Source organism: Salmo salar, chromosome ssa28, assembly GCF_905237065.1.
Source record: "Salmo salar chromosome ssa28, Ssal_v3.1, whole genome shotgun sequence".
In the NCBI taxonomy this organism is placed as follows: Eukaryota; Metazoa; Chordata; class Actinopteri; order Salmoniformes; family Salmonidae; genus Salmo; species Salmo salar.
This window is the reverse complement of record NC_059469.1, coordinates 16,929,513-17,217,870: the sequence shown is the minus strand read 5'-3', so window position 1 is coordinate 17,217,870 and position 288,358 is coordinate 16,929,513. Positions and strand designations below refer to the sequence as shown.

Here is a 288,358-nt window from a genome sequence, read left to right as displayed (position 1 = left end):
TTTACATTATTTTTTCTGAGGTCTTGGCTGATTTCTATTGATTTTCCCATGATGTCAAGCAAAGAGGCACTGAGTTTGAATGTAGGCCTTGAAATACATCCACAGGTACACCTCCAATTGACTCAAATGATGTCAATTAGCTCATCAGAAGCTTCTAAAGCCATGACATCATTTTCTGGAGTTTTCCAAGTTGTTTAAAGGCACAGTCAACGTAGTTTCATGTAAACTTCTGACCCACTGGAATTGTGATACAATGAATTAATTATAAGTGAAATAATCTGTTTGTAAACAATTGTTGGAAAAATTACTTGTGTCATGCACAAAGTAGATGTCCTAACCAACTTGCCAAAACTATAGTTTGTGAACAAGAAATTTGTGGAGTGGTTGAAAAACGAGTTTTAATGACTCCAACCTAAGTGAATGTAAACTTCCGACTTCAACTGTAGATATCTTACTGTTAGATTAATGCACTTACTCTGAGATTAAGATGGTGCCGACAGAGATGGCAGCATCACGACTAGCTCTTAAGAAACTTTGCAGTATTTTTTTTTTATTCACTCTTTTTAACATTATTAGCTCAGGAAATGTTTGTGTCATTAGATACAGCCAGGAAGAACTATTGGATATTAGAGTGACGGTAACTCACCAGAGCTACCAGCATTACAACCAGGAATACGACTTCCCTGGAGAAAATCCTTTGTTCACTCTCCCCAGAGCAATTTAACTTATTCCTGAGGCCGACCCAAAACATCGCCGGTGGAGGAGAGGCACTCGAGGCAGCCTGCTGGTTTGACTTAGGAGGCGTGCACACCACCCACCGCTTCCGAGTATATTACTCGCTAATGTTCAGTCTTTGGATAACAGAGTTGATGAGCTTAGAGCAAGGATTTCTTTCCAGAGAGACATCGGGGCCTGTAACATACTTTGTTTCACGGAAACATGGCTCTCTCGGGATACTCTGTCAGAGTCGGTAAAGCCAGCCAGGATTCTCAGTACATCGCACAGACAGGAATAAATATCTCTCCGGGAAGCAGAAGGGCGGAGGGGTGTGTTTCATGATTAACGACTCATGTTGTAATTCTAGGAACATACAGGAACTCTAGTCCTTTTGTTCATTCGACCTAGAATACCTCACAATTAAATGCCGACCATATTATCTCCCAAGAGAATTCTCCACCGTCATCTCCACGACCGTTTACAGTACATCCCACCTTAAGCCAAAACCTTGTCGGTCCTCAAAGAGCTTCACTGGACTTTATGCAAACTGGAAACCACATATCTTGAGGCTGCATTAATTGTAGCTGGGGATTTTAACAAAGCAAATCTCAGGATTAGGCTGCCGAAGTTCTATCAACATATCGACTGTACTACTCGCGCTACTAAGACTCTCGACCATTGCTATTCAAACTTCCGGAATGCTTACAAGGCCTTCCCCTGCCCTCATTTCATCAAATCTGACCACGACTCCATCTTGCTCCTCCTGTCCTATAGGCAGAAACTCAAACAGGAAGTGCCCGTGCTTCGTACTGTTCAACACTGGTCTGACCAATCTTAATCCACACTTCAGGATTTTTTTGATCACGTGGACTGGGATATGTTCCCGGTAGCTTGCAAAAATAATCTAGATGCATACACAGATACAGTGAGTTTATAAGGAAGTGTAAAGGAGATGCAGTACCCGCTGTGACTATTAAAACCCCTCTAGGGGCTAGGGGGCAGTATTTTCACGGCCGGATGAAAAACGTACCCAATTTAAACAACTTACTACTCCGGCCCAGAAAGTTTGGATAGAAAAACACTCTTAAGTTTCTAAAACTGTTTGAATGGTGTCTCTAAGTATAACAGAACTCATATGGCAGGCAAAAACCTGAGAAAAAATACAAGCAGGAAATGACAATTTTGTGGCTGTACTATTTTCAAGTCATTGGTAATAAATCACACAGTGACAAAGGATTCATTTTGCACTTCCTACGGCTTCCACTAGATGTCAACGATCTTTATAAAGTTGTTTGAAGCGTCTATGATGAACAGAGAACGAATGAGAAGAAAGGGAAGTTGACGTCCCTGGGAGGTCTCACTTCATTATTGCGCGCACATGCGCGTTCATGTGAGGCGAGACATTTTTCAAAACTTGTTTCAAGACACAGGAGAGATCGGGTTGAAATATTACTGATGTTTCACGTTAAAAATGGACCAAAAGATTGATGCTAAACAACGTTTGACATGTTTGAACGAACATAAATAGATTTTTTTTTTTTACTTTACTCCCTGTCATAGCTTTTGCGCCATCAGTACAGATACCAACATGAGAAAAATTGGATTACCTTTGCTGTTCTTCGTCAGAATGCACTCCCAGGACTTCTACTTCAACAACATGTTGTTTTGGTTCCAAATAATCTATAGTAATATCCAAATACCGTCGTTTTGTTCGTGCGTTCAGGTCACTATCCGAAGGGTGACGCGCGAGCGCATTTCGTGACAAAAAAAATCCAAATATTCCATTACCGTACTTAGAAGCATGTCAAAAGCTGTTTAACCTGTTGGGGATAGGGGGCAGTATTTGCACGGCCGGATAAAAAAACGTACCCGATTTAATCTGGTTACTACTCCTGCCCAGTAACTAGAATATACATATAATTGTTTGACTTGGATAGAAAACACTCTAAAGGTTCTAAAACTGTTTGAATGGTGTCTGTGAGTATAACAGAACTCATATGGCAGGCCAAAACCTGAGAAGATTCCAAACAGGAAGCGCCCTCTCTGACCATTTCTTGGCCTTCTTTGTCATCTCTTTCCAAAACAGAGGATCTCTGCTGTAACGTGACACTTTCTAAGGCTCCCATAGGCTCTCAGAAGGCGCCAGAACGTTGAATGATGACTCTGCAGTTACTGGCTGAAAAACATTAGCGCATTTGGTAAGTGGTCGATCTGAGAACAATGAGAAGGGTTCGCGCGTGCACGTGAATAGTCCATGTGACTTTTTCAGTCTTTGAACGAAAACAACGACTCCCGGTCAGAATATTATCGCTATTTTACGAGAAAAATCGCATAAAAATTGATTTTAAACAGCGTTTGACATGCTTCGAAGTACGGTAATGGAATATTTTGAATTTTTTTGTCACGATATGCGCCGGCGCGTCACCCTTCGGATAGTGTCTTGAACGCACGAACAAAACGCCGCTATTTGGATATAACTATGGATTATTTGGAACCAAACCAACATTTGTTGTTGAAGTAGAAGTCCTGGGAGTGCATTGTGATGAAGAACAGCAAAGGTAATCCAATTTTTCTTATAGTAAATCTGAGTTTGGTGAGTACCAAACTTCGTGGGTGTCAAAGTAGCTAGCCTGTGATGGCTGGGCTATCTACTCAGAATATTGCAAAATGTGCTTTCACCGAAAAGCTATTTTAAAATCGGGCACCGCGATTGCATAAAGGAGTTCTGTATCTATAATTCTTAAAATAATTGTTATGTTTTTTGGGAACGTTTATCGTGAGTAATTTAGTAAATTCACCGGAAGTGTTCGGTGGGAATGCTAGTTCTGAACGTCACATGCTAATGTAAAAAGCTGTTTTTTGATATAAATATGAACTTGATTGAACAAAACATGCATGTATTGTATAACATCATGTCCTAGGAGTGTCATCTGATGAAGATCATCAAAGGTTAGTGCTGCATTTAGCTGTGGTTTTGTTTTTTGTGACATTATATGCTAGCTTGAAAAATGGGTGTCTGATTATTTCTGGCTGGGTACTCTGCTGACATAATCTAATGTTTTGCTTTCGTTGTAAAGTCTTTTTGAAATCGGACAGTGTGGTTAGATTAACGAGAGTCTTGTCTTTAAAATGGTGTAAAATAGTCATATGTTTGAGAAATTGAAGTAATAGCATTTCTAAGGTATTTGAAAATCGCGCCACGGGATTCCACTGGCTGTTGACTAGGGTGGGACGCAAACGTCCCACCTAGCCCAGAGAGGTTAAAATCAATTTTTATGCTATTTTTCTCGTAAAATAGTGATAATATTCCAACCGGGCAACGTTGTATTCATTCAAAGGCTGAAAGAAACAAATTTAGTAGTCTCGTGACCGCGCATCTCCAGTGTCACTGTCCCCAGGCTGACCACTTACAAATTCTCCTGCTGTTCTTTGCCCAGAGACAGCAGACACCCCATTTCACTTTCTGGCGGCTTTAGAGAGCCAATTGAAGTCTTAGAAAATGTCACGTTACAGCACAGATGCTGTATTTCTGATAGAGATGCAATAGAAGGACAACAAATTGTCAGACAGGGCACTTCCTGTATGGAATCTTCTCAGGTTTTGGCCTGCCATATGAGTTCTGTTATACTCACAGACACCATTCAAACAGTTTTAGAAACTTTAGTGTTTTCTATCCAAATATACTAATTATATGCATATTCTAGTTTCTGGGCAGGAGTAGTAACCAGATTAAATCGGGTACGTTTTTTATCCGGCCGTGAAAATACTGCCCCCTATCCCAAAGAAGTTAAACTTTGCACATACACTGCTGCCATCTAGTGGCCACAACCTAATGTATTATCTTTTACCAGATCTAATGTGTTATATTCTGCTACATTCATTTCACATTTCCACAAACGTCAAAGTGTTTCCTTTCAAATGCTATCAAGAATATGCATATCCTTGCTGCAGGTCCTGAGCTCCAGGCAGTTAGATTAGGGTATGTCATTTTAGGCAAAACAAATTAAAAAGGGGCGGATCCTTAAGAGGTTTTTAAAGAATAAAAGCTAATTTACCAACATTTCATTCTATATAGCGTTTTGGAATGAAACTCTTCAAGTATAGTTGTACCCAATGTAGCAAGCAGCACACTTCAAAAAATTTCACCTTGGCAAGATTGGATTTCTGCGAACCCAGTAAAAAATGAACAAATAGCAATCTCCGTCAGGATTGTTACCCGGCCTATTGTACAAATCATGGCCATTACCCCTCTATTCTCCCATCATATGTGTGTTGGAGGAAATAAATGCAGGTTGTGGAGACATAGCTATTGATTTTATTTTTATAGCCAGCAACACAGTGATTAGCATGCTTTCTCTACAACATTATTTTCTTATAGATGTTCTCTAAAAAAACAGCATGACCTTTGTGACCCTTGTGTGTGTGCCACTTCTTGAGAAATAACTTCAAAATGTGCTTCATCCTGGCTTATAATGACCATGGGCTATTATTTTGCTTCCCACGACATGCCAAATGGAGACTGAAGGGAGAACAGAATAACGACCTGGGAAGAGCGAGACGAACAAGACTTATGAAATGTTTTACAAGATTATTTGAATGTTTTAAGGCACTCATCCTCTCTGTCAATGGATAGTGAGGCTGTGTCATCTGGAAGACAGCAGCAGCCGTCAGTCAGTCAGTCAGTCCCAGAAGCTAGGAATCTGTTAGGAATAAATTGGCAGGATAGCTATGACTGAGCTGCATAGCAGAGGCTCCACCTCTAACACTTCTTTCTCAATGCAATTACCATGCCACACCACTGCACCCTGCCAGCCAGCCAACCTCAGCCGCCCTCTTGAAGCTGTGAATTGTAGGCCAGCGAACCAAACAGGAGGACACCCCAGCACACAGGCGAGCCAAAAAAGAGTGTTAGAATACTTGAGAGAACACCTTGGGGCTTTCTTTGAGTCACTGTAGCATTTGGAAAGCGTCAGGAAACCAGATAAAGCCAAACACATTTCAAGCCACATTTCAAACCACCTTCATAGAAATCTGATTCCTGGCCACGGTCAAATCTGATTTATTTCCCCTCAAGTGGTTTATGGACAGATTTTTGGCATATGTTGTTGCCTGCCAGCGACAGTTTGACAAGAACATGTGGTAACTAGACTGTTAATTGTTTACAAACAAATTAGTGAATGTGCTAGAAAACTAAACAGCTACCTAGCTAGCTAGTTGACTGCTGTGGCTAGCCAAAAAGTTATTAGTTTTGAGGCTTAAAAGGTGTTCTTAAACTATGATTTTGAACATTCAAAGCAACTGGGAAACGTCCATGGCAGGCATTGTCACCTTATCTTATATCTTCAAAATGCTTTATTATCCAAATGTAAAAGCATATACTGTTCAGTACTGTATTTCTTCATCAGCAACTTTATGCTTTAGTTAACTTCTTTGGGATAGGGGGCAATATTTTCACGGCCAGATAAAAAACGTACCCGATTTAATCTGGTTACTACTCCTGCCCAGACACTAGAATATGTATATAATTAGTAGATTTGGATAGAAAATACTCTAAAGTTTCTAAAACTGTTTGAATGGTGTCTGTGAGTATAACAGAACTCATATGGCAGGCCAAAACCTGAGAAGATTCCATACAGGAAGTGCCCTGTCTGACAATTTGTTGTCCTTCTGTTGCATCTCTATCGACATTACAGCATCTGTGCTGTAACGTGACATTTTCTAAGGCTTCCATTGGCTCGCTAAAGCCGCCAGGAAGTGGAATGGAGTGTCTGCTGTCTCTGGGCAAAGTACAGCAGCTCTGTTTGTGAGTGGTCAGCCTGGGGACTGTGAGACTGGAGATGCGCGGTCACGAGACTTCTCAATTTTTTTCTTTCAGCCTTTGAATGAATACAACATTGCGCTGTTGGAATATTATCGCTATTTTACGAGGAAAATAGCATAAAAATTGATTTTAAACGGCGCTTGACATGCTTCGATGTACGGAAATTGAATATTTTGACATTTTCTGTCACAAAATGTGCTCGCACATCACCCTTCGGATAGTGACCTGAACGCACGAACAAAACGGAGGTGTTTGGATATAACTATGGATTATTTGGAACCAAAACAACATTTGTTGTTGAAGTAGAAGTCCTGGGAGTGCATTGTGACGAAGAACAGCAAAGGCAATTCAATTTTTCTAATAGTAATTCTGAGTTTAGGTTGTCCCAAACTTGGTGGGTGTCAAATTAGCTAGCCGTGATGGCCGAGCTATGTACTTAGAATATTGCAAAATGTGCTTTCGCTGAAAAGCTATTTTAAAATTGGACATAGCAATTGCAGAAAGGAGTTCTGTATCTAGAATTCTTAAAATAATTGTTATGTATTTTGTCAACGTTTATCATGAGTAATTTAGTAAATTCACCGGAAGTTTTCGGTGGGTATGCTAGTTCTGAAAATCACATGCTAATGTAAAAAGCAGTTTTTTGATATAAATATGAACTTTATTGAACAAAACATGCATGTATTGTACAACATAATGTCCTAGGAGTGTCATCTGATGAAGATCATCAAAGGTTAGTGCTGCATTTAGCTGTGGTTTGGGTTTATGTGACATATATACTTGCTTGGAATATGGCTGTGTGATTATTTGTGTCTATGTACTCTCCTAACATTATCCAATGTTTTGCTTTCGCTGTAAAGCCTTTTTGAAATCGGACAATTTGGTTAGATTAACGAGAGTCTTATCTTTAAAATGGTGTAAAATAGTTGATTGTTTGAGAAAATTGAATTGTGGTATTTTAGTTGGTTTTGTATTTCGCGCCGTGCGATGCCATTGGCTGTTGGCTAGGGGTTCCGCAGGCGGAACAGGGTTCCGCTACCGGAACATCTGTCCTCAACAGGTTAAAGGAGGAACCACTGTAGAAGCACAATGACTAGGAATAACTCCCTAGAAAGGCAGGAAACTGGGAAGAAACCTAGAGCGGAACCAGGCTCTGAGGGGTGGCCAGTCCTCTACTGGCTGTGACGGGTGGAGATTATAATAGTTCAGATAGTTCTTTAAGATGTTCAAATGTTCATAGATGAGTGGTTGTAGAGGGTGGAACAGGTCAGCACCGCAGGAGTAAATGTCAGTTGGTTTTTCATAGCCAAGCATTAAGAGGTCGAGACAGCAGGTGAGAGGGTGAGTGAGAGAGAGAGAGAGTCAAAAACAGCAGGTCTGGGACAACGTAGCATGTTTGATGAACAGGTCAGGGTTCCATAGCTGCAGGCAGAACAGTTGAAACTGGATCAGCAGGTGGACTCGGGCAGGGACAATTGATTCCCATCCCTTATTGCATTCTAAATTCTACGTATGTGAAAATAGAACATTTTGTAGTATGTGAAATTCCAACAATCGAGTAAAAGGCATGATGTTGTACTACTTCCGGCTTTTCATCGAGTGGAATTCGTTAAACACTTTTGAGGAAGAGAAAAGCCTTTCCAGACTGACTGATAATCAGCTGACAATGAGAAAAGGTAATGTTCTGTACCCAAATGAACGAACGGTGGGAATCAACGCAATTGCACATTAGATGGTGCATTCTCAGGATAGGTGAGCTTAGTATGTTGATATTTGTTGCTTACTACATTTGTTTTTATTAAACAGTACATTCTAAATGGTATTTAGTAAGATTAGTACACAGTATATAGTTTTAATAAGTAGTAAGTAGTAATTAGTATGCAAGATTTTAGACACGGCCCATGTCTCTGTCACTAAGTATGTTTACACATGCAGCCCAATTTTGATCTTTGCCAGTAGATTGGTCTTCTGACCAACAATTGGGTCAACGATCAGAATTGGGCTGGCAGTGTAAACGAAGCTCCTGAAACACAGTCATGGTGGTACTGGTAACTCGACAATTCCCTCGAAAGGCACACTGGGAAATAAGTCTTACATCTGTCATGACTGTCCTTTGAGGATCAGAATGGGCAGATCAGACTGATAGGGGGTGGTGACAGTAACCAGGCCTCCCTCTCTCCCACAGAGGGAGGCCCTGCTGTAAATCTCTAGAGGGGGAAACTATCTCTCTACTCTTCAGTATCAACCAAAAGGAATGCCTTTGTTTAGAGAGACTTTTGCCGCCCAAAAACTCTAACGTCCAAAGAGTGAACATTGGAACAATATTTTTAACATCCGAATGTGGGAAATGGTCAGTGGAAGAATAACGTCAAAGAATAATCATGTCATATTGTTTTTAATTTTGTTATGTCATTAGTAAGGTTATAAAGGAAATACTGTAACTTTAAACGTATTTACACTACAGGTATAAAGTCTCCATCCAATAAGTGGTGTAGACAATATGAAAAACGATGAGAGTATTTTTGTTAATATAGGAATGTGGTTTTAGTTTTCTAATAAGATAACTTCTTATCATATCCTTTGCACAGTAACTAGCCACGCCCCGAGTGAGGTTAGAAAAGCTTGTCAGCGTGATGGAACCTCCATTTTCGACCAGAGTGCTTAACCTCTCTGGGCTAGGTGGGACGCTTGCATCCCACCTACTCAACAGCCAGTTGAATCCCGTGGCGCGTTATTCAAATACCTTAGAAATGCTATTTCTTCAATTTCTCAAACATATGACTATTTTACAGCATTTTAAAGACAAGACTCTCGTTAATCTAACCACACTGTCCGATTTCAAAAAGGCTTTACAACGAAAGCAAAACATTAGATTATGTCAGCAGAGTACCCAGCCAGAAATAATCAGACACCCATTTTTCAAGCTAGCATATAATGTCACATAAACCCAAACCACAGCTAAATGCAGCACTAACCTTTGATCTTCATCAGATGACAATCTTAGGACATTATGTCATACAATACATGCATGTCTGTTCAATCAAGTTCATATTTATATCAAAAACCAGCTTTTTACATTAGCAGGTGACTAGCATGTGACTAGCATTCCCACCAAACACTTCCGGTGAATTTACTAAATTACTCACAATAAACGTTCACAAAAAACATAACAATTATTTTAAGAATTATAGATACAGAACTCCTCTATGCACTCGATATGTCCGATTTTAAAATAGCTTTTCGGTGAAAGCACATTTTGCAATATTCTAAGTAGATAGCCCGGCATCACAGGGCTAGCTATTTAGACACCCAGCAAGTTTAGCACTCACCAAAGTCAGATTTACTATAAGAAAAATGTTATTACCTTTGCTGTTCTTCGTCAGAATGCACTCCCAGGAATTCTACTTCAATAACAAATGTTGGTTTGGTCCCAAATAATCCATTGTTATATCCAAATAGCGGCGTTTTGTTCGTGCGTTCAAGATACTATCCGAAAGGGTAAATAAGGGTGACGAGCACGACGCGTTTCGTGACAAAAAAATTCGAAATATTCCATTACTGTACTTCGAAGCATGTCAACCGCTGTTTAAAATCAATTTTTATGCCATTTTTCTCATAAAAAAGCGATAATATTCCGACCGGGAAATCGTTTTTTAATACAAAGAGAGTGAAAGTAAAAGCATGCTATCCCCTCATGCACGAGCCTCAGTCTGATGGCCCTCTCATAGAGCACTTGCCAAACGCGCTAATGTGTTTCAGCCTGGGGATGGAATTACATCGTTCAGCTTTTTCCCGCCTTCTGAGAGCCCATGGGAGCCGTAGGAAGTGTCACGTCATGCCAGAGATCCCCTGTTTTTGTTAGAGATGATCAAGGAGGGCAAGAAATGGTCAGACAGGCCACTTCCTGTAAGGAATCTTCTCAGGTTTTTGCCTGCCATATGAGTTCTGTTATACTCACAGACACCATTCAAACAGTTTTAGAAACTTTAGGGTGTTTTCTATCCAAAGCCAATACTTATATGCATATTCTAGTTACTGGGCAGGAGTAGTAACCAGATTAATTCAGGTACGTTTTTTATCGGCCGTGCAAATACTGCCCCCTATCCCCAACAGGTTAAAAGGATTGGAAGAGAAATTAACCTTTAGACCAGAAATGCATGAGGCGTTAGCTACATGTGGTAAATGGTTGAAATGTTGAACCAACACCTTCCTTTAGACCAGAAATATGTGAGACCATGGTTAAATGGTTAGAAACTCTGAAACTCTCAACACGAGGTGAAGAAAATATACTTACCAGACCAGGACCACGTCAGTCTGCAGCTGCACATATAAAGTGAGTTTGGAACTTTGACTATCTACCCGAGGAAGAAAGGAGAAAATCCTCTCAGACAATCACTTGTACAGCTAAGTAGCTGATCTGAGGAAACAGCCCATTAGAGACCGGACAACTAAGAAAAAGGACATTGTGACCTCTGGTGGACAATCAGAGTGTGTGCAAGTGACACACATGAAAGGCCCACAAAACCCCCTTTCAAGAAGGTTTGGTTTCAACAGAGAAATGATGAATGATGGTATTCATAATTTCTTACTCCCAATGGGCGGTGGCTGCTGTGCAAAGTAAATGGTTACTGTGAGCGTAGTTTCAAAATGCACGATAAGTGTCTCTTTCCCTTTGTCTCACTCTCTCTCCCTCCCCTCTAGCGTTATGTTGTAACAAGCCGTCATATCTTGTCAGTCCACAAGGGACTTTGGTCTCATGTAAGAGTGTATGTGCATTCTGAGTTATTATTTAGTTAGTTAGTAAATTAATTAATAAACCAATTTGTGTAGTACTGAATGATGAGCAAAGGTTGGGGTTCTTGCAGATCCAAGAAGGTTACGACTGTACAGAATGAGACTGACATGAGGTAATGATTAATAAGTGACTGTTATCGATATATAATTTATATACATATTCTAGAGTTCAGTTTGTGAGATGGTAACTCGTTAAACAACTTATTCCGTGGTGTCCCAAAATCCTAATGGGTTAATTGTTACATGGCTAATTTAATCGGGTAACAGTGCAACATAGTGGATTAAATAAATAACAGTCATCAGATTAATGAAAGTCACGTCACGACACATCCTTCAATGTTACAACACCCCACAACGACTTACAGTTAGTTACACTTTGTTAGGGAATTAACACCTGTAGTGTAACAGAATCAGCTCTAAGCAAATAATACATTTTACTCTGAAAAGTCTGGACCCGTAAAGAATGTAGGGGAATTAGATCACCACTCCTTCCCAATGTGCCTTGTCCTTTGTTGTCATTAGGCCTGTATTCTTAAAAAAAGTATTTCAAAAGGGTTCTTCGGCTGTCCCCAGAGTAGAACCCTTTGAAGAACCCTTTAGGGTTCCATGTAGCCTTTGTGGAAAGGGTCCTACCTGGAACACAAAAGGGTTCTTCAAAGGGTTCTCCTATTGGGACAGCCGAAGACCCCTTTTAGGTTCTAGATATAATCTTTTTTTCTAAAGGTGTACCATATTACTGTCAACAAGTGTGTGTGGTGGAGGCCGGGTGTTTTTTTTATTTTGTAAAAAGTTGGAATAAGCAGTCTTGTTAATTACTATACGCTGTGTTTCCGGCCAATTGCTTTACATTGTGAACTCTTTAATTATGCCATTCATCACCTTTTAAACATGAAAACACTTTAAAAGGCACACAGAGAGAGACACGTACACATACAAACATTTATTGAAGCCAAATGAGAGATATTGTATAACCATATCACCAGATTTTTAGGACTGTTCACTAAATCAAACAGCAGGTTTATTACCATCTGTACACAACTCATCAATTCCACTGTACCGGTGGTGGTGGCTCAATGTCTTACGATACAGGTGTTGAATATGAATGTAAATGTGAATGTCCAGGTGCAGCATGGTGTGACATTTCATGCAGCCTTTGTTTTCTTTTAAACCGGGTAATGGGAAGAAGCCCTGATATTGTGAAGCAACATTCTCATTGCGTGAGACAGTGTCGTCTGTTTCTCTATGATAATCATGGCATTTGACAGTCTAAGGCAAGGTTACTTATCACACAAGTATTGAAAAAACTACACCCAAAACTACTCCCCCAGGTAAGTCAAAATCTCCATTCTACAGTACATCAAGAACTAGTAGGTCTCTCTCAATCTACTCTCTTTCCTTGTCTGTCTGAGTTGTGTTCTAAGAACCTCTTTCGTGACACCCTTTCCTACTTCCCAGTTTCCATTAGCACATATCTGATATAATTTGCCTTTGGGCAATGTATTTGCTCGCCCTTATCAATCGGTCCCTGTGATATCCACGACTAAGACGTTAAAGAAAGAATTTCACTTTCAATTTCCATATTCGTGTGTGAGAAAGATGAAAGGATTGAGAGCAAAAGAGAGAGAGAGATAGAGAGAGGCATTTGCACTGGAAATTATGAGCCTCTTCCCCTCTCCTCTCTTCATCTACTGTCAGAAGCTGCCATGATCATAATGCATCCAAATGAAATGACCAGGAGAATGATAGAATGATAGAACAGGAATTGCATAAGAACAACATTTTGTGAAACTTGTTCTTCTTCTTCTTGGAGCATGGACTGCTGACTTGAAAGGCTGAGGAGCTTAAATCCTACAAGCCCTGGCCTGAAGGCCCCCTGAACTGAAACTCATACACATGTCCAGTTCTCTCTCTGTCTCCAGCTACCATTTTTGTCATGTTGCATTTTATTTTACTTTTTTTAATATTCATTTCTTAAACTTCAATCACTGACAGCATTAAATACCAGGCTCTCATTAACGTGATATAAACATTTTAGCCTACAGTATAGGGAAACCTTAACACCTGGACAACTGGTTTGACCGTTAACCTCTCTCTCCTTCTCTCTCTCTCCTCCCTTTGCCTCTGAAGCTGTCTCTCACTCTTTCTCCCTCTCCGCCATTCCTTTTGCCTCTCCCTCTTTCACTCTCTGTCCCTCTGCCTTTGCCTCTCCATCCCTCTCTCCCTCTCTCTCTCCCTCTCTCTCTCGTTCTCTCTCTGCCTCTGCCTGCCTCTCCCTCATTCTCTCCCTGTATCTGCCTCTGTCTCCTTCTGCCTCTCCCTCTCCCTCCTCTCTGTATGGGGTAGATGTGGGATTTGAGTGGTTAAAAGCTCTGTCATTACCAGGTGAGAGGCAGACAGTGGCATATATTCATGGACACCAGGCTTCCCCATAATAAGAAAATAAATAAATTATCTTTTGTCTCTGTGTTTCATAACTTTTTTTCAATTCGCAAGAGGCTGAATGTATCTCAGAGGAGAAAGCCTCAGAGTGAGTGAAACAGCGCCCATCTGTCTCTCTACGTGTAGATCATCTATCTGATACTGTCTGGTCCGAATGAGTATGACGTTGTTTCCTGCCTGTAGCATTAAATGCAAGGGAAGCCAGTGAGCATCTGGCCTCCCTTGACAAAAAAGTATTCAAAGTACAAGTACCAGCGAGTTCTCTTCCCCTGCTTCAAGGACACGTTATACAATCACCTACCTAAACCAGGGGGGAAAATCACCTATACCTACCATATCCAGTGTTATACATAGAGATGGCTCTTCTGACAGTATCCCATTTTCCCTGCCTGAGTAAACTGTTGCATCCATAGAGACCCTAAACTCCTATCATTCTACACACCAACATGGGGATTAAATGCTTTATGCCTGAGTAATCACAGGGGGGCAAATCTTTCAAACATGCATTATCCCTGGTACAGTGATGTCAAACAGAGAAGCCACACAGTGACATTTTGTTACACACATGATGTGGCAGAAAAAAGGACTCCTACTACGGTACAATGGAGCCAACAACAAAAACAATCCTAACCTTCCCTGGTGTATCATTTCATACTGTTCTCCCATGTTGTTAATTTCTATTTTCTGTTTCCATATCCAAAGGCGAAGTCATCAGTGTTTAGCATTAATTTGAATAATTGCTAAAAGATTTTGTGGCAGGGAACCAGGGGCCTTTCAAAATGTCAGCTCCTTTATATTCCTCGGACGAACCTTGAGCCTTTTAAATGGCACTGCATGATCTGACATTAATTGCTCAATATCAAATAGCCGTACACCAATTGTTGCCTGCTAGCTTCATTGTTGCATGCTGCTGTTTAGTTTTAACTGAATTAAAGCTAAACTAAACGCACATGAAGATACAGGGTTCAGGGGTGTTATATTCACAGCAGTGAAATTGAGCTTGCAGTTTGTAGGAAACAGAACTTCAGTGTGGGAACAAATAACCCTTTTGTATTATTGTCCCACACACAATCTGCTATCGGTCGGTGAAAATTGAAAGGTTCTCCTCTGTTTTGACCTGCAGATATCTGGGGAATGAAGATAGGAATGTGCCTTCACTCGCACAATGCGCCATAATAGCAGGGTATGATTTGCACAAAAAACACTTTTATAATAATTTCCGCCAGAAATTAGCTATTAATTACTGTCTTATCTTTGCCCCAACTCCCTTTGAAACAAGTCGCCTTTTTCTCCGTCCGTGGCTTTGACTTTGTCGTTAGACATCCGAGTGATTGAGGGCGTGCTACTGTAATATTGGCCCCACCCCCCAGCTTTCCCAGGAGCCTTTTCAGTAGCATGGTGACCCATGGCTGTGTCACAAATGGTACCCTATTAGTATTTCCTATGTAGTGCACTACTTTTTACCAGGACCCATAGAGACCAGCGCCCATAGAGACCAGCGCCCAGGGCCTACAGTACATTTCGAAAGTATTCCGACCCCTTGACTTTTTCCACATTTTGTTACAGCCTTATTCTACAATTGGTTAAATTAACTTTTTTCCTCATCAATCTACACACAATACCCCACAATGACAAAGCAAAAATAGGTTTTTAGAAATGTGTTAAAAAAAAACATTTTAAAACAGAAACACCCTATTTACATAAGTATTCAGACCCATTGCTATGAGACTCGAAAATGAGCTCAGGTGCATCCTGTTTCCATTGATCATCCTTGAGTCCACCTATGGTAAATTCAATTGATTGGACAGGATTTGGAAAGGCACACACCTGTCTACAGTACCAGTTAAACGTTTGGACACACCTATTCATTCTACATTGTAGAATAATGGTAAAGACATCAACACTATGAAATAACACATATGGAATCATGTAGTAAGTAAAAAAGTGTTAAACAAATCAAAATATATTTTAGATTTGATATTCTTCAAAGTAGCCCCCTTTCGCCTTGATGACTGCTTTGAACACCCTTGGCATTCTCTCAACTAGCTTCATGAGGAATGCTTTTCCGACAGTCTTGAAGAAGTTCACACATATGCTGAGCACTTGTTGGCTGCTTTTCCTTCACTCTGTGGTCCAACTCGTCCCAAAGCATCTCAATTGGGTTGAGGTCAGGTGATTGTAGAGGACAGGTCAACTGATGTAGCACCATCACTTTCCTTCTTGGACAAATAGAGCTTACACAGCCTGGAGGTGTGTGTTGGGTCTTGTCCTGTTGAAAAACAAATTATATCCCACTAAGCGCAAACCAGCTGGAATGGTGTATCGCTGCAGAATGCTTTGGTAGCCATGCTGGTTACGTGTGCCTTGAATTCTAAATAAATCACTGACAGTGTCACCAGCAAAGCACCCCCACACCATCACACCTCCTCCTCCATGCTTCACGGTGTGAACCACATACAGTGCCTTGCGAAAGTATTCGGCCCCCTTGAACTTTTCGACCTTTTGCCACATTTCAGGCTTCAAACATAAAGATATAAAACTGTAATTTTTTGTGAAGAATCAACAACAAGTGGGACACAATCATGAAGTGGAACGAAATGTATTAGATATTTCAAACTTTTTTAACAAATAAAAAACTGAAAAATTGGGCGTGCAAAATTATTCAGCCCCCTTAAGTTAATACTTTGTAGCGCCACCTTTTGCTGCAATTACAGCTGTAAGTCGCTTGGGGTATGTCTCTATCAGTTTTGCACATCGAGAGACTAAAATTTTTGCCCATTCCTCCTTGCAAAACAGCTCGAGCTCAGTGAGGTTGGATGGAGAGCGTTTGTGAACAGCAGTTTTCAGTTCTTTCCACAGATTCTCGATTGGATTCAGGTCTGGACTTTGACTTGGCCATTCTAACACCTGGATATGTTTATTTGTGAACCATTCCATTGTAGATTTTGCTTTATGTTTTGGATCATTGTCTTGTTGGAAGACAAATCTCCGTCCCAGTCTCAGGTCTTTTGCAGACTCCATCAGGTTTTCTTCCAGAATGGTCCTGTATTTGGCTCCATCCATCTTCCCATCAATTTTAACCATCTTCCCTGCCCCTGCTGAAGAAAAGCAGGCCCAAACCATGATGCTGCCACCACCATGTTTGACAGTGGGGATGGTGTGTTCAGGGTGATGTGCTGTGTTGCTTTTACGCCAAACATAACGTTTTGCATTGTTGCCAAAAAGTTTGATTTTGGTTTCATCTGACCAGAGCACCTTCTTCCACATGTTTGGTGTGTCTCCCAGGTGGCTAGTGGCAAACTTTAAACAACACTTTTTATGGATATCTTTAAGAAATGGCTTTCTTCTTGCCACTCTTCCATAAAGGCCAGATTTGTGCAGTATACGACTGATTGTTGTCCTATGGACAGAGTCTCCCACCTCAGCTGTAGATCTCTGCAGTTCATCCAGAGTGATCATGGGCCTCTTGGCTGCATCTCTGATCAGTCTTCTCCTTGTACGAGCTGAAAGTTTAGAGGGACGGCCGGGTCTTCGTAGATTTGCAGTGGTCTGATACTCCTTCCATTTCAATATTATTGCTTGCACAGTGCTCCTTGGGATGTTTAAAGCTTGGGAAATCTTTTCGTATCCAAATCCGGCTTTAAACTTCTCCACAACAGTATCTCGGACCTGCCTGGTGTGTTCCTTGTTCTTCATGATGCTCTCTGCGCTTTAAACGGACCTCTGAGACTATCACAGAGCAGGTGCATTTATACGGAGACTTGATTACACACAGGTGGATTCTATTTATCATCATTAGTCATTTAGGTCAACATTGGATCATTCAGAGATCATCACTGAACTTCTGGAGAGAGTTTGCTGCACTGAAAGTAAAGGGGCTGAATAATTTTGCACGGCCAATTTTTCAGTTTTTTATTTATTAAAAAAGTGTGAAATATCCAATAAATTTCATCCACTTCATAATTGTGTCCCACTTGTTGTTGATTCTTCACAAAAAATTACAGTTTTATATCTTTATGTTTGAAGCCTGAAATGTGGCAAAAGGTCGAAAAGTTCAAGGGGGCCGAATACTTTCGCAAGGCACTGTATGTGGAGATCATCTGTTCACCTACTCTACGTCTCACAAAGACACGGCAGTTGGAACCCAAAATCTCAAATTTGGACTCATCAGAGCAAAGGACAGATTTCCACTGGTCTAATGTCCATTGCTCGTGTTTCTTGGCCCAAGCAAGTCTCTTCTTGTTATTGGTGTCCTTTAAGTAGTGTTTTCTTTGCAGCAATTCGACCATGAAGGACTGATTCACGCAGTCTCCTCTGAACAGTTGATGTTGAGATGTGTCTGTTACTTGAACTCTGTGAAGCATTTATTTGGGCTGCAATCTGCGGTGCAGTTAACTCTAATGAACATATCTGCAGCAGAGGTAACTCTGGGTCTTCTTTGCTGTGGCGTGTCCTCATGAGAGCCAGTTTCATCATAGTGCTTGAGCTGATTTTGCCATAATATGGACTTGGATCTTTTACCAAATAGGGCTATCTTCTGTATACCCACCTTACCTTATCACAACACAACTGACTGACTCAAACACATTAAGAAGGAAAGAATTTCCACAAATGAACTTTTAACAAGGCACACCGGTTAATTGAAATGCATTCTAGGTGATAACCTCATGAAGCTGGTTAAGAGAATACCAAGAGTGTGCAAAGCTGTCATCAAGGCAAAGGGTGGCTACTTTGAAGAATCTCAAATATAAAATATATTTTGATTTGTTTAACACTTTTTTGGTTACTACATGATTCCAAATGTGTTATTTCATAGTTTGGATGTCTTCACTATTATTCTGTAGAAAGTAGTAAAAATAAAGAAAAACCCTTGAATGAGTAGGTGTGTCCAAACCTTTGACTGATACCTTATATTTGGCTCATTCATCCCCCCTCTCCACTGTAACTATTCCCCAGGTCGTTGCTGTAAATGAGAATGTGTTCTCAGTCAACTTACCTGGAAAAATAATGGTAAAAAATAAATATATATGCTATGGATTTTTGTTTTAGATTCCGTCTCTCACAGTTGAAGAGTACCTATGATAAAAATTACAGACCTCCACATGCTTTGTAAGTAGGAAAACCTGCAAAATCGGCAGTGTATCAAATACTTGTTCTCCCCACTGTGTATATATATATATATATATATGGTCCTACAGTTGACAGTGCATGTCAGAGCAAACACCAAGCCATGAGGTCGAAGGAATTGTCCGTAGAGCTCCGAGACAGGTTTGTGTCGAGGCACAGATCTGGGGAAAGGTACCAAAAAAAGTCTGCAGCATTGAAGGTCCCCAAGATCACAGTGGTCTCCATTGTTCTTAAATGGAAGAAGTTTGGAACCCCCAAAATTCTTCCTAGAGCAGGCCGCCTGGCCAAATTTAACAATCAGGGGAGAAGGTCCTTGGTTTGGCAGGTGACTAAGGACCCGCTGGTGACTCTGACAGAGCTCCAGAGTTCCTCTGTGGAGATGGGAGAACCTTCCAGAAGGACAACCATCTCTGCAGCACTCCACCAATCAGTCCTTTATGGTAGAGTGGCCAGACGGAAGCCACTCCTCAGTAAAAGGCACATGACAGCCCGCTTGGAGTTTGCCAAAAGGCACCTAAAGGACTCAGACCATGAGAAACAAGATTCTCTGGTCTGATGAAACCAAGATTGAACTATTTGGCCTGAATGCCAAGCATCACGTATGGAGGAAACCTGGCACAATCCCTACGGTGAAGCATGGTGGTGGCAGCATCATGCTGTGGGGATGTTTTTCAGCGTCAGGGACTGGGAGGCTAGTCAGGATCGAGGGAAAGATGAACAGAGCAAAGTACAGAGAGATCCTTGATGAAAACCTGCTACAGAGCGCTCAGGACCTCAGACTTTCCAACAGGACAATGACCCTTAGCCCACAGCCAAGACAACGCAAGTCTCTGAATGTCCTTGAGTGGCCCAGCCAGAGCCCGGGCTTGAACTCGATCTAACATCTCTGGAGAGACCTGAAAATAGCTGTGCTGCAACGCTCCCCATCCAACCTGAAAGAGCTTGAGAGGATCTGCAAAAAATAATGGAAGAAACTCCCCAAATACAGGTGTGCCAAGTTTGTAGCGTCATACCCAAGAAGACTCACCTTCCCCCCCTACTCACAAGGCAGGCAATACGCTTGACCTCATCTTTACTAGATGCTGTTCTTCCACTAATCTCATTGCAACTCCCCTCCAAATCTCCGACCACTACTTTGTATCCTTTTCCCTCTTGCTCTCATCCAACACTTCTCACTCTGCCCCTACTCGGATGGTATTGCGCCGTCCCAACCTTCGCTCTCTCTCTCCCGCTACTCTCTCCTCTTCCATCCTATCATCTCTTCCCTCTGCTCAAACCTTCTCCAACCTATCTCCTGATTCTGCCTCCTCAACCCTCCTCTCCTCCCTTTCTGCATCCTTTGATTTTCTCTGTCCCCTATCCTCCAGGCCGGCTCGGTCCTCCCCTCCTGCTCCGTGGCTCGACGACTCACTACGAGCTCACAGAACAAGGCTCCGGGCAGCCGAGCGGAAATGGAGGAAAACTCGCCTCCCCTGCGGACCTGGCATCCTTTCACTCACTCCTCTCTACATTCTCCTCTTCTGTCTCTGCTGCTAAAGCCACTTTCTACCACTCTAAATTCCAAGCATCTGCCTCTAACCCTAGGAAGCTCTTTGCTACCTTCTCCTCCCTCCTGAATCCTCCTCCCCCTCCCCCCCTCCTCCCTCTCTGCGGATGACTTCGTCAACCATTTTGAAAAGAAGGTTGACGATATCCGATCCTCGTTTGCTAAGTCAAACGACACCGCTGGTCCTGCTCACACTGCCCTACCCTGTGCTTTGACCTCTTTCTCCCCTCTCTCTCCAGATGAAATCTCGCGTCTTGTGACGGCCGGCCGCCCAACAACCTGCCCACTTGACCCTATCCCCTCCTCTCTTCTCCAGACCATTTCCGGAGACCTTCTCCCCTTCCTCACCTCGCTCATCAACTCATCCTTGACCGCTGGCTACGTCCCTTCCGTCTTCAAGAGAGCGAGAGTTGCACCCCTTCTGAAAAAAACCTACACTCGATCCCTCCGATGTCAACAACTACAGACCAGTATCCCTTCTTTCTTTTCTCTCCAAAACTCTTGAACGTGCCGTCCTTGGCCAGCTCTCCTGCTATCTCTCTCAGAATGACCTTCTTGATCCTAATCAGTCAGGTTTCAAGACTGGGCATTCAACTGAGACTGCTCTTCTCTGTGTCACGGAGGCTCTCCGCACTGCTAAAGCTAACTCTCTCTCCTCTGCTCTCATCCTTCTAGACCTATCTGCTGCCTTTGATACTGTGAACCATCAGATCCTCCTCTCCACCCTCTCCGAGTTGGGCATCTCCGGCGCGGCCCACGCTTGGATTGCGTCCTACCTGACAGGTCGCTCCTACCAGGTGGCGTGGCGAGAATTTTTCTCCGCACCATGCGCTCTCACCACTGGTGTCCCCCAGGGCTTTGTTCTAGGCCCTCTCCTATTCTCGCTATACACCAAGTCACTTGGCTCTGTCATATCCTCACATGGTCTCTCCTATCATTGCTATGCAGACGACACACAATTAATCTTCTCCTTTCCCCCTTCTGATAACCAGGCGGCGAATCGCATCTCTGCATGTCTGTCAGACATATCAGTGTTGATGACGGATCACCAGCTCAAGCTGAACCTCGGCAAGACGGAGCTGCTCTTCCTCCCGGGGAAGGACTGCCCGTTCCATGATCTCGCCATCACGGTTGACAACTCCCTTGTGTCCTCCTCCCAGAGTGCTAAGAACCTTGGCGTGATCCTGGACAACACCCTGCCGTTCTCCACTAACATCAAGGCGGTGACCCGATCCTGTAGGTTCATGCTCTACAACATTCGCAGAGTACGACCCTGCCTCACACAGGAAGCGGCGCAGGTCCTAATCCAGGCACTTGTCATCTCCCGTCTGGATTACTGCAACTCGCTGTTGGCTGGGCTCCCTGCCTGTGCCATTAAACCCCTACAACTCATCCAGAACGCCGCTGCCCGTCTGGTGTTCAACCTTCCCAAGTTCTCTCACTTCACCCCGCTCCTCCGCTCTCTCCACTGGCTTCCAGTTGAAGCTCGCATCCGCTACAAGACCATGGTGATTGCCTACGGAGCTGTGAAGGGAACGGCACCTCCATACCTTCAGGCTCTGATCAGGCCCTACACCCAAACAAGGGCACTGCGTTCATCCACCACTGGCCTGCTGGCCCCCCTACCTCTGAGGAAGCACAGTTCCCGCTCAGCCCAGTCAAAACTGTTCGCTGCTCTGGCACCCCAATGGTGGAACAAGCTCCCTCACGACGCCAGGACAGCGGAGTCAATCACCACCTTCCGGAGACACCTGAAACCCCACCTCTTTAAGGAATACCTAGGATAGGATAAAGTAATCCTTCTAACCCCCCCCTTAAAAGATTTAGATGCACTATTGTAAAGTGGTTGTTCCACTGGATATCATAAGGTGAATGCACCATTTTGTAAGTCGCTCTGGATAAGAGCGTCTGCTAAATGACTTAAATGTAATGTAAATGTAAGACTCGAGGCTGCCAAAGGTGCTTCAACAAAGTACTGAGTAAAGGGTCTGAAAACTTATGTCAATGTGATATATATATTTTTTAATATAAATTAGCAAACATTTCTTAAAACCTGTTTTTGCTTTGTCATTATGAGGTAGGGTGTGTAGATTGATGAGGGGAAAAAAACAATTTAAACAGTTTTAGAATAAGGCTATAACGTAACAAAATGTGGAAAAGGTCATAGGGTCTCAATACTTTCCGAATCCACCGTATATCGGAAATAGGGTGCCATTTGGGATGCATCCTTTACACCAATTCCTGCTTTCTAATGCTGCTTTCATAGCTAAGTGGGAAGTGGGAAATCCGCTTGAATGGCCCGCAAACTGGTAATTATTAGTGGGAAACTTGTATATTATCCTGAGCTCCCACTTCTCCCACATGCTGACCTCTAACAGCATTTTCGGCAGTTAAATGCAACAGCAAAACATTATTTATAAAAGCAATCTATTAATATGGTTTTTGAACACTATAATTTGTTTACAAGCATGATAGCTTTACTTTTAGTTTACTGGTCATGCAGCTTGTTGGCCATTTTCCAATTGGCATTTCTCAACAAGATCAAAGCAAGTGAATGCATCCAACTGGTATTTATGACTTCACAACTGGTAAATTCCCACCTCCCACTTGGTTTCGAATGCAGCATAAGACCACTGGGCTCATTTGACTAGTTTGCCCCCTGAGCCATTAATTACTTACTGACAGTGACCAATTTCAATTACTACTGTGAAGTTCAGTCCTTCTTTCCCACACATGAATGTACAGAACAGATTAACCCCAACCCTAATGCACAAGTAGGGCATGTACATTAAGGAGACAATAAATCGCTTGATTGTATGGAATTAACATACAGTATGTATGACCTATGAACTAGGACTCCTTTATCCATACTGTATTAGCTTTTCCTATTATGAGGATATTGTGTAAAGCTTCTTATTTAAAAAGCAATTCAGTGGGCCCGGCTAGTAGGTCTCTCCTGTAAGAGGACACAGGATGGAATTGGTTAATGTGAGATAACTTTCTGCAGAAGGACACAGCCATTGGCTAATGTGAGAACTTTCTTCCCTTGATCAGATTAACAGCACCTGGCTTGTAAAAGGAAATGTACTGGCCTGTCTGCCATTTAGAGAACTTTAGAAAGGACACACGGTAAAGGATATCGAGACAAGGGGAGCGATTCATTCAAACACACCTCATCATTTATTCATGACACAGTGAGGGTGAGAAATTAAAATCCTCTCTTCACTGTTATAACTCAGAATAATGGATTTCTTTCTACCATAAACTGTGGAAGATAGTGGAACATATTTCCCTCAGTTGAGCCCACAAAGACCTAGACACATGCCTGGTGGGTAATATCTCAGTAACTCATCATCAATAACCCAACAACCAAACTGAGAGGCCCAACTGGCTGGGCGAAAATAACCAAACTGGTGTTCTGTCCAGTATTTACCCAAATTGGGTTGTTTTTAACCCAGCAGTTTTTTGAGTGTACTGAATCTTTTCCACTGGCTGGTCAGGTTGATCCTTTCTAACTGAATCAGGCCTGTGTGCTTAATGGTCCTTGTATTCACAGTAACATGAGAAATTGGCACAGCTGGATTTATTTCACTTCAATGGCTATTCATGGTTTAAGGACCTGTAAATGTTATGAAGTTAAATGAATAACAAGTTGAATAGTGCTGTTGAGGGACGTGTTTTGTCTGATGGTTCATAGTTCATGCAAACAGACTTGGCTTTGGTTGTCTTGAATTGCATCTCAAATGGCACCTTATTCGCTATATAGTGCAATACTTTTGACCAGGGCCCATAGGGCCGTCGTTTGGGAGTCACCTTTGAGGTTCTATGATGTTTTATGTGGTCTCATGAGATTTCCAAAAAGCCAGCTCTAAAGCTTTGCTCTTCCAATCATTCTCTCTACAGTAAGTTACCAACGGACTTAGTCCTATGAGTTGCCTAGAATAACCACCATTGGCGAACACATAGAATGCGACCGGTCCAAAGAGGAGAAGACAAAACACTGTACGTCTATAAATACCACCATCGGGTTGAGATGACGTCTCTTTGGCAGTGAGAGGGAAAAGTGAGTTTCAGTAAGATTGACAGTGACATTTAACTGGCAACTCTTTACCCTCTCATACCTTGACTAATAAGCCTCAAAACCCAAACGTATTGTTCTCTCAAACTCTCTTAATATTGAGATAATGTGTCACATCATATTATTTTCTGGAGTCATTTTTCATAATTGTTGAGATAACCCTCGTTGAGAGGGGTGGATGGGTGCACGAGGGGAGAGAAGGGCTGGGTGTCGCAGGGACAGCTGAGGTTTATATAAATGAGTATGTTAATATTGTCTGACGTTTACTTTAATAGTGGAGAGGGGGAACATACAGTATTTGGTGAAAATTATCATTATCAGCAGTGGGATGAGATGAGGCAAACACTTCAGCTGTAGTTCAGGCTAATTCATCTAATGAAACCAATAAAAACAGTAAATATACAACATACAGTGAAGTCAGAAGTTTACATACATCTTAGCCAAATACATTTAAACTCAATTTTTCACAATTCTTGATATTTAATCCAAGTAAATATTCCCTGTCTTAGGTCAATTTGTAACGGTTGTCGTCGGATATAGACCAAAATGCAGCGGGGCAATGTGCACTCATCTTCTTTATTATAAACGGACAAGAAGGAGAACCAAAACAAACACGTACACAAAGAAAACACAACGACTAATCACAGGCTGGTAAGGCACAAGGCTATACACAGAACAATCTCCCACCAAGCACTCAACAAACACATACCTATATATAGGACTCTCAATCAGAGGCAACTAGAAAACACCTGCCTCCAATTGAGAGTCCAACCCCAATTAACAAAACATAGCAATACAAAAGACTAGACAGAACATAGAAATACACTAACATAGAACAGTGCCCAAAAACCCCCGGAATACATAAACCAAATACCCTACTAAACAAACCACCACCCCGAACCACATAAAACAAATACCCTCTGCCACGTCCTGACCAAACTACAATAACAAATAACCCCTATTACTGGTCAGGACGTGACACAATTAGGATAAACACTTTATTTTAACAATGTGAAATGTCAGAATAATAGTAGAGAGAATTATTTATTTCAGCTTTTATTTCTTTCATCACATTCCCAGTGGGTCAGAAGTTTACATACACTCAATTAGTATTTGGCAGCATTGCCTTTAAATTATTTAACTTCGGTCAAACATTTTGGGTAGCCATCCACAAGCTTCCCACAATAAGTTGGGTGAATTTTGGCCCATTCCTCCTGACAGAGCTGGTGTAACTGAGTCAGGTTTGTAGGCCTCCTTGCTCGCACATGCTTTTTCAGTTCTGCCCACAAATTTTCTATAGGATTGAGGTCAGGGCGTTGTGATGGCTCCTCCAATACCTTGACGTTGTTGTCCTTAAGCCATTTTGCCACGACTTTGGAAGTATGCTTGGGGTCATTGTCCATTTGGAAGACCCATTTGCGACCAAGCTTTAACTTCCTGACTGATGTCTTGAGATGTTGCTTCAATATATCCACATAATTTTCGTCGTATATAGATACTTTTGTACCTGTTTCCTCCAGCATCTTCACAAGGTCCTTTGCTGTTGTCCTGGGATTGATTGGCACTTTTCGCACCAAAGTACGTTCATCTCTAGGAGACATAACGCGTCTCCTTCCTGAGTGGTATGACTGCTGTGTGGTCCCATGGTGTTTATACTTGGTCTTGGCTGATTTCTATTGATTTTCCCATGATGTCAAGCCAAGAGGCACTGAGTTTGAAGGTAGGCCTTGAAATACATCCACAGGTACACCTCCAATTTACTCAAATGGTGTCAATTAGCCTATCAGACGCTTCTAAAGCAATGACATCATTTTCTGGAATTTTCCAAGCTGTTTAAAGGCACAGTTAACTTAGTGTATGTAACCTTCTGACCCACTGGAATTGTGATACAGTGAATTATAAGTGAAATAATCTGTCTGTAAACAATTGTTGGAAAAATGACTTGTGTCATGCACAAAGTCATTTGACTGACATAACTGACTTGCTAAACTATAGTTTGTTAACAAGACATTTGTGGAGTAGTTGAAAAACAAGTTTTAATGACTCCAACCTCAGTGTATGTAAACTTCCGACTTCAACTGTATAACCTCAGGTGGGTTGTGTTTCCAACCCGTTTGTGTTTAAGGTAAGACCCCACAAACTGAACTGAATCTGAACTCGGCATTCAGTGTAGGCTAACACCCACCCACTACGATGCACAGCCACACACACACACACACACACACACACATCCTACCCACTACACATATCTCAACACAATGAGATGTTCAGATGTTATTTGACTGAAAGAACGAGCGTTAGTCGTTTACTAGTTTGTATCAGCCAACATTGCATGGAGGGGTGTGTGTGTGTGTGTGTACGTGCGTGCGTGCGTGCGTGCGTGCGTGCGTGTGTGTGTGTGTGTGTGTGTGTGTGTGTGTGTGTGTGTGTGTGCATGCGTGTGCGCGTGCACGTGTGTTTATGTGTGTGTGTGCACTAATTGTCAAATATATCACACTCCAGTTCCAATTAAATGCTGGTGAGTAATTTGTCTGTGCAAAAAGTAGAATAATAATAAATTAACAATTGTGAAACAGGAAACCAATGTCAGCAGGGACATTCTAAATCACAATGTTATTTACCTTGGAATGACTGTCTGGATTTTGTATTGTTGTTCAAACCAAAGTTTTCAAGTTGACAGAAGAGAAAATATTTCCCAATGTTGTTCACTTACCCTTCTTTACTTGTATTATGTTTACTTGTGCCTGATTCAGAATACAACTTGTTTTATAGAATAGGCCTAACCTTCCAAAATGAACCTTTTACGATGGCATATGGAGCTGCATACTATCCAATGTGAATGTCAACATACTTGATGTGCAAATGGGATCACCCTTTCAGAATATCTTTTTTTTTATTCTATGAGGAAATTCTAATAAGGAGCTGTGCTAGCAACAAGCATATCTATTATAATATAATAATATACCATATCATATTTGAACATAGGTCTACTGTTTAGGTTCCACAGTCGATTCATCATCACCATGCATCTTCATTATGCATATGCTCATATGATTGCATTTCTTATACTGCGGTTGTTTGCACGGCAAGGGTACTTGCTATGGCCTTTCAAACCACCATAAATCTGTATTATTTTTTGTCCTTTAAATTCTCCAGAATACAATGTGTTTTATAGAATAGCACTAACCTTCCAAAATGAACATTTTACAATGGCACATGGAGCTGCACACTATCAAATGTGAATGTCAGCCCACTTGCTTTGCACTCTATACAAATGTGACCACCCTTCCAGAATATAAAATTATACCTTTTTCCATGAGCATTCACACAGACACACACACACTCACACACACACTTGTGCACTTTAAAGCTAATAGGGTCATTGTTCAGGGCTCTAGTCAGCCAAATGGGTTAGAGACTGTGCTTTTAAAAAGTGATTATGGCTACACAGTAGAATGTCAAGGATACAGAAGAATACAGGTTTATTGTTGTTTGAAAGCCACAATGCAACTTGGAAATTCACTTAAAAGTACCTAGACCAGAGAGCAAGATGGAATGAGGTGTGTTAACACACTTCGGACCTCAAGGACTAGCACTGTTTGAGAAATGAAGTGCTTCTCTGATTCCGGAATACATTACAGGTACTGTAGACCACACTATCTACCAAGAGAGTTCTAATCTACATTATTCGTAGCCATCTATTTACCACCACAAACCGATGTTGACACTAATACTGCACTCAACGATTTGTATAAGGCCATAAGCAAACAAGAAAATGCTCATCCAGAAGCGGTGCTCCTAGTGGCCGGGGATGTTAATGCAGGCAAACTTAAATCTGTTTTACATCATTTCTACCAGCATGTCACATGTGCAAGCAGAGGACAAAAAAAAACTCTAGAGCACCTTTACTCCACACACAGAGACTTAAACAAAGCTCTCCCTTGCCCTCCATTTAGCAAATATGACCATAATTCTATCCTCCTGATTCCTGCTTACAAGCAAAAACTAAAGCAGGTGACTCACTCAATACGGAAGGGGTCAGATGACGTGGATGCTACGCTACAAAACTGTTTTGCTAGCACAGACTGGAATATGTTCCCGGATTCATCCAATGGGATTGAGGAGCACACCTCATCAGTCACCGGCTTCATCAATTTTTATATATATATTTTTTTTAATTTTATTTCACCTTTATTTAACCAGGTAGGCAAGTTGAGAACAAGTTCTCATTTACAATTGCGACCTGGCCAAGATAAAGCAAAGCAGTTCGACAACATACAACAACACAGAGTTACACATGGAGTAAAACAAATATACAGTCAATAATACAGTAGAAAAATAAGTCTATGTACAATGTGAGCAAATGAGGTGAGATAAGGGAGGTAAAGGCAAAAAAGTCCATGCTGGCAAAGTAAATACAATATAGCAAGTAAAACACTGGAATGGTAGATTTGCAGTAGAAGAAAGTGCAAAGTAGAAATAGAGATAATGGGGTGCAAAGGAGCAAAATAAAATAAATAAAATAAATAAATACAGTAGAGGAAGAGGTAGTTGTTTGGGCTAAATTATAGATGGGCTATGTACAGGTGCAGTGATCTGTGAGCTGATCTGACAGCTGGTGCTTAAAGCTAGTGAGGGAGATAAGTGTTTCCAGTTTCAGAGATTTTTGTAGTTCGTTCAGTCATTGGCAGCAGAGAACTGGAAGGAGAGACGGCCAAAGGAGGAATTGGCTTTGGGGGTGACCAGAGAGATATACCTGCTGGAGCGCGTGCTACAGGTGGGTGTTGCAATGGTGACCAGTGAGCGGAGATAAGGGGGGACTTTACCTAGCAGGGTGTTGTAGATGACCTGGAGCAAGTGGGTTTGGCAACGATTATGAAGCGAAGGCCAGCCAAGGAGAGCGTACAGGTCGCAGTGGTGGGTAGTATATGGGACTTTGGTGAAAAAACGGATGGCACTGTGATAGACTGCATCCAGTTTGTTGAGTAGGGTATTGGAGGCTATTTTGAAAATGACATCGCCGAAGCCGAGGATTGGTAGGATTGTCAGTTTTACGAGGGTATGTTTGGCAGCATGAGTGAAGGATACTTTGTTGCGAAATAAGAAGCCAATTCTTCATTTAACTTTGGATTGGAGATGTTTGATGTGAGTCTGGAAGGAGAGTTTACAGTCTAACCAGACACCTAGGTATTTGTAGTTGTCCACATATTCTAAGTCAGAACCGTCCAGAGTAGTGATGCAGGACAGGCGGGCAGGTGCAGGCAGCGATCGGTTAAAGAGCATGCATTTAGTTTTACTTGTATTTAGGAGCAGTTGGAGGCCACGGAAGGAGAGTTGTATGGCATTGAAGCTCATCTGGAGGGTTGTTAACACAGTGTCCAAAGAAGGGCCAGAAGTATACAGAATGGTGTCGTCTGTGTAGAGGTGGGTCAGAGACTCACCAGCAGCAAGAGCGACATCATTGATGTATACAGAGAAAAGAGTTGGCCCAAGAATTGAACCCTGTGGCACCCCCATAGAGACTGCCAAAGGTCCGGACAACAGGCCCTCGATTTGACACACTGAACTCTATCAGAGAAGTAGTTGGTGAACCAGGCGATGCAATCATTAGAGAAACCAAGACTATTGAGTCTGCTGATGAGGATGTGGTGATTGACAGAGTCGAAAGCTTTGGCCAGGTCAAAGAAAACGGCAGCACAGTATTGTTTCTTATCGATGGCGGTTACGATATCGTTTAGGACCTTGAGTGTGGCTGAGGTGCACTCAATAAGTGCATCGACGATGTCGTCCCCACAGTGACCGTACGTACATTTCCCAACCAGAAGCCATGGATTACAGGCACCACCCGCACCGAGCTAAAGGCTAGAGCTGCCGCTTTCAAGGAGTGGGAGACTAATCTGGACGCTTATAAGAAATCCCACTATGCCCTCAGGCAAACCATCAAACAGGCAAAGAATCAATAGAGGACTAAGATTGAATCCTACTACACAGGCTCTGATGCTCATCGGATGTAGCAGGGCTTGAAAAATATTACAGACTACAAATGGAAACCCAGCCGTGAGCTGCCCAGTGACGCGAGCCTATCAGACGAGCTAAATTTATTTTATTCTCGCGTCAAGGCAAGCAACACTGAAGCATGCATGAGAGCACCAGCTGTTTCCGGACATCTGTGTGATCACGTTCTCCGTAGCCGATGTGAGTAAGACCTTTAAACAGGTCAACATTCACAAAGCCGTGGGGTTTCACTGACATTTCCAACCTATCCCTGAATGAGTCTGTAATACCTGCATGTTTCAAACCGACCACCATAGTCCTTGTGCCCAAGAAAGCGAAGGTAACCTGCCTAAATGATTCCCGCCCTGTAACACTCACGTCGGCAGCCATGAAGTTCTTTGAAAGGCTGGTCATGGCTAACATCAACACCATCATTCCAGAAACCCTAGACCCACTCCAATTTGCATACTGCACCAACAGATCCACAGATGATACAATCTCAATTGCACTCCACAATGCCCTTTCCCACCTGGACAAGAATGAGAATGGTGTGAGAATACTGTTCATTGACTACATCTTAGCGTTCAACACCATAGTGCCCACAAAGCTCCTCACTAAACTAAGGACCTTGGGACAAAACACCTCCCTCTGCAACTGGATCCTGGACTTTCTGACGGGCCGCCTTGTTATTGTTATGTCATTTTTTGTGTTACTTTTTGTTATGTCATTTTCTTGTGTTAACTCTATTTTTTGAACTGCATTGTTGGTTAAAGGCTTTTAAGTAAGCATTTCAAGTTAAGGTCTACGCCTGTTTATTTGACGACTGTGACAAATAACATTTGATTTGATTTGTAGGCAATATGTAAAAACAAAAAACTACAAAAAACACCAACATTCAGGTTTTCAATCAATTTTTCTTTGTTACAACTATGAAACAGAAAGCATATGAGTTGGAACCTAGTAACATTTGATTTGTATAAATACCCCAACCACCGAGAAGCAGGTCCAAAATTATGAAAACATCAGCAGCCTAAGCATAATTATAAGCCCAAGTGGCTTTAATTAATAGTGAAACTTGGCACAAAGTCAATAATGGCATTATAATGAATTTAAGTGTCGATATGACAGCAGTCAAAAATAGCCAATTATTGTCAGCTCATACTTGTGTGCATCTTCACGCGATGGCTTCAGTTGGATTTCGTTTAACAGTTATCTCTTTTCCTAACATTTGACACAATTTTCATAACTTTCACTTGCTTGACACACTTTCACATACCTTTTTTTGTTGTACTGTGTAATAGTATCCGGTTTTCTCTTGATTGTGTCCCTTTGTCTTGTCATTCTTCAGCACCGTTGTGGAGTACAATGGTTGTGAAGGTGCCTTACTATGCGCAGAGGGAGGGAGCTCCTGTTCATGGTGAGGCCAGACTTGTTTTCTTTGCAAGCAACTTGTTCGCCAATGACAGCAAAGTGACAAGTCCATGGTGACATTGCTCCCCTTGCCAACGTAAGGTTCCACAAGCCTCATCACCACATCCCCGCCACTCATCACCACTCATACTTGCTGCTGGATGTGGATATTTTTCCAGAGATTGAAAGCATGTACAATTACTCACGCTCTCGCTGTGTAGACTGTTCCAAGTAGACCAGAGTAGACTGATAAGACTGCTTTGATTCGTTGAACTGATATATGGTACATACCGCTTTAAGATTAGGCATATAATTAGAATCAATAAACACAATGGAATGGCCTTCATTCCCAATTGGTGATTAAATAATTATGCTTCTCTTTGCTTCTGTCACGACTTCTACCGAAGTTGATGCCCCCCCTTGTTCGGGTGGTGTTCGGCGATCGACGTCACCGGACTTCTAGCCACCATTGATCAGTTTTTCATTTTCCATTGGTTTTGTCTGGTCTCTTTACACACCTGTTTCATATCCCAGTAATTATATGTTGTGTATTTAACCCTCTGCTTCCCCTCATTTCTCTGTCGGTGATTGTTTGTTTGTTATGTACGTGTTGTTTCTGTATCGGTGTGCGAAGGGTTATTGTTTTACCCGGATTATTTTTCTACGTTGGTTTTGGAAATAAATACTCCATTTTTAACCACTCTGTTTTCTCCTGCGCCTGACTTCCCTGCCACCTACATACACGGACTATGACAGAATCACGGACCAATTTTTTTAAGTCAGCAGGAGAAGATATCCCGGACAGGGAGGTGGAGGACCGCATCCAGAAGAATGCAGAGAGACTATCACATCTATGCGCTGCTATGGATCACGCTGTTCAGCTGATGGACCGCTTGGAGAGACGGGAGATTCAGCCAGCGCCTCCACCAGCCCAACCGGGGTCGATCCAAAACGCCCCTTGTCAACCTGAACCGGGTGGTATCCGTCTAGCCATGCCTCGGGGTTACGACGGAAGTACTTCCAATTGCCGGGGTTTCCTGCTCCAATTAGAACTTTTTCTGGCCACGGTCCACCCAGTCCCATCAGACCATGAGAAGATTTTCGCCCTCGTCTCGTGCCTCACTGGGAGAGCCCTGGAATGGGCCAGCGCTATAGTTGAAGGAGGAGATACGGCGTTGGACCGATATGAGGAGTTCATCCGCCGTTTCCCGGGCAGTCTTCGACCACCCACCCGAGGGCAGAGCGGCGGGTGAGCGCCTTTACCATCTGAGGCAGGAGACGAGGAGCGCCCAGGATTTCACATTGGAGTTCAGGACCCTGGCAGCCGGTGCAGGATGGAATCACGGGGCCCTGATAGATCATTATCGCTGCAGTCTGCGGGAGGACGTCCATCGGGAGCTGGACTGTAGAGATACCACCGTAAAATTCGACCAGCTGGTGGATCTGTCCATCCGGTTGGACAACTGGCTGGCTGCTCGTGGACATCCAGATCAGGGTCTGGTGGTTTCATCCTCCTGCACCCCCTCTCCTATAACCATGGAGCCAGGAGAGAGGGTGCACAGGGAGACCGGAGGGAGTTACCGCTCGTGTACCGTCGGTGACCGCAGAGGACACACTGCTGGTCGGTGCCGGGTAGGTTCTTCTGGGAATCGAGGTACAAGGCAGGGCGCTCTGGCGCCACCCCAGGTGAGTAGGCACCATTCTCATCCAGAGCCCTCTGTTGCTCATATATTTTTGTCTGTCACTTTTTCAGATTTTTCCCCTCATTCCCAGCATAAGGCACTAGTAGATTCAAGCGCGGCTGGGAACTTTATTGATCAAATGTTGGCTCATAGTTTAGGGATCCCTATTGTACCGGTGAAAGTACCTTTTCCAATTCACACCTTAGATAGTCGACCATTAGGGTCAGGGTTGATTAGGGAGGCCACGGCTCCATTGACTATGGTGACGCAGGGGGGTCACAAGGAGAAAATTAGTATTTTCCTTATCGACACTCCTGCGTATCCGGTGGTGCTGGGTATTCCCTGGTTAACTAGTCATAACCCCACTTTTTCTTGGCCACAGAGGGCTCTTACGGGGTGGTCGTGAGAGTGCTCAGGTAGGTGTGTAGGGCTTTCCGTTGGTGCTACTATGGTGGAAAGTCCAGACCAGGTCTCCACCGTGCACATTCCCCCTGAATATGCCGATTTGGCTCTCGCCTTCTGTAAAAAGAAGGCGACTCAATTACCACCTCATCGACAGGGGGATTGTGTGATAAATCTCATGGCAGACGCTACACTTCCCAAGAGTCACGTGTATCCCCTGTCGCAAGCGGAGACGGTGGCTATGGAGACATATGTTTCCGAATCCCTGCGTCAGGGATACATTAGGCCCTCCATCTCACCCGTCTCCTCGAGTTTATTTTTTGTGAAGAAGAAGGATGGGAGTCTGCGACCGTGCATTGATTATCGAGGTCTTAATAAAATTACGGTGGGGTACAGTTACCCGCTACCTCTGATCGCCCCGGTGATTGAATTACTGCACGGCGCACGTTTCTTCACAAAACTGGATCTCAGGAGTGCGTACAACCTGGTGCGTATCCGAGATGGAGACGATTGGAAAACAGCATTTAGTACCACCTCAGGGCATTATGAGTACCTTGTCATGCCGTATGGGTTAAAAAATGCTCCATCGGTCTTCCAATCTTTTGTCGATGAGATTTTCAGAGACCTGCACGGGCAGGGTGTAGTGGTGTATATCGATGACATTCTGATTTACTCCGCTACACACGCCGAGCATGTGTCCCTGGTGCGCAAAGTGCTTGGTCGCCTGTTGGAGCATGACCTGTATGTCAAGGCTGAGAAATGCTTGTTCTTTAAACAGTCCGTCTCTTTCTTGGGATATCGCCTATCTACGTCAGGAGTGGAGATGGAGAGTGACCGTATTACAGCCGTGCGTAATTGGCCGACTCCCACCACGGTAAAGGAAGTGCAGTGATTTTTAGGGTTTGCCAATTACTACCGGAGATTTATACGGGGTTTTGGTCAGATAGCTGCTCCCATTACCTCACTGCTGAAGGGGGGTCTGGTGCACTTGCAGTGGTCGGCTGGGGCGGATAGGGCGTTTAGGAAACTGAAGGATCTGTTTACCTCGGTTCCTGTGTTGGCTCATCCGGATCCGTCTCTGCAATTCATAGTGGAGGTGGACGCATCTGAGGCTGGGATAGGAGCTGTGCTCTCTCAGCATTCAGGTACGCCACCTAAGCTCCGCCCCTGTGCCTTCTTCTCTAAGAAGCTCAGCCAGGCGGAGCAAAACTATGATGTGGGGGACAGGGAGCTGTTGGCTATCGTCAAGGCTCTGAAAGTGTGGAGACACTGGCTTGAGGGGGTTAACCTGTTATGGCTAGGGGGCAGTATTTTCACGGCTGGATAAAAAACATACCCGATTTAATCTGGTTACTACTCCTGCCCAGTAACTAGAATACGCATATAATTATTGGCTTTGGATAGAAAACACTCCAAAGTTTCTAAAACTGTTTGAATGGTGTCTGTGAGTATAACAGAACTCAAATGGCAGGCCAAAACCTGAGAAGATTCCATGCAGGAAGTGGCCTGTCTGACAATTTCTTGCCCTTCTTGATTATCTCTATCCATTACAGTGGATCTCTGCTGTTACGTGACACTTCCTACGGCTCCCATGGGCTCTCAGAAGGCGGAAAAAAGCTGAATCGTGGCTTTGCAGGCTCTGGTTGAAAAAAAGTAGCGCGTTTGGGTAGTGGCTGGTTACAGTACTGTGAGACTCAGGCTCGTGCCCGCGTCGACCGAAAGCTTTGTTTTCTTTCGTCTGTTTACCTAAACGCAGATTCCCGGTCGGAATATTATCGCTTTTTTACGAGAAAAATGGCATAAAAATTGATTTTAAACAGCGGTTGACATGCTTCGAAGTACGGTAATGGAATATTTAGAAATCTTTTGTCACGAATGGCGCCATGCTCGTGACCCTTATTTACACTTCGGAGAGTGTCTTGAACGCAAGAACAAAACGCCGCTATTTGGATATAACGATGGATTATTTTGGACCAAACCAACATTTGTTATTGAAGTAGCAGTCCTGGGAGTGCATTCTGACGAAGACAACAAAGGTAATCAAACTTTTGTAATAGTAAATCGGAGTTTGGTCAGGGCTAAACTTGGTCGGTGTCTAAATGGCTAGCCGTGATGGCTGGGCAATCTACTGAGAATATTGCAAAATGTGCTTTCACCGAAAAGCTATTTTAAAATCGGACATATCGAGTGCATAGAGGAGTTCTGTATCTATAATTCTTAAAATAATTGTTATGTTTTTTGTGAACGTTTATCGTGAGTAATTTAGTAAATTCACCGGATGTTTGCGGGGGGTATGCTAGTTCTGAACGTCACATGCTAATGTAAAAAAAGCTGTTTTTTGATATAAATATGAACTTGATTGAACGAAACATGCATGCATTGTATAACATAATGTCCTAGGGTTGTCATCTGATGAAGATCATCAAAGGTTAGTGCTGGATTTAGCTGTGGTTTTGGTTTTTGTGACATTATATGCTAGCTTGAAAAATGGGTGTCTGATTATTTCTGGCTGGGTACTCTGCTGACATAATCTAATGTTTTGCTTTCGCTGTAAAGCCTTTTTGAAATCGGACAGTGTGGTTAGATTAACGAGAGTCTTGTCTTTAAAATGCTGTAAAATAGTCATATGTTTGAAAAATGGAAGTTTTCGGATTTTAGAGGAGTTTGTATTTCGCGCCATCCCCATCATTGGATATTGGAGCAGGTGTTCCGCTAGCGGAACATCTAGATGTAAGAGGTTAAATACTTTTTTCTTTACATAGTTGAATGTGCTGACAACAAAATCACACAAAAATAATCAATGGAAATCCAATTTATCAACCCATGGAGGTCTGGATTTGGAGTCACACTCAAATTTAAAGTGGAAAACCACACTACAGACTGATCCAACTTTGATGTAATGTCCTTCAAACAAGTCAAAATGAGGCTCAGTAGTGTGTGTGGCCTCCACGTGCCTGTATGACCTCCCTACAAAGCCTGGGCATGCTCCAGATGAGGTGGCGGATGGTCTCCTGAGGGATCTCCTCCCAGACCTGGACTAAAGCATCCGCCAACTCCTGGACAGTCTGTGGTGCAACGTGGCGTTGGTGGATGGAGCGAGACATGATGTCCCAGATGTACTCAATTGGATTCAGGTCTGGGGAACGGGCGGGCCAGTCCATAGCATCAATGCCTTCCTCTTGCAGGAACTGCTGACACACTCCAGCCACATGAGGTCTAGCATTGTCTTGCATTAGGAGGAACCCAGGGCCAACCGCACCAGCATATGGTCTCACAAGGGGTCTGAGGATCTCATCTCGGTACCTAATGGCAGTCAGGCTACCTCTGGCGAGCACATGGAGGGCTGTGCGGCCCCCCAAAGAAATGCCACCCCACACCATGACTGACCCACCGCCAAACCGGTCATGCTGGAGGATGTTTCAGGCAGCAGAACGTTCTCCACGGCGTCTCCAGACTGTCACGTCTGTCACATGTGCTCAGTGTGAACCTGCTTTCATCTGTGAAGAGCACAGGGCGCCAGTGGCGAATTTGCCAATCTTGGTGTTCTCTGGCAAATGCCAAACGTCCTGCACGGTGTTGGGCTGTAAGCACAACCCCCACCTGTGGACGTCGGGCCCTCATACCACCCTCATGGAGTCTGTTTCTGACCGTTTGAGCAGACACATGCACATTTGTGGCCTGCTGGAGGTCATTTTGCAGGGCTCTGGCAGTGGTCCTCCTGCTCCTCCTTGCACAAAGGCGGAGGTAGCGGTCCTGCTGCTGGGTTGTTGCCCTCCTACGGCCTCCTCCACGTCTCCTGATGTACTGGCCTGTCTCCTGGTAGAGCCTCCATGCTCTGGACACTACGCTGACAGACACAGCAAACCTTCTTGCCACAGCTCACATTGATGTGCCATCCTGGATGAGCTGCACTACCTGAGCCACTTGTGTGTGTTGTAGACTCTGTCTCATGCTTCCACTAGAGTGAAAGCACCGCCAGCATTCAAAAGTGACCAAAACATCAGCCAGGAAGCATAGGAACTGAGAAGTGGTCTGTGCTTACCACCTGCAGAACCACTCCTTTATTGGGGTGTCTTGCTAATTGCCTATAATTTCCACCTGTTGTCTATTCCATTTGCACAACAGCATATGAAATTTATATTCAATCAGTGTTGCTTCCTAAGTGGACAGTTTGATTTCACAGAAGTGTGATTGACTTGGAGTTACATTGTGTTGTTTAAGTGTTCCCTTTATTTTTTTTAGCAGTATATGTTGTGTATTTAACCCTCTGCTTCCCCTCATTTCTCTGTCGGTGATTGTTTGTTTGTTTGTTATGTACGTGTTGTTTGTGTATCGGTGTGCGACGGGTTATTGTTTTACCCGGATTATTTTTCTACGTTGGTTTTGGAAATAAATACTCAATTTTTAACCACTCTGTTTTCTCCTGCGCCTGACTTCCCTGCCACCTACATACACGGATTATGACAGCTTCCCCTTGCTCATCAACTCACCCATTCTCCCCATCATACTTTACTTAATTTAGGCATTGTTCATCTGTTCATCATGTGTGAAATTATACTGAACAAAAATATAAATGCAACATGTAAAGTGTTGGTCCCATGTTTTATGAGCTGAAATAAAAGATCCCAGAAATGTTCCAAAAGCACAAAAAGCTTATTTCTCTAAAATGTTGTGCACAATTTGTTTACATCCCTGTTAGTGAGCATTTCTCCTTTGCCAAGATAATCCATCCACCTGACAGGTTTGGCATATCAAGAAGCTGATTAAACAACATGATCATTACATAGGTGCACCTTGTGCTGGGGAGGGCAAAAGGCCACCCTAAAATGTGCAATTTTGTCACACAACACAATGCCACAGATGTCTCAAGTTTTGAGGGAGCATGCAATTGGCATGCTGACTGCATAAATATCCATCATAACTTTTGGCAGAGAATTTAAGTTTCATTTCTCGACAAGAAGCCAACTCCAACGTCATTTTATAGAATTTGGCACTACGTCCAACCAGCCTCACAACCGCAGACCATGTATAACAACGCCAGCCCAGCTTCTTCACCTGAGGGATAGTCTGAGACCAGCCACCAGACAGCTGATTAAACTAGTATTTCTGTCTGTAATATAAAATATAAAATAAAACCCTTTTATGGTGAAAAACTAATTCTGATTGTCTGGGCCTGGCTCCCCAGTGGGTGGGCCTGGCTCCCAAGTGGGTGGTCCTATTGCCTGCCAGGCCCACCCATGGCTGTGTCCCTGCCCAGTCATGACAAAAATCCATAGATTAGGGCCTAATGCATTTTTTCCAATTGACTGATGTCCTTAAATAAAGTGTAACTCAGTAAAATTTGGAATCATGTAGTAATCAAAAAAGTGTAAAACAAATCAAAATATATTTTATATTTGAGGTTCTTCAAATAGCTTTGCACACTCTTGGCATTCTCTCAACCAGCTTCACCTGGAATGCTTTTCCAACAGTCTTGAAGGAGTTCCCACATATGCTGAGTGCTTGTTGGCTGCTTTTCCTTCACTCTGCGGTCCGACTCATGCCAAACCATCTCAATTTGGTTAAGGTCGGGGGATTGTGGAGGCCAGGTCATCTGATGCAGTTGTCATAACTCTCCTGTGATGATCTGAAGGATCAGGTTACAGTTGGTTCACTCTAAAGCATGCTCTCTCTCGTAGAGTGGGAGAGTGGGAAGTCAGCTGTTTTATGGCGGTCTTAAAATACGCTAACTCTATGCTCTGAAGTGTTCGAGATTGGAATGGAAACTGTGGAACACAGAGAGACCCTTGGACATCAAAAGTTTGAATAATTAAACAATATTTCTATTTTTGAGAATGTGGGAGTGGTCTGTGGACACTTAAAGAACAATCATGATGAGTGTGTTTCATTTGGTGATATCATGAGGGACAGGAAACACTCATTACTGTGTCTTTGGTTGTGTACACTTCTTAATTATGGGGTTTACATCTAAATATTGTGAAACTTATGTGATTAAACAAGACACTATTTGTGAAAAGACGTAATGTGATGTTAACCTTTTAAATGACAAAATATGGGTTTTCATATAAAGTTAACAAAATCAGTGGCCACACCCACGTAAGTATAGACATTACGTTGCCGTCATGGACCGCCCTTCTCTCAGAAGTGTATAAAACCCACTCCTGACTAAATTTACATTAGACCATAAAATATGGAGCTGACGCTACATGTTGAAATGGTTAAGAACTACAGCTCTATAGGACCAGGAGACCAGACAGCGTGTTGTGTTGGCTACACAGCTGGAAATGGTTAAACTCTGAGACTATCAATCACTACAGAATAAAAGCAAATCCTAGACGTAGAATTACTAGTCTGCAGCTGGAAATTACGTAAGTCTAGTACGAGAATACCGACAACCGCAGAAGCATCTATTCTATGCAACGACCATGTGTACGCCTGACGTATCCATTACAACAGACCCTATCTAGAGCCGCTGAGAAAGCTACAACCATGAAAGACATTGTGACTTCTGGGGAAGTTAACCAGAGACTCTCTGTTGAACTGACTCTCCAGCAGATGGACCGGCGATTCCAACAGAGAAGACAACGACGGCATACGGGACTAAATATATACATTGCAATTATTTTCGAATGAGCGGCCGTTCATGTGCAAAGGATTAGCATGTCAATGGATATAATTATCAACTGTTGGTAGTGAAACCGTTGTGTCTTTACGCTCTTTCTGTCCCCACCCCATTCCATTGTCTACCAAGCCGTCATAGCGGTTAAGCCCACTAGGGACTTATAAATGCATTGAGTTAGTAACCAATAACTATATTGTTGGTTTATGTATTTCTGTGATTTGTTTAGTTAGTTAGTAAATAAATAATTAAGCCAAATTGTATTTTGCTGATTCATTATGGGAACAGGGTTTGTGCAGATATCCAAGGGTTTGCGACGTTCAGTAATGAGAACTGATGAGGTAATAATTATACATTAGAAGACTAATAGAAGACTAATCGATAAGATATGAAAATATCTGAAGAGTCGATTCGGGAAATAGAGTCTCTATAAACATTTTCCCACGGCAACCCGACTTCCTAGTTAATTAAAGTCCACCTCTGGCCTGCTCGCCTCCCTACCTCTGAGGAAGCACAGTTCCCGCTCAGCCCAGTCAAAACTGTTCGCTGCTCTGGCACCCCAATGGTGGAACAAGCTCCCTCACGACGCCAGGACAGCGGAGTCAATCACCACCTTCCGGAGACACCTGAAACCCCACCTCTTTAAGGAATACCTAGGATAGGATAAAGTAATCCTTCTAACCCCCCCCCTAAAAGATTTAGATGCACTATTGTAAAGTGGTTGTTCCACTGGATATCATAAGGTGAATCCACCAATTTGTAAGTCGCTCTGGATAAGAGTGTCTGCTAAATGACTTAAATGTAAATGTAAATGTACATGACTAGTTGAATCACGTAATAATAATTACACATGGAGAATTGATTTGATAGAATAAGTCTTAACATTTAATGATAGTCACAGACACAGCACTCCATCACTCTCCTTCTTGGTAAAGTAGCCTTTACACAGCATAGAAGTGTGTTTTGCCATTGTCCTGTTGAAAAACAAATGCTAGTCCCACTAAGCCCAAACCATATGGGATGGCGTATCGCTGCAGAATGCTGTGGTAGCCATGCTGGTTAAGTGTGCCTTGAATTCTAAATAAATCACAGACAGTGCCCCCAGCAAAGCACCTCCACACCATGAAACCTCCTCCTCCATGCTTTACAGTGGGAAATACACATGCAGAGATTATCCGTTCACCCACACTGCATCTCACAAAGACATGGCGGTTGGAACCAATTTGGACTCTACAGACCAAAGGACACATTTCCACCGGTCTAATGTCCATTGCTCATGTTTCTTGGCCCAAGCAAGTCTCTTCTTATTATTGGTGTCCTTTAGTAGTGGGTTCTTTGCAGCAATTTGACCATGAAGGCCGCATTCACACAATCTCCTCTGAACAGTTGATGTTGAGATGTGTCTGTTACTTGAACTCTGTGAAGCATTTATTTGGGCTGCAATTTCTGAGGCTGGTAACGTTAATGAACTTATCCTCTGCAGTAGAGGTAACTCTGGGTCTTCCATTCCTGTGGCGGTCCTCATGAGAGCCAGTTTCATCATAGCACTTGCTGGTTTTTGGACTGCACTTGAAGAAACTTTCAAAGTTCTTGAAATGTTCCATATTGACTGACTTTCATGTCTTAAAGTAATGATGGACTGTCGTTTCTCTGCTGATTTGAGCTGTTATTGCCATAATATATACTTGGTCTTTTACCAAATAGCCCTATCTTCTGTATACCACCCCTACCTTGTCACAACACAACTGATAGGCTCAAACGCATTAAGAAGGAAAGAATTTCCACAAATGGACTGTTAACCTGTTGGGTCTAGGGGGCAGCATTTGCACGTCTGGATAAAAAAAATGTACCCGATTTAATCTGGTTACTAATCCTACCCAGTAACTAGAATATGCATATACTTATTATATATGGATAGAAAACACTCTAAAGTTTCCAAAACTGTTTGAATGGTGTCTGTGAGTATAACAGAACTCATTTGGCAGGCAAAACCCTGAGACATTTTCTGACAGGAAGTGGATACCTGATGTGTTGTATTGACTTTAAACCTATCCCATTGAAAAACACAGGGGTTTAGGAATATTTTGGCACTTCCTATTGCTTCCACTAGATGTCACCAGCCTTTACAAAGTGTTTTGAGTCTTCTGGAGGGAGATCTGACCGAACAAGAGCCATGGAACGGTGATGTCCCATTAGACACCTGGCGCGCTAGTTCATGTTGGGTACCCTCGTTCCAATACGTTATAAAAGGCTATGCATTCGTCCACCTTGAATATTATTCATGTTCTGGTTAAAAAGGCCCTAATGATTTATGCTATACAACGTTTGACATGTTTGAACGAACGGAAATATATTTTTTCCCCTCGTTCATGACGAGAAGTCCGGCTGGCTTACATCATGTGCTAACGAGACGGAGATTTTTGGACATAAATTATGAGCTTTTTTGAACAAAACTACATTCGTTATGGACCTGTGATACCTGGAAGTGACATCTGATGAAGAGAATCAAAGGTAATGGATTATTTACATAGTATTTTCGATTTTAGATCTCCCCAACATGACGTCTAGTCTGTATCGCAAGCGCGTATTTTTCTGGGCACAGTGCTCAGATTATTGCAAAGTGTGATTTCCCAGTAAGGTTATTTTTAAATCTGGCAAGTTGATTGCGTTCAAAAGATGTAAATCTATAATTCTTTAAATGACAATATAATATTTTACCAATGTTTTCTAATTTTAATTATTTAATTTGTGACGCTGACTTGACTGCCGGTTATTGGAGGGAAACGATTTCCTCAACATCAATGCCATAGTAAAACGCTGTTTTTGTATATAAATATGAACTTGATAGAACTAAAAATGCATGCATTGTCTAACATAATGTCCTAGGAGTGTCATCTGATGGAGATTGTAAAAGGTTAGTGTATCATTTTAGCTGGTTTTATGGTTTTGGTGACCCTGTCTTTGACTTGACAAAACATTACACACAACTCTTGTAAATGTACTGTCCTAACATACTCTAAATTTATGCTTTCGCCGTAAAACCTTTTTGAAATCGTAAAACGTGGTTAGATTAAGGAGATGTTTATCTTTCAAATGGTGTAACATAGTTGTATTTTTGAAAAATTTGAATTTTGACATTTATTTGGATTCAAATTTGCCGCTCTTGAAATGCACCTGCTGTTGATGGAGTGCACCACAGGTGGCACGCTAGCGTCCCACCTAGCCCCAAGAGGTTTTAACAAGGCACACCTGTAAAATAAAATGCATTCCAGGTGACTACCTCATGAAGCTGGTTGAGAGAATGCCAAGCGTGTGCAAAGCTGTCATCAAGGCAAAGGGTGGGTATTTGAAGAATCTCAAATATAAAATATATTTTGATTTGTTTAAAACGTTTTTGCTTACTACATGATTCCATGTGTGTTATTTCATAGTTTTGATGACTTCACTATTATTCTACAATGTAGAAAATAGTAAAATAAAGAAAAACCCTTGAAAGGTGTTCTAAAACTTCTGACCAGTTGTGTATAATACACATTGTATGTGAGGAGGTGTTTCTGAGAATGTGCTTCAAGAAGCACTGTGTGCTTTCTTGTATGGTAGAATGGGAGCTGTCTGCCAAGAGTGGTGCTGAAAGTCTTAGTGCAGAGTCTGAACTTGTATGTGACTTGGAGTAGAGTGGGGACTGTCCATCAAAACTGGTGCTGTATGTGAGGAGATGTTTCAGAGAATGTGCAATAAGAAGCAAATGTATGTAAACACACATACACAAATACATTTATTTAACTAGGCATGTCAGTTAAGAACAAATTCTTATTTACAATGACAGCCTACCAAAAGGCAAAAGGACTCCTGCGGGGACAGGGGCTGGGAATAAAAATAAAAATAATAAAATAAAAATATAGGACAAAACACACACCACGACAAGGTAGACAACACAACACTACATAAAGAGAAACCTAAGACAACAACATAGCATGGCAGCAACACATGACAACACAGCATGGTAGCAACACAACGTGACAAAACATGGTACAAACATTATTGGGCATAGACAACAGCACAAAAGGCAAGAAGGTAGAGACAACGATACATCACGCAAAGCAGCCACAACTGTCATTAAGAGTGTCCATGATTGAGTCTTTGAATGAAGAGATTGAGATAAAACTGTCCATTTTGAGTGCTTGTTGCAGCTCATACATACGTGAATCCATAAACCTAATCACTCAATGCATCTAAAGCAATCAGTCAACCTGGTTCTTTGTTTTTCAGTCAGAAATAGAGACATTGTCATGCTGTTAGAGTGGATGCTCTTTGCCACAGTGCCTCCCGGTGGCCTGGGGTAGAATACCCTGGAACAGATGCCCTCCAACATGGCAGATTTTATGTCCCAAATGGCATCCTTTTTTTTTTCAAATGGCATCCTTTTCCCTGTGTAGTGCACAACTTTTGACCATGGCTAATAGGGTCAAAAGAACCAAAAGTTCTCATATCCAAGACTCACAAAGACAAGCTTGCTTATAAAGCATTGTTAACAATGTTCCAACTAGAGGGCACACTGTGATTAGTTCAGCCTTAATTATACAACGTCTTGCTTTTGTGTATTGTATTTTCACGTCCGGCTAAAAAACGTACCCGATTTAATCTGGTTATTACTCCTGCCCAGAAACTAGAATATGCATGTAATTGTTTGATTTGGATAGAAAACACCCTAAAGTTTCTAAAACTGTTTGAATGGTGTCTGTGAGTATAACAGAACTCATATGGCAGGCCAAAACCTGAGAAGATTCCATACAGGAAGTGCCCTCTCTGACCATTTCTTGGCCTTCTATAGCCTCTTTATCGAAAATAGAGGATCTCTGCTGTAACGTGACATTTTCTAAGGCTCCCATAGGCTCTCAGAAGGTGCCAGAACGTGGAATGAGATCTCTGCAGTCCCTGGGCGAAAAACAGTAGGGGTTTTGGAAAGTGGTCGTTTTGAGAACAATGACACTGGTGCGCGCGTGCATGTGAAGACTCCATTTTCTATTTTCAGTGTTTGAACGAAAACAAGGTCTCCCGGTCGGAATATTATCGCTATTTTACGAGAAAAATCGCATAAAAATTGATTTTAAACAGCGTTTGACATGCTTCGAAGTACGGTAATGGAATATTTTGAAGTTTTTTGTCACGATACGCGCTGGCGCATCACCCTTCGGATAGTGTCTTGAACACAAGAACAAAACGCAGCTATTTGGATATAACTATGGATTATTTGGAACCAAAACAACATTGGGTGTTGAAGTAGAAGTCCTGGGAGTGCATTCTGACGAAGAACAGCAAAGGTAATCCAATTTTTCTTATAGTAAATCTGAGTTTGGTGAGTGCCAAACTTGGTGGGTGTCAAAATAGCTAGCCTGTGATGGCCGGGCTATCTACTCAGAATATTGCAAAATGTGCTTTCACCGAAAAGCTATTTTAAAATCTGACACCGTGATTGCATAAAGGAGTTCTGTATCTATAATTCTTAAAATAATTGTTGTGTTTTTTGTGAACGTTTATCGTGAGTAATTTAGTAAATTCACCGGAAGTTTTCGGTGGGTATGCTAGTTCTGAACGTCACATGCTAATGTAAAAAGCTGTTTTTTGATATAAATATGAACTTGATTGAACAAAACATGCATGTATTGTATAACATAATGTCCTAAGAATGTCATCTGATGAAGATCATCAAAGGTTAGTGCTGCATTTAGTTGTGGTTTTGGTTTTTGTGACATTATATGCTAGCTTGAAAAATGGGTGTGTGATAATTTCTGGCTGGGTACTCTCCTGACATAATCTAATGTTTTGCTTTCCTTGTAAAGCCTTTTTGAAATCAGACAATGTGGTTAGATAAAGGAGAGTCTTGTCTTTAAAATGGGGTAAAATAGTCATATGTTTGAAAAATGGAAGTTTTGGGATTTCTGAGGTGTTTGTAATTCGCGCCACGCTCTATCATTGGATATTGGCGAGGCGTTGCGCTAGCGGCACATCTAGATGTAAGAGGTTAAATAAACGTTAAAGAAGTAAACTTTTAAATGTGTAAATTATGTCCTCAATTTATCATCAAGTCTACACTCCCAAACGCTGACAAAAACAACAAGGGACGGAAACGTAACTACTTAAAATGTATTTTAAAAAACATTTGCAGGTGAAAACACTGACGACACTTTTGAATATTTGCACGTACAATTTTCGGTAGCCTCAAGAATGCAATTTAAAGAAAAGGTATTTTTCTCCCTGAAGTTTTGGAGTTCAAGAACTTTTCTATTCTCCCCAGCTGAAAAAAGAAACATTTTCTATGCATACTTTAATGCACACATTAATTAAATATACTCATAGATTTTTTTAGGTATGTCACCTTATAAATGTCTCATGAGCGTAGTTCAACTCTCGTACCCTATCAGTTCCCAAAATATAAGCTTGTTTTATTTACTCAAATGTTTGTAAATAATAGAAATGTGAAGAAACACTGTTTAGCCTCAAAGCATGGTTAAAACTATAATTTTGTATTTGAGAGTGGTTACATTACTCCAGGCCCATCCCTCAACTTTTTACCAAAACAGAGGTGGGGTGGCCGATTTGTTATTTTTCAATTAAGGTCTCTAGCTTTAAGGCATCCAAACTGAAAGTTCCCCAAAGAGTCCCATCAGCAATCTCCCCAAAGATAACGATCATTCAACTGATCATACAGAATCTGCAGCCACATGGATTTTATCCCAAATAGCACACTATTCCCGAGTCCCGATGTACAGTTGAAGTCAGAAGTTTACATACACTTAGGATGGACTCATTAAAACTAGTTTTTCAACCTCTGCACAAATTTCTTGTTAACAAACTATAGTTTTGGCAAGTCGGTTAGGATATCTACTTTGTGCATGACACAAGTAATTTTTCCAACAATTATTTACATACAGATTATTTCACTTGTAATTCACTGTATCACAATTCTAGTGGGTCAGAAGTTTACATTCACTAAGTTGACTGTGCCTTTAAACAGCTTGTAAAATTAAAAAAAATGATGTCATGGCTTTAGAAGCTTCTTTTATTAGCTTCTGCTAATTTACATAATTTGAGTCAATTGGAGGTGTACCTGTGGATGTATTTCAAGGCCTACCTTCAAACTCAGTGCCTCTTTGCTTGACATCATGGAACAATCTAAAGAAATCAGCCAAGACCTCAGAGAGCAATTTTCAAATGGCTGAAGGTACCACGTTCATCTGTACAACCAATAGTACGCAAGTATAAACACCATGGGAACACGAAGCCGTCATACCGCTCAGGAAAAGTGCAAATCAATCCCAGAACAACAGCAAAGGATCTTGTTAAGATGCTGGAGGAAACAGGTACAAAAGTATCTATATCCACAGTAAAAACGAGTCCTATATCAACTTAACCTGAAAGACCGCTCAGCAAAGAAGAAGCTACTGCTACAAAACCACCATAAAAAACAAGACTACAGTTTGCAACTACACATGGGGACAAAGATCATACTTTTTGGAGGTATGTCCTCTGGTCACCAAAACCACCAATAATCTGCTCTAGACCCCAACCAAGGAGCATTAAAAGTCGTGCTATAAATTCTCAGACAACCCAAAGATTCCTTGATGCCCTTCCAGACTCCCTCTGCCTACCCAAGAGGACAAAAATCAGTTAACCACCTAACCGAGGAACTCAATTTAACCTTGCGCAATACCCTAGATGCAGTTGCACCCCTAAAAATTAAAAACATCTGTCATAAGAAACTAGCTCCCTGGTATACAGAAAATACACGAGCTCTGAAGCAAGCTTCCAGAAAATTGGAACGGAAATGGCGCCACACCAAACTGGAAGTCTTCCGACTAGCTTGGAAAGACAGTACCGTGCTGTATCGAAGAGCCCTCACTGCTGCTCGATCATCCTATTTTTCCAACTTAATTGAGGAAAATAAGAACAATCTGAAATTTATTTTTGATACTGTCGCAAAGCTAACTAAAAAGCAGCCTTCGCAAATGGAGGATGGCTTTCACTTCAGCAGTAATACATTTATGAACTTCTTTGAGGAAAAGATCATGATCATTAGAAAGCAAATTACGGACTCCTCTTTAAATCTGGGTATTCCTCCAAAGCTCCATTGTCCTGAGTCTACACAACTCTGCAAGGACCTAGGATCAAGGGAGATACTAAAGTGTTTTAGTACTATATCTCTTGACACAATGATGAAAATAATCATGGCCTCCAAACCCTCAAGCTGCATACTGGACCCTATTCCAACTAAACTACTGAAAGAGCTGCTTCCTGTGCTTGGCCCTCCTATGTTGAACATAATAAATGGCTCTCTATCCACCGGATGTGTACCAAGCTCACTAAAAGTGGCAGTAATAAAGCCTCTCTTGAAAAAGCCGAATCTTGACACAGAAATTATAAAAAGCTATCGGCCTATATCGAATCTTCCATTCCTCTCAAAAAAATTTGAAAAAGCTGTTGCACAGCAACTCACTGCCTTCCTGAAGACAAACAATGTATACGAAACGCTTCAGTCTGGTTTTAGACCCCATCATAGCACTGAGACTGCACTTGTGAAGGTGGTAAATGACCTTTTAATGACATCAGACCGAGGCTCTGCATCTGTCCTCGTGCTCCTAGATCTTAGTGCCGCTTTTGATACCATCGATCACCACATTCTTTTGGAGAGATTGGAAACCCAAATTGGTCTACATGGACAAGTTCTGGCCTGGTTTAGATCTTATCTGTCGGAAAGATATCAGTTTGTCTCTGTGAATGGTTTGTCCTCTGACAAATCAATTGTAAATTTCGGTGTTCCTCAAGGTTCCGTTTTAGGACCACTATTGTTTTCACTATATATTTTACCTCTTGGGGATGTCATTCGAAAACATAATGTTAAATTTCACTGCTATGCGGACAACACACAGCTGTACATTTCAATGAAACATGGTGAAGCCTCAAAATTGCCCTCGCTAGAAGCCTGTGTTTCAGACATAAAGAAGTGGATGGCTGCAAACTTTCTACTTTTAAACTCGGACAAAACAGAGATGCTTGTTCTAGGTCCCAAGAAACAAAGAGATCTTCTATTGAATCTGACAATTCATCTGGATGGTTGTACAGTCGTCTCAAATAAAACTGTGAAGGACCTCGGCGTTACTCTGGACCCTGATCTCACTTTTGAAGAACATATCAAGACTGTTTCAAGGACAGCTTTTTTCCATCTACGTAACATTGCAAAAATCTGAAACTTTCTGTCCAAAAATGACGCAGAAAAATTAATCCATGCTTTTGTTACTTCTAGGCTGGACTACTGCAATGCTCTACTTTCCAGCTACCCGGATAAAGCACTAAACAAACTTCAGTTAGTGCTAAATACGGCTGCTAGAATCCTGACTAGAACCAAAAAATTATCATATTACTCCAGTGCTAGCCTCCCTACACTGGCTTCCTGTTAAGGCAAGGGCTGATTTCAAGGTTTTACTGCTAACCTACAAAGCATTACATGGGCTTGCTCCTACCTATCTTTCCGATTTGGTCCTGCCGTACATACCTACACGTACGCTACGGTCACAAGACGCAGGCCTCCTAATTGTCCCTAGAATTTCTAAGCAAACGGCTGGAGGTAGGGCTTTCTCCTATAGAGCTCCATTTTTATGGAATGGTCTGCCTACCAATGTGAGAGACGCAGACTCAGTCTCAACCTTTAAGTCTTTACTGAAGACTTATCTCTTCAGTAGGTCCTATGATTAAGTATAGTCTGGCCCAGGAGTGTGAAGGTGAACGGAAAGGCTGGAGCAACGAACCGCCCTTGCTGTCTCTGCCTTGCCGGTTCCCCTCTTTCCACTGGGATTCTCTGCCTCTAACCCTATTACAGGGGATGAGTCACTGGCTTACAGGTGTTCTTCCATGCCGTCCATGGGAGGGGTGCTTCACTTGAGTGGGTTGAGTCACTGACGTGGTCTTCCTGTCTGGGTTGGCGCCCCCCCTTGGGTTGTGCCATGGCGGAGATCGTTGTGGGCTATACTCGGCCTTGTCTTAGGACGGTAAGTTGGTGGTTGGAGACATCCCTCTTGTGGTGTGGGGGCTGTGCTTTGGCAAAGTGGGTGGGGTTATATCCTGCCTGTTTGGCCCTGTCCGGGGGTATCATCGGATGGGGCCACAGTGTCTTCTGATCCCTCCTGTCTCAGCCTCCAGTATTTATGCTGCAGTAGTTTATGTGTCAGGGGGCTAGGGTCAGTCTGTTACATCTGGAGTATTTCTCTTGTCTTATCCGGTGTCCTGTGTGAATTTAAATATGCTCTCTCTAATTCTCTCTTTCTCTCTTTCTGTCTTTCTCTCGGAGGACCTGAGCCCTAGGACCATGCCTCAGGACTACCTGGTATGATGACTCCTTGTTGTCCCCAGTCCACCTGGCCGTGCTGCTGCTCCAGTTTCAACTATTCTGCCTGCGGCTATGGAACCCTGACCTGTTCACCGGACGTGCTTGTTGCACCCTCGACAACTACTATGATTATTATTATTTGACCATGCTGGTCATTTATGAACATTTTAACATCTTGACCATGTTCTGTTATAATATCCACCCTGCACAGCCAGAAGAGGACTGGCCACCCCTCATAGCCTGGTTCCTCTCTAGGTTTCTTCCTAGGTTTTTGGCCTTTCTAGGGAGTTTTTCCTAGCCACCGTGCTTCTTTCACATGCATTGCTTGCTGTTTGGGGTTTTAGGCTGGGTTTCTGTACAGCACTTTGAGATATCAGCTGATGTACGAAGGGCTATATAAATAAATTTGATTTGATTTGATTTGGTCTGATGAAGCAAAAATAGAACTGTTTGGCCATAATGACCATCGTTATGTTTGGAGGAAAAGGGAGGCTTACAAGCCAAAGAACACCATCCCAACCGTGAAGCACGGGGAAATGTGCATCATGATGTGGGGGTGCTTTGCTGCAGGAGGGACTGGTGCACTTCACAAAATAGATGGCATCATGAGGATGGAAAATTATGTGGATATATTGAAGCAACATCTCAAGACATCAGTCAGGAAGTTAAAGCTTGGTCGCAAATGGGTCTTACAAATGGACAATGACCCCAAGCATACTTCCAAAGTTGTGGCAAAATGGCTTAAGGACAACAAAGTCAAGTTATTGGAGTGGCCTTCACAATGCCCTGACCTCAATCCTATAGAAATTTTGTTGGCAGAACTGAAAAAGTGTGTGTGAGCAAGGAGGCCTAGAAACCTGACTCAGTTACACCAGCTCTGTCAGGAGGAATAGGCCAAAATTCACCTAACTTATTGTGGGAAGCTTGTGAAAGGCTACACAAAAAGTTTGACCCAAGTTAAACAATTTAAAGGCAATGCTGCCAAGTACTAATTGAGTGTATGTAAACTTCTGACCCACTGGGAATGTGATGAAAGAAATAAAAGCTGAAATAAATCATTCTCTCTGCTATTATTCTGACATTTCACATTGTTAAAATAAAGTGGTGATCCTAACTGACATAAGACAGGGAATTTTTACTAGGATTATATGTCAGGAATTGTGAATAACTGAGTAAATGTATTTGGCTAAGGTGTATGTAATCTTCTGACTTCAACTGTAGGTCCCTATATAGAGGGACCTGTATAGGGAATAGGGAATGTACCATGGAAGGAGTCCATGGAGCCAATTTCCAAATTACATCACAAATTCCTGGGGAACCAATAAGCTTGCAGTCTGATGGCAGGCCAACTTATCAGAGCCAGCCATTTGAGAGTGGCCTGGACCATGTGACTCACAGCACATGGTCCAGGGGGTTAATATTGACCCACACAGCCTTACTACCTGATTAAACAAGACAAGAGGAGTAACTCTGGGGCGTGACAGGAAGCCATTGTACTACTGTTGGCTCTATTTCCCCCCTCTCTCCCTTCGCAGAGGTAATGGATTTAGTGGTGGTAGAAAAAATCATTAAAGGAAACAATTGTTCTCTGTTTTCCTCCTTTTCCATGTCTCTCTCTAAGCATTTTTAGTGTCTTGTCTTATAGTGTACTTACAGACTAGTGTGTCTTTATAGTTTACTTCTCACAGCTACGAAGCTCTAAATCAATTCATAAATAATTCGGAGCTGTTCTCGCGGAGTCACTGTCATATACAGTAGGCTGTGTTGCATGGAGTGAACTTTTAACACAGGTATGTAGAGGAACCTGAAAAGCCCCTATTCAAAGCAAATTCAAAAGCAATTTATAAATAGAAATATTTCAGTATGTGGTCTTTTCAGTAATTCACATAGAGAGGAGAGAGGGAGATGAGGGAGGAAGGGAAAAGACAAATGGGGATGAAGAATGGTCAGTCGAGCCCTGGGCTGAGCTAATGGATCATATGCCTTCTCCTGGAGACATTGGAGGGGTGGTGGGGTGGTGGGATGTTGGGGCTCGGTCAGCACCCACAGACCAGAGAGCCTAGTTCAGCACTGTAATCATCTACACTCAAGGCAGGAGGATTGCAATTGAAAGAAGAGAGGGGAAAGAGCAGAAAGAGGTGGAGTGAGTGAGTTAAAGGTAAGAGGTAAGATGGAGAGTAGCATTTGGAGAGTACTCTTCCATATCTCCTTTGTTGTAGGGTCTGGTCAGAGTCAGTGGTCTCGGTTTCCACTTCCTGGTAATATTACTTTGGCTATGTCCCAAATGGCATCCTATTTGGCCCATAGCGCTCTGGTCAGAAGTAGTGCATTATATAGGGAATACGGGGCCATCTGGGACACATCCTCTGTGATTGCACACAGTGAGAGAGGTAGGCACTACGGCAAGGCAGTGCCATATGAATGACAACTTATTGTGGGCATCACAACCTATTTTTCTTGCCCTCATTGGTGTAACCCTGACAATTGGTTGGTAATAAGGTCCTTCATAATGACAGTCTCCCGGTTCATTCAATCAGTCATGTAATAGTTTGCTGGGAACAGTTCTTTGCGTCTGTCTGTGCAGCAGGAGACAGGTCGTAACTCTGGCTGTGTCCCAAATAGTACCCTATTCTTTATATAGTGCATTACTTTTGACCAAAACCTTGGTCAAAAGTAGAGCACTTCAAAGGGAACACTAGGGTGCCATTTGTAACACATTTTCAGTGAACAGATTTCCTGTGCAAGGAATGAGCCTGCAGCCTTATCACTAGCTTGTCCAAGTAATATAAAAGTAGTTGCCCTTACAGATAAAACCCAATTGTACAATTTCCACATACAATTTTGTACAATTTTATTTCACATATGAGATTTCACATGTGAAATCATGTGGTTTTGGATTTAAAATGAATATTTTTTTACATGAGATTTCACAGGTGATTCCCTGCCAACAAAAAGTCTTTAGCATGTCCCCAGAACATCACAAAATAGTCAGTGTTTCACACACTTTGACATACATTGTGTTATTTATACAAAAACTATTATTCAGCATGTCCTCACCTGAGATCTGAACTCACAACCTCTTGGGTCACGGCATTCCGATCTTGTTGCTACACCACCATGTCTGTGTCAATGACTGTCTCGTTGGTTTATCAGGATGGTTGCCTGAGCAAAAATGAATAGGGCACGGTTCTTTTCTTCCTCCTCCACTGCTCCCCTCCACATTCTCCTTCTTCCCTCCACCACCTCCCCTTCACTTATTCCACCTTATCCCCAGCAGGGAGGTCTGTGTCCAGAGGAGCAAGTGGAGCAGGAGGAGGGCAGTGCAGGGTGGTGAGAGAGGGAGCACAGACAGAGGAGGAGGAGTGGAGGGAGAGAGATGGGGTGAGGAGGTAGAGGAGTGGAAAGATAGAGCGAGCGAGCACAGACTGAGGAGGAAGTGAAGAGAGGAGTGGCAGGAGAGAGGGAGGATGAAGAGATGAGGGGAGGAGGTGGTGGAGGAGTGGAGGGAGAGAGGGATGAGGATGAAGAGATGAGGTGAGGAGGAGGTGGAGGAGTGGAGGGAAAGAGGGAAGATGAAGAGATGAGTTGAGGAGGAGGTGGAGGAGTGGAGGGAGAGAGGGAGGATGAAGAGATGAGGGGAGGAGGAGGTGGAGGAGTGGAGGGAGAGAGGGATGAGGATGAAGAGATGAGGTGGTGAGGAGGAGGTGGAGGAGTGGAGGGAAAGAGGGAAGATGAAGAGATGAGGTAAGGAGGAGGTGGAGGAGTGGAGGGAGAGAGGGAGGATGAAGAGATGAGGGGAGGAGGAGGTGGAGGAGCAGAGGGAGAGAGGGATGAGGATGAAAAAATGGGTCTAACTAACTACCAACTGGAACATAGAGAAGATTACAAAGACGTGTCTCCCATCTTTTTTATTAGCCCTTTGGTTTGTACTATAGAAGGTGTTAATAATGTGAGTTCTCTGAACATCATGTCGGTGTGGTGATAGCCTTCCTTCCACAGTAGGAGAGAAAATGCTATGCAGACATTAAAGTCTTTAGAGTTCCTATTGGCTTCCTTAATCTATAGCAATTATCTAGTATGTTTGAGTTTGAAATGGAGGAGTACAGGATAGTGCAAATAAAAGGTTCCTTTTTGCATGTGTTTAGGGGCCTTCAGTGTTGGTTTCCCGGACACAGATTAAGCCTAGTCCTGGACTACAAAGCAAGCACAATGGAGAATCTCTGTTGAAAACGCTTTTTTAGTGCAGGATTAGGCTTAATCTTAGTATGGATGATTTCATGTTCTGTCATTATATTCAAATACTATAGTTTTGGAAAGACTTCGTAGTAACCAGTTGTTGTACTAACAAAAACATTGCCTATACTCTGATGGCACTTTTCTACCAACCGAGGTACTCAAAGCACTTTACATAGTAGGGGGAAACTAACCTCATTTACCACCAATGTGTAGCACCCACCTGGGTGATGCACGGCAACCATTTTTGTGCCAGAACACTCACCACACATCAGGTGGAGAGTGATATATGCCAATTAGGAATGAGGGGATGATTAAGTGGTCACGATGGCACATACTCTTACAATAAGTGCCATGGGATTTTTTATGACCACAGAGAGTCGGGACAACCATTTAACATCCCAACCGAAAGACAACACGCAACGCAGGGCAATGTCCCCTGTTGACTGCCCTGGGATCTCCTTAAAACAGAGGGAAGAGTGCCCACTCCAGGCCCTCCAACACCACTTCCAGCAGCGTCTGGTCTCCTAGCCAGGGACCGACCAGGACCGACTCTGCTTAGCTTCAGAAGCAAGCCAGCAGTGGGATACAGGATGGTATGCTGCTGGCTTGTTTCTCGACAGGTCATAAAAGTTTCTTGGGTAATGTTAGTGCTGTACTCTGTCTATTTACTGGATTGGCTGGGCAGGATGACAGAGATGGAGCCAGATGATGTGTGTGTGATGAGATCACCACAGCCAATCTGATCTGTTCCTGGTCACATGGGTCAAATTGAGCCATGCCAATAGAGGTATGCTCACACACACACTCACGCGCTTACTTGCTTACGATCATCTCACACATTCACATGCACACACACACAGACAATATGAGTAAATTACTATCTACAGAATCTTGAACAACCTTGATTTGACTGTGGCAGGTGTTGTATTCGAAGAAATCTGCATCGTTGCTGCCACTTTTTATTACATTTTTTTGTTGTTTATTTTTTTTTCTCCCTGGGTAAACCAAGACTAGGTATAAATGGGTGTTTGTAAAAAAAAAAAAAGCAAAACTCGGATGTTGATAGATCATTTATTTTCACACATATACAGTCATTTAAAATAGGGAAGGTGGAACAAAACAGGTAGCTCAGTCTCCTTCTTATTTGATTCAATCAATTTGAATCAACCTCTCTGGATTTCTTATTTAGAGAAATTGGAATGGATGGAATAATCCATATCTGTATGATTTTTCCATCAGAAGTCCCAGATAGCATGCCGCATCTTGAGCCAGTCCTATTCGAGTGTGACTCAGTTTGTCCTCTGATTGGGAAAGATATTTTCTTCTACGCCATCAAATGAATAAATCAATTAAATTAAAGTATATGCCTATGTACAAAAGTGCAAAAACGGTCAACAATATGAATTATTTTACCTTGGCATAACTTTTTATTTCATTTGAAAACATGCATGGTACATCAACCTCTCATATGAAATATGTTATTTAACGGTCCCAAGGGAGACCCTAAGGGATGAAAAGGAATAAAAAAATGTAGCTCCAGGTGTGTGTGTGATGAGATCATCACAGCCACTCTGATCTGTTCCTGGTCACATGGGTCAAATTGAGCCATGCCAAAAGAGGTATGCTCACACACACACTCACGCGCTTACTTGCTTATGATCATCTCACACATTCACATGCACACACACACAGACAATATGAGTAAAGGACCCCTGTTGGGACCCCTGTTGAGAAAGAGCACAAATGCCTGGCCTTTCTATTACATCTGCCAAAACTAACGAACATGGCCACATATTTGCTGTGGCTGAACTTTGCTGGACATTCAGCTTCCCTGCAGGGGTATTTGTATCAGAGACACTGCTCCCTACTTCATCACCGTGCCTCTTCTTCCCAGAGACTTTAAAGAAACAAGCCTCCCACTGAATCATTATTGAAAAACTCCAATTAAACTTCAGGTTCAGTCCAACTGAACTGAAGTTATTGTGTTCTATTTCATAGATTTTCCAAGCAACATTGTTGTTGTAGTGTATGATTAACACCAAGAGATCTACTTTTATTTACTTTTATTGAAGCAGAAGAACTGAATGTGTGCTAGTGTACTTATTTTGCTATCTACAGAATCTTGAACAACCTTGATTTGACTGTGGCAGGTGTTGTATTCGAAGAAAGCTGCGTCATTGCTGCCACTTTTTATTACTTTTTTTGTAGTTTCTTTCTCTCCCTGGGTAAACCAAGATTAGGTTTAAATAGGTGTTTGTAAAAAACAAATTGAGCGAAACTCGGATGTTGATAGAAATCGTTTATTTTCACACATATACAGTCATTTAAAATAGGGAAGGTAGAACAAAACAGGTAGCTCAGTCTTCTGATTTCATTCAATCAATTTGAATGAACCTCTCTGGATTTCTTATTTAGAGAAATTGGAATGGATGGAATAATCCGTATCTGTATGATTTTTCCATCAGAAGTCCCAGATAGCATGCCGCATCTTGAGCCAGTCCTATTCGAGTGTGACTCAGTTTGTCCTCTGATTGGGAAAGATATTTTCTTCTACGCCATCAAATGAATAAATCAATTAAATTAAAGTATATGCCTATGTACAAAAGTGCAAAAATGATTTTACCTTGGCATAACTTTTTATTTCATTTGAAAACATGCATGGTACATCAACCTCTCATATGAAATGCGTTATTTAAATGGTCCCAAGGGAGACCCTAAGGGATTAAAAGGAATCATTTGTTTTAGCTCCAGGTGTGTGTGTGTGTGTGTGTGTGTGTGTGTGTGTGTGTGTGTGTGTGTGTGTGTGTGTGTGTGTGTGTGTGTGTGTGTGTGTGTGTGTGTGTGTATGTGTGTGGACGAACCTCTCATGTCTCTCTAGGTTCATTATAGCCTCTCTATCTCTCTTTGTTCACACTCCTTTTCAGTCCAAGGACTACACACCCGAGGTAATAACCCAACGGGCACACACTGGTTGAATCAACGTTGTTTCCACGTCATTTCAATGAAATTACATTTAACGTGGAATATACACTAATTAACGTCTATGTTGTGCTATTGCATTGATACATTTGTCAAATAAAATACAATTGTATTTGCCACATGCTCCGTAAACAACAGGTCTTGATTAACAGTGAAATGCTTACTTACGGGCCCTTCCCAACAAAGCAAAGAAAAAATATATGAAAATAATAAATCACGGAATAAATACACAATGAATAACGATAACTTGGCTATATACACAGGGTACCAGTACCGAGTCGATGTGCAGGGGTACGAAATAATTGAGGTAGATATGTACATATAACTAGGAATAAAGTGACTGGGCAAAAGGATAGATAATAAATAGTAGCAGCAGCGTATGTGAGGAGTCAAAAGGGCCAATGTAGAAAGTCCAGGTAGCTATTTTAGTAGTCTTATGGCTTGGGGTAGAAGCTGTTCAGTGTCCTGTTGGTTCCAGACTTGGTGCATCGGTATGGTAGCAGAGATAACAATCTATGACTTGAGTGGCTGGAGTCGTTTGACAATTATTAGGGCCTTCCTCTGACACCGCCTGGTATAGAGGTCCTGGATTGTAGGGAGCTCAGCCCTAGTGATGTACTGGGCTGTATGTACTACCCTCTGTAGCTCCTTGCAGATGGATGCCAAGCAGTTGCCATACCAAGCAGTGATGCAAGTCAAGATGCTCTCAATGGATGAGGGAGAGGTTGTTATCCTGGCACCAGTGCTTGACTTGGAGTGAGATAGGTGCTGCTACTCATTTTGGGTGCTGGAACTGTTTATATTTAGGTGGAGGAGCTCCACAATACTTTTGCCTTAGACCGCTGCGCCACTAGGGATGCCCCGAAACAAGGTTTTGTCCAGAGGGGATACAGCTTTTGTCAAATTTGCCTTTTTGTAACAGGTTTAGGAGAATTTACACAGCAGGTTAGGATAATTAATGTAGCAGGTTAGGAGAAGTAGGTTAGGCTGTATCCCATCTAGACATGACCCCAAAACAAGGCCAATAATAATACCCAGTGTGCTTTGCAGATCATTTTGGTATGTTCATTTTCACATATACATTTACATTTTGGTCATTTAGCAGACACTCTTATCCAGACATGACCAAATGTATGTGGACACCTGCTCGTTGAACATCTCACTCCAAAATCATAGGCATTAATATGGAGTTGGTCCCCCCTTTGCAGCTATAACAGCCTCCACTCTTCTGAGAAGGCTTTCCACTACATGTTGGAACATTGCTGCGAGGACTTGCTTCCATTCAGCCACAAGAGCATCAGTGAGGTCGGGCACTGATGTTGGGCGATTAGGCCTGGCTCACACTCGGCGTTCCAATTCATCCCAAAGGTGTTCGATGGGGTTGAGGTCAGGTTGAAGTCCTTCCACACCGATCTCGACAAACCATTTCTGTATGGACCTCGCTTGTGCACGACGGCATTGTCATGCTGAAACAATAAAGGGCCTTCCCCAAACGGTTGCCACAAAGTTGGAAGCACAGAATCGTCTAGAATGTCATTGTATGCTGTAGCATTAAGATGTCCCTTCACTGGAACTAAGGGGCCTAGCCCAAACCATGCAAAAAGCCCCAGACCATTATTCCTCGTCCACCAAATTTTACAGTTGGCACTATGCATTGGGGCAGATAGCATTCTCCTGGCATCCGCCAGTGGTGGAAAAAGTGCCCAACAGTCATACTTGAGTAAAAGTAAAGATACCTTAATAGAAAATGACTCAAGTAAAAGTGAAAGTCACCCAGTAAAATATTACTTGAGTAAAAGTCTAAAAGTATTTTCTTTTAAATATACTTAAGTATCAAAAGTAAATGCAGTTGCTAATATATACTTAAGTATTAAAAGTAAAAGTATAAATAATTTCAAATTCCTTATATTTAGCAAACCAGACGACACAAGTTACTTGTTTTTTTATTTATGGATAGCCAGGGGCACACTCCAACACTCAGACATAATTTATAAATGAAGCATTTGTGTTTAGTGAGTCCGCTATATCAGAGGCAATAGGGATGACCAGGAATGTTCTCTTGATAAGTGCATGAATTTGACCATATTTGAATTTTGAATTTGAATTTTTCAGGGAACACGTATGGAGTAAAAAGTAAAATATAAATAGTAAAGTAAAGTACAGATAGCCCAACTTAAGTAGTACTTTAAAGTATTTTTACTTAAGTAATTTAAACCACTGGCATCCACCGAACCTAGATTTGTCTGTCAGACTGCCAGATGGTGAAGATTCTTCACTCCAGAGAACGCGTTTCCACTGCTCCAGTGTCCAATTGTGACGAGCTTTACACCACTCCAACCGAAACTTGACATTGCAATCTTAGACTATTGTGCGGTGAATTAGGTAAACTTAGGCTTGTGTGCTGCTGCTCGGCCATGGAAACCCATTTCATGAAGCTCCCGACGAACAGTTCTTGTGCTGACGTTGCTTCCAGAGGCAGTTTGGAACTCGGTAGTGAGTTTTGCAACCGAGGACAGATGATTTTTATGCGATATTCGCTTCAGCACTCAGCGGTCTCATTCTGTGAGCTTGTGTGGCCTACCACTTCATGGCTGAGCCATTGTTGCTCCTAGATGTTTCCACTTCACAATAACGGCACTTACATTTCACCGGGGCAGCTCTACCAGGGCAGAAATTTGACAAATTGACTTATTGGAAAGGTGGCATCCTATGACGGTAACACATTGAAAGTCACTGAGCTTTTCAGTAAGGCCATTCTACTGCCAATGTTTGTCTATGGAGATTGCATGATTGTGTGCTCGATTTTATGCACCTGTCAACAACGGGTGTAGCTGAAATAGCCGAATCCACTCATTTGAAGGGGTGTCCACATACTTTTGTATATATAGTGCATATTCAGTGCATTCAACTAAGGTAGTTAAACAACAACATATCACAGTCATAGAAAGTAAAACGTTTTTATAAACGTTATTGAGTATGTTGTTGCTGTTCGTGTCGGCTACTTACAAATGCATTTTAATGAAATATATTTCAAAATACGTATTTTATAGTTTATTTCGTAATTGTATTTTTTGTTTTTTGCCCGTCCCTGGCGGCAGCTTTAGCTCAGTGCAGATGTTGCCTGTAATCAATGGCTTTTGGTTGGGATATGTACGTACAGTCATTGTAGAGATGAGTGCGATGCACTTATTATTGAAGCCGGTGACTGATGTGGTGAACTCCTCAATGTCATCGGATGAATCCCAGAACATTTTCCAGTCTGCGCTAGCAAAACAGTCATGTAGCTTATCTTCCGCTTCATCAGACCACTTCCGTATTGTGCGCATCACTGGTACTTCCTACTTGAGTTTTTGCTTGTAAGCAGGAATCAGGAGTTAAGAGTCATGGCCAGATTTTCAAAAGGGAGGGCGAGGGACAGCCTTGTATGCCTTTCTGTGTGAAAGGTGATCAAGAGTTTTGTTGCCTCTAGTTGCACAGGTGACATGCTGGTAAAAATTAGGTCAAACGGATTTAAGTTTCCCTGCATTAAAATCACCGGCAACGAGAAGTACGGCCTCTGAATGTGCATTTTCTTGTTTGCTTATAGCCCTATGAAGCTCGTTGAGTGCGGTCTTAGTGCCAGCATCAGTTTGTGGTGGTAAATAGACAGCTACAAAAAATATAGATGTAAACTAACTCAGGCAAGCAAAAACTTGTGACTTCCTTAATATTGCACACCAGCTGTTGTTAAGACAGAAACACACCCTTACCCATCTCATCTTTCCCGAGGCTGACGTCCGATCTTGACAATGCATGGAAAAGCCAGAGAGGTGTATATTATTCATGTCCTTGTTCAGCCTCAACAAAAAAATATGGGACATTACAGTCCTTCAGGTCCCGTTGATAGGATAGATTTGAACGGAGCTCATCCAGTTTATTCTTTAGTGCTTGTACGTTCGGCAACTAAACAGAGGGCACTGGCAGTCTAGATGCTCGCCAACATAGTCTAATCATGAAGCCACCGCTTCCTCTTTCGAGTCCCAGAGATCAGGGCCTGGTAAACATAACATCCAGAGCTGCCAAAATTGTTGAAGTAGAAATCTTCATCCAAATCGAGGTTAGTGATCGCTGGCTCTGATATCCAGAAGCAATTTTTGTTCATAAGAAATGATGGTGTGAAACATTATGTACAAAATAGCAGAATTGGCTATCCACTACAGCGCCATCTCAGTGTATCTATCAGCTTGGGTATGAGTGAACCCATGAACTCATGATGATCCTTTTACAATTAAAAGAATTGAAGGGAATCTCTCAAACACAGAGGAATACAGACATTCAGCATTGTTCACACCCTCTTTAGCCTTAGCCCCACCCATCTATTTAAGGATTCACAATGTAGTAAATAACCAAAGATTTCAAGACTAAAAGTGATGAAAGTAGTAGAAAAGGTCATGTTGTTCTTCACATTACCATCTCTGGTAAACACACACTATATAAAATAAAATCTAAGTTGATTTGTCACATGCACAGGATACAGAAGGTGTAAACGATACAGTGAAATGGTTACATGCATAATGGAGTCTTTTGTTCAGACATATAGCTAGCAAGCTAGCTAAACAATGAACCATAATCAAAAATCTAATCCCACGTTCAAAACAACTGGGAATTCCAACTCAGGAACCTGGCCTCTTTCTACAGCTCATACACAGATCATACACATAAAGTTAGCGAGCCAGCAAGCCTTTAACTAGCAATGAAAATGACTTTCTGACAAAAGTAGAAACGTATAATATCTGAAAATGTAGCTAGACTCTTACCTCTTACATGGGTCAATGCTTCTCCCTCGCTTTGTCATGGATGCCATGGTTGCCCTTAGTTTGAAGATGTAATCCAGAGACAGGTGTTTTATACAACAGCCTTCTTTCTGTGTTCTCTTTTTGGACTCTCTCCGCATTTGGCAATCATCTCTCTGCTTCCACAGAGCATTCCACTGATTTCAAAACTCAGTCATCTTCATCTTCATGCGACACTGTTTCTACCCAACCATTGTCATCAGAATACTCTACAATGTGTGGTTCAATGAAAATGCTGTTACCTAAATCAGGGATTTCGTCATTGTCTAATTCATTTTCAGAGTCAGAGAGAGTCAGCATGGCACGATCATCTTCCAGAAAGTAGTCCATCACAACGTTTTCCCACTGATCTGTCGATAGCGCTATTAACTTCAGGGCAGCAACGTTGAGAGCAATAGCAAAACTTTTTCAATTCTTCATGAAATCTTTCCTAAAAAGCCATGGTAGACAGGATTATGCACACATACTTAACAGCTCATGTTATAGACAGAAACATGCTACATAGCAGACCAATCCGAACTCATCTCTCGGCATGCCCAGCCCATCCATTATCTCAGCCTAGGCACATTATTTAACATTTTTATTCGTATTTACAGATGGCATGCAAGTTTGTTATTAAGGTACCTGAAAGGAAAAAAATTCTCTCCTGTGAAGTAGTGACGTCCAACATACGCTTAGTTTCTTGAAACGGGTCACATATTGATTGGTGGCTTTCCGAAAGTGGCACCAAATTAAAATGTTTCATTAGCAGTTTGAATAAGTGTTCCCTTCAATTGTTCTAACACTTTTTATTTTTCATTGCCTTTCTTGCTCCCTCTCATACTCATCCCTGTCTTCCTCTCTCTTTCTTACTCTCTCTCTCCATCTCTTTCTTCACTCTCCTTCTCTCTCTGCATCTCCCTCTCGTACTCTCTTTCTAGCACTATCTCTCTCTCTCCCTCCATCTCGCTCTCTCCCTCTCTGTTACTCCTTCTCTCTGTCACCTGGTGTAATTATATGTAAGTGTGCTTATTATGTTTGGTTCACTGGAGCCATCCACCCTCTCAGTGTTTACACGCTTGAAGCCTAACCAGAGAGACTGTTGACCTGGTGGTAAGGGCCCCCTACCAAAGAGGTTCTAGTGGGCATGGGTGTCTGGGGGTGTGGCCCCCAACACACACAAGCACCCACCTCTCCTGTCCTGTTTACAGTTGATGTTCAAAGCCTAACTAACAGGCTGTAAAATTACATTTCCACTCTGCAAGAAGAGGTCATCTCCTCTGTAGCTACTCCAGACCAAGACAGGAAGCCACACAAATAGGCAGATAGATAGCTGTTTTACTTACTATATATATACCCTGTCTGTCCTCTTGTTGGTTTCAAAATGCCTGTTTCTTTCTGTACTTTCGTGTGACACCAGGTTTATGAGAATAGAACCCATTCCTAGAAAAGGGGGGAGGATTAATAATTAGTAATTGTCATCTTTTTGTCACACACAGTGTCTGCTTAAAGGGCATGATATATAGGATATATCCATATCTTAAATTCATGCCCATAAATGGACTTAACAAATTATGTATGTATGATTATATTTTTCATACATCCCACATACTCAGTGGTGTGAAGTACTTAAGTAAAAATACTTTAAAGTACTACTTAACTTACATCTAGACGTTCCGCTAGCGGAACACCGCTCCAATATCCAATGATAGGGCGTGTCGTGAAATACAAACTCCTCGAAAATCCGAAAACTTCCATTTTTCAAACATATGACTATTTTACAGCATTTTAAAGACAAGACTCTCCTTTATCTAAATACACTGTCCGATTTCAAAAAGGCTTTACAACGAAAGCAAAACATTAGATTATGTCAGGAAAGTACCCAGCCAGAAATAATCAGACACCCATTTTTCAAGCTAGCATATAATGTCACAAAAACCAAAACCACAGCTAAATGCAGCACTAACCTTTGATGATCTTCATCAGATGACACTCCTAGGACATTATGTTATACAATACATGCATGTTTTGTTCAATCAAGTTCATATTTATATCAAAAACCAGCTTTTTACATTAGCATGTGACGTTCAGAACTAGCATTCCCACCGAACACTTCCGGTGAATTTACTAAATTACTCACGATAAACGTTCACAAAAAACATAACAATTATTTTAAGAATTATAGATACAGAACTCCTTTATGCAATCGCGGTGTCCGATTTTAAAATAGCTTTTCGGTGAAAGCACATTTTGCAATATTCTGAGTAGATAGCCCGGCCATCACAGGCTAGCTATTTTGACACCCACCAAGTTTGGTACTCACCAAACTCAGATTTACTATAAGAAAAATTTGATTACCTTTGCTGTTCTTCGTCAGAATGCACTCCCAGGACTTCTACTTCAACAACAAATGTTGGTTTGGTTCCAAATAATCCATAGTTATATCCAAATAGCGGCGTTTTGTTCGTGCGTTCAAGACACTATCTGAAGGGTAACGAAGGGTGACGCGCGGACGCGTATCGTGACAAAAAAATTCAAAATATTCCATTACCGTACTTCGAAGCATGTCAAACGCTGTTTAAAATCTATTTTTATGCAATTTTTCTTGTAAAATAGCGATAATATTCTGACCGGGAGTCGTTGTTTTCGTTCAAAGACTGAAAATGTAAAATGGCCTCTTCACGTGCATGCGCACGCCCGTCTCATTGTTCTCAGATTGACCACTATCCAAATACGCTACTGTTTTTCAGCCAGAGACTGCAGAGTCATCATTCAACGTTCTGGCGCCTTCTGAGAGCCTATGGGAGCCTTAGAAAGTGTCACGTTACAGCAGAGATCCTCTGTTTTGGATAGAGATGACAAAGAAGGCCAAGAAATGGTCAGACAGGGTACTTCCTGTACAGAATCTTCTCAGGTTTTGGCCTGCCATTTGAGTTCTGTTATACTCACAGACACCATTCAAACAGTTTTAGAAACGTTGGAGTGTTTTCTATCGAAAGCTACTAGTTATATGCATATTCTAGTTTCTGGGCAGGAGTAATAACCAGATTAAATCGGGTACGTTTTTTATCCGTCCGTGAAAATACTGCCCCCTATCCATAACAAGTTAAGTAGTTTTTTGGGGGTATCTATACTTTACTTTACTATTTATATTTTTGACAACTTTTACTTTTACTTCACTACATTCCTAAAGAAAATGTCCATACATTTTCCCTGACAACCAAAAGTACTTGTTACATTTTGAATGCTTTGCAGAACAGGAAAATTGTGAAATTCAAATGTTTGACGTTGACTCAAGTAGTATTTTACTGGGTGACTGACTCACTTTTACTTGAGTAACTTTCTATAAAGGTATCTATACTTTTACTCAAGTATGACAATTGGGAACTTTGTCCACCACCGCACATACTATCTCAGTATCAGTCACAAAATAATATCTTATCCTCACTCAGGGATAACCTGCAGGATATATAGTGGGGGGAAAAAAGTATTTGATCCCCTGCTGATTTTGTACGTTTGCCCACTTACAAAGAAATGATCAGTCTATAATTTTAATAGTAGGTTTATTTGAACAGTGAGAGACAGAATATCAACAAAAAAATCCCCAAAAGGCATGTCAAAAATGTTATAAAATGATTTGCATTTTAATGAGGGAAATAATTATTTGACCCCTCTGCAAAAGTACTTGGAGGCAAAACCCTTGTTGGCAATCACAGAGGTCAGACATTTCTTGTAGTTGGCCACCAGGTTTGCACACATCTCAGGAGGGATTTGTCCCACTCCTCTTTGCAGATCTTCTCCAAGTCATTAAGGTTTCGAGGCTGACGTTTGGCAACTCGAACCTTCAGCTCCCTCCACAGATTTTCTATGGGATTAAGGTCTGGAGACTGGCTAGGCCACTCCAGGACCTTAATGTGCTTCTTCTTGAGCCACTCCTTTGTTGCCTTGGCCGTGTGTTTTGGGTCATTGTCATGCTGGAATACCCATCCACAACCCATTTTCAATGCACCGGCTGAGGGAAGGAGGTTCTCAGCCAAGATTTGACGGTACATGGTCCCGCTTTGAGGCGGTGAAGTTGTCCTGTCCCCTTAGCAGAAAAACACCCCCAAAGCATAATGTTTCCACCTCCGTGTTTGACGGTGGAGATGGTGTTCTTGGGGTCATAGGCAGCATTCCTCCTCCTCCAAACACAGCGAGTTGAGTTGATGTCAAAGAGCTCCATTTTGGGCTCATCTGACCATAACACTTTCACCAGTTGTCCTCTGAGTCATTCAGATGTTCATTGGCAGACTTCAGATGGGCCTGTATATGTATTCTTGAGCAGGGGGACCTTGCGGGCACTGCAGGATTTCAGTCCTTCACGGCGTAGTGTGTTACCAATTGTTTTCTTGGTGACTATGGTCACAGCTGCCTTGAGATCATTGACAAGATCCTCCCGTGTAGTTCTGGGCTGATTCCTCACCGTTCTCATGATCATTGCAACTCCACGAGGTGAGATCTTGCATGGAGCCCCAGGCCGAGGGAGATTGACAGTTCTTTTGTGTTTCTTCCATTTGCGAATAATCGCATCAAATGTTGTCACCTTCTCACCAAGCTGATTGGCGATGGTCTTGTAGCCCATTCCAGCCTTGTGTAGGTCTACAATCTTGTCCCTGACATCCTTGGGATGCTCCTTGGTCTTGGCCATGGTGGAGAGTTTGGAATCTGATTGATTGATTGCTTCTGTGGACCGATGTCTTTTTTACAGGTAACAAGCTGCAGTTAGGAGCACTCACTTTAAGAGTGTGCTCCTAATCTCAGCTCGTTACCTGTATAAAAGACACCTGGGAGCCAGAAATCTTTCTGATTGAGAGGGGGTCAAATACTTATTTCCCTCATTAAAATGCAAATCAATTGATAAAATTTTTGATATGCGTTTTTCTGGATATTTTTTGTTGTTATTCTGTCTCTCACTGTTCAATTAAACCTACCATTAAAATTATAGACTGATCCTTTCTTTGTCAGTGGGCAAACGTACAAAATCAGCAGGGGATCAAATACTTTTTTCCCCCACTGTAGCTAGCTGCAGTAAGTAGATAATATCTGCATTGTATGCTCTTTCTCTCTTACTTTTCACTGATGAAATATTAATTTATCGGTTGCTCAATCTGCCAGAATGGTCTATTCCCATTTTATTTATATTTGATTCACAGACGAGGTAAGGCCATTTACTATTCGGGATAACACATAACATTTTATTTTAGTATTTCTGACCATATCGTTCAGTCAGTCAGGCTTCTATCCACTAATGAAATATACATACTGTAATATTCAACACTTGTACTCTCTAACTCCCTCTGTGCCTCTCTGTGCATTCTCTACTTCGTATTCAGGTGTCAGTCAAATGACTGCGTTCACCTCTGCAAGATTATCAGAGGTCGTTCTGAATCTGAGGCAAAGGAATTTGATGGAATAGAAATAAGGAGAGGGGCCCTCTTAGAAATTCATACAGTGTTTATCCCTGACGTGATTTTTCCCTTTCCACTCATAATAGAAGACAAGACAATGCATAGCCGATAAGATTTATTGGATGTATTTTCGCTGTTTCTGAGTTATTTTCCTCTCCTCAGAGGCACCCCTCCACCCTATAGCTTTGACCTTTTGCTCACTTCCATTGAAGTTGTCAATACTCCTGGTTGCTGGCTTCTTTACCATTCTACAAGTGTGTGTGGTGAGGGGAAAAGTTCCCCTGTGGTAGCAGGTGTCTCTTGAGAGGAGATGCAGATTAAAACAAGGATGGAGGCAGTGGCAGAACCAATAATTTTCCAATGGGGCATCTCATGGGAGCTGGCAATCTATGGTGTATGCTAATACATTGGTTTTTGTACTGCTAATAGGGGTGCTAGGGCTATACTTGAGGGGGCTTCAGTACAGGCAAGCCCCTCCCTGAAGCCACCCATAGATGGTAGAAGGGTGGGTGGGAAGAAATGAGTTCAAGTGGTTCAATCAAGGTGCAAACTGGACACCATCTTATGGGTTTTCACACCTAATAGACAGCATCATTGAGGGATACAATAAACGTACTCTGTCTGGCTTATCAAGCACTGCCCTGTGAATATAGCATGGTTAAGCAGAATGATCTCTACGTTCATGTTATGAAACAAAATTTGAGCTATCGGGCTGGTTTCACAAGGCCACTGTGAATAAGGAAGGACAAGACAAATACACTACATTACTAAAGTATGTGGATACCTCTTCAAATTATTTGATTCGGCTATTTCAGCCACACCCGTTGCTGACAGGTGTATAAATTGAGCACATCGCCATGCAATCTCCATAGACAAACATTGGCAGTAGAATGGCCTTACTGAAGAGCTCAGTGACTTTCAATGTGGCACCGTCATAGGATGCCACCTTTCCAACAAGTCAGTTTGTCATATTTCTGCCCTGCTCGAGCTGCCCGGTCAACTGTAAGTGCTGTTATTGTGAAGTGGAAACGTCTAGGAGCAACAAAGGCTCAGCCGCAAAGTGGTAGGCCACACAAGCTTACAGAATGGGACTGCCGAGTGCTGTAAGAAACATCTGTTCTCAGTTGCGATAATCACTACCGAGTTCCAAACTGCCTCTGTTTCCATGGTCGAGCAGCCGCACACAAGCCTATCATCACCATGCGCAATGCCAAGCGTTGGCTGGAGTGGTGTAAAGCTCACCCGTATTGGACTCTGCTGCAGTGGAAATGCATTCTCTGGAGTGATGAATCATGCTTCACCATCTGGCAGTCTGACAGAAGAATGTGGGTTTGGTGGATGCCAGTTGAACACTACCTGCATAGTGCCAACTGTAAAGCTTGGTGGAGGAATAATGGTCTGTTTTTTTATGGTTCAGGCTAGGCCCCTTATTTCCAATGAAGGGAAATCTTAACTCTACAGCATACAATGACATTCTAGCCAATTCTGTTCTTCCCCCAATTTTTTTTTACCTTTACTTAACTAGGCAAGCCAGTTAAGAACAAATTCTTATTTTCAATGACAGCCTAGGAGCAGTGGGTTAACTGCCTTGTTCAGGGGTAGAATGCCAGATTTTTACCTTGGCAGCTCAGGGATTTGATCTTGCAACCTTTCAGTTACTAGTCCAATGCACTAACCACTGGGCTACCTGCCACCCCAACTTTATGGCAACAGTTTAGGGAAGGCCCTTTCATGTTTCAGCATGACAATGCCCTCGTGTACAAAGCGAGGTCCATACAGAAATGGTTTGTCGAGATTGGTGTGGAAGAACTTGACTGGCCTGCACAGAGTCCTGACCTCAACCCCATCAAACACCTTTGGGATAAATTGGAATAACAACTGCGAGCCAGGTCTAATCGCCCAACATCAGTTCACAACCTCACTAATCCTCTTGTGGCTGAATGGAAGCAAGTCCCCACAGAAATGTTCCAACATCTAGTGGAAGGCCATCCCAGAAGAGTGGCGGCTGTTATAGCAGCAAAGGGGGGACCAACTCCATATTAATGCCCATGATTTTGGAATGAGATGTTCGGCGAGCAGGTGTCCACATACTTTTGGTAATGTAGTGTATAATGTAAAATGGTTTGTGGCCTGCTTTAAACTGCATAAACACAGGTATAAATGACAAAAAGTAAACACAGAAGATAACAGAATACATGCAAAGTAATGTCATGTGCTTGTATTGTAAAGGCAGATCAGTTTCACAGTGCTACAGTGTAAGCTGCTTATCCAGCTTAAGGCTGCCTAGCAGGCAGATGCTGTTGTGTTTAATGTGTTGGTGCTGTCTCTTACCTGCTACCCTTTTAAAGATCACTGTGTCATTAATCTAGTTGAGCTGATATATTCACATTGTGACCTTTAAAACACAATACTAACCCCAGACACTGCCAAGTCCTAGGAACATCGAGACAGGCCCTATGGGAAGGCCACATACTGGTGCTGCTGAACATCTTGCATGGTTCAACATGGTTTTGAGTGAATAGTCTGACTCTGTTTACAGAAGTTTACAATATATTTATATGTACATATTCGTATTCATTCCTTACACTTGTGTGTATAAGGTAGTTGTGGTGAAATTGTTAGATTACTTGTTAGATATTACTGCATGGTCAGAACTAGAAGCACAAGCATTTCGCTACGCTCGCATTAACATCTGCTAACCATGTGTATGTGACCAATACAATTTGACTTGATTTGATTTGATTTAGTTCCCACATTATAAATACTATAGTATTCACTGCAGTTTTTTTGCAGACTTTTTCAGTGTAGTGTTTTTACGTACTCAATTGAATAATGTAGTATTTACTGTAGTATACTGTAGTATTTACAGTTAGCTATAGTATTAGTACTGTGGTGAAAGAACATTTTAGTATACAGTATACTATAGTAATTAATGTATTTTTTTGCAAATAGTAGTATAATGTAGTATTTACTGAAGTGTTTTTGCAGACTGTAGTATACTTTAGTATTTACTGTAGTGTTTTTGTATTGTTTTTGTTTTATTATCTTTGACATCTTCTTGAGGAAACCTACTGGATAAAAAAAAGTGATATTACGTTTCCTGCCAGGAGCTCCGAGGCATGCGTCGACATTGCTAAGCAGTGTACTTAGAAGCAGTGTGCCGATGCCTGTATCACTTTATCAGAAGCATGTGATCAATGATGTCCGAAGCTTTGTTTCATCGAACAACCATCTGAATGGTTTGGTAGAAGACAAAAAGACTGAGCTGCGCATGCACTACGCGGTGTGGGACATCATCTGTAATAATTTGGCTGCTCTAAATTCTTTTGACCAGCAGGTAACACTAGTGTACACTGTGTTGATCAAGGCCTCAAGTAATTAACCTATTTTCAACACAATTGCTTGGAAAACGTCAGTGCTTCAGATGCTTCCTTTCCCCATCACTAAGAAAGCACATTTATCGTAACATGTAGGTAGGACTGGGGTCTGAACAGATCCTTCATCACAATATAAACTCAGCAAAAAAAGAAACGTCCCATTTTCAGGACCCTGTCTTTCAAAGATAATTAGTAAAAATCCAAATAACTTCACAGATCTTCATTATAAAGGGTTTAAACAATGTTTCCCATGCTTGTTCAATGAACCATAAACAATTAATGAACATGCACCTGTGGAACGGTCGTTAAGACACTAACAGCTTACAGAAGGTAGACAATTAAGGTCACAGTTTTGAAAACTTAGGACACTAAAGGGGCCTTTCTACTGACTCTGAAAAACACCAAAAGAAAGATGCCCAGGATCCCTGCTCATCTGTGTGAACATGCCTTAGGCATGCTGCAAGGAGGCATGAGGACTGCAGATGTGGCCAGGCCAATGAATTGCAATGTCCGTACTGTGAGACGCCTAAGACAGCGCTACAGGGAGACAGGACGGACAGCTGATAGTCCTCACAGTGGCAGACCACGTGTAACAACACCTGCACAGGATCGGTACATTCGAACATCACACCTGCGGGACAGGTACAGGATGGCAACAACAACTGCCCGAGTTACACCAGGTACGCACGATCCCTCCATCAGTGCTCAGACTGTCCGCAATAGGCTGAGAGAGGCTGGACTGAGGGCTTGTAGGCCTGTTGTAAGGCAGGTCCTCACCAGACATCACCACCAACAACGTCACCTATGGACACAAACCCACCGTCGCTGGACCAGACAGGACTGGCAAAAAGTGCTCTTCACTGATGAGTCGTGGTTTTGTCTCACCAGGGGTGATGGTCGGATTTGCGATTATCGTCGAGGGAATGAGCGTTACACCGAAGCCTGTACTCTGGAGAGGGGCGGTGTATCAGGGCATCATCGGCCTGAGCTTGTTGCCATTGCGGGCAATCTCAACGCTGTGCGTTACTGGGAAGCAGGGGCGGAAATCCCGGGGGGGACGGAGGGGACACGACCCCCCTATCCTGGGAAAAATATGATTTGTCCCCCCCAATATATCACTGTAAACATAACTATGTAATTTCAATAATATTAATAATACGCAATGAAAGCAATTGTGCTGATTATAGACACTTAATAGCGCGTTTTTACGTTTCAAAAGATTGCGACCCCCCACCCTTTGCCTCACAATGGTTTGATCCACTGCCAGTTCCTTAGTTGTCAAGGTAACAGAGGGTTCGTATCTACTGTCTGAAAGGCACTCGATGCACGTAACTGACGTGAGGTTCATCCAGTCAGTCGCGCCATAGCAATGTTTTGTTTTATGTTGGCAGGGTTCACACACACAATAGCTGAATATGCAGAGCTAGTACGCAAATATTAACTATTAAGCTAGCTAGTACCTATTCCATTTATGTGGCATTGTCAAAGATGGAATCTTTGCTATAGTCAATTTATTCCAAGATCAGCATGCAGATGATGTAAGTTAGTGCTTCAAAGTCCCTGTGATAAGGTTTGCGATAAACTGAAGTCCAAACTGAACAGAACTACACTCTTCTACCATTGTCTTAAATACATTTAATGGTCTCATTGCAAAAGCTAAATTGTCGCAAAGGAACTTTTATTTATTTATTTTATTTCACCTTTATTTAACCCGGGTAGCAAAGATTATAGCAAACACCACTGAAATGGAATTGGTGCTCGCTAGCTTTGCAAATTCAGCTATTGTTGGAAGCCAGCCAATATGAAACAAACTATTAAAATTACAAAAGGTTGCAGCATATGTTGTGTAAATGGTGAACTCATACAGCTCTCAACTCTTGTCAATGCAATCCGTTTCACATTTGCTAGCTACATTTTAGATCGAAGCCCAAATAGAATGATAGAAGATAAGATGATAGAAGCCCATGTCCTACTGTAAATAACCTACACACTGTGTGTGTGTGTAGCCAGCCAGGTAGAAAAATGGCAGAAAAAAGAAAAAAGACAGACATCAGAGTATTTTTCAGTACACCAAAACACAAAGTAAGAACCCTAGTAGCCTAATATCTCAAAGACTAGTTGATAAAATGTTCATAAGAAAGAAATGAAATTCTAATGGAAATGTTTCACAATGATGTCATTAGGCAGAGCAGGCAACAGATGGCACACAGACAGCAGAGTTGGGGACAGATATGCAGGGACAGACTGGCAGAGACAGGGAGTCTCAGGTAAGTTTGTTGAGTCTTTGTTTGGCAACGTTATGAAAGGTTCTCAATTTTTTTGACTTGGTAAATAGGAACATAATTGGAAAATACCATGGATACCCCCACTCTCAACTTAAACTGGTGACTGAACTAAGATTTGTTAAAGGCAATGGTATTGCTGTTGTGATTAGTTGTGTAGTTTTGGGTACCGGTAGTTAGGAGTACGGCAAACACCTTATTTCTTTGGTTCTTCAATATACATTTACCATATTACAATGTAGGCTATGTGTTACAGCACTACTTTTGGTGTCCCCTTCAGGAATTGCTCTGAGAAAATTTCATGTAATTGTCCCCTCCAAAGTTGATATCAGATTTTCGCCCCTGCTGGGAAGACATCCTCCTCCCTCATGTGGTACCCTTCCTGCAGGCTCATCCTGACATGACCCTCCAGCATAACAATGCCACCAGCCATACTGCTCATTCTGTGCGTGATTTCCTGCAAGACAGGATTGTCAGTGTTCTGCCATGGCCAGCGAAGAGCCCGGATCTCAATCCCATTGAGCACGTCTGGGACCTGTTGGATCGGAGGGTGAGGTCTAGGGCCATTCCCCCCAGAAATGTCTGGGAACTTGCAGGTGCCTTGGTGGAAGAGTGGGGTAACATCTCACAGCAAGAACTGGAAAATCTGGGTTAGTCCATGAGGAGGGGATGCACTGCAGTACTTAATGCATCTGGTGGCCACACCAGACACTGACTGTTACTTTAGATTTTGACCCCCCCTTTGTTCAGGGACACCTTATTCCATTTCTGTTAGTCACATGTCTGTAGAACTTGTTCAGTTTATGTCTCAGTTGTTGAATCTGGTTATGTTCATACAAATATATATATTGAGTTTGCTGAAAATATACACAGTTCACATTGAGAGAATGTTTCTTTTTTTTCTGAGTTTAAATATACTTTTACGGAACACAATATGGTCTATACTTGGCATGTAGGTTTCTCAGATATGGGTGGCACAAATTGGGGTATGGGGAGGGGAATGGGCAGAGTATATGCAAATGAAATACTGTAGTATTTTCTATAGTTTAAAAAAGTGTATTGTTTTTGTGGATTGTAGTGTTTTTGAGGACATTACTGTAGTATTTACTACAGTGTTTTTTTGCAGATAATACTGTAGTATTTACTATACTACAACATTCTATAGTAAATACTACTGAAGACATGCTCGAAGGATAATACAATGTGTAGTATACAGTGGTATTGCCACTTCACCTTTCCCTGAAACTCTGTGGTGGTGCCTGTACCCCTGTGTGTGTGCTCTACATTTTTAGCTCCCCTCCTCTCAACATCCTGAGACAAACATACAGCCCCCTGTGCTGCTCCGGTTTTTAATCCTGCTAGTCCTGTCGCTTTAGCTCCAACATTACTGTCTGCCAGACTCCCGGGCCTCCCTGTTCCAGTCTTGTCATCATTACCAGAGGCTTAATGAGAAGGAAGGCAAGTAAATAAACATTTAATGAGCAGCTCATCACTGTAATAGTCCTGGATCTTTTACTTTTCACTCTTTCACTTCATCTCAAAGAGAGCTTGGTTTCCATTTGTTTCTCCGATCAGCTAGAGTACACCGTCTGTTTGTGTCCCAAATGTTACCCTATTTCCTATATAGTGCACTACTTGGGCCCTGGTCAAAAGTAGTGCAGTATAGGGAATAGTATGCCATTTGAGACAACCACTGTTTGGCTGCAACCCCAGCTAACACAGCACCTCCTTCAGTCCACTTTATCATCACCTCCGCTTAGCCCTCCTCTCCTCCTCTCACTCGCTCATTCCAAATAATGGGGCTTTTTTGTTTTAATTCTGATGCCTGTGAAGCCTTTGAGGTACGAAGAGCAGGGGAAGAAAGAGAGAAAGCAGGGATTTAATTAGCACTCCTTGAACTCATCTCTCCATTTTCACGGTCAACCTGGGGCATAACAATTGGCCTGCGACGCTTTATGTGCAGAGGGGCACACACACACACTGCAACAACACTTAACTAAATCCACATCTAAAACCTGATTGCTCACAATGGGACCATGTCTGGTTAAATTGTCCAATTGTCTTCCCACATGCAGACTTACATCAATGGGTTCTCATCTGACCTGGAAAATAACTGTTCCTTCCTTCACACAATTAATCTTCATTAAATGGAGCACAGAACAGGGATAAGCAACCAGAGGCATGCTCCAGGTCTTCATGTCTGACTGAAAGGGCTTCGGGTTAACTTCTTAAGGCTAGGGGGCAGTATTCGGAAGTTCAGATGACTGACATGCCCAAAGTAAACTGCCTGTTACTCAGGCCCAGAAGCTAGGATATGCTTATAATTGGTAGCATTGGATAGAAAACACTCTGAAGTTTCTAAAACTGTTAATAATGTCTGTGAGTATAACAGAACTGATATGGCAGGAGAAAACCCAAGGAGAATCCATCCGGAAAATGTTTTTTTTTTTAGGTCACAGGCCATTCAAATGCTTGTCTTTGGGATATTCAAAGGAATTCCTCCCAAATTGCAGTTCCTATGGCTTCCACTAGATGTCAACAGTCTTCAGAAAGGGTTTCAGACCCTCTTTTTTGAAAAGTTAGTAAGTAGTTGTAGTTTTTCAAGGTGGCTCTCATTAGGACTGTAGTCTTGTGGCGCGCGTGGATGAGGGCGCGTTATTTATTCGTTTATTTACATATTAGGGTACCTGAGGATTGATTAGAAATGTTGTTTGACTTGCTTGGACGAAGTTTACCGGTAACTTTTGGGATTCCTTTGTCTGCATGTTGAACGAGTGGAACGGGTGGATTACTGAATCAAAAACGCCAACTAAACAGACTTTTTTGGGATATAAAGAAGGACTTTATCGAACAAAACGACCATTTGTTGTGTAGCTGGGACCCTTGGGATTGCAAACAGAGGAAGATCTTCAAAGGTAAGCGATTTATTTTATCGCTATTTCTGATTTTTATGACGCCCCTGCTGGTTTGGAAAATGTTTTTAATGCTGGTGTATGCGGGGCGCTGTCCTCAGATAATCGCATGGTATACTTTCGCCGTAAAGCCTTTTTGAAATCTGACAAAGCGGTTGGATTAACAAGAAGTTAAGCTTTTAAACGATGTAAGACACTTGTATTTCCATGAATGTTTAAAATTACGATTTTTGTATTTTGAATTTCGCGCTCTGCAATTTCACCAGATGTTGTCGAGGTGGGGCGCTAGAGTCCCAGAGCGCAGGCTGTTCCATATTTTGGGTGTTCCAAACTTCTTCCATTTAAGAACGATGGAGACCACTGTGATCTTGGGGGCCTTCAATGCTGCAGACTTTTTTTGGTACCTTTCCCCAGATCTGTGCCTGGACACAAACCTGTCTCGGAGCTCTACGGACAATTCCTTCGACCTCATGGCTTGGTGTTTGCTCTGACATGCACTGTCAACTGTAGGACCATATATATATATATATATATATATATACATACACTGCTCAAAAAAATAAAGGGAACACTTAAACAACACAATGTAACTCCAAGTCAATCACATTTCTGTGAAATCAAACTGTCCACTTAGGAAGCAACACTGATTGACAATAAATTTCACATGCTGTTGTGCAAATGGAATAGACAACAGGTGGAAATTATAGGTAATTAGCAAGACACCCCCAATAAAGGAGTGGTTCTGCAGGTGGGGACCACAGACCACTTCTCAGTTCCTATGCTTCCTGGCTGATGTTTTGGTCACGTTTGAATGCTGGCGGTGCTTTCACTCTAGTGGTAGCATGAGACGGAGTCTACAACCCACACAAGTGGCTCAGGTAGTGCAGCTCATCCAGGATGGCACATCAATGCGAGCTGTGGCAAGAAGGTTTGCTGTGTCTGTCAGCGTAGTGTCCAGAGTATGGAGGCGCTACCAGGAGACAGGCCAGTACATCAGGAGACGTGGAGGAGGCCGTAGGAGGGCATCAACCCAGCAGCAGGACCGCTACCTCCGCCTTTGTGCAAGGAGGAGCAGGAGAAGCACTGCCAGAGCCCTGCAAAATGACCTCCAGCAGGCCACAAATGTGCATGTGTCTGCTCAAACGGTCAGAAACAGACTCCATGAGGGTGGTATGAGGGCCCGACGTCCACAGCTGGGTGTTGTGCTTACAGCCCAACACCGTGCAGGACGTTTGGCATTTGCCCGAGAACACCAAGATTGGCAAATTCGCCACTGGCGCCCTGTGCTCTTCACAGATGAAAGCAGGTTCACACTGAGCACAGAGTCTGGAGACGCCGTGGAGAACGTTCTGCTGCCTGCAACATCCTCCAGCATGACCGGTTTGGCGGTGGGTCAGTCATGGTGTGGGGTGGCATTTCTTTGGAGGGCCGCACAGCCCTCCAATTAGGTACCGAGATGAGATCCTCAGACCCCTTGTGAGACCATATGCTGGTGCGGTTGGCCCTGGGTTCCTCCTAATGCAAGACAATGCTAGACCTCATGTGGCTGGAGTGTGTCAGCAGTTCCTGCAAGAAGAAGGCATTGATGCTATGGACTGGCCCGCCCGTTCCCTAGACCTGAATCCAATTGAGCACATCTGGGACATCATGTCTCGCTCCATCCACCAACGCCACGTTGCACCACAGACTGTCCAAGAGTTGGCGGATGCTTTAGTCCAGATATGGGAGGAGATCCCTCAGGAGACCATCCGCCACCTCATCAGGAGCATGCCCAGGCGTTGTAGGGAGATCATACAGGCACGTGGAGGCCACACACACTACTGAGCCTCATTTTGACTTGTTTTAAGGACATTACATCAAAGTTGGATCAGCCTGTAGTGTGGTTTTCCACTTTAATTTTGAGTGTGACTCCAAATCCAGACCTCCATGGGTTGATAAATTGGATTTCCATTGATTATTTTTGTGTGATTTTGTTGTCAGCACATTCAACTATGTAAAGAAAAAAGTATTTAATAAGATTATTTCTTTCATTCAGATCTAGGATGTGTTGTTTAAGTGTTCCCTTTATTTTTTTGAGCAGTATATATATATATATATATATATATAGAGAGAGAGAGAGAGAGAGAGAGAGAGAGAGAGAGAGAGAGAGAGAGAGAGAGAGAGAGAGAGAATGGCTGCAGGTCAAGCAGACACCGGATGACCATTAGGGGTGTGGCAGGAGCAGATGTGACAAGTGCGGGTCCTTGTTAAAAAGGAGTGCACTATTTAGGGAATAAGGTGCCATTTCAGATCAAATCAAATGTTATTTTTCACATGCGCTGAATACAACAGGTGTAGACCTTACCCGCGAAATGTTTATTTGCAAGCCCTTAACCAACAAGGCAGTTTTAAGAAAACAGAGTTAAGAAATGTTTACTAAATAAACTAATGTAAAAAAATGTTTTTAAAGTAACACAATAAAATAACAATAATGAAGCTATATACAGGGGTACCAGTACTGAGTCAATGTGCTGGGGTACAGGTTAGTCAAGGTCATTTGTACATGTACGTAGGGGTAAAGTGACTATGTATAGATAATAAACAGCGAGTAGCAGCAGGGGGGGTGTCAATGCAAATAGTCCGGTTGGCCATTTGATCAATTGTTCAGCAGTCTTATGGCTTGGGGGTAGCTGTTAAGGTGCCTTTTGGACCTAGACTTGGCACCCCGGTACCGCTTGCCCTGCGGTAGCAGATAGAACAGTCTATGACTTGAGTGACTGGGGTCACACTAACCACTGTAGCGCCTTACGGTGTGATGCCGAGCAGTTGCCATACCAGGCGGTGCAGCAACCGGTCAGGATGCTCTCGATGGTGCAGCTGTAGAACTTTTTGAGGATCTGGGGACCCTTGCCAAATCCTTTCAGTCTCCTGAGGGGGAAAAGGCATTGTCGTGCCCTCTTCACGACTTTCTTTGTGTGTTAAGACAATGATAATTTGTTGGTGAAGTGGACACCAAGGGAATTGAAACTCTCGACCCGCTCCACTACAGCCCCATCGATGTGAATGGGGGTGTGTTCGGTCCTCCTTTTCCTGTAGTCCACAATCATCTCATTTGTCTTGGGATGTAGCCATTCATTCCCTCCCTCCATTAGTACAGTCAGACTCTTCCCAGGTACAACCCGAAATCCGTAAACACGGGCACCCTCATAGATATCATCCTAACTAACTCGCCCTCCAAATACACCTCTGCTGTTTTCAATCAAGATCTCAGCGATCACTGCCTCATTGCCTGCATCCGTAATGCGTCTGTGACCAAACGACCACCCCTCATCACTGTCAAACGCTCCCTAAAACACTTCTGCGAGCAGGCCTTTCCAATCGACCTGGGCGGGGTATCCTGGAATGACATTGACCTCAGATGATGCCTGGTTATTCTTTAAAAGTGCCTTCCTCACCATCTAAAATAAGCATGCCCCATTCAAAAAATGTAGAACTGGGAATAGATATCGTCCTTGGTTCACTCCAGACCTGTCTGCCCTTGACCAGCACAAAAACATCCTGTGGCGTTCTGCATTAGCATCAGATAGCCCCCGTGATATGCTACTTTTCAGGGAAGTTAGGAACAAATATACATAGGCAGTTAGGAAAGCTAAGGCTAGCTTTTTCAAACAGAAATTTGCATCCTGTAGAACAAACTCAAAAAAGTTCTGGGACACTGTAAAGTCCATGGAGAATAAGAGCACCTCCTCCCAGCTGCCCACTGCTCTGAGGCTAGGAAACACTGTTACCACCGATAAATCCACTATAATTGAACATTTCAATAAGCATTTCTCTACGGCTGGCTATGCTTTCCACCTGGCTAGCCCTACCCCGGTCAACTGCCCGGCACCCTCCACAGCAACCCGCCAAAGCCCCCACCATTTCTCCTTCACCCAAATCCAGACAATCTGGACCCTCTCTTTCTAAAATGATCTGCCGAAATTGTGGCAACCCCTATCACTAGCCTGTTCAACCTCTCTTTCGTATCGTCTGAGACTCCCAAAGATTGGAAAGCTGCCGCGGTCATCCCCCTCTTCAAAGGGGGAGACACTCTACACCCAAACTGCTACAGACCTATCTATATCTATCCTACCCTGTCTTTCTAAGGTCTTCGAAAGCCAACTTAACAAACAGATTACCGACCATTTCGAATCCCACCGTACCTTCTCCGCTATGCAGTCTGGTTTCAGAGCTGGTCATGGGTACACCTCAGCTACACTGAAACAACATCATAACCGCCATCGATAAGAGACATTACTGTGCAGCCATATTCATCGACCTGGCCAAAGCCTACGACTGTGTCAATCACCACATTCTTATTGGCAGACTCGACAGCCTTGGTTTCTCAAAAGATTGCCTCACCTGGTTTACCAACTACTTCTCTGATAGAGTTCAGTGTGTCAAATCGGAGGGCCTGTTGTCCGGACCTCTGGCAGTCTCTATGGGGGTGCCACAGGGTTAAATTCTCAGGCCGACTCTCTTCTCTGTATACATCAATGATGTCGCTCTTGCTGCTGGTGATTCTCTGATCCACCTCTACGCAGACGACACCATTCTGTATACTGTGTTAACAAACCTCCAGACGAGCTTCAATGCTATACAACTCTCCTTCCGTGGCCTCCAACGGCTCTTAAATGCAAGTAAAACTAAATGCTTGCTATTCAATCGATCACTGCCTGCACATCCAGCATCACTACTCTGGACGGCTCTGACTCTGAATACGTGGACAACTACAAATACCTAGGTGTCTGGTTAGACTGTAAACTCTCCTTCCAGACTCACATTAAGCATCTCCAATCCAAAATGACATCTAGAATCGACTTCCTATATCGCAACAAAGCATCCTTCACTCATGCTGACAAACATACCCTCGTAAAACTGACCATCCTACCAATCCTCGACTTCGGCGATGTCATGTATAAAATAGCCTCCAACACTACTCAACAAATTGGATGCAGTCTATCACAGTGCCATTCGTTTTGTCACCAAAGCCCCATACACTACCCACCACTGTGACCTATATGCTCTCGTTGGTTGGCCCTCGCTTCATACTCGTCGCCAAACCCACTGGCTACAGGTTATCTACAAGTCTCTGCTAGATAAAGCCCCGCCTTATCTCAGCTCACTGGTCACCATAGCAGCACCCACTCGTAGCACGCACTCCAGCAGGTATATCTCACTGGTCACCCCCAAAGCCAATTCCTCCTTTGGTTGCCTTTCCTTCCAGTTCTCTGCTGCCAATGACTGGAAGGAACTGCAAAAATCACTGAAGCTGGAGACTCTTACCTCCCTCACTAGCTTTAAGCACCAGGTGTCAGAGCAGCTCACAGATCACTGCACCTGTACATAGCCCATCTGTAAACAGCCCATCTATCTACCTCATCCCCATACTGTATTTATTTATTTATCTTGCTCCTTTGCACCCCAGTATCTCTACTTGCACATTTATCTTCTGCACATCTTCCATTCCAGTGTTTAATTGCTATATTGTAATTACTTTGCCACCATGGCCTATTTATTGCCTTAACTCCATTATCTTACCTCATTTGCACTCACTGTATATTGACTTTTTGTTTTCTTTTTAATGTACTGTATTATTGACTGTATGTTTTGTTTATTCCATGTGTAACTCTGTGTTGTTGTATGTGTCTAATTGCTATGCTTTATCTTGGCCAGGTCACATTTGCAAATGAGAACTTTTTCTCAACTAGCCTTCCTGGTTAAATAAAGGTGAAATAAAATAAATAAAAATAAATAAAATAAATAAACAAGGACACCACATTAAATCAAATCAAATGTTATTTGTCACATACATATGTTTAGCAGATGTTATTGTGGATGTAGCGAAATGCTTGTGTTTCTAGCTTCAACAGTGCAGTAATTTCTAACAAGTAATATCTAACAATTTCACAACAATTCACACTATACACACAAATCTAAAGTAAAGGAATGGAATTAACAATATATCAATATTTGGACGAGCAATGTCAGAGCAGCAGAGACTAAGATACAGTAGAATAGTATAGAATACAGTATATACATATGAGATGAGTAATGCAAAATATGTGAAGACATTATTAAAGTGACTAATGTTCCATTATTAAAGTGGCCAGTGATTTCAAGTCTATGTATATAGGGTAGCAGCCTCTAATGTGCTAGTGATGGCATTACTTTCTCATGTGGGGGAAAATAGAAAATGTTCAAGGTTAATTTCGGAAAGCTATTTCATTTCTTGCTGTGACTATAGGTCTATGGATTTCTCTATAAAATTTGAAGAAAACTCTTGCTTTGCAACTTCAATTATTTGATTAAATTAAAACCACTCTGGGGGGCTAGCTAGCTGCTTGAAGTATGACAGTATGGAATTGGATAGCAGAGTGGAAGTAATGACATACAAGTGCTATAGAGAGCCATGGGATGCATCCCAAATGACATCCTATTACCTATACAGTGCACTACTTTTGACCAGGGTCCATAGGGCTCTGGACAAAAGTAGTGCACTATGTAGGGAATAGGGTGTCATTTGGGACGCAATCATGGACAATCCTGTTGTGAATACTGAGGGCCCAGAACAGTAATTATCACTCAGCTCGAGCTTCAGCAATCTCTGTTCAAATGGACTTGGCCGCCATTAAATCCTGCCATATGACTTCAATGGTGCTGATGGACACTGACAACCATATCAAAAAAACAATCCCACACCCCCGAATCGTGTGATCCCTATTATTTGACAAACATGGTTTTCCATCAAGCACCTCTCGTATGTTTGATGAATTGGTCAACACAAAAAATAAAATATATATATATATATAAAAGATTAAATATTGAACTTGGCCTTTACTACTATAGCCCATAGAAACACATTGAATAACATTTATAAATGGCAAAAACAGACAGTCAAAAATTTGATCAGAAAGAATAAGGTTTTTTAAGTGTCTGTCCTATATCTAGGAAAGCTCAGGAAATATATTTTGTTTTTTGGACACATATTTAACCCATTTTTTGTTGGCACAAAACTACCTCCATACTTCCATTAATTATTTTATCGGGTACCGGGTTACCAGACGAGTCCCGTGACACGTGTGAGGGTCGTCAAGAGTCTCCACTTTCCACAGTGTGGTCATATTAGTTTGTAGCCCAAACGGTTCGGACGCTACAGACAGAAGTTGGCACATCGGCGGTACCGACTTCAGATGAGTCCCATGGGGGAACACCATCATGGACACTACAGATGTTTTGTGAGAAGACCGATTTTCAAGATGTCTCATGGTCTGACAAACAGCTGTGGTGGAAATTAAAAATGAATTACATACTAAGTGTTAAATTAGATATTCTATGATGTTTTTACTTAAGATAATTGTCTATTGTTATATGTTATTATTTTTACTGATACAGGCTTGTCTTGTGTGACTTAGTCATAAGTCTGGGCTTACAGATAAGAGCCGTTTGGGTGCGGCCGCAGTATGTGACATTCTGTTTTCACAATCTACATGAACTTAGATGTGTGTAAACATGCAGGAAGGAACAGACAATGGTGGCAACATCAGCTATCTTAATGTGAACAAACAAGCTAAATCAGCTTTTACACACCATGTTCTGTCCCCATTTCCACCCATCTGCTAAACTGCAACGTAGACAAAATAGGTAGTATTTTCTATAAAAGGAGAGAGACAACTCAGTTTGTTGGGCTTTCCTAACAATGCACTGATTGAGTGGTTGTTATTGATTGCTTAATTTTTGCAAATCTTATACATTTGTTGTTTGAAAGAATCTGCAGTCTCTCTTCCTATAGAATTTCTCTGACACAGTGCTGTACCTCTGCCCCTTTCTACCACAGATGTGGAAGGTCGACGTAGGTCAGATGCGGTAGATTGAGACGCAGCCCATGCAAAATTATATCTCTAGCTTAAACTGACCGATTGTGTCAAAAGACTGTTGAGGATTTATAAGGATATTGAAATGATTTATACTTTTACTTTTGACACCAAAGTATATTTTAACAATCACAGTTACTTGAAGTGGTAGGCCACACAAGCTCACAGAATGAGACCGCTGAGTGCTGTCCTCGGTAGCAAAACTCACTACCGAGTTCCAAACTGCCTCTGGAAGCCACGTCAGCACAAGAACTGTTCGTCGGGAGCTTCATGAAATGGGTTTCCATGGCCGAGCAGCAGCACACAAGCCTAAGTTGACCTAATTCACCGCACAATAGTCTAAGATTGCAATGTCAAGTTTCGGTTGGAGTGGTGTAAAGCTCGTCACAATTGGACACTGGAGCAGTGGAAACGCGTTCTCTGGAGTGAAGAATCTTCACCATCTGGCAGTCTGACGGACAAATCTAGGTTCGGTGGATGCCAGTGGTTTAAATTACTTAAGTAAAAATACTTTAAAGTACTACTTAAGTTGGGCTATCTGTACTTTACTTTACTATTTATATTTTTGTCAACTTTTACTTTTAAAAGTACTTTTTACTCCATACGTGTTCCCTGAAAAATTCATATTCAAAATTCAAATATGGTCAAATTCATGCACTTATCAAGAGAACATTCCTGGTCATCCCTATTGCCTCTGATATAGCGGACTCACTAAACACAAATGCTTCATTTATAAATTATGTCTGGCTATCCATAAATAAAAAAACAAGTAAATTGTGTCGTCTGGTTTGCTAAATATAAGGAATTTGAAATTATTTATACTTTTACTTTTAATACTTAAGTATATATTAGCAACTGCATTTACTTTTGATACTTAAGTATATTTAAAACAAAATACTTTTAGACTTTTACTCAAGTAATATTTTACTGGGTGACTTTTACTTGAATCATTTTCTATGAAAGTATCTTGCATTTTACTCAAGTATGACAATTGGGTACTTTTTCCACCACTGCACACACACACCATTAAACAATGGATGTGCATCTCTTGGTTAGATCTCTCTCCATGCACCACACCATGTCATTGGCTGTAATCATAATTCTAAACTGAGCTGATCACCCGGGGCCCATCGACTCCCCTGTACGGTCATCATCTGTATAGGTAAAGTGAATGGAACACCAACCACATACCCTTCATTCTGCACTGTTTGAGTGACTTCTCCGCTGGCTTTCCACTGGCTTTAGTAAGTCTCTGTGTAGTGCATCACAAATGACACGCTATTCCATTTACAGTACACTATAAAGGGAATAGGGTGGCATTGGGGACACAGTCCCTCTCTCTCTCTCTTCCAATCACTGCTCTGGCTCTATGCCCTTCTCACAGCTCCCTCCCTGGGAAAATGGGAGAGGGAGAAAAAATGTATTTTATCTCACTTCTGCAAATGCTCTCTCCTGCGTTTCATCGAGCCCATACAAGGCCCTCCTATTCCTCCCCCCTGTGAAATACACCCCTTCTTCTCCCGCCAAAACCCACAGGGGCAAGAAGCCAGAGTAGCCAGACTAAAGCCTCTTATTGAAATTGCCATCTTATCAGAAGAAATAGTGTATCAGACAGACATCGCGGCACAAACAGAGTGGCGATGTCTCAGTCAAAAGAGGTGCCTTTTTACATCAGCCCCTTCAGCTTAAATATGAAGCTATTGTTCTATTACTCCAATGTTTGGTAGCTACGTGAAACAGCATCATATCACAAGGGTGGGCCCGATCTCACGGCTCTCTTGGTAGAGCTCTACAGGAAACAGCACTCACAGAAAGTCGGGCTGACTCTAAAAGTTGCAAAAAACACCAATAATTCACCAAAAGAAAATTAAGTGATTTTCTGTCACTCAAGTAGAAATAAACAATAGAGCTGCAATTAAATGACGGTTTTAAAATGTGTGGGTACAGCTCTACAGGGAACACCAGTCACAGACAGTCTGGCTAAGTCTACAGATGGAATTATGAAGGATGCAAGAAACACCATTCATTTACCCCAAAATATTAAGGGTAACTGCTTTTGTGTCACAGCTAAATATGAAAATATTGATACAAACAGTAATTGATACAAACATTGTGGGCTCCCAAGTGGAGCTGCGGTCTAAGGCACTCATCTCAGTGCTAGAGGTGTCACTACAGACCCTGGTTTGATTCCAGGCTGTATCACAACAGGCTGTGATTGTAAGTCCCACAGGGGGCGGCGCACAATTGGCCCAGCATCGTCCGAGTTAGGTTTGGCCGGGGTAGGCCGTCATTGTAAATAAGAATTTGTTCTTAACTGACTTGCCTAGTTAAATAAAAAAAATGAATTGTGAAATCGAAAGAGGTTTATAAAAGCAAATGTTTTTGCTGCAACCATTATAAAACCATAATGGGATGTTGTAACTGACATTTTAGTTTTTGATGCAATGATCAATATCTTAATGCATTCACTGCTCTTTCTATCTGTACTTTGAAATGGCTGCATTAAGATCTCTGCCCTTCCCTTATCTATGCCCCCCTCTTTCAAAAACACAGTTCTTCCTCCTCTCTTCCCTCTCCCCTGAATCAGGGTATCCTGTCATCTCCACTACCATCTTCAAAAGGCACGGTTCTCTCTCGGGTCTGGATAAGATTGCTTCTCTCTAACCACTTTGTGAGCAGCTCTATGGGGAATGCTCTGTACGATCTGGGCTAGCTGGACTACAATGAGACTGCAGACATGAAGAAGGCTCTTCTATGATCTCAACAACACTCCACTTGGCACACACACTCCTCCTCAGTTTTCTCCACACACACAGGCACATACACACCCACGCATGCACAATGACACACACGGACACACACTCCTCCTCATAGTTCTCCACACACACACACACACACCTCCTCACCGTGGACCAGGTTGATGCCCACTGGGAAACGCTCACACTTTTTTTTTTATTCTGAAGCAATCCAATATAGTTAAAGTTGCACCAGGTTATTTTTCTCATATTTTAGGGAGCTGTTATTAAATAGCAGCTCTATACTTTGTGTGTGGGGAGGGGGGGGGTTCTGCTGAGTTGACAGCTCAGTGGGATAAATGAAAACCTCGGTCCCGCCGTGTGTAGGACTGCATACTTCTACATATACTACCGTTCAACAGTTTGGAGTCACTTAGAAATGTCCTTGTTTTTGTAAGAAAAGCACATTTTTTGCCCATTAAAATAACACCAAATTGATCAAAAATACAGTGTAGACATTGTTAAAGTTGTAAATGACTATTGTAGCTGGAAACGGCAGATTTTTTATGGAATATCTACATAGGCGTACAGAGGCCCATTATCAGCAACCATCAGTCCTGTGTTCTGTTGTGTTAGCCAATCCAAGTTTATCATTTTAAAAGGCTAATTGATCATTAGAAAACCCTTTTGCAATTATGTTAGCACAGCTGAAAACTGTTGTTCGGATTAAAAAAGCAATAAAACTGGCCTTCTTTAAACTAGTTGAGTATCTGTGAAAATAATGCTAGTACAAACTCAGACCCAGGCGCAGAGAAACACAGCAGGCAGAGGTCAGGGTAAATACAGAACATTTACTAAGGTCCTCACAGAAAAAATAAGCAATAGCACACAAGCACACTAATCAAAACATGAGACCGAAGCAAAGATCCCTGCCCACAGAGGAACCTAAATAGCCAGGCAACAGGTGAACCGTCAGGGCAATCAACCACAGGTGAAACCAATAATAACAATCAGGGTAACCTGGACACTAGAAACAAAGTAAGGGTGCCCTCCAGTGGTAACCTAAGAGAGCACACTCAAAAATAAAACAGACACTATGACAGGACCCCCCCCCCCAAGGAACGACTCCTGTCGTTCCACCAGGGGTAGCTGAATGTCGACGGAAGTCTCGAATGAGTCCGGGGTCCAGAATGTCCCGAGCCGGAACCCAGGATCATTCCTTAGGACCGTAACCCTACCAGTCCATGAGATACTGAGTCCCATGCCGGAACTGACGACTGGAGAGGAAGCGTCGCACCGTGTAGGCTGGCGGAGGTGGAGGCCGATTGGCCAGAACCAGAGGACTGAATACCACAGGCTTAATTCTGGAGATGTGGAAGGTGGGATGAACCCTCATGGACCGGGGAAGACGTAGACGATAGGCCACTGGATTGAAGCGCCGTAGAACCTTGAATGGCCCAACGTACCGGGGAGCCAACTTCCTAGATTCCACATGTAGAGGCAGATCCCTAGTAGACAACCAGACCATCTGGCCTGGACGCAGGAGGAGACTCGGGCGGCAATGACGGTTGGCCTGTCGTTGAACCCAAGTTGAGGACCTCAGGAGCATTGACCGAGGCCTTTTCCGGCAATGAGAGATGAGGCTTGAGCGGAAGGGACCGCCACATCAATCTCCTGATCAGGAAACGGGATGGCTGGTAACCGTACAACACCTGGAACGGTGACAGGCCGGTGGAGGAACACTGGAGAGTGTTGTGTGTGTTCTCCACCCAGGGAAGGTGCTGACTCCAAGTGGCGGGGTTGGCAGACACACAGCACCGTAAGGCGGTCTCCAGATCCTGGTTCACTCACTCCATTTCACCGTTGGACTGAGGGTGATATCCTGAGGACAGACTGGCTGATGACCCCAGAAGAGTACAGAATTCCCTCCAGAATCTGGATTCAAACTGAGGGCCCCGATTTGAGATGATGTCCAGAGGAAGTCCATGAAGGCGGAAAACATGCTGAATGACTAGCTGAGCAGTCTCACAGGCAGATGGAAGCTTACGCAGTGGAATGAAATGACCAGGATGACCGTGTGGCCCTCTGAGGATGGAAGGCCCGTGATGAAATCCATAGAGAGATGAGACCAGGGTCAAGAAGGTGTTGACAGCGGATGAAGAAGCCCCAGAGGCTGCTGACAAGGAGTCTTGTTCTGGGCGCAGGTTGGACAAGCAGGTCCGCCGCTGCCGAGGGCCACCAAAACCTTCTCCTAAAAACTCTAGCGTTCGCTGCCCTCCCAGATGAGAGGTGAGATGCGACAAGTGAGCCCACTGAAGTACCTTGGACCGTGCCCCAATAGGGACAAAAAGTCTGTTAGGTGGACAGCCGTCTGGAACACTCTCCCTACCATGCGCCTCCATCACTTCTGTCTCTATACCCCAGGACACCGGCGCGAGGATGAGCAACCTGGGGATGATGGATCCAAGTGGCCGATCCTCACTGGAGCTGGGAAACTGGCAAGAAAGGGCATCGACTTCATGTTCTTAGACCCCGGACAGTAAAATTACTTGAATCTGAACCGAGTAAAGAAGAGAGTCCAATGAGCTTGCCAGGGACTGAGGCATTTAGCCTCCTGGATGTAGGCCAGGTTCTTGTGGTCAATCCAAACTGTAAAGGGGTGTTCAGAACCCTCCAACCAGTGCCGCCATTCCTCCAAAGCCAGTTTGACTGCAAGAAGCTCCTGATTTCCGACATCACAGTTCCTCTCCACTGGAGAGAGACACCTGGAGAAGAAGGCATAGGGATGAAAACTTTGGTCTTTAGGCGAGCGCTGAGACTGAACTGCACCCACGCCAACGTCAGAGGTGTCCACCACTACCACAAAGGGAAGAGAAGGGTCCGCATGTACAAGAATGGGTGCAGAAGAAAACTGACATTTCAGGTCCTGGAACACCTTCTCAATAGCAGAGATCCAGCAAACATGCCCAGCCAAGCCCTTGATGAGGGCTGTCAATGGCGTAGCCACAGAACTAAAGTCTCTGATAAAGGAATTTATATGTTTAACCTGTTAGGGCTAGGGGGCAGTATTGACACGGCTGGATAAAAAACATACCCGATTTAATCTGGTTACCACTCCTACCCAGTAACTAGAATATGCATATACTTATTACATATGGATAGAAAACACCCTAAATTTTCTAAAACTGTTTGAATGGTGTCTGTGAGTATAACAGAACTCAAATGGCAGGTCAAAACCTGAGAGATTCCTTTACAGGAAGTGGCCTGTCTGACCATTTCTTGAACTTCTTTTCCATCTCTATCATTTACTAAGGATCTCTGCTCTAACGTGACACTTCCCACGTCGTCCATAGGCGCTCAGAGCCCGGGAAAAAACAGAATGTCGTCATTCCAGCCTCAGGCTGAAACACATTATCGCCTTTCTCAAGTGGCCGATCAAGGGACACTGGGCTTATGCGCGTGACCCCGACCGCCCCCGCCGTTGGGATTTTTTCCTCTGTTTGCCGAAAAGGAGATTCCCTGCCGGAATATTATCGCTTTTCTACGAGAAAAATGTCGTAAAAATTGATTTTAAACAGCGGTTGACATGCTTCGAAGTATGGTAATGGAATATTTAGAATTTTATTGTCACGAATTGCGCCATGCGCGCGACACTTCTTTACTATTTCGGATAGTGTCTGGAACGCACGAACAAAACGCCGCTATTCGGATATAACGATGGATTATTTTGGACCAAACCAACATTTGTTATTGAAGTAGCAGTCCTGGGTGTGCATTCTGACGAAGACAACAAAAGGTAATCAAACTTTTATAATAGTAAATATGATTATGGTGAGTGCTAAACTTGCCGGGTGTCTAAATAGCGAGCCCGTGATGCCTGGGCTATGTACTTAGAATATTGCAAAATGTGCTTTCACCAAAAAGCTATTTTAAAATCGGACATATCGAGTGCATAGAGGAGGTCTGTATCTATAATTCTTAAAATAATTGTTATGCTTTTTGTGAACGTTTATCGTGAGTAATTTAGTAAAATGTTAGCGAATTCCCCGGAAGTTTGCGGGGGTATGCTAGTTCTGAACGTCACATGCTAATGTAAAAAGCTGGTTTTTGATATAAATATGAACTTGATTGAACAAAACATGCATGTATTGTATAACATAATGTCCTAGGGTTGTCATCTGATGAAGATCATCAAAGGTGAGTGCTGCATTTAGCTGTCTTCTGGGTTTTGGTGACATTATATGCTGGCTTGAAAAATGGGTGTCTGATTATTTCTGGCTTGGTACTCTGCTGACATAATCTAATGTTTTGCTTTCGTTGTAAAGCCTTTTTGAAATCGGACAGTGTGGTTAGATTAACGAGAGTCTTGTCTTTAAATGGCTGTAAAATAGTCATATGTTTGAGAAATTGAAGTAATAGGATTTTTAAGGTTTTGAAAATCGCGCCACAGGCTGGCCCATAGAGGTTAACTTCTCTAGGGTAGGGGGCAGTGTTTTCACGGCCGGATGAAAAACGTACCCAAATTAAACGGCCTACTACTCGGGCCCAGGAACTAGAATATGCATATTATTAGTAGATTTGGATAGAAAACACTCTGAAGTTTCTAAAACTGTTTGAATGATGTCTGTGAGTATAACAGAACTCATATGGCAGGCAAAAACCTGAGAAAAATCCAACCAGGAAGTGTCATTGCCTATATAACAACCAGTGTCAAGTCATTGCCTATCTAACACACAGTGACTTAGGGTTAATTTTGCACTTCCTAAGGCTTCCACTAGATGTCAACAGTCTTTAGAAACTTGTTTCAGCCTTTTGCAGTGAACAGAGGGTGAACAAGAAGGCCGGGAAGTTGGTGACTCAGGGAAGGACATGGGTTTGTGACACGGGTTCACGTGGGGAGGTAGCTGTGTTCCAAAACGTTTTTCAAGACATTGCAATCGTCCGGTTGGAATGTTATTGAAGTTTTAACCTCTTGACGGTCGCCTAGGATAGGGGGCGCCACAGCGCATTTTGAAAAAAAATTGTGCCCATTTTAAACGGCCTACTACTCAAACTCAGAAGCTAGGATATGCATATAATTAATACTTGTGGATAGAAAACACCCTAAAGTTTCTAAAACTGTTTGAATGGTGTCTGTGAGTATAACAGAACTCATATGGCAGTCAAAACCCTGAGACAGATCGAAACAGGAAGTGGAATTCTGAATTGCGAACTCAACTTCATCACGTTGCCTATTAATCACACCGTGAGCTATGGTTCATTGAGCACTTCCTATTGCTTCCACTAGATGTCCCCAGTCTTTACAAAGTGATTTGAGCCTTCTACTGTGAAAACTGAATGAATGAGACGCAGTGGAATGTGGTCACACGGAGAGGGCCATCACCATTATGACGCCGGTGCCCCTGGTTACCCTCCCCTTTCGAAACGTTTTGAAACACAATGCAATCGTCCCCCTCGAATCTTATTGGAGCTCTCGTTGAAAAAGGCCCTACAGATTTATGTTATACAACGTTTGACATGTTTGAACGAACCTAAATAAGAAAAAAATGCATTTTTTTGAAAGAGTAGCCCCACGCACATCGGAACTTTTGGTGAAGCCTTCAGAACGCGTTAACAAGAACAAGCTATTGGGAAGTAAAGGATTAACTTTTTCAAACTAAAATACATTTGTTGTGGACCTGGGATACCTGGAAGTGCTTTCTGATGAAGACAACCAAAGGTAAGGGATTATTGACAATAGTATACAAGACTAGATGTGATATGCGATTGTTCCAAAATGGCTAGCCTATTGCTATTGCTAGCCTATTGTTCTGAGTATCGCATCCCCTTTTATCGCAAAGTGTGATTATCCAGTAAAGTTATTTTTAAATCTGGCATTACAGGTGCTTTCAAGAGATATTCATCTATAAATCTTAGAATGACAATATTACATTTTTAAAATGTTTTCGAATAGTAATTTAGTAAATTGTAGCACTGTTTCACTGGATGCATTTGAGGGAAAATAGTTAGTCAACGTTACGCGCCGATGTAAAATGCTGTTTTTATATATAAATATGAACTTTATCGAACAAAAGAATGCATGTATTGTGTAACATGATGTCCTAGGAGTGTCATCTGATGAAGTTTGTAAAAGGTTAGTGCTGCATTTAGCTGTTTTTTGGTTATTTGTGATGCATGTGGTTGGTCATAAATGGCTATGTGGCTACTTTTACGATATACTCCTCTAACATAATCTAATGTTTTGCTTTTGCTGTAAAGCCTTTTTGAAATCGGACAACGTGGTTCGATTCAGGAGAGGTGTATCTATAAAACTATATAATTTGAAAAAAAAATTGAAAAAAAAAAAGTATTACATTTTGTTATGCTAATGACGATATGATTTTTCGCTGGATGTCGAGGCCGCACAGGGGTTAAGTTAAAATGGCCCTAAAGATTGATACTATACAACGTTTGACATGTTTGAATGAACGTAAATATAACTTCTTTTTTTTTTTCGTCGTGAAACTTTCAGGCGCTTCCTACATTTGGAGTAGCTTACTGAATGCGCAAACAACAAGGAGATATTTGGACATATATTATGGACTTTATCGAACAAAACAACATTTATTGTGGACCTGGGATTCCTGGAAGTGCCTTCTGATGAAGATTATCAAAGGTAAGTGAATATTTCTAATGCTATTTATGATTTTAGATGACTCCAAAATGGCAGGTTTCTCTATTGCCTGATGAGCGCCGTACTCAGATTATTGCAAAGTGTGCTTTCCCCGTGAAGTTATTTTGAAATCTGTCAAAGCTGTTGCATTCAGGAGATGTTAATCTATAATTCTTTGAATAACATTTTTTATATTTTATCAACGTTTATGATGAATATTTTTGTAAATTGTTGTGCTGTTTCCCCGAAAGTATTGGAGGCAAAATATTTACTGAACATCACGCGCCAATATAAAATGCTGTTTTTGGATATAAATATCAACTTGATCGAACAAAAAATGCATGTATTGTGTAACATGATATCCTAGGAGTGTCATCTGATGAAGATCGTCAAAGGTTAGTGCATAATTTTAGCTGGTTTTCTGGTTTTTGTGATGCCTGCCCTTGCTAGGAAAATGGCTGTGTGGTTATTCTTGTGTTGTACCTGTCCTAACATAATCTAACTTTATGCTTTCGCCATAAAGCCTTTTTGAAATCGGACAATGTGGTTACTTAAGGAGAAGTGTACCTTTAAAATGGTGTAAAATAGTCGTATGTTTGAGAACTTTGAATTATAACATTTTGTGGTTTTTGAATTTGGCGCTCTGATTTTTCACTGGGTGTTGAATTGTGTGTCCCGTGACTGGGACGATAGCGTCCCACCTGCCCGCGAGAGGTTAAAGTAAAGACTAAAGAATTCCACCCTGAACCATATTTAACGGTGTGAAATGTATTAGAATAATAAGACTATAATCCAATAATGTGTGTGGGGGACAAGATAAGAGGGAGAAATGTATGGTTGAGAAAACAGAGGACAACTGAACTACACATGACCTGGTTATAACTCTGAAAAAGCTGACAACAGGAAAGAGGGCCCTTCCAAGGCCTCTCTAATCTAGGGAGGAGAGGAACGACGAGAAACTGCCAGGGCTGGTAGAAAAGTGATACACCTGTGTGTGTGTGTGTGTGTGTGTGTGTGTGTGTGTGTGTGTAGGTGGGAGTTATAAAATGACTATGTTTGCATTTTTAACTTCAGAACATTCTCTGAATAAAGAACTAACTTATTGCAGACTGGGGGCTTTGTCTAATTCTTCATTAACCAGGGTCTTACAAACTTCTGGGAATTGGTCAAAGCTATAGTGATAGTTGAGTTCAACCATTGGGATAAAAATTCTCGTGACGACTTGGTCCTTCAAGCCAGATCTCAATACCTTTTTCTGTCGTCCCATGGGACACCGAAACCATGCACGGGCGGATGAAATATCCATAGATTAAAGATCTGGCCCCATTCTGAGGGTTCTTTACAGGCCGGTGGCGAACTGGTACATGACAGAAAAGGTGACGAAATCCCACCTACATTGAAATCTCAGCTGCAAGGATAAGGTCAGTAATCTTTATTCACTAGTTTGGGGTAAAATTCTAAACTTACTAAAATTGACTTAGAATGGACTGGATTAAATTCCTATAAAGCATTGGTCAAGATAAATGTGAGGAAGGATTTTCACCTCTCTAGGGGAGGTGGGACGAAATCGTCCCACACTATTCAACAGCCAGTGACAAATCAGAGCGCCAAATTTAAAACCACAAAATGTCATAATTCCAAGTTCTCAAACATAGGACTATTTTACACCATTTTATAGATACACGTCTCCTGAATCGAACCATGTTGTCCGATTTCCAAAAGGCTTTACAGCGAAAGCAAAACATTAGATTATGTTAGGAGAGTACATAGACACACAAAAAAACACAGCCATTTCCAAGCAACTAGAATGCATTACAAATACCCCAAACACAGCTAAATGCAGCACTAACCTTTGATGATCTTCATCAGATGACACTCCTAGGACATTATGTTATACAATACATGCATGTTTTGTTCAATCAAGTTCATATTTATATAAAAAACCAGCTTTTTATATTAGCATGTGATGTTCAGAACTAGCATACCCACCGCAAACTTCCGGTGAATTTACTAAATTACTCATGATAAACGTTCACAAAATACAGAACAATTATTTTAAGAATTATAGATACAGAACTCCTTTATGCAATTGCTGTGTCCGATTTTAAAATAGCTTTTCGGCGAAAGCACATTTTGCAATATTCTGAGTACATAGCCCGGCCATCACGGCTAGCTATTTTGACACCCATCAAGTTTGGAACAACCTAAACTCAGAATTACTATAAGAAAAATTGGATTACCTTTGCTGTTCTTCGTCAGAATGCACTCCCAGGACTTCTACTTCAACAAAAAATGCTGTTTTGTTTCGATATAATCCATAGTTATATTCAAATAGCTCCGTTTTGTTCGTGCGTTCAGGTCACAATCCAAAGGGTGACGCGCGAGCGCATTTCGTGACAAAAAAATTCAAAATATTCCATTACCGTGCTTCGAAGCATGTCAAACGCTGTTTAAAAAATTGAGAATTCTCGTGAACGCGCCTCTCAGTCTCACTGTCCCCAGGCTGACCACTCATAAATTCTGCTGCTGTTCTTCGCCCAGAGACAGCAGACACCCCATTCCACTCTCTGGCGCCTTCTGATAGCCAATGGAAGCCTTAGAAAATGTCACGTTACAGCACAGATGCTGTATTTTCGATAGAGATGCAACAGACGGACAACAAATTGTCAGACAGGGCACTTTCTGTATGGAATCTTCTCAGGTTTTGGCCAGCCATATGAGTTCTGTTATACTCACAGACACCATTCAAACAGTTTTAGAAACTTTAGGGTGTTTTCTATCCAAATCTACTAATTATATGCATATTCTAGTTTCTGGGCAGGAGTAGTAACCAGATTAAATCGGGTACGTTTTTTATTCGGCCGTGAAAATACTGCCCCCTATCCCAAACAGGTTTACTGTAAAACTAACAGTAAGTAAGATTTGTATCAGGTATACCATCCATATAATCTAATGTAGAAAAATAATTATTCTAAGATCCTAGGAGAGATCAACGGGAGGTATTTATCAACATAGAAAGTAAAAGCACATACATATAAATTGTGTGATTAAGGATAATAACAGATTATGGAAACACACACATAGATTGTGAGAATAAGCATAATAACAACAATAGTAATTGAATAAACATGGGTGGCAAATCCTCAAAGGAGGTCCCGGAATTAACCGGGGACGAGAGATATATGGAGTCTAAGGTTAAAAGGAACAGTTATTTTGGCCCAAAATGGAAAAAGGAGTACGAATTTGATGGACGTCTAAATGTAGAAAAGCTAGAACTAATTGTAAAGCAAATGCATAAGGCATGCGGAGATAGTATAGTGAAGCTCGAGTAGAGGGGCTAGACACCGCTAGGGTGAGGCTGTCTGAGGCCCGTATGAGAGTAGAAGGGGAGAAGGACAAAGGAGTATCGTTTTGTTGGGCGTCTCAACGTAGACAAGATTAAATCATTTCATGGTGTGTGTCATCTGAAATGTGTTCCGATTGAATCATTTCGTGGTGTGTATCATCTGAAATGTGTTGTTAGAGACTATGATTAAACGGATGCATAGAGAGAGAGAGAAAGTTTCAAGAAGGATATCAGCAGGGAAAAAATTATGTGCGTGTGAGATAGGTTTATTAACCAGTCGAGAGTCACAAAAACAATAATTCGCTCACGTGTGAGACCTAATAACTTATCAAAAATCACAATAGTAATTATTCCTAAATTCTGAGAAGGAGATAGACAGAGTGAAAAAAGTTAAGAGAGGAAAGGAAAAGAGAAGAAAGAACTAAGTTAGAAAAGAAAGAACAGAAAGGAGCAGAGTATCTAATAGGAACTCTCAGTAACTGTAGACAAGCATAAAGGAGGCTTTAAGGGGAAGAGACCTAAGAGAGAAGGGAAAAAATTGACAGGATCAGACGACAGAAAGTGTTTTAATTGCGATAAGACAGGACATTTTGTCCGGGAGTGTAAGGCTCCCTGTAAACATTGTGACCAAGTAGGACACAACCACCGAAACTGCAAACAGTTTCTTCCATTTGCGAATAATCACACCAAATGTTGTAACCTTCTCACCAAGCTGCTTGGCGATGGTCTTATAGCCCATTCCAGCCTTGTGTAGGTCTACAATCTTGTCCCTGACATCCTTGGAGAGCTCCTTGGTCTTGGCCATGGTAGAGAGTTTGGAATCTGATTGATTGATTGATTGATTGCTTCTGTGGACAGGTGTCTTTTTTTACAGGTAACAAGCTGCGGTTAGGAGCACTCCCTTTAAGAGTGTGCTCCTAATCTCAGCTAGTTACCTGTATAAAAGACACCTGGGAGCCAGAAATCTTTCTGATTGAGAGGGGGTCAAATACTTATTTCCCTCATTAAAATGCAAATCAATTTATAAAATTTTTGACATGCATTTTTCTGGATATTTTTGTTGTTATTCTGTCTCTCACTGTTCAAATAAACCTACCATTAAAATTATAGACTGATCCTTTCTTTGTCAGTGGGCAAACGTACAAAATCAGCAGGGGATCGAATACTTTTTTCCCTCCACTGTATGTAGATATTCTATTAAAAATCAGCCGTTTCCAGCTACAATAGTAATTTACATCATTAACAATGTCTACACTGTATTTCTGATCAATTTGATGTCATTTAAAGGAAATTTCTAAGTGACCCCAAACTTTTGAACGGTAGTGTATATATATACCCGTTCGCAGACGGCCCTTTTTGCGCAACAGTTAAAATTAACTTACCTGCAGATGAGGTGAAATTACTTTTCCTCTCTAACATACATTGTGCAAATCCATTTCCTTTTTTTGCGCCTAATGCAATTACAGTAGCATATTAATGAGAGTGAAGAGAGAGAGAGAGACGGGGAAGGCATGAAAATGATGGAAAAATAGATAGAGAAAGACAATGTATAGTTGATATTGACGGCTAGAGTTAAATGGTAGGCCATCTGATTTTCTGGACGTTGAATAATTAAATTGTGCTGGGTGGTCTGGCATCATCACGGAACATGTGAATACAAGACCTTAACACCGATGACAGGGTTGGTGATGTTGGTTATTGGCTAGCCCCGTATTATTAGTATTCCACTTTTCTTTCATTGTCTTATTGTACGTCAGACAGCGCTTTATTTCAAGGCAATGGAAATCGATGGAGGAAAGCACGTAAGGCAGACATGGCGAACAAGCCTACTGTACAACCATTGTGGTTGTAATTATTGCTAACTGTTGAGTGTGTTACTAGGCCTACTCATGAAGTAGAGCATGGGAAATGTTAGCCTTGGTCCAAACTGAATTGTTCGATTTATCTTCACAATATTCTGTTTCGATCCAGGCTAGGGAAATACGGCTAACGGCAAACATTATTCTATATTCTGAGACACAGGTCTGCAGCTTTGCACTTTAGTCGAACCAACTGTAAGGAGACCTTCAGTAACAAGTGCAATCTTTTATTTTTCCATCATGGACCACAGTCTCTTTTATCATCATGCCAGGCAATGTGTCATGAACACTTTACAGAGCGTGACTGTGCATCCCTTTCTTCCACTCTTCTGTAGCATGACTGTGCATCCCTTTCTTCCACTCATTCAGCCTATTTACTGTTGGGATCAAATCACACTCAAGTTTAAAATTGATATTTTTTATTGAAAAAGGCCAACTGGCCCTTGAAAAACACACACAAAAGAATCTGTTATTTTTCCGATGTATAATTCATTCTATACACCTGAGTAGTCTGAACTGAAGCTGATTATCTTGAAGCCCATTGCATTGAAAATATAATTATTTTCAAAACAGACAATAAGCTAACTGACACACTGTTATTATATTGTGAGTCATTGGGCATATATGAGCCATGAATATAACATAATATAACATAATGAATATTTTACATAGCCTTCCGTCATGTTATTAATACCAGGTTACACACCAGAGATATGCAGGTCATTAGTAAAGATGAACAACAATGATTTAGTTAATTCATGGTATTCTTCCTGGCTGGCCTTTATGGAGGCAGCTCCAATCCATCAGAAAAGAGAAATGTTAGGGGCATTTCAATTCAGCACTTCGGGGGAAATGTACCCATAGTGTAAACTATACATTATTATGTCCATTTGTATTGCAGACACATCCAGGGTGCTATCACTACTTCACCACCTGAAGCACAGGTTGAATGTTGTATGAAGATATGATGTTAAAGGTCATATAAATTCTCATTCAAAACATTTACTTCTTACGATAGGCCTACCAGGCAGCAATTTGACATGCTCCTTCAATTCTTACCAATTCTTACCTTATCAGATACTCAACAAGGTCTGATTTCATTATTATTGAACCAGGACCCTGGTGGTAAATATAAAGATACAGACCATTTAAAAAAACTGGAGACCCCTTACACTTCATTGTTGTGACGCAAAATGCATAGCACAACAGGTTTTTTACATAGACGATACATTGGAGATAAGAAAAGAAACACTGGAAATAAAAGAACACAATGAAAAATCTAGGAAACCAGGCCTGGTATTCATAGCTGACTTCGAAAAGGCTTTTGATAAAGTACAACTGGAATTTATATAAAAATGGCTGGAATATTTTAATATTGGGAGAATCTCTTATACAATGAGTTACAATTATGTAAAATAGTCATTAATGGCTACTTCTCAGAAAGTTTTAAACTGTCAAGAGGAGTAAAACAAGATTGTCCACAATCAGTGTATCTATTTATAATGGCAATTGAAATGTTAGCTATTCAAATCAGATACAACAATAATATCAAAGGCCTAGAAATCCAGGGCTTAAAATCAAAGGTCTCATTGTACACTGATTCATGTTTTCTTTTAAATCCACAATTTGGATCCCTCCATAGCCTCTAAGAGGATCTAGATACTTTTTCTAACCTCTCTGGATTACAACCAAATTATAATAAATGTACTATATTACGTATTGGATCAATAAAAAATACAACTTTTACATTACCGTGTAGTTTACCAATAAAATGGTCTGATGGTGAAGTGGGCATACTCGGTATTCATATCCAGAAATAAATATTATCTCACTACAATACATTTTAATAGAAAGTTAGCAAAAATAGATAAGATCTTGCTACTAATGCCTGTCTATTTGTTGAAAAATCCCCCTGATTAATTTGGTCATATCCCAGATTACCTATTTGCTTATGGCCTTGCTGACTTGTTTTTTAAATTATATGAGCAAAAAACATCCAATTTTATTAGTACCGGAAAGCCAAACAAAATTAAACGGGCCTATTTATATAATGAATATGAATTTGGAGGGCAGAAATGATTAAATATTAAAGCATTAGACCTCACACTAAAGGCTTCGTCATACAAAAGTTACTTAAATCCGAACTGGTTCTCTAGCAGATTAGTAAGAATGTCTCACCCCATGTTCAAGAATGGTCTTTTTCCCATTATTCAGATTACAATCTCTCACTTTTGGTTATTTGGAAATGAAATAATCTCCAAAATATCTCTATTTTTAAAACAAGCCATAGAAAGTTGGTTGCATTTTCAGCTTAATCCTCCAGAAAAGCCATGACAAATATTACATCAAGAATTATGGTTAAACTCAAAAATACGGGTTGGTTTAAAAAACAATATTTTTGGAGATAAAAAAAGGGTATAATCTTTGTAAATTATATCATAAATAGGACTGGTGGAGTTACTGTATGTCACACATGCAACTAACAAATGTATATGGAAATATCTGCTCTACTCAAAATCACAACCAACTAATTGCAGCATTACCGCGAAAATGGAAGAGGCAAGTGGAGAAAGTAAGGAACTTGTCTTTTGGCCCTGCATTAAAACCAAAATTGGTTAAAGTAAATTGTGAATAATAAAAAATTATACCAGTTTAATTTAAATACCAAAAAACTGACAGCTGTGCTATATAGATTGCAAAATAGTTGGAAGGAGATTTCCATGGCACACGATGCTGGATTAAAAACATAGACTTTTTCCTATTTAAATTATTATACATAAACTTCTGTAAGCATCATTAAAGCTCCAAAAGTGCCAGTGTTCAACAGAACAGATGAACTGGATTGACATTTACACTCACGGGTAGTCAAAATGTACTTCCTGAAGCCTACTAAGCTAAGCCTCCAGTCTTCAGACTCCAGTCTTCTGATCTGACCTGCTAGGTCATATCTCAATAACCCAACATCAACAAACAAAAATTGCTTTTTTTTAAAAACAAAGCAATTAGGTGACCCGATGCCTGCAACCCAGCAGTTGCATCATCCAAATAACCCAGTATCAAAATAATAAAATAATCAAAGCTTGCATCCAGGGTGGGCCCCAGGACCGTTTTTGGGAAATCCTGTTTTAGAGTGGAAACCCTCAAAATAGGGCCTCATGAAATACATATTGTATTGTGTTAAATGTTCTGAACAGTCATTCTGAAAAGTACTTTTTCTCTCATGGCTAACTACCAGGAAGTTTGAAAAGATAGGCTGTGGGCGGGGAACTTATATTCATGAGCTCACCTTGACTGACAGCAACTTGGATGCAGTGTTGCAGTAAAATCATCTCAAGCTAATTTGGTGATAATTTATGCATCTCCAGTTTAGCATGTCTTTTGCGATGCTGTTCACAGCAGCACTGACAGATGTGTTGACTTGCAACTGCGTCTGAGTTTTGAATGACCCTTCCGCCCCTTTTGTTCCATGCTGGCTGAAGACATAGCTAGCCAGTAATTAGCTAACACCAGACACAGATGAAAGGGAAAACATATAAGTATCTTTGCCATAGATGAATATGGTACATGTTTTATTATATTTCCTGACACCCTACAGTCAAATTTTAGCACCAATAGAGTAGCTATCAAGCGATATAAACCACGCCCCTCTGCAAACACGCCTTCTCCAATGTTGGTTACAAGGCGGTACTTATTTAAATTAGGTAAGATAATATCATGTTACTATTGGTGTATTAAAATGAGAGTTAAGGTGATGTCACCTTATCCCCTTAATAATGAATCTAGGTATTTGACATGGGGGAGGAGACCGGGAACTTAACAATCAAACTTTATCAATGTAGCAACAGTCATTTTTCGTAGTTTGGTCATCATACTTTGATCTGGTTTCCTTCAAATATCATCCAGTTTCATTAAGAACATGATTTTGACAGTTCATAACATATTCACTTAGGATCTCACTTGGTGAAGTCCATGGGACTGAAAATGGATGTATGCAACAAGCATGTCTCTGTCATTAACAACTTCAGTCATGGTCCTAGGTTCAAATACTAGCTGAAATCTTTCAAATACTTTGAGCCTTTGCTTTAGAGTGCCACCCATGACTCATGGGTGGTAACTTTACAATTCACTCAAAGCTTTACACTAAGCAGTGTTATTAACACTGGGGATTTTGCTGTGTAGATAAAGTTCAGTATGTGATAATTACTGCAGCGAAACATTGGTTCAAATACAATTTGACATCATTTCAAATACTTTATCTGTGCTTGATTGAGCTTGTCTATTTTAATGGACCAAAAATAAGAGTGCCAAAACATCAAATCCCACCCATCTGGCACTCTAAAGCAAAGGCTCAAAGTATTTGAAAGATTTCAGATAGTGTTTGAACCCAGGTCTTCTGAGTACTGCAAGTCATGGACCTCAGAACGATATCTCCTCTCAACTCTACAGGGGCTCAACAGTTATCTGGCCTTTTCTCATTAACCAGGGCTGTGTCCCAAGTGGCACTCTATTCCCTATATAGCGCAATACTTTTTACCAGAGTCCTATGGGCCCTGGTCAAAAGTAGTGCACTATATAGGGAATAGGGTGCCATTTGGGACGTAAACCAGGAGACGAAAGTGGGAGCCGTGTTTCGGCTTCCTGCGTCCCTGAGAGAGAACTTTGAAGGGAACATTAATAATAGGCTTGTGTCCAACAGGGAATCGTCTCAGTCCCCATCTCTCACTAGCACTTAAAGTTACTTTTTCTCTTTCTTTTTTTAAAGCATTCATTCAGCTAAACCCTTTCACCTCTGTTCCTGCTCCTCTCTCTCGCAGGTCGCCACAGCTTTGTTTAACCATTAGTCACCTCTAACAGCAGCACTTACGTCCCAGCTCATAACCACAAAGGGTTAGGCTACATCCCAAATGGCATCCTATTCCCTATATAGTGCACATCTTTTGATCAAGCCATAAGACTAAATAGTTAGTTAAATAGTTAACCAATAGCCACCCAGACAATCTGCATTGACACTTTTGGCACTAACCTTTTGAGTCATCACATACGCTGCTGTTACTGTTTATGATCGATTCTGTTGTTTAGTCACTTTATCCCTACATATATGTACATATCTACCTAAATTAGCTCGTACCCCTGAACGTCGACTCGGTACTGGTACACCGTGTATATAGCCAAATTATCGTTACTCATTGCGTATTTATTCCTTGTGTTATTATGTTTCTATTATTTCTCTTTTTCCTCTCTCTGCATTGTTGGGAAGGGCCCGTAAGTAAGCATTTCACTGTTAGTCTACACCTGTTGTTTACGAAGCATGTGACAAATACAATTTGATTGATTGGATTTGAACAGTGGGAGATCAAAATTAGTGGAGCCATAACCATAGCGACGACGAGGGATCTGTGTTTAGGTGCATGTGCTTTTCTCCCAAGCATGGCGAGATCCACATATGTACAGCACTACAGGGGGATACCAGACCAGACAGACAGACAGACAGACAGACAGACAGACAGACAGACAGACAGACAGACAGACAGACAGACAGACAGACAGACAGACAGACAGACAGACAGACAGACAGACAGACAGACGAGACAGACAGACAGACAGACAGACAGACAGACAGACAGACAGACAGACAGACAGACAGACAGACAGACAGACAGACAGACAGACAGACAGACAGACAGACAGACAGACAGACAGACAGACAGACAGACAGACAGACAGACAGACGTTGAGATGTGTTAACATGTAGCCATGGTTTACCCCCCAGTCTCACACTGTTGTTTGTTTGCAGGCAGTGCCCTGCCTCCTAGAGTTTGTTCAGCAGTCAAAGAAAAAAGACACACACACTCCAACTCAGTTTAAAGTGGGAAAAAGTTGTGACATTTTTTGACATCCTCCAACATCTACATCATTTGGTCAGTTGTAAAGACTAATTAGCTTGAAAACTTGCTGAAGCTTATTAAATAATAGGCAGATTTATCTAACCAAGCCAACCCCATATGTATGTTAATTTGGCTGCTCTCCAACTAATGTGTGTGTGTGTGTGTATACATTTCTGTCTTCTCTGGGTAATAAAGTATTATAATAATATTGTTTTCTTTGCAGCAGCTGCAGATATAAGGGACACATTCTGCATTATAGGATTCATCTACAGCAGGCAGGTCAAGAAGGTCTTTCGACGATCAGGGGCAGAGGCTGATGTTGCTTACACCCTTCGATGGGTACTCTTCAACCGGCTGGACTTCCTGGGGGACACATTTAGACCATGGTAAAGCTATGGCAATATGGCCACACCTTCATCTACAACTACAAGACAGGTAAGTGTTCCTTGACCCCCCAAAGTGCAAGCACCAGTCCAAGCCCCAGTGGACCAAGTACAAATGGGATCATGTCCCAATGGAGAGACCCCAGACCTCCAGGAGAGTCCATCCCAGTGTGAATGACCATGCAAAGAAGGAGGTGTATGCAGAAATTCTTGCTTGCCTATGAAAACCAGCACTCACAGCCACAGAGTCTTATCCATCTGCAGTTTGTGGGCTGCTAACAGGGGGATGCTACCAAGACTTCGATAGACGGCCAAAAGTGGACATCCAGCAATTGCTGCTAAAGTGTATTTAGTAGTGAGTGAAAATTTACAGAGCGGAGATATTGAAATGTTGAATTATATATTTATTTGTGTTTATGTATTTATTGTGCATACATTAATAAATTGTTTCTGTATTTCTGACTCATTACTCTACACTTTCAAATGTTATGAGGATGAATGAGTAAAAAAAAATTGAATAATGCATGAATAGGATTCAATAGATTTTAATTGATATACAGTAGGCTACAAAAAGTTGACATACTAGTTTCTGAAATAATTAGGGCTATATCAAGATGGTGTTAAAGTGTGACAATGATTATTGGAAAAGGTTCCACTGCCAGCTGACTACACCCTCCGGCAAGTTGAAGTAGTCCTCGTCTCTGACATTCTTGGCTTCACTGGCGTAGTTATTGCTGGAACTTGCCCTGATATTCAGCATGGACTCTGTAGGAGCCTTTGAGCGCCACTGGCCAGGCACCACCACTCCACTCCCCACCTCCTCCCTGTCCAACTCTGGAGGTGAGTACACCTTTTGTGCGCTCTTCTGCAACCTCAGAAAGCTGTGAAGAGCTGTTGTGCCCAGGACGAGATCAGGACTGATCTGAACACTCGCCACCGGTTGGTCATGATGCCAAAGTCATTTTCCACGCAGCGCCTTGGTCTTGAAAGCCTTGCTGGAAAAAATAAGAAAACCATGGCATGATAATTCATTTTTTGGAGCATTTGGTGTTGTCTTTACTGATAATTCTAGGAAAATAACCCATGTTAGTGCTCATCTGTAATTGAAGATGCTGCTCGTCTACAAGCTAGGTTCTAGGTTAGGGCTTCAGACTGTTGGCTTTCAGGGTGAATGCCTGGGCTCCTGAGTGGTGCAGTGGTCTAAGGCACTACATCTCAGTGCAAGAGGTGTTACTACAGACACCCTGGGTCAAATCCAGGCTGTATCACAACCGTCTGTGATTGGGAGTCCAATAGGGCAGTGCACAATTGGCCCACCGTCATCTGGGTTTGGCTGGTGTAGGCCTTCATTGTAAATAGAAGTTGTTCTTAACTGATTTGCCTAGTTAAATAAAATAAAAAATCAGCCACCACAACATATAGCACTGGCTTTGTTCCTAGGCAAGGAGATTGGGTCCGGCATGTCCCATTCCTAAAGGCTGGTCTTGTTTCAAACATCGTCATTACTCACTCTGCCATTTGTCACCGCCACAATTAACTGTTTATTAGTGGAGGTGAAAAGACTTTCGAGAGCAAGGCGCTGTGTGGAAAATGCCTAAGATTTTTGCAACGGAGGAACAGTGGTGGAAAAAGTACTCAATTCTCATACTTGAGTAAAAGTAAAGATACCTTAATAGCTTCCCTGTGGCTCAGTTGGTAGAGCATGGTGTTTGCAATGCCAGCATGGTGTGTGCAACGCCAGGGTTGTGGGTTCAATTCCCATGCGGGGCCAGTACAAGAAAAAAAAAAAAGGCATGAAATGAAATGTATGCATTCACTACTGTAAGTCGCTCTGGATAAGAGTGTCTGCTAAATGACTAAAATGTAGAAAATGACTCGTGAAAATGAAAGTCACCCAGTAAAATATGACTTGAGTAAAAGTCAAAAAGTATTTGGTTTTAAATATACTTAAGTATCAAAAGTAAATGTAGTTGCTAAAATATACTATAAGAGTATGAATAATAAAAAATGCCTTATATTAAGCAAACCAGATGGCACAATTTTATTTTTTACATTTACGGATAGCCAGGGTCACACTCCAACACTCAGACATCATTAAAAACAATGCATTTGTGTTTAGTGAGTCTGCCAGATCAGAGGCAATAGGGATGGCCAGGGATGTTCTCTTGATAAGTGTGCGAATTGGACCATTTTCTGTCCTGCTAAGCACTCAAAATGTATCAAGTACTTTTGGGTATCACGGAAAAAGTATGGAGTAAAGAGTAAATAATCTTCTTTAGGAATGTAGTGAAGTAAAAGTAAAAGTTGTCAAAAATATAAATAGTAAAGTACAGATACCCCAAAAAACTGCTTAAGTAGTACTTTAAAGTATTTTTACACAGCAAAGAAAGTGCGAGCTAGCGAGGGAGCTAGCGAGGGAGATAGCGAGGGAGATAGCGAGAGATGGGAGGGGCACAGCCAGGCATAGGTAGACATGTTGGCCACCAATCAGACAGTCAGAACCATGCATCTGTAATCAAAAGATATACTGTAGGCTATAGGCTAACTCAATGCTGTATTCCTGAATGCTAAGTTAAGGCACAAAGCTGCATGTGAGCTCTCACAGCTGCATGTGAGCTTTCACATTTTTCAACATGTTTTTTACAATAAGATAGTTTGGAGTCAGAAACTTGGATTTTTTGGCAGGGATATATACAGGATGCTACCCTCCACAGCATAACCTTCACTCCAGATCAAAACTCAAACCTCATTTTGGACAGACCAGATACATCTTCAATTAGCACTGAGGCATGAAGTGAAAGGTGTTGAAGCCTTTGAGCCCAACACATGGCAGGAGTCTCACAATAACACAAGTTATTGTATTTGTATTGTTGATACTGAGTACATCATTTAAACTTTCACAGTGTAGGTTGGAAAAAGTACATGAACCTCTAGGCTAATGACTTCTCCAGAAGCTAATTGGAGTCAGGAGTCAGCTAACCTGGAATCCAATCAATGAGACGAGATTGGAGATGTTGGATAGAGCTGCCCTGCCCTATAAAAAGCACTCACAAAAAGTGAGTTTGCTATTCACAAAAAGCATTGCCTGATGTGAACCATGCCTTGAAGAAAAGAGATCTCAAAAGACCTACGATTAAGAATTGTTGACTTGCATAAAGCAGGAAATGGCTACAAAAGTATCTCTAAAAGGTTTGTTATTGATCAGGCCACGGTAAGACAAATTGTCTGTAAATATAGAAAGTTCAGCACTGTTGCTTCTCTCCCTAGGAGTGGCCGTCTTGCAAAGATGACTGCAAGAACACAGCGCAGAATGCTCAGTGAGGTTAAGAAGAATCCTAAATGAGGTTAAGAAGAATCCTAGTGTCAGCTAAAGACTTACAGAAATCTCTGGGACATGCTAACATCTCTGTTGACAAGTCTACAATACGTAAAACACTAAACAAGAATGGTGTTCATGGGAGGACGCCACGGAAGAAGCCACTGCTGTCCAAAAAAAACATTGCTGCACATCTGAGGTTCACAAAAGAGCACCTGGATGTTCCAAATATTCTGTGGACAGATGAAACTAAAGTTGAGTTGTTTGGAAGGAACATGCAACACGATGTGTGGAGAAAAAAGGCCCAGCACACCAACATCAAAACCTCATCCCCACAGTAAAGTATGGTGGAGGAAGCATTGTGGTTTGGGGCTGCTTTGCTGCCTCAGGGCCTGGACAGCTTGCTATCTTCGACAGACAAATTAATTCCCAAGTTTATCAAGACATTTTGCAGGAGAATGTAAGGCTATCTGTCCGCCAATTGATGCTCAACAGAAGTTGGGTGATGCAACAGAACAACAACAAAAAACACAGAGGTATATCAACTACAGAATGGCTTCGACAGAAGAAAATACGCCTTCTGGAGTGGCCCTCAACCCAATTGAGATGCTATGGCATGAACTCAAAAGAGCGGTTCACACCAGACATTCTAAGAATATTGCTGAACTAATACAGTTTTGTAAAGAGGAATGGTCTAAAATTCCTCCTGACCGTTGTGCAGGTCTGATCCGCAACTACAGAAAACGTTTGGTTGAGGTTATTGCTGCCAAAGGAGGGTCAACCAGTTATAAATCCAAGGGTTCACATACTTTTTCCACCCTGCACTGTGAATGTTTACACAGTGAGTTCAATGAAGACATGAAAACGTGTAATTGTTTGTGCGTTTATTAGTTTAAGCAGACTGTGTTTGTCTATTGTTGTGAAGAATTAGATGAAGAATTTTATGACAAATCTATGCAGAAATTCAGGTAATTCCAAAGGGTTCAGATACTTTTTCTTGCCACTGTATATATTTGGCAGTAAAGCACGAGTTATCAGTGTAGCCTATTATCGTCTATAGACATGACGTTGAAATATCTTTTATTGTAGATAAAAACCTCCAAGTTCCATCATGAGAGTCAATTCAATTTGAAAAATAAAATAAGAATTACAGGGGACAGTTTGGAAAAACGAATCTTGTGTGAATCGCCCTCTGAAATAACGCACATGCTTGAATAATAATTACAAAACCAACGTCTTTAGTAATACCCGTCCAAATAGGGCTATAACATGGCAAAGAATAGGTTTATCAGCGTATAGTACGCTGCATCAACCCATGGGTTCCATCAAAGCTGCACACAGCAGAAATATCACTGAAATATTCTAGTTCCTTCCTACACATCACCTTGTATATTCAAACAAAATAAGCATTTTATAAACAAATGGGCAGCATCATGCTCACGTCAGTCCTCTAGAACACAAATGTAGTCTTCCTAGTAGGACTGCAATAATGAGATGGCGTGTATGTGTGTGTGCGCATCCGTTTCAGCATGTTTTGGGAGTCGAACAAGAGTCGACTCCTACGACTCCAACCACAGGAGTCAGAGTCGAGCAAGAGTTTATTCCAATCACAGGAGTCGGATTCGACTCAAAAAATCTTGGAGCCGTGTACCACTACTGTTCCGTGATCAGTATTGTCTCTTGCTTCTTCTCCCAGCAAAGACAGTCAACGACGCAATAGCGATTTATGAGGTCAGGTGGTAGCCTGTTTTACTTTGCGAATGGCTGGAAGGGAGTTAGATTTATCATTGTTCTTCTACTTTTCCTGGCTGGCAAAGTACCAGGATGTTGTTTAGAGCAGTTCTGAATCTGAATTTAGAAACAGAATTTGAAAAGTGAATCTGATTGTATCTGAGAAATTGCATATATGAAACTTTGGTAAACATGAAATAATAGTTTGTAAACTTGATATTCAGAAAATGTCTACCATATTGAAACTGAATATATAAATATTGAATTTGAATATTGAATTAAATTTAAATTTCATTTTCAAACTTAATGCAATATTCATTCAATTAAGTTTCAAATCATGAAATACAAGTTACATTTAGGATTATTATTATTATTACATTTTTTTGTTATTTTTTTTATTGAATGTCAGAAACATACAATATGCCTGCAGTGAAGCCGCTCAACAACTACATAATACCAGTCATCCAACCAACTCCCATTCAGAGCGACATATTTCGCAATTCCTGACATTTAAACCTGGTAAAAAATTCCATGTCTTAGGTCAGTTAAGATCACCACTTTATTTTAAGAATGTGAAATGTCAATAAGAGTAGAGAGAATGATTTATTTCAGATTTTATTTCTTTCATCACATTCCCAGTGGGTCAGAAGTTTACATACACTCAATTAGTATTTGGTAGCATTGCCTTTAAATTGTTTAACTTGGGTCAAACGTTGCAGGTAGCCTTCAACAAGCTTCCCACAATAAGTTGGGGGAATTTTGGCCCATTCCTCCTGACAGAGCTGATGTAACTGAGTCAGGTTTGTAGGCCTCCTTGCTCACACACGCTTTTTCAGTTCTGCCCACAAACGTTCTATGGGATTGAGGTTAGAGCTTTGTGATGGCCACTCCAATACCTTGACTTTGTTGTCCTTAAGCCATTTTGCCACAACTTTGGAAGTATGCTTGGGGTCATTGTCCATTTGGAAGACCCATTTGGGACCAAGCTTTGACTTCCTGACTGACTTGAGATGCTGCTTCAATATATCCACATAATTTTCGTTCCTCATGATGCCATCTATTTTGTAAAGTGCATCAGTCCCTCCTGCAGCAAAGCATCCCCACAACAAGATGCTGCCACTCCCGTGCTTCACGGTTGGGATGGTGTTCTTCAGCCTGCAAGCCTCCCCCGTTTTCCTCCAAACATAATGATGGTCATTATGGCCAAACAGTTCTATTTTCATTTCATCAGACCAGAGGACATTTCTCCAAAAAGTACGAACTTTGTCCCCATGTGCAGTTGCAAACCGTAGTCTGGCTTTTTTTATGGTGGTTTTGGAGCAGTGGCTTCTTCCTTGCTGAACGGCCATTCAGGTTATGTCGATATAGGGCTCGTTTTATTATTGTGGATATAGATACTTTTGTACCTGTTTCCTCCAGCATCTTCACAAGGTCCTTTGCTGTTGTTCTGGGATTGATTTGCACTTTCGCACCAAAGTACGGTCATCTCTAGGAGACAGAACGCTTCTCCTTCCTGAACGGTATGACGGCTGCGTGGTCCCATGGTGTTTATACTTGCGTACTATTGTTTGTACAGATGAACGTGGTACCTTCAGGTGTTTGGAAATTGCTCCCAAGGATGAACCAGACTTGTGGAGGTCTACAATTGTTTTCTGTGGTTTTGGCTGATTTCTTTTGATTTTCCCATGATGTCAAGTAAAGAGGCACTGAGTTCGAAGGTAGGCCTTGAAATACATCCACAGGTACACCTCCAATTGACTCAAATGATGTCAATTAGCCTATCAGAAGCTTCTAAAGGCATGACATCATTTTCTGGAATTTTCCAATCTGTTTAAAGGCACAGTCAACTTAGTGTATGTAAACTTCTGACCCACAGGAATTGTGATACAGTGAATTATAAGTGAAATAATGTTTCTGTAAATAATTGTTGGACAAATGACTTGTGTCAGGCACAAAGTAGATGTCCTAACCGACTTGCCAAAACTATAGTTTGTTAACAAGAAATTTGTGAAGTGGTTGAAAAACTAGTTTTAATGACTCCAACATGAGCGTATGTAAACTTCCGACTTCATCTGTACATTCTATTATGGTTTTCTTGGTAGCCTATTGGTGTTCGTTGCTGTAAATGGAACTGTATGTATTGGAAACCTGTTTATGGTAGGCTGTCATTGCTTAGTTGATTATGTGGGTCTAATTTGATTCACAGAAGTGTATTGTGCCATATCACAGCGTGTTGATGAACTCATGAGCGAGCGGCATGATTTTACATGTTTGAATCAGGCCAGTATAGGCCTACTGTATTTATTTGGCAAGACAGCTGTGCATTTCTACATCTAACTCTAGTAGGTTGTAGGCTCGATTTTGGTTATTTGGATCTCCATTCGCCTTTTGTTTACTGCGTTGTTTACTGTTAATGTAACTAACCTAAATATAGATTGTGTCATGTCTTTATCAATCTGATATTTAGTTTACTGCGTTGTTTACTATTAAAGTAACTAACCTAAATATAGATTGTGTCATGTCTTTATCAATCTGATATTTAGTTTACTGCGTTGTTTACTGTTAAAGTAACTAACCTAAATATAGATTGTGTCATGTCTTTATCAATCTGATATTTAGTTTACTGCGTTGTTTACTGTTAAAGTAACTAACCTAAATATAGATTGTGTCATGTCTTTATCAATCTGATATTTAGTTTAGGTTGTTTACTGTTAAAGTAACTAACCTAAATATAGATTGTGTCATGTCTTTATCAATCTGATATTTAGTTTACTGCGTTGTTTACTGTTAAAGTAACTAACCTAAATATAGATTGTGTCATGCCTTTATTGGTCTGATATTTAGAAAACTAGGCCTACTACTTGGTACCGTTGTTTAGTTCTGTTCTCATTCATTCGTTTGCATTCACAGTTGTGTCGGTATTCTAAGCCAAACTGCTATTCAGTATTTTGTTGGCATGCATGAATAACTAGGCTACTATTTGCAGCATTTAGTTTGCATTATTTTGGTAAGACAGCTGTGTGTACAGCTGCATTCACATAGGCTGTTTGTAATAGGTGAATTGTCCTATCTATCTTGTAGCCTATGTTCATTACCAAAACGACCTTGATGTTGGGCACTGTCCATTTTGCTAATACAGCGCAGCAGAGATAGGCTACACCCAATGATCCCAGAGTCTCTGCATTTGAACTTTGTTTATTGTGGTATAGAGTGACTATATAATCAGAATTCAGTATATTCCAATGCAACAACCCCCCAAAAAGTGTGCTCCCTTGCCAATTTCAACAGCCCCCTTTGTCACTTTATCCTGGAGCCGGGTCTGCTTCTAGATACTAACCTTCACTTGTCTCACCCACACCCATTAGCCAGACATTGGATGGTGAGACCATCTCCCCATTGTCTGTCTCTGGTCTGATATCCCTGTTCTGTTCTATTCTCTTCTGTTCTCTCCACTTCTCTTAGTTCCTGCTGATGATGGCTTTTAGCTGGAGGAAGAGGTCTGATTGCAATTATGGGGCGAGAGAGATGGAAATGGAGATGGTGTGTCAGGCTGTAGGCCATCAGACAGGGAGGCGGGGGTGGGGCAAGACAGTGAGAATAGGAGTGGGTTATGTGGGTCTGAGCCCAAGAAGAGAAATTAGCAAGAAAATTGAATTAGATACTTCAATTAGATTCCTATTTCTATACACTTACTTTTAGTGCTAGCTCTCTGTGTGAGTAATGGGCTGATGAACAGATAAAGGTGGAGGAGGAGGACTATACCTCTGTTTTCCTAAGGTTGCCATCGCTTCTTTTTCTCCTATTGAAGAAAAATGTAATTTAGATTTGGTCAGATTATGGTCAGATTATGTCATTAATTCACATTATAGAATGCCATAAAGTAATCAAGGAAAATAATGGGGCTTGCAATGGAAGCTGGAAATGTTAAAGCTAATATTCCGTGAATAAAATTGGATTGAATATCATTGAAGAACGTAATCCAAAATGCCATCAGTAGTTGCAGTCAATGTACTTTTAAAAGATAGATAAAAACATTTTTAAAAGCCTACACCATAAAGATGATGCCTTTGTTTAGATTGGGTTTTAGTAACCCCAGTACTTTTAAAAAACAACCCTTTTCTAAAAACAATATTTCATGAAATAACAAAAAAAGTGTAAACTAGCCATTTATTTCCCTTTATAGTTTATTTGCCTAAGCATGACCTTCATCCACATACCAATTGTTTTACAAACATTGCTTTTTTTGTGTCAGCAATTAGACATTGTTCTTAAGGGGGTCTACTTACCCCCTAGTACCCTACTCCAAATGTGTAGAATTTTTTTCATACATCAGATATTGACTGAATTATAGCACATAATAAAACATTTTACTGGCACAGACAAATAATGAATAGAGTTCGGGGATTTTGGTGGGAACATTAACATTAAGGGGTGGAACAGGTCAGCAACCACCAAAAATCATGCTTTGTCTAAGTTTACCTGCAGTCTAGACTGCCTCATTAATTACTGTTGTTGTTCAACAAGTGTGTCAATTGCAGGATACCCTTGGATAAAACAATCCAACATGTTTGGCTCTAGATTACACCTATCTATACATACTTTACTTTGTTTGCGAGATCAGACATAATATCACTATAATCCGATTGTTCATTTTCGGAAGTTTCTTTCATTTTATTTGTAGAGATTTAAACGGTATTAAATTATTACTATTTTCAATTCCACAAAAATGAACACCCATCAAAATAAATAAAGTTACCTTCTTGTGATGTAAGTGCCAAGACAATGCTTATAGACGCAACAGAAAGACCATGTATTTTTTTGTCCCCATTTCAGCAAATATCTGGGTGTTGGACAGGTCATTACAAACATTTCTGCAGTTAACGGGAAAAAAACTACAGGTACAAGCAACAGTATGAAACACTCGCAGGACTAAAATGAAAGCAATCAATCCCGCGAGATTTAAGTGACAAGTGGATTTTGCTCCCTTCAAACACAGAAAAATTGATGGCTGAAAAAGACAGATCCTCAGGTGGGCGGGGCATGCGCATTGATAAATGTATTAATGGGAATTACAGAGAAAATAAACTTCATATGAACTTAAGTATGGTATTTTCTCAGAAATGTATTCCCTTTTCTCAGGTATCCTTTTCGACGTGGTTTTAACTTTCCTACTTCTCTGATACTGCCTGCAAATCAAACTTTTTCATTCAAAAGTCTCCATTTCACACGATCCAATTGAATCACACAAGATAAAGTATTCTTGTTTCGCTGTACAAATCTCAAGACGCCATAAATCTCTTGACAGGTGGAGGTTCTTAGATAACTAACACCTATGGAATTTGATTGGCGGGGGGGGACCATCTCTACAAAGTAAATGGGCGTCGTTTAGCAAAAGATAGCAGATTCAGATTGAGGGGGAGCATTCTCAGTTGGGCAATCGTGTATAATATCATCATCGATTACCAGTCATCTCTCTTAAAACGGGCCCTCCGTTTTAGTTTTCTAACAGGCTTTGAATGAATACCTTCGCAATTACCTGAGAGAGTCATTTCAATAATAGCTTTTTAATCACCTCCAAAATCACTATTTCCAAAGGAAAAACTTCTCCAGTTATTAAAGAGAGGAAATTTCTCACTTGGATGTAATGATTTTGGCAAATAAGTTTTGTTTTGTCTTCTCAAAGCTTGTTCTTCTCAGCAATCTCCTTTTAATTCACCAATTATTTTGTTTCATTTTTTACTACACCACGAGGATGCTATTAAAAACGAAAACAACATAGTGACAGCAGCAGCGGAGAAGAGAGACAGCAGGAGTCCTTCAATATGCAGAGAGAGAAAGGATAGTAATCTAAATTGAGTTAAATCCATAAATGGATGGTATTACAACTAAGTATCTGCCAACTCCATGGCGTGGCGTAGTGTCGCTGCAGATAGAAACTAATAGGGGAATTAATCCTACTGATACGCCTCACAGGCTTTTCCTCAGCCGTTTTCTGCATCACCAATCTATCATTTCCCTCTTTTCTCGTTCGTTCTTACTAACACACACTGTGTTCATCTCCTACACACGGATCATTCAGGGGATAGAAGAGTAAACACAAAGACATTGAAATGCCACCATTTTAGGTGTTAGCTCTCGTTATTGTAAACCTCTGTCTACACACCGCACAGCAAGCTGGTTGTAACTTTGGCAGAGATGTCTGATGTCTGAGGGGAAGTGAACCACATTTGCTCTGCGTAGTTGCCAACACATGGCCTCAGGATCATTAAAGTGATTAGTATAATTGTTTGGGACTAGGCCAACGTCCCTGACCCACACTGTTTTTTATAAGCCCATGGCATACGTTCAAACAGTACCACAGCATCCTTTATGACTTAGACTCAAACTAATTTGTCTGACAGAGGGTGACACAGAACTTTTGCAGAATCAGTGTGAATGAGAAGAGAAAGTTCAGTCAAAGGTTAAGGCCATTCAAAAGAAAACCTTGGCACAAGCCTCACAGTCACACAGTAATACAATAGCACATGTATATATTGAAAAGTGGAGAAAATTGAAAATGGTTATGGAAACTGTTTAGAGAATGTATTGAATAGAAATACAGTGCTTTCAGAATTGAATGGAATTGAAAGGCATCGGAATGAATGATTTCCTATCAACCTTCACCGTTGACCTGTTTTCACACAGTGTGTCCTTGTAGATCAGCTTGGAGGCGAGCTGAGGCGAGGAGAGAGGATTTGAGGAATTTAGGGAAAATGCATTGAGATACAGCAGTAGAGGGTGGGTGGCAACATGGTCGTTTGGCCCAACAAGTGCCAGTATAGCCTGATGCATAAAAATACAGTAGTCTCATGTCATTCACACACCATTGTGAGTTCTATATTGGGGAGTCATTAGCTTTGTCCCAGATCAGTTTGTGCTGTATAGCCTGGCTTGACAATGGCCATAGGAGTTGACAGAAACAGCACAAACAGTTCTGGAACCAGGCTAAGGAATCATGTGGAGGTATGGTAAAGAACACAATTGTCATTCAACCATTAACTTCACCTCTCCCCAGAAGGGACTACAGTTTGTACGTCTAGTAGCACTCCACAACAACACTGTCTGCATATGAATTCTTATTGGGACTTCAAAGAATATGAAGCTCAGTTTGAATAAGTGTGTTTGGTTTGCTTGACTATTGGTTAGTCAGTGTATTTTAGCAGCAGTGAGAGGAACATAGGAAGGGAGTGATGTGTCTGTCTACCTTAATATACCCCCCTTGGCTTTCTGGCACTATCAACAGCGTGCGTGGGCATTCAAACACGCTTATGGCCCAATGCTCGTCTGGGTTGCCATGGGGAGGCTTGAACTGTAGATGATTGAGGTCAGGGCTTGGGAAAGTACAGGTATGAGAGAAAGACCTTTTGGGACACCTTTTGGTAGTTGTTTCATGAGGTCATTGTTGATATAGTCCCAAAATGTTTTGAATGCCAGCAATCACGTTTTCAAGATATATAACTTTCAAAATACAGAAATACAGCCAGTATGATGCAAATTTCCCTTTAACATTTAATATCTATCTGTCAAACTAGGTTATATAAGGTTTCCTTATACTGTAGGCTACTATTTTTACCTCACATTAATGAGAGCCTGGTATAATGCTGTCAGTGATTAGGGAAAGTTGAAGAAATATAAGTTATAAAATGTTTTTTAAAAAGCAACATGTCAAAAGTGGTAAAAAGATCGAGTTTCTCAGAGAGATGAATGAGTTTAACGGTCACTAACCGGATAGTTTAAGTCCAGGTAAAGAAATATCTGTTGTTTTGAAGATCATAAATAAATATCTAATCTATGTGTTGCCTTGTGGTGGAGAAATATGAGCAATACTCAGCAGAGCGTAGGCAATAAAAGGGGAGTGAGGGATTTAAATGCCTCACTGGGCCAACAGACAGACTGCAGCAACATTTTGCCCCAAACAAAATAGCAACAAGATAGATAGTTGAGTATTAGTCATTTCAAGATGAGATTCTGTAATATGAAAGATAGCTAGCTCAAGGCGGACCTAGGTACATGAGAGCAGTTAAGTAAGAACGTATTTTTATGACGTCAGGCTCAGCCCATGGGCCACAGGTATTAATCTAGATGTCCTATAGTACAGTACATCACCAGTGAAAAGGAGAAGCCGCAAGGTACATGGAATTTAAAAGGAGCAATGATCCAATTGTAATGCTAATGGTGTGAAATATGTTAAATTAGACATAAACAGTTATGGAATGTGCTGATTAACTCAAATGGATCTTACCCATTCTGCTGCTGTGTTGGTGTAAAGGGGAATGTTTTAAAAGAGTAAGAATGGAGGAACAAAGCGTTGGACATGTTTTACACTTGTAGGAGGATACTTTATGTGCATTATAACAAAGTTTTGCTCACAGTTATGTGTTTTTTTTTGTTATTTTTCATTATTTATGATCTGGAATGAAAATGGTACAAACTTGGACCACTCTTTCAGAGCACCCATAATATTTCAGATTCATAACAGAGCACATTGTCATGAATAAGCATTCTGACATCAGCCAGATGTGCAAGCTCCTCCCCACCCCCCAACATACTTTTTCTCTGGCCCCACCCCAAAGACATTCACAGTCATTAATATGTATATTATAAAAACAATTATTATAATTGTTATTGATATTATTTCACTTGTCCTCACACCACCTCAATGGTCATGCTGCTCCCCCTATGGTCATTCCCCCCTACCCTTTCAACAGTCTTCATACTATGCCTTTAAAAATATAAAGATATTTCACCTTTATTTAACCAGGTAGGCCAGTTGAGAACAAGTTCTCATTTACAACTGCGATCTGGCAGAGATAAAGCAAAGCAGTGCGACAAAAAACAACACAGAGTTACACATGGGATAAACAAAATTACAGTCAATAACAATAGAAAAATCTATATACAGTGTGTGCAAATGGAGTAAGGAGGTAAGGCAATAAATAGGCCATAGTGGCGAAGTAATTACAATTTAGCAAATTAACATTGGATTGATAGATGTGCAGGTGATGATGTGCAAGTAGAAATACTGGTGTGAAAAAGAGCAAAAAAAGTAAAAAACAATATAGGGATGAGGTAGGTAGTTGGATGGGCTATTTACAGATGGGCTGTGTACAGCTGCAGTGATCAGTGAGCTGCTGAGATAGCTGATGCTTAAAGTAAGTGAGGGAGATATAAGTCTCCGACTTCAGTGATTTTGGCAATTTATTCCAGTCACTGGCAGCAGCGAACTGGAAGGAAAGGCGGCCAAAAGAGGTGTTGGCTTTGGGGATGACCAGTGAGATATACCTACTGGAGTGCGTGCTACTGGTGGGTGTTGTTATGGTGACCAGTGAGCTGAGATAAGGCGGAGCTTTAACCTAGCAAAGACTTATAGATGACCTGGAGCCAGTGGGTCTGGCGACAAATATGTAGTGAGGGCCAGCCGACGAGAGCATACAGGTCGCAGTGGTGGGTGGTATATGGGGCTTTGGTGACAAAACGGATGGCACTGTGATAGACTGCATCCAGTTTGCTGAGTAGAGTGTTGGAGGCTATTTTGTAAATGACATCACCGAAGTCGAGGATCGGTAGGATTGTCAGTTTTATGAGGGTATGTTTGGCAGCATGAGTGAAGGAGGCTTTTTTGCGAAATAGGAAGCAGATTCTAGATTTAATTTTGGATTGGAGATGCTTAATATGAGTCTGGAAGGAGAGTTTACAGTCTAGCCAGACACCTAGGTATTTGTAGTTGTCCACATATTCTAGGTCAGAACCGTCCAGGGTAGTGATGCTAGTCAGGCGGGCGGGTGCGAGCAGCGATCAGTTGAAGAACATGCATTTAGTTTTACTAGAGTTTAATAAGAGTAGTTGGAGGCCACGGAAGGAGTGTTGTATGGCATTGAAGCTCGTTTGGAGGTTTGTTAACACAGTGTCCAAAGAAGGGCCAGATGTAGACAGAATTGTGTCATCTGCATAGAGGTGCATCAAGGAATCACACTCAGCAAGAGCGACATCATTGCTATATACAGAGAAAAGAGTCGGCCCGAGAATTGAACCCTGTGGTACCCCCATAGAGACTGCCAGAGGTCCGGACAACAGGCCCTCCAATTTGACACACTGAACTCTATCTGAGAAGTAGTTGGTGAACCAGGCGAGGCAGTCATTTGAGAAACCAAGGCTGTTGAGTCTGCCAATAAGAATACGGTGATTGACGGAGTCGAAAGCCTTGGCCAGGTCAATGAAGACAGCTGCACAGTACTGTCTTTCATCGATGGCAGTTATGATATCATTTAGTACCTTGAGCGTGGCTGAGGTGCACCCGTGACCAGCTCGGAAACCGGATTGCACAGCGGAGAAGGTACGGTGGGATTCGAAATGTTCGGTGATCAGTTTGTTAACTTGGCTTTCTAAGAATTTGAAAAGGCAGGGCAGGATGGATATAGGTCTGTAACAGTTTGGTCTTGAAGAGGGGGATGACCGTGGCAGCTTTCCAATCTTTAGGAATCTCGGACGATATGATAGAGAGGTTGAACAGACTAGTAATAGGGGTTGCAACAATGGCGGCAGATAATTTTAGAAAGAGAGGGTCCAGATTGTCTAGCCCAGCTGATTTGTACAGGCCCAGGTTTTGCAGCTCTTTCAGAACATCTGCTATCTGGATTTGGGTGAAGGAGAAGCTGGGGAGGCTTGGGCAAGTAGCTGCGGGGGGTGCGGAGCTTTTGGCCGGGGTTAGAGTAGCCAGGAGGAAAGCATGGCCAGCCGTAGAGAAATGCTTATTGAAATTCTCGATTATCGTGGATCTATCGGTGGTGACAGTGTTTCCTAGCCTCTGTGCAGGGGCAGCTGGGTGGAGGTGCTCTTATTCTCCATGGACTTTACAGTGTCTCAGAACTTTTTGGAGTTAGAGCTGCAGGATGCAAATTTCTGTTTGAAAAAGCTAGCCTTTGCTTTCCTAACCGACAGTGTGTATTGGTTCCTGACTTCCTTGAAAAGTTGCATATCACGGGGACTATTCGATGCTAATGCAGTACGCCACAGGATGTTTTTGTGCTGGTTGAGGGCAGTCAGGTTTGGAGTGAACCAAGGGCTATATCTGTTCTTAGTTCTACATTTTTTGAAAGGGGCATGCTTATTTAAGATGCTGAGGAAATTACTTTTAAAGAACAACCAGGCATCCTCTACTGATGGGATTAGATCAATATCCTTCCAGGATACCCGGTCCAAGTCGATTAGAAAAGCCTGTTCGTAGAAGTGTTTTAGGGAGCGTTTGACAGTGATGAGGGGTGGTTGTTTGATCGCGGAACCATAACCAATGCAGGCACTGAGGCAGTGATCGCTGAGATCCTGATTGAAAACAGCAGAGGTGTATTTGGAGGGCAAGTTGGTCAAGATAATATCTATGAGGGTGCCCATGTTTACGGATTTAGGGTTGTACCTGGTGGCTTTCTTGATAATTTGAGTGAGATTGAGGGCATCTAGCTTAGATTGTAGGACGGCCGGGTTGTTAAGCGTATCCCAGTTTAGGTCACCTAGCAGAACAAACTCTGAAGATAGATGGGGGGCAATCAATTCACATATGGTGTCCAGGGCACAGCTGGGAGCGACAACAGTGAGAGCATTATTTCTGGAGAGAATTTTTTTAAATTAGAAACTCAAACTGTTTTAGCATAGACCTGACAGAACTTTGCAGGCTATCTCTGCAGTAGATTGCAACTCCTCCCCTTTTGGCAGTTCTATCTTGACGGAAAATGTTGTAGTTGGATATGGAAATCTCAGAATATTTGGTGGCCTTCCTAACCCAGGATTCAGACACGGAAAGGACATCAGGGTTGGCTGAGTGTGCTAAAGCAGTGAGTAAAACAAACTTAGGGGAGAGGCTTCTGATTGTTAACATGCATGATACCAAGGCTTTTACGGTTACAGAAGTCAACAAATGAGAGCGCCTGGGGACACACAGGGCCTGGGTTAACCTCTACATCACCCGGGGAACAGAGGAGGAGTAGGATGAGGATACGGCTAAAGGCTAAAGACAGATAAACTAAATAAACAAAATGGAGTACCGTGATTAATGAACAGTCCAGCAGCCATCAGCTATGTAGCCAGGTGATCATAGGGTTCAGTGAACAGCAATAGATGAAACAGGGAAGCCGTTAGGTAGTCGTTACTACGCTAGCAAGCGGGATGACACGGAGTTCATAAAGATAGCAGGCCGGGGCTAGCAGAAGCATCTTCACCGACGTCCAGCAAAGGCCCGTTGAGTACCCAACGGACGGAAATACATTGGCAGACCAGTCGTGATGGATCGGCGGGGCTCCGTGTCGACAAAGGGTCCAGGCCAATTGGCAAAAGAGGTATTGTAGCTGGAGTAATTTTGTTTGCTAGCCGGGAGATGCGCCTGGCTCAAGGCTAACTGGTGCTAGCTTCGGGACAAGGGCATTAGCCACTATAGTCACTTGGTAGCAGCTAGCTAGTTGCGATTATCCAATGCAAAGGTCCAGAGCTTATGGCAGGAATCCGGTGATGTAGTGGCTTCTAGTCGTGTTAGTGAAGAGTCCGGGAGGCATCAGCTGTGTAGCCGAGTGATCATAGCAGGCCGGGAGATGGACCTGGCTCAAGGCTAGCTTCGGGGCTGGGCCACTCGGTAGCAGCTAGCTAGTTGTGATGATCTGGAGTAATGGTCCAGAGCTTACGGCAGGAATCTGGTGATGTAGTGGAGAAAAGCAGTCCGGTATGCTCAGGGATGATATCGCGCTGTGCAGACTGGCGGGTATTATCCACGCTAAAAGCGGCTGTTGTCTGAGCTAAAGGTAAAGGCCGCTAGCAGTGGCTAACAATGACTAAATAGCTAGTAGTTAATTAGCTGGTTAGCATCTGATGGCTAGCTTCTGATGGAGGTTCTAGCTATAGGGTCTAAAAATAGCAGATCCGTATCACATTGGGTGAGGCGCGTTGCCAGAAGGTATATTTAATTTAAAAATGGAAAAAGAGATTGAAATATATTGAAATATATACAGAAAAAGACGAAAAAACTACATTTACAGGGGACAATGACAAACACATCTGCACTGCCCAATGGACATTTATTTATTCATCACTAATACAGTTGTGATGTATACGGTGCTATTTCTATTGTAGTTTTTTTTATTACCATTTTCATTATTTTATTTAACTTAGTCCTGCATGTTGGAGCTCGGAGCCTAACATTTTCATTGTACCCTGCAATCACACCTGCAACCCTGTACATGTGACCATTAAACGCTGACTGAATCTTACTAAGTAGTCCCATGTATAGAGAAGCCAGGAGAGGTTAGGCAGCTGAACCTGCCCTGCTGTCTATCTGCCCACCAGTGACGTTTTGGGTGGACACTAGGGTTGAAAGGCAGGAACCAGGTTACCGAGATTTACTGGGATTTACTGCCCAAAACCACTCCCTTATAATAAATTAATAAATAAATAAATGTATTTATTTATTTATTTATTTATATGAACAGCATGGAGTGAAATGGAACTGTTGAATTACATCTGATGTCTAAATCTGGGTGGGGACAAACCGCCCAGCTCAGTATGGAGTGCAGTTCACAATGCATGTAGACCTATCATCTCATCATGGTAACTTTTTTTCTTGTGACAGGTAGGCCTACATTTGCTGCAGAATAGTCTATGCTACAGTAATATAAAGACAGAATGCACATCTAATTTACACATCTCCATCTGGCTTTTGGGGGTCACCTTGTTTTTTAATTGTAAACGTTTTGTATTATTATTGCAGCTGCAGAGTTTTAAAACAGCCTATCACTCAAAATACCTTTGCTCAGTGCCCACATGAGCACTCTAGCACAGTCTTTCTCTCTCTCCATCAACTCCATTCAAATTGCATCCAAAATATATAATCCTGTTCTAGATTTATATATAGCCCTATATATAGATGTCCTAGCCCACCTCTTTCAGGTAATACGTTAAATGCAGTATTAGCCTTATATTTAGCTAATTAATAATGGGTTATGCAAAATAATTTTCAAATGTATAACTTCTGTCTCTTGCGCAATACGCACTCACCTGTGCTCTGCTGACATCTCCTAAAAAAATGCTCCTTAGCTCTTGGAGTCCCATGCAGGAAAAGCTAGACTAGAATAGCTTGCTGGACATTTAAAAAAAAGTATATTTCTTATACCAATAGATTATTCAAAGAAGAGGGACGCAAGCTCTTTTTTGCTGAAAGTTAAATACAGCTGACAATAGGTAGTTTGAAAGAAGAGCGAACGTGTGATGGCAGTAGGCTGTAGCAGTTATTTATTCAGACCCATAACCATTCAATCTTCGGAAGAGAAGTGAAAGCCTTCTGCATCTAATTATAGTCCTATATTATTCAAGGATGTCATTAGAATGATGAAGATAAGGCCAACAAAACGTATTTCATTTAACTGTTGAAAGCATGGAAGGAATTAAGCAACAACACAGAGGGAAAGAGGAGGTAGGCTAAAAACATTAGGGGAAATATTATGAAAGGTATACAGTTGAAGTCGGAAGTTGACATACAGTTAGGTTGGAGTCATTAAAACTCGTTTTTCAACCACTCCACAAATTTCTTGTTAACAAACTATAGTTTTGGCAAGTCGGTTAGGACATCTACTTTGTGCATGACACAAGCAATTTTTCCAACAATTGTTTACAGAGAGATTATTTCACTTATAATTCACTGTATCACAATTCCAGTGGGTCAGAAGTTTACATGAAACTAAGTTGACTGTGCCTTCAAACAGATTGGAAAATTCCAGAAAATGATGTCATGGCTTTAGAAGCTTCTGATAGGCTAATTGACATCATTTGAGTCAATTGGAGGTGTACCTGTGGATGTATTTCAAGGCCTACCTTCGAACTCAGTGCCTCTTTGCTTGACATCATGGGAAAATCAAAAGAAATCAGCCAAAACCACAGAAAAACTATTGTAGACCTCCACAAGTCTGGTTCATCCTTGGGAGCAATTTCCAAATGCCTGAAGGAACCACGTTCATCTGTACAAACAAGAGTAGGCAAGTATAAACACCATGGGACCACGTAGCTGTCATACCACTCAGGAAGGAGATGTGTTCTGTCTCCTAGAGATGACCGTACTTTGGTGCGAAAAGTGCAAATCAATCCCAGAACGACAGCAAAGGACTTTGTGAAGATGCTGGAGGAAACAGGTACAAAAGTATCTATATCCACAGTAAAATGAGTCCTATGTCGACATAACCTGAATGGCCGTTCAGCAAGGAAGAAGCCACTGCTCCAAAACCACCATAAAAAAAGCCAGACTACAGTTTGCAACTGCACATGGGGACAAAGATCGTACTTTTTGGAGAAATGTCCTCTGGTCTGATGAAACAAAAATATAACTATTTGGCCATAATGACCATCGTTATGTTTGGAGGAAAAAGGGGGAGGCTTGCAAGCCGAAGAACACCATCCCAACTGTGAATCACGGGGGTGGCAGCATCATGTTGTGGGGGTGCTTTGCTGCAGGAGGGACTGTTTCACAATGACCCCAAGAATATTTACAAAGTTGTGTCAAAATGGCTTAAGGACAACAAGGTCAATGTACTGGAGTGGCCGTCACAAAGCCCTGACCTCAATCCTATAGAAAATTTGTGGGCAGAACTGAAAAAGCGTGTGCAAGCAAGGAGGCCTACAAACCTGACTCAGTTACATCAGCTCTGTCAGGAGGAATGGGCCAAAATTCCCCCAACTTATTGTGGGAAGCTTGTGGAAGGCTACCCGAAACGTTTGATCCAAGTTAAACAATTAAAAGGCAATGCTACCAAATACTAATTGAGTGTATGTAAACTTCTGACCCACTGGGAATGTAATGAAAGAAATAAAAGCTGAAATAAATCATTCTCTCTACTGTTATTCTGACATTTCACATTCTTAAAATAAAGTGGTGATCCTAACTGACCTAAGACAGGGAATTTTTACTGAGATTAAATGTCAGGAATTGTGAAAAACTGAGTTGAAATGTAGTTGGCTAAGGTGTATATGAACTTCCGACGTTCTATGGGGTTTTATGTTTTTCTGTAATGTGTAATGTGCAGTAGCCTATATCATATATGTATTGGATAATGGCACAATCATTTTGGATTTTTTGTGCTTGGTTATTAAATGTCGTTAATGTCGTGCTCATAATTTTTTTTATATATATGATTCATCAGGCTCAAGTAGCATCAAGTTTGAATTTTCATGCTGATCAATGCTCTAATCAAATCCAGACATATTTATATGCTTTATAATGCTCGGGATGGAACATTTGTAAAATATAGGGAAAATATTCAACCCTAGTGGATGCACACCAGCACTGGCAGGAAAGGCAGCAAGACTGAAAAGCAGTGCTGACGCTGGGAGAGAGGAGGGGAATGAGAGGGAGTGACAGAAAGACGGATAGACAGAGACAGAGACTACAGAGGCAGTCTTGAATGCTGTTGCATAAATTATGTAATATGCCAGGTAGATATGTATACTGTAGCTAAGAAAGTAATACTAAGTGTATGTTGTGTAGTAAGCTGTTAGTAGCCCATGTGCCTCACCCTAATAATTTGGTCCCTTTCCCCCTCATAACTTAGCCTACTGTTCTGACTTGGTAGTGCACATGTAGCCTATAGCCTATTTTATAGAAATGTAATCATTGAATATTGTAAGAGCTTTCATTGTCTACTAATATGCCCCCTTTATTTATCCTACGGTTCTGACTTGGTGTACAGGGAGAATACTGTAAGAACGGCCCATGTTCTGAATTCTGTCGCTGTACATTTCAAAAGTGCTAAACAAATAGTTATATTGTCTACCTCCATCCTAGCTCGCTCATTAATGTCTTCATCGAAATTACGGATTGCCTCTTATCCTCTTGTCATCCTCTTATGCTATAGTTTGTACATCTGTACATTTGTACATTGTCAGTAGAAACCACATTCGTTTAAGCAAGTCAGCCATATCAGCTATGGTACCAGTCAAAAGTTTGGACACACCTACTCATTCAAGAGTTTTTCTTTATTTTTACTATTTTCAACATTGTAGAATAATAGTGAAGACATCCAAACTATGAAATAACATTTATGGAATCATGTTGTAATCAAAAAAGTGCTAAACCAATCAAAATACATTTTATATTTTATATTCTTCAAAGTAGCCACCCTTTGCCTTGATGACAGCTTTGCACACTCTTGGCATTCTCTCAACCAGCTTCACCTGGAATGCTTTTCCAACAGTCTTGAAGAGTTCCCACATATGCTGAGCACTTGTTGGCTGCTTTTGCTTCACTCTGTGGTCCAACACATCCCAAACCATCTCAATTGGGTTAAGGTCGGGTAATTGTGGAGGCCAGGTCATCTGATGCAGCACTCCATCACTCTCCTTAGCCCTTACACAGCCTAGAGGTCTGTTGGGTCATTGTCCTGTTGAAAAACAAATGATAGTCCCACCAGATGGGATGGTGTATCGCTGCAGAATGCTGTGGTAGCCATTCTGGTTAAGAGCCATTCAAGGCTCCACTTATAGCCTAGCATAGCAGTGGTAAGGATTCACTCCATGGTGCTGACAAGAAAGTTCTGCTGTTGGGACAGCTTTATATAGGCCCTAACAGTTTGTAGGCACCGTTTGTCACCATTATAGTACAATTAATGTATTGTTTAGTGTAGTGGCTTTGCTGGCATGCATCAAAAATATTTTGGGGGAGTTTGCCCCACCAAGATTTACATGCTAAAATCGCCACTGCAGACAGGTGGTAGGGTAAGGAGGAGAGAAAGGGAGGGAGGCAGGCACTTTGGAGGTCCAAACCCAGGCAGGTACCTATAGGCCTCAGTCAGATATACTCTGGAAGACAGACAAAGATTACCCATCTGGCAGGAGCCAGAGCAGAGTGAGGGAGAGGGTAACACTGCATCCCAAAGGGCACTCTGGTCCCCCAAAAGGGCCATCTGTTCAAAAGTAGTGCACCAAATAGGAGATAGGGTGCCATTTGGGATGGAAACACTTAGGGATGTAGTATGCAACTCTTCTGTTCAGCACCACAGACTACTGGTTCAAATCACAGAAACCTGGAAAAACCAAAACCCGGCCACAACAAGCAGAGCTAGTCCAAACTGAGATGCTGCCAAAGTGATCAGTCACTCAGACCTTCAGTAATCTCACTCATCTATAAATGTTGATTACAATTTAGTTTTCCTCTGATAAGGCCAGTGGAAGAGGATCGATATTTGACCAATCGATTCAATCAATGTTTACAGAGATTAAGGAAGTTGAGAGAGAGAGAGCTGGATAGTGTGTGAGGTACTCTACTCCAACAGTCCCTGTATGCAGAGCTAGAGGAGAACTTCAATGACATGGAAGCACTGTGTTGTTTTTAATACTCAGCACCCTTCATCTCCTCATATCTAATAAATATCACTGTAAAAGTTTTCTTGAGGGTTACAGAACATTCACAACTTTAAGCACTCTCGCTCATCCAAATAGACTGCTTGGGTTTGGCGCTATTTTACAGAGTCTATGTTTCATTTATGACTGAATTAATCTGAATCCAATGATGATGGCTCCATGAACCTCCTTCCCTTATTCTCATTCGCCGTCGTGGCGTCGGTCGTCCACTGTGTGACCAAACCATGATTAATGACGGAGCCGTCCCAAGCATTACTCATTACCTCTCATCCAGAACTCCCCCTGCTGTCTCCGTCCCGGACCCACCCCACCCGTAGGTCTACAGCCTGGGAAATAATGTATATCATTACCTACAATGTCTTTGTTACAGGAGGTTGAGACTAAGAACTCTATCATCCACGCTTCACATGTCTACTGTTAAAGGAAGGACCTCCCAGCTAGTATCACTCACTCCATGTCACTGCTTATGAATAAGATAGTGTTATTGATACAGTGCATTGTGTACACTACCGGTCAAAGGTTTTAGAACACTTACTTATTCAAGGGTTTTTATTTATTTTTACTATTTTCTACGTTGTAGAAGAATAGTGAAGACATCAAAACTATGAAATAACACATATGGAATCATGTAGTAACCACAAAAATGTAAATAAATCAAAATATATTTGAAATTCTTTAAACACTCTTGGCATTATCTCAACCAGCTTCATCTAGAATGCTTTTCCAAAAGTCTTGAAGGAGTTCCCACATATGCTGAGCACTTGTTGGCTGCTTTCCTTCACTATGCAGTCCAACTTATCCCAAACCATCTCAATTTGGTTGAGGTCGGGGGATTGTGGAGGCCAGGTCATCTGATGCAGCACTCCATCACTCTTCTTCTTGGTAAAATAGCCCTTACACATGATAGTCCCACTAAGCCCAAACCAGATGGGATGGCGTATCGCTGCGGAATGCTCTGGTAGCCATGCTGGTTAAGTGTGCCTTGAATTCTAAATAAATCACAGACAGTGTCACCAGCAAAGCAACCTCACACTATAACACCACCTCCTCTTCCATGCTTTACTGTGGGAAATACATATACGGAGATCATCCGTTCACCCACACCGCATCTCACAAAGACATGGCGGTTGGAACCAAAAATCTCCAATTTGGACTCATCAGACCAAAAGACACATTTCAACCGGTCTAAGGTCCATTGCTTGTGTTTCTTGGCCCAAGCAAGACTCTTCTTATTATTGGTGTCCTTTAGTAGTGGTTTCTTTGCAGCAATTCAACCATGAAGGCCTGATTCACACAGTCTCCTCTGAACAGTTGATATTGAGATGTGTCTGCTACTTGAACTCTGTGAAGCATTTATTTGGGATGCAATTTCTGAGGCTGGTAACTCTAATGAACTTATCCTCTGCAGCAGAGGTAACTCTGGATCTGCCATTCCTGTGGCGGTCCTCATGAGAGCCAGATTCATGATGGTTTTTGTGACTGCACTTGAAGAACTTTTCAAAATTCTTGAAATTTTCCAGATTGACTGACCTTCATGTCTTTAAGTAATGATGGAATGTAATTTCTCTTTGCTTATTTGAGCTGTTCTTGACATAATATGGACTTGGTATTTTGCCAAACAGGGCTATCTTCTGTATACCACCCCTAGCTTGTCACAACACAACTGATTGGCTCAAACACATTAAGAATAAAATAAATTCCACAAATTAACTTTTAACAAGGCACAGCTGTTAATTGAAATGCATTACAGGTGACTACCTCATGAAGCTGTTTTAGAGAATGCCAAGAGTGTGCAAAGCTGTCATCAAGGCAAAGGGTGACTATTTGAAGAATCTCAAATATAAAATATATTTTGATTTATGGTTACTGCATGATTCCATATGTGTTATTTCATAGTTTTGATGTTTTCACTATTATTCTACAATGTAGATAGTAAAAATAAAGAAAAACCCTTGAATGAGTAGGTGTTCTAAAACTTTTGACCGGTAGTGTATATCAGATTATCTATCATTTTATGGGCATAATTCAATTGAACATGCTTATATTACCACAGTAGTTTGGGCACTAAATACCAATTAGACTCCTACAATAGGTAATTATTTCCAGTTTTCACAATAAGATATGTTGGTGGTGGGCAGTACTGTGAGAGGTACTGCAAAGATCTGAATCTGGCCCTAAGACTCTGATATTTTTTCTTTAATTGGTCTTTTGACCAATCACATCAGATCTTTTCATATTTTATATTTTTCTGAGCTGATCTGATTGTTCAAAATACCAAATAAGGGAGAGAAAAAAGTTAAGACCTTTGCCCAATTATTGGCAAAAGAGCTGATCTGATTAGTCAAAGAAATAATTAGTCGAGAAATATAAGAATTGGGCTGCCTGTGTAAACCCAGTCTAGCCTACTGAGAGTATTAGCAAAGTCACAATTAATGGCTTTTTCCAAAGTATGCACAGACGCTATTTGTAAATGCAATTCTAAAAGACTGGCTCGTTTACAGTTCATGAATCCAATAGGAGCAGATTGTTCAAGGTAATGATCTCGAAATGATACTGTAGTCCAAGATTGCATTGGACTTTGAAAATACTGTAGCTTTGGACATTGAGATGTGATGGAATTATAATTACTTTACTCTTTTCAATACAGTATAAATAGCATGGTGTGATTTCATCTTGATAATCCCCTATATCGAATTGAAAGAACAGTCCCAACTGTCTGGATGTGTTTACCCAGGCCAGGCAGCCCAATTCTGATATTTATTTCACTGATTGGTCTTTTGACCAATCACATCAACTCTGAAAAAGCTCTGATGTGAAAAGATCTGACGTGATGGGTCAAAAGACCAAATAGTGGGAGAAAAAAAAATCGGAATTGTGCTGCTTGTGTGAACACAGCCTCTGTCCTTCAAAAATTAATCCATCTCATTTTCACATTTGATTATATGTCAGAAAGATGTGACCACCAAGCCGATTGGCTGTATTTAATACAGGCAGCCAAATTCTGATATTTTCCCCAATTATTGGCAAAAGATCTGATCTGATTGGTAAAAATGTTAATTAGTGGAAAAATATTGTAATTAGGCTGCTTGTGTAAACACAGCCATTGATATGGTACAGTGTACATGGGTAGACAGTGCCACCCATGTTTCGCATTGAGAATCATGTCACTCCATTCATGATGGGTTAGTGCCCTCTGCTGTTAGTTAACTAGAACTGCATGGCACATGTATGTTGTCTCACTCACCAAGCGTGAAACAGAAATGGAGGACAAAACAGAATTAAAGGAAATATTGTATGAAAATGATATTGTTTTCTCAGCAGGCAACAATTGTTGTGTCTTGCTGGGATAACAATCGGTTTAGTCTCTTTAATGAGAAGGAAATTATAGAATACCCCTGACTTGCATCCAATCCAACAGTCTTCGAAATGGTAAAAAAATCGAAAATAACAGTGAGGAGCTAGACATCAATACCAGAAATTATTTTAATAGTTTGCTATTTAGCTGATTGTGCTATGATTATGAATCTCAACCTACATAGGCCTGCATTGACACAGAGGTGGGAGTAAATTTGAAAAAAGATTGAAAATAATTTCCTTATACCAAAAACAGTGGGGGGGGGTGTATATGGGTCTGACCTGTGTACGTGGGCTGACAGGCTGATATATCAGTATACTAGCCTCTGTGTTAATTAAGTAGACCAGGCAGTGTTGTCTGAATGCATCCCAAATGGTACCCTATTCCCTTTATAGTGCACTACTTTTGAGTCATTTGGGACATACACTCTGCACTATCAGAGTGGTTATGTCCCCGCAGAGACACACTAAGGTGTCAGTTAAACCCTCTCACTCCAGACAACCCTCTCACTCCAACCCATAGAGAGTCAGAAGATGTACAGTGGGGAGAACAAGTATTTGATACACTGCCGATTTTGCAGGTTTTCCTACTTACAAAGCATGTAGAGGTCTGTAATTTTTATCATAGGTACACTTCAACTGTGAGAGACGGTTGTATTACATTGTATGATTTTTAAGTAATTCATTTGCATTTTATTGCATGACATAAGTATTTGATCACTTACCAACCAGTAAGAATTCCGTCTCTCACAGACCTGTTAGTTTTTCTTTAAGAAGCCCTCCTGTTCTCCACTCATTACCTGTATTAACTGCACCTGTTTGAACTCGTTACCTGTATAAAAGACACCTGTCCACACACTCAATTAAACAGACTCCAACCTCTCCACAATGGCCAAGACCAGAGAGCTGTGTAAGGACATCAGAGATAAAATTGTAGACCTGCACAAGGCTGGGATGGGCTACAGGACAATAGGCAAGCAGCTTGGTGAGAAGGCAAAAACTGTTGGCCCAATTATTAGAAAATGGAAGAAGTTCAAGATGACGGTCAATCACCCTCGGTCTGGGGCTCCATGCAAGATCTTACCTCGTGGGGCATCAATGATCATGAGGAAGGTGAGGGATCAGCCCAGAACTACACGGCAGGACCTGGTCAATGACCTGAAGAGAGCTGGGACCACAGTCTCAAAGAAACCCATTAGTAACACACTACGCCGTCATGGATTAAAATCCTGCAGCGCACGCAAGGTCCCCCCACTCAAGCCAGCGCATGTCCAGGCCCGTCTGAAGTTTGCCAATGACCATCTGGATGATCCAGAGGAGGAATGGGAGAAGGTCATGCGGTCTGATGAGACAAAAATAAAGCTTTTTGGTCTAAACTCCACTCGCCGTGTTTGGAGGAAGAAGAAGGATGAGTACAACCCCAAGAACACCATCCCAACCGTGAAGCATGGAGGTGGAAACATCATTCTTTGGGGATGCTTTTCTGCAAAGGGGACAGGACGACTGCACCATATTGAGGGGAGGATGGATGGGGCCATGTATCGCGAGATCTTGGCCAACAACCTCCTTCCCTCAGTAAGAGCATTGAAGATGGGTCGTGGCTGGGTCTTCCAGCATGACAACAACCCGAAACACACAGCCAGGGCAACTAAGGAGTGGCTCCGTAAGAAGCATCTCAAGATCCTGGAGTGGCCTAGCCAGTCTCCAGACCTGAACCCAATAGAAAATCTTTGGAGGGAGCTGAAAGTCCGTATTGCCCAGCAACAGCCCCGAAACCCGAAGGATCTGGAGAAGGTCTGTATGGAGGAGTCATACATCATACTTGATCTCACGAATACAGAACAGCACCGTTGAACTGGTAGGGCTTATTAATATATCTAGATGCAATAGATTTATGGAATAGCTGGGGTTGGGGGGAATTTCACAGGATTTTCAGGGCTACGTCGAGATTAACTCCTTGACAAACCCATTGTTTAAAATATGCTAATTATAAATGGCTACTGAAATAGTAATTCATGTAAATAGCCCTATTTGTAGGTATATAGCTCATTTGCATACATACAGTACGTTACTGAGAGCGCAAGGGACAAAATGAATACATTGAAACAATGGACAGAACTCATTATACAGAATGAGGAAGTGAAAGCAGTTGAAGAAAACGGAATTCAATCACACCAACAAGACAGGACAAATATGATGCAGTTCTGATGCACAGATTTGGTTATATGTTTTGCTTATATGATTGGGCTATAAACTGTACTCTGGCTTCTAAACTAAAAATATGATTACTTTCACTCTCATCATCTCAACTATGAAGATTTTCAACAGCCATATGAGTACCTACCGCACTTAGACTGAGGCTTACTAGAAGACTATTTTTGACTGCAAACCAGTGAATGATCTGTCTTGACACTTGTGTTAATACAAAGATAAAACATAATTGCCCTCTTAAATCATTCAAACGATTGGTGCATTCAACCTACTTAAGCATGGCAAGCATTTCAATATGCAATAAACATATTTTTCATTTGTGCTATACTGTTTGTGTAGCTCTGGTACATGGAGTTAGTGCGCGTTCCACTGGCACAGGTGTCCACATAGAATTGGCTTTCCAGATGTAGGCCTATCTTTAGTCAGGTAATGTTCCCATTTATACAATGTTTTGATTTACCGTACACAGGTGCATATAGGTGTATTTCATGCTATTTTATTCATAAGTTTTGATGTTTTCACTATTATTCTACAATGTAGAAAATAGTAAAAATAAAGAAAAACCCTTAAATGAGTAGGTGTTCTAAAACTTTTGACCGGTAGTGTATATCAGATTATCTATCATTTTATGGGCATAATTCAATTGAACATGCTTATATTACCACAGTAGTTTGGGCACTAAATACCAATTAGACACCTACAACAGGTAATTATTTCCAGTGACTTTCAACGTGGCACCGTCATAGGATGCCACCTTTCCAACAAGTCAGTTGGTCAAATGTCTGCCCTGCTAGAGCTAATCCGGTCAACTGTAAGTGCTGTTATTGTGAAGTGGAAACGGCTAGGAGCAACAACTGCCCAGCCGGTGGGTAGTGGTAGGCCACACAAGCTCACAGAATGGGGCCGTCGAGTGCTAAAGAATGTAGCGCATAAAAATCGCCTGTCGTCAGTTGCAACACTCACTTCTGAGTTCCAAGCTGCCACTGCAAGCAACTTCAGCACAAGAACTGTTCGTCTGGAACTCATTGGAATGGGTTTCCATGGCCGAGCAGCCGCACACAAGCCTAAGATCACCGTGCGCAATGCCAAGCGTCGGCTGGAGTGGTGTAAAGCTCATCGCCATTGGACTCTGGAGCAGTGGAAACACGTCCTCTGGAGTGATGAATCATGCTTCACCACCTGGTAGTCCGACAGTCAAATCTGGGTTTGGTGGATGCCAGGAGAATGCTACCTGCCAGAATGCATAGTGCCAACTGTAAAGTTTGGTGGAGGAGAAATAAAGTCCCTTGCAAAAGAATTCATCCCCCTTGGCGTTTTTCCCATTTTGTTGCATTACAACCTATAATTTAAATAGATTTTTATTTGGATTTAATGTAATGGACATACACAAAATAGTCTAAAAATTCTAAAAAATTCTAAATGGAAAAGTGGTGCGTGCATATGTATTCACCCCCTTTGCTATGAAGCCCCTAAATAAGATCTGTTGCAACCAATTTTCTTCAGAAGTCACATAATTAGTTAAATAAAGTCCACCTGTGTGCAATCTGTGTCACATGACATGTCACATGATCTCAGTATATATACACCTGTTCTGAAAGGCCCCAGAGTCTGCAACGCCACTAAGCAAGCGGCACCACCAAGCAAGCGGCACCATGAAGACCAAGGAGCTCTCCAGATCAGGGTTGGGTTATAAAAAAAATATCAGAAACTTCGAACATCCCACAGAGCACCATTAAATCCATTATTAAAAAATATGGCACCACAACAAACCTGCCAAGAGAGGGCCGCCCAACAAAACTCACGGACCAGGCAAGGAGGTCATTAATCAGAGAGGCAAGAAAGAGACCAAAGGGGTTGCAAAGCTCCACAGTGGAGATTGGACTATCTGTCCATAAGACCACTTTAAGCCGTACATTCCACCGAGCTGGGCTTTACAGAAGAGTGACCAGAAAAAAAAACATTGCTTAAAGTATTTGCCAAAAGGCATGTGGGAGACTCCCCAAACATATGGAAGAAGGTACTTTGGTCAGATGAGATTAAAATTAAGCTTTTTGGCCATCAAGATAAACACTATGTCTGGCGCAAACCCAACACCTCTCATCACCCCGAGAACACCATCCACACAGTGAAGCATGGTGGTGGCAGCATCATGCTGCGGAGATGTTTTTCCATCAGCAGGGACTGGGAAAATGGTCAGAATTGAAGGAATGATGGATGCTGCTAAATACAGGGAAATTCTTGAGGGAAACCTGTTTCAGTCTTCCAGAGATTTGAGACTGGGACGGAGGTTAATCTTCCAGCAGGACAATGATCCTAAGCATACTGCTAAAGCAACACTCGAGTGGTTTACAGGGAAACATTTAAATGTCTTGGAATGGCCTCGTCAAAGCCCAGACCTCAATCCAATTGAGAATCTATGGTATGACTTAAAGATTGCTGTACACCAGCGGAACCCATCCAACTTGAAGGAGCTGGAGCAGTTTTGCCTTGAAGAATGGACAAAAATCCCAGTGGCTAGATGTGGCAAGCTTATGGAGACATATCCCAAGAGACTTCCAGCTGTAATTGCTGCAAAAGGTGGCTCTACAAAGTATTGACTTTGGGGAGGGTAAATAGTTATGCACGCTCAAGTTTTCTGTTTTTTTGTCTTATTTCTTGCATGTTTCACAATAAAAAATATGTTGCATCAAGTGGTAGGCATGTTGTGTAAATCAAATTATACAAACCCCCCAAAAATATATTTTAATTCCAGGTTGTAAGGCAACAAAATAGGAAAAATGCCAAGGGGGGTGAATACTTTCGCAAGCCACTGTAATGGTCTGGGGTTGTTTTCCGTGGTTCAGGCTAGGCCCCTTAGTTCTAGTGAAGGGAAATCTTAACGCTACAGCATACAATGACTTTCAAGACGATTCTGTGCTTCCAACTTTGTGGCAACAGTTTGGGAAAGGCCCTCCTCTGTTTCAGCATGACAATGCCCCCATGCACAAAGCGAGCTCCATACAGAAATGGTTTCTCGAGATCAGTGTAGAAGAACTTGGCCTGCACAGATCCCTGACCTCAACTCCATCGAACACCTTTGGGATGAATTGGAATGCTGTCTGTAAGACAGGCCTAATCGCCCAACATCAGTGCCCAACCTCACTAATGCCCTTGAGGGTAAATGGAAGCAAGTCCCCGCAACTCTTCCGTGGAAAGCTTTTCCAGAAGAGCGGAGGCTATTATGGCAGCAAAGGGAGGACCAACTCCATATTAATGCCCATGATTTTGGAACAAGATGTTCGACGAGCAGGTGTCCACATACTTTTGTCCATCTAGTGTATAATCACTTCCCAAGTCGACCCCAACGTATACTAAATGAAAACGGCCCATGGCAGACCACCCAGACCTGACCCCGCCAGATGCAACAGTCTGTCCCAGCCATATGCACCCTGTGGGCTACACTGGAAGCAGTGACTTCCAACCGATAAAACCTCACAAAAGTGTGTGGTGTTGCCCAACTCGCCGCAGCACAAATATCTCCTATAGTCTACCCTTTAAACAACGGCCAAGACCCTGCCAGACCCCTGGTGGAGTGGGCACGTGCACCGCTACGTAACTCTTGCCCCTTGCTGCTATACGCCAGGGAGACAGCCTCCACAGTCTAGAGGGTGAAATAGTTCAGCACCTCAGGAGTAAATGCCAGTTGGCTCTTCATAGCTGAGCATTTAGCGGTTGAGACAGCAGGTCCGGTAGAGAGAGACAGGATCAAACAGCAGGTCTGGGACATGGTAGCACTTCCGGTGTGTCCTGAACAGGTCAGGGTTCCATAGCAGTAGACAGTAACTGCAGAGACTGGATCTGAACCAACCAGGTGGACTGGGGACAAGGATAGCCAGGAGTCATCAGGCCAGGTTGTCCTGAGGCATGGTCCTAAAGCTCAGGTCCTGCATCCTTTATTTAAGTGTAGACTAAGCCCTATAGGTTTGTAACTTCACATGATTTAGCCTACTTGTCAATCCAGATCTGAATATTTGATATCCTTTTTACTGTACACTGTTGATAGTCATTTTTTACGAAGCTAATCACTGAATGTTCAACTACAAGGATGTGGTCAGGTTGACACTTCTAAGTCACAATAACACAGAACATACAAACACATACACTTAATTTAGGTTAGTGTGGAGTCAAGGCTTTGTTATTAAAATAATATTGTGACTGTCTTTCAGATCTGCCAACCAGGCTCTGTGGGTGACCGGTAACCGTGTTTCCACCAAGCTGTTCCTGGCCTGGAGTGGCACACTGAGACTTCCATAGGCTTGTAGACCTGAAGCAGTGTGGTGGTCCAGGTAATTATCACACACACGTTTACACACTCTATCACTCATTCTGTTTTGTTGTATAATTATTGTCACTTAAGAAAATTGTGCCTCTCTCTTTTAGATCGACACCCCTATTAGCTCAACCACAGCCCTCACAGCTGCAGTCATCTGCCCCTGTACCTGCTACACTGGCCGCGACAGGTGTACAGGTAATTATCACATACATGTATACACACATGCATACTCTCCCTCACTTAGAGCTCTATTCAATCACGTCCGCTTTAGCCGACATCCACATAGCGGTTGTTTTGTAGGTGTCTCAGGTGGTTGTTTTGGCTGTGGTAGAGGTGGAACTGTGTTTGAGCTGTCAAATCCACAAGCGGCTCCTGGCATTATACCTAAAGCGGACATTGGTATTGGCTGCACGGAGTCGCATTAACAGAAATCTCATGCCCTGTTTACAAGTTCAAACAGTGGAATGTGAGACATAATCTACACCTCCATTAGGATGATAGAAACCCTCATTATTTAGTTTAATGATTTTTCAAGTTGAGTGTAATTATGTGTATATAACCTAGACTTCTCCTTCTGAACTTGTAATGCGAGTAGGACGGTGTAGTTTCATGACAATGATCAAGAGCAGCTGCTTACCGATTTGACAGATCCAACACAGTTACACTTCAGACACCTCCAATACATCAGCTACGTTGGTCTCGGATCTCACTGGTTAACAATTGACCTAATTGAATCTAGGCCTTACACACTCCTTCAGTCTGTTTAGTTGTATGATTGTCAGTTAAGAAAATTGGGAATCTCTTTTAGATCTGAATCCCCCACCAGTTCAGCTGCAGTCACAGTAGTCCTCTGCTGTGGTACTTAATTTACCGGCAGCACCAGTTAATACTTCACTGGCCGTGAAGAGAGAAACTTTTGAGGATTCCCAGATGGATACAGGTAATTCAGAATTACAGTGGCTTCGGAAAGTATTAAGACCCCTAGACTTTTTCCACATTTTGATACGTTACAGCCTTATTCTAAAATATATTGAATTGTTTTTTTTCTCATCAATCTAAACACAATACCCTATAATGACAGAGAAAAAACAGGTTGTTAGAAATGTTTGCTAATTTATACAAAATGTCAAACTTAAATATTACATTTACATAAGTATTCAGAACCTTTACTCAGTACTTTGTTAAAGCACCTTTGGCAGGATTACAGCCTCAATTCTTCTTGGGTATGACACTACAAGCTTGGCACACCTATATTTGGGGAGTTTCTCCCATTCTTCCCTGCAGATCCTCTCAGGCTCTGTCAGGTTGGATAGGGAGCATTGCTGCACTGCTATTTTCACGTTTCTCCAGAGATCTTCAATCGTGTTCAAGTCCGGGCTCTGACTGGGCCACTCAAGGACATTCAGAGACTTGTCCCGAAGCCACTCCGGCATTGTCTTGGCTGTGTGCTTAGGGTGATTGTCCTGTTGGAAGGTGACTCTTCGCCCCAGTCTGAGGACCAGAGTGCTCTGGAGTAGGTTTTCATCAAGGATCTCTGTACTTTGCGCCGTTCAGTTTTGCCTCAATCCTGACTAGTCTCCCAGTCCCTCCCGCTGAAATACATCCCCAAAGCATGATGCTGCCACCTCCATGCTTCACTGTAGGGATGGTGGCAGGTTTCCTCCAGACGTGATGCTTGTCATTCAGGCTAAAGAGTTCTATCTTCGTTTCATCAGGCCAGAGAATCTGGTTTCTCATGGTCTGAGAGTCTTTAGGTGCCTTTTGGCAAACTCCAAGTGGACTGTCATGTGTCTTACTGAGGAGTGTCTTCAGTCTGGCCACTCTACCATAAAGGCCTGATTGGTGGAGTGTTGCAGAAATGATTGTCCTTCTGGAAGCTTCTCCCATCTCCACAGAGGAACTTTAGAGCTCTGCCAGAGTGACCATCAGGTTCTTGGTAACCTCCCTGACCAAGGCCCTTCTCCCCCGATTGTTCAGTTTGGCCTGGTGGCCAGCTCTAGGGAGAGTCATAGTAGTTCCAAACTTCTTCCATTTAAGAATGATGGAGGCCACTGTGTTCTTGGGGACCTTCAATGCTGCAAAAAAATGTTGGTACCTTTCCCCAGATCTGTGCATCGGTGGCAATTCCTTCAACTTCATGGCTTGGTTTTTGCTCTGAAATGCAGTGACAACTGTGGGACCGTATATAGACAGGTGTGTGCCTTTGCAAATCATGTTCAATCAATTGAATTTACCACAGTTGGAGTCCAATCACGTTGTAGAAACATCTCAAGGATGATCAATGGAAACAGGATGCACCTGAGCTCAATTTTGAATCGGGTCTGAATACTTATGTAAATAAGGTACATTTGCAAACATTTATAAAAACCTGTTTTTACTTTGTCATTATGGGGCATTGTATGTAGATTGCTGAGGTTTTTTAATCCATTTTAGAATAAGGCTGTAACATAACAAAATGTGGAAAAAGTCAAGGGCTCTGAATACTTTCCGAGGACATACACTTATGCTCACTCACACCAACAGATGTTCACACACAAAACATTTCCTTCACAATGGCTATACATGTCTTGCTCCCGTGAACCAAGACAAAATTCCCTACTGGGGCGAAGGCAGACACTGGTTTTGAAGTTTGCATGCGGGGCTACCTCATCACGTGACCATGACCAACTCATGTCCACTACATTCACCCACCCCTTTGACCTCGTCTCCCATGAGAGGTCGTGTCTCATTGGGTGCCATTGTAAAACACAGGATATGATCCACGACTGCAGTCCAAACTCAAAGTAGACAGCCCTCAGCCCTAAACCCTCTGCTCTTGAATGACATTGTACATCGTCACATCCAATGGGTGCATTAATAAATGTCCCTTGCCCAAGCGAGGGAGAGTGATAATCGGAGAGGCAACGTCCTTGGTGGAAATCTTGAAGTTGCGCAGACAGACAGATAACCATGGACAAGAAAACAAACTACGGTGCTAGCTATTGATCTTATAATGGTAAACTGGTTGATGTGTACTTTTTATGACTGTCTCGCGCAATGTTATAGCTATCTATCTTGCGCAATGTCAAGCTAGAAAGAAGTTGCCTGGCAACAGCATCAACTTTCTACATTGGCAAAGCAGTAGTACACTCAACCAAAATGTTTGTTTTTTCCACTTGAAGTATGCTCACAATAACTAATAGTACTGTATGTAATATACAGTATGATAGTATGCCACTACGAACACAATTATTAAAGTGGAACTGACAGCATTTTAGAAACATGAAATCTTATTAAAATCTGTTCATATACACCTCCAGGAAGAATATGACACTTAAAAAAAATATATTATATAGCACTATAGAGGAGGAAAGTGGCCTAGCGTTTGGACAATTAATAGATACTGCAGTAAATACAACTAAATAAAAACATCTGTCTCATCCAGGACTGGAGTCTACGCAGACCGGTGCGCCATAGCCAATCATATGCAAAAAAGTAATTTGCCACAAGGGCCTGCCATCATTCACTTTGAACTGGAATGTGTGTTTACACGCAGTTCAGATGCAACAGCACGGCTTTAGATCATTAGAACTCATTCGCCAAAAGCCACAAAATACACTTTAATGTATTTCTGCAAATATGTAGCTAAATAACACGGGAGTCCTCTTATATTTGGGAACTTTACAGTCCTATTTTTAGACCTTTATTTAACTAGGCAAGTCAGTTAAGAACAAATTCTTATTTACAATGATGGCCTACACTATTGCTCAAACAACCATAGAAATGTGGGCTATATTTCTCTATATGCACATCAACAACTAATGCTAGCCAGAGCAAGAGGAGCTAAAATCTAACAAAGAAACATAAGAAAAAAACTCTCTAACTTTTTCAGCTAGTTGGCCATCATAATTGCCTGCCACTTTTTTGCCTATGTTTACTGACACTGGTCATATTCAGCAGGTGATAGGTGTTGGTAAATTCATCATTTATTCTGTGCTCTGGCACACTCAGATAAGAGTGCTCTGAAATCAGAGTAGATAGCTAGCCAGAGTGAATTTGCAAATTAAAGAGATATGCTAACTGGATAACGGACGTTCAGCATAGCTATCTAGCTAATGTTAGGCTCTGTGTTTTTAGCGTGCTACATAAATAGATACGCTAGCATATTAGCCACGTTATGACTGACTTGTGATCATTTCCCTTGCTAGTTTGATTGTATTGACATTCCCAGCCTTAGGTACATTTGTCAGTTTTTGTCCAAAATATTGAGTCATTGAAACTGAAACAGTTAATCCCGGATGGAGGCAGCAAACAACTACCAGGCCAGCTGTGATTTACAACCTGATAGCAATATTTTTTGGACTACCATGAAATGTATTGGTGAATTATATGAATCATGCATTGAACTGCATCCATCTATTCTGCCAATGCCTTAGTGTACGTTATGGAACGTTGAGTTAAATATAACCTATTTTTAAAACCTCTTATGAAGTTGGTTTTGTAACATAAACATGGAATTTGATATATGTGACTGATATTATGATTGTCTGTTTGTTTCATATCTGCAAAGTAGTTCAAATGCTATCAGCTCCGCTTTAATATTTAGGTAAGGATACATTTGTGAAAGAGAAAGCAAAAAAGAAGAGAGAGGCCCAATTTGGCAGAAATAATCTGTCTCCCTCCAGCAGGTGGTGTTTTTTCGTTGTTTCGCCCACCAATCACGGAGTTTTTGTATGGAGGTCAATGTGAGAGTGTCGAATTTGGCCAACAAAAACATGTATGGCTTATTTGCTCCGTGAGGTTTATTTGGTCGCATAGAAGTTTCGTAATGCTTAAATTGTTACGAGTGTACTGATATAAGTAGGACACGTGACATCACAGCAACTCTGAGAAGAAAAAAAACGTTATATAGGAGTTGACTCGAAATGGCTATGCATATTAATTTCATGAGGCTAGTTGCATAGCGTCTCGCCATTGAATACCGGCGTCAACAACCGTCATCGAATATTCAGAAATTATTACAGTAATGAGATGTTTACACCAATCCAAAGACATGATAGGCGGGCTGGACAGCGTCGCTTTGTGGACAACAACTCCCATTGTTAGGGCGGAGAGACATATCAGTATATCCATACTCTTTGGAGAAAGTAGTCCGTATTACATTTGTCCTCCATGAGTCGCCGTAGCTTGACTATAAAGCTTGCGTCAGCGGAAGTTACACCCTCTTCATCCCCTCTCTTGCAGGCTGTGTAAGTTGCACATTTTCCATACATACAGAATGGAAAGTAAAATCATTATTCATCCTTATTATAACTGACAAATACGTTCACGAAATAATTAAACAATGATATTAGGAACATTAGTCAACATAATTCGACAGTTATTTGGTTTTCCATTGATTGTTATTCGACTTTAAATATCTGTATACTAACCCTTGTATTTCGTCCGTGTTCCAGGCTTCAGTCCGCAGACACGGCAAGATGGTGAGGACCGTTTTCGCTACATTTATATATCTATAATTGCACGATAAACACATTTCAATAAGCTAGTGTGGATAAACGAACATGGGCATAACGTTACCGCTAACTTATCTTTGCCGTGTTGTCACAGCTAGTTATGGTAGCTAGCAGAGTAGGCTAATAGCTTGTACGGGCCACAGCCGGTGCGGCCTTAACAATGTGCTGACGTTGGCTACCGCTAACTAACAAACTGAGGTGTAATGTGTCTTTCGTTCACGTGAACTGAAATGTCATCAAATCCAGCAGTAATAATTTGCAGTGAAAGGCATATCTGACTCAGCCATGTTATAGTTAGTATAACTAGCCAATGTTAACTTAACTAGCCAGCAGAGCATGTCTTCGCAAGTTGTCCAAACATCACAGGCTGTCTCGTGCATGTGATGCATTTACACGCTTGCCAGAATAAGGATGGACCTAGTGCTAAGTTTCGATTTAACCAGAATCTTTAGTTCCACCGGTCCACTGACAATCTTCATATTACTTTTACTTAGTTATTATCCCCTTGGCTAGTTAACCACATTGCTAACAGCTAGTTATGCCATGTTGAGGTTACCTCTGGTTGGGTGGTTAGTTGTTGCAGAAAATGGTGTACCTATTGTGTACTTATTCTTTACCTGTTTTATTTTAGCCACGCAAAATTGAAGAAATAAAAGATTTCCTGCTTACAGCAAGGAGGAAGGATGCCAAGTGTAAGTGTTGCGTTGTTGCCCACTTGAGCTACTCTGCTCTTCTGACTTTTCTGATGGACTAAAGCTTATGGTATTTCTTAGTAATTTAAGTAAGCATTTCACTGTTTACGAAGCATGTGACTAATTTGATTTCTGCACCCACACATTGCATTGAAATTCCAACTGCAAACCATGTGTTGAATGTTGAAACAACCAGAATGTTGAGATTCATCTATATTGTTACTTGATCCACAGCCGTAAAGATCAAGAAGAACAAGGATAATGTCAAGTTCAAGGTGCGTTGCAGCAGGTACCTGTACACCCTCGTCATCACAGACAAGGAGAAGGCCGAGAAGCTGAAGCAGTCCCTGCCCCCAGGTAAGATTCTCATCTTTTATCACATCATGAAATGTGGTTAATTGTGTTGGGTTAGTAAAACAGATGCATCTTGCATTTTATAGGTATGTCTAGAAAGACCTTGAATCCCGAAAAGTAGTGACAATGGCCGGTCTAAAGATGATCTCTTGTCAATGCATAGTGGTTACAAATTGAATTTGGTTATGAAGTAATCCTATTGGTTGCTCTGCAAGTTGTCCAAACACTACATGCTGCTTGGTGCTTGTGGTGCATTTACACGCTTGCTAGAATAAGGATGGGCCTAGTGCTTGGTTTCGACTATCAGAAATTGAGTTCCACCGGTTCACTGACATGTGTATGCCTAAATGTTTTGAGCTGTCAATCTGGCTTAAACAAACATTTATTTTAGGGGGATGGGTTCTGATCAAAAACACTGCTTGCCTCAAGTTTTCAAATCTCAATACCAAATTTAAAGATTGAGCATTCTACTCTTTCCTGAACACTAGTGTTTCTAATCATGTTAATAGTTCATTTGTAACTTTACCACTGAAAGTATGCGATGAGGATGGACATAATGCACATGTAGTTTATAACCATCTCTCATTTCTCTCTTCAGGTCTGGCTGTGAAGGAGCTCAAGTAGAGGACCATCTTTGTGTACAGTAAATTGTAATAAAAAGAGGAAAACCATTTTGTCTTGGTTATGTTGTGCCACTACAGTAAATTCTGTTTATCTAAATGCTTTGTGGCTCGTAATTGGAACAAGGCATTAGTGAATGTATGCCGAATTAAGATACTATGGATTCATTTGAAGGGCTGGTTTCCCAGACAGATGAAACCTAGTCCTGGATTTTGGGGTGCTTTCAATGAAGATTCTCAAATGAAAATACTCTTTAGTCTAGGACTAGGCTTACTCGTTGTCTGGAAAACAGGTCCTAAAAATAAGAAATGACTTGGATCAGTGTTAAATCAAAGTTACTGACTACAGTTGGGCCCAGTACCAATACTCCAGAAATTATGGAATCAGATCGCAATTAGTGGCTACTAAGGTGGTGACTGCTTACACCTATCCAATCTCTTATAGACCTGTGCTTACGTCAAAGAAAGATGCATTCATTTATACTGAAATATAAAGTCAAATGTCAACGCTTTTACTGAGTTAGTTCAAATAAGGAAATCAGTCAATTGAAAGAAATTCGTTAGGAACTATTGTATGGATTTTGCCGGGCTGGGGCACAGCTGTGAGTGGGTCTGGGGAAGCATAGGCCCACCCGATCAAGAAAATGAGTTTTCCCCAACAAAGGGGCTTTAATAGAGACGATCTAGTTTCATCGGCTGTCCGTATGGCTGGTCTCAGACGGTCCCACAGGTGAAGCCGGATGTTGAGGTCCTGGGCTGGTGTGGTTACCTGCGGTTGTGATGCCGGTTAGATGCATTGACAAATTCTCTAAAATGACTGAGGCGGCTTATGGTGTAGAAATGAACCATTTTATTTTTTGCCACTTTCTCCCCAATTTGTAGTTAGTCATGTCCCATTTCTGCACCTCCCCTACAGACTCAGGAGAGGCGATGGTTGAGAGCCATGCGTCCTCTGAAACACGACCCTGCCAAGCCGCACTGCTGCGCCACCTGGGAGGCCCGACCATTCAATTCGCTGACAACAGCTCTAGTACACATCCTTGCAGTCAGCATGCCAATTGCACGTGTTCTCAAAACTTGACATCTGTGGCATTATGTTGTGCACATTTTAGTGACCTTATATTGTCCCAGCACAAGGTGCACCTGTGTAATGATATTGTTTAATCAGCTTCTTGATATGCCATACTTGTCAGGTGGATGGATTATCTTTGTAAAGGATAAATGCTCACTAATGAGGATGTAAAGAAATTAGCTTTTGCTTATGGGACAATTCTGGCATCTTTTATTTATTTCTGTTCATGAAACATGGGACCAACACTATCTTTTTTGTTCAGTATAGTAAAAAGCATGAGCTGAAGCATCTCCCCCCCCTCCCCCCAAAAAAAAAAGCATTCGCACACAGTTATGCTGTTCCTGGAATTGACCTGGGCTTGGTTTCCTGATAGCAATGGGATTTGGGTGTATGAGTTTTAACATGCATCTTTTTCAAACACTAGTTTACCCAATGGCATTTCATACCTTAGGGACAAGAATATAATAGCTGTAGACTATTATAGTACTCTTCTGATGGCTAGAGTGGTAAGGAAAGTGAACGTTCACATGCTAATTGTGGCCTTCATTGAAAGTCTAAGTTTGGCAGGCTAAATTCCTTAAGCATGGTTAACTAGAGAACAGGCATTGTATGGGTAAAATACTGGATTTCTATACCAGCTGTCAGACCAGTGCATAGTGATCATAATCGGTCTCCATAAGACTCATCCACTTCATAGAACGTTCACGTTGTTTGTTACAGCAGGCTCATTAATGTTGTACAGTGTTTTAGTTTATTGGACACTGTTGGAATGACCATAGCATTGGCTACTGTCTACAACAAAGTACACTAGACAGACCACCTCACCACTGTGATCTGCTTGGATACAAAGTGTTACATCTCAAATGGCACCCTACTCCAAATATAAAACAATTTTACCAGAATTCTATTCCCCATACTATATAGGGTGTTCGCAATAGGGGAATTGTCTCTTCTGGTTTTGGAGAACCCACTAAGGATGCTGTCAACACGGGCAATGTACAGAAGCTGATTGCAGACTGAAGACTAGGCCAAATATTGAAAATGCAAATGTTATACAGAAGCAATTTTCTGAGGTACAGTGAATTTGGAAAGTATTCAGACCTCTTGACTTTTTCCAAATTTTGTTACTTTACAGCCCTATTCTAAAATGGATTAAATTGTTTTTTCCCCCTGCATCAATCTACACACAATACCCCAAAATGTCAAAGCATGTTTGCTCATTTATTTAAAAAATAAATAAAAAACAGGAAATATAAAATCTACGTAAGTATTCAGACCCTTTACTAAGTACTTTGTTGAAGCACCTTTGGCAGCGATTACAGCCTCAAGTCTTGGATATGACACTACAAGCTTGGCACACCTGTATTTGGGGAGATTCTCCCATTCTTCTCTGCAGATCCTCTCAAGCTCTGTCAGGTTGTATGGGGAGCGTCGCTGTACAGCTATTTTCAGGTCTCCAGAGATTTTTAATGTGGTTCAAGTCTGGGCTCTGGCTGGGCCTCTCAAGGACGTTTGTTCCTGCAGGGCCTCACCCAGTGACTGTCCAGCTTTTGGCAACAACCTTTCTTTCTAAGGGGGCTGTAAACCCAGACCAGCTCACCAGACTCAAAGTGCCTCCCCCAGGTGTGCACATAATTGTTAATTTTCTGCCTCACCTGCGCTCATAAGCTGGTCATTGGCGAAAGTGTGGGCTGTGTCCTGGAGTCTCCTGGCATACTCCCTGAACGCCATCTATGCAGGGGTGCGGATCTCTCTCCCCAGCATGGGTAGGGCAGACATGCAGGAGGTGGAGTCTTGGACAGTAGTGCAGCATGCCATGAGGACCATGGGCAGCTGCTTGTCTCGGTCACGCTGGTGTTTGGGAGATGATGGCTAGCTTCTGTGCAAGCATTTTGTTGGAGTGCTCCATGAGGCCATCGCTTTGTGGGTGAAGCAGAGTGCTGCGGGTCTTGTGCATACCCAGCCGCTCACACATGGTGGTGGTGAACACACGGGACTCAAAGTTTCTGCCTTGGTCGCTCTGAATGGACACCGCCTCGCCAAGCCTGCTGAACATACCCGCTGTGAGGGCATAGACTATGGTCTTTGCTTTCTGGTCAGGCAGAGCGTAGCCCTCAGGTCATTTTATGAAATAGTCCAATGACTTTGTACACAGCCTCAATTCGTCCTTTAGGTGGTGGACCATTCTTGATACACACGAGAAACTGTTGAGCATGAAAAACCCAGCAGCGTTGCAGTTCTTGACCCACTCAAACCGGTGCGCCTGGCACCTACTAATACACTGTTCAAAGGCACTTCAATCTTTTGTCTTGCCCATTCACCCTCTAAATGGCACACATACACAATCCATGTCTCAATTGTCTCAAAGCTTAAAAATAATTTGTTAACCTGTCTCCTCCCCTTCATCTTCACTGATTAAAGTGGATTTAACAGGTGACGTCAATAAGATATCATAGCTTTCACCTGAATTCACCTGGTCAGTCTATGTAATGGAAAGAGCAGGTGTTCCTAATGTTTTGTCCACTCAGTGTATGCGTATATATATATATTCTGGTTTCTGACATTACTCATTCTGATATTTCTCAATGTAACTTTTTTGGGGTAAAAAATAATGTGCTAGGTATTACTGCATTAATTTGGGGAGTTAGAAGCACAAGCATTTCGCTGCACCTGAGATAACATCTGCAAATCTGTGTACATGATCAATAAACTTTGATTTGTTGCTTATACATTGCTTTTACATTCAGGGAAAAAAATAACATCTTATTAAAATATGTCTATCTTTAGCCTATAAGTTGCATCTTTCCATGCCATACTTTTTCCCATTTTACTTATTTTCATTAGACTACCATTCAGGTTCCTGGCTAATGTCTATGGTCCCTGCAGGTTCTGCGCGCCTTCGCCTCGTGTTCCGTGCCCCTTATTCATGCGCGCTCCCGTATAGGGACAGTGCTTCTCTGTGGAGGGATCGCTCAAATGTGAAAGACTGGACCAGCGGACAGGATGGCCGTGGCTAAAACGACGTGCTAATTTTATTTTTCACAGATAATCTTGGGATGCTTTCCTTTAACGACTTCCCTGCATCTTTTGTCTACTGTGCGTGTCAACGGGTTTACATTATCCAGCATGCTTTTCCATAATAATAGCTTGTTATTGCTTTGTTACAGAAGACGGGACTGATGAGGATACTTCCAACAGCAGATGAGCTGTCTGTTTACTAAAGACAACAAACGAACTGTACTAGATCTTGGATAACAAAACTAGTGCCGGGATGTCTTCGATACGGGATGATTATATTGCACCTTGGTGGACTTATTGGCTACACAATTTTCCTCATGTCAACCTGAACTTCCAGCCCATCGATAACACCTTCACCCCCCAGGATCAGAACTACCAGCAGGTTAGTTGTGCAGTCTCATAAACTGTATCCCAAATGGAATCTTATTTATTAGTGCACTACTTTTCACCATCCATAGAGCTCTGGTCAAAACAAGGGTTTAAATAAATATATGTGATGTGTTATTGGATGTGGTCTAAACCCCCAAAATATCTCCTTCCATCAGGATTATCAAATTAACCAATTGCTGAATCTGATCATTTCTGCCAACAGCAGAAGTTTGATAGGCCTATAGGACAGAGGACAGTCTGCAATGCAATGTTTATTTGGAACATTACATTTAATCTGTGTTATTACAAATAATATCATGTCATTTCTGGGCTACTCTATATCTCTCAGCTGACTATTCTCAAATGTCTATTATAAACTGGGTGGTTTGAGCCCTGAATGCTGATTGGCTGACAGCAGTGGTATATCAGACGTATATGACAAAACATTTATTTTAACTGCTCTAATTAAGTTGGTAACCAGTTTATTATAGCAATAAGGCACCTCAGGGGTTTTTGATATATGGCCAATATACCACGGCTAAGAGCTGTGTCCAGGCACTCCGTGTTGTGTCGTGCTAAGGAACAGCCCTTAGCCGTGGTAAATTGGCCATATACCACAGCCCCTCGGGCCTTATTGCTTAAGTATCTTGGTGAAAAAGTTGGTAACCCCCAGCATGTTTCTATGGCTTAATCCCAAATGCCACCCTACTATTCCTATATAGGGCACTACTTAATGAAAGTAATCCTGTGTGAACATCAGACTCAGTATATTTCAAATGTATCTTGCAATCACACATACATAACACAGTTGATGCTTGTAGTTTTTACAATAGTAGAAATCTGTTTAGCTTTTGGCTTGGGTTAAACTACAGAGACCGTGCACATTGTTTCATCAAACCTCTAAATGGCTACTCAAGCCTTGGGATGAGTAATGTTTCAGCTGTAACTTTCCACAAAGACTGGGTTTATTTTAAGGATTCTGTTATTTTCTATAGTGTACAGTCAGTGTAGAGTAGACAGTCTAAAATAGGGACAGACACCATACAGTACTTTTTCAAAGCAGCTATAGTGAGACACCCTCTCTATGTCTGCTGGTTGTAATTAAGTCGTTATTGTGGAACCTTTGCTCTGGGGGTGAACAAGTTTAATGGGAAAGCGTTAGGAAGAAAGAAAGGGATCGTGAGCGAGCAGAGAGGGGGTAGAGAGATGGAGAGAGAAAGAGGGAGAGGAGTTATGTAGGTCCAGTGTGTCTCAGTTGGTAGACGTTTGCAACGTCAGGGTTGTGGGTTCGATTCCTACGGGGCACAAGTACGAACAAATATGGAATCGTATACACTCACTACTGTAAGTTGCTTTGGATAAGAGCGTCTGCTAAAATACCCACAGTGGAAATCAGAAGTTTACCTACACCTTAGCCAAATACATTTAAACTCTGTTTTTCACAATTCCTGACATTTAATCCTAGTAGAAATTCCCTGTTTTAGGTCAGTTAGGATCACCACTTTATTTTAAGAATGTGAAATGTCAGAATAATAGTAGAGAGAATGATTTATTTCAGCTTTTATTTCTATCATCACATTCCCAGTGGGTCAGAAGTTTACGTACACTCAATTAGTCAACTCAGCAAAAAAAGAAACGTCCTCACTGTCAACTGCATTTATTTTCAGCAAACTTAACATGTGTAAATATTTGTATGAACATAACAAGATTCAACAACTGAGACATAAACTGAACAAGTTCCACAGACATGTGACTAACATAAATGGAATAATGTCTCCCTGAACAAAGGGGGGGTCAAAATCAAAAGTAACAGTCAGTATCTGGTGTGGCCTCCTCCTCATGGACAGCACAAGATTTGCCAGTTCTTGCTGTGAGATGTTACCCCACTTTTCCACCAATGCAACTGTAAATTCCCAGACATTTCTGGGGGGAATGGCCCTAGCCCTCACCCTCCAATCCAACAGGTCCAAGATGTGCTCAATGGGATTGAGGTCCGGGCTCTTTGCTGGCCATGGGAGAACACTGACATTCCTGTCTTGCAGGAAATCACGCACAGAACGAGCAGTATGGCTGGTGGCATTGTCATGCTGGAGGGTCATGTCAGGATGAGCCTGCAGGAAGGGAATCAGATGAGGGAGGAGGATGTCTTCCCTGTAATGCATAGCGTTGAGATTGCCTGCAATGACACACTGCCCCAGACCATGACGGACCCTCCACCTCCAAATCGATCCCGCTCCAGAGTGCAGGCCTCGGGGTAAAACTCATTCCTTTGACGATAAATGCGAATCCGACCATCACCCCTGGTGAGACAAAACTGCAACTCGTCAGAGAAGTGCACTTTTTGCCAGTCCTGTCTGGTCCAGCGACGGTGGGTTTGTGCCCATAGGCGACGTTGTAGCCAATGATGTCTGGTGAGGACCTACCTTGCAACAGGCCTACACGCCCTGAGTCCAGCCTCCCTCAGCCTATTGCGGACAGTCTGAGCACTGATGGAGGGATCGTGCGTTACTGGTGTAACTCGGGCAGTTGTTGTTGCCATCCTGTACCTGTCCCGCAGGTGTGATGTTCGGATGTACCGATCCTGTGCAGGTGTTGTTACACGTGGTCTTCCACTGCAAGGACGATCAGCTGTCCGCCCTGTCTCCCTGTAGCGCTGTCTTAGGCGTCTCACAGTACGGACATTGACATTTATTGCCCTGGCCACATCTGCAGTCATCAGGCCTCCTTGCAGCATGCCTAAGGCATATTCATGCAGATGAGCAGGGACCCTGGGCATCTTTTTTTTGGTGTTTTTCAGAGTCAGTAGAAAGGCCTCTTTAGTGTCCTAAGTTTTCATAACTGTGACCTTAATTGCCTACCGTCTGTAAGCGGTTACTGTCTTAATGACCGTTCCACATGTGCATGTTCATTAATTGTTTCTGGTTCATTGAACAAGCATGGGAAACAGTGTTTAAACCCTTTATTTGGATTTTTACGAATTATCTTTGAAAGACAGGGTCCTGAAAAAGGGACGTTTATTTTTTTGCTGAGTTTATTTTTTATTTGGTAGCATTGCCACATTTTTTTTAACTTGGGTCAAATGTTTCGGGTAGCCTTCCACAAGCTTCCTCCGATAAGTTGGGGGACTTTTGGCCCATTCCTCCTGACAGAGCTGGTGTAACTGAGTCAGGTTTGTCGGCCTCCTTGCTCGCAAACGCTTTTTCAGTTTTGCAGACACATTTTTTTATAGGATTGAGGTCAGGGCTTTGTGATGGCCATTCCAATATCTTGGCTTTGTTGTCCTTAAGCCATTTTGCCACAACTTTGGAAGTATGCTTGGGGTCATTGTCCATTTGGAAGACCCATTTGCTCGTTTTATTATTGTGGATATAGATACTTTTGTACCTGTTTCCTCCAGGATTTTCACAAGGTCCTTTGCTGTTGTTCTGGGATTGATTTGCATTTTTCGCACCAAAGTACGTTCAGCTCTAGGAGACAGAACGCGTCTCCTTCCTGAGCTGTATGACGGCTGCGTGGTCCTATGGTGTTTATACTTGCATACTATTGTTTGTGCAGATGAACGTGGTACCTTCAGGTGTTTGGAAATTGCTCCCAAGGATGAACCAGATTTGTGGAGGTCTACAATTGTTTTTCTGTGGTTTTTGGCTGATTTCTTTTGATTTTCCCATGATGTCAAGCAAAGAGGCACTGAGTTTGAAGGTAGGCCTTGAAATACATCCACAGGTACACCTCCGATTGATTCAAATGATGTCAATTAGCCTATCAGAAGCTTCTAAAGCTATGACGTAATTTTCTGGAATTTTCCAAGCTGTTTAAAGGCACAGTCAACTTAGTGTATGTAAACTTCTGACCCACTGGAATTGTGATACAGTGAATTATAAGGGAAATAATGTGTCTGTAAACAATTGTTGGAAAAATTATTTGTGTCATGCACAAAGTAGATGTCCTAACCGACTTGCCAAAACTATAGTTTGTGAACAAGAAATTTGTGGAGTGGTTGAAAAGTGAGTTTTAATGACTCCAACCTCAGTGTATGTAAACTTCTGACTTCAACTGTATATACAGTGCATTTGGAAATTATTCAGACCCCTTGACTTTTTGCACGTTTTGTTATGTTTCAGCCTGATTCTAAAACGGATACAAAAAAATCCTAGTCAATCTACACACAATACTCCACAATGACAAAGCAAAAACTGGTTTGTTGAAATGTTTGCTAATTTATTACAAATACAAAATGGAAATATCACATTTACATACCTTTTCAAAACCTTTACTCAGTACTTTGTTGAAGCACCTTCTTTGGTATGAAACTACAAGCTTGGCACACCTGTATTTGGGAAAGTTCTCCCATTCTTCTGTGCAGATCCTCTGAAGCTCTGTCAGGTTGGATGGGGAGTGTCGCTGCACAGCTATTTTCAGACCTCTCCAAAGATTTTCACTCAGGTTCAAGTCCGGGCTCTGGCTGGGCCACTCAAGAACATTCAGAAACTTGTCCCATAGCCACTCTTGCATTGTCTTGGCTGTGTCCTTAGGGTTGTTGTCCTGTTGGAAGGTGAACCTTCGGAGCAGATTTTCATCAAGGATCTCTCTGTACTTTGCTCTGTTTGTCTTTACCTCAATCCTGACTAGTCTCCCAGTCCCTGCCGCTGAAATACATCCCCACAGCATGATTCTGCCACCACCATGCTTCACCGTAGGGTTGGTGCCAGGTTTCCTCCAGGTGTGACGCTAGGCATTCAGGCCAAAGAGTTCAATCTTGGTTCCAAACTTCTTCCATTTAAGAATGATGGAGATGGCCTCCCGAGTGGCGCATTGGTCTAAGGCACTGCATCACAGTGCTAGATGTGCCGCTAGAGATTCTGGGTTCAAGTCCAGGCTCTCTCTTAGCTGACTGCGACTGGTAGACCCATGGGGTGGCACACAACTGGCCCAGCGTCTTCCAGGTTAGTGGAGGGTTTGGCCGGCAGGGATCTCCTTGTCCTGTTGTGCACTAGCGACTCCTGTGGCGGGCTGGGTGCAGTGCACGCTGACATGGTCTCCAGGTGTACGGTGTTTCCTCTGACACATTGAAGCTCCTGAGGCTGGCTTCCAGGTTAAGTCGGCATTGTGTCAAGAAACAGTGCTGCTTGGTTGGGTTGTGTTTCGGAGGACGCACGGCTCTCTACCTTTGCCTCTCCTGAGTCTGTACAGGAGTTGCCGCGATGAGACAAGACTAACTACCAATTGGGGAGAAAAAGGGGTAAAAAATGTACAAATAAAAGTATGCTGGAGGCCTCTGTGTTCTTGGGGACCTTCAATGCTGCATTCATTTTTTTGGGTACTCTTCCATAGGTCTGTGCCTTGACACAATGCTGTCTCTGAGCTTTACAGACAATTCCTTCGACCTCATGGCTTGGTTTTTGCTCTGACTTGGACTGTCAACTGTGTGACCTTACATAGACAGTTGTGTGCCTGTCCAAATCATGTCCAATCAATTGCATTTATCACAGGTGGACTCCAATCAAGTTGTACAAACATCTCAAGGCTGATCAAAAGAAACAGGATGCACCTGAGTTCAATTTCGAGTCTCATAGCAAAGAGTCTGAATACGTATGTAAATAAGGTATTTCTGTTTTTCATTTGTAATACATTTACTAAAATAAAAAATAAAACTTTTTCACTTCGTCATTATGGGGTATTGTGTGTAGATTGATGAGGAAAAAATAGACAAACATTGGCAGTAGACTGACCTTACTAAAGAGCTCAGTGACTTTCAACGTAGCACTGTCATAGGATGCCACCTATCCAACAAGTAAGTTCGTCAAATTTTTGCCCTGCTAGAGCTGGCCCGGTCAACTGTAAATACTGTTACTGTGAAGTGGAAACGTCTAGGAGGAACAACGGCTCAGCCACAAAGTGGTAGGCCACACAAGCTCACAGATCAGGACAGCTGAGTGTTGTGACACTCCCTACCGAGTTCCAAACTGCCTCTAGAAGCAACGTCAGCACAAGAACTGTTCGTCAGGAGCTTCATGAAATGGGTTTCCATGGCCGATTAGCCGCACACAAGCCTAAGATCACCATGTGCAATGCCAAGCGTCAGCTGGAGTGGTGTAAAGCTCGCCGTATTGGACTCTGGAGCAGTAGGAACGTGTTCTCTGGAGAGATGAATCACCCTTCACCATCTGGCAGTCCGATGGACGAATCTGGGTTTGGCGGATGCCGGAAGAATGCTACCTGCCCCAATGCATAGTGCCAACTGTAAAGTTTGGTGGAGGAGGAATAATGGTCTGGGGCTGTTTTTCATGGTTCGGGCTAGGCCCCTTAGTTCCAGTGAAGGGAAATCTTAACGCTATAGCATACAATGACATTCTGGACGATTCTGTGCTTCCAACTTTGTGGCAACAGTTTGGAGAAGGCCCTTTCCTGTTTCAGAATGACAATGTCCCCGTGCACAAAGCGAGGTCCATACAGAAATGGCTTGTCGAGATCGGTGTGTTACAACTGGCCTGCACAGAGTCCTGACCTCAACCCCATCGAACACCTTTGGGATGAATTGGAACGGCGATTGCGAGCCAGGCCTAATAGCCCAACATCAGTGCCCGACCTGACTAATGCTCTTGTGGCTGAATGGAAGCAAGTCCCTGCAGCAATGTTCCAGCATCTAGTGGAAAGCCTTCCCAGAAGAGTGGAGGCTGTTATAGCAGCAAAGGGCGGACCAACTCCATATCAATGCTCATGATTTTGGAGTGAGATGTTTGATAAGCAGGTGTCCACATACTTTTGGTCATGTAGTGTACATTTATCCCTATTCATTTCTCCTGAGACCAGATAGACCCACCAACCCTTCCCTTCCGACTCCCACCCTCGCACTGTCAGTGAATCCACAGAGCACTTAACATTAGGAAGGAAATGGCTGTGGTATGAGAGAGAGAGAGAAAGAGAGAGGGGGAGAGAGATGGGGATAGGGAGAGAAACCACTACTCAGGGCACCGAACTGACCGTGGTATGAGTGAGAGCGAGAGGGGGGGAGAGAGTGCTGGTCTCTGTAGCTGTCTGTTTCCATTAGCTGTGACAGCGTGGGGAGAGGGGAAAGTCAGGGCTGCTAGGGGTAGGAGGAGAGAGGATGAAGGATCTCCATGGGAGACCACTGAATCCTGCTGGTATGACCATCAACCACCACCATGCAGCCTGATAGCCCATAGCGAGGGGTGGAACTTTAGAGCACTATGCTACACTAGCCTTCCACACGCACGCGAACATACACACACACACACACATACAGACACACAGACAGTACGCTAGCTGGTCACACGCTACTATCTCAATCTATCCCCGTACTAGGCTTCTTGCGTTAATGCTGCAAATTGAAGGCAATAAATTGACACAGTAGTCAGACCATAACATTCCATAAGTTATGGCTCTCATGGTGATTATTGATCACTACAGCTGCTTTGATCATGCTATTACTGGTGATAATCAGTGGAACTGATGGACACTGAAGATCACTAGTCCCTCTTTATTATCCCTTAATGGCAGGTCAGTGACCATATTGAAAGAGAATTGACTCCAATCAGCCTACCAATGCATTGTGGAATCGGTTATGCGCTACTCTATCTGGCACCAAGAGCCGGAGTAAGTCAATAATGTGTCTAAATGTATCCACGTTCAGGCCTCTCTGTACTGTATTGTACTGTATTGTACTGTATTGAATACAGTAGAACTGCTGGTTGGTTGAGGATATGATTCCTTTCTACAGACAGTGCTATGGTGACCGAACAAACTATTAGCCTATTCAATTTAGAAAGCTTAGTGTTAGACGATAAAGAATTCAAATTAGGAAACAAGACTGTATCCAATTCTCTCTACTCAGTTTGAGAAGATATTGCTGTCATTGATCTCTCCACACAGTCACTCTGTAGAGGGAGGTTATTGAGTGGCTCCCCATGCATGGCTCAGACTCCATGTCAGAATGAGCTGTAATTGGCCAGTTTGAGCAGAGCCAATGTTTGTGAATTCCTCCGGTTGGCTGGTTGGCTGTGGTCCACAGAAGAATGAAGTGGAATTCAAGGGTCACGGTCTTAGTGAGGGCTGCTTTCTTTCTGTTGGGTTTAGTATGTGTGTGTATTATGGAAAGGATTGCTGATTCTCAAGTATGCCTGGCCTGTAGATTCTCACCCTCCATTGGACAGAAAGAACACTGCTGATCATGTGAATCACCTGACCTGAGAAATTAATGAACTGCAGAATGTTCCTCAATGGTAATTTAGCCTAATGCTCTTCGGACAAAAATATTGTTATATTGTTTTAGCATCATGTCTTCTGTTTGGAATGAGTCTTTGGACTTTTGTTGGATGTCTGTGTAGAAGCTAAGGAATTTTAGATAGCTACAATTCATTTGTCTATGTCTTTAGTCATGTGTTAGTCATTTTGGCCTCAGCATGCATTGCGTTTTCTGTAGTAAGATCTGTACTGCTCCTCATCTCACTCTCACCAGAACAAGAAAGGAGGACACAGCCCAAAAAGAGTTCTCACAAAAATAGGTCAGCGCCCTATTTCTCCTCATATCGCATTGCCAGCCTCAGTGTGTGTGTGTGTGTGTGTGTGTGTGTGTGTGTGTGTGTGTGTGTGTGTGTGTGTGTGTGTGTGTGTGTGTGTGTGTGTGTTCATCAGAGAGGAATAAATGTCTCATAACAGAGGAGTGGATAGGTCAAAGGTTCCCTATCCATATGATTCATCCACTTCCTTCCCTCTGTGACCCAAAGCTGTTCATGACAGGGAACAGGGATGTGGTGTGGTTTCTGTTTGTATTATGCAATTCAATTGGATCAGAGTCTTCACTAGAGGCCCACAACTGAGGCAAGACAAGCAAGTTGTTACTACCATTACATTATTTATTTGTATCTTAGTCTTTTGGCAAATGGTCAGAAACAACAGGTAATAGGCCTAACTCGTAAATAAATAATGTCATTGGTGCTAAATGGCTGCTAATGTACTGTATGGAAACACTTAGGCTTCATCTCATAGGCAAAACGTTGAGTCAGCTGTACAAGCCTACAGCTGTATGTTTATTTCTGCATCCCAAATGGCACCCTATTCCCTATATAGTGCACAAATATTGACCTATGGGTGATATTTGGGTCGTAACCTATCAGTCCATGGAGAGGTTCTTTAGGAGTTGTAATGTTGAGACCCTCCTGGGAGACTGTGATAACACAGGCCAGGGTTGGGCAGCTGTGGTACAGGACACACACAAACACACCAGGACCCTGCAGGGCTGACCACACTGGTGTTCTTCCTTCCTGCTAGCTGACTTTGATGTCATATCCTGCCAGGTGGCCAACACTACTGTATGTAGATTAGACTATCCAAAGATGTGTCCCACTGACTCAATATTTGAGATAGGGGCAAAAAATATACAGTTGACAATATCGCAATATTATTTTTGCACTAGTTTGCTGTATCTGCACCAAAACGGCAGTATTTTTCCTTCATAGCTTGTTTTCCATGTTCTTTTGAAATAGGGGTATCCAATTCATTTTCAGCACTTTTATTTCCATGACTGATCAAAACTAGTTGTCTTATGCTCGCTCTTGTCTCTCTGGAGCAGACATACTGTATAGTGAGCAATATATTTGGAACATCAAATCGCAATAAAATAACATATAGAATCACAATACATATAGAATCGTAAGATACATATTCAGATTCAGAAAGCTTCAATGTCCTCAAAGAGGCAAATCATCTTGCAGCAGTCATAAAACATATAACATCTAAAAATGTAAAATAAATAGCAATGGATATTTACAAACAAATAGGCAGGGTAAGTGCAATTTCATAGTGCAAGTGCTAAGTGCAATTAGTCCAACATTTGTTAAGTTGCAGAATTGCATATTATTTATTTTTTACCTTAGGTAGTCTGTATCTACGTCCAGAGGGAAGGAGCTGGAATTCAGGGTGCAGTGGCTGGGAAGAGTCAACCACTATTTTATTCACCTTATGGAGGGCTCTGCCCAAGTAGAGAGATGACAGTTCTTGCTGTTGCTGCCCCATGATTTTTCCACAAGTCCTGACTACTTTGCCCAATCTATTTTTCTGTGCAACCTTGATATTCCCAAACCAGCAGGTCAAGCAGTAGGACAGAATGCTCTCAATTAATTATTTATAAAAGAGAACCATGATGCTTAGATCAACATTAAAAAAAGTTCAGTTTCTGTAGAAAATACAGTCTCTGTTGGCCATTCTTAAATATAGCGTCAGTACATTGTTCCCAGGACAGTTTGTTGTCAATGACTAGCCCAAGGTATTTGTACTCCTCCACTATTTCAATGGGCTCACCTTTTATCAGTGATGGTGTGTGCATGGTAGCGTTCCTTCCAAAGTCATCACCATGTCTTTTGTTTTTTATGTATTTAATATTAGATGGGATGACTCACACCAGACAGTAAAATCGTATCGGCACCTAAGTATCGTGATAATATCGTATCGCGAAGTCTCTGGCCATTCCCAGCCCTACTCAATATGGTCCATCTTAAGTTATCATTTAGCTCAATTGGACTCTCACTACGTGGTTGTTTTATGCACAGCCGGTTAGAGAGGCGTGCAGATGGCACAGGGCATGGCCCACAGTAGTACTACTACAGACTGTACATGTGGTCATTATGCAACAATATCCCATGTTCAAATGGAAACATTAGTCACCTGTTGGTTTTAACATGTTAAGACCTTATCCAACATTGTTAATAACCCAGGGATGACTAGGAGAGGATCAGACACTCACTGGCCTTTCAACTCCACTCAGTTCACTGAAAAATCCCGCAGATTAGCTCCTCCTGCCATACAGGCCTGCTCTGGGTCTATGGCCCACTGTAGAACATAGTAGCCTGTAGCCATAGATGGGCAGCATCTCTGTGACGTATTTGAAATACGTATCTTTATAGCTGTTCACAATTTTGTGGCCCCCTTTTACCCTATATTGGGATCAAAAGTCTGATGGCACAACGGTGTGATAAGAGTTACTGTAACGTTTGGGCGTCGTGGGTGTGGAGTCAGGCGCAGGAAGCAGAAACGTTCAGTACAGTGCTCTTTATTACGCACCACAAAAGAGAAATTGCCCAAAACAGCAGGGCGTACCAAAACACAAGGTCCCAAAATACAATCCACTACACAGCACACAGTGGAAAAGAACCAACAAGCTCGCACACAGAACAGGCGGGAAGACGGGCTTAAATAGCCCAGCTAATCAACCTAATAGACAACAGGTGCAACAAATTAAGGCAAAACCAACAGAAAAGGAAAAGGGGATCGGTGGCAGCTAGATGGCCGGTGACGACGACCGCCGAGCGCCACCCGAACAGGGAGAGGAGCCACCCTCGGTAGGAGTCGTGACAGTACCCCCCCCCCCCCGACACCGGCCTCGGGGGGCGACCCGGAGGGCGAGGCGCAGGGCGATCCGGGTGGAGGCGATGGAAATCCCTCAACAGTGACGGATCCAGTATGTCCCCCACCGGCACCCAGCACCTCTCCTCCGGGCCGTACCCCTCCCAGTCCACGAGGTACTGCAGGCCCCTCACCCGGCGTCTCGAGTCCAGAATGGCACGTACTGTATACGCCGTGGACCCCTCGATGTCCAGAGGGGGCGGAGGGACCTCCGGCACCTCACCTTCTTGCAGGGGACCAGCTACCACCAGCCTGAGGAGAGACACATGAAACGAGGGGTTAATACGATAATAAGAAGGGAATTGTAATCTGTAACACACCTCGTTTATTCTCCTCAGGACTTTGAAGGGCCCTACATGCTGCGGACCCAGCTTCTGGCAGGGCAAGCGGAGGGGCAGGTTTCGGGTCGAGAGCCAGACCCTGTCCCCCGGGGCGAATACAGGGGCCTCACTGCGGTGGCGGTCAGCGCTCCTCTTCTGCCGTCCACCTGCTTGCTTAAGGGATTCCTGGACAGCCCTCCAGGTCTCCTTGGAGCGCTGCACCCAATCCTCCTGGCAGTACGACCGCAGAAACCTACCCACCTCCTGGTTCACTCTCTCCACCTGCCCATTGCTCTCGGGGTGATAACCGGAGGTCAAGCTGACCGAGACCCCCAGACGCTCCATAAACACCCTCCACACACGGGACGTGAACTGGGGACCCCGATCAGAGACGATGTCCTCCGGCACCCCGAGCTTCCGCAGTCTGTAGGGCCGTAGGGACACCGGGCAACGGGAGGAGATGGCAGGACTTAGAGAACCGATCCACAACCACCAGAACCTTGGTGTTCCCCTGAGACGGGGGAAGATTGGTAAGGAAGTCCACCAAAGGTGAGACCACGGCCTTTGTGGAACGGGGAGGGGTTGTAACTTCCCTCTAGGAAGGTGCCTAGGAGCCTTACTCTGGGCGCACACCGAACAGGAAGAGACATAGAACCTCACGTCCTTAGCCAAGGTGGGCCACCAGTACTTCCCCCTAAGGCCTCGCACTGTCCTCGCCACCCCAGGATGACCCGACGAGGGTAGTGTATGAGCCCATCGAATCAGTTGATCACGGACACCAAGCGGAACGTACTTACGGCCTGTAGGACAGTTAGAAGGCGCAGGCTCCACCTGTAGCGCCCGCTCAATGTCTGCGTCCACCTCCCATACCACTGGTGCTACCAGCTTAGAGGCTGGAAGGATGGGAGTAGGATCGATGGGCCGATCCTCAGTGTCATAGAGACGGGACAGCGCGTCGGCCTTGGTGTTCATGGAACCTGGTCTAACTGAAATCGGGTGAAGAACATGGCCCACCGTGCCTGACGCGGATTCAGTCTCCTAGCTGCCTGGATATACTCCAGGTTCCGGTGGTCAGTCCAGATGAGAAAAGGGTGTCTAGCCCCCTCAAGCCAGTGTCTCCACACCGTTAGAGCCTTGACCACAGCCAACAGCTCCCGGTCCCCCACATCATAGTTGCGCTTCGCCGGGCTGAGCTTCCTAGAAAAGAAAGCGCAGGGGTGGAGTTTCGGTGGCGTACCCGAGCCCTGGGATAGCACGGCACCCACACCAGCCTCGGAAGCGTCCACCTCCACTATGAACGGTAAAGAGGGGTCCGTGTGCGCCAACACGGGCGCATCAGTGAACAGCGCCTTCAACTGGTTGAAGGCTCTGTCCGCCTCTGTCGACCACTGTAAACGCACCGGCCCCCCCTTCAGCAGTGATGTAATGGGTTACCTGGCCAAAACCCCAGATAAACCTCCGGTAGTAATTGGCAAACCCCAAAAACCGCTGCACTTCCTTCACCGTGGTTGGAGTCGGCCAATTACGCATGGCATTAACGCGGTCACACTCCATCACCACCCCCGAGGTGGAAATGCGATAACCCAGGAAGGAGACGGCTCGTTTGGAGAACTCACACTTCTCAGCCTTGACGTATAGGTCATGCTCCAGCAGTCTACCAAGCACCCTGCGCACCAGGGACACATGCTTGGCACGTGTGGCGTATTAAATCAGGATATCGTCGATATACTCAATCACGCCCTGCCCGTGCAGGTCCCTGAGAATCTCATCCACAAAGGATTGAAAGACGGCTGGAGCATTCTTCAACCCATACGGCATGACGAGGTACTCATAGTGGCCCAATGTGGTACTAAACGCGGTTTTCCACTCGTCTCCCTCCCGAATACGCACCAGATTATACGCGCTCCTGAGATCCAGTTTCGTGAAAAAACGCGCTCCGTGAAATGATTCCACCGCCGTAGCGATGAGAGGTAGCGGGTAACTGAACCCCACTGTGATGGAGGACCCGTTCCTCCATCGATGGTAGAGGGGTGGCGGCTGCTCCTGCTGACTCCATGCTTGAAGGTGCGGACTTCTGTATCGTTTGGGCGTGTCAAGTGGGAAGAGTATCGTATGCCAGATTAAGTGAAATGCTGCAACTATGGAGGTGAACATGCCTCTGAGTTCCTGGAGTGCCCTGTTAGGGTGAAGGAGAATGAGGTGGCAGGGGTTAGGAATGTCCAGCGTGTCTCCTATATGGAGGCGGTGAGAAGATTGGAAGGAACTAGTGGCAGGGATGAAACAATGGTAGTAGAGCCACCATGACTAGCGAAGGGTTCTCATCCATTGAGGGATAGTGAAATGCTACATGTTAAAAATGTGGACTTTGTATTATTTATTGCAATGGTCATAAACTGTACAGCACAATCGGAGAAGAAGTCTAAGAAAATTGGAATCATTGTGAATGCCGCTGAACGTTTTTTGGGTCTTCGTGATTTCACAGCCGAGGCCGTGCAATAAATCCTGTCGGTGAATGTACCGCCATCACAGGCCCCTGAGGTAGGGATGGATGTATTTTGGAGTGGACTGTGATTGAAGAAGTGGGATGGGTTTTCTTAGTTGACGTGTTTAATTTTGTATGATGTAATTTCCACCTTTTCCCGCAATGTTTTTTTTGTTTCTTATTCAATATCCAGTCCAGCTGGTGGTGGTAATGCACCATTAACATTGGATGCCAACCGCCGTTAAACCCCATCGAAGAAGAAGAAGTTCTGCTACTTCATTTCTACTGCTTGCAAGCTTCCTTTTTTAATTTTTTATTTCGAGATTTGCTACATACAATTATGTCTATGTCTCTGTCCAGTTTCGAGGAGCGTCTGTCCAAACTGGTGAGACATACTGTACGAGAACTTTTACAACCCTTCGATGCGGTTGTATTCAGAGAAGCACCCAAAAGAAAACAGCTAAAGGGAGATATCACGGATATCACGAAATTTGAACATCGATACTGACATGAAAGAAATATGGCAAAAGATTTGGAACCGGTATGTTCGCAATCTGAAAAGGGTGAAGGAGACGAGGAATGGGGCTGCCTCTGGTGTGTGTCCAACAAAAGTCATCTAAAATAAATCAAATCAAAATCAAATCCAATTTTATTGGTCACATACACGTAATTAGCAGATGTTATTGCGGGTGTAGCGAAATGCTTGTGTTTCTAGCTCCAACAGTGCAGTAATATTTAACAAGTACTATCTAACAATTTCACAACAATACACACAAATCTAAAGTAAAGGAACGGAATTAAGAATATATAAATATTTGGACGAGCAATGTCAGAGCAGCATAGACTAAGATACAGTAGAATAGTATAGAATACAGTATATACATATGAGATGAGTAATGTAGAATAGAATACAGTATATACATATGAGTTAAGTAATGCAAGATATGTAAACATTATTAAAGTGACTAGTGTTCCATTATTAAAGTGGCCAGTGATTTAAAGTCTATGTGCTAGTGATGGTTATGTAACAGTCTGATGACCAGTCTACGTTTTTACTGGCTATAAAAGCAGAGTCATTACTGAATTAAGTAATGTAACAAATCCAACATTAAACCTTGTAAACAATTCATTTAGACCCAGCGTTTATTTGAAACAGGTGTTTATTTTCTGAAATGTGTGCCGTTGCCCAGCTATTAAAGAGACTCTGCTATTTGAGACTCTATGTTTAATTGAAGTTTTACGGTATTTTCTTTATGCGGATTCTAGAGTATTCGCATGAACATCTGTTACCAATTGGTTGGAATCCTAGCTACTATCTAGCGTTTATACTGGTGATTGCTGGTTCTCAAAGATTATAGTAGAAAAATATATATAGGTCCATTATCTTTTCTACATACTTTATATCTGGTTTAAGTCATTGAAGGTTTTTTTTTACACTGTTTGGACTTCAATTTCAATGGCATAAAAATCCCTGGAATGGACAGAGCCTCTAATCTGGTTTAACCAGGCAAAAATACATATGGAATGAATGCAGCCTCTAATCTGGTTTAACCAGGCTAGAATACATATGGAATTAACGCAGCCTCTAATCTGGTTTAACCAGGCTAGAATATGTGGAATGACCGCAGCCTCTAATCTGGTTTAACCAGGCTAGAATACGTGTGCTGACTGTTTTCTATAACCCCTTCCACATAGCCTAATTGTAGAGAACTTGGTTTAATTTGACCCCGGGGCTTGGTGAAGACTCTCAGATAGCCAGCCAGGCTGAAAGAAGAATCGTTTGCATCGACACAAAAGATGTCTGCCGACCACGTCTAGCCGTCCAATCTCAGTTGTACGCCACAGACACGTGTTTCTATAAAAAGCACTTTAAGAGGCCGCTCACACGTTCTATAAGTGTGCCGTGGCTGCGTGGAGTGATATAGGCCGAATGAGCAGACGTTCAGTTATGCACTTACGCACTACTAGTACACACACATACACCGATTTTTCTGCTTTATGGCTTTGCCTACAGAGACTCCTTGGGAATAATGTTCCGCTTCAGTGCCTGCAAACAATCCCTTCCTCCAGACCTCCTCCTTTCTGTTGTCCTCATCCCTCCTTCCTCCCTCCTTCGCTACCTCCTTCATCTGTTTATCAGTGGTTCTCTCATCTCTGCCTCTCCCCCCATCTTATATAGATGAAGAACCACTGTGTGTGAGCCATTGAAATAAACAACATGGTGTTGATTCAACAGCAGACGTACTACGATATGGGACATGAGTATTCTTGTGGCTGGAGTTATGAGGGAAAAGCATGTGGGGTGTTTCTCCTTCCTTCCCATCCAATGTAGAGATGAAATCGAATATCTACAGTGCATTTCAAAAGTATTCAGACCCCTTCCCTTTTTCCACATTTTGTTATGTTAAACTGAGCAAGGCCTCGGTCAGGAAGGTGACAAAGACCCGATGGTCACTCTGACAGAGCCCCAGAGTTCCTCTGTAGAGATGGGAGAACCTTCCAGCAGGACAACCATCTTTGCGGCACTCTACCAATCAGGCCTTTATGATAGAGTGGCCAGACGGAAGCCAATCCTCAGTATAAGGCACATGACAGCCCACTTGGAGTTTGCCAAAAGGCACCTAAAGGACTCTCATACCATGAGAACCAAGATTCTCTGCTTTGATGAAATCAAGAGTGAACTCTCTTTTTTCTTATTGCCATTCCTCACATCTGGAGTAAACCTGGCACCATCCCTACGGTGAAGCATGGTGGTGGCAGCATCATGCTGTGGGGATGTTTTTCAGAGGCAGGGACTGGGAGATCGAGGCAAAGGATCGAGGCAAAGATGAACAGAGAAAAGTACAGAGATCCTTGATGAAAACCCGCTCCAGAGCGCTCAGGAACTCAGACTGGGGCGAAGGTTCACCTTCCAACAGGACAATGACCCTAAGCACACAGCCAAGACAATGCAGGAGTGGCTTCGGGACAAGTCTCTGAATGTCTTTGAGTGGCCCAGCCAGAGCCCAGAGTCATTTGAAACATTTTCACTCAATTGCTGAGATTTTCTCTGGCTCGTGTGATGGGGTTGGGCTGGGAAATGGGACAGTGGTCAGGGTTTAAAACTATGACTCTACTGTTTTGGAACTACATTTGACCTGTCTATCCTCCTGGGAAAAAGAAGAACTGACCGCTGCTAGTTTTGGCCTGGCGGTTTAGGTCTAAGCATGGTTTGTCTGAAGTATGACCATTCTATTCTCTCAAGTTGCTCTTGTTGGCTTGTCTGTCTGTTTGTTTGTTTGTTTCGCTGTCGATAAAGTGGATTCTGCCTCTGGGTATGAGTTTAGATTGTTAATGTTCCTTGTTTCTGTGGGGTCTCTCTCTCCCTGAGGTTTCAAACTGTGGCGAGGTTAGCTATAAGGGCCCGCAGATGGATGATAGGATCGTTAAATTAAATACATTTTTATATCAGGAAAATAACTTCCCACAAGTCCACTTGCCATATGTGTAATGCGGTTACAAAATGAACAAACACCGTTAGTCCAGTTGTAAAGGAAAGCCAAGACCCTTCTCATTTGATGGATATTTTATAGCTTTGTCCGCAAGCATATCGATCTTCTCATACGGCTTACGGCTTTGCAGATTTGCTGTCTCGTTTTCTCTCCCCCTATCTCTTTCTCTTTCTTTCTCTCACTCTCTTGTTCTCTCCCTCCTCTCCTCATCTCCTCCCCCATTTCCCTCCTTTACTCTCTCTCCCCCTCGCTCTCTCCCCCAAACAGCAGTGTGTAACCTAATTGTCATAGCTCACAGTGATTCACTTTAGACTACTTAGCTCCTGTGTTGACTAGTTGAGATGTCTATTCCATGTAGTCATCATCATCCTATGCCTCATACGTAATCCGTTGTGAGCGGTGGTGACGCACACACACACACACACACACACACACACACACACACACACACACACACACACACACACACACACACACACACACACACACACACACACACACACACACACACACACACACACACATTTACACACACACACACACACACACACAAACAGTGCCACAGGCAAGCAGGCCCCCTCTGGCCCTGCAGAAGGTCATTAACCTCAATCTGTCTCCATCCAGATAGGGTTCTGTTGATTAGCATCTCTCCTTATTTCCATCTATGGAGCTGGGGTGCAAATGCTCTGTTGTTGTGTTCACATGGGCTGTCTGTCCTTCTGTCCACCCCTGGTACTGATCTTACAAGACAAGTCACTTTACTGTATTATGTAATGTAGGCATCAAGGTTTATTCTTGTCTGATGTCCATAAACAGGCCTTTGACCAAAGCGAATTGAATGCGACCAGCAATGGGATACTTTTACAGACTCCCTTGTGTGTATTGGTATTTGTCATTTTCTTACTGTCTGTGCATTTTATAACAAAGCACAAACACTGTTGTTCTTTTGTTATCAAGACCAGGCTTTATAAGGTGTGTGTGAGAGAGTGTTTGTTTGCCAAGCACGGCACCACCAATGTTTTGTGAACTAGGACGACAGGACAAGTGGATTCATGCAGCAGGCCAGTGAATTTCCCTCCAGCAGAACACAGTGGATGCCTGCTATAGTAACCGTGTTGGACAGGGGTGGCTGTGTGGGGGTCTGCGATGGATGGGGGATGGGTCTCCTCTTTGTTGTGTGGTAGGAGTATCACACACTGACCTCTCCAAGGCCCCTGGGGTGAGGGTTGGGGTTCAGGGTCTGGGAGGAGGGTTAAGGGAAATGGATAAACACTCCAACCTTGATTGTACACAGCATAAAGGCATGGACAGATCGGTAGGATTGTTGAGCGTCTGCCGGGCGAGAGTACTTAGCACGTCTGAATAGAGTCCTGGCCGTAATTGCAAACTGATTCTACGTGTAGAAACGGGAGAAAATGACAGGGGTTGTCGCCAACGCCAGATGGTCCCTATAATAACACACCACGCCAACAGCAAGCGAATGAACGGCAGACTGACAATCGGTCTTGTTAGTTTTCTCCTTAAATGTTGCCCTGGTGGAGATGAGCTACCTACCTGCCTTTGCTGGGATGGTCAAATTAACTCTTGCTTTACTAACTAAGAACATACCCACTGGGCACACACTGGTTGAATCCATGTTGTTTCCATGTCATTTTAATGAAATAGAATAGACGTTGAATTGACATCTGTGCCCAGTGGGTAGCCTAAGGTTGGTGACAATACTGAAGTTATTCTCCTCACACACGCGTGTGCGAATGCGCCCACACAACCACAGACATACGCACACACACACACCACCTCGTTTGCCCCCAGAGATGGCCTGTTTGTCGTAGTAAGTGTTGAATAACACAGTGCAGGCTAGCATGACAGATTCTCTGAGGCCTTTAGCGTTGGGTTGTAGTAGTGATGCAGAATTGTAGAGGAGGAGACAGAAGAACTTTCCCATCCCCCTCTTCCCGTCTCATCCATAACCCATGACTCCTCCACTTTCCACTTCTCTAGCTTTCCTCTTCCCTGCCCTCCTCTCCCTCTCCTCTGCTCTACAGGGACTTTATGGTGTCCCAGCTGTACATGGGCAGGGCTCAACGCACATCTGTGCCTAAATTGAACAAAGTAGGCGCACACAAAGAAATTTAGGAGCACAATTAAAAATATTTGAGGTAATAAATCCTTAGACTCCTTATTTTGCTGCGCGACCTGGAATTTTACTTTAGTAACACCAGTGTGTGGCAGGTAGCCTAGTGGGCTAGCCAGTAACCGAAAGGTTGCTGGATCAAATCCCCGAGCTGACAAGGTAAAAATCTGTCTTTCTGTTCCTGAGCAAGGCAGTTAACCCACTGTTCCCTGGGGTGCTGAAGACTTGGATATTGATTATGGCAGCCCCCCGCACCTCTCTGATTCAGAAGGGTTGTGTTAAATGCAGAAGACACATTTCAGTTGAAGGCATTCAGTTGTACAACTGACTAGATATCCCTCTTTCCCCTTCCCCCTAAAATGGTTGCGCTGTAGAGCCCTTATGGGCAGGCCCAGCCGAGTGCACTCTTCTGGAAACACCCTCCACGTGTCAGAGTGGAACAGGCAGAGACTGGGAGAATTAAGGAAGACACTGGGGCGGACTGCTTAATTGGCATTTAGAGAGGGGGTGTTGCCTCTCACCTGCCTTGTAATTCTTTCATCTTTACTGCCTCAACTGTATCCAAACTCCCAGAGCAAGTTCTCAAGGCAGTGTTTCTAGGTTAGTGATGCGATTATATCCGCGGGGTGGACGGTTTTAAGGTCATTAAATATTGTGTGGCTGAAGGGCGGGTTGAATAAAGAGAAACAATACCTTAAAAAATCCATAAATGTATAATTATTGTTCAATTTATATAGGCTACATTGCGGTTTTTCTTTTATTATTTTAAGCTATTTTAAGCCTAAACTTTAGGGTTTAACTGTACGTGCGCCAAACAGCCTACACAGCCAATGGGCAGAAAAAGTTAACGTCAATCCACAGAGTTAAAAAGGACATTGTTGAAGTTTATTTCAGTAAGACAAAAGCTGCGAAAAGAGAGTTGAAAATAAAGAGAAGGGAGGGCCAGAAAAGTACTGTTTGAAAAAGATTTGGTGAGGTAGTAAAAGAGGATGAGAGCAGTGTTACGTGTGATGATTGTGAGGCTCTATACATATTTGACAGTCACAAGACCGGACTTCAAATAGGCCTTTGGCATGTCAAGGGAACTGTAGCCTACTGTTTAGATGGGTTAAATGGAAACTGAAATCTGGACATTGACTAACCAGAATAGCTTACAGTTTTTTGGCAAACTCCAAAGACCTCTCATAATACTAGTCCTGTGCAAATCGACATCCCTGTGTTTTGAGAGAAATGTCTGAGTTTGACAGGTGTTGCTCGGGGTTTGAGCTAGAAAACAATCTGATTTGATAAATTGAACGAGTGCTGCCCATAGCCTATAGATGAAGGGCCTACATGTATGAACTTTCACAGTGAATGCTTTTGTTTATACGTTTTGTGCGAATGAATTGAACATCTCCAAATGCATCATAAAAAAATATTGCCCCTCTGGAATAACGGACATTCTGGGGTAATAAATAGATAACCAGCATTCTCTTGTAATACTAGTCCCGTGCGAATAGGACTATAGCCTTAATAATAACTCCTGCAGAATTAAGCATTTATTGCATTAAAATTATACACCAAATGTTGGCAAAATTTGGACTTGGAAACAGGAGTGGAGAAATATGATTTACTTATTTATGCATCTTGAGAGAATGCAATGCTCAGTTAGATACCATCTGTAAAGGTCCTGTCTGCACCATAAAAGCAGAATAAAAGCTGATAGTATTTCAACCACGTAAAATATGTATCGAAGCCGAACTGAAACCTTATCAGAAACACGTTGGGTCATTTTCACAGCTTTCTTTTTTCCTTATGACTGGTCAAACTGATGTCATTTGAACATTTTGCACAGAAAATCTTTCCCCTTTTGTTTTGCTTTGTATTTTCTCCCCAGTCCCTAAATGTCTTTGCTCAGCGAAAGATGAGAGAGAGAACTTAACCGATGTCAACTAGATTGAAGAGAAGAAAAAAAAGAGAAGCTATATCTATCTAATTATAGACAAGTTGAAGAACAAATAGTCTACCAAAATGTTGGAAATTTTCACTTTATCTCATATAGTCGGGCGGTTGCGGATGAACAAACAGCTGCGAGAGCGCCAGCTGTTCTGGATGACTGTGTGATGGCACTCTCGGTGGCCGATGTGGACAAGGCCTTTGAGCAGGTCGGCCCTCGCAGGGCAGCTGGGCGGACAGATTGCCGGGAGGTGTGCTCGGGACGTGTGCTCGGAGCTCGGAGCATGCGCGGACCAGCTGTCGGGTGTCTTCACTGACATTTTCAGCCTCTCTCTGACCGAGTCTGAAGTGCCTACATGTTTTGGGCGGACCGCCATGGTCCCTGTACCCAGGGAGGCGAGGGTAACCTGCCTAGATGATTGCTGCCCCGTGGCACTCACGTCAGTAGCCATGAAGTGCTTTGAAAGGCTGGTCATGGCTCACATCAACAGCATCCTCCCAGATACCCGAGACCCACTCCAATTCGCATACTGCCCCAACAGATCCACAGATGACGCAATCTCAATCGTTCTCCACACTGCCCTTTCTCCCCTGGACAAAAGGAACACCTATGTGGGAATGCTGTTCATTGACTACAGCTCAGCGTTCAACACCATAGTGTCCACGAAGCTCATCACTAAGCTAAGGACCTTGGGAATAAACACCTACCTCTGCAACTGGATCCTGGACTTCCTGACAGGCTGCCCCCAGGTGGTAAGAGTAGGCAACAACACGTCTGCCACACTGATCCTTAACACTGGGGCCCCTCAGGGGTGTGTACTTAGTCCCCTCCTGTATTCCCTGTTCAAACACGACTCCAACACCATCATTAAGTTTGCTGTCGACACAACAGTGGTAGGCCTGATCACTGACAACAATGAAACGGCCTATAGGACAACAACATCTCCCTCAATGTGAGCAAGTACACGACTACTCGCTGTTTGTTGCCTGTGCATGGCCGCTTCGCCCCGACCTACATGTACAGATTGCCTCAGCTGGCCTACCACTGCCTCAGCTGGTACCAGTGTCCCTTGTATATAGCCTCGTTATTTTTTACTTTTTATTATTACTTTTTATTTTAGTCTACTTGGTAAATATTTTCTTCTTCTTGAACTGCACTGTTGGTTAAGGGCTTGTAAGTAAGCATTTCACGGTAAAGTCTACACTTGTTGTATTCGGCGCATGTGACAAATAAAGTTTGATTTGATTTGACTTCTCAAACCCCAAACCCTGGGCTGGTCTGCTTGGTCTGTTTCGCAAGCGTTCCCGGAAGTCTCGCGATTTTGCGCATCTGGGTTTAAAAACTCTGTGGTTGTAATGTAAACCACTCCCTCGTTGTCTCCTTGGATATTTATTTTCCTTGCCTTTTAGCAGCACATGATGCTGCCTCTTTTGTCCCAACAGTCCCATGCTCCCTTGGTGCAGCAGTGTGAGAGCCAGTGCTTGTAAGCTCCGACCTGTTCCCTTCCAGCCTCAGCCTGTAAATGGTTGAGGCTATTCAAGAAGGTGTGTGATGGACGGCTGAAAAGGCTATCTGTCTGTCTCAGCTGGGACTGGGAGTGGTACGTATAGCTAAGACTGCTCTAGACGTCAAGCCAGTTAACCTGACAGGAATGAATGGACGAAACCGGACTGCATTATCCAAATTGTCGGTCACGATGCTGAGAAACTGCAATCGGCTATTAGTTAGTTAGGCTAGTCGTTCCTGTGGCTGCAGCACCTCTTTTGTTCTCCCATATCCTTATCATGGCCGACTCCTGCCCCCCCTCCTCTCTCTTCCTCTATCTTTCTCCTCTACCCCATTCTCTCTCTTTCTCATCTCTCCACACACCATGTTGTTTTTCTATACTCATCATCCAATGTTCTGTTTTACTCCATCCTCCACCCCCTCTCCTCCCTTCTTTCCCTCTCTCCCTGGGAATTCATTTCTGCTGAGCTACATCTTCCTATCTTCCTCTCCTCTGTCACTGCCTCCAAGTCCCCCCCTTCCCCCATCAAGGGTTGAGGTAGAAACAAAAAGTGGGGATGTGGTGGTGGGTGAGTGGAGGAAGGAGGGTGTTGCCTGCTTAGCCCAAGCCCAGTAGAAACTGGGGCAGCTCTGAGCTCTCCGAAGCAAACCCACTGATGCTCACCTCTGCGTTTATTTCTGTAGTAAAACAAGTTACAAATGATGGATGATACGTAGCACATTGGAGTAAAATGATCGCATCAGTCTAAAATCTTTTGTCTGAATAATGGTGTGTGTTTCTGGCCTGAGAGTGATAAATTGTGTTTTCAGGGAGAATGATCAAGCTATTTACTATAAAATGATGTTTTACTCTGATGCCTCTGTGGTGGTTTGTGATGGTCTCTTCTCTCAGTGTGTGTGTGGGGGTGGGGGGTACCAATAATCCCCAAAAGTTTCCACAAAGATAGGCGTTAGGGGTTTGGTTTAGAGTGAGGTTTAGGGTTAGGGGTTAGGGAAAATAGGATTTTGAATTTAAATACATTTTAGGTCCCTACAAGGATAGTAAAACATATGCAGTGTGTGTGTGTGTGTGTATTTCCCAGCTCACTGACTCACCTCAGTGCAGAATACAGTTGATCCTATTATAATTAAAAAAATGTATGCCATTATTTTACCAACCCCGCTTTTTTACATGAGAGAATTTACAGGAGAAAGGGAGACAGAGAAAGAGAGAGAGTGGGGAGTGATTTTGTTAAAACCGTGAGTGCAGACACTGAATCAACTCTCCAACTCTTCATAATATTTTAGTTTATTAATTTAATGCCTTATAGCTCTTAGCCCTATCCTCACCACGTTCCAGATTCTCTCTCTCTCCATTTTTATTTTCTGTCATCCACAACATAGGCCTATTCATTCCTTACCTCTGTACCTCCCTGTTTGCTCAAGAGGAATCACAAGATGCAGTGTGTGTAGCTTCAGCAGGGCTGCCTGTCACATGCTGCTTAATTCAAATAGGCTGGGAGTGATAATTCCCCTTTTCACTCATCCTCAGTGCTCTCTCGAAAGAGACCAAGGGCAACCACCAAACCTGGCCGTTGCCATGGCGATTAGAAGGGGGGCGGGGGGAAGGTTAGTGGAGCTCATTTGCCCCTTCCCAACTCCCATCTCCCAGCCAAATGGTTTCATTCCGATCCCTCCCCCATAATCTCACCCCAACAGCCCCCCTGTACTCCCATCTCATCTAATATTCTCACCTAAAATACACTGTAGGACCCCCCCCCCCATCTTCTCTCATCCCCCTTTTGAGTACTTCTCACTCCAGGATGGTTAACTCTCCACCTCCAAGTCACTCCAGCACTCAGGGTCATCACCCCCCATCCAACCCCCCGCCCTTAACCTAACCAGGGTCCGACTTGATTTGTTTTACCAAGAGCACCTTTTAACCCATTTAAGCCATGTGGGTGCCTTATTTTGACCACACCCTCCTTCATTGTTCCTTGCCTGCGTTACCTCTCCCACCCATCCATGTGTTTATATGGACAGAAAAGAGCAGAAGCTCTGAGCTGTCCGATCAGGCCCAGTGTCTAGTTAGTTACTAATCTCTGTCTGTCTGTCTGTCTGTCTGTCTGTCTGTCTGTCTGTCTGTCTGTCTGTCTGTCTGTGCGCACACACACACACACACACACACACACACACACACACACACACACACACACACACACACACACACACACACACACACACACACACACACACACACACAGAGAGAGAGACACCAATAAACATCTGTGCTACAGCTAACAGACTGTTTCTCTCTACACACATGCTCACACCTCTATCATCAAACACGTTCTACGGTAGGGATGGGCATCTGCGGCCCCTCATGAAGAGTTCAGATTTTTTGTGGTGCCCACCCCCATCAAAGTTGCCCAGGGGATGGGTGGGCAGTATGACAGAAGGGTAAGAAGAGGGGGGATGGTGATGAGGGTCCTATGGTCTTTTGATTGAACTGACCCCCTCTGGACACTTCCTCTATGGTAGCATCCCAAATGGTACCCCTATATAGTGGACTATAGGGCTCTGATCAAAAATAGTGGACTACATGCAGAATGGGAGCCATTTGGAATACAGCCTATGTTTTATAGCTGGGTATTGATTTCACCAGATGAGCCCTTTCTCCCCTTACCTCCCCCTCTCTGCAGGGGAGGCATGTAGCCATGAAAATGGGACATGAGGCATCAGGCATCCCTCCCTCACTCCTCAACAGATGGAGGTGAGGTTGGAGGATTAGGGAGACGGGGCATAATGGGGATTAATCACGATGCAAAAAGGCGTGAGGAATTAAGATAACTAGCCTGGTATGTATGCATACTGAACGCATTGAGGTATTATGGGTATGAGCTTACATTCAGAACAGCTCTAACTATAATGCCCTCAATAGTATTACAGAACAGGTGACATCATCACAGCACGTAAACAGACAGATGGCTATAGACAGACAGGCAGACAGACAGGAAGACAAGCAGAAAGGCAGACAGGCAGAAAGGCAAACAGACATACAGGCAGGCAGGCTGGCAGGCAGGCTGGCAGACATACGGCCATAAGGACAGACAGATAGACAAATGTAAGATTGACAAAAAGGGTGAGACAGAGAAAGAGGCATAATAATATGTAACAACAAATCCTACTATTGCTGTCTTGGGTTGCTGTCTGGGTAGCTATTCTTGTCCCATCCCCTTCACCTCTCTCTGAAGGAGGGAGGGATGGCGTGAGGGAGGGAGGAGGGATGGGGGAGGAATAAGAGAGGGGTATGAGAAAGCACCTGCTCCCCAGATGGAACTGAAGGAAGAAGGGATCCTCTTCTCCTCTCTACTCACCTCTCCCCTCCTCTCTCCTCCTCTCATCTCCTCTCCACTCACCTCTCCCCTCCTCTCATCTCCTCTCCACTCACCTCTCCCGTACTCTCTTCTCTTCTCCTCTCTACTCACCTCCCCTCCTCTCATCTCCTCTCCCCTCCTCTCATCTCCTCTCTACTCACCTCTCCCTCCTCTCTTCTCCTCTCTACTCACCTCTCCCCTCCTCTCATCTCCTCTCCCCTCCTCTCTCCTTTCCTCCCCTCCTCTCTACTCATCTCTCCCCTCCTCTCTTCTCCTCTCTACTCCCCTCTCCCCGCCTCTCATCTCCTCTCCCCGCCTCTCATTTCCCCTCCCCTCCTATCCCCAGCTCTCTTCTCCTCTCTACTCATCTCTCCCCTCCTCTCTTCTCCTCTCTACTCACCTCACCTCTCATCTCCTCTCTCCTCCTCTCTTATCCTCTCTACTCACCTCTCCCCTCCTCTCCCCTCCTCTCTTCTCCTCTCTACTCACCTCTCCCCTCCTCTCTTCTCCTCTCTACTCACCTCCCCTCCTCTCGCCTCCTCTCATCTCCTCTCCCCTCCTCTCTTCTCCTCTCTACTCACCTCTCCCCTCCTCTCTTCTCCTCTCCTCTCTACTCCCCTCTCCCCTCCTCTCATCTCCTCTCATCTCCTCTCCCCTCCTCTCCCCAGCTCTCTTCTCCTCTCTACTCATCTCTCCCCGCCTCTCTTCTCTTCTCTTCTCCTCTCTCCTCACCTCTCATCTCCTCTCTCCTCCTCTCTTATCCTCTCTATTCACTTCTCCCCTCCTCTCCCATCTTCTCATCTTCTCTCATCTCCTCTCATCTCCCCTCCTCTCATCTCCTCCCCTCTCATCTCCTCTCCCCTCCTCTCATCTCCTCTCCCCTCCTCTCATCCCCTCTCACATGTTCATGACTACATTTCTCCTCCTCAGGCTCTTATCCACACACATTCATAAATCACACATTCAAATTATGTGCCATTTATGCAGAATACTTTGCTCTCATCATTCAATTACATTTCAATCCAATTTAATGGCTTTATTGGCATGGGAAACATATGTTAACATTGCCAGAGCAAGTGAACTAGATAATAAAGAAAAGTGAAATAAACAATACGAATGGGCAGTAAACATTATACTCACAAAAGTTCCACAAGAATAAAGACATTACACATGTCACATTATGTGCAAATGGTTAAAGTACAAAAGGGAAAATAAATAAACATAAATATGGGTTGTATTTTCAATGGTGTTTGTTCTTCACTGGTTGCCCTTTTCACAAATCTTGCTGCTGTGATGGCACACTGGCATTTCACCCAATAGATATGGGAGTTTATCAAAATTGGGTTTGTTCGAATTCTTTGTGTATCTGTGTTCTCTGACTGTCGTCACGCTTCATTCAATCTTTATCTGGACCCTCAAATGATCAGAGAGTGATGAGTGCCAATGCTGATGCTGTGTGTTTGATGTACCTATGCATCAGTATGCAAACTGAACAAATACTCAAAGAAATGAAATCTAAATAGCTGTAGCGAATGAGTTGTCATGCAGAGTGAGTCCCGAGGTTGAGGATACCTTTTACTGTGTGCTGTTTTGGACATAGATAGATATCAATATCTATCAATATCTCTCTCTCTCTCTCTCTCTCTCTCTCTCTCTCTCTCTCTCTCTCTCTCTCTCTCTCTCTCTCTCTCTCTCTCTCTCTCTCTCTCTCTCTCTCTCTCTCTCTCTCTCTCTCTCTCTCTCTCTCTCTCTCTCTCTCTCTCTCTCTCTCTCTCTCTCTCTCTCTCTCTCTCTCTCTCTCTCTCTCTCTCTCTCTCTCTCTCTCTCTCTCTCTCTCTCTCTCTCTCCATCTCTTTCTTTCTCTCTCTCTCTTTCACTTTCTCTTAAATCTCTCTTTCCATCTCTCCATCTCTCCCAATAGTCGTTAATCTTCCTGGGCTGTGTGGCGGCTGCGGGCCTGGGCCTGAATCTGCTCTGTCTGGCTATCTACCTGAGCTGTCTGTGCTGCTGTCGGAAAGACGAGGAGGAGGAGAGCAAGAGGCCCAACTCATGCTGTGTCACCTGGTCCGCCGTCGCCGCTGGACTCATCAGCTGGTGAGAAAGACACTATTGCAATTATTAACCGACCTACTGTCTGTGTACAGTCACCTATGTCATGGCAGTCTGTTATGGGACTAGTGGCGGGCTCATAGTCCTGAGGAAATAGTCCTCATGTCCACAGACAATAGGGTAGATAGGTGGCCGCAGCACTCCAAATGTTTAATTAATAAAAGTCATCAGTGTAAGGGAATTTCGTATTTTTTTTCACCCAACTTTTAACCTAAATCCAATGACATGGTGACATTTTTTGTTGATTTCACGTTAATTGACAACTCAACCAAATGTAAATCAAAACTAGAAGTTCAACTGACGTCTGTGCTCAATGGGTTGTTTCCCCTCATCAATGTTGTTTTATATCAAGGGAAGTACTGAGAATGACATTAGCTGAAAGAATTCCCTTTGATCAAAGACAAGGAGACAAACAAAAATGTACTTCAAAGAACTTTTCACTACCTCACTCTCTTTGTGGTAAAACTTTACAAAGGCTTGAATTATCTAATAGAATCTGACGCCAATAGGGCCTGCTGGGGAACCCCTTGGCATGTGGGTTACATCATCTGATCTGTACTGATAAGGTGTCCCAAATGGCACCCTATTCCCTATTTAGTAAAATACTTTTGACGGGGTTTATAGGGCTCTGGTCAAAAGTAGTGCACTATGTAGGGAATAGGGTGTCATCAGGGATTCATCCGAGATGGTCGTCCTCACAAAGTGCCCTAATTGAATCTGTTTGGAGGAGTGGGCACTTGTGTCCTCCATCTCGTGACAGTCATCATCACAGCCCAGTGCTCTGCTCTTATTGAGTTATGCTGGTCACTGGCATTTCCTCCCGTCAGCCATGACACGCACACACACACACACACACATACACACACACACACACACACACACACACACACACTGCATTCGGAAAGTATTCAGACCCCTTTTTGTTACGTTACAGCTTTATTATAAAATTGATTAAATATATTTTTTTCATCATCAATCTATACACAAAACCCCATAATTTTTACAAAATTATGAAAATTCTAAACTGAAATATCAAATTTACATAAGTATTCAGACCCTTTACTCAGGACTTTGTTGAAGCACTTTTGGCAGCGATTACAGCCTCGCGTCTTCTTGGGTATGACGCTACAAGCTTGGCACACCTGTATTTGGGGAGTTTCTCCCATTCTTCTCTGCAGATCCCTTCAAGCTCAGTCAGGTTTGATGGGGAGCATCGCTTCACAGCTATTTTCAGGTCTCTCCAGAGATGTTCAATCGGGTTCAAGTCCCTGGCTGGGCCACTCAAGGACATTCAGAGACTTGTCCCGAAGCCACTCCTTCATTGTCTTGGCTGTGTGCTTAGGGTCGTTGTCCTGTTGGAAGGTGAACCTTCGCTCCAGTCTGAGGTCCTGAGCGCTCTGAAGCAGGTTTTCATCAAGGATCTGTCTGTACTTTACTCTGTTCATCTTTCCCTTGAACCTGACTAGTCTCCCAGTCCCTGCCGCTGAAAAACATCCCCACAGCATGATGCTGCTATCACCATGCTTCACCGTAGTGATGGTGACAGGTTTCCTGCAGACGTGACGCTTGGCATTCAGTCCAAAGAGTTTAATCTTGGTTTCGTCAGACCAGAGAATCTTTAGGTGCCTTTTGGCAAACTCCAAGCGGGCTGTCATGTTCCTTTTACTGAGGAGTGGATTCCGTCTGGCCGCTCTACCATAAAGGCCTGATTGGTGGAGTGCTGCAGAGAGGGTTGACCTTCTGGAAGGTTCTCCCATCTCCACAGAGGAACTCTTGAGCTCTGTCAGAGTGACCATCGAGTTCTTGGTCACCTCCATGACCAAGGCCCTTCTCCCCCGATTGCTCAGTTTGGCCGGGCAGCCAGCTCTAGGAAGGGTTTTGGTGGTTCCAAACTTCTTCCATTTAAGAATGATGGAGGCCACTGTGTTTTTAGGGACTTTCAATGCTGAATCAGTTTTAGAATAAGTCTGTAATGTAGCAAAATGTGGAATAAGTCACAGGGTCTGAATACTTTCCAAATGCACTGTACATAAATATACACACACACACACACACACACACACACACACACACACACACACACACACACACACACACACACGTTAAGTGCAGTAGGGTGATCAAGGTTCACAGATACATTATTTAACTCTTTCAGTTCACTGCTGTTGATAAAGACACAAACAGAGGCACAATAATGAATCTCATTGTCTCTAGGCTAGGGTATATTGTTAAACCACACTGACACCACTTAAAGGGATAATCCAACCCAAACCAGTAATTCCTTTGATTAAAAGTGTGAAATATTTTTCAAACCCACAATGCTTACAATTAGTCTCTGCCCAGAGTGAGGGCAGAGTATGCTTCTTTCCCACAGAGATATTTAGAGGAGATGGGAAACTCCGTTAGAATCGTATTAATGCCCATTGTGTATGTGGCCCATGCGTTGTCAATGGGCCGCACGGTGCATTCTGGAAGATTCTGGGACAAGGAGAGCTCTCTTTCATTGAGTGAATGGGAAACTATTCAGCACTAGCTCAAAAACCAAACATTAGCATGAATTTCATGAACAAGAAGTACAGCATTGCAAATCTTTTCCAAGATGTGAGATAATTAACTTGTTCTCTGTAATATCGTATAGCTTTGGAATCATGACATTACGTACTTTCGAGGAAAATAGGCAGGATTCTAGACTCATACCCTGACTTTGAGAAGGGATTGCGTGACGATTAGCTTAGCAACTGCGTGACGCAGCATGACAACGTGAATGCGATGGGTCAACAGCCAGTTGGGTGGGCATTTCTCCATTCATTGCCCAATGTGATACCTATCTCCTCCTTTATGTAATATCTCTGTTTCGTACAGACACAGGGCCCATTGCTACATGGTACTTGAAGGAGAAACGAAGTTGAATCATTTGGTACACTTAGATTGAGCACATCTAAGCGAAATATATACTTTGTCATGAGGATATAAATGGATGGATGTGTTCAACACAAGTAGGCCCATACTATCCATTGGCTGATTTGGTGATCTGGAATGGAAGTCATTGTTTTAAAAGCGTTATGAAACGTGATAGTGTATTATCCCCTATCTCCAGTGATGAGAATTGTCACTATGACGCGTTCCTACACGATTATCTGATTTCCACATACGGACCAATTAGAAGATAAATTATGGGGATTTTTATTTTATTTTACCCACTGATGGAACATGTGCTTTCACCAAATTGACAGGAGATTCATGATTTTTATTTCTGGGGTGGATTATCCCTTTAGGCTGAACAGTTATACCCTAATTGTTTACGGTTAAGTGTGTTGTCTGACACATTTACTCTGATTTCGCTCTACTCAGATATCCTGCTTTGTCTCATCAACTGTACTGCAGTCAGAAGATACTGAGTTAAAAGACACTTAAATTTTCATTACGTGTGTCTGCATTATTTAAGCCTGTTGCCTAAAATGGAGAGTGGGTCAACTGTACCACTCCCTCTCTTTTTAACAATTAATTAAGTTATTATTATTTTGGGATGGTGCATGAAAGCCATCAGCCCTGGCCTGGACAAGGTAGGATAAGTGCCTTTAAGCTCTTGAGTCCCAACATGTCAAAAGGAATATATTTTTTACACAAAAGGCTGAACATGTTAGCTTCACTCATTAGAAGACTTTTCAACATCAAAAAGACTGTCGCAACAGATATCAATGAAGACATAAACGGCAACCTTTTCTGACCTCCATGAATGGAAATGTTGCTTCAGTTAGTCTTTTTTTATAATATCACATACCTGAATGTCAAACACATGAGGGTGTTTTTTCCTCTGACGACACTGCTTTGAGTTGTCTGTATCATCCTCTCGGATTCGCTAAGCGTCTTTTCCAAATGTGATAAAACTGTGTCACCCAAATGGCACCCTATTCCCTATGTAGGGTGCCATTTTTTTTGCATTGTAGGGAATAGGGTAATATTTGAGATACATCCAAACAAACAGCAATTGAGCCATATGTTCTCATAGTAATTAAGTCTCCTAGCAGCTAATGTGATATTTATTGTGGGTTCTCCAAGTTGTGGACTGTCTTCGGCTCTGGGCTGTCTATAGATGGAGTCTTTCATAATATTATTACAGTGGCCAGATCCTGGTTAGTTGTCTCCTTCAATGCCTGTGTGAAATGCGATAGATGTCTCTAGAGAGAGTCATTGTGTATTGAACACGATGGGAGACAGAGAGCTGGTTTCAAGCGCAGGACGCAGCAGGTGTTTATTTGTACAGGACCACAAGATGAGACAGGTAGCTGGGTCCAGGGGCAGGCAGAAGGTCATACACAGGAGGAGGCAGGTAGCTGGGTCCAGGGGCAGGCAGAAGGTCATACACAGGGGGTCCAAAAAGGCAACAGTACAGGCAGGGAATAGGCAAAAGGCATCATTAGTGAGGCAGGCCAAAACTATCATACACGGGGGGATTAAATCACAGGAAAACCAGCGCTCCGACTAGAAGTGTGTCACAAAACAAACAAAACCTCACAATGATGGGGTGCAAAGAACTGAACTAAATAGTGTGTAATAATGACATACAGGTGTGTGAACAGGTGATCAGAATTCAGGTGATTGGGATCTGGAGAGTGAGCTGCGTTCAGGGGATCTACAGTGGGGCAAAAAAGTATTTTGTCAGCCACCAATTGTGCAAGTTCTCCCACTTAAAAAGATGAGAGAGGCCTGTAATTGTCATCATAGGTACACGTCAACTATGACACACAAAATGAGAAGAAAAAAAATCCTGAAAATCACATTGTAGGATTTTTTATGAATTTATTTGCAAATTATGGTGGAAAATAAGTATTAAGATAAGTATATCTTATATAAATAAGTATATCTTATGTTTCACAGAGTCGTGGCTGAATGACGACATTAATAACATACATCTGGCGGGTTATACGCTATCGGCAGGGTAGAACAGCAGCCTCTGGTAAGACACGGGGCGGCGGCCTATGTATATTTGTAAATAACAGCTGGTGCACGATATCTAAGGAAGTATCAAGGTTTTGCATGCCTGAGGTAGAGTATCTCATGATAAGCTGTAGACCACACTATCTACCTAGAGAGTTTTCATCTGTATTTTTTGTAGCTGTCTACATACCACCACAGCCCGACGCTGGCACTAAAACCGCACTCAATGAGCTCTATACTGCCATAAGCAAACAGGAAAACACTCATCCAGAGACTGTGCTCCTAGTGGCTGGGGACTTTAATGCAGGGAAACTTAAATCTGTTTGACCTAATTCTATCCTCCTGATTCCTTCTTACAAGCAAAAATTAAAGCAGGAAGCACCAGTGACTCGGTCTATAAAGTTGTCAGATGAAGCAGATACTAAACTACAGGACTGTTTTGCTAACACAGACTGGAATATGTTCCGGGATTCTTCCGATGGCATTGAGGAGTACACCACATCAGTCACTAGTTTCATCAATAAGTGCATCGATGGCGTCGTCCCGAAAGTAACTATACGTACATACCCCAACCAGAAGCCATAGATTACAGGCAACATTCGCGCTGAGCTAAAGGGTAGAGCTGCCGCTTTCAAGGAGCGGGACTCTAACCCGGACGCTAATAAGAAATCCCGCTCTGCCCTCCAACGAACCATCAAACAGGCAAAGCGTCAATACAGGACTAAGATTGAATCGTACTACACCTACTCCGATGCTCATCGGATGTGGCAGGGCTTGCAAACTATTACAGATTAGAAAGGGAATAACAGCCGCAAGCTGCCCAGTGACATGAACATACCAGACGAGCTAAACTACTTCTATGCTTTCTTCGAGGCAAGTAACACTAAAACATGCATGAGAGCATCAGCTGTTCCGGACGACTGTGTGATCACGCTCTCCGCAACCGATGTGAGTAAGACCTTTAAACAGGTCAACATTCACAAGGCCGCAGGGCCAGACGGATTACCAGGACGTGTACTCCGAGCATCCGCTGACCAACTGGCAAGTGACTTCATTGACATTTTCAACCTCTACCTGTCTGAGTCTGTAATACCAACATGTTTCAAGCAGACCACCACAGTCCCTGTGCCCAAGAACACTAAGGTAACCTGCCTAAATGACTACCGACCACTAGCACTCACGTCTGTAGCCATGAAGTGCTTTGAAAGGCTGGTCATGGCTCACATCAACAGCATCATCCCAGAAACCATAGACCCACTCCAATTTGCATACCGCCTCACCTGGACAAAAGGAACACCTATGTGAGAATGCTATTCATTGACAGCTCAGCATTCAACACCATAGTGCCCTCAAAGCTCATCAATAAGCTAAGGACCCTGGGACTAAACACTTCCCTCTGCAACTGGATCCTGAACTTCCTGACGGGCCGCCCCCAGGTAGTAAGGGTAGGTATCAACACATCCGCCACACTGATCCTCAACACAGGGGCCCCTCAGGGGTGTGTGCTCAGTCCCCTCCTGTACTCCCTATTCACTCATGACTGCACAGCCAGGCACGACTCCAACACCATCATTATGTTTGCAGATGAGACAACAGTGGTAGGCCTTCTCCCTCAACGTAATCAAGACAAAGGAGATGATTGTGGACTACAGGAAAAGGAGGACTGAGCACGCCCCCATTCTCATCGACGGGGCTGTAGTGGAGCAGGTTGAGAGCTTCAAGTTCCTTGGCGTCCACATCACCAACAAACTAACATGGTCCAAGCTCACCAAGACCGTCTTGAAGAGTTTCACGACAAAACCTATTCCCTATCAGGAGACTGAAAAGATTTGGCATAGGTCTTCAGATCCTCAAAAGGTTCCAAGTTGCACCATCGAGAGCATCCTGACGGGTTGCATCACTGCCTGGTATGGCAACTGTTCGGCCTCCGACCGCAAGGCACTCCAGAGGGTAGTACGTAGGGCCCAGTACATCACCGGGGCCAAGCTTCCTGCCATCCAGGACCTCTATACAAGGCGGTGTCAGAGGAAGGCCCTAAAAATTGTCAAAGACTCCAGCCACCCTAGTCATAGACTGTTCTCTCTGCTACCACACGGCAAGCGGTACTGGAGCGCCAAGTCTAGGTCCAAGAGGCTACTAAACAGCGTATACCCCAAGAAATAAGACTCCTGAACATCTAATCAAATGGCTACCCAGACTATTTGCATTGCCCCCCCGCCCCTCTTCTACGCTGCTGCTACTCTCTGTTATTATCTATGCATAGTCACTTTAATAACTCTACCTACATGTACATATTAACTCAATTACCTCTACACCGGTGCCACAGCACATTGACTCTGTACCGGTACTCCCTGTATATAGCCCCGCTTATTGTTATTTTACTGCTGCTCTTTAATTATTTGTAATTTTTATCTCTTTGGTAGTTTAACTATTTGCACATTGTTACAACACTGTATATAGACATAATATGACATATGAAATGTCCTTATTCCTTTGGAACTTTTGTGAGTGTAATGTTTACTGTTCATTTTTATTGTTTATTTCACTTTTGTTTATTATCTATTTCACTTGCTTTGACAATGTAAACATATGTTTCCCATTCCAATAAAGCCCCTTAAATTGAAATTGAAATTGAGAGAGAGAGTGGGGGATACCTTCATTAATGCTCTGCTGCTTTTCAACTGCAACACCAGTGTTACACTAGTGTATACACACTTATGTTATTGTGGGGGAATTGTGTTTCCGTAGCTAGGGCTGACAGTGAAGAGCAGAACCAACAAACTCTGCATAATCAAAACAGTTGGTTTGTGAGAAGGTGTTAACCATCAAAGGTGTAAACCCATGTTCACAGTTAACCATTGTTATGTAAATGCTGCCTGAAAAGCCCCAGGGCCTTGCCTTGGCCTCAAGTCAGAGCAGGTCCACTGAGTTCAAGGCCCAGTGAGTCCCAGGAGCCGGGCCATGGAGGTGGAAACTCAAAAGTCTGAGGCTTTCTGGGTAAAACACCAGGGTAAATCCTAATTGGAAATGCACCATGATACTCTTTCTCTGTTGTCTAGTTAGCAGTTATAGTAAATCAAATGAAATGTTATTTGTCAGCAGCCTCCACTGACATGTTGGTAGGGGTAAAGTGACTATTCATAGATAAGAATCACCAAGTAGCAGGGGGGGTCAATGCAAATAGTCCGGGTAGCTATTTGATTAGCTGTTCAGCAGACTTGGTGCTCCGGTACCGCTTGCCATGTGGTAGCATAGAAAACAGTCTATGACTAGGGTGGCTGGAGTCTTTGACAATTTTTAGGGCCTTCCTCTGACACTGCCTGGTATAGAGGTCCTGGATGGCAGGAAGCTTGTCCTCAGTGATGTACTGGGCTGTATGCACTACCCTCTGTAACGCCTTGTGGTTGGAGGCTGAGCAGTTGCCATACCAGGCGGTGATGCACTACCAAGACAGGCTCTAACCAATAGTGCAAAAAAAAAAGTGTGTGTGTGTAGGTAAGTAAAGAAATAAAACAACAGTAAAAAGACATTTGAAAATAACAGTAGCAAGGCTATATACAGACACCAGTTAGTCAGGCTTATTGAGGTAGTATGTACATGTAGGTATGGTTAAAGTGACTATGCATACTGTATATGATGAACAGAGAGTAGCAGCAGCGTAAAAAGAGGGGTTGGCGGGTGGTGGGACACAATGCAAATAGCCCGGTTAGCCAATGTGCGGGAGCACTGGTCGGTCGGGCCAATTGAGGTAGTATGTACATGAATGTATAGTTAACCTCTTGGGGCTAGGTGGGACGCTAGCGTGCCACCCGTGGTGCACTCCATCAACAGCAGGTGCATTTCAAGAGCGGCAAATTTGAATCCAAATAAATGTCAAAATTCAAATTTTTCAAAAATACAACTATTTTACACCATTTGAAAGATAAACATCTCCTTAATCTAACCACGTTTTACGATTTCAAAAAGGTTTTACGGCGAAAGCATAAATTTAGAGTATGTTAGGACAGTACATTTACAAGAGTTGTGTGTAATGTTTTGTCAAGTCAAAGACAGGGTCACCAAAACCATAAAACCAGCTAAAATGATGCACTAACCTTTTACAATCTCCATCAGATGACACTCCTAGGACATTATGTTAGACAATGCATGCATTTTTAGTTCTATCAAGTTCATATTTATATCCAAAAACAGCGTTTTACTATGGCATTGATGTTGAGGAAATCGTTTCCCTCCAATAACCGGCAGTCAAGTCAGCTTCACAAATTAAATAATTAAAATTAGAAAACATTGGTAAAATATTATATTGTCATTTAAAGAATTATAGATTTACATCTCTTGAACGCAATCAACTTGCCAGATTTAAAAATAACCTTACTGGGAAATCACACTTTGCAATAATCTGAGCACTGCGCCCAGAAAAATACGGCGTTGCGATACAGACTAGACGTCATGTTGGGGAGATCTAAAATCGAAAATACAATGTAAATAATCCATTACCTTTGATTCTCTTCATCAGATGTCACTTCCAGGTATCACAGGTCCATAACGAATGTAGTTTTGTTCAAAAAAGCTCATCATTTATGTCCAAAAATCTCCGTCTCGTTAGCACATGATGTAAGCCAGCCGGACTTCTCGTCATGAACGAGGGGAAAAAATATATTTCCGTTCGTTCAAACATGTCAAACGTTGTATAGCATAAATCATTAGGGCCTTTTTAACCAGAACATGAATAATATTCAAGGTGGACGAATGCATACTCTTTTATAACGTATTGGAACGAGGGTACCCAACATGAACTCGCGCGCCAGGTGTCTAATGGGCCATCATCGTTCCATGGCTCTTGTTCGGTCAGATCTCCCTCCAGAAGACTCAAAACACTTTGTAAAGGCTGGTGACATCTAGTGGAAGCAATAGGAAGTGCCAAAATATTCCTAAGCCCCTGTGTTTTTCAATGGGATAGGTTTAAAGTCAATACAACGCATCAGGTATCCACTTCCTGTCAGAAAATGTCTCAGGGTTTTGCCTGCCAAATGAGTTCTGTTATACTCACAGACACCATTCAAACAGTTTTGGAAACTTTAGAGTGGTTTCTATCCATATATAATAAGTATATGCATATTCTAGTTACTGGGTAGGATTAGTAACCAGATTAAATCGGGTACATTTTTTTATCCAGACGTGCAAATGCTGCCCCCTAGACCCAACAGGTTAAAGTGACTATGCATATATGATAAACAGAGAGTAGCAGCAGCGTAAAAGAGGGGTCGGGGGGGGGGGGGGGCATACAATGCAAAAAGTCCGGGTATCCATTTGGTTACCTGTTCAGGAGTCTTATGGCTTGGGGGTAAAAACTGTTGAGAAGCCTTTTTGTCCTAGACTTGGCACTCCGGTACCGCTTGCCATGCGGTAGTAGAGAGAACAGTCTATGACAGCTGTATGCACTACCCTCTGTAACGCCTTGTGGTTGGAGGCTGAGCAGTTGCCATACAATTTTTAGGGCCTTCCTCTGACACCGCCTGGTATAGAGGTCCTGGATGGCAGGCAGCTTTGCCCCCAGTGATGTACTAGGTCGTACGCACTACCCTCTGAAGTGCCTTGCGGTCGGAGGCCGAGCAATCGCTGTACCAGGGAGTGATGCAACCGGTCAGGATGCTCTCGATGTTGCAGCTGTAGAACCATTTGAGGATCTCAGGACCCATGCCAAATCTTTTTAGTTTCCTGAGGGGGAATAGGCGTTGTCGTGCCTTCTTTACAACTGTCTTTGGAGCATGATAGTTTGTTGGTGGTGTGGACGCCAAGGAACTTGAAGCTCTCAACCTGCTCCACTACAGCCCGTCGATGAGACTGGGGGCGTGCTCAGCCCTCTTTTCCTGTAGTCCATGATCATCTAATTTGTCTTGGTCACATTGAGGGAGAGGTTGTTGTCCTGGCACCACACTGCCAGGTCTCTGACCTCCTTCGTATAGGCTATCTCATCACTGTCGGTGATCAGGCCTACAGTACCACCGTTGAGTTGTCGGCAAACCTAACGATGGTGTTGGAGTCGTGCAGGATCTAGTTGCAGAGGGAGGTGTTTAGTCCCAGGGTCCTTACCTTAGTGATGAGCTTTGAGAGCACTATGTTGTTGAACGCTGAGCTGTAGTCAATGAACAGCATTCTCACATAGGTGTTCTGTTTGTCCAGGTGGGAAAGGGCAGTATGGAGTGCAATAGAGATTGCGTCATCAGTGGATCTGTTGGGGCGGTATGCAAATTGGAGTGGGTCTAGGGTTTCTGGGATGATGGTGTTGATGTGAGCCATGACCAGCCTTTCAAAGCACTTCATGGCTACAGACGTGAGTGCTACGGGTCGGTAGTCATTTAGGCAGGTTACCTTGGTGCTCTTGGGCACAAGGACTATGGTGGTCTTCTTGAAACATGTAGGTATTACAGACTCGGTCAGTGACAGGGTGAAAATGTCAGTGAAGACACTTGCCAGTTGGTCAGCGCATGCTCTGAGTACACGTCCTGGTAATCCGTCTAGCCCATCAGCCTTGTGAATATTGACCTGTTTAAAGGTCTTACTCACATCGGTTACGGAGAGCGTGATCACACAGTTGTCCAGAACAGCTGGTGCTCTCATGCATGCTTCATTGTTACTTGCCTTGAAGCATGCATAGAAGTCAATTAGCTCATCTAGTAGTCATGTGCCACTGGGCAGCTCACAGCTGGGCATCCCTTTGTAGTCTGTAATAGTTTGCAAGCCCTGTCACATCCGACGAGCGTCAGAGCTGTATTGACGCTTTGCCTGTTTGGTGGTTGGTTGGAGGGCTAGCGGGATTTCTTATAAGCGTTCGGGTTAGAGTCCCATTCCTTGAAAGTGGCAGCTCTACCCTTTAGCTCAGTGCAGATGTTGCCTGTAATCCATGACTTCTGGTTGGGGTATGTATGTACGGTCACTGTGGGGACGATGTCATCAATGCACTTATTGATGAAGCTGGTGACTGTCATCGGATGAATCCCGGAACATATTCCAGTCTGTGCTAGCAAAACATTCCTGTAGCTTAGCATCTGCGTCATCTGCCCACTTCCGTATTGAGGGAGTCAGTGGTCCTTCCTGCTTTTGCTTGTAAGCAGGAATTAGGAGGATAGAATTATGGTCAGATTTGCCAAATGGAGGATGAGGGAGAGATTTGTACGCGTCTCTATGTGTGGAGTAAAGGTGGTCTAAAGTGTTCTTTCTTCTGGTTGCACAGCTGGTAGAAAGAGGTAACACTGATTTAAATTTCCCTGCATAAAAGTCCCCGGCCACTAGGAGCGCCGCCTCTGAATGAGCATTTTCTTGTTTGCTAATGGCCTTATACAGCTCGTTAAGTGTGGTTTTAGTGCCAGCATCTGTTTGTAGAGGTAAATAGACAGCTTGGGAAAATATAGATGAAAACTCTCGGTAAATAGTGTGATCTACAGCTTGTCATGAGATACTCTACCTCAGGCAAGCAAAACCTTGAGACTTCCTTTATATTAGATTTCGCGCACCAGCTGTTATTGACAAACAGAAACATAATGTCCAGTTGGTAGGATAGTCTCGAACAGATCTCATCCAGTTTATTCTCCAATGATTGCACATTGGCCAATAGGACGGATGGTAAAGGCGGGTTACCCACTCGCCGAAGAATTCTCACAAGGCACACCGGACCAGCGTCCCCTGTATCGTCGTCTCTTCTTCATGCGAATGATGGGGATTTGACCCTGGTCCTGTATCAGCAGTAAATCCTTTGTGTCCAACTCATTAAAGGAAACATCTTCATCCTGTTTGAGGTGAATAATCGCTGTTCTGATATCTTTTCGGTCCTAAGAGACTGTGACAGAAATATTATGTACAAAATAAGTTACAAACAACGCGAAAAAACAAAGCGCTAGGTCTTGCCATTTATCTAACAATTACATTAAATAAATACTCACTTTGATTCTACCATACATTTACAGTGACATAATGGGGCATATAAGAGAGAGACAAAGGATAGTGCACTTTTATGAGCTCTTAGAGAGAGTTCTATTACAGTTCAGCTTTACCACCATGGAAGGATGCTGATTTAAAACTGGCCAATCGTTTCCCTCTTTATGTCCCTCTGTCAGAGATAAAAGAGTATAATCAATAGCCTTTATGTGGTGTTCACTCAATTTTAGGGGATCTACAGTGCCTTCAGACAGTATTCATACCCCTTGACTTATTCCACATTTTGTTGTGTTACAGCCTGAATTCACCCATCTACACACAATACCCCATAATGACAAAGTGAAAACATGTTTTTAGAAATTTTAACAAATGTATTGAAAATGAAATATCTAATTTACATAAGTATTCACACCCCTGAGTCAATACATGTTAGAATCACCGTTGATAGTGATTACAGTTGTGAGTGTTTTCTGGTTAAGTTTCTAAGAGCTTTGCACACCTGGATTGTACAATATTTGCACATTACTCTTTTTGAAATTCTTCAAGCTTTGTCAAGTTGCTAGATAGCCATTTTCAAGTCTTGCCACTATAGATTTGTAAGCCAATTTAAGTCAAAAGTGTAACTAGGCCACTGAAGAATATTAAATGCCGTCTTGGTAAGACACTCCAGTGTATATTTTTATCATATTTATTTCACCTTTATTTAACCAGGTAGGCCAGTTGAGAACAAGTTGTCATTTACAACTGTGACCTGGCCAAGATAAAGCAAAGCAGTGCGCCAAAAAACAACAACACCGAGTTACACATGGGATAAACAAACGTACAGTCAATAACACAATAGAAGAATCTGTTTACAGTGTGTGCAAATTAAGTAAGGAGGTAAGGAAATAAATAGGCCATAGTGGCAAAGTAATTACAATTTAGCAAATTAACACTGGAGTGATATATCTGCTGGAGCGTGTGCTACGGGTGGGTGTTGCTATGGTGACCAGTGAGCTGAGATAAGGTGGAGCTTTACCTAGCATAGACTTTTAGATGACCTGGAGCCAGTGGGTTTGGCAACGGATATGTAGCGAGGACCAGCCAGCGAGAGTATACTGGTCTCAGTGGTGGGTGGTATATCTTCTTATGGATCAAATCCCGCTAGCGGTATCGATTTGACAACATCCGGTGAAATGGCAGAGCGCCAAATTCAAATTAAATTATTAGAAATATTTAACTTTCATACAATCACAAGTGCAATACACCAAAAATAAAGCTTAACGTCTTGTTAATCTAGCCACCGTGTCAGATTTCAAAAAGGCTTTACTGCAAAAACAAACCATGCTATTATCTGAGGACAGCACCCCATCAAACAAACACATGACAATCATATTTCAACCCGCCAGGTGCGACACAAAACTCAGAAATAACGATATAATTCATGCCTTACCTTTGAAGATCTTCTTCTGTTGGCACTCCAATATGTCCCATAAACATCATAATTGGTCCTTTTGTTCGATTAATTCTGTCGTTATGTCCCCAAAATGTCCATTTATTTGGCATGTTTCATTCAGAAAAACACCGGTTCCAACTCGCCCAACATGACTACAAATTATCTAATAAGTTACCTGTAATCTTGGTCCAAACATTTCAAACAGATTTCCTAATCCAACTTGAGGTATTTTAAAACATAAATAATCGATAAAATTTAAGACGGGATAAACTGTGTTCAATAGCGGATAAAATAAAAGTGGAGGGAGCTTCAGGTCGCGCGCCCCAAACAAAAAAGTACACTTGGCTCTACGCTCAGAAAGGAAAAGGCTACTTCTTCATTACTCAAAGGAAAAACATCAACCAATTCCTAAAGACTGTTGACATCTAGTGGAAGCCATAGGAACTGCAAGCATATTTCTATTAAAACGGGCTTGCCATAGAAACCAATGTAAAACAGATTGACCTAAAAAAAAAACATTTCCCTGGATGGATTGTGCTCGGGGTTTCGCCTGCCAAATCAGTTCTGTTATACTCACAGACATTATTCAAACAGTTTTAGAAGCTTCAGAGTGGTGTCTATCCACATCTACTAATAATATGCATATCCTAGCTTCTGGACCTGAGTAGCAGGCAGTTTACTTTGGGCACGCTTTTCATCCAGACGTGAAAATACTGCCCCCTATCCCAGAGAGGATATGGGGCGTTGGTGACGAAACGGATGGCACTGTGATAGACTGCATCCAATTTGCTGAGTAGAGTGTTGGAGGCTATTTTGTAAATGACATCGCTGAAGTCAAGGATCGGTAGGATAGTCAGTTTTACGAGGGTATGTTTGGCAGCATGAGTGAAGGATGCGTTGTTGCGAAATAGGAAGCCAATTCTAGATTTAATTTTGGATTAAAGATGCTTAATGTGAGTCTGGAAGGAGAGTTTACAGTCTAGCCAGTCTCACCCTAACCCTAGGTATTTGTAGTTGTCCACATATTCTAAGTCAGAACCGTCCAGAGTAGTGATGCTAGGCGGGTGGGTGCCGGCAGCGATCGGTTGAAGAGCATGCATATTTGGCCTTGTGTTTTAGGTTATTTTTCTATTGAAAATGTACATTTTTCTCCCAATGTCTGTTGGAAAGCAGACTGAACTAGATTTTCCTCTAGGATTCTGCCTGTGCTTAGCTCTATTCCATTTATTTTTATCACAAATATCTCCCTAGTCCTTGCCGATGACAAACATACCCATAACATGATGCAGCCACCACTATGCTTGAAAATATGGAGTGGTACTCAGTGATGTGTTGTGTTGGATTTTCCCCAAACATAACGCTTTAGGACATTAAGTTCTTTGCTACATTTTTTGCAGTTTTACTTAAGTGTCTTGTTGTAAACAGGATGCATGTTTTGGAATATTTTTATTTTGTACAGGCTCTGTTCACCCTGTCATTTAGGTTAGTATTGTGGAGAGACTACAATGTTGTTGATCCATCCTCAATTTTCTCCTAAAACAGCCATTAAACTCTGTTTTAAAGTCACCATTGGCCTCATGGTGAAATCCCTGATTGGTTTCCTTTCTCTTCGGCAACTGAGTTAGGAAGGACGCCTGTATCTTTGAATGGTGTATCAATACACCCAGTGACTACAAAGTGTAATTAATAACTTCACCCTGCTTAAAGGGATATTCACTGTCTTGTTTTTTTATTTTTACCCATCTACCAATAGGTGTCCTTCTTTGCGAGGCATTGGAAAACCTCCCTGGTCTTCATGGGACCTCCCTGCTCTACTGAGGGATCTTACAGATAATTGTATGTGTGGGGTACAGAGATGAGGTAGTCCTTCAAAAATGTCGTTAAACACTATTATTGCAAACAGAGTGAGTCCATGCAACATATTATGTGACTTGTTAAGCACATTTTTACTCCTGAACTTATTGAGGCTTGCCATAACAAAGGGGTTGAATTATTTTTGATTCAAGACAAAGGTTAAGCTTTTCATTTTTAATTAACCTTTAAACATTTCTAAAAACATAATACCACTTTGACATTATGGTGTATTGTGTGTGTCCCATTGACACAAAATCTAAATTTAATCAATTTTAAATTCAGGCTGTGAATTGGAAAAAGTTGCTGGGAATGGGTGTGAATACTTTTTGAAGGCACTATATTTTCTGCCACAGCTTTTTAAAATCATTTTTGTTTTGTTCTGGCACTGGATGTAAAAATAATAATTTTGGGATCAAATTTCATGGGCAGTTATTATTTTTGGATAAGCTTGTATATGGGCAGATATTGGATGCTGTACATCAACTGAGTTTTGTAGTATACTGCCCATAATTGAGGTTATTAGATGCACAAAATAGCTTTATTTCATTTGGTTGGAGTGAGTTGTGTTAGGACCCCAGGGGTAGTATTTGTGGTGCCTGAACAGAATCCCAATGAGACATCTTCTATCTAGCTGCCGGCGTATCATGATGCCAGTGTGCTACAGTAGTAGATGTTAAATCTCTATTCCTGTTTGACCCTGCCATAGAGAACATGTGTCACAGTGATTTAATCATAGTTAAGGAAGGCTTACTATATACAGTGCATTCGGAAAGTATTCAGTCCCCTTCACCGTTTCCACATTTTGTGATGTTACAGCCTTATTTTAGAATGGATTAAATAGTTTTTTCCCCTCATCAATCTACACACTGTACCCCATAATGACAAAGGAAAAACAGATTTTTAGAATTTTTTGCAAATGTATTAAAAATCGGAAATATGACATTTACGTAAGTATTCAGACCTTTGCTGAAGCACCTTTGTTCAGTACTTTGTTGAAGCGATTACAGCCTCAAGTCTTCTTGGGTATGACGCTACAAGCTTGGCACACCTGTATTTGGGGAGTTTCTCCCATTCTTCTCTGTAGATCCTCTACACACTCTGTCAGATTGGATGGGGAGCATCGCTGAACAGCTATTTTCAGGTTTCTCAAGAGATGTTTGATCCGGTTCAAGTCCAGGCTCTCAAGGACATTCAGAGACTTGTCCCGAAGCCACTCCTACGTTGTCCTGTTAGAAGGTGAACCTTCACCTCAGTCTGAGGTCCTGAGTGCTCTGGAGCAGGTTTTCATCAAGGATCTCTATTCTCCCAGTACCTGCCGCTGAAAAACATCCCCATAGCATGATGCTGCCACCACGCTTCTCCGTCGAGATGGTGCCAGATTTCCTTCAGACGTGACGCTTCGCATTCAGGCCAAAGAGTTCAATCTTGGTTTCATCAGACCAGAGAATCTTGTTTCTCTGGTCTGTGTCCTTTAGGTGCCTTTGGGAAAACTCCAAGCGGGCTGTCATGTGCCTTTTACTGATGAGTGGCTTCCGTCTGGCCACTCTACCATAAAGGCCTGATTGGTGGATTGCTGCAGAGATGGTTGTCTTTCTGGAATGTTCTCCCACCTCCACAGAGGAACTCTGGAGCTCTGTCAGAGTGACCATTGGGTTCTTGGTCATCTCCCTGATCAAGGCCCTTCTCCCCCAATTCCTCAGTTTGGGCGGGCGACCAGCTCTAGGAAGAGTCTTGTTGGTTCCGAACTTCTTCCATTTAAGAATGATGGAGGCCACTGTGTTCTTGGGGACTTTGAACGCTGCAGACATTTTTTGGTACCCTTCCCCAGATTTGTGCCTCGACACAATCCTATCTCTGAGCTCTACTGACAATTCCTTCGACCTCGTGGCTTGGTTTTTGCTCTGACATGAACTGTCAACTGTGGGACCTTATATAGACAGGTGTGTGTATTTCCAAATCATGTCCAATCAAACGAATTTACCACAGGTGGACTCCAATCAATTTGTAGAAACATCTCAAGGATGATCAATGGAAACAGGAAGCAGCTGAGCTCAATTTCCCAATCTGGCCCTCATACCATCATGGTCACCTAATCAGCCCCAGCTTACAATTGGCTCATTCATCCCCCCTTCTTCCCCTGTCAATATTCCCCAGGTCATTGCTGTAAATGAGAATGTGTTCTCAGTCAACTTACCTGGTAAAATAAGGGTTAAATGATTAAGTGTCATAGCAAAGGGTTTGAATAATTATGTTATTAAGGTATTTCAGTTTTGATTTTCAATAAATTAGCAAACATAAAAAAAAACAGATTTTGCTTTGTCATTATGGGGTATTGTGTGTAGATTGATGAGGATATTTTTTTTAATCCATTTTAGAATAAGTCTGTAATGTAACAAAATGTGGAAAAAGTCAAGGGGTCTGAATACTTTCCGAATGCACTGTAAATGCATCATTGCAAAGAGTAATATGTGTGCAGAAGTTGTAGTTGGAGTTCTTTAGCCAGAGGCTAAATTTCAGTTCTCTCTCTGTGAATTTGCTTTCTCTCATCCTCTGTTCCAGTTTGTGTGTCATGGACATGACAGTACCACGGACGTTTGCTATGCGTATACCAGGGGCCACATCAAGAGTCTCCGAGAAGGCGTGCTGATTTAGAATCAGTTTTTCCTTTTAGATCACAATGAATAAGGACAGAAGGGACTTGATCATAGGTCAGCACCTATGGTCCCTGAGCCATCTACTACTCAGTTTGTCTGATGGTCACCAGATATTTATCTGCGTTAAGGAGTTATACTAACTCTCTTTCCCTCCATCTCTCTTCTTTATCTCTAATCCCCTACAATCATCCTGTTAATGAGAATGATTCAGATATTTCAGAGAAACCTATTTCCTCAGGCTGCTTTTATTTGCTAGGCTTTGCTTCTTTCTTTCCTGGATGTTTTGAGGTTTCTCTGTATGTGTGTCCCAAATGGCACCCTATTCCCTATATAGTGAACAACTTTACAACTTTACAGTAAACATAGTACTATACCATAAAGGTAATAGGGTGTCATTTGGGACTCATATCTGTGTGTCTGTAGCATCATACAGCTTGTTTAAACACAGGAACATGAAAGAGGCAGATTCCCGACAGTATGTTTTTGACACCGGGCTAATGTTGTAGTGTGGAAAAAGTAAAGACAGATTGTAGCTTCCATCAATGTAATTATTTATATTTTGCATATACAGTTGAAGTCGGAAGTTTACATACACCTTAGCCAAATACGTTAAATTCAGTTTTTCACAATTCCTGACATTTAATCCTAGTAAAAATTCCCTGTCTTAGGTCAGTTAGGATCACCACTTTATTTTAAGAATAAGAAATGTCAGAATAATAGTAGAGAGAATGATTTATTTCAGCTTCACATTCACATTCCCAGTGGGTCAGATGTTTACATACACTCAATTAGTATTTGGTAGCATTGCCTTTTAATTGTTTAACTTGGGTCGAACGTTTCGGGTAGCCTTCCACAAGCTTCCCACAATATGTTGGGTGAATTTTGGCCCATTCCTCCTGGCAGAGCTGGTGTACCTGAGTCAGGTTTGTAGGCCTCCTTGCTCGCACACACTTTTTCAGTTCTGCCCACAAATTTTCTATAGGATTGAGGTCAGGGCTTTGTGATGGCCACTCCAATACCTTGACTTTGTTGTCCTTAAGCCATTTTGCCACAACTTTGGAAGTATGCTTGGGGTCATTGTCCATTTGGAAGACCTATTTGCGACCAAGCTTTAACTTCCTGACTGATGTCTTGAGATGTTTCTTCAATATATCCACAAAATTTTCATTCCTCATGATGCCATCTATTTTGTGAAGTGCATCAGTCCATCCTGCAGCAAAGCACCCCCACAACATGATGCTGCCACCCACGTGCTTCACGGTTGTGATGGTGTTCTTCGGCTTGCAAACCTCCCCCTTTTTCCTCCAAACATAACGATGGTCATTATGGCCAAACAGTTCTATTTTTGTTTCATCAGACCAGAGGACATTTCTCCAAAAAGTAAAATCTTTGTCTCCATGAGCAGTTGCAAACCGTAGTCTTGCTTTTTTATGGTGGTTTTGGAGCAGTGGCTTCTTCCTTGCTGAGCGGCCTTTCAGGTTATGTTGATATAGGACTCGTTTTACTGTGGATATAGATACTTTTGTACCTGTTTCCTCCAGTATCTTCACAAGGTCCTTTGCTGTTGTTCTGGGATTGATTTGCACTTTTCGCACCAAAGTACATTCATCTTTAGGAAACAGAACGCGTTTCCTTCCTGCGTACTATTGTTTGTACAGATGAACGTGGTACCTTCAGGCTTTTGGAAATTGCTCCCAAGGATGAACCAGACTTGTGGAGGTCTACAAATTTTTTTCTGAGGTCTAGGCTGATTTCTTTTGATTTTCCCATGATGTCAAGCAAAGAGGCACTGAGTTTGAAGGTAGGCCTTGAAATACATCCACAGCTACACCTCCAATTGACTCCAATGATGTCAATCAGAACCTTCTAAAGCCATGACATTTTCTTGAATTTTCCAAGCTGTTGAAAGGCACAGTCAACTTAGTGTATGTAAACTTCTGACCCACTGTAATTGTGATACAGTGAATTATAAGGGAAATAATCTGTCTGTAAACATTTGTTGGAAAAATTACTTTTGTCATGCACAAAGTAGATGTCCTAACCGACTTGCCAAAACTATAGTTTGTTAACAAGAAATTTGTGAAGTGGTTGAAATAGAGTTTTAATGACTCCAACCTAAGTGTATGTAAACTTCTGACTTCAACTGTATATATATACATACACATACATACACATATAAAGACATACATATACACATACATACATATAAATACATATACATACATACCTTTTATATATATATATATATATATATATATAATATATTTAAAAAAAAATATTTTATTACTCTCTACCACCCCTCCCCTAATTGGAGTAAACTAGCTAGTGAACAACAACGCTTAGGCTTCTACTTCCAGCTTATACATACTATATACAGTGAGGGAAAAAAGTATTTGATCCCCTGCTGATTTTGTACGTTTGCCCACTGACAAAGAAATTATCATCTATAATTTTAATGGTAGGTTTATTTGAACAGTGAGAGACAGAATAACAACAAAAAAATCCAGAAAAACGCATGTCAAAAATTTTATTAAATGATTTGCATTTTAATGAGTATTTGACCCCTCTGCAAAACATGACTTAGTACTTGGTGGCAAAACCCTTGTTGGCAATCACAGAGGTCAGACGTTTCTTGTAGTTGGCCACCAGGTTTGCACACGTCTCAGGAGGGATTTTGTCCCACTCCTCTTTGCAGATCTTTTCCAAGTCATTAAGGTTTCGAGGCTTCGGTTTGGCAACTCGAACCTTCAGCTCCCTCCACCGATTTTCTATGGGATTAAGGTCTGGAGACTGGCTAGGCCACTCCAGGACCTTAATGTGCTTCTTCTTGAGCCACTCCTTTGTTGCCTTGGCCGTGTGTTTTGGTTCATTGTCATGCAGGAATACCCATCCACGACCCATTTTCAATGCCCTGGCTGAGGGAAGGAGGTTCTCACCCAACATTTGACGGTACATGGCCCCGTCCATCGTCCCTTTGATGCGGTGAAGTTGTCCTGTCCCCTTAGCAGAAAAACACCCTCAAAGCATAATGTTTCCACCTCCATGTTTGACGGTGGGGATGGTGTTCTTGGGGTCATAGGCAGCATTCCTCCTCCTCTAAACACGGCGAGTTGAGTTGATGCCAAAGAGCTCCATTTTGGTCTCATCTGACCACAACACTTTCACCCAGTTGTCCTCTGAATCATTCAAATGTTAATTGACAAACTTCAGACGGCATGTATATGTGCTTTCTTGAGCAGGGGGACCTTGCGGGCGCTGCAGGATTTCAGTCCTTCACGGCGTAGTGTGTTACCAATTGTTTTCTTGGTGACTATGGTCCCAGCTGCCTTGAGATCATTGACAAGATCCTCCCGTGTAGTTCTGGGATGATTCCTCACCGTTCTCATGATCATTACAACTCCACGAGGTGAGATCTTGCATGGAGCCCCAGGCCAAGGGAGATTGACAGTTCTTTTGTGTTTCTTCCATTTGCGAATAATCGCACCAACTGTTGTCACCTTCTCACCAAGCTGCTTGGCGATGGTCTTGTAGCCCATTCCAGCCTTGTGTAGGTCTACAATCTTGTCCCTGACATCCTTGGAGAGCTCTTTGGTCTTGGCCATGGTGGAGAGTTTGGAATCTGATTGATTGCTTCTGTGACAGGTGTCTTTTATACAGGTAACAAACTGAGATTAGGAGCACTCCCTTTAAGAGTGTGCTCCTAATCCCAGCTCGTTACCTGTATAAAAGACACCTGGGAGCCAGAAATCTTTCTGATTGAGAGGGGGTAAAATACTTATTTCCCTCATTAAAATGCAAATCAATTTATAAAATTTTTAACATGCATTTTTCTGGATTTTTTTGTTGTTATTCTGTCTCTCACTGTTCAAATAAACCTACCATTAAAATTATAGACTGATCCTTTCTTTGTCAGTGGGCAAACGTACAAAATCAGCAGGGGATCAAATACTTTTTTCCCTCACTGTACATTTTATGGACACAGTCTATTTTACAATAATTCTATTTTGTTTGTTTTACTCCTGTCTTTCCTCTACCTCTCCCATCTATTTCTGATATGCATCCGGTTTGATTGCTATTTGCCATATCTTTCAAACTGTGCTCTTTCACAAACGTTCTGAACCTATATATGTTTTACGGACACAGTACTGTATGTTTTACATTAGTTATCTTGTTGTTATTAGTCCCAACCTTCAGCTCCATTCAACCCCTCCCATCTATCTCTTAACACCATCCATATTGGATTTCTATTTGCCATATCATCTTCAACTGTGCTGTGATGTTTGACAATAGTTCTTAACTTGTCTATTCTCATTGTTTCTACAGATTGTAAATTGAAAATAAACATTTTTGCCAAAAGTATTATTATATTATTGATTGATTGACTATGACTTTTCAGATCACCCAGTAGTGCTATTTGCAGAGTTACCTCCAGATAAATATTGCAATTTTTCCTGGACCTGTGACCAAAAACAAGCTACATATGGACAGTACCAAAACAAATTAGCAAATTATTCTGTCTCTTCGCAGCTAAATCTGCAGAGCTGGGAAGATTGTATCCCCCATATAAATAACATTCTATTGGTTGCAAGAATTTTGTATAATAATTTACATTTAAAAATTCTACGTTTTGAATCCTGCGTCGTTTTGCGTATCAGTTCATAAACCATGTGCCATGGAATCGGTACATCAAAAATCTCTTCCCAACTATTTCACAATCTATATGGCAGGGCTGTCAATGTTTTTGTCCTTAATTGAAACTGGTATACTTTTTTATTTATCACAATTTATTTCTCTCTCTTTCCCGCTCTTTCTTTCTCCTTCTCTCCCCCTTCCCCCAGTCTCTCTCTCTCTCTCTCTCTTGTTCTCGCTCTTTCTCTCTCTTCCACCCTCTCTCTCTGCTGTGTGGGAGACTTTTCTCCACTGTTATAATTATCATAATAGTTCCTGCTGTTCCTGTCCATGTACCTGTACTGTGTACTCCCCATCAGGACTACCCACATTACTGTTACCGTACTAAACAGCACAGCAGAGTGCTGTGTGGGAGGAAATCGGAATGCCATTTCCCAACGCAATGGGAGACAGAGGAAGCTTCTCTTTAGAGGGATTACAGTCACAGAATGTGTCTCAAATGGCAACCTATATGCTATGTCGTGCACTATATACACTGAGTGTACAAAACATTAGGAACACATTCCTAATATTGAGTTGCACCCCCTTTTGCCCTCAAAACAGCCTCAATTCGTCGGGGAATGTCAGGGATTCGTCGGGGATATTGGCCGATGTTGACTCCAATGCTTCCCACAGTTGTGTCAAGTTGACTGGTAGTGGATCTCTACTCCGAGTAGCTCGTTCCATCAATTTGCAGATGGATACACTGCTGCCGTGAATGGATGCACCTGATTGGCAATGATGTTCAGATATCCTGTGGCATTCAAAGTTGCCCCATTTTATCAAGGGGCCCAATGTGTGCCATGAAAATACACTCCACACCACCACCACCAGCCTGTAATGTTGTCATGCGGCATGATGGATGCATGTACTCATGTGGTTTCCTCCATACCCTAGTCCTCCCATCAGCCTGAAACAGCAGGAACCAGGATTCATCAGACCAGGCATTGTATTTCCAATTCTCCTGTGTGTTTTCGTTACTTAGCCCACTGCAACCGCAGTTTCTAGTATTTTGCTGAAAGAAGTGGAACTCTGTAAGGTCGTTGGCTGCCACACCCCATTCGTATCAAGGTACGTCGAGTTGTGCATTCTTTCATGGGTCTTTGGGCACCAATGTTGTACTGGACTGTCAGTTGACTAACTGTAGCCCGTCTGTTGCTCTCCACAATTCGTGTTAGCCTCCTTTGTCCTTTTTCATCAGTTACCCGTTTTCGACCACTGGCCTGCCGTTGGCTGGATGTCCTTTGGGTGGTTGACCATTCTTGATACACACGGGAAACTGTTGAGCTTGAAATACCAAACCGGTGAGCCTGGCACCTACTACCATACCCCGTTCAAAGGCACTTAAATCTTTTGTCTTGCCCATTCACCCTCTGAATGGCACACATACACAATCCATGTCTCAATTGTCTCAAGTCTTAAAAATCCTTCTTTAACCTGTCTCCTCCCCTTCATCTACACTGATTGAAGTGGATTTAACAAGTGAGGGATCATAGCTTTCACCTGGATTCACCTGGTCAGTCTAGGTCATGGAAAGAGCAGGTGTTCCTAATGTTTGTACGGTCAGTGTATATAGGGCCCCATTTGGGACACGTCCAGTGATAGACACTGTTACGAATGTGGAGGTTTTCCTCAGATCCTAGACTAAGTTCTACCCACTGGGACTGACCTGTGGTCCTCATCTGACATCACTTTACTGGACCAGACATAACAGGAGGAAGTGGGTGTTTTAATATACTGTAAGGGTAGGCTGTATAAAGTGTGAGGTTCCAATAATCAAGAGATACCGAGAGAGGTTTATCTCCACAGTAGTTGTGTTAGTGTGGTGGAGTGGGGAGGGGAGGGATATGCACGGTAGTGTGAAGATAAACTATTAGTAGAGATACTAAGATAGGGGGACCACTGCTTGTGGTACTGAGAGTACTGAGTACTGTCAGAGTACTATACATAAAATAAATAAAAACACAATTTGATTTGATTTTGATGTCCGTAACACACAAACTCAAAGAGGGGATGAGCAAAAGGACATTTTTCAGAGAGAACTAAATTTCAGCCTACTGCTAAAATGTGTATGTGCTTGCCTGAGTGCATGTTAGTAATGCTTAGTAATCTAAGGTTTCCTGGAGTAATACAGAACCATTTATTATGATAGTGCATAGTTCTGTTTTTCTGTATGACAGTGGACAGTGGACTATAGGAACATTCTCAGTCACTGGATGAAGAATGTTGTGTGACTCTGTCCAGTTGTTTTTCTGTCTATGTTCAGCACATGTTCCTATTATTACTGACCAGGGAAGAGATGGAGACCCACACACTGTTGAAATAGAGGAATAAATCCAGTGAAGCAACATTAACCTCCATAACAGTGTCTGCGATCCCAAATGGCACCCAATCCCTTACATAGTGCACTACATTTGACCAGAATCCTATGGGCCCTGGTCAAAAGTATCTCACTATATAGGGAATAGGGTGTCATTTGGGACGCAACCAATATGACTCACGTGAATCTCTTAACTGTGCTGTGTGTTTCTTAATTTGCTGTGAGGTTTTATGTCTTTGTCTCTTTTTATTTACTGTGCACTTATCTATTTGATCTACCAAACCTTTTAGACTGAATAAACCGAAGAATGGTTTCACCGTTTCACAATCATCAACCAAACTAACATACAGTATTCTTCTAGCTTGCACGATATCCTCAAGGTGGGGATGTGCAACGAAGCTCAAGCTTTCATGTTGCCATTTTAGGGGTTGTAGTCATGACAGCTCACCATAACTTTTGACAACTCTCACCCTGGGAGCTGCAAAAGGCAACGACAGAGTAATAGATAACAGTTTATAATTGTGGCAAAACAACCTCCTTTAAACGAAGATCAATGATTTATTGGATCAGTCGTTGGTACTAAGTACTGGATGTGGTATACGTTGTCCTATGCTGATTAATTTATCAGAAACGCTAACCTGCATCTTCCTTCCTGTCTCTCTCGCTCTGTGCAGTGCTGCGGTGGGAGTGGGTTTCTATGGCAACAGCGAGACCAACGACGGGGTTTACCAGCTGACGTACTCCCTGTACAATGCCAATCACACCCTGGGAGGAGTCGACAGCCTGGTGGGTAGCACTACAGACTCAATACATAACCATACAGCTGACCTACTCCCTGTACAACACCAATCACACCCTGGGAGGGGTCGACAGCCTGGTGGGTAGCACTACAGACTCAATACTTAACCATACAACTGACCTACTCACTGTACAACACCAATCACACCCTGGGAGGGGTCGACAGCCTGGTGGGTAGCACTACAGACTCAATACTTAACCATACAACTGACCTACTCCCTGTACAACACCAATCACACCCTGGGAGGGGTCGACAGCCTGGTGGGTAGCACTACAGACTCAATACTTAACCATACAACTGACCTACTCCCTGTACAACACCAATCACACCCTGGGAGGGGTCGACAGACTGGTGGGTAGCACTACAGACTCAATACATAACCTCTAAGTTTGCTGTACATTATCACTTCGCTACATTACCACTACATTACCATACACTACATAACCATACAGCTGATGACTCTGTACAACACCAATCACACCCTGGGAGCCGTCGGCAGCCTGGTGGGTACTTTAGAATACTCTCCCCCCCCAATCCTACTCCCTATGCCACGGGGACAAACTCCCCATGAACAAAGAACCATCCTCCTCCTCCTCCTTGGTGTGCCCCCTACTTTACACTGTGAGGCCCTTCCTGGCTATTTATACCTGTCTCATTTTTTCAATTTGTGGTAAGAAGCGCTGATGATGACATGTAAAGAGGCACCCAAATCCAGCTTTATACGTCAATTTCACACTCTCTGGGGCGTTTTATCACTCAGATAATAAGGCTCAGGACTCTACAGGAAGTTTTGTCAGTGGGATTTCAGTTCTATTTTCTCTCAGTGCTAAAAAGGAGCAAGCTATGTTTGATCCCAGCAATTTATAGGCAGAAAAGGCACATAAATGTTGTGATGTATGTCCCTTATGATGTACAGACCTTAATGGTTGAACATAAGAATCAGATTTCCTTCATTCTGAATTTGATGAAATATGGTCCAATTTAAAATGCCGCAGATGCTATTATCCAAAGACACTTGTAGTACAGTTAGTACACTTATAGCGCTATATACTGTATATTCAGTGTAGTCTAAGTGGCCTATGCAGGAATCAAACCCTGCTTCAACCAAGAATAGATTGAGCCATGGGAATCACCAAGTCTCTGATCAATATGTCACACTCCCCTGTTGACTGGGATGATTATATAAGCCTCTCTGGCTTATTATGACATCACCATTACATCACCCACTATCCTCCTTCCTTATCACCTCCCTCAGCAGTAAAGCAGGAAGTGCATCATCGTGAGAGCGAGAGAGAGACTCCAGATGACTTCTATGAACGCTGTCAAAGAGCATGGATTAACTCCCCATCTGTGTTAAAGGAGTAAGTTAATGTTTCCGTAGCTAGCTGTCTCTCTCATGGCTGTGACTCACACTGCTGAGCCCGAAAACACACATAGCCGGTTTACCGGGCACAGATTAAGCCTAGTCCAAGACTAAGATGCCCTTTTAATGGAGATTTTCAACTAAGCATGGCCGGGAAACTGGCCCACAGCGTATAGAACCAATTAGCCTGATTCCTATCTGAGCTGTTAGTCCTGGTCTTCCAGCTGTACAAAGGCCTTACTGTGTCTTATAGACAGACTCCACAGTCTCCCTTCACAATCAGACTCCAAACACACACACTCACACACAAACACACACACACTCCACAGTCTCCCTTCACATAATCAGCCGTGAACCCAGGAAGCAAAGACCTTTGAAGAGGACCAATGGCCGGGCGTCCTGATAGGCTGCTTCAGTGTTAAAGTCTCCTTTCTGACAACAATGGCTGCTTTGGCTTCTGCCCCCGCCACTCAGATGCCTCCTCCTCCCCCTCTCCACACACTCTTCAGAAGTCGGTTCACATCCAAAGAGCAGATCTCTTTGACTAGGAGGGGATGGAAATGAAACACTTAACAGTCACCGTCAATGGAAGTTGGCTGCTTTTTAACTTCACAGTCACCATCAATTTTCCCTGCTTTGGTTGAGTTAGTTAATTAGTTCTGGACCATATGGTTGTGTAGATTTCTATCTGCCCCCCACACAGAAAACCCCGACTGGGAATCTGAATGAACAATCAGACACACAGTTAGAAGACATTCTTTTCTGAAGAAGAAGCCAGAAAAACAGTCTGCTGCTGATAGCGTAATGGGAATTACGGGAATTTGGAATGCTTGGTCTATTGTGTAATCTTTAAGTGATATCCCATATGAACTAGGAACTCTGCAGACATCCTATAAATACATTGTTATATTCTTTGCTGAGGCTTGGAGGAAGGAGATGGTGAATGAAGAGAGAAGTTTTGACAGCCAACAGTCAGAACTCTAGCCTGGTCCCAGATCTGTTTGTGTTGTCTTGCCAACTCCTGCCAATGACCGTAAAAGTTGGCAAGACAGCACACACAGATGTCAGACCAGGCTATCAGTGTTGTTTGTATTAGTCAGTCAGAGAACAAGGTTCTCTGGCCGTGGTTGGGACCTGGCCATTGACATAACTGTAAACTTATTTCCCTCAACCAAACACGCTCTCATCGTAATAGGCTTTGTCTGGAAACAATAGACATTAAAGATTAGTTATTTGACACTGTATGTGACTTAAGGATTTACATGAGAACAATTTCCAGCATAAGCAACTAAATTCAAAGAATCGGGCTCTTGGAGAGAGAATGTTTGAAAATTGTTGAGGGGAAGGAAGCATGGTTTTGTATGGCATGGAGTTGACAAGCCATTGATCAACTGCCTGGTTGGAGGTCTCTGTGTGCATCCCAAATGGCACCCTAACCCCTGCATAGTGCCAGCAGCATGCTACCCTGCGTCCCACTTCTGGCTTGCTTCTGAAGCTAAGCGGGGTTGGTCCTGGTTGGTCCCTATATGGGAGACCAGATGCTGCTAGAAGTGTTGTTGGAGGGCCAGTAGGAGGCACTCTTTCCTCAAGTCAAAAAAATATATATCCCAAATCCCCATGGCAGTGATTGGAGACATTGCCCTGTGTAGGGTGCTGTCTTTCAGATGGGATGTTAAACGGGTGTCCTGACTCTCTGTGGTCACTAAAGATCCCATGGCACTGATCATAAGAGTAGGGGTGTTAACCCTGGTGTCCTGGCTAAATTCCCAATCTGGCCCTCATATGGTCACCTAATCATCCCCAGCTTACAATTGGCTCATTCATCCTCTATCCTGTAACTGTTCCCCAGGTTGTTGCTGTAAATGAGAATGTGTTCTCAGTCAACTTACCTGGTAAAATAGTGCACACATAATACTGCACCATAGCACTCTGGTCAAAAGTAGTGTACTTGTAGGGAATAGGGTGCCATTTTGGATGCAGCCTCTGTGTGTAATGGCTGGTGACTGACTGAGAGTTGGACCTGGGCCTGGGTCTGGATCTGGGCCTATAGACTCCTAGGTTTGATTCCTGTCCCAGATCAGGGATTTCAGAAGGGCATCCCTCAGGTCATTAACCTGCTGGCTGATGCAGCCTTCTCATCCTTACACATACTGTGCTGCAGCTAGAACACGAACATGAAGGTCAGCATGTCTTTGTCACAGGATGGTGTCAACATACACTATCTGACAAAGGTTTTAGAACACCTACTCATTCAAGGGTTTTTCTTTATTTTTACTAACATCAAAACTATGAAATAGCGCATATGGATTCATGTTGTAACCAAAAAAGTGTTAAACAAATCGAAATACATTTTATATTTGAGATTCTTCAAATAGCCACCCTTTGCCTTGATGACAGCTTTGCACACTCTTGGCATTCTCTCAACCAGCTTCACCTGGAATGCTTTTCCAACTGTCTTGAAGGAGTTCCCACATATGCTAAGCACTTGTTGGCTACTTTTCCTTCACTCTGTGGTCCGACTCATCCCTAACCATCTCAATTTGGTTGAGGTCAGGGGATTGTGGATGCCAGGTCATCTGATGCAGCACTCCATCACTTACCTTCTTGGTAAAATACTGATTACACAGCCTGGAGGTATGTTGGGTCATTGTTCTGTTGAAAAACAAATGATAGTCCCACTAAGCCCAAACCAGATGGGATGGCGTATCGCTGCAGAATGCTGTGGTAACCATGCTGGTTAAGCCATGCTGCCTTGAAATCTAAATAAATCACAGACAGTGTCACCAGCAAAGCACTCCCACACCATAACACCTCCTCCTCCATGCTTTACGGTGGGAAATTCACATGCGGAGATCATCCGTTCACCCACACCGCATCTCACAAAGACATGGCAGTTGGAACCAAAAATCTCCAATGGACTCCAGACCAAAGGACACATTTTCACTGGTCTAATGTCCATTGCTCATGTTTCTTGGCCCAAGCAAGTCTCTTCTTCTTATTGGTGTCCTTTAGTAGTGGTTTCTTTGCAGCAATTTGACCATGAAGGCCTGATTCACACAGTCTCCTCTGAACAGTTGATGTTGAGATGTCTATTACTTGAGCTCTGTGAAGCATTTATTTGGGCTAACTCTGGGCCTTCCATTCCTGTGGGGGTCCTCATGAGAACCAGTTTCATCATAGTGCTTGATGGTTTTTGCGACTGCACTTGAAGAAACTTTCAAAGTTATTGATATTTTCCGTATTGACTGACCTTCATGTCTTAAAGTAATGATGGACTGTCATTTCTCTTTGGTTATTTGAGCTGTTCTTGCCATAATAGGGACTTTTTTTACCATATAGGGCTATCTTCTGTATACCAACCCTACCTTGTCACAATACTATTTTTTTATTTTTTTATTTCACCTTTATTTAACCAGGTAGGCTAGTTGAGAACAAGTTCTCATTTGCAACTGCGACCTGTCCAAGATAATGCATAGCAATCTGACACATACAACAACACAGAGTTACACATGGAATAAACATGTGGCTCAAACGCATTAAGAAGGAAAGAAATTCCACAAATTAACTTTTAAGAAGGCACACCTGTTAATTGAAATGCGTTCCAGGTGACTACCTCATGAAGCTGGTTGAGAGAATGCCAAGAGTGTGCAAAGCTGTCATCAAGGCAAAGGGTGGCAACTTTGAAGAATTTATTTGTTTAACACTTTTTTGTTTACTACATGATTCCATATGTGTTATTTCATAGTTTTGATGTCTTCACTATTTTTCTACAATGTATAAATAGTAAAAATAAAGAAAACCACTTGAATGAGTAGGTGTTCTAAAACTTTTGACCGGTAGTTTACATAGTCACCCTATTTCTAGCTCCAGGCCAACTTTGCGGTATTTAACCAGCCACGTCACGGACACCGAAACCTTGCTCCCGGACAAGCTAAATACCTTCTTTACCCGCTTCGAGAAAAACACAGTGCTGCCGATGCAGGCCACCGCTGCTCACTAGGACTGTGAGCTCTTGTTCTCAGGGGCCAGGTAAGTAAGACATATAAGCGTGTTAACCCTCACAGGGCTGCCGGCCCATACTGCATTCCTAGCCGCATCCTCAGAGCAAGTGTAGACCAGCTGGCTGCAATGTTTATGGACATATTCAATCTCGCCCTATCCCAGTGTGAGAGGCTAGGTAAGGATAGGTAAGGATCATTATCACCTCCACCTTACCCGATACCCTAGACCCACTACAATTTGCATACCACCCCAACAGATCCACGGATGATGCAATCACGAGATAGCCTACAGGGAGGAGGGCCCTGGCAGAGTGGTGCCAAGAAAATAACCTCTCCCTCAATGTCAACAAAACAAAGGAGCTGATCGTGGACTTCAGGAGACAGCAGAGAGAGCACATCCATATTGACAGGGCCACAGTGAAGAAGGTGAAAAGCTTTGACATCACTGGGAACCTGAAATAGTCCATCCACACAGACAGTGTGGTGAAGAAGGCGCATCAGCGCCTCTTCAACCTCAGGAGGCTGAAGAAATTTGCTTGGTCCCTAAGACCCCACAAACTTCTACAGTTGCACCATTAAGAGCATCCTGTTGGGCTTTATGGCCTGGAATGACAATTGCACTGTCTGCAATTGCGGTCAACCCAAAGCATCACAGGGGGCACACTGCCTGCCCTCCAGGACATCTACAACACCCAGTGTCACAGGAAGGCCAAGAAGATCAAGGACCTCAGCCACCTGAGCCACGGCCTGTTCACCATGCTACCATCTAGAAGGCTGAGACAGTACAGTTGCACCAGGCCATCAGACTGTTAAATAGTCACCACTAGGCAGCCTCCTCCCAGTACCCTGCCTGAACTTAGTCACTGTTACTAGCCGGCTACCACCCAGTACTCTACCCTGCAAGTTAGAGACTGCTGCTCTATGTACAGTGCATTCGGAAACTATTCAGACCCCTTGACGTTTTCCACATTTTGTTACGTTACAGCCTTATTCTAAAATGTATTAAATAAAAAGTTGTCTTCATCAATCTACACACAATACCACATAATGACAAAGCAAAAACAATTTTTTGAAATGTTTGCTAATTTATATAAAAAAAACTGAAATACCTTATTTACATAAGTATTTAGACCCTTTGCTATGAGATGTGAAATTGAGCTCCGGTGCATCCTGTTTCCATTGATCATCCTTGAGATGTTTCTACAACTTGATTGGTGTCCACCTGTGGTAAATTCAATTGATTGGACATGATTTGGAAAGGCACAAACCTGTCTATATAAGGTCCCACAGTTGACAGTGCATGTCAGAGAAAAAAACCAAGCCATAAGTTCGAAGGACTTGTCCGTAGAACTCCGAAACAGGATTGTGTTGAGGCACAGATCTGGGGAAGGGTACCAAAACAATTCTGCAGCATTTAATATTCATGGTACCATTTCAAAGGAAACACTTTGAAGTTTGTGGAAATGTGAATTGAATGTAGGAGAATTTAACATAATAGATCTGGTAGAAGAAAATACAAAGAAAAAACCAACCAGTCTTTTTCTACCACCATCGTTGAAATGCAAGAGAAAGGTCACAGTTGTTGTTAGGAGCTCTCCTCAAACAATAGCATGGCATTTTTTCACAGTAATAGCTACTGTAAATTGGACAGTGCAGTTATATTAACAAGAACTTAAACTTTCAGCCGATGTAAGTCACTTATATGTACCGACATTTGTTGTTTCTCTAAAATCTGCGATCTTGATATAATGCGCTGCATGATTTACAACTGTCCGGTTGACAGAATGCTGATCCTTAAGAAGTTTTAAATGGAAGAAGTTTCGATCGACCAAGACTCTTCCTAGAACTGGCCGCCCTGCCAAACTGAGCAATCGGGGGAGAAGGGCCTTGGTCAGGGAGGTGACCAAGAACCCGATGGTCGCTCTGACAGAGCTCCAGAGTTCCTCTATGGAGATGGGAGAACCTTCCAGAAGGACAACCCTCTCTGCAGCACTCCACCAATCAGGCCTTTATGGTAGTGGCCAGACGGAAGCCACTCCTCAGTAAAAGGCACCTGACAGCCCGCTTGGAGTTTGCCAAAAGCCACCTAATGGACTCAGACCATGAGAAACAAGATTCTCTGGTCTGATGAAACCATGATTTAGCTCTTTGGCCTGAATGCCAAGCGTCACGCCTGGAGGAAACTTGGCACCATCCCAACGGTGTATCTGAATACTTTCTGATTTGACTGCACATACAGTCATTGAACACTGGTCACTTTAATAATGTTTACAGACCGTTTTACCGACTTCGTATGTATATACTGTACTCTAGTCAAGGCTCATCCTATCTAACTGCTGCTGTACACATCTTTTATTTTAATGTACTGTCCATACTGTCTATACACCATCATGTGTGTGTATATATATATATATATATATATATATATATATATATATATATATATATATATATATATATTCCGGTCTCTGACATTGCTTGTTCTGATAATTATTTATTTTTATTTTTGGGATTTGTGTGTAATGTTTTGTATTGTTAGGTATTACTGCACTGTTGGAGCTAGAAACATAAGCATTTCGCTGCACCTGCTATAACATTGGCAAAATATGTGTACGAGACCAATAAAATGTTATTTGATTCAAATTGATTTGGATGGTACTAGAGAGCATCAGATAATTTAAGAAGTAGATATTCTATTCCTATTGGCACATTTTACAGTAAGGTTATCTTCAGGTAAAGAGATAGGAATTGGTTAAGTCTAGGGTAAAGGTCTGGATATGTAAGAGCATGGTTGTTGTGTACTGTTAGTCTTGTAGAAATACAGCTGTAATATGACTAATGAGCAACACTGACTTCCCTATTCAGACATGTGCGTTGAAGAATGTTTTAGTGAAGTGAAACTTCTAGCATCATGCAAAAGGTTGTTTATTTTTGCTAAGCCACTTTCTCTTTCCTTCCTCTCCTCCACTTATACTTTCATTGTCTTATGCCATAAAAAGTAAATTCTGGTCTCTTTGTGGAATTTAGACCTACAATAGCTTTCAAATCGTTTCCCACAATATCCACCATAGACAACCATTCTGTGGATATTCTCATAACCTCCTTTCTATATGTGTCAATCATTCAATGTCAATCATCTTTTTTTCCGATGAAAGATTTTGTCACTTTCATATTCTTTCTTCCTTTGAACCCACAAACCAAAATGACTCTTAACCCCTCCGCCAGGACATACTATCTATTTTGAGATATAAAACGTCAGCTGTGGTCACCATCACATTGCTGGGTTTTTTCAAGATTTGATGAACCCAATTTAACCAATGGAGGAGAAATCCATCTTTGGGTGGGAGGACGGCTGCAGCACTTTAGAGCCATGATCCATTTAACGCCTGAGCTCATCCATTCAAATTTAATTGAAGGAACCCTCCTCTTCTCCTCTCCTCCTCCCTTCCTTTCCTCCTCTTCTCCATCGAGCAGAGAGTTAGTTTGAGCAGGAGCATGGTATTCTATTCACACAGCATCCTTGAATCCTGATATCCCAATCTCACAGCACCAGTTGTTCTGTAAACACCAGAGAGAATCTCACAACATCAGGAAGCATCTGTGTCCTTGGTTTATTCTGTTTGACATCAGTACTATGCATGATCATGTGATTAATATATGCTGCGGAATACAAGTGCAACACATGAAAACGGAAACGCAATAATCATGTGGAGTTTTACCGAAGTCGTTAACTCCTGCTCAGTTCTCCTGGCGTGAACAGAGCCACATATATCGTATGGAGTTGCACCTAAGTTTCACCCCTGCTATGTTCCCCTGACGTGAATGCAGCAACCTTGAATCATATGGAGTTGCATTGCAGGTCTACAAGTTATTTAGGTCAGTTTTGCCATAACTGAGAAATTGTCTATTGAGAGAAACTCAAATGTGTGTGTGTGATTGGATGGATTCACTATACACTGTCCAACAGGCTATGAAAACATAAGGTACATTCTAAATAGCACCCTATTCCCTACATAGTGCACTACTTTTGTGACATACCCATAGTGGATGGATGATAACAGCAGAGCCACAGCCATATCTACAGGATCAGTTGAAGCAATGTGATGATGAGGATCAGACGAATCGATACAGGCAACCAACTGGATCCAGTGACTCCCTAGGCTCTACAGATAACATTCCCATGCAGTCCCACAGAGCTCAGATACATGCTTTCCCAGCAATGATTTCATCTCCCGGGTTTGAGGAGTTGAAATAAAGCCGTGGAAATTAGGTAGTGGATCAGATAACAGTAGCACACCAGACAGACGTATGTTGTTGCTAAACTCTGTCTTTCGGTCTGCCTACCAAATGGCACCCTATACCCTAGCCATATGGGCCCTGGTCAAAACTAGTGCACTAAATAGGGAATAGGGTGCCATTTGGTTTGCATATTCTGTTTCTATAGGGCAGGAAGACAGCCAGCCAGGCTGGCTAGTACAAGTGACTGTGGTACATTAGGTCTTGGTGGCACTGTCACAATCATTGTAGCGTAATGTGTTTGTTCCGTATTTGCCAATTCCATCCAAAAACCTTTGCATGTCACCTCAACTCCCTAAACCAACCCTCTGACTAGCTTTATCTTCTTCCCCTGGTTCCTCATCGCTTTCACTTTCTCTTTCTTACTCTCCCTCTCACTTTCTTTCTTTCGCCCTATCAGATACTCTCTTTCTTTCTGACTCTCTCTCCCTTTCTGTCTCTCTCTCGCTCAATCTCTCTCGCTCGCTCTCTCAATCTTAATTCACATAATTTCTTAATTCCTCTCGCTCTTTCTCTCTACCACATTCTCCCCCCTCCCTCCTGCTCTCCCTATAGTCAAAGGCAATCTAGTGAGTGAGGGGTCCACATACACATAGTGAATACCAAACTACCTCATAACTTCCACCCAGCAGCCCCCCAGAACCAAACCACATCGCTGTCCCCTCCTCTACAAACACATAAACAATATGTGTGGTCTGTACGCCTGCTGAATGCCAAGTACCTAGGGCTAAATGGAAGCATTTATTGCCCCTTTTAATTATCAAATACCAAGATGTCACTGACTGAAAAACATTTCCCAGTCAACAACCCTCTCCCTGGAACTATGTTGTAATTAAGTGGGAAGCGAAGTGATAGTGTAATCCTGCTCCACATTGGGGTTGTGTCCCAATTAAATGGCTCTGTATGTGCATTACTTTTGACCAGAGACCTATGGGCCCTGGTCAGTAATAGTGGTCTATATAGGGAATGGATGCAGTATTGGTACTCCTTCCATGTTATGTGTATTTGGCAAAGTTTGTGTAACTAAGAGTGTCACAGAAAAATGTGAGTAGAAGGAAGTTTATAATCATCTTGCTTGTTTGTTTAGTTGTTTGAGTCTGTTTGCCCGGGTTGCTAAACCTAATTTGCAGCAGTATGATTATGCTGTTTAATTATGTAGTAAACCGTGTAGAGTTTATTTCTACATTAGCTAAGAATTAAATTAGAATATATACCACCATGGTGACCCCAAAATAACAGAATGAAGTCATTCCTGGAGAACCAACATCTACTGAATACCCTGTGCAAGTGAAATTGTCCTACATCATACTTTCGGGTCCTGTCCCCTAATCTTTTGAATGGGCTTGGCGATTATATCATCAAATTTGTCAAAACGTAGTCATTTAAGATATATCTGAAATTATATTAGTGTTCATGGATCTGCTAGATGCCTTTTACGAAGTTCTTGCGCTGAAGACCACTAAGGCCCATTGTCAAGCCCGCCCTGTAATACTCACCTAAATCCGCTATGGGCCGTGGTCAAAAGTGGTGCACCAAATAGAGAATACAGTGTCATTTAGAATGCAATCTAAATCATGTTATTCAAATTGAAATTAATGGAGTATTCTGTGTGTACTCACACTTATCCTCCTCTTCTTCTCCTCCTCCTTCTCCTTCTCCCCTCCTCCTTCTCCTCTCCTCCTTCTCCTCTCCTCCTTGCCTCTCCTCCTCTCCCTCATCTCCTCTAGGTGACTAACACCATGGGTAGCATGGAGAGTGGTCTGAAGCAGCACCTGGCGAGGCTGGATGAGATCTTCGCTACGAGGGGAGACTACGTACAGACCCTACGCTTCATGCAGCAGATGGCTGACAATGTCATCAAACAGCTGTTGGGCCTTCCTGACTGGGACATGGCTAAAGTAGACCTGGCCGCTATCGCAGACCAAACCGCATACGTAGAGTACTACAGGTATAGACCAGACAAACCCACATATAGACCGTGTGTGTACGTGCGCGTGCGTGTTTGTGTGTGTGCTTGTGGGCGTGTGTGTGAGTTAATGAATGGCTACCTCTCATCAGTAACCCATCTCACCCTGTGCTCTGCATGTTCAGATCGTTTTTACAACGTTTGCACAACAATAATACGACCTTATTAAGTTCAGATGAAAACATAGTTCAGATGAGAGCCTCCACATTCTGTGAGTTATTACTCAGGTATCCAATTCCCTGTGATGGTGTTCAGCTTGACTCTAAATTTGGCTGAAATCCACACAGTAAGAGTGATCACTGGAGAGACAACAGGCACCAGGGACATGGTGATGGCGTTCAGCTTGACTCTAAATTTGGCTGAGATGCACACAGTAAGAGTGATCACTGGAGAGACAACAGGCACCAGGCACATGGTCCTACATCCTGGTTATACTGTACACTCTTGAATGCCAAGAGAAGAGAGGAGAGGAAGAGATTGAGGAGAGAGGGAGACTGTGATATGTGAGACAGACAGAGAGCGAAAGAGGAGTGATGGAGAGAGAGAGGAGGAGAGCGAGAGAAGGAAGACAGAGAGAAACAGAAAGAGAGTGAGAGAAGGAAGGGAGAGAGTAATGGACATAAGATGGGGTAGGGTTGGGGGGACATAGCCATAGCTTTCAGAGAATGAAATATTCATGTGAATGGATTTGAGCTCATCCATTATTAAACCATCTGGACTGGATCTGTTCCTACATGGGCTAAAGCCAGAGACCACTGACCACAATTATAGCACTGCTTCTATTCTGTTCTGACTGGAGCAGATGCCTTCAGATGAGGGCACAGAACACACATCAGGGCAAAAAGTAAAGACATCAAGCACACAAATAGCCTACTCCATGTCTATTCATACACTGACACACACACACACTCATTCACATACAGCCTACACCATGTCCATTCCTAAACTGACCAGACCTCAGCAGAAAATAGTTGTATTTTGTAGTTTATTTGAAAATACCAACTATTCAACTACTCAAGGTAGTCGAATATAGAAAATCAACTAAAGGCAACTATTTCCTTTGATATTCAAATATAGGTCTCAGAAAAACTATAATATTTGAAGGTATTTGAATATATGGTGCATTCGAAAAGTATTCAGACCCCTTGACTTTTTCTACATTTTGTTACGTTACAGCCTTATTGTCACGTCCTGACCAATAAAAGGGGTCATTTGTCATTGTAGCATGGTCAGGGCGTGGCAGGGGGTGTTGTTTTTGTGTGTTTTGGGGTTGGTTTGTTTAGAGGGGATTTGTTCTAGTTTTCATTTTCTATGTTCGTTTTCTATGTGTGGCCGAGTATGGTTTCCAATCAGAGGCAGGTGTCTTTCGTTGTCTCTGATTGGAAACCATACTTAGGCAACCCTTTTTTCCTTTGGGTTTGTGGGTGGTTGTTTTTCATATAGTCTATGTTACCTTACGGAACTGTTGTGTCTTGTTTTGTTATTTTTTGTTTAAGTGTTCACGTTACTTTAATAAAAGAAGATGAGCACTCAACACGCTGCGCTTTGGCCTGTCCCTTCCGACAGTTATGACACTTATTCTGAAATGGATTCAATAGTTTTTTTCTCTCATCAATCTACACACAATACCCTATAATGAAAAGCCAAAAACGGGTTCATATAACTTTTTGGACATTTATTAAAAACAAAAAACAGAAAACAGAAATACCTTATGTAAATTAGTATTCAGACCCTTTACTTAGTACTTTGTTGAAGCACCTTTGGCAGCAATTACAACCTCAAGTCTTCTTGGGTATGACACTACAAGCTTGGCACACCTGTATTTGGGGAGTTTCTCCCATTCTTCTCTGCAAATCCTCTCAAGCTCTGTAAGGTTGGATGGGGAGTGTCGCTGCACATCTATTTTCACGTCTCTCCAGAAATGTTAGATCGGGATCATGTCCCATCTCTGGCTGGGCCACTCAAGGACATTCAGAGACTTGTCCCAAAGCCACTCCTTCGTTATCTTGGCTGTGTGCTTAGGGTTGTTGTTCTGTTGGTAGGTGAACCTTTGCCCCAGTCGGAGGTCTTGAGTGTGCTGGAGCAGGTTTCAATCAAGGATCTCTCTGTACTTTGCTTTGGTGGTTCCAAACTTCTTACATTTAAGAATGATGGAAGCCACTGTGTTCTTGGGGACCTTCAATGGAGCAGAGATGTTTTGGTACCCTTCCCCAGATCTGTCCCTTGACACAATTCTGCCTCTGCACTCTACAGACAAGTACTTTGATCTCATGGCTTGGTCTTTGCTCTAACATGCACTGTCAACTGTGGGACCTTATATAGACAGGTGTGTGCCTTTCCAAACCATGTCCAATCAATTGAATTTACCACAGGTGGACTTCAATCAAGTTGTAGAATCATCTCAAGGATGATCAATGGAAACAGGATTAACCTGAGTTCAATTTCGAGTCTCATATGAAAGGGTGTGAATACTTATGTAAATAAGGTATTTATGTTTTTTTTATATAAATTAGCAAACATTTCTAAAAAACATGTTTTTGCTTGGTCATTATGGGGTATTGTGTGTAGATTGATGTGAATGTTTTTTTTTTCAATACATTTTAGAATAAGGCTGTAACGTAACAAAATCTGGGAAAAGTCAAGGGGTCTGAATACTTTCCAAATGTAAGTTATTTGAAAACAAAAAAATCTATGTAACTGATTAGATTAGTTTAGAAAATGTATTTTATTGTATGTTATTTATCTTTGTGTTGCATAAGATTAATTAATAAATCAATCAATATACATGCACAAACATAGATATTGAAACAAACAATTCTAAAAATCAACCTGCAATAGAGCATGCTGGGAAATATGTTAATGATGGGTGTGGTTTTGGTTCAAAGTGATGTGTATGAGTTTCAGGCCTGTGTATTAGGGTAAAACGAGGCCCTCAAAATGAAGCCTTATGAAATAGTATGGTATTGTGTTAAATATATATATTTTTATATATAACATATTATTCACTTAGAATCTCACTTGGTGAAGTCCATTGGACCCGAAAATGGATGAATGCAACAACCATGTCTCTGTCCTTAACAAATACAGTCATGGGTGGTACCTCTACAATTTACTCAAATAATGAATAATGCTTTACACTAAGCGGTGTTAATTTAATGCAGTTCTGGTGTCTAAATGGGTCCACAGACTCAACACTTTCAGTGTTGATTTCACACTGTCAGTGTTCATTTGTTTGTGTTTTAACACTGGAAAACGTATTTATAATTATCTGTACACAATATAATTTGTTGATTGGTTTTACTTGAGTATCTACACGGGGGGACTGTTCAGGAGAATAGAAATTTACAGAATGTTCAGAGAAATAGAAATGTATTGTGTAGATCAAATATGATCTACTGTCAGAGAGATTGAAATATTATATGACGTTGTGTGTGCGCTATTCATTATATTTCTATCTGCAACATGCAGTTTCAGATGCAGCCCCACCATTAGTTGAAGGTAAGTAGTCGCTTTCTCAGCTCTGTATTCAAATAGTTTTAAAAAGTAGTCACTTTCTGAGATCTGTATTGAAATATTTTTAAAAGTTGTTGCTTTCTCAGATCTGTATTCAAATAGTTATCTCCAACGGAACTGTTTGTTCCATCAAAAATAGAGTTACTTTCTACAAAGCATATTTATATCCCAGGTCTGACACTGACATACACTCACACAAATACCCTACACATGTCCAACCAATCCTCCACTGACATACACAGAGACATCCAGTGTGATGTCTGACGGTATGTGTCCTATTGGGTTAACCAAATGGTCAGTGTCAGCCAGTCGTGTGTAAGCTAGGGACATGAGCCAGCCAGCTGACTCTCATTTGGGTTGAAACTTGGTTGGCTGCTCCCTCAGCTGACTCTGCACATTACTGTAACCATAGAAATAGAAGTACTAGCTCTGCACATTACTGTAACCATAGAAATATAATTATTATAACAGTATTTTCATTTAAGTCAATGTTTTCTGATGGGTGGAATGGCAGCCATATTGAATGTACCCATAGGAATAGGCAATGAAGATAAGATAAGGAAGTTATATTTCTGTGACTGTAACGCTGTCATTCTCTCTGTCGTCTAGGACCTAGGTGCCTCACCTACCTGCTGCTACTGATCCTAGATCTGTTACGCTGTCTGTCTGACTCACTGACAGACGGACTCTCTGTCATTCTCCCTCTGTCCTCTAGGTGGCTCACCTACCTGCTGCTACTGATCCTAGATCTGGTCATATGTCTGGCGGCTTGCCTGGGCCTGGCCAAGCAGTCTCGCTGGCTGCTGACCACGTGAGTAGCCTACTGCTCCTATTTCTGTTCTGTTCAATTCTTTACTATATTGCTTGGTCTGTTAATGCACTTGATTGAATTGGCTGCTGGAGATTTGCCATGCCCATTTCCAAGACCCATACATTTGTGGTTGATTGAATTGACTTGGAGTCGTGCCATAACTGCCATTTCAAGAACCCCCCCCCCCCCACAGAATTTCAAGAGTGTTACTTGACCTGTTTTATGCGTCTTACATAACTTACATGAATTACAAATGCACTTGACTGAAATAGAAAAGGGAAGCCTTTTTTCTTCCTCACGGCCCGGTCTGGAATAGCTTGAATTATTTAGTTCTTCATTTGTTTGTTGTGTGAAGCAGTTTCAAGCAGGGTTAGGGAAGCAGGAGAGCAACCAACTTTTTGAAGGGATATGTTGAAGCGAGAGAATTTCTATCTATATAAAATAATTACTAAATGTACATCTTCACACACATACAACCTCCCATCTCATCTCAGTATCTATAGTCATCAATAACGATTTCCACTATAAGTACTCCAGCCCCTGCTGTACTGTGAGATGGATTCCACAGGGCATGTAATGCATCACTCTGTGCACACACACACACACATACTCACACGCACACACACACACACACACACACACACACACACACACACACACACACACACACACACACACACACACACACACACACACACACACACAGCATATAGTAAGCATGTACTCATCCAGTCCCTCTGTGCTCCATGCTCACCCAGGCGCATAGCGTCCTGTCTCTCTCCATCAGTCATTTGGGCTGAGAACCAGGCTTATATTATATCCTCAACCAACACCCCCTTAACACACACACACACTTCAATGAGTCAGTGAGTCAGGCCTCCCAGGGGAGTTTCGATTCATTCCATTCCACTAGGCTGGGCGTTTTACACATTTGAGATGAATTATAGTTGTGAAGGCCTGCTTGTGGGGTTTATGATGTGTGAACTGAGGTTCTTGTGGGCGTCAACCCCATTCTTGGTGCCCGGGGATAGAGAGAGGAGAACTTTAGGTAGCACACAACACCTATGTTTGTGGGGCCTAGCTGTGCAGAACATCCCAAATGGCACCCTATTTCCTATATACGTAGTGAAATAATAGTAGTGCATTTTAAATAATTTTACTATTCGAATAATATCATGATTTTTTTTCGGATGTCCGGATAGTCTAAAAACATGTTTTTTGTAACTTTGTTTAAACTTGGCCACTTGTTTGCTGCGCAGCCTGCCAGACTCAGAAGACACAGTACGCAATGCAGCAGGGCGGGGATGGTGGTTTTTCATTTGTACATTTTATTATTTCACCTTTATTTAACCAGGTAGGCCAGTTGAGAACAAGTTGTCATTTACAACTGCGACCTGGCAGAGATAAAGCAAAGCAGTGTGACAAAAACAACAACACAGAGTTACACATGGAATAAACAAATGTACAGTCAATAACACAATAGAAAAATCTGTATACAGCCTGTGCAAATGAAGTAAGGAGGTAAGGCAATAAATAGGCCATAGTGGCAAAGTAATTACAATTGAGCAATTAACACTGGAGTGATAGATGTGCAGATGAGGATGTGCAAGTAGAAATACTGGTGTGCAAAAGAGCAGAAAAACAAAAACAAATATGGGGATGAGGTAGATAGTTGGTTGGATGGGCTATTTACAGACGGGCTGTGTACAGTTGCAGCGATCGGTAAGCTGCTCTGACAGCTGATGCTTAAAGTTAGTGAGGGAGATATAAGTCTCCAACTTCAGTGATTTTTGCAATTCGTTCCAGTCATTGGCAGCAGAGAACTGGAAGGAAAGGCGGCCAAAGGAGGTGTTGGCTTTGGGGATGACCAGTGAAATATACCTGCTGGAGCTCGTGCTACGGGTGGGTGTTGCTATGGTGACCAGTGAGCTGAGATAAGGCGGAGCTTTACCTAGCAAAGACTTATAGATGACCTGGAGCCAGTGGGTTTGGCGACGAATATGTAGTGAGGACCAGCCAACGAGAGCATCCATGTCACAGTGGTGGGTAGTATATGGGGCTTTGGTGACAAAACGGATGGCACTGTGATAGACTGCATCCAATTTGCTGAGTAGAGTGTTGGAGGCTATTTTGTAAATTACATTCATTTTGGATTGGAGATGTTTAATATGAGTCTGGAAGGAGAGTTTACGGTCTAACCAGACACCTAGGCATTTATAGTTGTCCACATATTCTAAGTCAGAACAGTCCAGAGTAGTGATGCTAGTCGGGCGGGCGGGTGCGGGCAGCGATCGGTTGAAGAGCATGCATTTTGTTTTATTAGCATTTAAGAGCAGTTGGAGGACACGGAAGGAGTGTTGTATGGCGTTGAAGCTTGTTTGGAGGTTTGTTAACACAGTGTCCAAAGAAGGGCCAGATGTATACAGAATGGTGTCGTCTGCGTAGAGGTGGATCAAGTAATCACCTGCAGCAAGAGCGACATCATTGATATAAACAGAAAAAAAGAGTCGGCCCGAGAAGTGAACCCTGTGGCCATAGAGACTGCCAGAGGAACGGACAACAGGCCCTCCGATTTGACACACTAAACTCTATCTGAGAAGTAGTTAGTGAACCAGGCGAGGCAGTCATTAGAGAAACCAAGGCTGTTGAGTCTACCAATAAGAATACGGTGATTGACAGAGTCGAAAGCCCTGGCCAGGTCGATGAAGACGGCTGAACAATACTGTCTTTTATCGATGGCAGTTATGATATCGTTTAGGACCTTGAGACCAGCTCGGAAACCAGATTGCATAGAGAAGAAGGTACGGTGGGATTCGAAATGGTCGATGATCTGTTTATTCACTTGGCTTTCGAAGACTTTAGAAAGGCATGGCAGGATGGATATAAGTCTGTAACAGTTTGGGTCTAGAGTGTCTCCCCCATTGAAGAGGGGGATGACCGTGGCCGCTTTCCAATCTTTAGGTATCTCAGACGATACGAAAGAGAGGTTGAACAGACTAGTAATAGGGGTTGCAACAATGGCGGCGGATAATTCTAGGAAGAGAGGGTCCAGATTGTCTAGCCCTGCTGATTTGTAGGGATCCAGATTTTGCAGCTCTTTCAGAACATCTGCTGTCTGGATTTGGGTGAAGGAGAAGCTGGGGGGGCTTGGGCTAGTTGCTGCACGGGGTGCAGAGCTGTTGGCCGGGGTTGGGGTAGCCAGGTGGAAAGCATGGCCAGCCGTAGAGAAATGCTTATTGAAATTTTCGATTATCGTGGATTTATCGGTGGTGACAGTGTTTCCTAGCCTCAGTGCAGTGGGCAGCTGGGAGGAGGTGCTCTTATTCTCCATGGACTTTACAGTGTCCAATAACTTTTTGGAATTAGTGCTGCAGGATGCAAATTTCTGTTTGAATCTGACTGTGTATATTGGTTCCTAACTTCCCTGAAAAGTTGCATATCGCGGGGACTATTCGATGCTAGTGCAGTACGCCACACGATGTTTTTGTGCTGGTCAAGGGCATTCAAGTCTGGAGTGAACCAAGGGCTATATCTGTTCATAGTTCAATTTTTTTTGAATGGGGCATGCATATTTAAGATGGTGAGGGAAGCACTTTTAAAGAACAACCAGGCATCCTCTATTGACGGGATGAGGTCAATATCCTTTCAGGATACCCGGGCCAGGTCGATTAGAAAGGCCTGCTCTCAGAAGTGTTTTAGGGAGAGTTTGACAGTGATGAGGGGTGGTCGTTTGACCGTGAACCCATAAAGGACCGCAGACCCTCTCTCTCCCTCCTGTGGTGTGTGTGACACGGGAGGGAGAGAGAGAAAAAACAGCCCTGACTCACGCTAGTTAGTAAAACTTGTAAATGCCATAGGTTATCTGTGCATGTCTTTACTGCATCAACTTGATGTAAAGAAGCTAGCTAAGAAAGCCAGATGTTAGCTAGCTAGCTAGGCTTGTTGAGGCTATCTTGCTGCACTCAGCGTCCTTGTCTACACTGTAAAAAAATATCAGGTCTTTTTTACAGTAAATTACTGGCAGCACAGTAGCTAGTAAATTACTCTAGATTTACAGGACCTTTGCTGAAACACAAATTGCCATCATATTACTGGAAAACCTGACTACAGCAACATGCTGTATTTCTATCATTTACAGAGCATTACTGGAAGCACAGTGGTTAGTAAACTGTTGGAGATATACACTGCAGGCAGCTAGTGCCAACAAGGGGCAGTATTTCTGTTACATGTATTTGATATACTGTAGGTATTTCAACCATTTCAATACTTATTTTGTAGTGACGTTACGTTTGATACCAGAGGTCCAGCGCTCCAGACAAAAATGCTACACTGCGCACGCGTTATGGCATGTGTGACATCATCTATAGTAATTTAGCTGTTCTAAATTCTTTTGACCACCAGGTGCCACTAATGTGTTGACTAAAGCCTCAAGTAATGAACCTATTTTCAAACAATTTGCTGAAAATGTTCAATGCTTCAGGATGCTTTGTTTTGTAATTCAGTACTATTTTGTAATTCACTAGCCAGAACTACAATTTATGTATTTTGCAAAATTATAATTAGAATACATGTATTTAGTATTTTGTAATACAAAAATAAACTTTCAAGTAGCCCCTTTAACTAAAACAACATTCTCGGTAATGGTAACATAATCTTTTTGCTTGCTATGACTGTGATATTTTCTTTTTTATCTACCTCAGGTTAATGCACTGACTTTAAGTTGATCTGGACAATACCGTCTGCTAAATGACCAAAATGTAAATGTTAAATTAAACTAAGGTTGATAAAACAAACACATATCACAGTCATAGCAAGTAAAACATTTCTGTAACTGTTACTAAAAATGTTGTTGTAGTTAAGGACAAATTGATCTTCAAGGTATTTTATACACTGCTGAAAAAAATAAAGGGAACACTAAAATAACATATCCTAGATCTGAATGAATTAAATAATCTTATTAAATACTTTTTTCTTTACATAGTTGAATGTGCTGACAACAAAATCACACAAAAATAATAAATGGAAATCCAATATATCAACCCATGGAGGTCTGGATTTGGAGTCACACTCAAAATTAAAGTGGAAAACCATACTACAGGCTGATCCAACTTTGATGTAATGTCCTTAAAACAAGTCAAAATGAGGCTCAGTAGTGTGTGTGGCCTCCACGTGCCTGTATGGCCTCCCTACAACGCCTGGGCATGCTCCTGATGAGGTGGCGGATGGTCTCCTGAGGGATCTCCTCCCAGACCTGGACTAAAGCATCCGCCAACTCCTGGACAGTCTGTGGTGCAATGTGGTGTTGGTGGATGGAGCGAGACATGATGTCCCAGATGTGCTCAATTGGATTCAGGTCTGGGGAACGGGCGGGCCAGTCCATAGCATCAATGCCTTCCTCTTGCAGGAACTGCTGACACACTCCAGCCACATGAGGTCTAGCATTGTCTTGCATTAGGAGGAACCCAGGGCCAACCGCACCAGCATATGGTCTCACAAGGGGTCTGAGGATCTCATCTCGGTACCTAATGGCAGTCAGGCTACCTCTGGCGAGCACATGGAGGGCTGTGCGGCCCCCCAAAGAAATGCCACCCCACACCATGACTGACCCACCGCCAAACCGGTCATGCTGGAGGATGTTGCAGGCAGCAGAACGTTCTCCACGGCGTCTCCAGACTCTGTCACGTCTGTCACATGTGCTCAGTGTGAACCTGCTTTCATCTGTGAAGAGCACAGGGCGCCAGTGACGAATTTGCCAATCTTGGTGTTCTCTGGCAAATGCCAAACATCCTGCACGGTGTTGGGCTGTAAGCACAACCCCCACCTGTGGACGTCGGGCCCTCATACCACCCTCATGGAGTCTGTTTCTGACCGTTTGAGCAGACACATCTACATTTGTGGCCTGCTGGAGGTCATTTTGCAGGGCTCTGGCAGTGCTCCTCCTGCTCCTCCTTGCACAAAGGCGGAGGTAGCGGTCCTGCTGCTGGGTTGTTGCCCTCCTACGGCCTCCTCCACGTCTCCTGATATACTGGCCTGTCTCCTGGTAGCGCCTCCATGCTCTGGACACTACGCTGACAGACACAGCAAACCTTCTTGCCACAGCTGGCATTGATGTGCCATCCTGGATGAGCTGCACTACCTGAGCCACTTGTGTGGGTTGTAGACTCCGTCTCATGCTACCACTAGAGTGAAAGCACCGCCAGCATTCAAAAGTGACCAAAACATCAGCCAGGAAGCATAGGAACTGAGAAGTGGTCTGTGGTAACCACCTGCAGAACCACTCCTTTATTGGGGGTGTCTTGCTAATTGCCTATAATTTCCACCTGTTGTCTATTCCATTTGCACAACAGCATGTGAAAGTTATTGTCAATCAGTGTTGCTTCCTAAGTGGACAGTTTGATTTCACAGAAGTATGATTGACTTGGAGTTACATTGTGTTGTTTAAGTGTTCCCTTTATTTTTTGAGCAGTATATTTGTAACAACGTACCAATGATGTATCTTTGCCCATCTCTGACTAGTGCCAAGTACGTTACTGTAATATTCACAGTAACTTGCCACCAGTGTCCTGTAAATGACTGTAATATCAGAGCAAAGATAAAGCACAATACTCTAAGAAAGTAAATGCTACTGTAATATTGGTATTTAACAGTATTTTATTATAATTACATGGTCTTGGTGCATGCAAGTTTATGAATATTTGGCGTTTTATATCACAAGCACTTCGAGAGGACTAAACAAGTTAAATGCCTAGTTAAATAAAGGTTAAATAAAAATAGAAAATAGAAATAAAAACTAGGGACGTAGCAAAGCACTCAACCAGTAAAGGTTAAGCCCAACATTTGACTGTAGGGTGTCAGCAAATATAATAAAGTTTACCCTATTCATCTATGGCAAAGGTACTTATATTTTTCCCCTTTCATCTGTGTCTAGTGTTAGCTAGTTACCGGCTAGCTAGGTCTTCAGCCAGCATGGAACAAAAGAGGGGAAGTAGTTCAAAACATCCGTCAGTGCTGCTTTGAACCGCATCACAAGAGACATGCCAAACGGGAGATGTATAAAAATATATATATATCATTAATGCAATTTCAATGTTTGAGTTGCTTTGTGTATCACCAATTTTGTAGTGATGGGAAAACGAAGCTTCATGAAGTATTGAGCATTTCCAGACAAATTTGTCAATAATAGGTTATTTACGTGTGGCTTTGATCAACACATTGTACACCAGTGGCACCTGCTGGTCAAAATAATTTACAACAGCCAAATTATTATAGATGACGTCGCACACAACGTAGTGCGTGCACAGGGTAGCCTTTTTGTCTTCTACTGAAACCAATAGCAAACCAATCAGATGGTTGTTCAACAAAGCGAAGCTTCGGACGTTATTGATCACTTGCGTCTGATAAAGTGATACAAGCATCGGCACACTGCTTCGAAGTAAACTGCTTAGCGGTTTTGATGCATGCTCCGGTATAAAACGTATCACTACAAATTTGCTTGAGAGGATTTTACTGCAACACTGCTCATTACATCCAAGTTTCTTTAAATAGGAGTTTCAAAGAGCTGTCAGTCAAGGCGAGCTCATGAATATAGGCTCCCCACCCACTCAGCCTGTTTGTACATTTTCAAAATTTTTGAGCATATCAATCCCCAGAAATATTATTGTGATGTTTTTCGCTATTTTACATGGGAATCAGAATGACTGTTCAAGGCCTTTAAATATTCAAATTTTAATGATAACATATTCACTTGAAGTCTTTGGACTGAAACTGGATGTATGCAACGAGCATGTCTCAGTCACTAACAAATTCAGTCATTGTAACTCTACAATTCATGCGAAAGGCAAGGCATTCTGGGAAATATTCAAATTGTAGCAAAAGCTTTATACTTAGCAGTGTGTTAATTCAACAATATTCAATATCTATACAAGTCCACACTTTCAGTGTTAATTTCACACTGGGGAATTTGCTGTGTACAACCAGCTCACCTGCTTTTCTCTATGATTTGACTATTAGATGTTTTTAAAATAGTTTAACCATGTTAAAACGAGAGTTCAGTTCACGTAACAGGGTTTACCGTAAAATGAGGGACAGATGTAAATTAATCACTAATCACATGACAAATAATAATCTTCATAAATTACTATGTCAAAGCAGCAAAATAACTAGGGCTTTACAATGATGCTGAAACTTGGAGAATTTGGGGGATTAATTGGGGCACACGTCATAAAAACTAGATTCAAAAGTTTGTTGTTTTAGTAAATTAAGAATTTCAAATGTCATGGTATATACTTGTGTGTAGCCATGTCACATATATTATTTTATTTAACTGAGACAACGCCATTTCATTGTTAAAATTTGAATACTGACATCCGTTCAGATATTTGAATATTCAAATAACCGTGCCTGCCCAGCCCTATGCACTATATAGAGAATAGGGTACCATTAGGACACAACCCAGAGCTGCCCTCTCTCTGTGTTGGTGTGTGTGTGCATCAGGCTTTATGTTTATGTCTTGTTGTTTATGTATCTGTCTGTGCATGTAATGAACCACCCAGGCTTCATCTGCCACTGCCCCCAGTCCCTGCTCCTTCTCATAGATCAGTGATCTGCCTGCCTGAGCACAAAAGCCAATGGTAGCTTGCTTGATTTGCAGCTGACTTGGCGGCCCGGGGTGGCCTGTCCTTACGTGGAGTGGTGTAGTGTTGTGTGTTCAATAAAGGCACGCTGGGTTATTATTCCTGCCGACTGGGGGGACACACACACACACACACACACACACACACACACACACACACACACACACACACACACACACACACACTCTCTCTGTCTCTCGCTCACTTTAATTGAGGCCTCCATGGCCCAGTGGACCCACATAACCACTCATTAAGCACTTACAGTACAGTAGGGCAGAGCGGGCACCTATCCTTCCACACGACGGACTTCAACCACCCACCGTAGTTCCCAGAGGTCATACACACACACAGCCTGGGTAGCCCCCCAGAGCCCACACATGTGTGCAAGCACACACCCACAAATCAGAGAACACACACCGCTGTTATGTTCTTGAGGAAGACCATTGATTATGGATTTTATTGCACATATATTCAAGTTTTCTCATGGGATATACAGTATATGGCTGTCAAAGCTGCATATTCTCAACTCACAAATAATACTACTACTGTTAATAATTAACTCCTTTATCATTCTGACTGTGCTCACAAACTGTCCTGACAGACAAAGACCCTGGCTTCTCTTCTCACATGTCAATGCAAACACAGGAAGCGAGAGGACAGGTGTGTGAGAGAGAGAAGGGTCGTACAGCGGTGGGAACTCACAAAGCCAATTATGCTGCCAGTTGTGAATTGGATTAGTGGAAGAGCTGTGATGTGTTATGACCTGAATGATGCACCCCACACACACACGCACACACATACAGACATACACTCACACACGGATCTGAGAGACAAATAGGCTCATCGTATTCCTAACCACTTACTGCACACATTCATATTGAATGTGATGAGAGAGTGTCACGTCCTGACCAGTAAGGGGGTTATTTGTTATTGTAGTTTGGTCAGGACGTGGCAGGGGGGTGTTTGTTTTATGTGGTTCGGGGTTTGTTGGGATATGTGTTTATGTAGAGGGGTGTTTGTTTAGAGTATTCCGGGGTCTTTGGTTATGTTCTATGTTTTGTATTTCTATGCTCTGTCTATGTTGTGTATTTCTTTGTGTTGGCCTGGTATGGCTCTCAATCAGGAACAGCTGTACATCGTTGTTGCTGATTGGGAGTCATACTTAGGTAGCCCTGTTTTCACCTGTCATTTGTGGGAAGTTGTTTTTGCACTGCTGTGTGTGTGTAGCCTGCATTACTGTTCGCGCGTTCGTTTTGTTGTTTTGTTATTAAGTGTTCTAATAAAAGTTAAAATGAGCACTCAACCCGCTGCGCCTTGGTCCACTATATACGATGACCGTTACAGAGAGGTGGCTGGACAACTCAACACTAGTTAACTTCCTTTTCTTGGAAATATTGTGGTAATTTATGATTGGACCCAATGAGTATTGATCCCCTTGCATGCATATATAGATGATGTGAAATAGCTAGCTAGCTAGCGGTGCATGTAGAGCAGTATTCAATTGGTGATGTCACTCGCTCGAAAGCAATGCATGTCTGTCCACAGGGGGGATGGTTAGAAGAGAGCAGGAAGGATGAACGTTCCATTGCCTGCATCATGTACTCGTAAAGAGGCTGTTATCGACTGGAGGACAACAGAGATGACGCACCCTGACATCTCTCCTCCTGTTCATACACTGTTCACTACAGAGCATTCTCAGTCTCCAGAGAGAGGACCTTTGACCTTTTTGTTGTATGACTGACGAGGCAGAATGACAGTCTACTCAGATAATGACATCCTTGATGACCACAGATTTCTAATGTTTTGTGGCCAGTGTTATAGTTATTCTAGTGTGTTATTAACAGTGTTATAATACCCACAATTCTGTCTCTCTGTGTGTCCCTGCAGGATGATGGTGTTTGGGGTGCTGACGTTGATCCTGAGCTGGGCGTCTCTGGGAGTTGACCTTGCCACAGCTGTGGTGAGTGACTGTGACTCCAAGGCCTGTGTCCCAAATGGAACCGTATACAGTGCATTCGGAAAGTATTCAGACCCCTTGACTTTTTCCACATTTTATTATCAAATTTATTTATAAAGCCATTTTTACATTAGCCGATGTCACAAAGTGTTATACAGAAACCCAGCCTAAAACCCCAAACCGCAAGCAATGCAGATGTAGAAGAACGGTGACAAGGAAAAACTCCCTAGAAATGCAGGAACCAAGGAAGAAACCTAGAGAGGAACCAGGCTCTGAGGGGTAGCCAGTCCTCTTCTGGCTGTGCCGGGTTGAGATTATAACAGTACATGGCCAAGATGTTCAAATGTTCATAGATGACCAGCAGGGTCAAATAATAATAATAATCACAGTGGTTGTAGAGGGTGCAACAGGTCAGCACCTCATGAGTAAATGTCAGTTGGCTTTTCATAGCCGAGCATTCAGAGTTAGAAACAGCAGGTGCGGTAGAGAGAGAGAGTCGAAAACAGCAGGTCCGGGACAAGGTAGCACGTCCTGTGAAAAGGTCAGGATTTCATAGCCAGAGGCAGAACAGTTGAAACTGGAGCAGCAGCACAACCAGGTGGACTGGGGACAGCAAGTAGTCATCAGGCCAGGTAGTACTGAGGCATGGACCCAGGGCTCAGGTCCTCCGGGAGGGGAGGGAGAGGGAGAGAGAGAGAATTAGAGGGAGCATACTTAAATTCACACTGGACACCGGATAAGACAGGAGAAATACTCCAGATATAACAGACTGTACACTAGCCCCTCGACACAAACTATTGCAGCATAAATACTGGAGCCTGAGACAGGAGGAGTCGGGAGACACTGTAGCCCCGTCCGACAATACCCCCGGACAGAGCCAACCAGAAAGAATATAACCCCACCCACTTCGCCAAAGCACAGCCCCAAACCACTAGAGGGATATCTTCAACCACCAACTTACTACCCTGAGACAAGGCTGAGTATAGCCAAAGAAGATCTACCCCATGGCCGGGCGGCCAGCTCTAGGAAGAATCTTGGTGGTTCCAAACATCTTCCATTTAAAAATGATGGAGGCCGCTGTTCTTGGGGACCTTCAATGCTGCAGACATTTTTTGGTACCCTTCCCCAGATCTGTGCCTCGACACAATCCTGTCTCGGAACTCTACGGACAATTCCTTCGACCTCATGGCTTGGTTTTTCCTCTGATAAATGACCTTATATAGACAGGTGTCCAATGAATTGAATTGAACACAGGTGGACTCCAATCAAGTTGTAGAAACATCTCAAGGAAGATCAATGGAAACAGGATGCACTTGAGTTCAATTTCGAGTCTCATAGCAAAGGGTCTGAATACTTATGTAAATAAGGTATTTCTGTTTTCAAAAATGTCTAAAAACCTGTTGTTGCTTTGTCATTATGGGGTATTGGGTGTAGATTGATTAGGACATTTTTCTATTTAATCAATTTTAGAATAAGGCTATAACGAAACAAAACGTGGAAAAGATCAAGGGGACTGAATACTTTACTTTTTTACTGTATATATATGTGGATATATATATATACACAGTACCAGTCAAAAGTTTGGATACAACTACTCATTCAAGAGTTTTTCTTTATTTTTACTGTAACACACATGGAATCATGTAGTAACCAAAATAGTGTTAAACAAATCAAAATGTATTTTAGATTTTAGATTCTTCAAAGTAGCCACCCTTTGCCTTGATGACAGCTTTGCACACTCTTGGCATTCACTCAACCAGCTTCATGAGGAATTGCTTTTCCAACAGTCTTGAAGGAGTTCCCACATATGCTGAGCACTTGTTGGCTGCTTTTCCTTCACTCTGTGGTCCAACTCATCCCAAACCATCTCAATTGGGTTGAGGTCGGGTGATTGTGAAGGCCAGGTCATCTGATGCAGCACTCTATTACTCTCCTTGGTCAAATAGCCCTTACACGGACAGATTTCCACCTGTACAATATCTATTGCTTGTGTTTCTTGGCCCAAGCAAGTCTCTTCTTATTATTGGTGTCCTTTAGTAGTGGTTTCTTTGCAGCAATTCGACCATGAAGGCCTGATTCACACAGTCTCCTCTAAACAATTGATGTTGAGATGTGTCTGTTACTTGAACTCTGAAGCATTTATTTGGGCTACAATCTGAGGGGCAGTTAACTCTAATGAACTTATCCTCTGCAGCAAAGGTAACTCTGGATCTTCCTTTCCTGGGGTGGTTTTTGTTTTTTGCGAACTGCACTTGAAGGATCATTTAAATTGCTATACTTCATTAAGTAGTACCCGCAAAACACCAGTCTCAACGTCAACAGTGAAGAGGCGACTCCGGGATGCTGGCCTTCTAGGCAGAGTTGCAAAGACTGGCCAATAAAAAGAAAAGATTTAGATGGGCAAAAGAACACAGACACTGGACAGAGGAACTCTGCCTTGAAGGCCAGCATCCCGAAGTCGCCTCTTCACTGTTGATGTTGAGACTGGTGTTTTACTGGTACTATTTAATGAAGCTGTGAGTTGAGGACTTGTGAGGCGTCTGTTTCTCAAACTAGACACCTTAATGTACTTGTCCTCTTGCTCAGTTGTGCACCGGGGCCTCCCACTCCTCTTTCTATTCTGGTTAGAGCCAGTTTGTGCTGTTCTGTGGAGGTAGTAGTTCACAGCATTGTACGAGATCTTCAGTTTCTTGCCAATTTCTCGCATGGAATAGTCTTAATTTCTCAGAACAAGAATAGACTGACGAGTTTCAGAAGAAAGTTATTTGTTTCTGGCCATTTTGAGCCTGTAATTAAACCCACAAATGCTGATGCTCCAGATACTCAACTAGTCTAAAGAAGGCCAGTTTTATTGCTTCTTTAATCAAAACAACAGTTTTCAGCTGTGCTAACATAATTGCAAAAGGGTTTTTTAATGATCAATTAGCCTTTTAAAATGATAAGCTTGGATTAGCTAACACAACGTGCCATTGGAACACAGGAGTGATGGTTGCTGATAATGGGCCTATGTAGATATACCATAAAAAGATCTGCCGTTTCCAGCTACAATAGTCATTTACAACATTAACAATGTCTACACTGTATTTCTGATCAATTTTATGTAATTTTAATGGACAAAAATGTGCTTTTCTTTCAAAACAAGGAAGTTTCTAAGTGACCCCAAACTTTTGAATGGTAGTGTCATAGATGAATAGGGTAAACTTTAGTTATATTTGCTGACAGTCAAATTTTTGCACCAGTAGAGAACTATCTACTATCTAGCCCCTCTGCGAACACGCATTCTCCGATGTTGGTTACAAGGTGGTAAATTAGTTAAGAGAATATCATGTTACCATTGGTGTATTCAAATGAGAGTTAAGGTGATGACACTTTGCCCCCTTAATCATGAATCCAAGTGTTTGACATTATCAAACTTTATCAATATAGAAGCAACAGTCATTTTTCATATTTTGATCTGGTTTCCTTCAAATGTCATCCAATTTCATGAAAAACATGATTTTGACTGTTCACCTTTTAAAGTAAACAATAGGTTGTTTGTGACCCAACGGGCTGGTTTAAAATAACCCATATTGTGTTACGTCCAATATTTACCAAAATTGGGTTGTTTTTCATCCAGCATTTTTTTTTTTATGTATGTGCAGGTAACTGTCTCCCAAGTGGCGCAGCAGTCTAAGGCACCGCTACAGCCTGGGGTTTGAGCTCCATAGAGGCCCACAGTGAAGGTGCCATAATACCCATAAAACCTAGCAGTCAAACAGGGAAATGGTTCCAGTAGTTTTTTCACCATTCATTTTAGAAACTTAAACTTAAAATAAGGGCTGTGTTTCTGTAGGCTTTCCCTGGCGTGGCGTTTTGATAACCATGTAAATCTCTCTCAGACAAGGTGACTTTAATCAATATATTCAGCTCTATTTACTCTCAGATCCGAAAATGCTAATTGGCATCAAAGTAGACATCATGCAAGACTACAAATCCCTGCAAGCTCCTGCACATCATCTCTAGCTGACACTTTTGCTAACAGATATTATGTCAATTTAAAACTTGCACAAGAGACTCCACAGAATTGTCAATTTAAAGAAATATTGCCAATTTATTCATTACGAAATGTAGCTAACATTTGATAGTTCATCCAGAGATTCTTACCTTTGCCTTGATTCGGCAGTCTTGTCCACATCATCATGGCATTTGTAGTTATGATAGCCACATTAGCAGCTAATTAGCGTTTCATTTTTGGCGGGTAAATATAATATATATTGATAAAACTCACATTTACACGGTTATCAAAACGTCAAGCCAGGGTAAGCCTACATTAAACACAACCCTTATTTTAAGTGTTTCTAAAATCCCCTATGGTAAAACTGAATGGTGGGATAACGATTGGAACCATTTTCTTGTTTGACCGCTAGTTTTTATGTGTATTATGACTCATACTGTGGTACTCTATTGGGCAGGGGTGGGCTTTCTTTTGCTCATCGCACTCTAGCAACTCCTTGTGGTGGCCCGGGCGCCTGCAAGCTGACAACAGTAGTCAGTTTCCTCTGAAACATTGGTGCGGCTGGCTTCCGGGATAAGCAAGTGTGTTAAGAAGTAGCGCGGCTTGGCGGGTCATGATTTGGAGGACGCATGTCTAAACCTTCACCTCTCCCGAGCCCGTTGGGGAGTTGCAGCAATGAGACAAGATTGTAACTACCAATTGGGGAGAAAATGGGGTAAAAAATTGTATTAATAAAAGATAAAGGAAATACCAACGTACAGTTGAAATCGGAAGTGAACATACACCTTAGCCAAATACGTTAGATTCAGTTTTTCACAATTCCTGACATTTAATCAGAGTAAAAATTCCCTGTCTTAGGTCAGTTAGGATCACCACTTTATTTTAAGAATGTGAAATGTCAGAATAATAGTAGAGTGATTTATTTCAGATTTAATTTATTTCGTCACATTCCCAGTGGGTCAGAAGTTTACATACACTCAATTAGTATTTGGCAGCATTGCCTTTTAATTGTTTAACTTGGGTCAAACGCTTCAGGTAGCCTTCCACAAGCTTCCCACAATAAGTTGGGTGAATTTTGGTGTAACTGAGTCAGGTTTGTAGGCCTCCTTGCTCGCACCTGATTTTTCTGTTCTTCCCACACATTTTCTATTGGATTGAGGTCAGGGCTTTGTGATGGCCACTCCAATACATTGACTTTGTTGTCCTTAAGCCATTTTGCCACAACTTTATAAGTATGCTTGGGGATATTGTCCATTTGGAAGACCCATTTGCAACCAAGCTTTAACTTCTGGAGATGTTGCTTCAATATATCCACATAATGTTCCTTCCTCATGATGCCATCTATTTTGTGAAGTGCATCAGTCCTTCCTGCAGCAAAGCACCCCCACAACATGATGCTGCCACCCCCGTGCTTCACGGTTGGGATGGTGTTCTTCGGCTTGCAATCATCCCCCTTTTTCCTCCAAACATAATGATGCTCATTATGGCCAAACAGTTCCACTTTTGTTACATCAGACCAGAGGACATTTCTCCAGAATCCACAATCTTTGTCCCCATATGCAGTTGCAAACCATAGTCTGGCTTTTTTAAGGCGGTTTTGGAGCAGTCACTTCTTCCTTGCTGAGCGGCCTTTCAGGTTATGTCGATATAGGGCTCGTTTTACTGTGGAAATAGATATTTTTTAAACCTGTTTCCTCCAGCATCTTCACAATGTCCTTTGCTGTTGTTCTGGGATTGATTTGCACTTTTTGCACCAAAGTACGTTCATCTCTAGGAGACAGAACGCTTCTCCTTCCTAAGAGGTATGACGGCTGTGTGGTCCCATGGTGTTTATACTTGCATACTATTGTTTGTACAGATGAACGTAGCACCTTCATGCGTTTGGAAATTGCTCCCTGGGATGAACCAGGATTGTGGAGGTCTTGGCTGATTTCTTTTGATTTTCTCATGATGTCAAGCAAAGAGGCACTGAGTTTGAAGGTAGGCCTTGAAATATATCCACAGGTACACCTCCAATTGACTCAAATGATGTCATTTAGCCTGTCAAAAGCTTCTAAAGCCATGACATCATTTTCTGAAATTTTCCAAGCTGTTTAAAGGCACAGTCAACTTAGTGTATGTAAACCTCTGACCCACTGGAATTGTGATACAGTGAATTATAAGTGAAATAATCTGTCTGTAAACATGTTGGAAAAATGGCTTGTGTCATGCACAAAGTAGATGTCCTCACCGACTTGCCAAAACTATAGTTTGTTAACAAGAAATTTGTGGAGTGGTTGAAAAGCGAGTTTTAATGACTCCAATCTAAGTGTATGTAAACTTCCAACCTCAACTGTAAATGTCTTAATAGGGTGTTGGGCCACCACGAGCCAGAACAGTTTCAATGCACCTTGGCATAGATTCTACAAGTGTCTGGAACTCTATTGTGTTGACTGAGCGAGCCATGGCATATGGTTCACATCGTTTTCATGCTCATCAAACCATTCAGAGAGCATTCATGCCTTGTGGACGGGGTCATTTTCATCCTATGGGGGCATAGCCATGGTAGCCAAAATAATGGCCTGCCCAGCATTTTTAAACATGAATCTAAGCAGGATCCACACCTGTGTGGAAGCACCTGCTTTCAATATACTTTGTCTCCCTCATTTACTCAAGTGGTTCCATTATTTTGGCAGTTATGATATGATAATGGGCCTACATATACAGCAGGCTTCACTCTGTCCAACTTGTTAACAGTCATCGAACAAAATCTATGTATAGAGGACCATGTTTTGCCCCGATGGGCCCTGATCAAAAGTTGTGCACTATGTAGGGAATAGGGTGCCATTTCGGAAACAACTCAGGACCGTGTCTATGTCCATGTCCAACTGTTACTGTTACTGTGCTAATCAATTCTTACCATGACTGACAGCTATGACGAGTTGCTTTGGGGGCCATGATTGTTCACACTCACTTTGAAAGTGTTCTTAAAGAGTGCGTGTGTGTCTTTGTGTGCATGTGTGAGTCTGAGAGAAATCACATGAAATAGCTTTCCGTCATATCCTTAGGGATATGCCTTCATATATGCTCTGAATACATAACCATAACGTGTTAACATAAAGCCATATTGCATTTACATAAACAAGTACTACTGCTGTCTAAAAAGGTATCATTGGATGCCTGTGTCTTAAATCAGATTAAACCAGGTATGAAAAGATATTGAGGAGAACGAGTTAGAGAGAGAAAAGGGCAACAGGAAATGGAGGAGAAACCAGGTTACATTTAGTTACCAGAGGTTTGAAATCTGAAGGATATTGGTGCCTACCGTTGTTTCATCCTTCATCCTCCTGGGAACTAGTCTCTCTCTCTCCTGAAAGTTTTGATCAACACTACCTATCAGCTGTGAATTAACTAAATATAACTCAACCCCATAACTACTGCTAAACAGCTGTTACAGTAACCAGTAAACCAGATCATGAGTCATCATTATAAAACTATAAAACTTATATAACTGGTCAATGATGTTCTGTCAGGGATTATGTGATGAATGATGGTCCTATTCTGGTCTTGAAATTCTATCACATCTCAAATGAGAGTGATTGCTCATATGACTGTATCTCTGTTTATATCCTGGAGAATCTGAATGCATGTGAATCTCTGGTTTGAATACAGGAAGATGAATAGATGCTGCTGTGTTTGAGTCACCACATGCCTAAGGCTCGTCGTGTTCCCTTTCTCTTCAGTTTGTTTTTGTTGTTCCCCCCAGATTTGACTTGGGGCTGTGGATCATGGAAAATGCATAGTGCATAAGCCAAAGGGCTAGTTGCTGAACGCAGGCTACAACAGAACTGAAAAATTCCAAGTCAATATTGCATGTTTTATTTTAGGCTGTAGTTTAGGTTGAGACTTCAAGGCTGGGTTTAATCATACACGCACGCACGCACGCACGCACGCACGCACGCACGCACGCACGCACGCACGCACGCACACACACACACACACACACACACACACACACACACACACACACACACACACACACACACAGAGCTCATTTAACAGGGCCACACCATGCAGCCAGGCCTGGAAACAGCAGCTCATAGCTTTCTATGAGATCTACAGTACCTACTCTGCTTCCTCTCAATGAGGTGTTAGTGTACACTGCTGCTACTCGCTGTTTATTATCTATGCATAGTCACTTCACCTCTACCTACAAATTACCTCAACTAACCTGTACCCCCTGCACTGACTCGGTACCAGTACCCCCTGTATATAGCCTCGTTATTGTTATGTTCTTGTGTTACTTTTTATAATAATTATTTTAGTATTTTTGTTTATTTTGAAAATATTTTCTTAACTCTTCCTGAACTGCACTGTTGGTTAAGGGCCTGTAAGTAAGCATTTCACGGTAAGGTCTACACTTGTGGTATTTCGGCGCATGTGACAAATAAAGTTTGATTTGATTATAGCCGGTTGTGATACACACGCATGCGCACACGCTCCCAGGCACAGAGAAGGATTATATAGTAGATACTATAGCATTCACAAATCTAGGATCAGGCCCCCCTTGACCATGTAATCATGCATACCCCCCTCTCTTGGAATGGAAGAATGGAATGAATCTATCTGACCATCTTGGAACAAACAATGTGAAGAGAATGGTGTAGAATCAGGAAGTGGCACACTATAGAGCACCCCTGTGATTTGTTCCAAACATAAGCATCCTGACCTCAGTTTGCCTCTAAGCAAACCAGTCTTGTGCTTATAGGCCCAAAAAAGTGTGTGTGTGTGTGTGTGTGTGTGTGTGTGTGTGTTTAACTATTCTTGTGAAGTCCCCACAAGAATAGTAAACAAACAAAAAGTTGACCAGCAAGGTCAACTGTTATTTCTAGGGGGTTTAGGATTAAGGTTAGAATTAGTGTTAGGGTTAGAATGACTTTAAGGGTCACTGTTAGGAGTTAGGTTTAGTTTAAGGGTTAGGAGCTAGGGTTAGGATTAGGTTTTTGGTTGAAATGTTAGGGTTTAGGTTAGGGTAGGAGTAGGGGTTAGGGAAAATAGGATTTTGAATGGGACTGAATTGTGTGTCCCCACAAGGTTAGCTGTACACGACTGTGTGTGTGTGTTGCTGCTGATGCTGCAGTTGTTGTGATGTTGTGACACTAATGAAGGGAGGGAAACTGCTGCCATCTGAAGTAAAAGAACACCGGGACACATAATACATGAATGCATAATGAATTCTTTCACAAGAATAATTATAGACGGAGCAGAGCGGCCGGTATGAAGGCTGCACACACACACACACACACACACACACACACACACTATAGGCTTTATGGAACAATGTACTCACAAACAGTTGGATTTGGAGAAGAGGCAAAATAGACAGCTTTTCATCTGTGGTATATAGAGGCTCATTAGTTGAACCCCAAGAGACCTGTACGTATTCCTATTAAACCCAGGAGGGTGTGTGTGTTTTATAGACTACTTTCACACTCGTTTTGTGGTTTTTAAAAATGCCTCTTCTTCTTGTGTTCAGGGCACCAGTGACTTCTGTGTTATCCCAGACAAGTTCATCATGAACCAGACCAAGGACCTGATCAGTTCTGGTGAGTTAAAGACAAGTTATGCTTTTGATGTCACTTTAATGAACCTGTAATTACAAGGTGTTTTATACCCACCCCGGGCTGTAATCACATTATACTTAAAGAGATCAATGTTATTGCTGAGTCTTTCTGACTTGTTGGTGTCTCCCTGTTCTCTACAGATATAGTGCATTACTACCTGTACTGCAGCCAGACCCTCCCCAACCCATTCCAGCAGGTAATACTCATCACCAGCACCATCGGGTCAATGATACCTGCTTTGACCTTTCTGTCTCCCTGTTCCTATCTGACCTCTTTCTGTCTCTCTCTTTCTCTGTCGCTCCCCCCCTCCTCCTCCTCCCTCCCTCCCTCATGGGGTTCAGCAAGGTCTCCAAGTCTCTCAGAAGGAGAGGTGGTTTTTAGGTCAGGGCAGTGAGAAGTAGTCTCTTTCTCTCTCCAGCCTCAGCTAGCTCCATAACCCAGAAGAGTTCAGATCCTGTTATGCTGTGCTTGTAGACATGCCCCTAAGGTTGAAGAGAATGCAGTAACAGAGTGCAGGCGTTGTGTTACCCAGCCTGCTCAGTCAGCACACATTCACCTGAGCACGGAAGCAGAGATCGCTCACTGAGACACACGTACACTCACAGTTATTGGATCATAGACATGCCACCGAGACAAATTCTGAGAATGTTTAGATCAAAGGAGATCAATTATGGCTGCTGCTATGGCTGCTGGTTTGGGGTAATTGACTGTCTCGCTTCAATTAAGGATTGTCTGTGCCATTGGGCACTCATTGTCCCAGTCTATTTTATAATGGTTGGGGACACTCAAACTGTTGTTTTGATTTACTGTGATGTGACAGGTTAACCCATTAATGATGTTAGATGTTGTTTGATGGTTTAAATCTACACCGCAAATTCTCCAGTGTTAAAAACAAAGCAAAATGAACACAGAGTGTTAAAACAACACTGAAAGTGTTGCGTCTGTGGCAGTGTTTCCTCTGGAAAATGTGTTAGCTGTGGGGGAAAAGTTAGCAGCGCCCCCCCTTAAAACAAAATATGTATAAGTACTGAAAAGCTTGGTTCTGGTGACTTTTTAAAAGGAAAACTCAAATATAATTTCCACCCACAGAAATGAGCTCAATAACGTATTGGTTAAATTATTATAGTATACAGGATGCACTTTAAAGTTGAGTGCAGCAGCTATCTAAAGAAACACAACAGAAACCTTCTTTCTGAAATAGAAAAGTTTATCTTGACAAAATGATTAACAGAGGAACATTTGACTGAAAATGAATTAGAGCCCACTAATTCATGTTCATCAGGGTGGGTGTTGGAAATCTCTTTTCAGGTTCTGACAAAAACCTAGTTCTGACATAGTTTACAGCCTTTGTCAGAGCACTTTATTCTCCTGGGCTTTTGGGAAAAGATTTCCAACGCCCTCCTGTAATTGAGCTCCTTGATTGGGGGGGGGGGGGGGGGGGGCGTTGATGGAGAGCCGCATGCGGGCGGCTAGATGCTCTCCCTACAGTCTGTTTGACCTGCAATAACAGAAAGAACAATAAGAGAAGGGAGAGGGACAAAGAGGATCTACTTTCACATTTAAATGTTCTTACTCGTTTCATTGCAGAGAAGTCCCTCTCACAATTAACGGAAGACACTGGTATAGTCAGTGTGATTGCTGCCAACTGGCTAAGGCAGGGGTAGAGCTGCCCCCACTCATCAAATTGCGAGGCCAGCTTTGCCATTGCCGTCAGCTGATCCAACCCCTGAAATACATGAAAAACAAAAAGATGTCCAGCATTAAAGAAGAGCCAAGAGAGTGGTAGTTCAACAGGAAAAAGGGTTGGGCAACACTGGCCTAAAATGTTCTCTTCAAAAAAAGATTGTCACACTCATTCGATACCGTGAATGCTCCAACTAGTACATGTTGCTTGTAAGAGGGTCACTCTTGCAGCACAGCAGCCTCTGGCGCTTGCACAAACTGTCTGGAGAGGAGGGCCAGGTTAAAGGTGTTTATCCTCTCACTAGGTAATGCAGCCTGAGGTCCCAACACACTGAAGGCCCCCAGAATCTCCAGGTGCTGGAACCTCCGGTCTAGGCTGTCCTGGAGGCCAACAAGATATGGATCCATTACCTAATTACAGCACAAAACAGAAAATAAGTGATTAAGAGCTGTTTGTTGTAGTTTATCCAACACACATGATGTAACATTGGTTTCATCACATTACAGTCATTTAGCAGACACTCTTATCCAGAGCGACTTACAGTAGTGAATGCATACATTTCATTTCATGCATTTATTTTTTTATTTTTTTGTACTGGCCCCCCGTGGGAATTGAACCCACAACACTGGTCTTGCAAACACCATGCTCTACCAACTGAGCCACAGGGAAGGCTACATTTGAAAACAACATTTGAAAACAAATGTTTTTACCTCCTCTCTAAACCCAGCTCAGAACTGCTCCCTTTTTAAAAACAAATGTATTTCACCTTTATTTAACCAGGTAGGCTAGTTGAGAACAAGTTCTCATTTGCAACTGCGACCTGGCCAAGATAAAGCATAGCAATTTGACGCACACAACAACACACAGTTACATATGGAATAAACAAAACATACAGTCAATAATACAGTAGAGAATTTTTTTTTTTTTTAAAGTCTATATACAGTGAGTGCAAATGAGGTAAGATAAGGGAGTTAAGGTAATAAATAGGCCATGGTGGCAAAGTAATTACAATATAGCAATTAAACACTGGAATGGTAGATGTGTAGAAGATGAATGTGCAAGTATAGATACTGGGGTGCAAAGGAGCAAGATAAATAAATAAATACAGTATGGGAATGTGGTGGATAGATGGGCTGTTTACAGATGACCTATGTACAGGTGCAGTGATCTGTGAGCTTCTCTGACAGCTGGTGCTTAAAGCAGTGAGGGAGATATGAGTCTCCAGCTTCAGTGATTTTTGCAGTTCGTTCCAGTCATTGGCAGCAGAGAACTGGAAGGAAAGGCGACCAAAGGAGGAATTGGCTTTGGGGGTGAGCAGTGAGATATACCTGCTGGAGCGCGTGCTACGAGTGGGTGCTGCTATGGTGACCAGTGAGCTGAGATAAGGCGGGGCTTTACCTAGCAGAGACTTGTAGATGACCTGGAGCCAGGGTTTGGCGACGAGTATAAAGCGAGGGCCAACCAACAAGAGCGTACAAGTCGCAGTGGTGGGTAGTGTATGGGGCTTTGGTGACAAAACGGATGGCACTGTGATAGACTGCATCCAATTTGCTGAGTAGAGTGTTGGAGGCTATTTTATAGATGACATCATCGAAGTCGAGGATAGGTAGGATGGTCAGTTTTATGAGGGTATGTTTGGCAGCATGAGTGAAGGATGCTTTGTTGCGATATAGGAAGCCGATTCTAGATTTAATTTTGGATTGGAGATGCTTAATGTGAGTCTGGAAGGAGAGTTTACAGTCTAACCAGACACCTAGGTATTTGTAGTTGTTCACGTATTCTAAGTCAGAGCCGTCCAGAGTAGTGATGCTGGACGGACGGGCAGGTGCCGGCAGTGATCGATTGAATAGCATGCATTTAGTTTTACTTGTATTTAAGAGCAGTTGGAGGCCACGGAAGGAGAGTTGTACGGCATTGAAGCTCGTCTGGAGGTTAGTTAACACAGTGTCCAAAGAGGTCTTGGTCTCCTCCACCTGGCCTCTCCCTCTCCTCCTCCTTGATGTTGAATGCGCCCAGACCCATTGGGACATCGAAGTCCTGGTGGAGTTAGCTCAGAAATGACCCCGGGGGCTGGGAATCAGCAGCAAAAGAGTTGTTTTGCTTGAAGTAATTATAATGAAGTGTCAGTAGTTCTAAATATTTCATTCAGTAGTGCTGTCCTGTGACTCTGTTAAACTGAGACATTTGCCCACATTTGAACATGAAGATAGAAAAGAATGTACCTGCTCTTTTATGGCCAGGAAGTTTACATCCTCTAATTGGAATACTTTTGAAAGCCGCGTCAGGTGAGGCAGCACGTCCGCCAGCAGGTAAAGTGCTGTCACAAATCTGTAGAGTTAGAAAAGTTTGTCACTCCACAATGATACATCAATTGACAATACAAAACAGGTTTTAAAAGCCACATCGTGGACCACTCAAATAGAATTTTGAGACACTGAAAGCAGTAATAGCAACATAGTATATTATTTAATTTGGAGGAGTATAATCTATAATACATCTAGGCCTACCTGTACGTGGCACAGAAAGCGTTGTGCAGGAATGCAAACTGGTGAGGGCCCTAAAAGGTGACACATTTTTGGGACACTGAAACACGCAAAAAATGATATATATGCTTTAAAAATCTAATTTCTTAGGCTGGGTCCCATCTTGAAATTCAGGTTTTAACTGTACTAATTAAACAACAAAGAATATGATCTACATGATCAATGTCTGTGTATAAAATAAAAAGTGGTTACAGTGAACCAAACTCATAGCAAAAAATTAAGGAAAGCAATCCAATGTTATTTGTTGCCTAAACTTTACTGCGAAAGACACACAAGTCCAGAGAAAAAACAATACACAAATATTGCAGTTAGCCATGACAGCCTTTATAATAGAACGCTTGTGACCACATACATGTAAATATTGCACTTCGGTAAAAAAAAAAACATCTTAAAGTAGAAATAGAATGAAACAAACAGGCATTCTATTTTTGCTCTATTATTGTGGCAACTATAGCAGACATTGATTAAGTGCACAAGGCTACATGTGTGCAAAAAAAGTAATGCCCCCTCACTCACACAAAAGTGTTACAGTATGTCAAGTTCAACACAAAGCAATATCTTTGGGCTACACTGCGTGTTATTACATTGTACACTTTCTGCCTGTACTACAATGTGCTAGCAGCAGAGCATGAGACCCTTTGTTGGAATAATTGATCTTTCAGGCAGAGAGTACATCTGGCATACCCCTTTTTATCCACCTTATTGAAAAAGAGGGAAGTGTGTGGTGTTCCTTTTCACCTCTATTGGCATCCAGCTTAAGCTAGGCCCAGCTCCAGCTACACTTGATCCCTGAATCCACTTGTTTAACAAGCAATGCCTAATGTTCACCTAATTCTCTCGTTCTGAAAATTAACCACATAGAGGGAAAACATTTGTTTCATAGATAGTAGTTAGTTCATTAGCTAGCTAACTAGTTAACATTTCACACAGATTGCCCGGGGTCCAGTGAGAAACTAACGTTATAGCTTGAGGAACTGCAAGGAGTCGTATACCAGTTAATACTATAGCTAATTGGTTCCTCGAGCTAACGCTACTAACGTTACCTCATCTAATGTTAAAACGTTAATTTAGAAAATTTTCACACCATAAATTCTATTATTTGATCAGCTAATGTTGCTCAACATTTCTCTGGCTAGCTAACAGAGAATTTGATCCAGCTACTGTAGAAAGATACTTAACAATGCTAACAATTCTTGTTCTACCACACTTGCTCCCTCACCTCAAACTTTCCAAATGCCAGTTGTTTTTCGGTTGCAGCTCATGAAGTACGCATCATCACCTTCTCGCCTCCGTCTCTAGGCTTGTCACCTACCTCTTCGTTGTTGTTCAGGGGACGCACTAGTGTTGTAACTGGCAAACTGCCTTTCCACTCTCCGCTGTCTTTCCAGAGCGCCCGCTGATGCTGTAACTAGCAAGTTGGTTGTCTCTTCTCTCTTCAGTTGCATGCTGCATTCTGTTATGTGAACGACTGGCTGAGCCCAGGCTCGAGTCTTGGATACAGACCGTATTGCTCCAAACGCACATCACTGGTTCGCTTACTGCCATTAGTGACCCAAACGCAAAAAAAATTACATTTTCTCATCGGATCTACACGAATCACGTAGTTTACCTATTGTGGATTAAAAACTGCGAATTTTGCTGAAGGTGACTAGTTTGCATCACTGGCGTAGAGGATCTTAGCAGTTGGGCACCGGTTTACCTCCACCTCCTCAGCCAATGCCACAAACACTGCGCTGAGGTTTTGCTGGGACAGCCAGCGAACATCCTTTACTTCCTGCAAAATACATTTATTTTGAGTATAGATGCAGTAGGTAAACAAGATGAGACCAGAGTAGCCAAGCGAAGGAATGTGATACATAATCTCACCTTCACTTTTAAGTACTGAAGGCCCAGGGTCACTGAAGCAGCTTTCAAGACTTGTCTTGTTACTGCTTTTGGCAAAGTAACTATGGAGCTGCTGCAGCTGCTCCTTGAAAGTGTTCATATAGGGGACGTCAGCAAATCAGGCCAGAGCAAGGCGGTGGGCAGAACAAGCCACAGACACCATCCACGGGAAGGCATCCTTTAGCTGTTCTGACACACCACTATGTGGTCCTGTTTGAAGATGACAAAAATGATGTGTATCAAATCAAATGTATTTATATAGCCCTTCTTACATCAGCTGATATCTCAAAGTGCTGTACAGAAACCCAGCCTAAAACCCCAAACAGCAAGCAATGCAGGTGTAGAAGCACGGTGGCTAGGAAAAACTCCCTAGAAAGGCCAGAACCTAGGAAGAAACCTAGAGAGGAACCAGGCTATGAGGGGTGGCCAGTCCTCTTCTGGCTGTGCCGGTTGGAGATTATAACAGAACATGGCCAAGATGTTCAAATGTTCATAAATGACCAGCATAGTCAAATAATAATAATCACAGTAGTTGTTGAGGGTGCAACAGGTCAGCACCTCAGGAGTAAATGTCAGTTGGCTTTTCATAGCCGATCATTGAGAGTATCTCTACCGCTCCTGCTGTCTCTAGAGAGTTGAAAACAGCAGGTCTGGGACAGGTAGCACGTCCGATGAACAGGTCAGGGTTCCATAGCTGCAGGCAGAACAGTTGAAACTGGAGCAGCAGCACGGCCAGGTGGACTGGGGACAGCAAGGAGTCATCATGCCAGGTAGTACTGAGGCATGGTCCTAGGGCTCAGGTCCCCCGAGAGAGAGTGAGAAAGAAAGAGAGAAAGACATAATTAGAGAGACCATACTTAAATTCACACAGGACACCCAATAAGACGATGATACCCCCGGACAGGGCCAAACAGGCAGGATATAACCCCACCCACTTTGCCAAAACACAGCCCACACACCACTACAGGGTTATCTTCAATCACCAACTTACCATCCTGAGACAAGGCCGAGTATAGCCCACAAAGATCTCCGCCACGGCACAACCCAAGGGGGGGCGCCAACCCAGACAGGAAGACCACGTCAGTGACTCAACCCACTCAAGTGACGCACCCCTCCTAGGGACGGCATGGAAGAGCACCAGTAAGCCAGTGATTCGGCCCCTGTAATAGGGTTAGAGGCAGAGAATCCCAGTGGAGAGAGGGGAACCGGCTAGGCAGAGACAGCAAGGGCGGTTCGTTGCTCCAGTGCCTTTCCGTTCACCTTCACACTCCTGGGCCAGACTACACTCAATCATAGGACCTACTGAAGAAATGAGTCTTCAATAATGACTTAAAGGTTGAGACAGAGTCTGCGTCTCTCACATGGGTAGGCAGACCATTCCATAAAAATGGAGCTCTATAGGAGAAAGCCCTGCCTCCAGCTGTTTGCTTAGATATTCTAGGGACAATTAGGAGGCCTGCGTCTTGTGACCGTAGCGTACGTGTAGGTATGTACGGCAGGACCAAATCGGAAAGATAGTTAGGAGCAAGCCCATGTAATGCTTTGTAGGTTAGCAGTAAAACCTTGAAATCAGCCCTTGCCTTAACAGGAAGCCAGTGTAGGGAGGCTAGCACTGGAGTAATATGATTAAAAAAAAATTGGTTCTAGTCAGGATTCTAGCAGCCGTATTTAGCACTAACTGAAGTTTATTTAGTGCTTTATCCGGGTAGCTGGAAAGTAGAGCATTGCAGTAGTCTAACCTAGAAGTAACAAAAGCATGGATTAATTTTTCTGCATCAATTTTGGACAGAACATTTCTGATCTTTGCAATGTTATGGAGATGGCAAAAAGCTGTCCTTGAAACAATCTTGATATGTACGTCAAAAGAGAGATCAGGGTCCAGAGTAACGCCGAGGTCCTTCACAGTTTTATTTGAGACGACTGTACAACCATCAAGATTAATTGTCAGATTCAACAGAAGATCTCTTTGTTTCTTGGGACCTAGAACAAGCATCTCTGTTTTGTCCGAGTTTAAAAGTAGAATGTTTGCAGCCATCTACTTCCTTATGTCTGAAACACAGGCTTCCAGCAAGGGCAATTTTGGGGCTTCACCATGTTTCATTGAAATGTACAGCTGTGTGTCATCCGCATAGCAGTGAAAGTTAACATTATGTTTTCGAATGATATCCCCAAGAGGTAAAATATATAGTGAAAACAATAGTGGTCCTAAAACGGAACCTTGAGGAACACCGAAATTTACAGTTGATTTGTCAGAGGACAAACCATTCACAGAGACAAACTGATATCTTTCCGACAGATAAGACCAGGCCAGAACTTGTCCGTGTAGACCAATTTGGGCTTCGAATCTCTCCAAAAGAATGTGGTGATCGATGGTATCAAAAGCAGCACTAAGGTCTAGGAGCATGAGGACAGATGCAGAGCCTCGGTCTGACGCCATTAGAAGGCCATTTACCACCTTCACAAGTGCAGTCTCAGTGCTATGATGGGGTCTAAAACCAGACTGAAGCATTTCTTATACATTGTTTGTCTTCAGGAAGGCAGTGAGTTGCTGCGCAACAGCTTTTTCAAAAAATTTTGAGAGGAATGGGAGATTCGATATACACTATGTCACAAGACATAGTGTAAACGGTAGCTTCAGTCTTTACTAAGTCTTTCTTAACAAAATGATAACTCTCTTATAAAATACCATTTTAGTTTTAACATTTTTGAAGTTTTAAAATCCTTTCTAAACTCGGTAGGTATGGGTTTTGTTCTATTTTTATCGTCATCTTTTATCATTTTCCTTCACCAATGGTCATAATGTAATGTCCATCCTTTTTCTCAACATCTTTCTCTTTTTTCCCAGGTCTTCCGTTAACCAGGTCAACTCTCCCATTGGCCACAGCCTAACAAGCGACCTTATTGGTCAAAACTTAAAGTAAACCAACCTATTCACTTGTAAATTACCAATTAATTTTAACAAATAAACTCAATACTTGGTTCTACCAAGGGTATTACATAAGACTTTGTGTTGTGTCCATACCAGTCATCACCGCAGCCCCATCAGTGCCCAGGCAACGATGGTGTCTGCCTGGCCATCAGGGACTGACACCAGGTCCAGGAACTGGTTTTAAAGGTGTCCCTCTTGGTCCATGTATCTAGAAAACATACACAAATCCATAAACAATTTCATTATTACTCATGGATGCAGTGTGACTGTAGAATATCACTATTCAAAATAATTTTGTAACTCTTATTGAAATAAAACCTGACATGTAAATCAAGCTGCTTATTAGTTGCCACATCTGTAGTTTCATCAGCCTCCAGGCCAATGGCTACAGATGTCTGAATGGCATGTAGGATAGGCTCCTCCACAACTTGGGCCAGAATCTTCAACATTCCGTCCACTATTATGTGCGACCTGTAGTTTGTGTTCTTGCCAATCTTCATGTAAATAAGTACAATGTGAAGTAAGTCTGGTGACATTTAAATATCAAGTGAAGAAATATGAACAAAAACACAGAATTGTGGAGCACTCATTCACCTTGAGCTTTGTGAAATAGTACCAAACCCAGCAATTCAGCAAGCAGTTCTGGGAAGTTTGTGTGATGGGCCTGCTCCCGCTTTGTTAGATGGTCCAGATATTTAACCTCTCTGGGCTAGGTGGCACCAAATCGTCCCACCTACGCAACAGCCAGTGTAATCCCGTGGCGCGATTTTCAAATACCTTAGAAATGCTATTACTTCAATTTCTCAAACATATGACTATTTTACACCATTTTAAAGACAAGACTCTCGTTAATCTAACCACACTGCCCGATTTCAAAAAGGCTTTACAACGAAAGCAAAACATTAGATTATGTCAGCAGAGTACCCAGCCAGAAATAATCAGACACCCATTTTTCAAGCTAGCATATAATGTCACAAAAACCCAGAAGACAGCTAAATGCAGCACTAACCTTTGATGATCTTCGTCAGATGACACACCTAGGATATTATGTTATACAATACATGCATGTTTTGTTCAATCAAGTTCATATTTATATCAAAAACCAGCTTTTCACATTAGCATGTGACGTTCAGAACTAGCATACCCCCCGCAAACCTCCGGTGAATTTACTAAATTACTCACGATAAACGTTCACAAAAAACATAACAATTATTTTAAGAATTATAGATACAGAACTCCTTTGTGCAATCGAGGTGTCCGATTTTAAAATAGCTTTTCGGTTAAAGAACATTTTGCAATATTCTGAGTACATAGCCCAGCCATCACGGCTAGCTATTTAGACACCCACCAAGTTTAGCCCTGACCAAACTTCGATTTACTATTACAAAAGTTTGATTACCTTTGATGTTCTTCGTCAGAATGCACTCCCAGGACTGCTACTTCAATAACAAATGTTGGTTTGGTCCAAAATAATCCATCGTTATATCCAAATAGCGGCGTTTTGTTTGTGCGTTCAAGACACTATCCGAAGTGTAAATAAGGGTCACGAGCATGGCGCAATTCGTGACAAAAAAATTATAAATTTTCCATTACCGTACTTCGAAGCATGTCAACCGCTGTTTAAAATCCATTTTTATGCCATTTTTGTCGTAAAAAAGCGATAATATTCCAACCAGGAATCTGCGTTTATGGAAACAGACGAAAGAAAACAAGGCATGGGGTCGACGCGGGCACGCGCCTGAGTCTCACAGTACTGTAACCAGCTACTACCCAAACGCGCTACTTTTTTTCAGCCAGAGCCTGCAAAGCCACGATTCAGCTTTTTGCCGCCTTCTGAGAGCCCATGGGAGCCGTAGGAAGTGTCACGTAATAGCAGAGATCCTCTGTAATGGATAGAGATAATCAAGAAGGGCAAAGAATTGTCAGACAGGCCACTTCCTGCATGGAATCTTCTCAGGTTTTGGCCTGCCATATGAGTTCTGTTATACTCACAGACACCATTCAAACAGTTTTAGAAACTTTAGGGTGTTTTCTATCCAAAGCCAATAATTATATGCATATTCTAGTTACTGGGCAGGAGTAGTAACCAGATTAAATCGGGTACGTTTTTTATCCAGCCGTGTCAATACTGCCCCCTAGCCCTAACAGGTTAAAACCCCCAATGACGGCCTCATGCTCAAGCACTGTGGTTGGCTCGAATGCACCCATGACTGAGGAGCCTGTGAACAGCAACAGACATAATGCCTTATTATTGAGCCATGGTTAGTACACAATCTGATATCTTTTACATTAGAAGACATTTTGAGAAATGGAAGTATCCAATATAACAATCTTTACCTTTTGCCATCATTGCATGAGCCCTCACACTTTCCATTCGATGCTCTGTCCCTGGGTGCCGGTTAATATAGTCCAAGCTGGACTGTCCAGCCAATGAATCTAGCTAGCTAGCTAACTTGCTAAACTAGTAACGTTAGTTAACCATGTTTCTATCATCAACATCCTTGTGGATATTGGATAGCTAATTGCTGTTACATTTGTGGCAGCAATATTATAGATCTAAATTAAGTTTAGTAGAGTTTTTAGGCTATAGCTAGCTTATGTAGTTAACTAGTTGGCTAGCTAATGTACCTTTCTTGCAGTTTCTCACACAGGTGCACTCTGAGGTGATTCAAGTTAATTGTGTTTCGCGCCACAGTTGCGCGCAGGTGCATTCTGAAATGATTCAAGTGATTTGTGTTTCTTGCGCAGAGCGTCTGTATCGCATACTGGTAACTCGCGTGCTGTGTTTCTTGAGTTGCTTGCTGCCTGCCACAGCTCACAGAACTAAATAGCCTTCAGAACGGTATTGAACCCAGACAGATGATCTATTTACCAAGAAATGTGAATGTGCTTTACAGAACTTTATTGAATATATGTTTGGTAGAAATATAATGTTTATTTTGGTCTGGCAGCAATGATTCTGCCGTGGCGCAGCGCCACACTTAAATGAACGCAGCGGGAACACTGGTCTGTGGACACATATAGACACCAGAACAGTGTTACATTAACACACTGCTTAGTGTGAAGCCTTATTAAAATATTTCCAGAGTGCCTTGTCTTTCAAGAAAATTGTAGAGTTAACACTCATGACTATTTGTTAGTGACAGAGACATGGTTGCATTCAGCCATTTCGATCCTATGGACTTTACCAAGTGAGATCCTAAGCGAATATGTTATCATACTTTTTTGTTATTATTTAACAAACTACCTTACATATAGTATTTCATGAGGCCTTATTTTGAGGGCCTAGTTTTACCCTAATACGGGGGCTCGAACCCGTACACAAGGGTGTACGCTGTAGGATGTTAGCAATTATAATGAAAGGTTTTCACTATTCATTTATGGCAAAGATACTTATATGTTTCCCCTTTCATTTGTGTCTGGTGTTAGCTAGCAGCCAGCATGGAACAAAAGGGGAGAAGGGTCGTTCAAAACTCTGACATTGTTGTCATGTCAACACATCCATCAGTGCTGCTGTGAACTGCATCACAAGAGACATGCCAAATTGGGAGATGCATAAAAAAAAATTGTTGTTGAAATTGATGCAATTTCAATATTGTTTGCGTTGCTTTGTATATCACCGAATTAGCTTGAGATGATTTTACTGCAACACTGCATCTAAGTTCCTGGTGGTTAGCCATGGTAGTTAGCCATGGACATTTACATCCCCAAAAATATTCTGGGTAAAATCTTAGTCTCTCAAAATACTATTTTGCATTGGAATCAGAATGACTGTTCGGGATCTTTAAAGAGGAGGTGGGTTGGAGAGGCTTATGCTGCCACCTACTGTAGTAACAGCAGAGGTGTAGGCATACTGATAAACAAGAATACACCCTTTTCCCTTATATCCCAGCACACAGACCAAAAAGGCTGTTTTCTCATTTTGAATTATACCTTACAGTACATGGTGAAAATACACATTGATTTCATTGTATATCCTCCCAGGGGCAAATCTGGTGTTTTCAGATATAGTTCAAGCTATATTAGATCAAATCCAGACAGGAACTATTATTTTAGCAAGTGACCTAAATCACACATTCAGCAAGTTAGACAGACACAGACAATCATTTACAGGACAGCTGGAGATTACTATTCCCAATTACAAAAGAGTACTCCTTTTTTTCATTTTTATTTCCAAAAATGCACTCAAAAATATAGTAGGTTCAAAAATCCATGACAGTGATATCGGATAATTTCCTGTATCAGGCTTAATTACACGAACAGAAAATACATTTAGCGGAAGAATATGGAGAACGAACAGAGCACTTCTTCAAGACCCGGAATGTATTAAATACGTAACATTTTTTTTTAAACCTTTACCATTACAAATGTGAACATAGAGGACAGAGAAAAGTCAACACTACACAATTCTGTATGCTTTTCAGGAACACATTAGGGCAATGATAATATCATATTCAGCTAAACTTAAATCTGAGTTAGAAATTAAAATGAAAGAAAAATAAATCACTATTTTAGGAAAAAGCCCATAAGAAATCTTTACAAGGTAAAGAAGAAAATACAATTTCTTAACTTATGAAGAGAGACAACAACCAACAACTACAGTTTAAACTCAAATAAAGCATACTATTTAATGGAACATAAAGATGTTCATTTATCAATTATAGCTGTTGATTCCGAAAAGGCATTTGACCATCTTGAATGCCCTTTTCAAATAAAAACTTTGGAAGCCTTCAACTTTTCAGCTGAAATAATTCATTTTATGAAAATATTTGATAAATATCCTGAAGCAAAAATATACACAAATAATATATTTTCTGATACATTTTCTTTAGAAGGGGGCACAAGACAGGGATGTCTCCCCCCTCCTGTTTGCACTGGCAATTGAACCGCTTGCAGAAAGAATTAGGACAGGACCCAAACGTATAAGGTATCAGTATTGGTAAACTTGAATATAAACTAAACTTATTTGCTGATAATCTCCTGATATTTTTTTTTTTTTTAAATTTTATTTTACCTTTATTTAACCAGGTGGGCTAGTTGAGAACAAGTTCTCATTTGCAACTGCGACCTGGCCAAGATAAAGCGTAGCAATTCGTCACATACAACAACACACAGTTAACACATGGAATAAACAAAACATACAGTCAATAATACAGTAGAACAAAAGAAAACAAAAAGTCTATATACAGTGACTGCAAATGAGGTAAGTTAAGGCAATAAATAGGCCATGGTGGCGAAGTAATTACAATATAGCAATTAAACACTGGAATGGTAGATGTGCAGAAGATGAATGTGCAAGTAGAGATATTGGGGTGCAAAGGAGCAGGATAAATAAATACAGTATGGGGATGAGGTAGGTAGATGGATGGGCTGTTTACAGATGGGCTATGTACAGGTGCAGTGATCTGTGAGCTGCTCTGACAGCTGGTGAGGGAGATATGAATCTCCAGCTTCAGAGATTTTTGCAGTTCGTTCCAGTCATTGGCAGCAGAGAACTGGAAGGAAAGGCGGCCAAAGCAGGAATTGGCTTTGGGGGTGAGCAGTGAGATATACCTGCTGGAGCGCGTGCTACGAGTGGGTGCTGCTATGGTGACCAGTGAGCTGAGATAAGGTGGGGCTTTACCTAGCAGAGACTTGTAAATGACCTGGAGCCAGTGGGTTTGGCGACGAGTATGAAGCGAGGGCCAGCCAAAGAGAGCGTACAAGTCGCAATGGTGGGTAGTGTATGGGGCTTTGGTGACAAAACGGATGGCACTGTGATAGACTGCATCCAGTTTGTTGAGTAGAGTGTTGGAGGCTATTTTATAGATGACATCACCAAAGTCGAGGATCGGTAGGATGGTCAGTTTTACGAGGTTGTGTTTGGCAGCATGAGTGAAGGATGCTTTGTTGCGATATAGGAAGCCGATTCTAGATTTAATTTTGGATTGGAGATGCTTAACGTGAGTGGAAGGAGAGTTTACAGTCTAACCAGACACCCAGGTATTTGTAGTTGTCCACGTATTCTAAGTCAGAGCCGTCCAGAGTAGTGATGCTGGACGGGCGAGCAGGTGCGGGCAGTGATCGATTGAATAGCATGCATTTAGTTTTACCTGCGTTTAAGAGCAGTTGGAGGCCACGGCAGGAGAGTTGTATGGCATTGAAGCTCGTCTGGAGGTTATAGCTCGTCTGAATATTATATAGCTGAGTAATATTGAAAACTAAATTCCCTCTTTTTAAAAACTATTTTCTGAATATTTTAAAATCTCAGGGTATAAAACTAACATTTAAAAAAATAAAATAATGACAATAGAAAAAATAAAAAATAATAACTAATGATCAACAGCAATCCTTTAAGTGGACCACAAAAAATATGAAATACTTATGATGCTTAATAAGTGACACAAACAACAAATATATAAAAATAACTTTATCCTATTACTCAACAACATGAAAGCAGATCTAATGAAATGGATCAATCTTTCCATAAATCTTACTGGTAGAATAAACCTCTTTAGAATGGCCTGGCTCCCAAGGTTTTTATACTTATTTTCGCTAATGCCATTTACCCCACCAAAGGCATTCTTTAAAAAGTAGACACAGTCATAACAGACTTTATATGAGCAAATCAAATTCATAGAATATTGGAATAAAAAGGAACGTTTTACATCTCTCTAAATTGCATCAACTCGCCACCCAAGGCTTTTACCTGCAAAATATTGTTAAATCCACTAAAGAGGAACAATGGGTACATATTGAAGATGTGCATGCTCATCCCCAGAATCTTTTCACATGTCTATTTTTAAAGGATAAAGCTAAGAACATCACTTCATAGTTAAGAACACTATACCAATATAGAATAAAATTAAATGGATTCTACAACAACCAATATCACTCCCTAAAAACACACCCCTATGAAACAATCCTTGGACAGCTTTTCAGAATCCACCGATAAATTGGTCCACATGGAAATCTAAAGGCATAGAAACCGTAAATGACTTGTTAATAGGAAATACAATTATTTCCATGACAGAATTAAAAAGCAATTTTGGGCTGACCAATGTTTAATTTATTTTATAAATGCAACTTAAAAGTTTGATATCATGAAATATCGATCTGAAATCTTTTTGACATTTGACAATGTTGAGGGAATCCTATTTGAGTCAGAAAAGGATAGTCATATGAAAGGTAAGATGGAGTGTTGGAACATAACTAACAAATTTACAGTTAACGAAAATGTACGCTTAATCCAGTATAAACTAATGTTTAATACAAGAGACAAAATTCACAAATTCTACAGCACAACGGCAGAGACATGTCTTAAGTGGAAAACTAACAATGACTAAATAATTCATGCCTTCTGGGAGTGCTATAAAGTCCAAAAGTTATGGGCAGAGTTAATAAATTGGATGTCAGAAGTTTTATGATTAATCCGTCCATCTGTACATTTCAAGACGTTGCATATGAGGGTATGGTTAGATACCCAATGGGTTAGAATATACTTTTCTTGTCAATCATTTTCAGAAAAAAAAGTTTACTTAAAAACTGGAAATCAAATGATCATCCATCGTTAATAAGGATCCGCCCCTTTTTTTCCCTTTTTTTCGTCTAAAGTGACCTACCCAAATCTAACTGCCTGTAGCTCAGGATGTGAAGTAAGATTATGCATATTCTTGATACCATTTGAAAGGAAACACTTTGAAGTTTGTGGAAATGTGAAAACCTATATATTTAAACAAACAATTCTCAAAATCAACCTGCATTAGAGCATGCTGGGAAATATGATAATGATGTTTGTGGTCTTGGTTCAATGTGATTGTGTATGAGTTTCAGGCCCCTGTTTCCAGGTAAAACTAGGCCCTCTAAATAAGGCTTTATGAAATACCTATGGTATTGTGTTAAAGAATTTAGTGTTTTATGATAACATTTTCGCTTAGGATCTCGCTTGGGGATAGTCAATAGGACCGAAAATGGATGAATGCAACAACCATGTCTCTGTCACTAACCAATGAAGTCATGGGTGGTAACTCTACAATTTACTCGGTAGGCAAGGCACTCACAGTGTGTTAATTTAACACTGTTCTGGTGTCTATATGAGACCACAGACTCATGACTTTCAGTGTTGATTTAACGCTCTGTGTTAATTTTTTTGTTTGTTTTTGAACACTGGAGAATTTGTTGTGTACGGTTCGAGTCATAGGGTTCATACTACGCTCCCAAAATTCCTTAGATCAGTGTCTAAGGGGTAAATTAATGTGGTTTACAGTCTACTTGCTGTTTGGGTGGGTGGAGTGCACAGGGCAGAGTGTGCAGATTCTGTTGGATGAGACTAACTTGCTGTTAATGATTGGTTTTTGTCGCCCTATGCTGGACAAAAGCTGAACTGACAAGCCCACTAGTGTATTAAAGTTATAATCCATCCTAAACCATGAATTCCTATGATTAACAGTGTTAAATAACACTAATATGTGAAAACAATATTTTTTTGTTAACACATTTTTCATTTTGTTTTTATAGTAAGGTTGGTAGCAACATGTGAAAAATAGTTGTGGAAATCTGTTGCAAATCAGCTTGCTCTCTGCCAGAGACTCTGGGCTGGCTGGCTAGGTAGCAAGCTAGCAAACGTAAATACACACATTAAGTCAATATCCGCAAGCGAAATATAAACTTTGTCGTGACGATATAAACTGATGGATGTGCTCTATACAAGTAGGTCCATACCATCTATTGGCTGATTTGGCGACTTGGAGTGCAGGTAATTGTCGTAAAAGCGTTATGAAATGTGATAGTGTGTCATCCCCTATCTCTAGTGAGGAGAACCATGTAGCAATGACGCGTTCTACACGATTTCCTGATTTCACAGATGGGCCACTTAGAAGTTAAATCATTTTTACCCATTGATAGAACATCGGCTTTTACCAACCTGACAGGAGTTTCATGATTGTTATTTCTGTGGGTGGATTATCCCTTTAAATGTACACTACCCATAATTTGGCATGTTGTTGTGTGTGTGTGTGTGTGTGTGTGTGTGTGTGTGTGTGTGTGTGTGTGTGTGTGTGTGTGTGTGTGTTTGCAGTCTCTGACCATCTTCCAAAGGTCTCTGACCACCATGCAGATCCAAATACAGGGCCTGCTGCAGTTCGCTGTGCCTCTCTTCCCCACCGCTGAGGTCAGTGTTGAATTTTCCTGTGGCATAATGCGTCCCGTCTGTGTAAGCATAGAAGTTTATGAGTACTGAATCCTACACTTGTCTTCTCCACAGAGAGACCTAATGGGCATCCAGCACCTGCTCAACTCCTCAGAGGCTAGCCTCCACCAGTTGACTGCCCTGCTGGATTGTAGAGGGCTCAACAAGGTACAGGACACCACCACTGAGTCCCACTGCATGGACCTAGTTCCTTGTGACAGTGGCTCTGCTGTGTACATCTCTTCACTTCACAACATGTCTCAGAGAGATATTGTCTGCTATCTGCAAATGTGTTTGTGTGTGTGTTTGTTTGTTTCCTCCCTCCACGCTGTAGGACTACCTGGATGCGCTGATCGGTGTGTGTTATGACGGGGTGGAGGGCCTGCTGTACCTATGCCTCTTCTCTATCCTGGCAATTTGTGCCTTCTGTGCCATGCTGTGTGCCATCCCCCGGGCATGGACACATATCGCCAGCAGGTCAGGAGGGGCCCTCCCACCGAGTCTCTTTCATCACATTTACATTACATTTGAGTCATTTAGCAGACGCTCTTATCCAGAGCATTTTGCAATCAATCCAGTCAACTAAAGTAGATAAGACAACCACATATCATGATCACGAGAATAGGAAAACCAGTGCTAGTAAGAATCACAGTTACTATCTTTCTCTCTATCGCCCTTTTATAGAACAAGAGTGTAAACATCCATTGTGTTTATTTTATTTATTTATTTATTTACTTCACCTCTATTTAACCAGGTAGGCAAGTTGAGAACAAGTTCTCATTTACAATTGCGACCTGGCCAAGATAAAGCAAGCAGTTTGACACAAACAACAACACAGATTTACACATGGAGTAAAACTATATACTGTACATACACCTTACCAAGTCACTAAATCATCCTCAAAATCTATGCCCCTGACCTCCAGCCTTTCTCTTCTCTCAGGGAGCGGGATTATGATGATATAGACGAGGAGGACCCATTTAACCCTCAGGCCAGACGCATGACGACCCACAACCCCAACCATGCCACCAACGTGCACAGCTTCTGCAGCTACAGCAGCAGTATGGGCAGCCAGAGCAGCCTCCACCCGCCTGCCGCACAGGCTGTGTCCAATGCACCCGTTTCAGAGTACATGTGAGTCAGTCCAGCCCTGGCCTGGTGTGGAGTGTATGCTAATGCACAGTCTAGTGTGCTATACGTATGAACATACTGAAGCTAAAGTAAAGCTAACTATGAAATGTAGTCATCATGATCGCTAAGATGACATACTGGCCCGAAGTGCTATGTTCTTGTGCTGTGGCCACTTTTTTGGGTGATAGGGAATGTTTGTTTAACTCTCTCCTTCGCTCTCCCTTCTCAGGAACCAGTCGGCGCTGTTCGGGGGGAACCAGCGGTACGAGAACGTTCCTCTGATCGGGAGAGGCTCACCTCCCCCCTCGGTGCGTTGGGTCCCAGAGGCCATGTCTTTCTTGCGATGTCACTCAGGGTTGGGGTCAATTCCAATGGGGAGAATTGGAATTTCAATTTGAAATTTCTGTTTGCTTTCTGAATTGACTGAATTGAAATTGATCCCAACCATGATGCCACTGTCCCACATACTCTCAAGTCAATCAGCATTGTAATACTGATCTCTCTCTCATCACCAGGATTTCTGTTCTGTTATTTAATTGATTCAGTGACCCGGTAGGACTTGTTCCTGTGTTTATTTTCTGTTTGCAATGTCATCTCTGGTAAAGACCTGACAGCTGGGGCTCAGACTGCTCTTTAACTCTAGTTTGAGTCCTTTTCCCATATGATGCTCTCTCTGCATGATGCCTTCCTTAAATTTCTCAAGTCAGCATTACTTTGACTTGAAGTTGGTCTTGTAGTTTGTTTCTCACGAGTTGTGACGAGAGAGTTTTTCTCAAGATATGACGTCCATATGATAATACATTTCAAATACTGAAATCCATCAGTAAGGCTTTTGATCATGGTCATCATTTTGATGACATATCAGAGAGCACACTGCTAACTCTGTGCCTTTACCTGTCTATCTACCATAACTGTAGATTGCTGACTCATAACCGAAGTAGTAGGACAGTGAAAGAGAAGTTTAACATGGACATAGCATGTTACTTAGACCAATGCCCAGGGGAGGATGTCACAGGTGCTAGTCCTTATTTGGTCACTTTCCTTCTCTCTTAAAGTATCTCTCTCTCTCCTTCTCTCTTTCACCCCCCTCTATTGCCTCGTAGTGGCAGCTCTTTAGATCTATTCTCATTTCCTGTCGAGGAGACAGGCCACGTTTTTAGGATGAATACATTTTCCATCAAGCTTAACCTTTCAAAATGCCTGCTGTGCCTAATTAAATTTGATAAAGAGACAGATATCACGCATCTCATATATTATGGGTATCTACTGTAGCTGCCTGCCATCCTTCCCACGGGATGACGTTTTTATATTTGACTGAAAATAAGGTTTATTACCTGAGACTAATGCTGAGTCCCACATGGCACCAACACATCTTATTTATTTAAAAGCAGTGGATTATATAGGGGATAGGGTGCCATTTGGGACGAACTCTAAAGTGTTAAACCGTATCTACCTCTGTGCTTTCCCCTGCCCTCTCTCTCTACTACCATTTGGCTGTGATGATTATGTCATGTCATGTGGTGCCTTTCTGGACCCATATCTACCTTTCTGCAAAGCGTGCACTCTACCTTTTCAGCTAACAGCTTCTTTGATATTTTTTGTTTGTTTGTTGTTTATATGTTTGTTTGTATTTCATTTCTTACTTCCTTATTTTTTTTATCAACTTTTGGAGGTATACACTCAGCAATTTAGAAACAGAGTAAGTTGTTTTCTGCTCCTCTTTGGACCTCTCTACTGTCTGAAGGACAAGCTAGACTCCCAGTTGCTTTTCCCCCTGCCTTCGTTTAAAATCATCTCTTTTTTATTTACCTCCATTTTCATTTTGGAACTGCATTTTCTATTTCACCTCTGGCATGGCTTTGAACTGCAAACCTTACTGTTCATGACATCATCCTCATGACATCATCATCGTCATCATTCCAGTTGTATGTTTGACCCAGTCAGGTCTGTTTGCCCCGTGCTGTTGGGAGTGTGGTGGTGTACCCTATCCTCACATCTCCTCCCTGGGTTGGGACATGTTTTCAGAGACACATCGGCAGCCCTATGTGTGCATGCCGCAAACCTTCCCTCTGTGTAATTCTATAGCTGTTACCGCCATAAGGTGCCGAGCGTCAGGCTTGTCGTTATGCTTGGTCTGGTGCTATAGAATTCTAGAGTCATGGTATGCCCCTTGTCTCACCTACCGCCTGAGAAGGCTTGATCCATAAGAAGGGACCTACAGTGTTGTCTGACTCTCAGTCCAATCAATGTTTGGCATAGACACAGTATTGTCTCCCCTAGCTACCTACCCTTCCTTCCTGTCTCGCTGGTTAGATACTGATCTGAAAGAGTACTATGTTCTTCTATACTGTTGTGTGTTTCATTCACTATAAGTCGCCCGGTGTTGTCTCTAATTGTGCGTCCTGTGATATTATGTTTTCCCCTACAGTACTCCCCCAGCATGAGGGCCACTTACCTGTCCATGACTGAGGACCAGATCAGACACTTTGGGAATGATTTCCAGGCATAGAGCTGCTCCTCCCTCGATCTTTCTTCTCTTTCACTTCTGCCATCTCCGAGAGGGGTTCTCAAACAGGCGAACACGCACACACACAAAAACAACTACTCCAGCAGTGTGTGACTCTGTGGCTGCTGCACGGACCCTATCCTCGTCCAACTCACTGGACTGGACCAAGGCCTGATATGAGGAAAGGTGTCACACACACAGTTGTCCCATCCCAAACCCCAGAGCATAATGTGTATGTCTCAGTCACCGTGACTCCAGCCCATATTCTATTATATGATTCTATTCATTCTATTTGTAATAAGGATTTATTTTAAAAACACTAGCTTGATTCATTCACTCCGACGAGACAAAAGCAACTTTTACAAGAAATTACTTTAATAATGATCTAAATTGTTCAGAAACGAATGATTTGTATCCATCTATTTTGAAGTGAAACGTCTTATAAAACATATTTTAAGAATTGAAGCATGTTTTTGGGCATATAACCACTCCCTATTCTCCTAAACAGATTTTCTGTAATTACAGTATATCTACTGTAAGTCTATGACTGCTTGTGACTATTCCTCTCTTGCTAAAAGACATTCTCTACCTGGCCTCTTCAAAGACTTGATGTGGACTGCTGAACTATCTGGAGGAACCAGCCACAATACATTAATTATTCAAATCAAAAGAAGGAACCATACCATTCTGTTGATATCTGAAATTGGCCAAGCACAAAGACATCAGAAATTACATTTTCACATTCTTAGAACTGAATACTGTAATTTCGACTGTCGGAGGGTCCTCCTTTTCCCTTCAAGGCAACAGACAACATATGCCATAATATTAGTTATATGTTTCCACATACAGTTAAGACCTAAACCTTGTGAAGCACAAACTCAACCCTGACTGTATGGTAGGGCCTGGGATAGTGACCCTGCCCAGCACTGATCTTTCGCAGATACCCCTCTGTGTTGTTTGCTCTCCTCCATTCAATAAATCCTGCACGGTGTCTGACACGGGATTTTATGTTTTGAGCCATCATTTCAACGACTAAGACATGTTACAAATGTTATTTGTCCACATACAGTAACTGATTGGTATTTAAACTATACTGTATGTTGACTTCTGTAAATACCTTGTACGTTTACAGATTGTTGTGTCTTATTTTGTAGTATTTTTCATTCATTTTAGGGTTGTCCTAATGTGCCACTGGTTGTGCGATATCTGTAGCTTGTTTTAAACCAATAAAGCCCTTAGGAGAGCATTGCTCTGCCATAATGTCAGATATTCTTTTCAGAGGCCGTTGTTAAATGATGGCATTAGGTTGGAAGTGTATTGTAATAGTACCATATCGACTTGAGTTTTGGTCATGACTTGGAAGCGGCTGCAAACTATCATGGTGAGAGAAATAGTGTTTAGACAGCCGTTTTAACCTTACTAATGATCATTTTCTTCCATTTTGAGAAAACATATCATCATACTCTTAATGAACAGGCCGGTTTGAGCTATCGTCAGATAATGTTTAATTCTGTAGGATTTTCTAATATTATTTTGTTTGTTTTGTTCATTTTTACCGTTTGAATGCATGTGAAGTAGCGCTGTCTACAACCATTGAGAGTGGTGCTTGATGTGTATCTATCCTCAGAGATGGGATATAATTGTGAATTAATAATAAAATACTTTTGAGTATTCTCATGTTGTGTTTGGTGTATCTTCGTTCTACGAATGCCTTATGCACATATTTTTTTAAAGTCCCAAAATGAAATGTGGCTAACCTGACTGACACTTTGCATAATTAATTGGATGTGAAAGACCATCAGCCTTAGGTAAGTGTAAGGACGACTTGGTTAGCCACACAGGTGTACAAGGCAAATCTAATTTTACATAGTCATTGGGTTACACCGAGCTCCTGTGCAAACCATCCTTTTTCAAAACTCTGTCCTGGGCTTCTTCTTCAATGAGGTTTAACGGTGGTTGAAATCCAATAAATGTTGCATTAACGCCACCTACTAAACTGGAGTATACCTCCCTTATGCTTTATTTGAAAAAAATATGTATATACAGTTGAAGTCGGAAGTTTACATACACCTTAGCCAAATACATTTAAAACTCAGTTTTTCACAATTCTTGACATTTAATCCTAGTAAAAATGCCCTGTCTTAGGCCAGTTAGGATCACCATTTTATTTTAAGAATGTGAAATGTCAGAATAATAGTAGAGAGAATGATTTATTTCAGCTTTTATTTCTTTCATCACATTCCCAGTGGGTCAGAAGTTTACATACACTCAATTAGTATTTGGTAGCATTGCCTTTTAATTGTTTAACTTGGGTCAAACGTTTTGGGTAGCCTTCCACCAGCTTCCCACAAAAAGTTGGGTGAATTTTGGCCTATTCTTCCTGACAGAGCTGGTGTCAGGTTTGTAGGCCTCCTTGCTCGCACACGTTTTATCAGTTCCGCCTATATATTTTCTATAGAATTGAGTCAGGGCTTTGTGATGGCCACTCCAATACCTTGACTTTGTTGTCCTTAAGCCATTTTGCCACAACTTTGGAAGTATGCTTGGGGTCATTGTCCATTTGGAAGACCCATTTACAACCAAGCTTTAACTTCCTGACTGATGTCTTGAGATGTTGCTTCAATATCTCCACATAATTTTCATTCCTCATGATGCAATCTATTTTGTGAAGTGCACCAGTCCCTCCTGCAGCAAAGCACCCCCACAACATGATGCTGCCACTCCCATGCTTCACGGTTGGGATGGTGTTCGTCGGCTTGCAAGTCTCCCCCTTTTTCCTCCAATCATAACGATGCTCATTATGGTCAAACAGTTCTATTTTTGTTTCATCAGACCAGAGGACATTTCTCCAAAAAGCACAATTTTTGTCCCCATGTGCAGTTGCAAACCGTAGTCTAGCTTTCTTATGGCGGTTTTGGAGCAGTGGCTTCTTCCTTGCTGAGTGGCCTTTCAGGTTATGTCGATATAGGACTCGTTTTACTGTGGATATAGATACTTTTGTACCCGTTTCTTTCAGCATCTTCACAAGGTCCTTTGCTGTTGTCCTGGGATTGATTTGCACTTTTCGCACCAAAGTACGTTCATCTCTAGGAGACAGAACGTGTCTCCTTCCTGAGCAGTATGATGGCTGCGTGGTCCCATGGTGTTTATACTTGCGTACTATTGTTTGTACAGATGAACGTGGTAACTTCAGGCATTTGGAAATTCCTCCCAAGGATGAACCAGACTTGTGGAGGTCTACAATTGTGGAGGTCTTGGCTGATTTCTTTTGTTTTTCCCATGATGTCAAGCAAAGAGACACTGAATTAGGCCTTGAAATTCATCCACAGGTACACCTCCAATTGACTTAAATGATGTCAATTAGCCAATCAGAAGCTTCTAAAGCCATGGCATATTTTTCTGGAATTTTCCAAGCTGTTTAAAGGCACAGTCAACTTAGTGTATGTAAACTTCTGACCCACTGGAATTGTGATACAGTGAAATAAGTGAAATATTCTGTCTGTAAACAATTGTTGGAAAAATTCCTTGTGTCATGCACAAAGTAACCAACTTGCCAAACAATACTTTGTTAACAAGAAATTTGTGGAGTGGTTGATGAAAAACGAGTTTTAATGACTCCATCCTAAGTGTATGTAAATTTCTGACTTCAACTGTACAAATAAAGCAACAAATACTGTACCATCTATCTCTACTGTAGACTCACTAAAAACCCACCACCCTACTCCACTATATATACAAAAGTATGTGGACACCCCTTCAAATTAGTGGATTCGGCTATTCCAGCCACACCCGTTGCTGACAAGTGTATAAAGCACACCGCCATGCAATCTCCATAGACAAACATTGGCAGCACTGGAGAGCACAGTGACTTTCAACGTGGCATCGTCATAGGATGCCACCTTTCCAACAAGTCAGTTCGTCAAATTTCTGCCCTGCTAGAACTGCCCCGGTCAACTATAAGTGCTGTTATTGTAAAGTGGAAACGTCTAGGAGCAACAACAGCTCAGCCGCGAAGTGGTAGGCCACACAAGGTCACAGAACGGGACAACCTACTGCTGAAGCGCATAGAGAGCATAAAAATAGTCTGTCCTCAGTTACAACACTCACTACACAGTAAAAACTAGAGTGTTTTTCTAGAGTTAAAATGATTTTCCTCTCAAGTAGTGAAATTAAATCCTTTTAGAGTGTAATTATTACCAGCGGCCGCTAGAGTGGGAGCAAAAATACAGATTCAATTCTATTGGAGTAAAACAGCGAGACCACGCCCACTAATGTTGGTTAAATTTAGATTTTGCCGCCGTTGTCCATTTGCAAGTGTCTGGTGAATGGAAAGAGTGGACAGATCGAGAGCGTGGATCTGCCAAACATCAGTAGTCTCCACCATGGCCAAGACCAAAGAGCTCTCCAAGGATGTCAGGGACAAGATTGTAGACCTACACAAGGCTGGAATGGGCTACAAGACCATCGCCAAGCAGCTTGGTGAGAAGGTGACAACAGTTGGTGCGATTATTCGCAAATAGAAGAAACACAAAAGAACTGTCAATATCCCTCGGCCTGGGGCTCCATGCAAGATCTCACCTCGTGGAGTTGCAATGATCATGAGAACGGTGAGGAATCAGCCCAGAACTACACGGGAGGATCTTGTCAATGATCTCTAGGCAGCTGGGACCATTGTCACCAAGAAAACAATTGGTAACACACTACGCCGTGAAGGACTGAAATCCTGCAAGGTCCCCCTGCTCAAGAATACATATACAGGCCCGTCTGAAGTCTGCCAATGAACATCTGAATGACTCAGAGGACAACTGGGTGAAAGTGTTGTGATCAGATGAGACCAAAATGGAGCTCTTTGACATCAACTCAACTCGCCGTGTTTGGAGGAGGAGGAATGTTGCCTATGACCCCAAGAACACCATCTCTACCGTGAAGCATGGAGGTGGAAACATTATGCTTTGGGGGTGTTTTTCTGCTAAGGGGACAGGACAACTTCACCGCATCAAAGGGACAATGGACGGGCCATGCACCGTCAAATCTTGGGTGAGAACCTCCTTCCCTCAGCCAGGGCATTGAAAATGGGTCGTGGATGGGTATTCCAGCATGACAATGAACCAAAACACACGGCCAAGGCAACAAAGGAGTGGCTCAAGAAGAAGCACATTAAGGTCCTGGAGTGGCCTAGCCAGTCTCCAGACCTTAATCCTATAGAAAATCTGTGGAGGGAGCTGAAGGTTCGAGTTGCCAAACGTCAGCCTCGAAACCTTAATGACTTGGAGAAGATCTGCAAAGAGGAGTGGGACAAAATCCCTCCTGAGATGTGTGCAAACCTGGTGGCCAACTACAAGAAACGTCTGACCTCTGTGATTGCCAACAAGGGTTTTGCCACCAAGTACTAAGTCATGTTTTGCAGAGGGGTCAAATACTTATTTCCCTCATTAAAATGCAAATCATTTTATAACATTTTTGACATGTGTTTTTCTGGATTTTTTTGTTGTTATTCTGTCTCTCACTGTTCAAATAAACCTACTATTAAAATTATAGACTGATCATTTCTTTGTAACTGGGCAAACGTACAAAATCAGCAGGGGATCAAATACTTTTTCCCCCCACTGTAATTTGTGCATATGTGTGTTAATGCGATTTTAAAATTTACTTTTTCTTGTCATCAAGGATGCTGGCTGTACGCAACTGACCTTCAAATCCTTTTTGGATTGTGGTGAGCGAAAAGTTTCAAATTTCACACAATATCCTATGGAACAACATACTTATACTGACACACTTGAAATATAGTTACGTTATATTTACTGTCAAATTAATTTCATATTTCCTTGCTGGTAATGAATACAAAGCAAACTTGTGCCTCCCCAAATCACAGATCAGTCAAAGATTGGTTTATGTTTTGGGAGTTGTCTAATTATGCTCATCTGTAGCTGCGCTCATTGTCTTTGCAGATCATGAATGGTTTTAAAGAATAAGTAATACTTACATTTGTATGCCGCTACAATCTCAGTGTTGATAGCTGTCTGTGGTGTAATGCTGTAATACTCAGACTGCTGCTTTAATAATACAGTACGTGGCATTAGTAGACAGGCTGTAGACTGCATATCATTGGAATTGATGTGGAAAGGAGCACAGTCAGTTTTGGGGATACAATGTTCACGTAAAGAGGACCTCTTGATTTCTGTCTTCTATTCTGGTTTTTCTCCAAAAAATTCACAACATATTTAATCAATGAGGTTGTGCAATCTTATTTTGTCTTCACGGTTGCCAATACATTTGACATTCCAACAAGACCTTGGTGTGCTGGAGATTTGTTTACCCCAAGACCCAAATCCTGATGGTGAGTTGCTTATTAGCTTAGAGCTTCACATTCATCCATACAGTCCTGGCTAGCCTAACACATGTTCTGAATATGTGAGACAATCAGATATATCTGCTGATTTCTTTTCTCATTTTGACATTTTAAAATGGTCTTTGTTTCTGTGCTCACCTCTCCCACCACCTCTCCCACCACTTTTAGAACAGTAGTGGGTCTAATCAATTCAAAATGTTTCATTTTTGCATTCCGCTTGTCATTAACAAAGGTCCTCTAATCATAATAATGGATGTTTCCACCTAAATTGTGTTATAATTAGTGTTAATCACACCAGTTAAATGTTAACATGATTGCTAGATTCGTTGAGCTCCTCTGCAAGCAGCTCCTTATCAAAATACATTGGTGACAATGACTCCGATGACACCATTATACTGCAGCAGAGTCCTGCTACAAGAAAGACAGCTGCGGATAATCGTCTATCTCATGTAAGTACTGAATTTCCAGTTTAACAAATGCCAAACTTGAAGATTGAGTGATAATTGGCATCAATGAAAGTTGTGAAAGGGTGATCATGGTGTGTTATTATACTTGCTATTTCATTGCTGTTTTAAAAGTGCTCGTGTTCCTTTTTTAAAATACTCCAACAATGTTTTTATTTAAACTATAGCTCTGTTAACATGTCTGTATGCCCACCATTTCTGCCATCTCTCCTAAGCTCAACTCTGGTGGTATAAAAGCCCGGTTAAGTTCTGCACTGTGAGGGTCAGACCTGTTGAATGAGCAAATCTTCATCTATGGGCACATCTGTAGTTTTAAGGATAAAAATGAATATGAAGATATCTTAACCTGCTCACTCAAACTGAATTATACTTTACTTTAGGAGCATTATTACAATGCAGAAGATGGGAGTGGATATCTAGCGTGGAGACTGAAGTTTGTTCAAAGGGAAGCATCAGAGGGATGACAGAATGAGTCAGTCACTGACGTGTAAGTGATTTTCATTGTAGTTGATCTCATTCATGACGCATGACCAGAGAATAATTGTATGTGAACATCTGTATAAGCAAGGATTTCTTAGTATTAATTTTGTTTTGAGTCAAATAAATCCTACTTTTCATCTGATGACATAACTGCATGCATGGTCATCCTTGCAGAGTTTCCGAGCCTTGTTTTTTATATCTTCTGACACAATATTGTATACTTGTATAGAGCAGACAAACCCAGTAATATATAAAAGTTTCACCATGTTACAGGTGGTCCAAAAGCTGATAGAGACCCCTTCAGAGAGGAAACTGTCCAACAACAGAAAGCCTGTGTTGTGAGGCCATTGCACTGATGAAGCATACAGCTGATGAAGCTATTGTAAAGGAGAAGATGAAGCAGACGTTCGCCTATCGCCAAAAGATGGTTTATGACCCAGTGAAGTCCTCTGAAATATTCACAGCGTTTCCAAGATTCCAAGACATAGCAGCAATGTGTCACGTCCTGACCATAGAGAGCTCGTATTTTTCTATGATAGAGTAGGTCAGGGTGTGAGTGGGGTTTTTTGTCTAGTTTCTTTATTTCTATGTTTGGTTCTAGTTTCTTTTTTCTATGTTGGGGTTTTTGTCTAGTTTAAATTTTCTATGTTGTGTTCTAGGTTCTTTTTTCTAGGTTGGGTTTTTTGTATGATTCCCAATTAGAGGCAGCTGGTCATCATATTTAAGTTGTTGTTTTTCCCACTAGTGTTTGTGGGAGATTATTTTGAGTTTACACATGTTGCACCGCTTCGTCACGGTTTGTTTTGTTTATAGTTTATTGTATGTCTTGCATAGTGCCACATAGAAATAAAGATGTGGAACGATACGCACGCTGTGCCTTGGTTTCCTTCATACGACGACCGTGACACAATGGTATGTGGATCTTCGACTGCCTTGCCTTAACTGTCATGACAATTGTTTTCTGTTCTACAACAGTCTGATTAGGACTGATATTACATGATAGTGCCACACCATAATGTTCACTGTTCTGTCTTGACTTATTCCATCTTGTCTGCAGATTGAGGAAGATTTTAGTCTGTTTGGTGACGCAAAATTCCTGGAGAAGTGGCCTACTCTCTACAAGCAGAAAGTCATTGACCAAAGCCGTGGCCTCGCACACAGGCGACCTGCAAGACCTGGTTCAAAATGCGTAAGTAGAAGTGGAAAATGGTTTGCTGGAATAAAAGTATTATACTAATGGAAGGGAGCATCGATTTTGAAAGCAAAATGGAATGATGTGACTTTCAGTGAAAATTTGTACTTTCAAGATGGGACAGTGACATGTCCTCCATTTTGGTCCTTGTCCACCTTCTGCCACCGTCACCTCATGGCCGCAAGGAAAAACCTCAGCCAGACACGCCAGTGACCACATTGTGAAGTTTATCAAGGTGAAGTTACAGTTGACTGTTCTGTCCCCAATCCTAATAACTACTTTTTAATAATATGGACAAAACATGGTAAGATCATGTGTAGCTGTAATTTACATTTTCACAAACTGTTTGTGAACCGTGATTCATTTTAATAGCACACTAATGAAGATTTACCTTGTAAGTCACCAGACTCTCTTGCCTGTTTTGATGCGCTTTTCAAAGCTCATTTTGTCTTTGGTAACTTGTACAACCAGGATCTGGTAAATGTGTACAATTTCTTGCAAACCACAATTTATGAAATTGATGTTGATACCACTAAGGTTAATCCTAGGGTTGCAGAGTTGAGGTCTCGGATGCTGCATTGAGTTACTAAAAGTTTTGAAGTTGCATAGGAAATAACCTTTTTAATTTCAACTTTTTCATATTCATCTAAAATGTTGTGTTTTGCTTACATAAGCCCCCAGGCTAATTCCTTGACAAAACACTTGAAGTTGGTCCACAGACTTTGTCCAGGAAAGACACTTCATCTTAAATGCGGTCAGGCTGGTTGTTCACAAGTTTATGGCACTTTTTCTGGGTTCAGAAAGCATCTTTATAATGCACATGAACCTTGTTCTGATCATGGTGAAGGCCTCTCTACAGCTGAGTATGTAGCAGTAAGTCATTTTGATGACCTGCCATCAACAAGTTCCCCTTCTGACTAAGTCCTTGTCAATAAGAGTCTTGTAGACAGCTGCGCTGCAACCATAGCTGAACTTAAAGTGGCAGGTGTAGGTGAAACCACCATTAACTCTTTGGTCATTTCCATGGAAGAGATAGTTGATGATATTCAAGCTAAAGAAGCTGTGAAGTCTGTCTATACAGGAGCCTATTAAAAGTGACAGTGTAAAATTGATCAGTGTTTTGAAAAAATTTAAAATCCTTTTGGTGTATTAAATTCTGAAAGTAAGAAGGCAGTATTTTACAGAAAAGTGGGTAAGGGTAGACCAGTTGAATTCGTTCTTGGTACTAGATTTGATACACAACACAATTGGACTACTGGAGGCTATGATCAAATTGTTACTGATAAATTTGTTTACATCCCAATTTTGAAAGCATTACAGTTTATTTACTAACAACTTAATATAAAGGAGATGATGCAGACTGATTCCAGTTCAAGAGAACTTTATGGCTTATATGATGGAGATCTGTTCAAAAACCATGCTCTATTTTCAAAACCGAAGCAATTCAGATACAGCTTTTCTATGACTTTGAAACTGGAAATCCTCTTGGCTCAAAACAGGGAATACATAAATTAGGAGCAATCTATTTAACCTTATGGAATTTCTCAAGTTCACCTCATTTTTGCTTTAATATTCATTTGGTTGCTTTAGTTCATGCCCAAGACATCAAATACTTGATCCAATTGTGCAGGATATTAAAGTACTTGAGATGGATGGAATTATGGTTCCCTTGTATGATCAACCAGTGTATGGCACTATTGTCCAAGTTACAGGTGACAACCTTGGTCTTCACTGTCTATTTGGTTTTGTTGAATCATTCAGTGCCAGATATTGTTGCTGCTTTTGTCTTGCTGAGAAAGGACTTTCAGACAGAATTTGATGAAGATTCACCCAAGATAGTTATGCGAACTCAAGCACTTCATGCAGAACACTGCCAAAAAAAGGAGACAAATCCCAGTCTTCCCTCTGTGATGAGTGTTAAACGTTCTTGCATTCTAAACTCCTTGCAGTACTTCAATACATGTGAGAACTTTTGTCGATGCTTGTTATCTTAGAGAGAAGTTTAATTTCATATTGTGCCCCTAACACTGCACTTGATAGACAAGTACACAACAACAAATGAAATAGACAGGAGAATAAAGAGCTTTAACTATGGTTACATGGAGCAAAACAACACAACTCCTGCAGTGAAGTTATGAGAGGACTGATGACTTGGGGTTAAATGCTATCCAGTCCTGGTCTTTACTTCGCAATCTACCACTTCTCTTTGGAGACTTAGTTTGTCCAAATGATCTACACTGGTATTTACTGTTGCTGTTGCTTCAAATAGTAAACATTTTATTTTCGCCAATGATATCAAAGGGTAATACAATTTCTTTTGAAACACTTAATTGCAGAACACCACAGGTTATTCAGGTAATTGTTTAAAAAAAAGAGGCTGCTACCGAAGCCTCATTTTATGGTGCGTTTCCCCACATGTATGCTTAAAATTGGACATGTTTTGCATAGCTGGTGCATGCACTGACGCAAAGCATAATTTCTTTAAAAAGCTTCAAATGTAACTAAAACACAAGTCAAATAGCAGACATTTGACACCAACAGTCACGAGGTGCTCTTTAAATGTGGTGGGCTGTAAGATGCCTGAGACTCTTCAGGTACCAATTGACACCACGGTTTTAAATGTTAAATGGGCCAAACGCCATGAAAATATATTGTTTAGTTTGTCGTAAAGTCCATTATGAGATGCCAGTTTTTCAGAAAATCCACCATGTTAAAGATGAGAAGTTACTGCTTACTTTTGCCCTACAAACAATGTCTTGATGAGCATTTTAATCCATATAGAGTTGGGTGTACAACAGAGGGACCTTACGTACTTGATGGTAAAGCGCTTTTCTGTCACAAAGCATTTGATATACAGATGTCTTACAGTTGTGGTGATTCAAGTTTGTCCCATACTGTTTCCTGTGACTCTAAAAACTGCACAGTAAGCGCTTTAAAAACAAGATGTTTTGTATTGCAATACTGGCTTTTTGGAGGTGGAGTTTTTACTTGTAAATAAGGGTGGACAGATGCCAAAATGTCATTTTAGAGGCCACGATTTTATTTTATCAGTGTTTTTGATATGTGAGATGCTAGTTTCACAAAATCCAATCAATATTGAGCTTTTTTATGTACATGTATTAGTGAACAGAGGCCAACATTTCATTTCAGTCCACCATTTTGTTTTATTTATCAGTATTTTGATGTATGTATTGCAAATGTCTTACATTTAAGAATAAAGTGCTTTGTTAAATATTTATTTCTGATTTATTGACGTTTAGTTTTACAAATGCTACTCTCGACTGATAATATTCAGTTCTATATTGAGTGAATTGGCAGTGGAGGAGTTTCCATGTTAAGCTAAATAGAGTAAATTACAGTTTGTAGAGTTAAATATAAACACTTCAGAGTAGAAATAACTCTCAAAATTGAACTCTATAATGAGTCATTTTTATTCTATTTAGACTGGGACCAGATGTTATCTTTGTAGAGTACAAATGTATTCAATTTGAGTAAAAAATGACTTTCCACAAATTATTTATATATTGAGTGAATTGGCAGTTTCCATGTTACTCTAAATAGTGTATTACAGTTTAGAGTTAAATATAAACACTGAATAGAGTAGAAATAACTCTGAAAATTGAACTCTGCAACAAGTAATTTTTACTCTCTTTAGACTGGGACCAAATGTTATCTTTTGTAGAGTATAATTGTATTCAATTTGAGAAATTTACTGTGTACCGAGTTCCAAACTGCCTCTGGAAGCAACAGCACTAACTGTTCGTCAGTGGCTTCATGAAATGGGTTTCCATAGCCGAGCAGCCACACACAAGCCTAAGGTCACCATGCGCAATAGGAAGTGTCGGCTGGAGTGTTGTAAAGCTTGCCGCCATTGGACTCTGGGGCAGTGACAACGCGTTCTCTGGAGTGATGAATCATTCTCTCCATCTGGCAGTCTGATGGACAAATCTGGGTTTGGTGGATTCCTGGAGAATGCTACCTGCCCCAATGCATAGTGCCAACTGCAAAGTTTGGTGGAATAATGTTCTGGGGCTGTTTTTCATGGTTCGGGCTAGGCCTCTTTGTTCCATTCTAGACGATTCTGTGGTTCCAACTTTGTGGCAACAGTTTGAGGAAGGCCCTTTCCTGTTTCAGCATGACAATTCCCCAGTGCACAAAGTGAGATCCATACAGAAATGTTTTGTCGATTTGGTGTGACCTTTACTGGCCTGTAGCAGTATTATCATTTATTACACAACCTAACAATTTCACAAGACTTGAGCAACACACACCAGTTTTAATTGGGTATGTTGAGTGTCATGATATCAGCAGAGTTTGTTACATTTATTCCCAAACATTGTGCAGACCCCCAGAGGTACGTGCAATGCCGTCGGGGTACTTCAAATAAAACTGTGATTCACATTTTCAAACAGTCCATTTACATTTTCCAACGGGGCTATACATTTGGGTGACGTTTTTCTCGCCTGAGTAGCCTCGATTCATTGCCAAAAATATAATTAAACCGTCTAGTGTTCAGCGAAATAACAATACAATGTCAAATAATTAACCTCCAATGACATTAACCGTTACACTCTTGCGGGAATTCCACTAACGGTCCATACAGTGGCAAAAAGTGTGAACCCTTTGGAATTACCTGGATTTCTGCATAAATTGGTCATCAAATTTGATCTGATCATATCATCTAAGTCACAACAGACAAACACAGTGTGCTTCAACTAATCACAAGTTATTGTATTTTTGTTGTCTATATTGAATACATTTAAACATTCGCAGTGTAGGTTGGAAAAAGTGTATGAACCCCTAGGCTAATGATTTCTCCAAAAGCTAATTGGAGTCAGGACATGCCTAACCTGGAGTCCAATCAATGAGACGAGATTTGAGATGTTCGTTAGAGTTGCCCTGCCCTATAAAAAACACTAACAAAAATTTGAGTTTGCTATTCACAAGAATCATTGCCTGATGTGAACCATGCCTCGAACAAAAAGATATCTCAGAAGAATTGTTGACTTGCGCAAAGCTGGAAAGGGTTACAAAAGTATCTCTAAAAGCCTTGATGTTCGTCAGTCCATGGTAAGACAAATTGTCTGTAAATGGAGAAAGTTCAGCACTGTTACTACTCTCCCTAGGAGTGGCCCTCCTGCAAAGATGACAGCAAGAGCACAGCGCAGAATGCTCAATGAGGTTAAGAAGACTCCTAGATTGTCAACTAAAGACTTCAAGAAATCTCTAGAACATGCTAACATCTCTGTTGACGAGTCTACAATACCTAAAACACTAAACAAGAATGGTGTTCATGGGAGGACACCACGGAAGAAGCCACTGCTGTCCAAAAAAAACATTGCTGCACGTCTGAGGTTCGCAAAAGAGCACCTGGATGTTTCACAGCGCTACTGGCAAAATATTCTGTCGACAGATTAAACTAAGGTTGAGTTGTTTGGAAGGAACACAACACTATATGTAAGATCAGATGAAATGTTATGACCAATTTATGCATAAATCCAGGTAATTGCAAAAGGTTCACATACTTTTTCTTGCCACTGTATGTAGCCAAACGTATCTGCTGCTCGTCCCATTTGCTCGAAAATTGATAAATGGTTAAAAAAAGTAAGGCCTGCATCCTTAGAGACACATACCAGCTCTAATGGAGAGGATATTTTTTTAAGTACCGGACAGCTTTGTGACATCAAATGGACTTTGGTGGTCAAGATGTGTTGGTATCTGTACTGATGGCGCAAAGGCCATGACAGGGAGACACAGTGGAGTGGAAACGCGCTTGCAAGCAGTTGCTCCCAACACCACTTTGGTACACTGCAGCATCCACCGTGAGGCTCTTGCTGCCAAGGGAATGCCTGACAGCTTGAAAAACCTTTTGGACACTACAGTGAAAATGGTTAACTTTGTTAAAGCATGGCCCATGAGCTCGTGTATTTTCTGCATTATGCAATGATATGGGCAGTGGCCATGTAACGCTTTTACAACATACAGAAGTGAGCTGGTTATCAAGGGGCAAAGTATTGACACGTTTTTTTTAATTGAGAGACGCGCTTAAAGTTTTATTTTCTGACCATTAATTTTCACTTGTCTTTCATGATGAGTTTCTCACATGACTGGCCTATCTGGGTGATGTTTTTTCTCGCCTGAATGATCAATCTAAGATTACAGGGACTCTCCGCAACTATATTCAATGTGCGGGACACAATTGAGGCTATGATTTAAGAAGTTGGAGCTCTTCTCTGTCTGCTTTAACAAGGACAACACACAGGTCTTTCCATCATTGTATGATTTTTTTTGTGTGCAAATTAACTCAAGCTTATGGGCAATGTCAAATGTGATACAGCGAAGCACCTGAGTGAGCTGGGTGTGCAATTACACAGGTACTTTCCCGAAACGGACGACACAAGGGATTCGTTATCCCTTTCTTGCCCAGCCTCCAGTCCACTTACCGATAACTGAACAAGAGAGCCTCATCGAAATTGCAACATACTGTTCTGTGAAAATGTAATTTAATCAGAAGCCACTGCCAGATTTCTAGATAGGGCTGCGCTCAGAATATCCTGCCTTGGCAAATCGTGCTGTTAAGACACTGATGCCCTTTGCAACCACTTACCTATGTGAGAGTGGATTCTCGGCCCTCACTAGCATGACAACTAAATACAGGCACAGACTGTGTGGAAAATGATTTAAGACACTCTCTCCAATACAACCCAACATGGCAGAGTTATGTGCATCCTTTCAAGCACACCCTTCTCATTAACCTGTGGTGAGTTATTCACCATTTTTTTTATGACGAAATAATGTTTTATTTGTAAGATGGCTAAATAAAGAGTGAAATGATTTATTATATTATTATTTGTGCCCTGGTCCTATACAAGCTCTTAGTCACTTCCCACGAGCCGGGTTGTGACAAAACCTCACACTCATTCTTATGTTTAATAAATGTATCGTATAATGATGGCAAAAAAATTACATTTGAGAGTGCGCTGAACCTTGTGCTAGAGGGGGTATGCAGCTGAAGGTTGAATGTTTGAAGGGGTACGGGACTATAAAAAGCTTGAGAACCACTGTGTTAGATAAAAACAGCTGCTGCTTCATTATGAGATAATAAGCCGCATCTGGCAGCCTATGTACATTTCAATCCAACACTGTTTATTCAGACACTGTCTGTCTGTAACTAGGCCACCTCAGCCTTGAGTGTACAGTGTGTGCTGAATCCTGCCTGTCCTGCCTGGCCGTTTCTTTGTAGGTGAACACAGAGCGCTTTGAGTCGGAGACCAGGGTGATAAACCATGTGGGGGGAGGCTGGCCCAAGGACGTCAACCCTCAGGAGATGGAGCAGACTATCCGCTTCAGGAAGACAGTGGAGAAAGACAAGCATTATTTCAGCACCATCATGCAGCTGGGCAGTGTGTCAGACATCAGTCAGTCAAGTAGCCACGATATGGCCCGGGTCATAGATTTTTCAATGTCATTTTATTGAATTAATCACTAGTGTATGACATTATGCCATATCTAAATAATACGTCCTACAGCAGCATACCACCCTGCATCCCACTGATGTCTTTCCTCTGAAGCTACAGTAAGCAGGGTTGGTCCTGGTCGGTCCCTAGATGGGAGACCAGATGCTGCTGGGTGTGGTGTTGGAGGGCCAGTAGGAGGCACTCTTTTCTCTGATAATTTTTTTTTGGGGGGGGGGGACATTGCCCTGTGTAAGTTGCTGTCTTTTGGATGGGACATTAAATGGGTGTCCTGACTCTCTGTGGTCAGTAAGAATCCCGTGGCACTTATCGTAAGAGTATGGGTGTTAACTGGCCCTGAATCTAGGCTGTAGTTTAAATAAGAATTTAGTTTTAACTGGTTTGCCTAGTTAAATAAAGGTTAAATAAAAAAAGTAATCTACATTGCCCCAAAGCCATTTCTTAGCTGCTGCAGTAGTGTAATAGATAGAGAAAATGACCAGTTCTGAAAGGGAGAGAGTAAGAAGTGTTCCCCTCTATCTCTGATCACAGCCCTCCTCTGTTCCTCCCGTTTGAACACAGAACATGGAGAACAGCATCAAGCAGAGCAATGCCATCGACATCTACCAGGAGTACTTTGAAGGGGAGGAGGAGTCAAAACCATCAATGTTTTTAAGTGCTTCCATGTGCTTCCATGACCTCTATTAACCTATCGTTCAAAATTGTTAGTTACATAACAGCAACAATGGCAGCAGGGCATAGTTATTGCCCACATAGAATCCACAAATGATGTATATTACCAGTGTATTGTGTCCGTCTGAGTGGTTTTAGATCTTACAGAGACCCGAACAAGATAAAACACACTGGCACCAGTCTGTCCTGGCATCCCGATGGCAGACGCAAGCTGGCTGTGGCCTACTCCTCATTGGAGTTCCAGAAAGTCTCTAAAGACATTAGCTACAACTCCTATATATGGGACATTGGTAGGTGTATGACTCAAACATGTCTCTTTTATTTATATTTTCCTTTCTAACAGAGGGACTATCATTGCAATAGCTGTGGCAGTGAGATTTACTAATTTGTCATCTTAATTGATAGTTCAGAAAGTCAAAGTGGACTACAAAGTATTAATTAATTGAATCCCCTGTGTTGCCTCTTCAGAGAATCGCAATAAGCCAGAGATGACCCTGAAACCTGTCTCTCCACTGGTCTGTCTGGAATACAAACCCCCAAAGACTCACATCCTGGTAGGAGGTAGCTACAATGGCCAGATCGGTGGGTCCTTCAACAGCTGTATCATGCTTCCTGTCAGCTCAGGAACAATGTCCTTAGGAGATTACTGTGCAGTGTAAAGAACTTTGGAGGCATAGTCAAGTCATCCAATATACTATCTACTCTCAGACTGTAGCTATTTGTAAATGTCATAAAGGTTCCAGTTATGTAATGTCTGGATTTGTCCGGATGCTCTTTTGAGCATTTAAGTACATTGCCTCTAGATGTTTGTTTAGGCTCTGACAGTTAATAGTTATGTGTTGTGTGTTCTTGTCATTTGTGTGTTTTTGTGCGTGCATGCATGTGTGTTTGTGAAAGTACACTAAGTAAAATGTCTGAGCAGCTTATTGGGACACTCGCAAGGGCAGCTAGCCAGTGGAAATGTCCACACTAGAGCACAGCCACAGAGACCCTGTCTACAAAGTAATCTGGTTGCAGTCAAAGACTGGAACCGATACCTTCTCTGCGTCTAAGGACGGCCATGTGAACCAAGCCTCCAATAGAAGCAATAAAAGCCTTTGTCACCTTATCCCTTTCTCAAGCCAAGCAGGCACAATAGGCCAGGGTGGCACAAAACGCTCCGGACTCATGGGCAGTGAAGTCTGATACTCTTGGTCCGGGACAGGTGCACTTTCTCTGACCTTCAATTGCCATTTGGCCATAGCCAGAAGTTATGTAATAACTATTGAAGGCAAGGAGACTGTGACTGATCGGCCCTGAGTTGACCACTGGTCTCTGTCTATAAGGTGCTGTGGTGGGACATTCGTAAGATGAGCGAGCCCACAGAGAGGCTGGTACTGGACCCTAACAAGAAGTGCAATCTGGGGGTGATGACACTGGAGTTTGAGACCACTATGGTGCTGAGGCTCTCTAGACTGGACTATCCCCCTGTTGTTTCACTGTTGATGAATTAAGAGTATGGATTAGCCTAACATCTTCTTGTATGAACTGGTCCAAGTGGGAGATCCAGTATGTCATCTATTTGTATTTGTACATAAGGAAGACCTAAAATTTAACATGATGTTTTCTCTTTTTCTTATTCAGACCACAAAGTTTATGGTGGGAACAGAGCAAGGGTCTCATGTAACCGAAAGGCCAAGACCCCAGCTGACAAGATAGTGTGCACGTACAACGGTCCTCACGGCCCAATCTACGCCCTGCAAATGAACCCGTTCTTCCTCAAGAACTTCCTGACCGTAGCCGATTGGACAGCCCACATCTGGTCCGAAGACATCAAGGAGTCGTCCATCATGTGGACAAAGTAAAGGGTCCCTCTGATACAACATAATACAGACCAATGATATAGCTACTTCACAGATGGATAAATTACTCTTTTTAGGTTCTAATACATATCCAGTGATTTGGCCCCTCCTGTAATATTGACCTAATGTAAAATGACCTCTGTTGGTTGCTGTAGATAGACTATATGCTATCTGTCAGAAGGCTGAAGGATTCCAGTACGGCCCTCTGTGTTCTTCGCCATCAAAATGGACGGGATACTAGACATTTGGGACTTCCTCTTCAAACAGAACAACCCCACACTCAGTCTGCAAGTATTATCATACACCTCATCCAGCCTTTACTCAACACCTGCCAAGCCTAAATGACCATGTGAAACCCCTTTCTGTTGTGTCGTTATCATTGGTAGAATTCTTGTATGATGATGCCAAAGAAAAATCCTCGGATGGACATAAAAGTTATATTCTATTGTTTTCTAGGTGTGTGAGGAGGCTCTTTACAGCCAGCAGGTGCAGGATAATGGGTGCTTCCTGGCCTGTGGACACCAAGGACGAGGACACCAAGGAGGGCGACGGAGAGGAGAGCGCCGAGGAGCTAGTAATGCACATGGAGACCGAGTTCTATGAGATAGTGGAGGCTGAGCTGAAAAAGAGAAGAGGAAGAAAAAAAGGTTTGAAGGGATTGAAAAAAAAAAAACGTTCTCAAAATTCCTTGACGTTAATGAATTTTTTGCAAATCCAGTCAGTTTTCCACATTGATCCAATGTCATCACAATTATTTCTGTTGTTGAAATGCTGTGGAAACAATGTTGATTCAACCAGTTTGTGCCCAGTGGGTTATTATTAATCATTTATACTCTGTGGTATGACTGAGTTAGTTGGCTATTTCATTAGGATAACAAACAACACTACCCTTCAATAGCATTCATCTGGCAATGCATTCACATCAGGTAGCCTATATACAGTAACAGCATGAACTCCAAAACTGTGTTCTGTGCACCACGCCTGCTCTGATTTTATTTTATTTAGGATCCCCATTAGTCTTACTGGGTGTCCGACACAACAAAAAATACATTACAGACAAAATACTTTACAATTTACATAGTCAATTTATGATCTCATAGTTGATAATGTGTGGATGAGGTATCATATTGTCCATTCATGCTGTGACTAGTAATTATACTGTATCTAAAGAGCAGGTTTTCTTTTTCTGCAGAAGCGCCTTCCCTGCAGTGCATGCCATGATTGAGCTCCATCCTGTGAAGAGTGTTTTGAGAGAGAGCTTGGACAATGGATGAAGAGAAACTCATGTCACAATGCCATTACAGGAGTTAAAGTTACTGTGTAATATAGGTTGTCAAGGGTTCATAAAGTGAGATGGGGCTGGTGAGAGGGTATGAATTTGGTTTAAACTAACCCTATGACACACCAACCACTTAAGTAATATCAAAATGAATTGTTTTGACTGAAGTCGTTGCTGTCCTCCGGCCAGCCTGTATGACATCACCACTGATAGTTACCTGTCAAACATAGCTGCACCTCTTTGTCCAATGGTAACAAATGTACCCTTGTTTTGGTCCACTGGCCCATTAAAATTAGGGCCTGGGGTCTATATATAAACTCAGCAAAAAAAGAAATGTCCTCTCACTGTGAACTGCGTTTATTTTCAGCAAACTTAACATGTGTAAATATTTGTATGAACATGACAAGATTCAACAACTGAGACATAAACTGAAAAATGTCCACAGACATGTGACTAACAGAAATGGAATAATGTGTCCCTAAACAAAGGAGGGGTCAAAATCAAAAGTAACAGTCAGTATTATTATTTTTTTTTTCACCTTTATTTAACCAGGTAGGACGGTTGAGAACAAGTTGTCATTTACAACTGCGACCTGGCCAAGATAAAGCAAAGCCATGCGACAAAAACAATAACGCAGAGTTACACATGGGATAAACAAACGTACAGTCAATAACAATAGAAAAATCTGTATACGGTGTGTGCAAATGAGGTAAGGCAATAAATAGGCCAATAGTGGCGAAGTAATTACAATTTAGCTATTTACACTGGAGTGATATATGTGCAGATGAGGATGTGCAAGTAGAAATACTGGTGTGCAAAAGAGCAGAAAAACAAAATCAAATATGGGGATGAGGTAGGTAGTTGGTTGGATGGGCTATTTACAGATGGGCTGTGTACGGCTGCAGCGATGGGTAAGCTGTTCTGACAGCTGACACTTAAAGTTAGTGAGGGAGATATAAGTCTCCAACTTCAGTAAAAAAAAAAATTGCAATTCGTTCCAGTCATTGGCAGCAGAGAACTGGAAGGAAAGGCGGCCAAAGGAGGTGTTGGCTTTGGGGATGACCAGTGAAATATACCTACTGGAGCGCGTGCTACGGGTGGGTGTTGCTATGGTGACCAGTAAGCTGAGATAAGGTGGAGCTTTACCTAGCAAAGACTTATAGATGACCTGGAGCCAGTGGGTTTGGTGATGAATATGTAGCGAGGACCAGCCAACGAGAGCATACAGGTCGCAGTGGTGGGTAGTATATGGGGCTTTGGTGACAAAACAGAGGGCACTGTGATAGACTGCATCCAATTTGCTGAGTAGAGTGTTGGAGGCTATTTTGTAAATGACATTGCCGAAGTCTAGGATCGGTAGGATAGTCAGTTTTACGAGGGTATGTTTGGCAGCATGAGTGAAGGAGGCTTTGTTGCGAAATAGGAAGCCAATTCTAGATTTAACTTTATATTGGAGATCCTTAATGTGAGTCTGGAAGGAGAGTTTACAGTCTAGCCAGACACCTAGGTATTTGTAGTTGTCCACATATTCTAAGTCAGAACTGTCCAGAGTAGTGATGCTAGTCAGGTGGGCGGCTGCGAGCAGCGATCGGTTGAAGAGCATGCATTTCGTTTTACTAGCATTTAAAGGGTAGTTGGAGGCCATGGAAGGAGTGTTGTATGGCGTTGAAGCTCGTTTGGAGGTTTGTTAACCTCTCTAGGGTAGGTGGCACCAAATCGTCCCACCTACGTAACAGCCAGTGGAATCCTGTGGCGCGTTATTCAAATACCTTAGAAATGCTATTACTTCAATTTCTCAAACATATGACTATTTTACACCATTTTAAAGACAAGACTCTCGTTAATCTAACCACACTGTCCGATTTCAAAAAGGCTTTACAACGAAAACAAAACATTAGATTATGTCAGCAGAGTACCCAGCCAGAAATAATCAGACACCCATTTTTCAAGCTAGCATATAATGTCACATAAACCCAAACCACAGCTAAATGTAGCACTAACCTTTGATGATCTTCATCAGATGACAACCCTAGGACATTATGTTATACAATACATGCATGTTTTGTTCAATCAAGTTCATATTTATATCAAAAACCAGCTTTTTACATTAGCATGTGACTAGCATGTGACTAGCATTCCCACCGAACACTGCCGGTGAATTTACTAAATTACTCACGATAAACGTTCACAAAAAGCATAACAATTATTTTAAGAATTATAGATACAGAACTCCTCTATGTACTCGATATGTCCGATTTTAAAATAGCTTTTCGGTGAAAGCACATTTTGCAATATTCTCAGTAGATAGCCCGGCATCACAAGGCTAGCTATTTAGACACCCAGCAAGTTTAGCACTCACCAAAGTCAGATTTACTATAAGAAAAATGTTATTACCTTTGCTGTCTTAGTCAGAATGCACTCCCAGGACTTCTACTTCAATAACAAATGTTGGTTTGGTCCCAAATAATCCATCGTTATATCCAAATAGCGGCGTTTTGTTCATGTGTTCAAGACACTATCCGAAAGGGTAAATAATGGTGACGAGCATGGCGCAATTCGTGACAAAAAAATTCTAAATATTCCATTACCGTACTTCGAAGCATGTCAACCGCTGTTTAAAATCAATTTTTATGCCATTTTTCTCGTAAAAAAAGCGATAATATTCCGACCGGGAATCTGCATTTAGGTAAACAGACGAAAGAAAATAAAGCATGGGGTCGACTCGGGCACGCGCCTAAGCCCATAGTACTCTGATCGGCCACTTGCCAAAAGCGATAATGTGTTTCAGCCAGAGGCTGCCTCGATATCGTTCAGCTTTTTCCCGGGCTCTGAGAGCCTATGGGAGCCGTAGGAAGTGTCACGTTACAGCAAAGATCCTCAGTCTTCAATAAAAAGAGCCAAGATGAAACACAACTTGTCAGACAGGCCACTTCCTGCATGGAATCTTCTCAGGTGTAGGCCTGCCATATGAGTTCTGTTATACTCACAGACACCATTCAAACAGTTTTAGAAACTTTAGGGTGTTTTCTACCCAAAGCCAATAATTATATGCATATTCTAGTTACTGGGCAGGAGTAGTAACCAGATTAAATCGGGTACGTTTTTTATCCGGCCGTGTCAATACTGCCCCCTAGCCCTAACAGGTTAACACAGTGTCCAAAGAAGGGCCAGATGTAGACAGAATGGTGTCATCTGCGTAGAGGCGGATCAAAGAATCACCCGCAGCAAGAGCGATATCATTGATATACAGAGAGTCGGCCCGTGAATTGAACCCTGTGGCACCCACATAGACTGCCAGAGGTCCGGACAACAGGCCCTCCGATTTGACACACTGAACTCTATCTGAGAAGTAGTTGGTGAACCAGGCGAGGCAGTCATTAGAGAAACCAAGGCTGTTGAGTCTGCCGATAAAAATACAGGGATTGACAGAGTCGAAAGCCTTGGCCAGGTCGATGAAGACTGCTGCACAGTACTGTCTTTTATTGATGGCATTTATGATATCGTTTAGTACCTTGAGCGTGGCTGAGGTGCATCCGTGACCAGTTCAGAAACCAGATTGCACAGCGGAGAAGGTACGGTGGGATTCGAAATGGTCATGATCTGTTTGTTCACTTGGCTTTCGAAGTCCTTAGAACGGTAGGGCAGGATGGATTTAGGTCTGTAACAGTTTGGGTCTTGAGTGTCTCCCCCTTTGAAGAGGGGGATGAGCGCGGCCGCTTTCCAATCTTTAGGAATCTCAGATGATACCAAAGAGAGGTTGAACAGACTAGTAATAGGGGTTGCAACAATGGCGGCAGATAATTTTAGGAAGAGAGGGTCCAGATTGTCTTGCCCAGCTGATTTGTAGGGATCCAGATTTTGCAGCTCTTTCAGAACATCAGCTGTCTGGATTTGGGTGAAGGAGAAGCGGGAGGGGGTGGGGCTTGGGCTAGTTGCTGCGGGGGGTGCAGAGCTGTTGGCTGAGGTTGGGGTATCCAGGTGGAAAGCATGGCCAGCCGTAGAGAAATGCTTATTGAAATTCTTGATTATCATGGATTTATCAGTGGTGACAGTGTTTTCTAGCCTCAGTGCAGTGGGCAGCAGGGAGGAGGTACTGTTATTCTCCATGGACTTTACAATGCCCCAAAACTTTTTGGAATCAGGATGCACATTTCTGTTTGAAAAAGCTAGCCTTTGCTTGTATTTAATTTAATTTATTGCCCTGGCCACATCTGCAGTCCTCATGCCTCCTTGCAGCATGCCTAAGGCACGTTCACGCAGATGAGCAGGGACCCTGTGCATCTTTCCTTTGGTGTTTTTCAGAGTCAGTAGAAAGGCCTCTTTAGTGTCCTCTAAGTTTTCATGACTGTGACCGTAATTGCCTACCGTCTATAAACTGTTAGTGTCTTAAAGACCGTTCCACAGGTGCATGTTCATTAATTGTTTATTGTTCATTGAACAAGCATGGGAAACAGTGTTTAAACCATTTACGATGAAGATCTGTGAAGTTATTTGGATTTTTACG

At 42.2% G+C, this 288,358-nt stretch overlaps 3 protein-coding genes across 5 annotated transcripts; all 3 read left to right on the top strand.

The window, feature by feature from the left end:
* Positions 1-144,366: 144,366 nt before the first annotated feature.
* On the top strand, positions 144,367-146,408 carry rpl38 (ribosomal protein L38). 2 transcript variants are annotated; one of them, NM_001139696.1, is given in 5 exon segments: positions 144,367-144,375; positions 144,583-144,609; positions 145,274-145,334; positions 145,569-145,691; positions 146,287-146,408. In NM_001139696.1, coding segments are annotated over 4 exon segments (213 nt in total). In that variant the 5' UTR covers positions 144,367-144,375; positions 144,583-144,606; the 3' UTR covers positions 146,313-146,408.
* Positions 146,409-150,317: 3,909 nt separating this feature from the next.
* ttyh2 (tweety family member 2) lies at positions 150,318-265,779 on the top strand. Of its 2 annotated transcripts, XM_014179816.2 has the most exons (15): positions 150,318-150,780; positions 179,332-179,504; positions 205,998-206,109; positions 217,510-217,730; positions 221,977-222,072; positions 232,593-232,665; positions 242,172-242,241; positions 242,400-242,455; positions 260,355-260,447; positions 260,541-260,633; positions 260,800-260,942; positions 261,408-261,599; positions 261,826-261,904; positions 263,269-263,295; positions 264,025-265,779. In XM_014179816.2, the coding sequence occupies exons 1-15, from the start codon at positions 150,652-150,654 to the stop codon at positions 264,103-264,105; spliced, it is 1,638 nt and encodes a 545-aa protein (XP_014035291.1). In that variant the 5' UTR covers positions 150,318-150,651; the 3' UTR covers positions 264,106-265,779. The 2 variants fall into 2 exon arrangements, with proteins under 2 accessions (XP_014035291.1, XP_014035292.1); XM_014179817.2 differs by lacking the exon at positions 263,269-263,295.
* Positions 265,780-272,170: 6,391 nt separating this feature from the next.
* dnai2b (dynein, axonemal, intermediate chain 2b) lies at positions 272,171-283,178 on the top strand. Its single transcript, XM_045709984.1, is given in 12 exon segments — positions 272,171-272,191; positions 272,453-272,584; positions 279,831-279,992; positions 280,624-280,709; positions 280,873-281,024; positions 281,203-281,316; positions 281,657-281,796; positions 282,060-282,170; positions 282,358-282,388; positions 282,391-282,574; positions 282,731-282,866; positions 283,032-283,178. Coding segments are annotated over 12 exon segments (1,416 nt in total).
* The last annotated feature ends 5,180 nt before the right edge of the window (positions 283,179-288,358 follow it).

What these genes read in the sequence shown, in the direction of transcription:
- rpl38 (XM_045709910.1), top strand. An exon ending in TCCGCAGACACGGCAAGATG is followed by an intron (nt 144,610 to 145,273) that starts GTGAGGACCGTT and finishes GTTTTATTTTAG; the next exon opens with CCACGCAAAATTGAAGAAAT. An exon ending in GAAGCAGTCCCTGCCCCCAG is followed by an intron (nt 145,692 to 146,286) that starts GTAAGATTCTCA and finishes TTCTCTCTTCAG; the next exon opens with GTCTGGCTGTGAAGGAGCTC.
- ttyh2 (XM_014179816.2), top strand. Translation starts at nt 150,652, where the DNA reads ATGTCTTCGATACGGGATGATTATATTGCACCTTGGTGGACTTATTGG. An exon ending in TGGACACATATCGCCAGCAG is followed by an intron (nt 260,943 to 261,407) that starts GTCAGGAGGGGC and finishes CTCTTCTCTCAG; the next exon opens with GGAGCGGGATTATGATGATA. An exon ending in GAGGCTCACCTCCCCCCTCG is followed by an intron (nt 261,905 to 263,268) that starts GTGCGTTGGGTC and finishes CAACTTTTGGAG; the next exon opens with GTATACACTCAGCAATTTAG.